General features: G+C 45.7%; 1 protein-coding gene across 6 annotated transcripts; it reads left to right on the top strand.

The window, feature by feature from the left end:
• The first annotated feature begins 147,501 nt into the window (after window positions 1-147,501).
• Window positions 147,502-262,577, top strand: RNF208 (ring finger protein 208). 6 transcript variants are annotated; one of them, XM_077476062.1, is made up of 3 exons: window positions 147,502-147,675; window positions 163,992-164,040; window positions 260,002-262,577. In XM_077476062.1, exon 3 carries the CDS (start codon window positions 260,721-260,723, stop codon window positions 261,516-261,518), a length of 798 nt encoding a protein of 265 aa, XP_077332188.1. In that variant the 5' UTR covers window positions 147,502-147,675; window positions 163,992-164,040; window positions 260,002-260,720; the 3' UTR covers window positions 261,519-262,577. The 6 variants fall into 6 exon arrangements, with proteins under 6 accessions (XP_077332188.1, XP_077332206.1, XP_077332213.1 ...); XM_077476052.1 differs by lacking the exons at window positions 147,502-147,675; window positions 163,992-164,040 and adding exons at window positions 234,421-234,646; window positions 245,725-246,710; XM_077476080.1 differs by lacking the exon at window positions 163,992-164,040.
• Window positions 262,578-288,358: the final 25,781 nt, after the last annotated feature.

Raw genomic sequence — 288,358 nt, 5'->3', positions numbered from 1 at the left:
GAACAGTGGCGGCATCGCTCTGTGTAGGTTAAAGTGGTTCTAAAGCCAGAAGGCTTTATTGACCTTGATGTATTCTAGTCAAATCCAATGAGGAAGGAGTGGGTGCCAGGGCCAAGCTGCTCTATGTGTGTCAATAAAAGCACACAGCCCAGCACAGCATCAAGCCCACATGTCTGACCCCATAGCAGGCAGCTTGCTATGGGGGCACTCAGAGAAGAGGAAGAGTCTAGGGCACCAGCGGGGGACCCCAGAAAAGGAGGTTCTGCACCGCTCTGTGCAATACTGTTGAACAGAGTAGGTAAGTATAACGGTTGTTATTTAAATGAAAAAAAATAAACATAATACAGCTTTACAATCACTTTTAAAGTAGTTCCACCGCTCACCAGTAGCATTTACTGTATGTGGCATTGGTCAGGCAGTAGGAGAAAATTTCAGATTTCTTATATACCATCTCAGCTTCCCAATTTTTTTCAGTGTGATCACTGTGATTGGTTGTCCCAGTGACTGCATGATCAAAAGACTGTCTTAGCAACTCTTGATTGTCACTTTGTGATGGGAAACTGTCAGTGACAGCATGGTCACAGTGCCGGGAATGCACAAATAAGCATGCTCCTGATACAAAACCACAGTGCATAAATGTAGCTGCACTGGCCTCTGACAGGTTAAGTGAATAGCAATGATTCTCTCATTACAATGGTATCTGAATGTCGGTGGGATGTATTAGGCACCAAGTGAACATGTTGTCCCTGAAGTCGATGTGTTGAAAGCAGGAGAATGGGCATTGTAGTTTGTCGTGTATGGGGTTGCTTAGCCTCAGACCATTCAGGGTGTCCATGCTGACCTGTATCCTTAGCAAACAGTGCCTACAATGGACATGTGAGCATCACAACTGGATTACAGAGCAAAGAAAGGTGAACTGGTCTGATGAATCATTATGTGGACTGTATGTATGTGTAATGCCGTACAGACTAAGCAGACTAGGTCCGACGGAATCAGTCCGTCGGACAATCCGATCGTGTGTGGGCTAATCCGATCGTTTTTCATTTAAAAAATCAGATGGACCCAGAAATAGAACATGTTTCAAATCTGTCTGATGGACTCAATTCCTATCGGGAAAACCATTTGTCTGTATACTGGTCCGACAGACCAAATACGATGCAAGGGAAGCTATTGGCTACTGGCAATTGAACTTCCTTTTTTAGTTCTGTCTTACATCATCACGTTCAAAACAAATGGACATTCGAACAGACTTAGCCCTTGTACACACGGTCGGAGAATCCGTCGGAATGTGTCCTATCGGACCGTTTTGTCGGATATTCAGACTGTGTGTGGTATGCATCGGACTGTTTCCGTCGGAATATCCGTCGGACCAAATTTTCCAACTTGCTGGAAATATTTTCCGACAAACTGCTCCGATCAGACATACTCCGATCATGTGTAGCCTACTCCGACGGACAAAGTGCCACACATGCTCACATTCAAATTCCGACACGGAAGCGCTCGTTCAGGTAAAACTACTGCTCGTAATCGATATAGCACATTCGTCACGCTGCAATGTTAAAAATTCTTTCATGAAGCGCATTCTCTTGTTCTTTACAATGCTGCAAGAAGGAACTTCTTTTGATGCTCATAGTCACACACACTTCTACCGAACGTATTTCATGACTCTTTTTTAACCATTTCGGCAATACAATTTTTGTCACATCTACACAATTTTAGATTTTGTTTATTCTTTTTTGGATGCTTTTTTTTTTATTTCCTAAACATCTCCTTTTTTGTCAGTTTGCTCATTCTCAATTTTTTAGGGTGTTTTTTGTGTGTTAACTTACCACAACAACATTATTGTATTTTTGATATTTGTTTTTCTTTTTTAACCTACAGGAGGTTGTTTAGTGTTGGTACCCCTTGTTATTCATTTCACTTTGTTTTTTTGAAATGTACCTGCCTGCTCACAAATAAACTGGCCTTTTGGAAGTAAAACACATACACAAGTATTTCTTCAAGCAAAAAATACCTTTATTTAGGTGTCAGTAACAAATAAAGAGGGAGGCAGCAATGCTGAAACTGGGGAGATTTGTGAAGCCTTTGGCCCCCAGGGCACACATCAACTATTTCAAAGCAAAACTTGGTGGCCTGAGGAATACATGTCTGAGGGAGAGAAGTCTGGTCCTGAAGTCCATGAAATCCGGAACAGCAGCAGATGACATCTATGTTCCCAGGCTGTGGTACTACAACAGGCTGCATCTTCTGTCAGACCAGACTGAACCCAGGCCATCACACTCTGGTCTTCCTTCCACGCTTCCTTCCAGGCTGTGGCTGTGGTGCTGGAGGTGTGGCAGAAGGAGGAGGAGGAGCAGGGGCATGGGCCAAACAACACAAGTGTGTTTCTTGTGTCATTTGGCCCAACAGACCCTTGTTGAGGGTGTGTATAATAACCTCCTCACATAAGAGCTGTTGCCCCTGCTCCATTTTATCAAGCTTGCACGCAACCAAGGCGGCAAAGGCCTCTTGGTAGGTGGGTTTTGCTTGGAGGGCCGCAGAAGCCTCACCAATCAGCCTCAGGGCCGACTCCTCAACATTCCCCGCCCTTTTGTGTGGAAGGCGGAGGGGAGGGACCTGGCATTCAGTGATGCTCCTTTGCCCGCCCATCGCCCATTGCCCGCCCATCGCCTGGCTGCCGCTTACCCCCGCCTCCTCCTGGCTGACACTTTCCGCAGCTACCTCCTGGCTGCTGCATTCCACACCCTCCTGTTCCTGGCTGAGTTCTTCCTGTGTATGAAAAAGGGACATCGTTTGAGTTTTTGGTTCATCAAACACACACAATTCTCACATCAACACTGTTGCAAATTGTTAACCAATAGAAAAGACTATCATTCTGTGCCCAACATTTTTCTTTCTTGTCCCAAAGGTTTTGGCCACTACTTTCTATTGATATGTGAAACACTTTCAAAACTCAGCAATTAGTGAGCAAAAATCAAGTTAACATCATTCATTTATACTCCACCAAAATATGTACAACAATACTATAACTGGCTCAAGCTGGGCTCCCCCAGTTCTTCCTGAGTGGAAGGCCCAGGTTGGGCATCAGAAGACTCATTGGGTGTGGAATGGAGCATAGGATGCGTGGAAGGAAGAGTAGAGAGGGATTCTCTGACCTCAGCCTGGTCTGACAGAAAATGCATCCTGTCATAATACCACAGGGTGGGGACATAAACGTCATCTGCTGCAGCTCCAGATTGCATGGACTTCAGCACCTTGGTCCTCTCCCTCAGATATGTACTCCTGAGGCTACCAATTTTCTTTTTTAAATAGTTGACGTCTGCCCTGGGGACCACTGGATTCACAAACTCAACCAGTTGCAACATTGTTGCCTGCCTCTTTTGTTTGTTACTATATTGTGGGTGTTTTGGTTGCCACAGGAAGGGCATGTCTCTGTATTTATCGATGAACAGAGGGAGGAAGCATTGATCGTTGAACCCGTCCATAATGTCTGCAAGACACAACACAAGACAAACCCTAATGTCAGTCTAAACTCCACTAATGCAAGCCTCAATCTTGAAGCAGTGATGTACCAATTTCAAAATGTTACCTTCGTTTGTACGTTCGTCGCGTCAGTTCTCCCTCTGTTCACCAATCGTAGGGATGACACACGCGTGTTGCGTTTTATATACAGTGCGCATGCGTGAAACTCCGTCCGCCCCTGATGTTCTTTCTAGACTATTCCCCACCCCTTCGCTTCCGGGGCAGTGGGGAGAGCACATGGTGGAGAGAACGTAGGTGTGCACTAATAATAGTTCCACTAACGAGGAGGAGGGTGAGGAAAGCCCGGAGCCTGAAACGTCCCGATCCAGGAAGAGAAGATTTAAGGCCTCAAATATGTCTTTTGGAGAGATGTTGGAGATGGTGGACATATTGAACAGGACCAACCTCAACCTTTACCCAAACTCAAATATCAGAAAGGCCAAGATCATGAATAAAGTTGTGAAGAGTCTTCATAAGAATTTTGGGGTACGCCGATCCAAGGATCAACTGAGAAAACGCTGGTCAGACCTGAAACTGAGGGAGCACGAGCAGTACATAAGGATCAAGCGCGTTCTTGACAAAAGTAACTTGTTGTCGTGTGTTCATATGATTATCATTGCTTGCATCCTGCTCCATGTGCTTTGATTTCATGTTGCGCAGTTTAAAATGGCCACTTTCAAGTTCATGGTTTCATTCATTCGTAGGAAACATCGTTCTGCAGGTAAGTATTCCACCTGAACACAGTGTCCCCAATAATGTTCTGACCTTGAAGCTCTGCCAAAAGAAACAATTGTACAACACTTCCAAACAATGTTTCATATTCCTAATTCTGCCCTCTGTGTGCTAATTATTCTTTTTTTTCCATTCTCATAGGGGAGAGAAGACTTGGCAAGTATGGGGACACCAGGGACCACACCCCTCCCAAAGAAGGCCAAATTCCAAAACCAGAACCAGAGGAGCAGGAGGAGGAGGAGGAGGAAGGAGAGATCGTTGAGGTTGGCCAAATTGTCACCACAACAGGTGAGTGTCGGAGAACACAGCTTCCGGTAAGCTCATCAATGTATGTCACCATATTTTTATTACATGGTGTGTTTTTTTGCTTTGTTTTGTAGGTGATGTGGAAGAAGATTCCCGTTTTACCAGTGAAAGTGCCCAGATCCTGATTGGGGAGATAATGGGGTGCAATCGGGATTAGGAAAACATACAGCAAAACATCAATGATGTTAAAAATAAAATGAAGAACATCATTGATGTTTTGGGGAGAGTATGAAAGACCAAAAACTAGCTAGGGTTTTAGTTTTGCTATTTTAAAACTCAACTTTTGTATTTTTCGAAAATAGAAATTTGGAAGACGCACAGAGTGTGTAAACATGCACTATCTCCCATCATGGGGGATCAATGTACGTGTTTTGTGTAAAGTGGCTGAGATGAAGGGGTTGCAGCCCCAAAGCATGTACATTGATCCGCCATGATGGGAGATAGCACATGTTGACACACTGTGTGCATCTTCCAAATTTGTATTTTCCAGGAGTCACACCCCATGTGATGAAGGCAATATCAGCCCAGTTTGTACATACTCATGTCTGATATTGTCTTCACTTTTCAAAGTTGAACTTTGTAAGTTCCTGTGTTCTGTATTTTACGCTTTGATACATGCCTGTTTACACAAAAACACCAAGTAAACCAAATTTTACAGAAACTCTGTTTTTGATACACACAATTTCTTGGTTTGTTGTAAAAACCTTTTCTAAACGCACATGTGAATGTGCTTGTATTAAAAAGTTTAATTATCAACAATGTGTGGCTTCCTTTTTCATTGCGTCAAAAATGTATTTGGAGTAAAATTTGAGTTTGTGCTGAGGAGTGTGATTTCCTAAAGGAAACTCCACTTTGCACTCCAAGTGCAGTTTCAGGTGTACTTTTGCAGTGCACTTGTAGTGCATAGTGGATGTGCCTTTAGTAAAAAAACACCCACAGTGAGGTGTAAATTTGGACAATCATGCCATTTTCCTGCCATGATGCTGAAAATGAGCACGATTTTGGTCAGTAATGCACTACATACATTAGTTACTAAAAAAAGGTGTGTGTGTAGCAGACCCACAACATTATCTGAAGAAGAGACTGTCCCCTCATCTCGCTCTGAACTTGGGTTTGCACTGTTGTTGAAAACTTGAAAAAACATAAATATACCTAGGAGACACCTAAAACCAAGCCAAGCAGTAAATGAGGAGTTTCAGAGAAAAATGTATTCTTAAAATGCCGCTCAGACATTTTCTGGCATATCAATGGCCCCCCTACCCACAAAGTAGTCCATGTATTGGGTTCTGACCTCACGGGCGCTTTGGGGGGGGGCAAGCCAGGATGAGCAGGTTCAAGGCCTGTGAGGTTATCTTAATTTTCCAGCAAGTCTGCTTCTTGTTGGCCAACTGAGACCGCATAGTTCACAGAAACTTTTTTCATAAAATTGTGCAGAACACAGCACGCCAGCACTATGTGATTCAGTTTGTATTCCGTCATGTGAATAGGCATAAGAAAAAGGCGGAACCAGCTGTCACTATACCAAAAGTGTTCTCCACCACTCTTCGGGCTCTGGACAGGCGGAAATTAAAAATCCTCTGCTCTGGGGTGAGGGTCCTCATCGGGAAAGGCCACATCAGATGGTTCGCCAGGGCAAACGCCTCATCCGCGACAAAGACGAACGGGAGTCCTTCCTGATTCTCCTCTGGGGGTGGCAAGCCCAGACTGCCACTCTGGAGACGCCAGTAGAACTCCGTCCGTGCAAACACTCCACCATCCGACATCCGTCCATTTTGCCCCACGTCCACATACAAAAACTCATATGTCTCAGACACCACCGCCAACATCACGATACTATTAAACCCCTTGTAGTTAAAATAGTACGACCCCGAGTTGGGTGGTGGGACGATGCGGACGTGCTTCCCATCTATTGCTCCTCCACAATTGGGAAAGTCCCAACAACTGGCAAAGTGGGAAGCCACAGTTTGCCATTCCTGTGGCGTTGAAGGACACTGTGTAGTGAAACAAGACCAAAAATTTGTAATTTGACAAATCAACATTGCAAGCAGATTAGACACCAACATTTTTGGTCAAAATTAGTATAACATTTTGGGAACTGAGTATTTAAAGCCTAAAGTATAAGGTCCCCTTATGAGAGTCATCACCCCCCCCCCCCCCACCCTCTCCACTTGATTGAGAGCTTAATGGCTAAATAATGTGTGATGCTTTGGGAAGCCCCTCCTTAGTTACACTATTGGCAGCCCACCGGACAGGTAAGAAGTGTCATAATCCCAAAAAGAAAACAAAATGGAAGCACATTTTGACATTCTGCTATTACATATCCAGATAATTAATATGTTAAAAAACAAAATAAAAATAGCATTTGAAAGTATTGAGGCAGGCCCTTGCACTACATGCTTAGGTGAATTCATCCATAAATGTGATCATCAAAAAGGTAGGTATAGTGTGTATTGGGTTTGGTAAAGTCATCAGATAGAGGATTGCTATCAGCTGAGCTAGCAGTTGGGGGGAGGGGGGTTCCTAATGAGTTTGGCACAACCCCAAAAATCTAAAAAATGTCACTCTGCATGAATTCAAGCACACACATCACATTTGTAGACATTATAGGGGGTGTTTAGGGGAAAGCAATACTATGGAGCTGACAAAAGACATTGGTAAGTGACTAGACTAGTTTTATGGGCCAAGAAGAGCATGGTGGGGAAATTAGTGAGGCAAATATGCCTGAGGACAAAGGGGCAGAGCATATGAATTAGAGCATATTGCAATGATGGTAATTAGGGAATGAGGAAAGAAATGCAAGACATTAGCAATCATGAAATACATAGAATGTGATGTTTAAGGATAAAACTTACCTTCATATAGTCCTTCTGCAGGACCTGAATGATGGCAGAACAGGTCTCTGGAATAATGATCCCCAGAGCCTGGGGGGAGATGCCTGTAGAGAACTTGAGGTCCTGAAGGCTTCTCCCTGTCGCCAAGTAGCGCAATGTGGCGATGAGCCTCTGCTCCGGAGTGATGGCTTGCCGCATGCAGGTATCCTGCCTGGTGATATAAGGGGTCAGCAAAGCCAGCAGACGGTGAAAAACGGGGTCCGTCATCCGGAGATAATTCCTGAAATGATCAGGATTATTCTTGCGGATCTCACGGAGCAAAGGCATGTGGCAACCAATTCTTAGTCCACAAACGCCTCCCCTCCATGTTCATGGACCGGGCTTGTGTCAAAGCAAGAACCCCAACACGAAGCCCCTGCACAGCACAAACTCTACGACGAGCACGTAGACGAAACATGGTTTCAAAACGGTCGGCTCGTCAGAACGGACACCAGAAAGCACCGATAAACAGCAATGCCTGAAAGAACGACCTGAATAGCAGAAGCAAGGAGACAATAAGAAATGCATTTCAAAGCGTACTATACCAAGATATAGTCCACAATGAGAAACAAATACTTACTGACTGCACGCACTGATTATCAGATACGCACACACAAGCTCAAACCGAAGAGCAGTAGCGATCTGAATCACAAATCTGAAAAGCGCGAATCTTCTCTCACCAAACTTCTACTAACACGAGATCAGCAGAAGGAGCCCAAAGGGTGCCGGACGTGGTGCTGAACTTCCCTTTTCTAGTCCCGCCGTACATGGCTTACGTCACAGCGTTCTTGGCAACCGCAAATTTCGACAACTTGGTCCGACCGTGTGTATGCAACAGTCTCAGACAAAATCCGTAGGACAAAATCCGTCGGACAAAATCCAACGGATTTGGTTGTCAGAATGTCCGACCGTGTGTACAAGGGCTTAGTCCGTTTGTGTGTGGCCAAGTGTGATCTCTGCCGAAAGTCCATCGGACCTAGTCTGCCAGAAAGTCCGGACATGTGTACACGGCATTAGTCACTTACCTGGGGAAGAGAGGGCACCAGGATGCAGTATGGGAAGAAGGCAAGCCGGAAAGGGCAGTGTGATGCTATGGGCAATGTTCTGCTGGGAAAACTTGGGTCCTGACATTCCTCTGGAAATTATTTGACACGTACCACCTACCTAAACATTGTTGCTGACCAAGTTCATGGAAACGATATTCCCTGATTGCAGTGGCTTCTTTCAGAAGGATAATGCACCCTGCCACACTGCAAAAACGGTTAAAAAATGATTTGAGGAACACATCAACAAGTTCAAGGTGTTCATTTGGCCTACAAATTCTCCAGATCTCAATCCAATTGAGCATCTGGTCCATAGAGGCCCTACCTCACAACTTACAGGACTTAAAGGATCTGCTACTGACAGCATGGTGCCAGATACCACAAGGGGTGTACCTTTAGAGGTGTAATTGTGACCATACCTCAACAGGTCTGGGCTGTTGTGGTGGCAAAAGGGGACCTACTTGTTATTATGTGGATGGCCGTATATACATATGGATGATGGACAAGGGCCCTATTAAAATTATTGATCACACAGAGCTTTACATACTAGTCATTCATATCAGTACCTGCCAACAAGAAACTTACAATCTAACATAGAATCAAAAAATAATATACCATAAAAAGAAATTAAAACCCTCTGTGATTGTTCACACTACTGAGATGTACTGATCACACGGCCACTTTTGTGTGCTGGGAGACGCGGTGCCGATGCGCCAATCCTGGCTCATTACAGTGTTTACTTTTTTCCAGAGAACTTTATTGAAATGTCACAAGTGACATTTTAATACATTTGTAGTCACCACAGTGGTGTTGAAATGCAGTAATTTGGGTAGCAACAAGCTGCACTTGTTTACTCAATACTTTGACAGCTCGTCCATTTTGGTGACATGCATGGAAGATTCAGTATTCAGCCGGCACATTATATAACATAACTTGGGCAAAGTCTACTGCATATCTTCTAGATGAATCAGCAGAGCTGTTCAGAGATCTATTTACTCATGACTGCTAATAAAAAGATCATTTGTTTATTGCATAAATGTCATGAAGTCACGTTTCTATTTTTACATAAATGATATAAAAATAGTAAACATTTTTAAAGATAATAGTTATCCCTTAAATAAAAACAAATCAGGACCAGGAAACTTATTTAGATCCATGCAGGTGGCAAGAGGGTGGTAAAAACAGATGATCTATCTGTATTTATAATGTCCCTGACAGCCTACCTGCAGATTAACTTGACAACCTATCAGGTCCGATCACATTGCCATGGTTGCAATGGTTTGTGGTATGGTACATGTTACATTTGGCAACTAGTGCCACTTGCCAAAGGCACCTATTGAAGTCAATGGGGTAGTGCCACACCCACATGCCTAATGCTTGGTGTTTGCTGGCTGCTAGTATTTCAGTGTAAAGTCTCCCTAATGCCGCGTACACACGATCATAATTTGAGCCAGCAAAAGAACGATGAGAGCTTTCCATCGGAAAATGCGACCGTGTGTATGCTCCATCAGAATTTAACTGGCCGAATTCCTGCCAGCAAAAATTTGAGAGCATGTTCTCAATTTTCCCGAAGGAAAAACTTTATTTCGGAAATTCTGATCATGTGTATGCAATTCCATTGCTCAAAAACTCACGCATGCTCAGATTCAACTACAAGACAGGCATATATAAAAAAGGGGACCATAGCGTGATACCGCAATACACATGAATTTTATTGTAAAAAGTAAGTTATACTTACAAACATACCAAGCATTATAGGAAAAATGCCGGTCTCCTTTAAAAATGACGCAGTGACGTCAGTGCACGCCCTCCCAGACGCGTTTCGTCATACACAGACACAATGGGGATATTAAAGGCCGCGGCTGGGTTATAGCCAAACTACTCCGAAAGTCTAACTTGGTCTGGCCCCCTTTCCTACGGATGGTCCCTTTTGCTAATAGTGAATATGACAGCACGTGGGAGGTGGTTGGGCAATTGTGAAAGTACCCTGCCTGTGATTATATGTGAGAACCCCAGCGGGGGCTCCCGTTATTAGCTACGAGGGGTATCCCCTTTGAAAGCAATGAAAGGCTGCCCGCTCCAGCAGCTAATCGCGCCGACTTGCATGTGATCACTGCTTGAGTGACTACATGCAAGTGTTTGCAATTAGCTGCGGGAGCTAGTATCCTCCTATTGCTTTCAATGGGGATGCCCCTTGCGCATTGAGGCCTTCGGCTGCGTAGGTCAAGCATTTTAATAAATAAATAAGCTAATACATACATACACATACTAGGGCAAACTTATACAGGAGCCAAATAACCTACCAGCATGTCTTTAGAGTGTGGGAGGAAACCGGAGCATCCAGAGGAAAGGAAACGCCAGGAGAACATACATTTTTGGGTCGATTGAAAATTATACAGTGATCAGTGCTATAGAAATGCACTGATTACTGTATAAATGTCACTGGCAGGGAAGGGGTTAACACATGGGGGCGATCAAGGGGTTAACTATGTTCCCTAGTGTGTGTTCTAACTGTAGGGGGAGGGGACTGAATAGAGGAAATGACAGATCATGGTTCCTAGCTATTAGGAAATCACGATCTGTCTCTCCTCACAGAACAGAACAGGGATTTGTGTGTTTACACACATGTCCGTGTTCTTGCTTCCTCTCGTGCCTGCGATCGCGCGTGCGCGCAACTCCGGTGGCATACGTGCGCCTGCTATCCCGCTTAAAGGAGCCGACGTACAGCTACGAGGGCACGCGGGAATGTGCTGACTTGCCGCAGTATAATGATGGTTGGCAAGTGGTTAAAGATTGGGCGTCTCACCCCCACCCTGCAATGATTCAATCAGAGCCTTGTCATGCTTTCTGTCTCATTAGAAAAATGTCATTGCTTCAGGGAAATCGTTTTTTCTGTGTCTTTATTAATATTTATTGTAAACAGAATTTTCCTTATAACTCGTAATAACAGAGAACCTCAAAATCTTCCTTTGTTTTCAGGCAACAAAATGTTTCAGGTGTGTACAATGTAACAGTCCGATCCCGGAATACTAACAGGACAGTCTAACCGGTTATTGTTCTGGTAATTCCATCCATACGTAACAATCTTAATGGACAATTTCTGTACAATTTAGCACGAGTGTACACTGTACAACCTGATTGTACACATAGGTGTGTGCAGCCTAATGCATATTGTGTGCACCCCAAAGATCAAAACACACATGTCTTTCTATACAGCCTCAGCTGCACGGGTCAATGAATGAATGGGAAGTGCTCTGTGATGAGCGGCTTCCTGTTCATTCACAAACTGAAGCATAGGAAACACGGTTTCCTATGCTTACGCTATGAATGGACACAGTGAGCGAGTGTGTAAATTACATATTTACTAGCCTCTTCCCTAGCTTTCCATCCTGAAACATCCCCTCGCAGCAGCCAAGAGGAGAGGAGGGAAGCCAGTAGCACTGAGGGGGGGGTAAGCCCAGGGAGTAGGGGGAATCAGCACAGTACATAGCGATTAGGGTGTGCCCAGGCACACCCCCTGCACACGCCTATGATTGTACAAGATGATTGTGTGCTGTGCAATCTTCAAATCATTTGGTGGAGGGGGATTGAGGTGTGGGGTTGTTTTTCAGGGGTTGGGCTTGGCCCCTTGGTTCCAGTGAGGGGAACTCAAGGCATCAGCATACCAAGACATTTTGTACAATTTCATGCTCCCAACTTTGTGGGAACAGTTTGGGGATGGCCTCTTCCTGTTCCAACATGACTGGACACCAATGCACAAAGCAAGGTCCATAAAGACATGGATGCGTGATTTTGGGGTGGAGAAACTTGACTTGACAGAGTCCTGACCTCAACTCGATAGAACACTTTTGGGATGAATTAGAGTGGAGACTGCGACCCAGGCTTTTTTGTCCACATCAGTGCCTGACCTCACAAATGCTTCTGGAAGAATGGTCAAACATTCCCATAGACACACTCCTAAACCTTGTGGACAGCCTTCCCAGAAGAGTTGAAGCTGTTATAGCTGCAAAGGGTGGGCCAACTCAATATTGAACCCTACGGGCTAAGACTGGGATGCCATTAAAGTTCATGTGCGTGTAAAGACAGGTGTCCCAATACTTTTGGTTATATCGTGTATATACATTTCCTTCACAGAGAATTCTGTTTATTTTCATTAAATTTACATATAAATATAAGCAAAACCTTTTTTTTTAGTTTTGGATAGGGTGAGGAAGAATTGCTGTCTGTGTCCCCGTTAGGCTAAGATCACACCAGCCCATGCTCTGAAAAGCATTCAATCGTGGATTGCTTTTCAGAGTGAAGCTACACAGCCACTATCAGGCATTCAGAAGGTGATCCTACCATCTCCTGAATTAATTTGCTCAACAGCAGCTCATAATGGGGATAAAGTGCCGCAACCGGGAGCAGTTATGGCGTGGCCCCATTGACTTGTATAGCCAAGTTTGACAGGCGGTTCTCTCTGTCAGCTTGGCATAGCGTGTTAAATTAGCCTCTGCCTTGATGCAAAGCATTGCGGCTTCCGCATGTGAACAACTCACTCCAGTTACATTTTATACTTTAAAGCCAACCACAGAATTTTGTCCTGGTTCATCAGGGACTGGCCAAGATTCAAACCATGCATGGGCAGGCTAAATGTACCTAAGTTGGTGGCTGGCAGAACACAGTGATTACTGCTAGCTTCTATAACTATCAATAATTGCATGTAAAATCTGGCAAGCTGGTTCTACCCAATTGATCAATCAGCTTGGGTACAATCAGCCTGCCCATACCTGGTTCCTGCTTAACCGGCCGAGATTCAAACCCTCTATGGCTGGCTTAAGCTGCTTGTTTTTACTGCCCTCAAGCAAAAGAGGCCTTAGGAAGATTCATCCTCTCTATTTGTCCTGTAACCAGTTATCACTGAATGTGAAAGAAAAACTCAAATGTTGGGTTATCACTTGAACAGGAATGAAGGGTTCATCTTCCAATAGGGACACTAGTTCTAGTGACAACCTGGCATTCCCTCATTTGGAGGGATTTCCTCTCACTTCCTGTTTTGTCTATAGGACAGGAAGTGAAGGGAAATCTCTGCAATGGGACACAGATGACAACTAATGCTGCGTACACACGATCGGAATTCCGGCCAGAAAAAGAGCTTTTCATTGGATAATGCCACCGTGTGTATGCTCCATTGGTATTTAGCTGTCTGAATTTCCTCCAGCCAAAAATTGATAGCATGTTCTCAATTTTCCAGACGGAAAAACTTTCTATCGGAAATTCCGATTGTGTGTATGCAATTCCGACATGCCAAAAATCCCGCATGCTCAGATTCAACTACGAGACGTAAGCTACTGGCTATTGAACTTCCTTTTTCTAGTCCCGTCGTACGTGTTGTACGTCACCGCATTCTAAATGATCGGAATTTGGTGTGACCGCGTGTAGGCAAGGAAAACCATCAGAGCTTTTTCCGATGAGAATTCCGATTCTGTGTATGTGGCATAAACCTGACGGGTTATAAGTTTTGCCTTCAGTTCTACTTTAAAACTAGGACAGTTCATGTGGTGGGTGCAGGGCTGCTGATAGGGGGGGGACCACCAGTCCTCCTGTAGGGGGCCCCGGCACACAGAGGGGCCCGAACAGCAAGAGGAATCAGTGTTGTCAATATGTCGATATGAGGAGCAATTACAGAAAGATACCCTGTGCGGCTCTCTGCAGCAGATAAAAGCTGGTTTCTCTCCCTCCCACCAGCTTTTAGCTGCTGCAGGGAGAGACACAGGGCATTGTTCCTGTAATTGGTTCCCCCTCCCTGTTCTATTATAAAAGGGCTCATTTACGCAGGTTCTCTGTTATGTTTGTGTAGGCTGTATGGGGCCCCGTGATTTCTAACAGCAGCCCTGGGTGGGTGTATATACATACAGTGACATCTTCACAACAACCTGCTAAATTTAGATGGAGGCCTATTTGGGAAGCAGGAGACAGGAGTTTGCAGCATCTCTGGCATGTGTGGTATGTGGTTATAGCAGATTATCAGCTCTCTCTATGGACCTCAAGCATCTTGGCGACACACCTAGGTCTCACAATGCCTCCATTGTCCCCTTAGGGCCCGCTTACTCACAACCTTCCTTCTGAATGCTCTCAGTTTATTGGACTCCAGTCAAACTTCTAAGTACACATTTGAAGAACATATAAAGAAAATCGTTTTTAGCTGACAAGACAGTTGTAAAATTCTATACACATTATTATGTTCCCTATAACCATACTGTGCTGTATGGTCACATAGCACATCTGCATGGTCCACTACATGAGCTATTCACTACAGTGTCTATCCCAGCAATAGGGACACCCCGACTTAGCCATATGCATTCACAAAGCAGACTCAACTCGCAGCTTAGGACTGCCTGAAGCTATTGGCTGGCATTGGTGAGGAATGTTCCGGGTGTGTGATATGTTACAAAGTGTACAAACATCCCCGACAAATGGAATTAACCCTTTCATGAGCAAATTTAGGGCTCATTCGATTCAGCCCGTCCTCCATGCAAAGCAGCTGGCAGGTATATTCATCCACCTTGAAGCCGTGCGCAGGCAACCCATAGCACACGTAGCAAAGGGAAAAAACTGTATATATGAGAAAGTGCAGCACTGGTATGATGTCAGTAGAATAGACAGCAAACTAATAGAACTACTTACTCAGTACAATGATTTCTTATGCAAGCTCAGGGCGGCACAGTGGTTAGCACTCTCACCTAGCAGTAAAAAGGGTCGCTGGTTCAAATCCCAACCACAAAACTACCTACCTGGAGTATGCATGTTCTCCCTGTGCCTGGGTGGGTTTCCTCTGGGTACTCCGGTTTCCTCCCACACTCCAAAGACATGCAGGTAGGTTAATTGGCTTCTGTCCCAAATTGGCCCTAGTATATGAATGGGGACCTTGGATTGTGGGCTCCTTGAGGGTAGGGACCAATGTGAGTGTACAATGTATTGGGATAGGGACAATTGCAGACACTCGCTCAGGTTGAACTGGATGGACTGGTGTCTTTATTCAACCTAACTAACTATGAAATTATGTAAGTGCTGATAGCAAATGTTCTATAATGGAAAGGTCATAAACTCTCCATACAGTCACATAGACCAAAAGTGAACAAACAATTAAAATAATGTGAAGCAAAAAAGAGGATATGTGCATTCATAAGTGAACATCAAAGCCCATAAGCAGCTATATATGGTGACTTGAAAAACTTGGTGCAGACACTTTGTCAGTAGATAATCCACCACCGATATATATAATGCCCCGTACACACGAGCGGACTTTTCGACATCAAAGGTCCGATGGAACGATTCAGGCGGACTATTCAAACATGTGTGGGCTGCAGCGGACTTTTGATTTGCAAAAATCTGACAGACTTTAGAAATGGAACATGTTTCAAAGTTTTCCGCCGGAACTCCGCCGGATCCAGTCCCTATCGAAAAATCCACTCGTCTGTATGCTAGTCCGACGCACAAACAGCGACGCTAGGGCAGCTATTGGCTACTGGCTTCGAACTTCCTTATTCTAGTCCGGTCGCACGTCATCGCGTTCAAATCCGTCGGACTTTAGTGTGATTGTGTGTGGCCAAGTTCATTCATTCGCAAAGTCCGTCAGAACTCCGTCGAAAGTCAGTCGGAAAGACCGTCGGACCTAGTCCGTCGAAAAGTCTGCTCGTGTGTACGTGGCATAAGGCTTACCGGAAAAGTTGAACCCAAATAGGCGTAATGAGTCAGTAATGCCGCATACACACTAACAGACTTTCTGGCAGACTAGGTCCAACGGTCTTCCCGATGGACTTTTCAGCGGAATTCCGACAGACTTTCCGAATGAACGGACTTGGCCACACGCTATTACACCAAAGCCCAACAGATTTGAATGCAATGACATACGACCGGACTAGAATAAGGAAGTTCGTAGCCAATAGCTGCCCTAGCATTGGTTTTCCTCTGTCGGACTAACATACAGACAAACTGATTTTTCAACCGGACTCGAGTCCGTCTGAAAGATTTGAAACTAAATCTAAAGTCCGTCTGATTTTTCGACCTTTGCTAACGAAAAGTCTGGTCGTATGTACATGGCATTAGGCTTGTGGTATAATACACCCAGGGGAATCTTTCATCGGCACATACAGTATCCAATGGGAGACAAAACTTGTGAGGTCCTTCACAGCACTACTTCCGAATGGATGTCCACCGGAGGGATGATGGCCAAAGGATGGATTCGAGAATTTCTCCCAAATGATGTGTATTATAGGAAAAAGAAGGAATAGGCCACATAGTGTAATTCCATTTCAATAAAAAACATTTATTGTATATAAAAAGGAACACTCACATTTGATGAAGATAAAAGACATTTTGCAATAAAAAGTAAGGAAAGTGACGCAGTGGCATCAGCAGAGCCCGTCCTGACATGTTTCGTCTAATAAGACATCACACATAGCACAAGCACAGAGCCAATATTTGTTGTGTGGCCAAGAAGCAGGTGCACAAATCCAATGGCAGAGCCTCTGCATTTGGATCCACACACCCCGTATCTACAACTGTGATATGTAATTGTCTCCTTGCCGGTGCTGCATGTGCATCACCTTCTATGAGTTGTCTGCTCAGAGGTGAATGCAGACATCTATCAGCTGATCTGCATGGAAAGCAAGCTAAATCGCCTGTCTGAATGAGCCCTAGGCTAGTTTCAAGCCTGTGCATTTTTACAGCATGTTTTTAGAGGTGTAGGAACACTGTACAGGTTTTTTTAACATGATCTCCTATGGGTCTCGTTCACATCTATGCAGTTTTCTGCAGTGCAATTTCAGAAGAGGTGCAGAGACTTTTTTTCATGCAGAAAGGTGCATTTTTGGGTCCATAGACTTCAATGGAAGCACACCAAAAACTCAAGAAAAATACATGCATTTTTGGTGCGTTTTGTGTTTACCATCCAGTCTCCTCTTCCCCAAAAAATAAAAATATAGACATCCCAACCTGCAAAAACTAATTTCAGGCAGGTGGCAAGCTCATTTCAGGGAGGTCATAATAAAATAATACTTTAAAGATAATTAATAAAATAATGGCATAATAAAATAATACTTTAAAAGATAATGTTGTTTCACACTCACCAACAATGCACCCTCACTGTGGCCATTTTCAGCCTCATCAGTGCCAACAATGCAGCCTCACTGTGCCAATCTGCAGCCTCATTGTGCCAATCAATGCAGCCTCACCGTGCTCATCAATGCAGCCTTGCTCTGCCCATCAAAGCAGCCTCACTGAGCCATCAATGCAGCCTCACTGTGCCAACGATGCAACCTCACTGTGTCTGTCTGCAGCCTCCTCAGTGCCCATCAATGCAGCCTCACTGAGCCATCAATGCAGCCTCACTGAGCCCATCTGCAGCCTCATCAGCGTCAACTATGCAGCCTCACTGGGCCCATTTGCAGCCTCATCAGTGCCAACACTGCAGCCTCATCAGTGCCCATCAGTTCAGCCTCACTAAACCATCAATGCAGCCTCACTGTGCCCACCTGCAGCCTCATTAGTGTCAACAATGCAATCTCACTATGCCAACAACGCAGCCTCACTGTGCCCATCTGTATCCTCATTAGTGCCCATTTGCAGCCTCACTGTGTCCAACTGTATCCTCATAACTGCCTATTTGCAGCCTTACTGTTCCATGCATTCTGAAGAAGGCGGTGGTCATACCCCTGCTAAAGAAAGCTAACGTGGAGCGCACCATTTTGAACAACAATCGCCCTATTTCCACCCTGCCGTTTTTGGCAAAAATCATGGAGCGAGCTGAGGTATGGCAAGTTCAACCTCAGCTGGAGTCTAATAACATTTTTGATGACTTCCAGTCAGGATTCCGACCTGGGAGAGGCTCGGAAACAGCACTGGTAAAAGTGCAGGACGATCTACCCTGGGCCTTGGATGAGAATGAAGCTCCGGCCTTGGTACTTCTGGATTTTTCAGCAGATTTTGACACCATCAACCACTCTATACTTGTGGATAGGTTGAAGATGGTGGCGGGAATGGATGGCATAGCTCTGGCATGGGTTGACTCGTTCCTGCGAGACAGGTTTAAGAGGGTAAAGCTGGGACCATTTTATTCCTCTGATAGTTCCCTGTCTTGCAGGGTCCCACAAGGATCGGCTTTATCCCCGATCCTTTTTAACATCTATTTGAGGCCGCTGCTGTACATCATTCGCCGTCAGAACCTCCCATTCCATGTCTATGCTGAAGACACCCAGATCTACTTCAAATTATCCAAGAAAGGGGAGGGTCAGGTCATGCTGGCCTCCTGCTTGGAGGAAATCCAATCCTGGATGTGTGCCAATTATCTAAAATTAAATGGCACCAAACCTGAATGCATCATCTTCAGTAACCAGATGTATTCGAACTTGTTTCCGTCCTGGCCGGAATCTTTTAAACCTTTTCCGATTCTGGCCACTCAGGTCAGAGACCCGGGTGTCATCTTTGACTCTAGGTTGAACCTGCGCCCTCTGGTAAATCAGGTGGTGAGTTCATGCTATCTCTACCTGCAACTCCTGAGGTCAACGTTTCGCTATATCGCAGACTCTGATAAGATCTCCATGGACAATGCCATTATCAGCAGTCAACTGGACTACTGCAGTTCCCTGTCTGTACTTAGGTTTGCCTGCTTGTACCATCTACAAGCTCCAGTTGATTCAGAATGCCGCAGCTAGGTTATTGACGGGTGCTGGTCATCGTGACCACATCAATCCATCTCTTAGAGCCCTGCATTGTCTGCCCGTGAAATTACGTGTTCTGTTCAAACTGGATGTCTTGTCCATAAGGCATTGCATGGACCATGGCCCAGAGTACATGTAGGAAAAATTTATCAAGTATGTGCCTACCCAATCCTTGAGATTGACGAACTTGGCCATACTGAAGATACCAAAATTTAAAAAGAAAACATGCGGAGGGAGAACAAGTGAAGTACAAGGAGCTGAATTTTGGAGCCTCTGAAACTGAGACTTGGGAATGACTTTCTGAAATTGCTAAATAAATTGAAAACCAAAGTTTTTGTACAAGCTTTTGGAGTCACCTAATTTTAATGGGGTGTGATGGATAGACCCCCAGATTTTGATTGTGTATGTTGTCATGCTGGTATGTTGGCTCTCCTAAGGTCTTTTAATGTCAATGTCTTTTGTTTTGTGCATCGAGGCCTTCGGGTAAGACTGCGTAGGTTAAGCATTTTAATAAATAAATCAATAAATAAACAATGCAGCCCCATTGTGCCCATCTGTATCCTCATCAGTGCCCATCTGCAGCCTCACTGTGCCAACAATGCAGCCTCACTGTGCCAACAATGCAGCCTCACCGGTACCTTGATTACACACAGCTGGTGTCTCCCACTATGTCATGCAGCTGCAGTCTTAACTGTTCGGCAGACATCCACTGTAACAAAGCCCCGTTTCCTCATCCATGATAGACGGTCAACTGAACACCAATACAATGCTGGAAAATTGAATCAGTGTTCCGTCTACCATGGATGAGGAGGCAGGGCTTTGTTACAGTGGACAGCCGCCAAACAGATAAGAGTGCAGCTGCATGATACAGTGGGAGACACCTGCTGTTTGTGATTACTCCAGGCTGAGTGGCAGTGCAAGCTCAGCCGGGAGATCGTGCCGCACACAAATGTCAAATGTGGTAGTATCCTGTGAGTCACGGGAGACTTGAGATGTCTGAAAATGCATAAAACATGAAAATGCATCAAAAGTACACTTGAAAACTTGTGAAAAACGCACTGCACTGTGAGAAAAACAGGCATTGCATTTGAAGTGCCAGTAATTGTTAATGGCACCCAAATGTGGCAAGGAAACGTGTGTTTTTTTTGTGCACCAAAATGTGCGACAAACACACAGTAAAAAAAACGAGAAGCTCACCACGTGAAAAGGTGCAGGAGCTTCCTTTGGCACATTTGTCAGGTGTAGTGCAGTCCATTCAAGTGAGTGAGCAAAAAAAAGTGCCAAAAAAGCACGAGAAAATGCACATTAGCGTGACATGCATGTGTGAATGGGGTCTTAGCAGTGTCCAGTGAAGTGGAACTTTACATAACAAATTAATAAATAAATATATATCTGTGAATAGGCAGGATTTTTTCTAACATCTTCCTGCTGGCCGTGCGCATGTATGCATCCTCTCGGCAGGTGGGCTTTACCATCAAGTGGCCACATATGCTTTACTGTGCTGAGATCGCACACTCCCAGCACAGTAACAAATTGGTACCAGAAAGCTCCCGGTGCATACTTGTGATCGGGATCTTTCCAATCATGTGATCACTGTGGTAGCCAATAACAGCGGTCACATGATTGGTACGCCCACCTCTGCCTCCCAACATTTAGATCCACTTAAAGGGCCACAAGCTGGCGGCGGAAAAGGGGGTAATGCAGAAGAGATCCACACTGTCTTCTATTCATTAAAGAGGAAGTAAACCCTTTCAAACCACTTTGACCTACAGGTAAGCCTAGATTAAGGCTTACCTGTAGGTCCAAGCAATATCTCCTAAACCTATATGGTTTAGGAGATATTTGCCCGAAAATGGGCACCGCTGTCTACGGCGCATGCGCCGTAGACAGCGGCGTGCAGGCGCACTAAATGCGGCAAGTCCAAGAATGGATTTGCCTAATTTGTCGACTCCCGTGCGCATGCGCGGGAGTGACGTCATCGCGGCTTCGCCGAATGGCAGCGGCGGAGCTGCGAGACGCGACTCCCGTGCGCATGCGCGGGAGTGACGTCATCGCGGCTTCGCCGCTGTGATTCGTCGGAGCTGCGAGACGCCACCAGCAAGATGGATGCGGCGGACTACAGGGGACAGCGGCGACTTCGCTGGCTCCTGTGTCAGGTAAGTGACACATAATGAGCTACTATGCGATGCATAGTAGTCCATTATGCTTTACCTTTGCAGGGAAAAAAAGAGGAAGTAAACCCATCAGGGTTTACTTCCTCTTTAAAGTATTCTTACCTACTTGTTCGCAATGCACAGTTTTAGCACCTGCTGCAATAAATAAACTCCAGCACATGCATGGGAATGACACCATCCTTGCTCAACCAATAAAAATGGGAAAAGACTGAAAGATGTCGGCGGCCGGCAAGGGTGCTTGTGGACATCACATCACTGGAGTAGAGGTGAGTATAGTTTCTTGTTTATTTTATAAGATGGAGAATGCACCAGGGGGAGCCGAAACACACAAAGGTGGCTAGGACCTCCAAACTACCAGAGGAGCTTTTACTGTAAAAGAATGTAAAATATAAGAACAAGTCAGGGGCTGACTCAGCCCACTAGGCTCCACCTTTACCTAAAATATCACTTTTGGGTGGACTGGCCATTTAACAACCATTGTCATGTTTTGTGATCCATTTTAACCTTTTCTGTTTTGCTCTCCTTTATGTGTTTTTAAATTTTTCATTTTTCCTGATCAGTTTCTCGAGCTAGAGGACAAATGTTTCCAATCTGCGATGACATGTGATGGAATGTCACAAAGATCATCACCATTAGTGATGGCCGAACGGTTCGCCCGGCGGTCGTTTCGCGGCGAATTTCCGACTTTCGCCGTCCGCGGGTTCGAACGCCTTTTTCCGTCGTTCGCCCCGGCGGACTTACGTGTTTAATGTATACAAGAACTTTAACCTTTCGTGACACGTTTATCATGTGTTACAGGACAACCAATTGAGACATGACAGCTCATGGACACTTGGACATTCCCCCTAACCTATAAATACACCCGATCCGGTGGCCATTTTACATTCTTTCTTCTGTCACTGTAGGGAAAGGATCCTGTGTGGAGTAGGGACAGAGAAAACGCTAGCTATTTGGTACACAAAAGTTCTTTTCAGGACTGGTATAGGTGTTAGGTCAGCAGCCTGAGTTTCTTTTGTCAGTTTAGATAAAGGGACAGAGCGCTGTATGCTGCTATTTTAGGGACAGCTCAGCCAGATTAGTCTTTCTTCATCATCATCATCATCATCATCATTAGCTGTTACTATCAGGTCCACAAAAGAGCTGTTCCAGCTAATCGTTCCAGCCTACTCTTTTTTGCCAATTTGTATAGGGACAGGCAGGAAGCAGTGTGTCAGGCAGTGAGGATAATTTTAAAGACTTGCTGTTACTATTAGTTCCACAAAGGTTCTTTTCAGGACTGGTATCAGTGGTACGGTAATAGGCTTGTACACGTATAATATTCTTTCTTCCAAATATAGAAAGAATATTATACTTGACTGCTGCCCTTCTGCTGCAGTCTGCTAATCATTCACAACTCACTTGTTCCACAAAGCTCTTTATCAGGACTGGTAACTTGGTCTGTCTAGGGTGCTACGGTACATAGGCTTGGGTGCGGTACAGTCTGCTGTTCTGTAAGGACCGCTATCGGTCCACAATACATAGGGTTGCCGTGCACTACTGCTGACCGCTGCCCTATACTGCAGCAGTCCTTCAGCGGTATAGGGACTGACGCACAGTCTGCTAAACACTAATACACAACCTGCTTGGTCCACAAAAGTTCTTATAAGGACTGGTAACTTGGTATAGGGTGCTACGGTACATAGGCCTGAGTGCAGTACAGTCTGCTGTTCTGTAAGGACCGCTATCGGTCCACAATACATAGGGTTGCCGTGCACTACTGCTGACCGCTGCCCTATACTGCAGCAGTCCTTCATTGGTATAGGGACTGACGTACAGTCTGCTAATCACTAACACACAACCTGCTTGGTCCACAAAAGTTCTTATAAGGACTGGTAACTTGGTATAGGGTGCTACGGTACATAGGCCTGAGTGCAGTACAGTCTGCTGTTCTGTAAGGACCGCTATCGGTCCACAATACATAGGGTTGCCGTGCACTACTGCTGACCGCTGCCCTATACTGCAGCAGTCCTTCATTGGTATAGGGACTGACGTACAGTCTGCTAATCACTAACACACAACCTGCTTGGTCCACAAAAGTTCTTATAAGGACTGGTAACTTGGTATAGGGTGCTACGGTACATAGGCCTGAGTGCGTTACAGTCTGCTGTTCTGTAAGGACCGCTATCGGTCCACAATACATAGGGTTGCCGTGCACTACTGCTGACCGCTGCCCTATACTGCAGCAGTCCTTCAGCGGTATAGGGACTGACGCACAGTCTGCTAAACACTAACACACAACCTGCTTGGTCCACAAAAGTTTTTATAAGGACTGGTAACTTGGTATAGGGTGCTACGGTACATAGGCCTGAGTGCAGTACAGTCTGCTGTTCTGTAAGGACCGCTATCGGTCCACAATACATAGGGTTGCCGTGCACTACTGCTGACCGCTGCCCTATACTGCAGCAGTCCTTCATTGGTATAGGGACTGACGTACAGTCTGCTAATCACTAACACACAACCTGCTTGGTCCACAAAAGTTCTTATAAGGACTGGTAACTTGGTATAGGGTGCTACGGTACATAGGCCTGAGTGCGTTACAGTCTGCTGTTCTGTAAGGACCGCTATCGGTCCACAATACATAGGGTTGCCGTGCACTACTGCTGACCGCTGCCCTATACTGCAGCAGTCCTTCATTGGTATAGGGACTGACGTACAGTCTGCTAATCACTAACACACAACCTGCTTGTTCCACAAAAGTTCTTATAAGGACTGGTAACTTGGTATAGGGTGCTACGGTACATAGGCTTGAGTGCGGTACAGTCTGCTGTTCTGTAAGGACCGCTATCGGTCCACAATAGATAGGGTTGACGTGCACCACTGCTGACCGCTGCCCTATACTGCAGCAGTCCTTCAGCGGTATAGGGACTGACGTACAGTCTGCTAAACACTAATACACAACCTGCTTGGTCCACAAAAGTTCTTATAAGGACTGGTAACTTGGTATAGGGTGCTACGGTACATAGGCTTGAGTGCGGTACAGTCTGCTGTTCTGTAAGGACCGCTATCGGTCCACAATAGATAGGGTTGACGTGCACCACTGCTGACCGCTCACCTATACTGCAGCAGTCCTTCAGCGGTATAGGGACTGACGTACAGTCTGCTAATCACTAACACACAACCTGCTTGTTCCACAAAAGTTCTTATAAGGACTGGTAACTTGGTATAGGGTGCTACGGTACATAGGCTTGAGTGCGGTACAGTCTGCTGTTCTGTAAGGACCGCTATCGGTCCACAATAGATAGGGTTGACGTGCACCACTGCTGACCGCTGCCCTATACTGCAGCAGTCCTTCAGCGGTATAGGGACTGACGTACAGTCTGCTAAACACTAATACACAACCTGCTTGGTCCACAAAAGTTCTTATAAGGACTGGTAACTTGGTATAGGGTGCTACGGTACATAGGCTTGAGTGCGGTACAGTCTGCTGTTCTGTAAGGACCGCTATCGGTCCACAATAGATAGGGTTGACGTGCACCACTGCTGACCGCTGCCCTATACTGCAGCAGTCCTTCAGCGGTATAGGGACTGACGTACAGTCTGCTAAACACTAATACACAACCTGCTTGGTCCACAAAAGTTCTTATAAGGACTGGTAACTTGGTATAGGGTGCTACGGTACATAGGCTTGAGTGCGGTACAGTCTGCTGTTCTGTAAGGACCGCTATCGGTCCACAATAGATAGGGTTGACGTGCACCACTGCTGACCGCTCACCTATACTGCAGCAGTCCTTCAGCGGTATAGGGACTAAGAGTTTTGTCACAGGGTCATTTAAAAAATGACATGCAGAGGAAGAGGCAGGCCCTTCCGCAGGGGTGGTAGGGGTAGGGCAGGAGCAACAGGCTTGAGCCAAAGTGGGAAGTTGCAGAAGGTGCGTTCAATTACTTTAAAGGATGCACCAGACTTGGTTGAGTGGCTCGCTCAGCCTTACTCTTCTGCACCCTCCTCATCCTCTCGATCTGCACCCTCTTCTTCACTCTCTGCTATGTGCACCCCCAAAGACACTACCACCAACAACACGACCACCACCACCACCACCACATACCTTCCGCTTGAGTCACTGGAATTATTTTCCGATCCATATCAAGAGGACATTTCTGATGCGCAGCCACTCTTGGTATTGGATCAGGAAGAGGAGGTAGCAACAAGCGCTACTCAGCAGTCTGACGCCAGTACCCAGATCAGCCCAAGGAGGAGGTTGGTCCCCGGTGTTGCTGCCTACTCTACTTATAGCGGTGGGGAAGGTGACGTTGATGATGACGTGTCTAGTGATGTCACGTGGGTGCCCACAAGAGAGGAAGAGGAGGGGAGTTCAGAGGGAGATATGGACCAGCAGATAGGGAGGAGAAGCAGCAATGACTTACATTGCACAGCAGGGACAAAGCAGACTGCAAATGTATCAGGAGCGAGTCATCGACCATGTACGGTCACATCTGGCGCTCCCAGGACACCGGCACATGGCTCCGCAGTGTGGGCTTTTTTTAACGTGTCCGCTGCTGACAATAGCGTTGCCATCTGCAATCTTTGCAGTCAACGCGTTAGTCGCGGTAAGCCCAATACTCACCTAGGGACGACCGCCTTAAGAAGGCACATGAGCAGCCATCACCGAGCCCAGTGGGAGCAACGGAACACACAAAGCCACACTGCAGGCTCTCACCGTCCAGCCTCGTCTTCTACTTCTCCTTCTCCTCTCTCCTCACAATTGTCCTCCACTCCACCTTCCATCACGCCAAGCTCACATTTTTCTGCAAAAAGGCAGGCTTCCGTGGGCCTAATGTTTGAGCGTAAAAAAATGATGACGCCGGATAACCCTCTTGCCCAACGGTTGGCGGCTGGCTTGTCAGAACTCATAGCCCGCCAACTACTGCCATATAAACTGGTGGACTCGGAGGCCTTTCGCAAATTTGTGGCCATTGGAACACCACAATGGAAGGTCCCAGGAAGGAAGTATTTCTCAGAGAAGGGCATCCCAGAGCTATATGGCCATGTTCAGCGGCAAGTGAATGTATCTCTGGCACACAGTGTCGGTGCCAAGATACATCTGACCACAGACACGTGGTCTAGCAAACACGGGCAGGGAAGGTATATCAGTTTTACTGCCCACTGGGTGAACCTTCTGACGGCCGTCAAGCATGTAACCCGTGGCACCCGTGTAGATTTGGTTTTACCGCCACGGATTGCATGCAGGCCTGACTCTTCTTCTCCTCCTCCTACTCCATCCTCCTCCCTCTCCTCCTCAGCTGCCTCCTCCTTTTCCGCTGCTAGCGTCTCTTCCACTGCACCGCCCAAGCTCCCCAGAACCTATTCCACATGCCAGGTGAGACGTTGCCATGCCGTGCTGCGTCTGTTGTGCCTGGAAGCAAAGAGCCACACTGGCCCGGCACTCCTTTCAGCTTTGCGTTCACAGGCAGATGAGTGGCTAACACCGCTCAATTTGACAGTTGGTAAAGTGGTGTGTGACAACGGTGCCAATCTGCTTAGCGCATTGAAACAGGGCAAAATCACGCACGTGCCGTGCATGGCACACGTCTTAAACTTGGTCGTGCAGCGATTCCTTGTCAAATACCCTGGGGTCCAGGACATCTTGCGGCAGGCAAGGAAAATCTCGGCCCATTTCAGAAGATCTTACACGGCCATGGCTCGCCTTGCTGACATTCAGCGGCGACACCATCTGCCGGTCAGACGTCTTATTTGCGATTGCCCGACGCGATGGAACTCAACCTTCTATATGCTTGATAGGCTGCTCCAGCAGAAACGTGCAGTTAACGTCTACCTGTATGAACTCTGCGAAAGAAACGGTTCTGGGGAGCTGGGTTTTTTTTCACCGCGCCAGTGGCTGCTCATGCGCGACACATGCAGACTTCTGCGGCCATTTGAGGAGATCACCAAACTGGTCAGTCGCAGCCATGGCGCCATCAGTGACATGGTACCTTATGCCTTCTTTCTGGAGCGTGCATTGCGTCGTGTCATTGATCAGGCTGTGGAGGAGCAGGAGCGGGAAGATGAGGAAGTCGCAATGCTGGATGAATTCCCAGGGGGGGCTACTCTATCTGAGACAAGTCAACAACAGGAGTCTGATGAGGAGTCAGAGGAGGATGGTGCCGGGGCGGATGAGCAGGAGCAAGAAGAGCATGCTTTAAACCTTTCTGGGATCCCTGTTGTGCGAGGATGGGGAGAGGAGAATGAAGAGGACGACATTATCCTGGATGATGAGCAGGAGCCAGGCCACCACACCGCTTCCACTTTAGTGCAAATGGGGGCCTTCATGCTCCAGTGTTTTAATAGGGACCCCCGTATAAAAAGCATGAGGGTCAAGGACCAGTACTGGGTGGCAACGTACTTAGACCCCCGGTACAAACACAAAATGGCGGAAATGTTACCGCCGTCGCAGAGGGCTGTCAGAATGCAGCACTTCCAGGCCTTGCTTCGAGAAATGCTGCATTCTGCTTTTGCGTGCGCTGGCAGAGGAGCAATTCCCACTCCCAGAGAAGGATTTGCGGGTACCAATCCAACAGCGCCTGCAAGAAGAGGCCGGTTTGAAGATGTGTTGGTGACTTCGGATATGAGGTCATTCTTTCAGCCGACCCATCGACAGGTGTCATCCGGATCCAGCATCAGGGAACGCCTAGACCGTCAGGTGTCCGACTACATTGGGTTAACGGCCGATGTGGACGCTCTGAGGAGTGATGAACCCCTAGACTACTGGGTGGGCAGGCTTGACCTCTGGCCAGAGCTTGCCCAATTTGCAATCGAACTGTTGGCTTGCCCCTCATCCAGTGTCCTGTCCGAAAGGACGTTCAGCGCAGCAGGGGGGATTGTGACCGATAAGCGTACTCGCCTAGCTCACCACAGTGTTAACTACCTCACATTTCTAAAAATGAATGAGGCATGGATCTCGGAGGAATTCAACACATGTGATCAGTAGACCATGTATATGTCTATAAACAATTTTTGGAATCAAGCACACAGACCTTCTTAATTCATTTGGCTCACTTCCCTGACCCAAAAAAGCACACCGTACTATATGCCCCTACCCTCCTCTTTGAAGAGGTTGAGCGGTGTCATATTTCTACTGGGGCTGCTTATTATGAGGGGTTCCCACCATCCCTGTGCTGTGCTGACTTCCTCCTGGGTGTTCTTATTATGAGGGGCTCCCACCATCCCTGTGCTGTGCTGACTTCCTCCTGGGGGTTCTTATTATGAGGGGATCACACCATCCCTGTGCTGTGCTGACTTCCTCCTGGGGCTGCTTACGGTGCTGCTGTCAGCGCTGTATGTCACGGAGCTGCTGTCAGCGCTGTATGTCACGGAGCTGCTGTCAGCGCTGTATGTCACGGAGCTGCTGTCAGCGCTGTATGTCACGGAGCTGCTGTCAGCGCTGTATGTCACGGAGCTGCTGTCAGCGCTGTATGTCACGGAGCTGCTGTCAGCGCTGTATGTCACGGAGCTGCTGTCAGCGCTGTATGTCACGGAGCTGCTGTCAGCGCTGTATGTCACGGAGCTGCTGTCAGCGCTGTATGTCACGGAGCTGCTGTCAGCGCTGTATGTCACGGTGCTGCTGTCAGCGCTGTATGTCACGGAGCTGCTGTCAGCGCTGTATGTCACGGAGCTGCTGTCAGTGCTGTATGTCACGGAGCTGCTGTCAGCGCTGTATGTCACGGAGCTGCTGTCAGCGCTGTATGTCACGGAGCTGCTGTCAGCGCTGTATGTCACGGTGCTGCTGTCAGCGCTGTATGTCACGGAGCTGCTGTCAGCGCTGTATGTCACGGAGCTGCTGTCAGCGCTGTATGTCACGGAGCTGCTGTCAGCGCTGTATGTCACGGAGCTGCTGTCAGCGCTGTATGTCACGGAGCTGCTGTCAGCGCTGTATGTCACGGTGCTGATGTCAGTGCTCTGTATTACGGTGCTGCTGTCAGTGCTCTGTATCTCCTGCACCCTCTTGTTTGCCTACCCTGGTCCCTGACCTTCCCTCTCCTCCATTGCCTTCATTAGCTCCATAGTCCTGAATTGTCAGAACAATTTCCCAAATAAAAAAAAAATGCTTGTAGTTATCGATCCCAAATTCACCTCATACATGTATTATGCTATTGTCCAGGTGGTGGGACTACGTGCTACCCCCTAATAATTACCCCGTGGCCGCAAATTCGACCTAAAGGTTTGCGAAATTCGCCTCCCATTGAAGTCAATGGAGCCCGCGGCGAACGGTCGTTTTCGCGAACGTTTGTGTCCGTTCGCGTTTCGCGTTCGCGAAACGTCCCGTCGGAAGTTCGTCCATCACTAATCACCATGTACCAGGATGATCACACGTGTACACAGAACTATGTGCTTTTTATATCTTTATTTATATTTGCTTTTATGTCTTTATAATAATGAAGCACACATAGTAGCTACATTTGTCATACAAAATGCATTTCATAGGGAGTTTATATAAACATCCCTTTTGTTTTTATTGCCGTGTCACTGGGAAGATTCATCCTCTCTATTTATGATTGTCACTGGGACACACAGTGATGGGAAATCAAGACGGGTAATGCCGCGTACACACGATCGGACTATCCGGCGGACTTAGTCCAGCGGACAACCCGCCGGACTTTCCGAACGACTGGACTTACCCACACACGCCCAGACTTTTCCGCCGGAGTTTTGAAATGAACGGACTTGCCCACACACGGAGTAAAGTCCGTTCATTTTGAACGTGGATCCAGGTAGACGGAGCTAACGAAGGAAGTGAATGTCGCCGCCTCCATCGGCGAGATTGACACCTTACTAGCCCCGTCACCTGCCATGGATTTAAAGGGGAAGCCCTACGCCGCATAAATGGCGTGGGGGTCCCCCCAAAGTCCATAGCAGACCCTTATCCGAGCACGCAGCCCGGCCAATCAGGAAAGGGGGTGGGGACGAGTGAGCGCCCCCCTCCTGAGCCCAACCAGGCCGTGTGCCCTCAATATGGGGGGTACTATGGGGAAAGGGGGGCCCTGCACCCCCCCCACCCTAAAGCACCTTGTCCCCATGTTGATGAGGACAAGGGCCTCTTCCCGACAACCCTGGCCGTTGGTTGTCGGGGTCTGCGGGCGGGAGGCTTATCGGAATCCAGGAGCCCCCTTTAATAAGGGGGCCCCCAGATACCGGCCCCCCACCCTATGTGAATAAGTATGGGGTACGATGTATCCCTACCCATTCACCTGGTGAAAAAAGTGTAAATAAAAAAACACAACACAAGTTTTTAAAATAATTTATTAGACAGCTCCGGTGGTCTTCTCCTCTTCCGTCTTGGGGGGTCTTTATGCCGGACTCCTCTGCTATCTTCTGCTCTTTTGCTAGCTCTTTTACTAGCGGAGGAGCCCGGCTTTCTTCTTCGTCGTCGCCGCCGTCCGGGGGTCTTCTTCTGACTTGTAAAAGTACAGAGGTTCAGAATGGAATCAGTTTGCTCAGTAGTCACTGCACTCCATCAAGGGGACTCCCTGGCGTCTTTGGACATCCAGGATGCGTACCTGCACATACCCATATGGCTTCAGCATCAGAGGTTTCTGTGATTTGCAGTTGAGGAAGCCCACTATCAGTTTGTGGCTCTCCCCTTTGGTTTGGCATCAGCCCCCCCGAGTCTTGGCGTTGCTGCGGCAACACGGGATCGCTATCGTGGGACACTTAGACGATCTCCTCCTGAGAGCATCTTCCACCTCAGAGTTAGAGGAGGATGTGGCAATCACCATGCAGACCCTGCAGGAATTTGGGTGGCTGTTGAACCTAAAGAAGTTGGTGATTGTACCAACTCAGCGTTTGGAGTACCTAGTCTTACTGCTGGACTCCATGGAAGCGAGAGTGTTTCTCCCTTCAGACAAGCTGCAGACTCTCAGAGCCGCGGTAAAACTGCTGATGAACCGCAGGTGGTCATCGATACGCTTCTGCATGCGAGTCAGTACCGTATGCCCAGTTTCACACCAGAGTCTTGCAGAAGGAGATTTTGACAAAGTGGGACAAATCTCCATTTGCAGATTGGCAGATTCAGGTGAGCCAGTTAGTCAGGGACTTCCTGCTCTGGTGGCTGAGGTCCCCGGCACTTCGGTCCGGGAAGTCGTTCCTACCTCTGAAATGGACAGTGATCACAATGGACGTCAGCCTAACCGTCTGGGGTGGAGTAATGGGAGTTCAGTTGACGCAGGGCCTCTGGTCGGTGGAGAAATCCAAGTTGCCGATCAGTCTACTTGAGCTGAGAGCGATCAGGCTATGCCTCTCCACATGGTCGATAAGGCTTCAAGGGCGTCCGATCAGGATCCAGTCAGACAACTCCACGGCGGTGACATACCTCAATCACCAATGAGGAACAAGAAGCTGGGCCACTGCACGGGAGGTTGCTCACATCCTTCAGTGGGCAGAGCAACATGTACCAGCCCCGTCGGCCATTTACATCCCGGGAGTGGAGAACTGGCGGACTACCTAAGTCACCAGATGCTGGACCCAGGAGAATGGGTGTTGCATCCGGAGGTATTCAGGCTACTGTGCCTGCGATGGGGCACACCAGACATGGATCTTCTAGCTTCCCGTCTCAATTGGAAGGTGCCGAGATTCGTGTCCAGGACAAGAGATCCTTGAGCAGACACGTCAGATGCACTGGTGGATCCATGGGATCAGTACCAGCTGATCTATGCCTTCCCTCCACTGAAACTGTTACCACATCTGCTCCGCAGAGTGGGGGCCGAGGGGATTCCAGTAATTCTTATTGCCCCAGATTGGCCCCAGCATCCCTGGTACACAGACCTAGTGCGCCCAGAGGCGGATGCCCCATGGCGACTGCCGTTACGAGAGGACCTTCTATCTCAAGGTCCGATTCTCCATTCTGCTTTACCATCGCTGGTTTTAACGGCATGGCTATTGAGAGCCAGGTGTTGAGGAACCGGGGTCTTTCAGACTCGGTGATTCCAACTATGCTGAGAGCACGGAAATCTTCTTCTCGGAAAGCCTACATCTCCATGTGTGAGGAGAAAAGATGACGTCCGTGCTCCTTTTCTGTATCCAGGATCCTACTGTGGAGTAGACCAGAAATTGGCTTTAAGCACCATTAAGGGAGAAATATCATCAGCTTTGGCTGTCTTTTTTCAGCGACCCCTGGCTTCTCACTCTCTAGTGAGCACTTTTGTTCAAGAGGTCTGAAATGTAGTTCATCCAGGGGTGTCCACCGTTACCCCCCTGGGATCTGAACCTGGTGTTATTGGCGCTTCAAAAACCGGCATTTGAAAATATCAGAGAGATCCCTCTGTTGACTCTCTCCCAGAAAGCGGTCTTTCTAGGGTCTTTCTAGTGACCATTACTTCGGCCCAGGCATGTACTGGCCATTGGGACTACTGGGAGTTTCCCGGTGGGCCGATGGCTCAGTGGGCCGCTTTGAGTGACAGCCTGTCAAAGTAATGGCTCCAACCATGATACTCTCCTGTCCACCCCCCACGCTGTCCCCCTCTGTCCTCCACCCCCCTGTGTCCTCCACTGCCCACTGTGTCCAACTGTGGTCCTCCACCCCCCACGGTGTTCAACTGTGTCCTCCACACCCCCCCTACAGTGTCCCCCTGTGTCCTCCACCACCCATGCTGTCCCTCTGTGTCCTCCTCCCACCCCCCAACAGTAAATATATACTGTTTTTGTGCGTGTTCGCAAAATTAAGTGGCCCGGTCTGGATGAAGTCCAGGGCCAAATTTTTGTCCCAGTCCAGCCCTGCTTCGGCCAGGAGGGTTTTGGAACTGGCGGCTTTGTCTTGCAAGTCTGGTTATCCACAAGGATAAGGTGGTGTTGCGTCCGCAACCTTCTTTTCTGCCGAAGGTGGTTTCGGCGTTCCACATCAGTGAAGACATTGTGTTACCATCTCTGTGTCCTAAACCGACACATCCTAAGGAGGTGGCCCTCCATTCCCTGGACGTGGTTCGGGCTCTGAGGGTGCATTCGTCTGCTGCGGCTCATTTTCCTAAGTTAGACTCCTTGTTTGTTTCGGTGGATGGTCCGAAAAAAGGCATGGCGGTCTCGTCGGCCACCATTTCTAGGTGGATCAGACAGATTGTAGTACAGGCCTACACTTTGAAGGGTCGGGGTCCCTCCTTTACTGTCACGGCCCACTCCATCAGGGCAATTGGAACGTCTTGGGCCTTCTGACATCAAGCGTCGCTCAAGTGTTTAAAGCGACGACTTGGTCGTCTGTTCACACCTTTACAAAATTCTGTAACGTAGATGTCGGTATATCAGCTGATGCCTGTTTTGGCCGCAAAGTTTTGCAGGCGGCCGTATAATTGCACTTAAATTTTTTCCTGTTTTTTGGTAAAAACACGGTACCTTTATGTAAATGCACTGTTGCTTTTGTTACCACAGTTCTGAGGCGGTTTGGAAGTAGTGACTCAGAGATGAGGAGCACTGTTTTTTTGTGGGTAAAAAATGTGTTGATTATTCCCACACACTGTTGTTTTTGTGGGTAAAGTTTTTATACTAGTTTCCACATGCCATTGTGGGTGAAATTTTTATGCTGTTTTTCCACCCCTCTTGGCACTGCTTGGGGACATCCCAGTGGTCTAAGAAAGGAGGTGTGCCAGTCAGTGAACGTAAGACAAAATAGGATTTTTTGTACTCACCGTAAAATCCTTTTCTCTGTAGTTCGCAGTTCACCGACTGACACAGCACCCTCCCCTCCTATTTTTGTCTATGTTAAACTGCTTGTTGACATACTGAGGCTTCAGGAGCAGGCTGAGGGGTCTTTATCTAAGGGACCGTCCCTTAGGCGGAACTAGAAAGTTCTAGTTTTATTATTACATGTTAACATGTTATGCCTAGTCGCCTCCTGAAGGTGGCGTAACAACCCAATGGTCTAAGAAAGGAGATGTGAACAACAGAGAAAAGGATTTTACGGTGAGTACAAGAAATCCTATTTTTTCAAAGAATGCATTATGTATTATGTATTATGTATAATGAATTAGTAAAACAAACTAAATATATTGCCATAGGTAAAGGCAACAAAGATAGGGGGTCACATGAACAATAATAGTATTAATCTACTTAAAATACAGGACAATTGCAAGTAACTGGGTACATGTTTTAACAATCAGCTTAAACTGTAACAGAGCCATCTAGAGTATCATAAGGGCAGCCAGAAATGAAAAGTATAACCCCCCAGGGACTATGCTGCCTTAGGCACTGGAGTGACTTTGCTAGGTCTAAGTTTGCCTACAGGATTCAGTGTTCAAGAAGGTGAAAAATTTGCTAAAGTCTATGTAAATGCTATAAAGCAGCCGTCACTAAATGGCGGCCCGCGGTCCGAGTCCGGACCGAGCGAGGTTTCCGCCCGGACCGCCATGCCGCCTGCGTAGTAAATGACAGCAATCACTGGTTTGCTGGGACCGCGGGTTTCCCTAGAAATCAGTGACGCTGTGCGCATGCGCCCGCCCCCTGCTCCTGGCCGCGTCTCGGAGCTGAAGACACTCACGCAGGCAGTAGGGGGTGTGACGTCACGTGCGCGCCCCGCCCCCCATGCTGCCCGCGGTTCCGAATTCCCGGGTCCTGGCTCTCCGACTCCTTGAGGCAGCTTCAGTTGTGCCCTTCCTCCTGTAGTTGAGGTATGTGGGCACATTAGTGATCATGCAGACTGTTAGGTATATTGTATTTGCACAATGCTGGGCTTTTTTGTAAGGTGCATGCTGATGGGTATATTTGTAATTTGCACAATGCTGGGCTTTTTTGTAAGGTGCATGCTGATGGGTATATTTGTAATTTGCACAATGCTGGGCTTTTTTTGTAAGGGGCATGCTGATGGGTATATTTGTAATTTGCACAATGCTGGGCTTTTTTTGTAAGGGGCATGCTGATGGGTATATTTTTTATGTGCACACTGATTTGCATGTTTTGTTAAGGTGCACCTTAACAAAATATGCCCATCAGTGTGCACTTAAAAATATACCCATCAGCATGCCCCTTACAAAAAAAGCCCAGCATTGTGCAAATTACAAATATACCCATCAGCATGCCCCTTACAAAAAAAAGCCCAGCATTGTGCAAATTACAAATATACCCATCAGCATGCCCCTTAAAATAAAATGTGTTCATCAGAGTGACCTTTAGCATAAAATAAGGGTCACGCTGATGGGCACCTTTTATGTTAAGGGGTACTCTGATGGACAAATTTAATTTTACGGGGCACACAAGGAATTAAAAAAATTGGTATTCCTGCCGGTGTGGTTGGGGCCCATCCGATAGTGCACTTATGGTGATGCTGAGAGGCTTCTAGATACTCCCAGTTCAAGAAGGTGGGGGCTTGAGGAAAAGCTCTTTCAGGAATAACTGGAACAAGGCTTAAAAGTAATGTAAAGGGCAAGCAACAAGTGAAGAGAGGGGCTAAATGGATCTGAGAAAATAGGGCAATCCAGAACAGGTGATGTTGCACTGCTCAGTACAGCATAAGTATGGTAGTGTCTAAGGAGCCTGATGGCAAACTGTGTAACTGGAGTCTCACTTACTTTTGTGGTGCAGTGTTTGGTAGGTTGGCAACCTTCTTTCCAATCCTGTGCTTAAGTGGTGGATTCCGATGGTAGAGGGGACCCTCGTGGAACGGTGACTTGAGCTCTGGTGAACCCCCTCTGTAAGGCTGTGGATGGAGATGATAACTGGCTAATCTGCTTTGTGAGGCTGTGGGTGCCACCGAGTAGACAGCCCGGGTGGGTACCCTAGGGCTTAGCATTCTCCCAGCCTTCCTTCCCCGGTCTGGCGACAAATCCCAAACTTTTCCCAGGCAGACAGTAAAGAGAATCCCTCGTCTCCTCATTGAGTCCCCAAGTCTATTGGGTTCTGTAGTTTGGCAGCCATCACACACAGTGTAGCAGCCAAGGGACTTTGCTGCAGTCCTGTTACTTCTGCCTCAGTCTATCTGGATTTGTAGTTCAGAGAGTCAATTCCTGCATTCTAGAGATGTTGTTTTGGACTATATCTCCCATGATCCCAAGCGCTGTACATTACAGTCTATAAGATTCCTTGGCTAGCTCTCCTGCTCCCTGATTGATCCTTTGCTCTGTTCCCAGGTAGGGAGTGGTGAGCAGAAGCAGAAGTCTCACAGCTCACAGCACAGCTACAGTACAGCCAGCATAAGAAGAGGATTTTACACAGGCTGCTCTGGCTCCCCAGCATAACAGTGTAGGCAGGAGAGGAGGTGGCAGAAGAATCAGCAGCTACATGGAACAGCCAGCAGGTGGCTACACATCTGACTAAAAGGGAATGTCCTGTCACTTTGGGGAGAGTTCCTCTCTGGTTGTGACTCTAAGCCCTTGTACACACGGTCAGAGAATCCGTCGGAATGTGTCCTATCGGACCGTGTTGTCGGATAATCCGACTGTGTGTGGCATGCATCGGACTGATTCCGTCGAACCCAATTTTCCAACTTGTTGGAAATATTTTCCAACCAACTGGTTCGATCGGACATACTCCGATCATGTGTAGAGAATTTTGATTGGACCAAGTGCCACGCATGCTCAGATCAAATTCCTACATCAAAGCTTCTGGCTACTAGCCGGAACGTAGTCCCATCGTAACGAAATTACGTCATCACATTCTGAATGATCGGATTTTTCGACAACTTAGTCCGACCGTGTGTATGCAACAGTTTTGGACAAGATCCGACGGACAGAATCCGACGGATTTGGTTGTCGAAATGTCCGACCGTGTGTACAAGGGCTTATACAGGATGCAGGGGAAACTCTTTGGCATGGGACCCAGACAGTTAAATAAAAAAATGAACATTTCTGTAGAGGTACACAATAAGTTAAAATGCAGCTTGTGGGACTTTTTTTACGCTCTGTTTTTAAGCACAAGAATCAAATACTGAATTTTGGCATCATGCATTGTAACCCCTTCCTGCACAGCCCAGCAAAAATATTTACTTTAGTTCCCAAGGTCTGATGCCTGAAAAGCCCCTCGCCGAATCGTCTCCACAACTTTATCCTCAGGCTGGTCTTCGGCCATCTTGATTGGTCATTATAGGATGACATCACACCCAGAATTGCAAACAGGGAGATAAATGTATTTTAATGCAGAAGAGCCATTACATGTCTCTTGTGCAATGAAGACCCTGCCTGTTTGTTTGTTTTTCAACTTTGGTTCCACTTTAAGGCAGAAAATGACACCCAAATATGTAGTGGATGAATTAAACCACCATTGCTTCATGTTCGCCATGGCTCCTGTGCAGTTGCAGTTGAGGGTTTTGTAATGTAAAGGTGTCCTGAGGTGCAGGGTGTTGTGTAATGTAAAGGGGTCTAGAGGTGCAGGGTGCTGTGTAATGTAAAGGGGCCCTGAGGTTCAGGGGGTTGCGTAATGTAAATGGGTCCAGAGGTGCATAGGGTTTTGTAATGTAAAGGTGTCCTGAGGTGCACAGTGCAGTGTAATGTAAAGGGGTCCAGAGGTGCAGGGGGCTGTGTAATGTAAAGGGGTCCACGGGTGCAGGGGGTTGTGTAATGTAAAGGGGTCCAGAGGTGCAGAGGGTTTTGTAATGTAAATGGGTCCAGAGGTGCAGGGTGCTGTGTAATTGAAAGGGGTCCAAAGGTGCAGAGGGTTTTGTAATGTAAAGCTGTCCTGAGGTGCAGGGTGCTATGTAATGTAAAGGGGTCCAGAGGTGCAGACTGTTTTGTAATGTAAAGGTGTCCTGAGGTGCAGGGTGTTGTGTAATGTAAAGGGGTCTAGAGGTGCAGGATGCTGTGTAAAGTAAAGGGGCCCTGAGGTTCAGGGGGTTATGCAATGTAAAGAGATCTAGAGGTACAGGGGGTTGTGTAATGTAAAGGGGTCTAGAGGTTCACCGGTTTTGTAATGTAAAGGGGTCCAGAGGTGTGTAATGTAAAAGGATCCAGAGCTGCGGGGGGCTGTGCAATGTAAAGGAGTCCAGTTGTGGAGAGGGGGTACAAAGTAGTGACAAAGAGATATTGGGGGATACAGAGGTATGCAGGGGACACAGTGTGGTGTTTTTACATTTTAAAGTGTGGGGGGGTGCCAGATATAGGAGTCACCCCGGGTGCCGAATGCTTTAGGTATGCCCCTGACTCGGTGTCTCCGTTCCCACTCCCCCGGCACCTGCGGACGGCATGGGAGTTGGTTCGTTGGGGACGGGGGGAGGTAAAGTAAGCTGAAAAATGGGTGCACAATAACTGTGAGGAGGGGATAGATTGGGGGGGGGGGTGTAATGGGAGGTAAAAGGAATAGGGAGAGCATCAACATATGTAATGTACCTATTTAAAAAAGAGGCTATTTTAGATGTCCAGTTGAATATGTTAAAAAGATGCCTTTTTTCTTCCTCTTTTTGTAAAATGCTGGATGATCTGTTTGTAATGTAAAATCAAATAATAATAATAAAAAAAAAAAAAAAAACTATGGACATGGTGTGAACAAGCCCCCATGCTGCAGTCTTTATGGAACAGTTTGGAGGGGGTTGCAGTGCACGACAGACGCCCCCCGCTGGATAGTGCAGCCTTTTGTCACTGCCTTTTTAGTCATTCGAGTTTTGTTTTTAAAGTCCAGCAGTGGGGAAGGAGCCTTGGATACAGACACAGCATTGGTGCAGTACTGGCAGAATGTTTATTTGCACTTTGCTGTCCCCTATTTATACTTTCACCGTCTGGATTCCGTGTTATTTCTAAAGGAAGCAACAAAAAGTATCCTGCCTCCATCTCCAATTTTATCTACAAATATGTCATGGCGTTTGTTGGTGGGGCTGGTCATCCAGTGTAGTGCTGGGGGGACAAGGTTAAGTCCTTCAATAGGAACTGTGTTATAGTTTAATTAATGTAGGTACTAGGTTAACACATAAAAACATGGTTTGAAACCAGTGAAATTATTTGTATGTGTCTTTATTTATTATCTATGACTACAATGTTCAATTTTCTTTTTTTTGGCTCCCATATCCCATACTGCAAGCTTTCTAAGAATTATTTTGTGCTAAAGGCACCACCTTGTGTTTAAATATGATATGACATTATTAGAAGATCGAACACCAAGCGTTATTTTTAAAAGGGTTGCAGAGCATTTTTTTAGACATACAGTGCCTTGCGAAAGTATTCGGCCCCCTTGAACTTTTCAACCTTTTGCCACATTTCAGGCTTCAAACATAAAGATATAACATTTTTTATTTTTTGTGAAGAATCACCAACAAGTGGGACACAATTGTGAAGTGGAACGAAACCTATTGGATTTTTGAAACTTTTTTAACTAATAAAAAAATGAAAAGTGGGGCGTGCAAAATTATTCTGCCCCCTTGCGTTAATACTTTGTAGAGCCACCTTTTGCTGCGATTACAGCTGCAAGTCGCTTGGGGTATGTCTCTATCAGTTTTGCACATCGAGAGACTGAAATTCTTGCCCATTCTTCCTTGCAAAACAGCTCGAGCTCAGTGAGGTTCGATGGAGAGCGTTTGTGAACAGCAGTTTTCAGCTCTTTCCACAGATTCTCGATTGGATTCAGGTCTGGACTTTGACTTGGCCATTCAAACACCTGGATACGTTTATTTGTGAACCATTCCTTTGTAGATTTTGCTGTATGTTTGGGATCATTGTCTTGTTGGAAGATAAATCTCCGTCCCAGTTTCAGGTCTTTTGCAGACTCCAACAGGTTTTCATCCAGAATGGTCCTGTATTTGGCTGCATGCATCTTCCCCTCAATTTTAACCATCTTCCCTGTCCCTGCTGAAGAAAAGCAGGCCCAAACCATGATGCTGCCACCACCATGTTTAACAGTGGGGATGGTGTGTTGAGGGTGATGAGCTGTGTTGCTTTTACGCCAAACATATCGTTTTGCATTGTGGGCAAAAAGTTCGATTTTGGTTTCATCTGACCAGAGCACCTTCTTCCACATGTTTGGTGTGTCTCCCAGGTGGCTTGTGGCAAACTTTAGACGAGACTTTTTATGGATATCTTTGAGAAATGGCTTTCTTCTTGCCACTCTTCCATAAAGGCCAGATTTGTGCAGTGTACGACTGATTGTTGTCCTATGGACAGACTCTCCCACCTCAGCTGTAGTTCTCTGCAGTTCATCCAGAGTAATCATGGGCCTCTTGGCTGCATCTCTGATCAGTCTTCTCCTTGTCTGAGCTGAAAGTTTAGAGGGACGGCCAGGTCTTGGTAGATTTGCAATGGTCTGATACTCCTTCCATTTCAAAATGATCACTTGCACAGTGCTCCTTGGGATGTTTAAAGCTTGGGAAATCTTTTTTTATCCAACTCCGGCTTTAAACTTCTCCAAAACAGTATTACGGACCTGCCTGGTGTGTTCCTTGGTCTTCATGATGCTCTCTGCGCTTTCAACAGAACCCTGAGACTATCACAGAGCAGGTGCATTTATACAGAGACTTGATTACACACAGGTGGATTCTATTTATCACCATCAGTCATTTAGGACAACATTGGATCATTCAGAGATCCTCGCTGAACTTCTGGAGTGAGTTTGCTGCACTGAAAGTAAAGGGGCCGAATAATTTTGCACGCACCACTTTTCAGTTTTTTATTTGCTAAAAAAGTTTAAAATATCCAATAGATTTCGTTCCACTTCACAATTGTGTCCCACTTGTTGGTGATTCTTCACAAAAAATAAAAATTGTATATCTTTATGTTTGAAGCCTGAAATGTGGCAAAAGGTTGAAAAGTTCAAGGGGGCCGAATACTTTCGCAAGGCACTGTACATGTAAAAGGCATTGGCTTGATTTAAAGAATGTTATCACTGGGTTTTATTGTATTTTCTCCACAATGAGAGCAGAAAACCATTTTTTACTTTTCTCAGTTTTTGATCATGATAGATTTTTTTTCTTCTAGCAAGATTCTTTAGTTGCTGCTGAGTCAATGGTGCTCACTTTGAAGCTTCCAGAATTATTTCATCCTCGGCATTGCCTTGGAGTACTGCAGACTCACTGGGGCTCACTTTGAAGTGCCCAGGTTTTGCTGATCTTTAGTAAAGCCTTGGAGGGCATAAAAGAACCATGCTGTTAGGAAGAAGCAGGGCTGGCATTTAATGTGTCCTCCTAGACACCCTTATGCTAACGTGAATTAGCTACATAATGCTTTATGGGTCCAGGGCCATGGAGCACCTGTCTGATGGAATCCTGTCCCTTAAAACTCCTTTGGTAGGTATGTCCACTGGGGGGGGGGGGGGGGGTTGAAGGCTGCTAGAATGGGCACGTTCCCTGGATTTTGATAAGGGTGGCAGCACCGTTGTTCAAAATAAATTGCACTTTGTTAGGGAAGCACAACGCCTCCTTTCCTTGAAGCTCCTTGTAAAGAGAGCCCTAGCTGAAAAAGTCATCCATGAAAAGGAGTTTGTATTCTTGTTCAGAGATTTCTATCAGGTGCTTTATTTTCATCTTCTTTTACCTACCGAAAGTCCACAACGATGGTTATAATCCTCCAGGTAGGCTCATAATCACTGCTATGGACAGTATACCTAGTGAGTTGTCCATGTATTTAGAATTATCTTTTTTTTTGCAGCCACTGGTCACATCATTGTCCTCATTTATTAGTGATTCTATAAACCTCATGGACAATGTGAAACATTATTATTACAGGTTCTTATATAGCGCTGTCAATTTACACAGAACTTCACATATATTTTAGGCATTCACATCAGTCCCTTTCCTCAAGGAGCTTGGAGTCTAAGGTTCCTAACTCACATTTATAGATACACTAGAGACAATTTTAGACAGGATCCTATTAACCTATCAGCATGTCTTTTGGAGTGTGGGAGGTAACCGGAGTACCCAGAGGAAACCCACGCAAGCACAACATGCAAACTCCAGGCAGGTAGTGGCGTGGATGGGGATTTGAACCGGCAACCCTAGTCCTGCTAGGCAGAAGTATTGCACATAGAAGGAAACCCCTCTTACACAATCATTCTATATATATATCAATACCCCATGAAGTTGGCCTTTGTGAACTCAGTTATATCTTGACCATCACCTCTGAATTACATTTCAGACAAGCCCAATTTATTTTGTAATGTACCATGTTCTGTCTGGAACACAAATATTTTGTGTTCAGTAGTGTGTATTACATTCAGACCCATGGTACAGCAATGGGTACAAATTTTGCAACTAGTTACGCAAGTCTAGCCATGGGTTTTTGGGAAAGAGACTATATCTGGAATAATAAACCCTTCTCCTCCCAGACTGTATTTTTTCGGTTGGTACATTGATTACATCATCATCATTTGTGATGGGAAACCTATGACAGTGATACCATTTGGTGAGCACTGTAACAATATTGCTCTAAGGCCTAGGCCTCAAGTTCACTCATGTTTGTGATAAGACGTCTTTAGCTTTTTGGCTTTAGATCATAGTCATGAGGAAAACGCTATAATATCCAGCAATCACTTTAAGCCCACTGCTGGCAACTTTTATTTGCACTCTGATAGTTGCCACCATCCCAAGTGGAAATCCAACATGCTCATAAACCAGTTCTATCAGCTAAGAAAGACTTGTGCTTTAGTTGGGGGTATACTGAACAAGATGCAACACTCATTAACTAATTAGTGGATAAAGGATACCCCAGGGTGAAGGAAGCCCACCATGCCTACCTACAAACTCAAGTTGGAGTAAAAAATGTTGAGAGGGACACACCCATGGATCAGAAATTCTTAACATGATTTCAGAATAAATACAAATATATGGAGAGGATTGTTATTAAACATTGGCCTATTCTGTTACAGGACCTAAATTGGGGCCTATGTTACCCAAGAAACCCAGATTTGTAAATCGTAAGGCCCCAAACGGAAAGGGCAAAATTGCTCCTGGTAGAGTAAAAATAAAAAATAGGAAACAATCTTCCGGTGGTATGAACATATTACGCAACCTTTTGACCCTCTGGAAATGTTCCAATGTAAAAAGAAAACATGTCTAACCTGAAAATGTGTTGTACATGGACAAAAATAACCTATGATGGGGAACAGTAAAACATACCAGATCTCTGTGTTTTACAATTGCTCTACTGAATTTGTGTTTATTGTCTAACCTTTTCCTGTGGTTTGTTGTATATTATTAGGGTGCTCTGTAGTCACTTTGGTGAACATCGCAGGCTGATCAAACCACAGTGTACCCAGACATGTTTTGGATAAACAGCTTCACAATAACTCAACAAATAAACTTGTGACCATATCTAAGATTCTCTCCCTGGCTGAGTGTTTCAAAATATTCTGAGAGGGAAATTTTTTGGATGTATAAACTAAATACTTTTTTCTTCCGTTTAAAAAAAGGTAACAGACGAAAAATCAATGTTAGTGGACGATATGCATTTACATCCGATCCGCTGTCATCCATTTTTAAACCCTTTTCTTTCCCCTCTTTAAATACACTGTATATAGCTGGTTGCTAAAGAGGGGGGAGGGAAGCCAGCCACCACATCCTTAATAACCGTTGAGTCATCAGTGGGTGTGGGGTTCCCATCCAGGTCCATACCAGGCCCTTTGGGTCTAGTATGGATTCAGAGGGGACCCCCGCTCCCCCAAACAAATTTTTTTCTTAAAGATGGTGTGAGGTCCCCCACAAAATCTATACAAGACCCTTATCCAAGCATGCTACCTGACAGTCCAGGAAAGAGAGGGGACGAGCAAGCGCCCCATTCTGAACCATACTATCAGGCCTCATGCCCTCAACATGGGGGTATGGGTGCTTTGGGGGGGCTCTGCCTGTGCCTATGCCTATGCCATGTGATGCTTGAGTTGGCCTGCTTAGGGGACAGGAGACACACTGGAGCAGAGATTCTGTCAGCTCTGCAGGGGCAGGCTCAGAGGTGGCCTCCCTGATTCTGCAAAGCCTGCTAAAGGACCCTAGGATTCTTGGTATCAAGGAGAGGGATTATTACTGGCTGGCAACCCTTCTTGATCTCCAAACAAGAAGACTCGCTGCTCCAGGTGAGGTTTTGAAAGCCTGATGATCTGGACAGGTGCCTGCCTCGGCTCGCCTCCGCATATAATCAAAAGAATAAATGGCCGCACTCTGTACTCGATCAAAATTATTTATAGAACATCCCAAAGTGTTGACAGAAAGCTGGTAGATGCATTTCACACACTCCAAGTGTGCTTAATCAAACCCTTCTTGATCCACGTTACAAGGGTAAGGTTGCAGAACTCATCCTGCCTTCGCAGAGGGAGCAGAGGTTGAAACATCTTCAGGAGGCCATGAAGAAAGGTTTGTGCAATATGTTTCCAGACCCTGGGAGGTTATAATTTCCTGGTGCTGGACAACGTGTTGCTGAGGCTTTGTTCAGTCAGAGGAAGAGCGGTGAAAAAGGTGGCTAGCTGACCAATGCCTTTAGACAATTTTTCAGTCCTCAGCGCCAAGGTCTGATCAGTTCAAGCAACCATTGCCAATGTCTGCATTACATGGGGCATGAATATTTTGAGGCAAGAGCAGACTTGCAGACCTTTCCAACAGACCTTCCACTGGGTTACTGGGTCTTGAGGATGGACCACTGGCCAGAACTTGCTCAATATGCAATTGAGCTACTGGCCTGTCCTGCATCCAGCGTTCTTTCTGAATGCACATTCAGTGCTGCTGGAGGGTTTGTCATGGATCATAGAGTGGGCCTGTCCGCAGACTCCGTTGATAGGCTCAGATTCATAAAAATGAATCAGTCTTGGATCAGCAGCAGCTATCAAGCACCTGATGCTGATGTAACTGATTGATTTTTCTATGGATGTGGGATCCCTTGAAGACTGCCTATGCTGAATGACTATCCTATTCCTCCTCAATCTTGATGATGCTACCTTCCAACAATATGTTTGGTTTAGGGCACCGCCACCATTGCCTAAGGCCCAATTTTCTGCCCCTGTTTAACGGGGCATGTAATTACAATTTTTGATCAAAAACTTCACAGCAGGGCCTGTTCCTGCACCCAACAAGAGTATCTGTGAGGGGTTACAGTGTTGTGGAACCACCACTGCCTAAGGCCCAATTTTTCTGCCCCTGTTTAACAGGGGCATGTAATTACAATTTTTGATCAAATATTTCACAGCAGGGCCTGTTCCTGCACCCAACAAGCGTAACTGTGAGGCCTTACAGTGTTGTGGCACCACCACCACTACCACAGGCCCAATTTTTCTGTCCCTGTTTAACAGGGGCATGTAATTACAATTCTTGATATAATATTTCACAGCAGGGCCCGTTCCTGCATCCAACAAGAGTATCTGTGAGGGGTTACAGTGTTGTGGCACCACCACTGCCTAAGCTCTTGTACACACGATCGGACATTCTGACGTAAAATGTCCGATCGGAGCATGTTGTCGGATAATCCGACAGTGTGTGGGCTCCATCGGACTCTTTCCATTGGAATATCCGATGGACCAAGTTTGAGAGCTTGGCTATAAAACTTTCTGACAACAGGATCCGGTCACGTCAGTTCCGATCGTGTGTAGCCTAGTCTGACGGACAAGGTGCCACGCATGCTTACAATAAAATTCTGAGATGGAAGCGCTCAGTCAGGTAAAAGTACTGCTCGTAATCGATATAGCATATTCGTCACGCTGCAATGTTAAAAAAATTTTAATGCGGCGCATTCTCTTTTTCTTTACAATGCTACAAGAATTAAGTTGTTTTGCTGCTCATATTCACACACACACTTCTCCCAAACTTATTTAAACTTCCCGATCCTGGGGGGGAAGATTTAAGGCCTCAAATATGTCTTTTGGAGAGATGTTGGAGATGGTGGACATATTGAAGAGGAACGGCTATGATGTGAAGTATAGACCTTACCCAAACCCAAATATCAAAGGCCAAGATCATGACTAAAGTTGTGAAGAGTCGTCAGTAGAATTTTGGAGTACGACGATCCAAGGATCAATAAAGAAAACGCTGGTCAGACCTGAAACTGAGGGTGCACGATCAGTACAGAAGGATCAAGTGAGTTGTTCAAAAAAGTAAGTAGTTGGGGGGGCGTGGCTACCGCGCACGCGGATGGACGTGTGAAGCAATAGCTCCGCACCACCGAGAGCCTGCATCGCATACCGGGACGGTTAGACAAGCCCAGACTGACATCGCCGGGCGTCGGAACCTCCGCCTTTCGTAGCGAGATGACCCACAAACGTAAAGGCTTGCCACAACTAAAGAAATTGCCTCAGTTCTTCCCGAGGAATCCTCGAGGCCTAATCCAAGATGTCGCCGGCGAATCTTCTCCTTCGGCTTCCAGCGGCTCCGGGTCGGCGGCGTCCAGCCCAGGAGCGAACAAGCGACCTTCGAATAGATTGCCGGAGGCGTCCACTCCACTATCCCTCAGTCCAGCGAAATCCAAGCCGCGGATGGCGAATCCTCTCAGCGCGGAACAGGTTAGTGGAGACGGCGACCAACTAGAGGACACTAGGGAAATCACAGACACCATAGACTTATTTCCTACATCTAACCAACCTGTGTCCGATACTACGCTTAAAGACATGCTGGTTTCATTGCGTAGCACCATCCACGCGGATATTATGGACTGTATGAGGGGGTTCAAGGCAGACATCACTGCAGTGGGGGCCCGCATACATCATGTCGAACATAAAATGGGGAAGTTCGTGACCACCATAAATTCTGTGGTGGACGCGCATAACAGCCAATCGGATGAAGTGGAATGGCTTAAAATGAAAGTCGCAGACCTAGAGGATAGATCTAGAAGGAATAATCTCAAGCTGAGAGGGGTCCCTGAACTGATCCTACCAGGTCAATTACTGCAGTATGCCCAAGAATTGTTGGGTGCCTACCTCCCAGATTTATCGGTCTCCGACTTGGCCATAGACAGAATTAATCGCCTGCCAAAGCCGCCACACATCCCGGACAACGTCCCCAGAGATGTTCTCATGAGGGTCCATTTCTTTCAAGTAAAGGAGAAGTTTGCTTTAGCTTTTCGGACCACTAAACAACCGCCGGAGCGCTACGCCAGTCTGCAGGTATTCGCTGACCTGTCGCAACATACAATGCAGAAACGGAAAGCACTACTGTCCATTACCAAAGCCCTTCGCAGCCATGCTATCCTGTACAGATGGGGATACCCATGTAAACTCTCCATATCCAGAGAGGGCCAAACGACAGTCATTGACAACCTCGAAGATGGTTTGGACTTACTTAGGCTTTGGGATATCCTCCCTGCCCAAACAGAAGTCACTTCAACGCCGCTGACCAAGCCGTCAACGCATGATACTTGGCAAGTAGTGTCGCGCAAGAAACAATCTGCAAAACGCAGTGTTTAAGTCCTGGTACTCGTTTTCACTTACGTTTTCACTTTGTTACCTGTTTATTATGCTCTCGGTGTTGGCTCGCTGAACTTTGTGAGCTCTTTGTCCCCCTGATAGTTTCATGAGAGGCAGGATATCTGCCCACAGATTCCCAATGAATCGCTCTTTTTATATACGTGGCCCAAGCCACAGCTTCGGCACTGTTTTTTTTCCTAATTACTTTTTCTTTTTTTTACATTTTTTTTTCTTTTCTCTTCTTTTCTGGACTTACCCCCATGTTTCATGTCCTCCCTTCTCTTATGCTTCCTCTATTCCTGGAAGTCATCACGTTTCTACTCGAGATGGAACCTGTGATTTCAAAACCCTGCCGCCCAAGAAATTGCTACAAGTTGAGTTTGCATGCCCGTGCTCATCTGGAGATGCTCCTGGAACAGCGGGGATACGCTGTCCTACATGTACCTCATTTCACACCGACCCACAATGCTGAACTTTGTCTCATTTAATGTCCATGGTTTGAATCATCCTGCAAAGAGGGCTTCTGCATGGAAAGAGGCCCTGAAGCTCCGTGCAGATGTACTTTGCCTCCAAGAATCACATTTCCTTGCTTCTGACCCACCACCATTCCGTAACAAGCAATTCCCACACATCTTCTGTGCCTCTGCTGCCCAGAAACGCAAGGGTGTCCTGATCGCCATTAGAGATACGGTTGCCTTTTCCCTTATACATACAATATCGGACACAGAGGGCAGGTACCTTATTGTGGTAGGTTCGCTCAACTCGAAAATGTATACTATTGTTTGCCTGTATGCCCCTAATTCCCATCAGATAAGGTTTTTTCAGCGTCTACTCAAGAGAGTCAAGGACATTCGTCAAGGAGCTTTGATACTATGTGGGGACTATAACATCACTTCTGATTACTACTACTAGATCGCGGAGACCTCTTCCATCATTACAACGCTTACTTCACAAGGAGGGACTTTTCGACATTTGGAGGTGCCAGCACTCTAATGAGAGAGACTATTCATTTCACTCTTCTAGGCACAATACTTATTCGAGAATTGATATGATACTTGTGGATAGATTTTTGCTCCAGGCGGTGTCTTCCTCCGCTATCCACGGCATTTCCTGGTCTGATCATGCCCCGGTCTCTGCTGTGGTGGCGGAGGAAGACAACCGCCCTGCATCGGGTGTTTGGAGAGCGAATACTGAAGTGTTTGGGTCCCCAACCCTTATGGGAGAAATTACTGATAGCCTTAGGGAGTTTTTTCTCTTTAACACTAATTCGGTAACTGATCCTATGGTTCTCTGGTGTGCACACAAAGCCTTTGTGAGAGGTTTGTTGCTACAGGCTAACGTTTGACTTAGAAAAGCAAGATCTCTAAAATTGGATGGTCTTCTCAGAGATATTAAACTGCTAGATACACAAAATAAAATAACTCCATGCCCCATAAGGGCGCACAAAATAGACGCTCTCCGGTCCGAACTGAGACTTTTATTGCTAGAAAACCACACCAAAACCCTAGCCTATTTTAAATTAATGCACTACTCGGCGGGTAATAGGGCAGGTAGACATTTAGCACGCCGCCTGAAAGAACATAGAGCTAGAACTACCATACCCTATTTACTTAACTCCACGGACAAAAGTAAGATATACAACCCCAAAAATATAGCGGACTCCTTTGCTCAATACTATTCCTCCCTTTACAATATCAACTCAGGGCCCAAGACCGTTCAGCCCACTGTAGACAATATCCAAAATTTTCTAGCTGATGTTTCACTCCCAAGGCTCTCTGAAGACCAACTTCTGAGTCTCAATGCCCCAATATCACAGACTGAGATCCAGAGAGTCATTGGATCTCTGCCATTGGGCAAGTCCCCAGGTCCAGATGGCCTTCCAGGGGAATACTACCGTAAATTTGCTGAAATTTTATCCCCTACCCTTAAGGATGTTTTTGCCCAGGCGACTGCTTCCTCTCTGTTTCCACCTGAGATGCTTAGTGCCTTTATTGTCACTATTCCTAAGCCAGCCAAATCCCCAGATACACCACCTAACTTTCACCCAATCTCACTTTTAAATACCGATGTGAAAATATATGCAAAAATCCTAGCCCAAAGACTACTTCTTATACTTCCCACACTTATTAATCCAGACCAGTCGGGGTTTACCCAGGGCCGACAGGCATCTGATGCCACTAGAAGGGTGATAGATATTGTATGTCATGCGAGGGTCTGTCGGACGCCTTCTCTGCTCCTCTCCTTGGATGCGGAGAAGGCGTTCGACAGAATACATTGGGGCTATATGCGGTCCACTCTCGCTAGCTTTGGATTTGGGGGTCCCATCCTATCTGCCATACTGTCCCTATACTCAAATCCTTCGGCAAGGGTGTATACATCTAATATTCTCTCCGAGTCCTTTGATATAACTAACGGTACTAGATAGGGGTGCCCCCTGTCTCCTTCCATTTTTTTTTTTTTCAATTTCTTTATTTATTTATTTTTTCCCTTTCCATAAGTAAGCCAAAACAAAGTTTTATATAAACAATCTAAGAGTCATACATCTAGTTTCCATGTTCATACATAATAAACAGAAATAGCATAACAGTTCATTCCATTCCGTTCGCTTCTTACTCCCCTTATAGTATAATATATAAAACCACAAAGAAAACACGCAAGGTTAATGGTAATATATATAACATATCGGGACAGTAACATGGAAACTTCTCTCTCAGTCCCACATACACCATGTCTAATTCTAGATTGGTACTGTTCCCAGTTAGATTAGAGTTGTATTGTTATCTCCTTTTTACTCATCTACCCCTCTTACTATTTTCCCCCCTATTCTTCAGCCCGTATCTCTACTTCACTGAATTTTTGAACGATCTCTCGTACATCTTTCCAATATTTCTTAATTTTTGGACATGACCAAAATATGTGTAAAAAATTTCCCACTTCTTTCTGGCACCTCCAACACTTATTTGATATATGAGGGAAATATTTTTGAAGTTTTTCTGGTGTTCTGTACCACTGTGCAATAATTTTATAATTAGTTTCCTGCAATTTTGTGCATGTTGCTGTTTTAAAAATTGATTGTATCATCTTTTTCTTCTGCTCCTCAGAGAAAATCCTTCCTAGGTCTATTTCCCACTTCCGAAAGAAGGGTAACTGAAAATTTTCTACGAGTTTAATCAGTAACGCATACATTTTCGAGATTACATGCGTAATTGGTTCCTTTTCCGTACAAAGTTTCTCAAATGGCATATAGTCTCGGCCTAGTAACTCTGGCTCTATCTCTGTTCTTAAAAAGTGTCCTAATTGTGCCGCCTGCCAGAAATCTAATTGAAAGGGGCCTTTTCTATCTGTCATCTCCTGCCTTGTTGGCCATTTACCTTTTTTCACGAAATGCGAGGCTTGATATATTCCTTTTTTAATCAGCTTATCAAAAGGTCCTTTCTGTATGCCTGGTATAAATCGGGGATTGCCCAATATAGGAACTAGAGGGGAGTTCTGTGTCGATATCTTATTCTTAGCTAGGAGATGGTAGCATATCTGTAATGTGGGTCCTATTGTAGGGTGGAGCTTCGTATCTAAGGTCAAATTTCTGTAGCACCAAGGTGCTCTATGTAGTAGCTCCCTACATTGTGCTTGCTCTAATTTTACCCATATTTTCTGATCTCCATGTCGACACCAGTCTAGTAGTCTACCTAAATGTATTGCCTGATAGTATTTATATATGTCTGGTGTTGCTAATCCCCCGTATTGCTTTGGTAATGTTAATAATGTCCTCCGTATCCTTGGTTGTTTGTCTGCCCAGATAAATTTCATAAATAATGTTTGTATAGTTCTGAAGAATTTTCTTGGTATTAACATTGGAATTGCCTGTAGGAGGTACAGGAGTTTTGGCAAAATATTCATCTTAATTATATTATTTCTTCCAAACCAGGAATATATTCCCCTGTGCCATCTCTCCAGGCATCCTCGTACCATCTTCAATGCTGGTGCAAAATTTAATTCATATATCTTATTGAGGTCTGTTGCGATCGTTATTCCCAAGTATTTCAAACCATAGTCCGTCCAATTAAATTTATAATCTAATTTTATTAGTCTCATCATTTTCTCTGGGACTGCTATCATTAAGGCTTCTGACTTGGAGCAGTTTATTTTAAAGTAGGATAGTATACTGTATGTCTCGATTTCCTTACATAGATTTGGGAGCGAGATTATCGGGTTCGTCACTGTGAAAAGCATATCATCTGCATATGCTGCAACTTTATTATGGGTTTCTCCTATAATTATTCCTTGGATATCCCTGTTGAGCCTTACTCTGCATAAAAGTGGTTCGAGGGTCAGCGCAAATAACAAAGGGGACAATGGACATCCCTGTCTGGTCCCATTTGTTATTGGGAAAGATGTAGATACCACTCCATTTACTCTTACTTGAGCTGTAGGTTTTCCGTACAAGCTTGTTATCCAGCCCAACATTTTCCCTCCTAGCTTTATATGTCGAAGTACCGAGAACATAAACCCCCACCCCACCCGATCAAAAGCTTTTTCTGCATCTGTTCCCAGAAATATGCAGGGAGTCTCGGTGGAGTTAACTGTATGTATTAGGTTTAGGGCCTTAATAGTATTGTCCCTTGATTCTCTTGTTGGGACAAATCCCACTTGGTCTTGATGAATCAGAGAGGGCAAATACTGTTGTATCCTCAAGGCTAGTAGTTTGCTAAATATTTTCAAATCTGCGTTCAGTAAGGATATTGGCCTATAGCTTCCACATTGTTTCGGGTCTTTACCTTCCTTCTGTATCACTGTGATTGTAGCTTTAAGTGTATCTGAGTGGAAAGTCGATATGTCTCCTATTTCATTGAACAATTTAACCATATGTGGACCTAATTCCGGCAAAAACGTCTTATAATATTGGGCTGTTAGTCCATCTGGACCAGGTGCTTTCCCACTTTTTGTCTGTTTTATCGTGTTTTGTACTTCTACTAGTGTGATTGGAGATTCCATCTCCTCCCGTGCATCACCCGTCAGAGTCGGCATTTCACTTGAACTTATGTATTCATTTATCTTAGCTTGATCTGCCGCCCTCAAGTTCAGGTTATACAGTGAGGAGTAGAAATCGCCAAACACACCAGCGATCTGTTCTGGCATCCGTTCTTCCTCCCCATCTTTTTTTGTGTCTTGGTTTGTATTTCTCGTAATGCTCTCGCTAATTGTTTTCCACATTTATTGCCGGATTCATAGCTACACTTACGTCCTATCTGAATTGCCATTTTAGCTCTGTACTGTAATAAATCTGTGACTTGCCTACGTATACTTATTAATTCTTGTTCAACTTCTAGGTTCTGGGCATGTTTATGTTGTGCTTCTAGATGTTGCATTTTTACTAATAATTCTGTTAATTTAGTTTCTCTTTCCTTCTTAATCCTTGCTCCATGCTTAATTAATACTCCTCTGATTACTGCCTTGTGCGTTTCCCAGATTGTACCCGAGGAACTTTCTGGGCCTTCGTTCTCCTGAAAGAAGAATTTTATCTCCTTTCTAATATCCTCCAGGACTAAAGGATCCTGAAGGAGGCTCTCGTTAAGTTTCCACATCCTAGAGGTTAGATGTTTTTTCCCCGTTAAGTTATATTTTAAGAAAATTGGAGCATGATCTGACCAAGTAATTAGGCCAATAGTGGCGTCCTTAACTGAGGGTAATTGTTTATGCGGAATAAAAAACATATCTATTCGTGAGTACACTTTATGCGGATTGGAGAAAAAAGAGTAATCTCTTTCCTTGGGGTGTAATATTCGCCATATATCTGCTAGTTTTGTTTCTGTTAATGCCTGAGCTATCCTCTTTCTTATTTTTGGTGTCACTGACGATGTCCCTGATGAGGTGTCTTCCCTGGGGATTAATGGGATATTAAGGTCTCCCCCCATAATCAACTGTCCTTCTTCAAAATCCATAAGTTTATCAAGTATCTCTTTAACAAAGAGGTCTTGTTGTATATTGGGGGCATAATATGTTGCTAATGTAACTCCTACCCCTCCCATCGTCCCCTTTACAAAGAGATACCTTCCCTTTGCATCTATCATGGAATCCTTATAGTGGAAGTAAACCCATCGATTTAAACAGTTTAAAAAAAAAGGCATGCCGGAAATGCTAACTGCACATTGGCTGTGCCCTCAGCCAAACTATCAAACCATCCAATGGCTGGTGTCATAACGAATCACATGTGCAGCTCCATAGCAGTTGAAGATTAAACAGAGGCAAAGATGGCAGCTTCCTTGGCTGAAAATGATAGGGGAGTTTACTTCCACTTTATGATTCCATGCTACTGTTTTGGATATCATGATGGTAACTCCCTTAGTTTTGGAAATCGGGTTAGGTGCATGGTAAACCGTTGGATATCCCGTAGACCTCAACAGAGAAAGATTATTTTCTCTGAAATGTGTTTCTTGGATATATGCTACATCTATTTTCAGTCTCTTTAAATCGTGGAATAACATTCGTCTTTTTTCCGGGACGTTCAGTCCCTTAACATTCAGGGACATTATTTTTAAAGTCTCCATATCTCCTCGGGGGAATAGGCAGAGACCAATAAAGGTGCAAAAAAAAAAAAGAAAAAAAGGCCCCCTCTAAACCCACCCCCTCCCACCCCCCTCCCTCCCGTCTAGTCTACTACTCCCTCCCTCCCTCCCCCACTACCAATCCCTGGGTCGACCGTTTACCAACGGTCTCCCCACGAATTCCAAAGCTCTACTGCTTTTATCCACTCAATTTCCAGACCCTCCGGATTATGAGTGTTTACCTAATGGGGTTTTGTGGTTGTGCTTGGCTGCTCCTGGGCGAGCTTCCCCCGTGCTCTCCCCCACCAGTCTTTTATAATATCATGTTTTCTACTATCACCTGTTACTTCTCTACACAGATTGTGTCTACTCCAACATGGCTCTTTGAGAGAGGGAGGGTAAAAAAAAAAAAAAAAAAAAAAAAAAAAAAAAAACCCCTGGAAAGGGAAGGAGACAAAAGCCATAGCACAGGCAAAGTTGATTATGTCTATCCATTCCCATCTACGTACATACTTTTACATGTATACTCCTATACCCTTGCATATACGTATATGGGCACACACATCCACAGCTGCGCCTATGTTTGCAAATTCAAACATGTTCCCCCCTCTGTATTTATCCAAAATTTAAGCCTCCCCTGCATATATAATTTATGTATAGTTTATATCAGTCTCCTCCCTTCCCATTTTCCATATCTCCTCTCCGTTTCTCTCCCCTTTCCCCAAAGAGCCACGTTGTGTATTGACATTGTTCCAAAAAGATACATTAATACAATAAAACAACAATACAATATAATGCCTTACATTCCTCATCCCAAAAAAAAAAAAAAAAAGGGGGAAAAGGGGGGGGGGACAGAGCCGGGGGTCAAATCCCAAAAAGTTATTTTATTCATCCTTAGGTTCAGGTAGGGGGGTCTGGACCCAGTCCATAAGCCCTCTGTTTCTCCCGGGTCCTTAGCTTTGTGCTTTATTTTATTAGTGATAGTATTAAAGGTTACTAATATTAGTGTTTAGTGATTCACCGTATTAATTAGCAAAAAAAAAAAAAAAAAAGAAAAAAAAAAAAGAAATTAAAAAACCCCCCCCGTTTCTTGTGTACTAGTGTACTAGTTCTATGTTCTCTCTCCCCCTACTCATTATCCCTCCTTATCCCGCTTCTCATCCCTCATAAGTCTAAACCATCCCCTGTGCACCATCATTCACATTTACATTTACTGACCCTCCGCGTCCATTGCCCCTCCCCCCCCCCCCCCCCCCGAGAAAAACAAACATGTATTAAACAAACATTTATGTATTATATTAAATCCCCTCCTCCTCCCTACACATCTAGTGAAAAAAAAAAAGGAAAGACCACTGCAACCTCTATCATCCCATTCCCTCTTTCTTTATCTCTCTTTATCCCTAGTGAATTATAATACTCTCTTAAGTGACTACCTCTTCTAGGAGCCCAGATCCTAGAAACCTAGGTCATGTAAATCCCCCCCAAGGACCCCAAGGGACCCGAACCCTCCCCCCTTTATAATAATTATCTAATCTTATTTGTATATTTTATCTTAGACTCTCCCCCCCCTCCCGTCCCCCCCCCCACCCGCCACCCCCACCTCACCCCCCATTATCTCCATTCATCCCAAAAGAAAGAGGACTCAAGAGTATTTAGACAAGTTGAAAACCTATGGGGTGAGGCTAAAAAAAAAAAAAATTCAGATTCAGGGGTATGAGTTAATTTAGCACAGATTCTGACACAAGTCTCATTATATTGTATTATGTCTTTCTCATCTTTCTCACTCCCTCTCTTTCCCTCCTGTACTTTCTGGGTTTTTTCTCTGCAGCTGAGAGAGTGGGAGTCTCCAGTTCGGCACCATAAACGGCTCCACACCTATAAAGGCAAATAATTTTGGAAGATCACTGTATAGTCTCAGTGTGCATGTAGATGTTCCTTTTCTTATTACCGCAGCAAGAGGGTATTTCCATCTATATGTATGTCCCTCCCGCCGTACACAGTCCAAGACAGTGCGCAACTGTGCTCTGCGCTGTAATGTGGACCGGGATAAGTCAGGTAGGAGCTTCACTACTGAGCCCTCTATCCCTCTATCTCAATATTACCAGCCACCCATGCCTTCCTCAGCAGAGTCTCCTTGTGCGCATATCTATGGAGGCGGCAAATTATATCCCTGGGCCTTTGCGGGTCTGCTGGTTTAGGCCCTAGCGCCCTGTGTACTCTGTCCAAGTCCATGTTGGGCGGGACATTCCCCTCTAAAATCATGTGAAAAATGCTCATTACCTTCTCCTGTAAGTCCTCCTGCTCAGCGACTTCTGGAACGCCTCGGAGCCTCAAGTTGCAGCGGCGACTGCGATCCTCAAGTTCTTCGATCTGGAGCTGCATCTCCACCAACATCTCACCTTGCTCTTTGCTCTCCCTTTCCACTCTCTCCATTTTTCCTTCGAATGAGGATACTCTTACCTCCCCCGCTATCAAGCGGTCGGAAATGACCTGGATCTCAGTGTGTACTTGCTGAATCTCAGCACGGTGTGTCTCCTCCACTCTCTTAATGAGAGCCTCTATGTCAGCTTTCGTTGGTAGAGCCTGGATTAAGCTCTTCAGATCCTCTGCTTCCGATCGTATACTACGAGGGGTGACTCCTCCGCTTTCCTCTTTGCCGTTCCCGGCCCTGGTTAGGCTTTCCATCTCTCCCCTATTCACCCACGCCCTCGTCTCCGCTTCCGATCGCTTAACACGAAGGGTAGCTCCTTCGTTTTTCTCTCGGCCGTTCACTGCCTCGGTTGAGCTTTCCGTCTCCCCCTTATTCACTCGCCCGCTCACCTCCGCTTCCGATCGTTTAGTGCGAGGGGTAGCTCCTTCGTTTTCCTCTCTGCCGCTCCCGGCCTCGGTTGAGCTTTTCGTCTCCCCCCTGTTTGTCCGAGCGCTCGCCACCTCGCGGGGTTTAGCTACGTCCGTAGTCTCCGCGATATGCCCGGCAGCTGACATCCGCCTCGGGGAGAAATACTGCTGTATAGCGGGTTGTGGGGCCCTACACCCTGCAGCTCTGCGCGAGGTTTTCGTTTCTCTCTGTCTAGGAGCACTCATTCCGGGATCCTCAGGTGCACATCACCTATGACTGGCGGTTCAGCTGGGAGCACAAACTCTGCACGCCCTCACTCAGCCATGCTCAGACCACTCCCCCGTCTCCTTCCATTTTTAATTTGCTAATAGAACCCTTAGCTGAGAAGATCAGGACCCACCCGGACATTCAGGGATTCTCTTTCCATGATAAACAACATAAAATAAACCTTTTCGCAGACGATATCATCTTATTTCTCACTTCCCCAGTCACATCTTTACGACACACCCAATCCCTTTTAGATCAATTCAGTAAAATCTCTTATTATAAAGTTAATGCGTCTAAATCTCTTATACTCCCTCTAGTCATCCCACAGGAGCTTCGTTCTAACCTGCAAACACTTTACCCATACTCGTGGAAATCAGACAGCATAACCTACTTAGGACTTCAGATAACGTCAGATCCTAACAAATTAGCAGATATAAACTATTCCATACTACTCCAAAAATTAACCTCAGAGACTAGACGTATCGCTAAAACTGAATTGACTTGGTCGGGACGCCTGGCCTCTTTTAAAATGCTCCTGCTCCCACAGATTCTTTATATATTTCGTACCCTCCCCATACCACTTAAAGCCACTCATCTTAAGTCGCTCAATACCCTCCTACAGAGTTACATATGGCGTGCACAAAAACCAAGATGCTCAAAAACCCTCCTAATTAAAAATAGGAGAGCGGGAGGTATGGGCCACATCGAGTTACAGGATTATTTTAAGGCGAGCTTGCTTACTCAGCTCAAGACTTGGTTAGATGTACAGTCACCTTCCCCTTGGCGGGACATCGAACAATGCATGTCTACGACCAAAGACCTCCCTGCACTCCTGTGGCTTGACCGCTGGAGGCCCTTCCCTCTAAGACAACTACCTCTCACACTACATGCTTCTCTCTGGGCATGGAGGGGCCTCCCGCGGACTGGCTCGCTGGAGTCGGGAGTGATAGCGGTCCCCCTGGGGATTGAGCTGCTTACTAGGGCAATTCCTAACCTCAATCTCCGAAGCTGGCAACTCAAGGGCATCACCCTAATATCTGATATATTTGCTGGGGGACAGATTAAAGATTTCAAAGTACTTCAAGCTGAATATGGTCTTGGACAGGGTGAGCTCTATAAATTTGGTCAAGTGTCTCATTTCATGCGCTCACTACCAACGCAACATACATACCTGAATAAAGATGTTTGGGAATTCTATATGAGTAAGAACGTAAAGATAAAGGGTGTCTCTCTCTTCTATGGCCTCCTCCAGCACAAGAACGTGTTTATTAGATCCTCCCCATATTTGAAATGGGAAGGAGACTTGGGGAAATCTTATACATCAAAACAATGGCAATTAGCCTTTAACTCAATCTACAAAGCCTCCAAATGCGTAAACCACTGGGAGCTACACCAAAAAATAACTCTAAGATGGTACCTCACACCATATCGGTTGTCTAAATTTTCTGAGGGGCGCTCCAATCTGTGCTGGAGGGGCTGTGGAGGTGTAGGCACCCTTAAACACATTTTTTGATCCTGCAGACACTTGACCAGCTTCTGGAATAGCGTATTCAAGCTGATCTCCTCTATAACGGCTAAAAAATGGAAATCTGCTGAAGTACCGAATCTCTCAGAAGTAATTGTGATTGTTAAAACCAATTGTATATTTGAAACTAAATTACTTCAAAGGTTAAGTAATGGTATGACACGAACTAACGTGTGGAAAGCGTGGAAAGCTTGATTTCATTAACAAGCATCATTAGCTACAGTAGAGTTTATAATCCAGGTCCATCTCACTCCCTCGAACCCTCTTACCCCTATTCTCTCTTCCCTCCTTCTTCCTTCTAACTCATTTTCCCCCCTCTGTAGATTAGTCGCTTCTTTTTATTTCTTTCTCTCCAGATAAGATATAGCATGAAGCAGTTCGATAGCTAATATCTGACTCACTTTTCCTTTCCCTGACTCCTTACTTCTCTTTTTTCTTGGTATCCCTCTAACTCAAATGATAATGCGCTGCTGAAGACTATCTTGATCTTATAGCATTTGCTACAACGTCTTGGTAGAGTATTGAGGTCGAACCTGAACTAGAGCGGATATATAAAGTGTGTACCTTCTCTTCTATTGTTGTATGGTATAACTTGTTGTCTACATCTTATACTACTGTACGTGTTTTTTCTTGCATTCTTTCTATAATGAAAAATGTATGTTCTTACTTTTGAAAATCTCAATAAAAATATTTGGAAAAAAAAAAAAAAAGTAAGTAGTTGTCGTGTGTTCATATTATTATTATTGCTTGCATACTGCTCCATGTGCTTTAATTTAATGTTGTACAGTTTAAAATGGCCACTTTCATGTTCATGGGTTCACTCGTTCGTAATAAACATTATTCGTTAGCCCACTCCAAAAACAATGTTTTGCCAACTTGCCCTTGACTACATTTGTTCACACTACAGGTAAGTATTCCAGCTTTAGAAAGTGTCAAAAATAATGTTTTCAACTTTGAACTCTGCCAAAAAACTAAATTGCACTTCCAAGCAATGTTTCATATTCCTAGTTCTGCCCTCAAATATCAGTATGCTAAGTATTCCTTTTTTACATTCTAATAGAGGAGAGAAGACTCGGGACGTCTGAGGACACCAGGGACCCCACACCTCCCAAAGAAGGGGAAATACCAAAAGCACCAGCAGAGGAGGAGGAGGAAGGAGAGATTTTTGAAATTGGCGAAATTGTCACCACAACAGGTGAGTGTCGGAGACCACAGCTTCTGGTAAGCTAATCAATGTATGTCTGCATATGTATAATACATGATGTTTTTTTTTTTTAGGTGATGTGGAGGAAGAATCGCATTTTATCAGTGAAAGTGCCCAGATCCTCATTGGGGAGATAATGGGGTGCAATCACGATTTAAAGAATATACAGAAAAATATCAACGATGTTCAACAAAAAATGAAGACCATCATTGATGTTTTGGGGAGAGTCTGAAACACCCCAAACTAGCTAGCATAGTTTTTAAATTTTCAAAAACACTTTTATATTTTTCGAAAAGCCACATTTGGAAGATGCACACAGTGTGTCAACATGTACTATCTCCCATCGAGGGGGATCAATGTACGTGTTTTGTGGGTGCAACCCCTTCCTTGCTACTAAAGTGGCTGAGATGAAGGGGTTGCACCCCCAAAACATATACATTGATACCCCATGATGGGAGATAGCACATGTTGACATTAGGCATGGGATCAGAAGGAAACTGGCTGCTTTTTGATTCTCAATTTGTGTGCATCTTCCAAATTTGGCTTTTCCAGGGGGTGACACCCCATCCGATGAAGGCAATATAAGCACAGTTTGTACATACTCATGTCTGATATTGTCTTCACTTTTCAAAGTCGAACTCTGTAAGTTCCTGTGTTCTGTATGTTATGCTTTGATACATGCCTGTTTACACAAAAACACCAAGTTCTAAAAATAAAATAATGTTATATACACCAAATATGTTGGTTTGTTTTAAAACCCTTTTCTAAAAGCACATGTGAATGTGCTTTGAGTAAAAAGTTAAATTATCAACAATGTGTGGCTTCCTTTTTCAATGCGCAAAAGCAGTATTTGGAGTAAAGTTGTTGTTTTCTGTGGCAATGGGTGTTATTTACTAAAGGCAAATCCACTTTGCACTCCAAGTGCAGTTTCAGGTGCACTTTTGCAGTGCACTTGTAGTGCATAGTGGATTTTCCTTTAGTAAATAACACCCACAGTGATGTTTACATTTCCCCAATCACGCCATTTTCATGACCCCATATATTTCTGCCATGGTGCTGAAAATGAGCAATATTTTTGTCAGTAATGCACTACATACATTATCAACAAAAACAATGTGTGTGTGTAGCAGACCCACAACATAATAAGATTATCTGAAGAAGAGACTGTCACCTCATCTTGCTCAGAACTTGGGTTTGCACTGTTGTAGAAAAAGGCCCAAAAAAAACACCAAAAATACCTAGGAGACACCTAAAACAAAGCCAAGCAGTAAATGAAAACAAAGATTATTGGAGTTTCAAAGAAAAATGTATTAAAAAAAATGCCTCTCAGACATTGTCTGGCATATCAATGGCCCCCCTACCCACAAAGTACTCCATGTATTGGTTTCTGACCTCGCGGGCGCTTTGGGGGGGGGGGGGGGGGGGGCAAGCCAGGATGAGCAGCTTCAAGGGCCGTGAGGTTGACATTTTCCAGCAATTCTGCATCATGGCCAACTGAGGCCACATAGTTTGAGGAATGTTTTTTAAAAAAATTGTGCAGAACGCAGCAGGCAAGCACAATGTGATTTAGTTTATATTCTACCATGTGGATTGGCGTCAAAAATAGGCAGGAACCGCCTGGCCATTATCCCGAAAGTGTTCTCCACGACTCTTCTGGCTCTGGCCAGCCGCACATTAAAGATCCTCTGATCCGGGGTGAGGGTCCTCATCGGGAAAGGCCGCATCAGATGGTTTGCCAGAGCAAATGCCTCATCCGCAGTGAAAACTAACGGGAGTTCTTCTACATTCTCCTCTGGAGGTGGCAAGCCCAGACTGCCACTCTGGAGACGCCAGTAGAATTCCATCCGTGCAAACACTCCACCATCCGACATCCGGCCATTTTGCCCCACGTCCACATACAGGAAGTCATAGTTTGCTGACACCACCGCCAACATCACAATACTATTAAACCCCTTGTAATTATAATAGTGGGACCCCGAGTTGGGGGGTGGGACGATGCAGACGTGTTTCCCATCAATTGCACCGCCACAATTGGGAAAGTCCCAATGGCTGGCAAAGTGGGAGGCCACAGTCTGCCATTCCTATGGCGTTGAAGGAAACTGTGGAGTCAAACAAGAAAAAAAATTTGTCATTTTGCACATCAACATTGCAAGCAGATTAGATACAAACATTTTCGGACAATATCAGTATAACATTTTGGGAAATGAGTATTTAAAGCCTAAAGTATAAGGTCCCCCTTATCAGATTCATCACAAGGACAAAAAAGGAACTTGAAAATCTTCCAGCATGCATGAGGACAAAGGGGCACAGCATATCAATTAGAGCATATTGCAATCATGGTAATTAGGGAATGAGGAAAGAAATCCAATACATTAGCAAATATTAAATACATAGAATGTGATGTTAAAGGAGAAAACTTACCTTAATATAGTCCTTCTGCAAGACCTGTATGATGGCAGAACAGGTTTTTGGAAAAATGATTCCCAGAGCCTGGGGGGAGATGCCTGTCGAGAACTTGAAGTCCTGAAGACTTCTCCCTGTTGCCAAATAGCACAACGTGGCGATGAGCCTCTGCTCCGGAGTGATGGCTTGCCGCATGCAGGTATCCTGCCTGCTGATATAAGGGGACAGCAAAGCCAGCAGACGGTGACAAACGGGGTCCGTCATCCGGAGATAATACCTGAAATCATCAGGATTATTCTCCCGGATCTCACAAAGCAAAGGCATGTGCGAGAACTGGTCACGCTGGCACAACCAATTCTTGGTCTACGAACTCCTCCTTGCCCTGTTCATGGACCGGGCTTGTGTCAACGCTAAAAGCCCAACACCAAGCCCCTGCACAGCACGAACTCTACGACGAGTACGTACACGAAACATGGCTTGAAACCGGACAACAGAAAGCACCAATAAACAGCAAGGCCTGAAAGAACGAACTGAAAACCAGAAACGAGCAGACAATAAGCAATGAGAATCAAAGCATACTATACCAAGATATAGTCCACAATGAGCAACAAATGCTAACTGACTACACGCACTGATAAGCAGATATGCACCAACAAGCACAAACTGAAGAGCAGTAACGATTTGAAGCACAAATCTGAAAAGCGCGAATCATCTCTAACCAAACTTCTACTAACACGCGATAAACACGAGATCAGCAGAAGGAGCTCAAAGGGTGCCAGACGTGGTGCTGAACTTCCCTTTTCTAGTCCCGTCGTACGCGGCTTACGTCTCTGCGTTCTTGCCAACCGGAAATTCCGACAACTTAGTCAGACCGTGTGTATGCAACACCACTTCCGGACCAATTCCGGACTAAATCCGTCGGAATTTATCTGACAGATTTGGTTGTCGGAATGTCCGACCGTGTGTACAAGGGCTTAGGCCCAATTTTTCTGCCCCTGTTTAATAGGGGCATGTAATTACAATTTTCGATCTAATATTTCACAGCAGGGCCCATTTCTGCGCCCACCAAGACTAGCTGTGAGGGCTTACAGTGTTGTGGCACCACCACCAAAGGCCCAGTTTTTCTGCCCCTATTTAACAGGGGCATGTAATTACAATTCTTGATATAATATTTCATAGCAGGGCCCGTTCCTGCACTCAACAAGCGTAACTGTGGGGGCATACAGTGTTCTGGCACCACCAACACCTAAGGCCCAATTTTCTGCAGCGTATATAGGGCAGGCCGTATAGTATATATACTTCTGTTCAGAATATATAGTGCCTGGTGGCCCCCCAACGCCATTTATTTATTTAATTTGGGTGCGAGGTTCCCCTTAATATCCATACCAGACCCAAAGAGCCTGGTAATGGGCTGGGGGGGTAACCCATGCCGTTTTTCTCAATGATTTTCATCTATATTGCCGGGACCCGACAATACATTACAGCCGCAAGCAGTTTTAAATGACAAATGATATTTTTTCCCTTTCGAAATTTCATTTTGCTGTGGTAATTTTCTAAACACGGGAAAACTGCGCCACTTTAGAGGCATACTATAGACACCCCCAGTCATGATATTTAAAGGAATATTTCATTTTTATTGTTTCAGTTTATGTATTCTTAAAATCACTGCTCCTGAAAAACCCGGGTGCCCAAACACTTTTTAGGGCAAAAACTTGCATATAAGCATTTCAAATTAGCACTTTTGATTTTTCTCGTTCGGGTCCCATAGACTTTAACGGTGTTTGCGTATTCAAACAAACATTTTTGCATGTTCGGATGTTCTGGTGCGAACCGAACGGGGGTGTTCGGCTCATCAGTATTTCTAACTAATACCCTCCAGTCCCTTTATTAGCTTTGTTACCCTTCTCTGTACTCGCTCCATTTCCAGTACATCCTGCCTGAGGACTGGTGCCCAGAACTGGACAGCATACTCCAGGTGAGGCCGGACCAGAGTCTTGTAGAGTTGGAGAATTACCGCTTTATCTCTTGAGTTAATCCCCTTTTTAATGCATGCCAATATTCCATTTGCTTTGTTAGCAGCAGCTTGGCATTGCATGCCATTGCTGAGCCTATCATCTGCTACCAGGTCCTTTTCCATCCTAGATTTCCCACAGGCTCTCCCTCATCGAGTAGATTGCATTCATATTTTTGCCACCCAAATGAATTATTTTACATTTTTCAACATTAAACCTCATTTGCCATGCAGTTGCTCACCCCCATTAATTTTTTCAGATCTCCTTGCAAGGTTTCCACATCCTGCTTAGCTTAGTATCGTCCGCAAATACAGAGATTGAACTGTTTATCCCATCCTCCGGGTCATTTATGAACAAATTAACTAGGATTGGTCCCAGCACAGAACCATGAGGGACCCCACTTTCCACCCTTGACCATTCCGAGTACTCCCCATTTATCACTACCCTCTGAACTCGCCCTTGTAGCCAGTTTTCAATCCATGTACTCACCCTATGGTTCATGTCAACAGACCTTACTTTGTACAGTAAACGTTTATGGGGAACTGTGTCAAATGCTTTTGCAAAATCCAGATACACCACGTCTACAAGCCTTCCTTTATCTAGATGGCAGCTCACCTCCTCGTTGAAGGTTAATAGATTGTTTTGGCAATAACAATTCTTCATAAATCCATGCTGATTACTGCTAATGATACTGTTTTCTTTACTAAAATCTTACCGTATATACTCGAGTATAAGCCGAGTTTTTCAGCCCTTTTTTTAGGCTGAACCCCCCCCCCCCCCCCCGGCTTATACTCGATTCAGGGCATGGATACCGGACATTAGACTGCTTGCGCTCCCCTCTCTCCCTCCCTTACACAGCGGGAGACCACTGTGTCTCAGGGCTCAGTGTGAAACTTTCGGCCACGCTGTGACAAAAGTCCCGCCCTCTCTCCCCCTCCCTTACACAGCGGGAGACCACTGTGTCTCAGAGCTGACTGAAACTTTCGGCCGTGCTGTGACAAAAGTCCTGCCCTCCTCATAGACCAGCTCATGTGATAGACAGAACACTGCATCTATCTATCACACGAGCTGGTCTAGGAGGAGGGCTGGACTTTTGTCACAGCACAGCCGAAAGTTTCACATTGAGCTCTAAGATACAGCGGCAGATGCCCGCTGTGCAACCCAGGTACTGACTGGATGAATGGGCATACAGTCACTAGTGAGATTGTAATGACGAGCACATTGAGGCTGCAATGACGAGCACAAATGAGGTGGCGATGATGGGCGTGAGACTACACTGATGGGCACGGTGAGGCTATGGTGATGGGCATGGTAAGGCTGAAATGATGGGCATGGTGATGCTGTGGTGATGGGCACAGTGAGGCTACAATGATGGGCAAAGTAAGGCAGAAATGATGGGCATGGTGAGGCTACGGTGATGGGCACAGTGAGGCTGCAATGATGGGCATGGTAAGGCTGCAATGATGGTCATGGTAAGGCTACGGTAATGGGCATGGTGATGCTACAATTATGGGCACGGTAAGGTTGCAATGATGGGCATGGTTAGGCTGCAGTGATGGGCATGGTAAGGCTGCAGCCAGCATCCTCTGTGTTGTCCGTGCCGCATGCATCCTGAAAATGTACCAGTAGCTGCATTTCCCACCCTAGGCTTATACTCGAGTCAATACTTTTTCCCAGTTTTTTGTGGTATAATTAGGTGCCTTGGCTTATATTCAGGGCGGCTTATACTCGAGTATATACGGTATATATAGTCCCTTATCCTCCCCTCCAGAAGCTTGCATACTATTGATGTTAGGCTAACTGGTCTGTAATTCCCAAGCCTGTATTTTGACCCTTTTTAAATATTGGTGCTACATTGGCTTTTCTCCAACCAGCTGGTACCATTCCCGTTAGTAGACTGTCAGTAAAAATTAGTAACAATGGTCTGGCGAATACTTAGCAAAATTCCCTAAGGACCCTTGGGTGCAAGCCATCTGGTCCCGATGACTTATTAGTGTTAAGTTTTCCAAGTCTATCTCTAATTCTGTCCTCTGTTAGCCATGAGTAGGGATGAGCCGAACACCCCCCGGTTCGGTTCGCACCAGAACTTTCGAACGGACCCCAAATTCGAACGAACTTTAGAACCCCATTGAAGTCTATGGGACTCGAACGTTCAAAATGAAAAGTGCTAATTTTAACGGCGAATATGCAAGATACTGTCCTAAAAAAGGTTTGGGGACCTGGCTCCTGCCCCAGGGGACATGGGTCAATGCCTAAAATGTTTTTAAAAATGGCCGTTTTGGCGGGAGCACTGATTTTAATGACGATTAAAGTGAAAAAAAAAAGTGAAATATTCCTTTAAATATGGTGCCTGGGGGGTGTCTGTAGTATGCCTGTGAAGTGCCACGTGTTTCCCGTGTTTAGAACAGTCCCTGCACAAAATGACATTAAACGGAAATAACACCATTTAAAACTGCTTGCGATATGGTTGCAATATGGTTGAAAATCATTGAGAAAAATGGCATGGGTAGCCCTCCCTGCCCATTACCAGCCTATTTGGGTCTTGTACGCATATTAAGGGGAACCCTGTACCCATATTAAAAAAAGGAAATGCGTGTGGCCCCCAGGCCCTATATACTCAGAACAGCAGTATACAGGCGGTGCAAACAAGACAGGGACTGTGTAGGTTTGTTGTGTTAAGTTGAATCTGTTTGTAATTTTCAACTGGTACATTTTTAAAGTGTAGCTCCAGTCAAAAAAATTATTTTTAAGCTTTTTGGAAAACATAGGGAAGGGTTATCACCCCTGTATAATTTGTTTTGTCGTCCATCTTTTTTCATCTCACTTGCTGTTGTCTCCTTCCGTTTGCAAGTAGGAGATGTTTGTAAATTGGATGTTTGAAAGTAGGGGCCTGCCCTATATGCTCTGCAGAAATGGCGGAACAAGGTGTTGGTTTTGCCACAACATTGTAAGCCCTCAAAGTGACTCTTGGTGGGCGCTGGAGCGCCCTGCTGTGAACGATTATATCAAGAATTGTAATTACATGCCATTGTTGAACAGTGGTAGAAAAATTGACCTTTGGTGGTTGTGGTGCTGGTGCCACAACACTATAAGTCCTCACCGTTACTCTGGGTGGGCACAGGAAGGGGCCCTCCTGTGAAATATTATATCAAGAATTGTAATTACATGTCCCTGTTAAACAGGGGCAGAAAAATTTGGCCTTAGGCACTGCTGCTGGTGCCACCACACTGCAACCTCTCCCATATACTCTAGTTTTATTGCAGGAATTAGCCCTGCTGCAAAGCATTGCATCAAAAATTGTACTTAAACGCCCCTGTTAAACAGGGGCAGAAAAATTGGGCCTTAGGCACTGGTGCTGGTGCCACCACACTGCAACCTCTCCCATATACTCTAGTTTTATTGCAGGAATTAGCCCTGCTGCAAAGCATTGCATCAAAAATTGTAATTAAACGCCCCTGTTAAACAGGGGCAGAAAAATTGGGCCTTAAGCACTGGTGCTGGTGCCACCACACTGCAACCTCTGCCATATACTGTAGTTTTATTGCAGGAATTAGCCCTGCTGCAAAGCATTGCATCAAAAATTGTAATTAAACGCCCCTGTTAAACAGGGGCAGAAAAATTGGGCCTTAGGCACTGGTGCTGGTGCCACCACACTGCAACCTCTGCCATATACTCTAGTTTTATTGCAGGAATTAGCCCTGCTGCAAAGCATTGCATCAAAAATTGTAATTAAACGCCCCTGTTAAACAGGGGCAGAAAAATTGGGCCTTAGGCACTGGTGCTGGTGCCACCACACTGCAACCTCTCCCATATACCCTTGTTTGCAGGAATCAGCCCTGCTGCAAAGCATTGCATCAAAAATTGTACTTAAACGCCCCTGTTAAACAGGGGCAGAAAAATTGGGCTGATGGCATCAACCAGAACCAGAAATGTTCTTCCAACATATCAGCGGAGGAGGAAGAGGATAGACAATCAACATAACAGGACAGTCACTCAGCATCAGCATAGTCTTGAAGGGATGTGATATTTCAAAAAAAATTATTCTGTTACATCAGCTTCAGGTGCTTGGTAGCTGTGGGTGATCCAAGACTGATTCATCTTGATGAAGGTCAGTCGATCAACTGATTCGGTGGACAGGCGCACCCTGTGATCGGTAACAAAGCCACCAGCAGCACTGAAGGTGCGTTCCGAAAGAACGCTGGATGCAGGACAGGCCAGTAGCTCGATTGCATACTGTGCAAGCTCTGGCCAGTGATCCATCCTCAAGACCCAGTAAGCCAGAGGATTTTCGGTGGGAAAGGTGTCCAAGTCTGACCTTGCCCCTAGGTATTCCTGCACCATGTAAATCAGACGCTGGCGGTGGGTGCTGGAACCGATCATACCTTGGGGCTGCAGACTAAAAAATTGTCTGAAAGCATCAGTCAGACGGCCACCTTCTCCACAACTCCTTCTGACTGATGCCTCAGCAACACGTTGTCCAGGACCAGGAGTTTGTAACCTCCCAGTCTCTGGGAACGCGTTGCACAGACCTTTCTGCAAGGCCTCCCGGAGATGTCTCATCCTCTGCTCTCTCTGCGATGGCAAGATAAGGTCGGCAACCTTACCCTCGTACCGTGGATCAAGGAGAGTGGCCAGCCAGTAATGGTCCCTCTCCCTGATCCGAAGAATACGAGGATCCTTCCGCAGGCTTTGCAGGATCAGGGAGGCCATGCAGCGTAGGTTAGCTGAGGCATTCGGTCCGGAGTCCTCTGGGTCACTAAGGACAACAGGATCCGCAGCTACCTCCTCCCAGCCACGTACAAGTCCACGTGTTTCTTGGGACTGTAAATCATCCCTACAAGACTGCTGCTGCTGCTGCTGCTGATGCTGAGTGCCAGCCTCCACCTCCATGCTGACACAATCATCCTCCTCCTCCTCTTCCTCCTCCTCATCCTCTTCCTGTGTGATGGGTGGCACAGCAGGAACACTGTCTGGATAAAGGGGGCCTTGAGAGGCAAGGAAGTCCTCCTCTTCCTGCCTCTGTTCTGCCTCAAGTGCCCTGTCCATTATTCCACGCAGCGTATGCTCCAAGAGGTGGACAAGAGGTACAGTGTCACTGATGCATGCACTGTCACTGCTCACCATCCTTGTGGCCTCCTCAAACGGTGACAGGACAGTGCATGCATCCCTGATCATGCCCCACTGGCGTGGTGAGAAAAAACCGAGCTCCCCTGACCCTGCCCTGGTGCCGTAGTCGCACAGGTACTCATTGATGGCCCTCTGCTGCGTGTGCAGCCGCTGCAGCATGGCCAATGTTGAGTTCCATCTGGTGGGCATGTCACATATAAGGCGGTTCTTGGGCAGGTTCAACTCCTTTTGGAGCTCAGCCAGCCGAGCACAGGCATTAAATGATCGTCGGAAATGCACACAGACTTTCCTGGCCTGCTTCAGGACATCCTGTAAGCCGGGGTACCTGCCCAAGAACCGCTGCACCACCAGGTTAAGGACGTGAGCTACACAGGGCACATGGGTCAGTTGTCCCTGTCGGAGGGTGGAGAGGAGGTTGGTGCCATTGTCGCAAACCACCATTCCTGGCTTAAGCTGGCATGGCGTCAACCACCTCTCGGCCTGCCCCTGCAGAGCTGACAAAACATCCGCCCCAGTGTGGCTCCTGTCCCCCAAACAAACCAGCGCAAGCACGGCATGGCATCGTTTTGCCTGCGTACTTGCGTAGCCCCTGGAACGCCTACGGAGCACTGCTGGTTCTGAGGACAGAGCACTGGAAGAGGCCATGGAGGAAGAAGAAGAGGAGGGGGTGGAGGAGAGAGGTGTGTCACAACCAATAGTAGCATTTTGGAGGCGTGGTGGCGGAACAACCTCCAACACTACTGCACCTTGTCCTGCATCCTTCCCAGCTGCCAGAAGAGTGACCCAATGGGCCGTGAAAGACAGGTAACGTCCCTGTCCATGCCTGCTGGACCATGAGTCAGCGGTAATATGCACCTTACCGCTGACCGCCCTCTCCAGCGAGGCAAGGACATTGCCTTCCACATGCCGGTAGAGAGCCGGAATCGCCTTCCGTGAGAAAAAGTGGCGTTTGGGGACCTGCCACTGAGGAACCGCACATTGTACAAACTCACGGAAGGGGGCCGAGTCTACCAACTGAAAAGGCAGCAGTTGAAGTGCTAGCAATTTAGCCAAGCTAGCATTCAACCGCTGGGCATGTGGATGGCTGGGAGTGAACTTCTTTCGCCGGTCCAGCAGCTGGGGCAGGGACATTTGCCTGCTATAATCGGACGTGGGTGTACCGCTAGCAGAGTTCCCGGAAGCACTTGGCTGTGACACACCTAATTCTACACCTTCATTCCTCTCAGAGCAGGTTTCAGAGAGGACTGAAGGTCTAGTGGGGTTGGAGATGCCAGCTGATGAGGAGCAAGGAGAGGTCCGCTTTGTTCTTTGGTGTGGGTCTTTGAGGTACGCTTGCCAACGAGCTGCATGGCAGGTCAACATATGTCTGGTCAAGCATGTGGTGCCCAAGCGGCTGATGTTTTGGCCACGTGAGATACGCTTGAGACATATGTTGCAAATAGCAGCGGTGCGATCTGATGCACTCGTCTCAAAAAAGGCCCACACCAAAGAACTTTTAGAATAACGCGCAGAGGCAGCGCTCTGCACAGGCGGAGCTCTGCGGTGTGATTCAGTCGGTGTGCTGCCCCTAAGCTGGCCCCCGGAGGGCATCCTGCCTCGTTGGACATGTGCCTCCTCCTCCTCCTCCTCTCTCCTTCCAGGCACCCACGTGGAGTCAGTGCCCTCATCATCCCCTCCCTCTTCATTGCTGTAGCAAACCTGGCAGTATGCTGCAGCTTGTGGAACATGACTGCCAGATTGCTGTCCTTCTTGAGCATCCCCTCTCTCTGCACTCACGCTACTGCCTTCCTCTAGCTGAGTGTCATCATCAGAGCCCACAAAACACTGGGCATCCTCCTGGAGCATGTACCCAACACTGTGCTCAAAGAGTTCAGGAGACTCCTCAGGAGGACGTGGTGGGTCTAGGGAAGGAGTCACTGATGATGACATTGAGAGGAGGGAAGACGATGCGTTGGTAGCTGCTTTGCTAGTACCCTGAGCCTGGGTGAGAGAGGATGAGGAGGATGAAGAGGGCTTGGTCATCCACTCTACCAAGTCGTTGGCATGTTGCGGCTCAACATGTCCAGCTGCCGAAAAGAAGGACAAGCGTGTCCCATGGCCACGTGCTGATAACAATGCACCGCGTCCACGACCAGCACTGTTGTCTCTAGACACAGAGCCTGCTTGCCCTCTTTTATCGGCTCGCGCCTGTCTGCCTCTCCTTGCTGGCCTTCCAGACATGGTAATGGCCTGAAGGGAGTTGGGTAAAAAAGCAGTTGGGTAGTGTATATTGTGCTAGAGGCACACAACACCCACTAACTCCTGCAGATGCCTTTATTATAGAACACCAGAGATAAAGGGGTATATACAGATGTATACTGTGCTGTGCTGGAGGCACACACAACTTCCAATAACTCCTGCAGATGGCAAGTGGTCTCAAATAGAGAAGAGCTATGTAGGTGGATATAGCGGTATGTACTGGGTACAGAGCACGCAGACAGCACGCACTATCTCCTAACACTACTGACTGCAAGCTCTATTATAAAAGATAGATCACTAGCTATATAGGTGAGGTGAATATAGCGGTGTATACTGTAGTCAGGGCATGCAGACAACAACCACTACACAACAGCAAGATCGAAAATCGTCCGAAAACGATCGGTGTGTACTGTGTTGAAGGTACACAGAACACGCACTAACTCCTGCAGATGCCTTTATTATAGAACACCAGAGATAAAGGGGTATATACAGATGTATACTGTGCTGTGCTGGAGGCACACACAACTTCCAATAACTCCTGCAGATGGCAAGTGGGCTCAAATAGAGAACAGCTATGTAGGTGGATATAGCCGTATGTACTGGGTACAGAGCACGCAGACAGCACGCACTATCTCCTAACACTACTGACTGCAAGCTCTATTATAAAAGATAGATCACTAGCTTTATAGGTGAGGTGAATATAGCGGTGTATACTGCGGTCAGGGCACGCAGACAATAACCACTACACAACAGCAAGATCGAAAATTGGCCGAAAACGATCGGTGTGTACTGTGTTGAAGGTACACAGAACACCCACTGCTTCAGACGCCAACACACTACACAAGGCCGCCGCGCTGGCGGCCTTATATAGTGTGGGGCGTGCACTACACAGCCTGAGCTATGATTGGCCACAGGCATCCTGCCTGTGGCCAATCATGGCTCTCCTCGCTGCTGGCGCTGCGATTGGCCAAGCATGCGGGGTCACAGTGCATGCTTGGCCAATCATGAGCCAGCAATGCACTGCGCCATCGCAGTGCATTGTGGGCCGTGAGCGCCACATGAATTTGGCGCGAACGGACCAAAATGTTCGGACTTTGCCGAACGGACGAACAGCCAATGTTCGAGTCGAACGTATGTTCGACTCGAACATGAAGCTCATCCCTAGCCATGAGGGTGCTTTCTGTGATGTGTCATGAAGATAAACACTGCAGTTTTGGTTACTGAAACCCCCCGATTCCTTTGTGAAGACTGAGGAGAAGAATACATTCAATACCTTTGCCACCTCCCCATCCTTTGTAACCAGATTTCCTTCCTCATTCTTTATGGGGCCAATATGGTCTGTCCTCCTTTTTTTGCTGTTTATCCCCTTGCCACCAAGAGTAGGCAGATGTGCGTACTCGGCTTTTGGGGGTTATACCGGGATGATGCCCGTAGCTGCAGGCATCATCCCGGTACTGTTTTTTAGAGCAGGCGATCGGCTTTCCAGTGATAACAACCAATGTGGCTAAAAGCCGCTCGGCTGTTTTACCGGAGGAGCGCGAGGGGACGCCCCCCCTCCCGCCGCTCTTACCAGGGCTCCCGTTCCATCAGGAGCCCCGATCAACAATCCGCCGCTTCTGGCGGCTAGGGACAGACTGGAATGAAGCCGTAAGTGGCTTCATTCCAGTCTCCTAATTGTAAACACGGAAGCGACGTCATGACGTCACATCCCATTTATCCGGCTGCCAATGGCGCTGGTTTAAAAAAAAATAGATACTATTCAGAATCGCCGAAAATGGCGATCTGAAGACTTTGAAGTGCAATGGAGGGATTGGAGGTCTTGGAGGTCTTTTAGACCCCCGATCCCTCCATAAAGAGTACCTGTCACCACCTCTTACTGTCACAAGGGATGTTTAAATTTCTTGTGACAGCAATACAAGTGATCAAAATTTTTTATTTTTTTAAACTATATATTAATTTTGAAAATAAATAAAATAAATAAGATTTTTTTTTTAAAGCACCCTGTCGCCACGAGCTTGCGCAGCAAAGAAAAAGCACACGGAAGTCATGCTGCATATGTAAATGTTGTTCAAATCACACATGTGAGGTATCGCCACGATCATCAGAGCGAGAGCAATAATTGTACCACTAGACCTACTCTGTAACTCTAACCTGGTAACCGTAAAAAAAAAAATTCAAAGCGTCGCCTATGGAGATTTTTAGGTATTGTCGTTTGTCGTCATTCCACGATTGTGTGCAATTATAAAGCGTGATGTTTGGTATCTATTTACTCGGCGTAACATCGTCTTTCACATTATACAAAAAAATTGGGGTAACTTTACTGTTTCATTTTTTTAAAATTCAATTCAATTCATTCCCAAAAAGTTGCGTTTAAAACACCGCTGCACAAATACCATGTGACATAAAATATTGCAACAATCGCCATTTTATTCTCTAGATTCTCTGCTAAAAAAATATATATAATATTTGGGGGATCTAAATAATTTTCTAGCAAAAAATACGGATTTTAACTTGTAAATACCAAATGTCAAAAATAGGCTTAGTCATGAAAGGGATATATACGTAAAGAATTTCTTGGGATTGTTTTTGCTTTCCTCCGCTATGTGTCTTTCGTGTTCTATCTTAGCCGCCCTAATTGCACCCTTACATTTCTTGTTGCATTCTTTGTAAAGTCTGAATGCTGATGATGATTCCTCAGCCTTGTGGTTTTTAAAGGCCTTTCTCTTTGCTTTTTATATGCATTTTTACATTGGAGTTAAGCCATCCAGGACTTTTGTTCGGTCTTTTGTATTTATTTCCCAATGAGATGCACTGGCTCATGCCCTTATTTTATATGCTCTTAAAGCAAACCCATCTCTCCTCCATGTTCTTTGTTTCTAAGATTCTATCCCAATTTATATCTTCTAGCAAGGTTCATAGTTTAAAGAAGTTGGCTCTTTTGAAATTCAGTGTCTTTGTATTGCCCTTATGTTTCCTATTTGTTTGATTTATACTGAAGCTAATTGACCTATTATCGCTGTTTCCTAAATTGCACCTTATTTCCAGACCTGTGATCAGGTCTGTATTGTTGGTAATCAGTAGGTCTAGTAACGCTTTGTTTCTAGTTGGTGCGTCTATCATCTGACCCATAAAATTGTCCTGCAAGACATTTAGGAACTGGCGAAACTTTGACGAATGCGCGGTTCCTTCTGCCCAGTCTATATCTGGATAATTAAAATCCCCCATTAATTTGCTAATCCAAATTGTGATAGGAGGTCTGTCTCCCCCTCCTCCCTCAGGTTAGGGGGCCTATAGCATACTCCCAGTATTATTTTCTCCTTAGTTTTATCCCTTTTGAGCTCTACCCATAAGGATTCCACCTCCTCCTTAGCTTCCTTAGTGAGGTCATCTTCACATTCACTTGTACATTATTCTGGATATACAGGCATACTCCTCCCCTTTTTTTACCCTATCTATCCCTGCGATAAAGGGAATACCCTTGAATGGTTGCTAGCCAATCATGAGAGCTGTTGAACCGAGTCTCTGAAATTCCCACAAAATCGAAATCCTCCTCGTACAACAGTATCTATAGTTCTCCCATCTTTTCCGCCAGGCTCCTGACATTGGAGAACATGCCACGTAGTTTAGACTGGTCGCATACTACCCTCTTATTGGGTGTTCTGAGATTGCAAATTGGACTTGTTACTATACTTACCTTGGGTTTGTGTGCTTTAGTCAACCTACCACTAATGCCCCCCAATACTACCCTCTTGAATATGTTCCATGATGTCTATCTCTACCTCTGAACCCTCCTCCCCATCGCCTAGTGTAAAAGCCCCTCTAACTTTTTGGCCATCTTCCCTCCAAGCAGATCTGCATTTAGGTGCAGCCTGTCCCTTCTATAGAACTAGTGACTGACTGAGAAGTCGGTCCAGTTCTTCAGGAACCCAAACCCCTCCTTACTACACCAGCTCCTCAGCTACTTTTTTACTTCCTGAACATCCCTCTGCCTTTCCGGTGTGGCTCAATGTACCAGTAGTATTCCTGAGAATACTACCTTGGAGGTAATTTTCCTCAATTTAGCTCCTAAGTCCCTAAAATCGTTTTTTTAGGACACTCCATCTGCCTTTAACTTTGTCATTGGTGCCAATGTGCACCATGACAGTTGGGTCTTCCCCAGCCCCTCTCAATAATCTGTCCACCAGATCCGTGATGTGCCAAACCCGAGCACCCAGTAGACAGCATACAGTTCGGCGCTTCAGGTCTTTGTGACAGATTGCCCTCTCTGTCCTTCTAAGAATTGAGTCCCCTACCACCAGAATCTGTCTGTCTTTCCTTTCCCTTCACTTACCCCCACTCTCACTGGAGGAGTTCTTCCCCCGTAATATAGGGGAGTCCCTCAGCTCCAGCAGTGCTGGTCCCTGACCGGCTTCACCAATGCCACTCAATGGAGCATACTTATTGGGATGCTCCAGCCCAGGATCAGCCTCCCTGGCACTTCCCCCTCTATCCTTCCTGACTGTCACCCATCTACTCTTTTCTGGTGCCTGCATCTCTTTGTCTCCACCCGCCTCTGTGCTGGCACCTGCCGGATATGTTCCCGGCTCTCCTCCTATATGGAGGGTCTTCTCAGTGCTGACAATTGCTTCCCTAGATTCAGAACCTGGGCTTCCAGGGAAACAATGTGCTTACATTTTGCACAGCAGTAATTGAATGCATACATGCCGCAAGATGTACACCAAGTGTCATCTCCACACCTGCCAGGTATCATACCTACTAATTTAATGAGGATTGGGGATTATACCCTGTCCAACTTACATAACAACTAGCTTCCTGACAGTAACATTTAACAATACAATACACAGGTACTCGCTGCATACGTGCACTCGCAGACCACGTGCACTCGCAGCCTACGTGCACTCGCAGACAAAGTGTACTCGCAGACCACAATGGTGCCATCTTCTCATTGGTTGTTATAGACGTGGCGGCCAGCCTCCCAGCCCCCTCCTTAGCAACCAGCTACAGTGCTTTGCAAAAGTATTCGGCCCCCTTGAACTTTTCAAACTTTTGCCACATTTCAGGCTTCAAACATAAAGATATAAAATTTTTATTTTTTGTGAAGAATCACCAACAAGTGGGACACAATTGTGAAGTGGAACGAAATCTATTGGATATTTTAAACTTTTTTAGCAAATAAAAAAATGAAAAGTGGTGCGTTCAGCGAGGATCTCTGAATGATCCAGTGTTGTCCTAAATGACTGATGGTGATAAATAGAATCCACCTGTGTGTAATCAAGTCTCTGTATAAATGCACCTGCTCTGTGATAGTCTCAGGGTTCTGTTGAAAGCGCAGAGAGCATCATGAAGACCAAGGAAACACCAGGCAGGTCCATAATACTGTTGTGGAGAAGTTTAAAGCCGGATTTGGAAACAAAGAGATTTCCCAAGCTTTAAACATCCCAAGGAGCACTGTGCAAGCGATCATTTTGAAATGGAAGGAGTATCAGACCACTGCAAATCTACCAAGACCTGGCCGTCCCTCTAAACTTTCAGCTCAGACAAGGAGAAGACTGATCAGAGATGCAGCCAAGAGGCCCATGATTACTCTGGATGAACTGCAGAGAACTACAGCTGAGGTGGGAGAGTCTGTCCATAGGACAACAATCAGTCGTACACTGCACAAATCTGGCCTTTATGGAAGAGTGGCAAGAAGAAAGCCATTTCTCAAAGATATCCATAAAAAGTCTCATCTAAAGTTTGCCACAAGCCACCTGGGAGACACACCAAACATGTGGAAGAAGGTGCTCTGGTCAGATGAATCCAAAATCGAACTTTTTGCCCACAATGCAAAACGATATGTTTGGCGTAAAAGCAACACAGCTCATCACCCTCAACACACCATCCCCACTGTCAAACATGGTGGTGGCAGCATCATGGTTTGGGCCTGCTTTTCTTCAGCAGGGACAGGGAAGATGGTTAAAATTGAGGGGAAGATGGATGCAGCCAAATACAGGACCATTCTGGATGAAAACCTGTTGGAGTCTGCAAAAGACCTGAAACTGGGACGGAGATTTATCTTCCAACAAGACAATGATCCCAAACATACAGCAAAATCTACAAAGGAATGGTTCACAAATAAACGTATCCAGGTGTTAGAATGGCCAAGTCAAAGTCCAGACCTGAATCCAATCGAGAATCCGTGGAAAGAGCTGAAAACTGCTGTTCATAAACGCTCTCCATCCAACCTCATTGAGCTCGAGCTGTTTTGCAAGGAAGAATGGGCAAGAATTTCAGTCTCTCGATGTGCAAAACTGATAGAGACATACCCCAAGCGACTTGCAGCTGTAATCGCAGCAAAAGGTGGCTCTACAAAGTATTAACGCAATTTTTTATTAGTTAAAAAAGTTTTAAAAATCCAATAGATGTAGATATAAAAATTTACGCCAAAATGTTAGCGAATAGACTATCCCCACTTTTACCCAATCTTATCTCTTTGGATCAAGTAGGCTTTGTCCCTGGAAGGGAGGCTAGGGACAACACTATCAGAGCCCTAAACCTTCATCACTGGCTTTCAACATCAAACACTCAGAGTTTCTTCTTATCTCTAGACGCTGAGAAGGCGTTCGATAGAGTGGCCTGGGATTACATGCATGAAACCCTGCAGGCAGTAGGCCTCCAGTCTCGCATGCTGGCTCATATCTCTGCGCTATACTCCTCTCCGAGTGCGAGTGTGCGGGTTAATGGCCACCTATCGGACGCCTTCTCTATAGGTAACGGAACACGCCAGGGCTGCCCCCTGTCCCCGTTAATCTTTGTTCTGATATTAGAACCCTTCCTTAATAAATTAAGAGATAATCCCGATATAAAAGGCCTTTGGATACAGGATAGGGAATACAAAGTAGCTGCCTTTGCAGATGATATTCTGCTGTCCCTCACCTCCCCCCTCACCTCTATCCCTAATCTGCTGAAGGATGTAGAACATTTTGGAACTTTGTCTCACCTAAAGATCAATTATGCGAAATCCCATGCCTTAAATGTCTCCCTTCCCGTGACGGAAGTAGCACGTTGCCGGGAATCCTTTCCTTTCTTGTGGAATCAGGAAGCCATTACATATCTAGGCATTCAAATCACGACAAAATTGACTAACCTATACAAGGAAAATTTCCTGAAAGCCCTGAAAAAAGCCCAACAAGACTTGCAAGACTGGGGGAACCTCAATGTCTCTTGGTTCGGCAGGTCAGCCCTTTTGAAAATGATAGTGTTACCACGACTCTTATATCTCATCCAATGCATCCCCATCAGCCTCCCAGTATCCTTTTTCGCAACATACAAGTCAGCATCGTCATTGTTTATATGGAGGAACTCCCCGCCACGCATTAAATATACACGTTTAACACGCCCCAAACCCAGAGGTGGTATTGGGCTACCGGACCTCTACAACTATTACTTGGCGAGCCACCTTACTCGTCTTGTTGATTGGCGCATTCATGAGGCTGGTAAGGTCTGGGTAACACTGGAGAAATCTTTTACGCGTCTCCCTCTTAGGTCCTTGCCCTGGGTTCCCTCCCGACTTTGGCCTGTAGAGGTCGGGGCACACCCAACCATCTACCCATCTTTAGAAGCCTTTAGAAAGGCAACAAAATCGGCTGCACTTTCCTCGGTGCCCGGTCCACTGACGCCTTTAAGGGGGAACCCCGGTTTTACACCGGGTATCTCATCCTCCTTTCTTAGACAGGAGTGGCCACAGGAGGAAATCCTAGTTCATCAGCTCTTTGCTCGAGGAGCCCCTCGCTCCTATGAGGATTTAGTAGCGACGTCCCCTACCACTTCTTTTCCATTCTGGATATATAGGCAGATCCGACACTTTCTCTCCACTCAGGCGCCGACAGAGACTTGGACAAGACGCCTGACTCCGTTCGAGTCTATCTGCACACGCCCCCCCCCACAAAGACACCTGATTTCCGGTATCTATGAGATACTTATGGATGAAGTCCCTAGTTACCCGGACCCAGCTCGCGTAGCTTGGGAACGCGATCTTCAGGCACCTCTCACGGACGATAATTGGGCCCTTATTAATGAATACGTCCACAAGGGATCTCTTAATGTTGCCATCCAGGAAAACTGTTATAAAATCGAAACACGTTGGTATAGGACTCCTTCACTTCTACATAAGTTTTCCTCATCCGTTCCAGATTTATGCTGGAGGTGTAAGAAGGCGAAAGGAACTATGCTCCACATATGGTGGGAATGTGAAGGCCTTCAGCCATTTTGGAAGGAGGTACATGAGCTTATTGCCCACATCACGACTTACACTTTGGATTACTCCCCAGCACAATACCTCTTGCATCACACCCACCTGACCAAAACTGAGTACTATAAGTCCCTCGCCATGCACATGGTAAACGCGGCAAGATTATGCGTCCCGGTACATTGGCGAACTACACACACTCCAACGATAGGCGAATGGTTTAGGAGAATTTCCAGGATAGAGGAAATGGAAGAGCTAATACATATTTCTCAGGAACGTATTCAAAAATTCACGACAACTTGGGCCTGCTGGATCCACTTTAAATCTACGCAACGCTTTCAGACTTGTGGCACTTGAACATTAGCCGTTGCCGGACTGTACCGAGGTGGTGAGCCTGCTCTGGATCATATTGCCTATGGGCATATGTCCTCGATAGCAACTATACCTTACACTCCCCCCTTTCCCCTTACCCTTTCCCACCCCATGTTCCTTTTCTTGCTCCCCATTTTCCCCACCCCCCTCTTTTCCCTGTTCCTTTACTATTCTTCCTCCCCTCTTTAAAATCTATTCTCCTTTCCTACTCGTGCATCCCCTCCCCCCCCCCTTTTTTTCTTTTCTTCTCTCTCTTTTCTTCCTTTTTCTCTATTCTTCTCTCTCTTTCTCTCTTTCTTTCTCCCCCCTTTTTTTTCTCTTCATAATTCCCCACTTACTTTTCTATCTTTCTTCTTGCCAAGTGTGGCAATGTGAACCCCCTGCTGGTTTCTGAACTGCTAAGAGGGATTCCCAATGGGCTTATTATCCACATGACTACCATACTTCATGCCGATGCCCTGGAATCTCTGTAGATCATGTTTCTTGTTTTCTGTTTTGAACGTATAAGCTGTTATGTGCAAAATCTAATAAAAAATTTTTGTGGGAAAAAAAAAAAAAAATCCAATAGATTTCGTTCCACTTCCCACTTGCTGGTGATTCTTCACAAAAAAATTTAATTTTATATCTTTATGTTTGAAGCCTGAAATGTGGCAAAAGGTTGAAAAGTTCAAGGGGGCCGAATACTTTCACAAGGCACTGTATATACAGTGATTGAAGTTCAGTTGAAGAATGGATGTCAGCGGACATGAAAACGGATGTAAAAATTGACATCCGTATCTGTTTTTGATCCATTTAAAAAAAAAAAAGTGACTGAACTAAACTAAAAAACTGAACACCAATGTGCAAGGATTCTTGTACAATTCTCTGTTTTTTCTTTTTTGACACTTGATTGTCAGAGTGTGAAACAGTGGGGGTTATTTACTAAAGGATAATCCACTTTGCACTGCAAGTGCACTTGGAAGTAAAGTCGCTGTAGATCCGAGGGGGACATGCAAGGAGAATAAAAAACAACATTTTAGCTTGCACATAATTGGATTATAAAATCAGCAGAGCTTCCACTCATTTCAGATCTACCCCTTAGATTTAGAGACTGCACCTCCAAGTGCACTTTCAGTGCAAAGTGGATTTAGCTTTTCGTAAATAACCCCCATTGTTTCTAATTAGTATCCCTTTCTTTTAAACATTTCATTTGCTTATGGATACTTCGCTCCACACTCCCTCTGCTGGCCAGTCCTTGTAAATTCTCCTAGTCTTAGCACATGGACATAAATTATTAAAGGCACATAAAATATCTATTAGTTATGGAGACCGGAGACATATATACATATGTCCCTTTATGATTTTCTTTAAAAATAAATGCCACTGAAATAATCTTTTTCGCCCCTATGGTGTGTACGTAGGAAAATTGAGCTTTTAATAAGGGCATTTATTGCCCCTCTTATATATATTTTTGAGATCACTCATATGTTTTTAATAGTACAATTTTGTTTCGTCTAAATGTATGCTGTGACATTGTAGTGAATAGTTTTCCCCTATTTTTTTAACATTTTGGTATGTATTTCTAATGTTGCTAGCAGGGCATTATTTCAGCGGGAACGCAGTTGAAGCACCTCCAGCACTGAATTTGTGTAATGGCAAGAGGTTTAGAGTTTATTAATGCTAGCTGCTGGGGGGATCTGTTTTTGCAGGGGGGGGGGTGTCTATTGTTGCTTAGAAGGTCCGTTGTTGCTAGTGGGGGATCTACTATTGCTGGGGTGGGTCTTAGGTTGCTAGGGGTCTATTGATAATGGGAGAGGGGGTATTTTATTGCAGGTGATCCATTATCATTAAAGCGAAGCTCCAGGCTCCTTCAGAAAATGATTAAAAGTCAGCAGCTACAAATACTGCAGCTTCTGACTTTTAATATTAAGACACCTACCTGTCCAGGGATCCAGCAGTGTCCTCACCCGAGCCGATTTTTAAAACAGCCATCGGGTGATGCCATCCCCATCTTTATTAAGGGAAACCAGCAGTGAAGCCTTATTGCATCACAGCTAGTTCCCTACTGCACATGCGCAAAGCGCACTGTGATTTGTGAATGGCCCGGCGGCAGGGGAGAAGGAGGAGGGGGCAAATTTCCAGCTGAGTTAGCCGCAGTGAAGTCAGCTGGAAGTGGGAGCGGGTATCTGTCAAAATCAGCGACCCCCCCGAAAGGTGCCAGATGTGGCAGTGGAGGGGGATAGGAGGCAAAGGAGCGACACTTCCCCTTTTGGGTGGAGCTCCGCTTTAACAAATTCCATACAAATTAATTAGTACCAAAATTGTTACTGGGTTCTGTATTCTCTAAAAGTGGCAGTACCAGTGTTGCTGCCTTTTAATTTCGAGCAGCCTGCAAATTTCAGCCTATTTTTGGGCTGCCGGTAAATGCTCGTTAAGGGCAGCAGAGCCCATAAAAAAGATGGCTGTGGCCCGACAGTACAACTACGCATGCGCTGTCCCAAAGCCTGTCAGGCTTGGAAAAAGCTTGCCCATTTTTGGCCGAGCTGGCACATGCGTAGTGATGCGGTATGATTTTCTGAATGGAAGACTCTTGGCGGGAGCTCATCACCACAGCACACTAATCATGTGAGTATGGTACTATAAAGTGGGCAGAGGAGGACACTCACACTACTGTGGAGGCTGAAGGGGCAGAGGATACTGATGTGGAGATGAAGGGGGACAGAGAAGGACCCTACTGTGAAGGGGGCAGACAAGGACACTGATGTATGTGGATGAAGGGGAAAGAGAAGAACACTACTAGGAGGCGGCTACATGGGGGCAAGGGTGATGTGAGGGGGGGAAATGAAGGGGAGCAGAGGCATACACTGCTGTGGGGTGATATAAAAGGGGGCAGAGAAGGGCAGTGCTGTGGGGGGGGTATATAAAGGTGTACTGTCTGCAGCATCTGAACATCTCCTGCATCATGTCTGCAGCCTCTGACCATCTCCTGTACAATGTCTACAGCCTCTGACCATCTCCTGTATCATGTCCACAGCCTCTGACCATCTCTTGTACCATGTCTGCAGCCTCTGACCATCTCCTGTACCATGTCTGCAGCCTTTAACCATCTCTTGTACCATGTCCGCAGCCTCTGACCATCTCCTGTACCATGTCCGCAGCCTCCAATCATCCCTAGTCTATTCTCATGTCTGCAGTCTCTGAGGGGGTCTGGAGAGGAGTCAAGAGTGGGAGCGCCACCGGAATGGGGGTAATGGGAGGAGTCAGACATATGTGGACTGTGGAGAGGAGATGATAGGTTAAAACCAGACCTGCCAAGCTGGAACCATCTAACTGAGCCCTGCAAGGTGCACCTGAGAGGAGATCAGTGACAGCACCAATCTAGCACTGAAAATTTACATTTTAGGTACTTTTTTGTGTTAGTAAAAAAATGTGTCTCTGGCATTAAATTTTTCATAAGAAAAAAAATGGTGCTGTTTGTAAATTTTGGCATCCTGTCAGTAAATTTCACTTTGGGGGGGTTGGCAACACTGGGCAGTACTGGGAGGTGGGTAGGGGGTGGAGCCAAAGAATGGTGTGGGAGGTGGGTAGAGGGTAGAGACCAGGGGTGACTCGGAAAGGTGGAGTTCCTGCACCTATTGTCTGAGAGCAAAAGCCCTGGTTGCTAGTATTGCCATGCTGGGCCCTAGAACCCAGTCTTTAAAAACCCCCTGCTGCTATTGAAAACCAGACTTAAGAAAGGGGGGATTGCCCAAAAATGCATTGCCTGATTACCCCTTGCCAGTGCACACGTGTTCCTGTGTGGCTGTGCACATCATGACTAGTGTAGCCCAGATATGACCCACTCTGTTGTAACCTTTTACCCCTTTTCATTAAGAGACCACACCATTCTTTTTGGAGTAAAATGGCCACAACAGCCTTTATTAAACCAAACAAAATAAAACTCCAAAATTTAATTTTAATATCATAAACATTTTCCACAACATGTGGAAACCACATATGATAAACAACATATGATAAACAACAAGTTTTACCCAAATTTTGTTGGTCAGTGACGGAGCTACTTTTTCCAAGTATACATATCTGTATACACACCAGGGGGCACTGCGGGACCTTTACCACAACCTTACCGGCCTCCAGCTGTGCCGCTCGGAGACAACCACCTTTCCCGCAGTGCAACAACACCATTAACATCAAAACTTTGATGTACACACCGGAGGGGCCATCTCCCGATGAGCCCCCCACCTACTTAACCACCTCTTTTTAGGCTACCGTCACTGACCAACAATAAATACTGCCAACCTACCAGCTGTCGTGACGACCCACAATATGCCAACCTGAAATGACAAGCAAACCATTAAAACATTCAAAAGTAAACCACAACCAACTAGGGAGGGTAGGTGGGAAAAACTGCCTCCTCGCGCGTTCTCCCTTCCGGACTGTCCGATTGTGGCTCCGCCCCCTTTTTAAATGGCCGCTCCCCTTCGTTTACTCCACCTACATTTCTGTAAACCCCACCCCTTAGTGTGTCACTCGCCCCCCGCGACCACCCCCCCCCCGTTCCGGATTGCCGCTGGGGCACTCGAGCGGCCGCGCTAGGATACAAACAAACAAAAAAAAAACTTGTTGCTGCTCGTACGGCCGGCCATGGCGGACGTTGAGCGGCTGTTACAACAGCTGCGGGATGCAGCGGCGGTGCACGGCACCGATTGGCTGCATTCCCAGGTGGGGGGGTTATTGACAGGAGCCAGAGACGGGGGCGGGGCTGTCCCTGCGCCCCCTGCTGTATCACGGCCTAGGAGGTCTAGGCCTCCGGAGCACCTCAGCCCGGAACTCTCCTCTAGAGTCCAGCGCCGCGCTAGGAGCCCCACTGAGCGAGCCTCTAGGGACCCTCCGGCGCCTGCACGCAAACACCGTACTCAGGCGGGGGGCGGGTAGGCCCGGGAGGAATCCGCTGCCCCGGCGGGACTCGCGGGATGGGGTGGGGGGATCGCCCGCAGCCCATTCCTCCGCGGGGGATCAGAGCCACAGTGCGGCGCCTGGGGCGGCCTCTGAGGACGCCCGGGTGGCTCGGCGGGGGGGAGCTATGGATTCGGGGACCAGCCTGATGCCTGGAACGGCTGGTGCCCCCCCTTTCAGGAAGGGGCGAGGGATCGGATGGTGATCGGCAGCGGTTCAGCTAGGGGCGGCCGGAGTGGAACTGCGAGAGGCGCGGCGAGAGCGGCACCGTCCCTGCCAAGTGCCCGTCGGGTCATTGATGAGGAACAGCCTGGGCCCTCCTGGACTATGTCGAGGAGTGACAGCACGGACGGCCGCGGCGGCGTCCAGCAGCCGGTAGTTTTGGGCCGGGGCAGTGGTGGAGATCGGGAGGACGCACCCTTGTCGGAGGGAGAGCTGGAAGATGGGAGCGAAGACGAGTCCGTTCCGGTGCCGGCAGCGATGGAGAGCGTGATGACGGCTCGTGGAGGTCCGATTCCGCGGCAGCCTGGTAAGCGGCCGTATGGCCACCCTTTGTTGTCTTCTATGTGTGCGCCTGGGGCTGGGGGTGTGAGTGCTGGGGGTGGGGAGCATGGTGTGTCTGTCTCAGGGACAGGGGGGGTTGGATTCTGGAGGGCCAGGGTCCGGTTCACAGGATCTGGCGCTGTTACTGGCGGGTTTGAGAGATATCTTGGGGCGGCTGGTCCCAGCGCAGGGTGCTGCGTTGCCCACGGCGGCTTGGGTACCTTCCTCGGCTGCAATCGGGAGTGGAACGGGGCCCGGGGGATCCGGGGCGTTAGGTGTGGTGCCGGTCACACCATTGGCAGCTGTGGGGGCGCCTCCTGGCCCGGGGACGGGGGCACAGGGAGCCGGAGCTGGAGTCGCAAGTCGAAGGAGAAGGAAGTGGACAGGGTGCGTTTGGCAGATTCTGCCAAATGTGAGGTGTACGTTTGTTTTGAAGGGCCACTGGGAGCACACCTGAAGCAGGAGGTTCACGAAAAGATATGGCGAGGGGAGTATGTTGAGATCTTTTCGCTTCTTCCGCTGGAGAAATTTAATCTGGACAGAGGTAAGTTGGATGACAGCAAGAAGGAGGAGGAGGAGAAGAGGAGATACAGGCTCATCCCCAGATCCTTTTCTAATTGGCTTCAAGCGTTTTCCATTCTAGCTAGTGTGGTGGGCGAAAGGGCGCCAGAAAACTGCTCCGCGCTTTTTTGTTACCTCGATGCGATAGGGGAAGCTCACCGGGTTTACGGGGGTTTGGCTTGGCTCAGGTACGATGAGCAGTTCCGTCAGAGAAAGGCGGTCCGTCCGTCATTGCATTGGGATCACAAGGACATTAGTCTTTGGATGCGTCTCATGACTTCGGTGCGGCCTGGAAATTCGTTTTTTCAGGCGTTTTTTCTGCCTCGGGACAGTCGGCCAACAAACGTAAGGGGTGTTGTTGGGCTTTCAACGAAGGGACTTGCAAGTTCGGCACCACATGCAAATTTAAACACGAGTGCTCCGGCTGCGGTGGCTCCCATCCCTTTACTAGATGTGCACAGCGAGGCAAGGGTGGAAAGGGGGAGCTTGCAGGAAAAAGGGAAGATGCCAGTGAGCATAACAAGGATGTGCCCATTTCTAGGTAGGTATCCACGGAGGGAGGCGGCGGAGCTGCTGGTTTCAGGATTCGTCGAGGGATTTCGGATTCCATGTAGACTGGCACAACCACCACCTCCTGCAGATAATTTGAAGTCAGCGTTGGCCCATCCAGAGGTGGTGTCTGCGAAGTTAGCAAAGGAGGTGGAGTTGGGACGCATGGCTGGTCCTTTTTCCTCCCCGCCGTTGGATAGGTTGGTAGTTTCCCCTTTGGGGGTGGTTCCCAAGAAGGAACCCAACAAGTTTAGGTTAATTCATCATCTGTCCTATCCCAAAGGGGGTTCGGTGAACGAGTTCATAGATGCGGATCTATGTTCAGTTTCTTACAATTCCTTCAACGCGGCAGTGCGTTGGGTTCGAGCATATGGGCGGGGAGCTTTATTGGCGAAAACGGATATTGAATCCGCGTTTAGATTGTTGCCGGTGCATCCGGACAGTTTTCGTTTGTTGGGTTGCAAGTGGCAGGGGTCATACTTTGTTGATCAGTGTTTGCCCATGGGGTGCTCCATTTCTTGTTCTTTGTTTGAAACTTTTAGTTCTTTCTTTGAGTGGGTGGTCCGGGAAGTGGCTGGGCTTCAGTCGGTCATCCACTACTTAGATGATTTCTTGTGTATTGGGCCGGCCAAATCTAAGCAGTGTAGGATTTTGTTAGCGACTGTGCAGCACATGGCGGAACGCTTTGGCATTCCGCTGGCAGCGGAGAAAACGGAAGGCCCAGTGACGGCCTTGTGTTTCCTCGGGATTTTGATTGATACCGTGGCCATGGAATACAGCCTCCCTGAGGACCGACTTGCGGGCGGCGGTGGTTGCGGCGCGGGGTGCTGGTAAGTTGACACTGCGACGGCTTCAGTCGCTTCTGGGGAAGCTCAACTTTGCTTGTCGAATCATGCCGATGGGCAGGGTTTTTAACCGCCGGCTGGCGGCAGCTACAGCGGGGGTTTCAGCGCCAGGGCATCACATTCGCTTGACGCCTGAGCATAAGGCTGATCTGGGGGTTTGGGAATCCTTTTTGGATTCTTATAACGGCAGGTCTATCTGGATGTCGGAAGCATTGTCCAGTTTTGACTTGGAGTTGTTCACGGATGCAGCGGGATCTGCAGGTTATGGGGCGTATTTTGGGGGACAGTGGAGTGCGGGCCCGTGGCCGTTGGAATGGCGTGAGGCGGCATTTACTCGGAATTTGGCCCTTCTGGAACTATTTCCGATTGTGCTAGCGGTGGAGCTTTGGGGGTCACAGTTTTGTAACAAAAAAATCAGTTTTAATTGTGATAACATGGCGGTGGTGCAGGCGATTAATAGTGTGTCAGCGTCCTCGCCACCGGTGGTACGTTTGTTGAGGCATCTGGTGTTGGCATGTTTGCGATGCAATGCTTTTGTTTATGCTGTTCATGTCCCGGGGTGCACTAATTCATTGGCCGATGCTCTTTCTCGGTTTCAGTGGGACAAGTTTCGTTTGTTGGCAGTTAGCGGGGTTGGCGTTCTTGTTTAAGTTGATGGGTCGCAAGGATTGCACTAAGGATTTTTTGGTGCGGCAAATGGTTAAGGGATACCGCCGGGGCCGTCGATCGGCGGATTGTCGCCGCCCGGTGTCTTTTGAGTTGTTGGGAGCGTTGTTTCGGGTGCTGCCTGGAGTGTGTTCTTCGGAATATGAGGTCCTGCTGTTTAAGACGGCTTTTTCCTTGGCATTTTTTGGGGCGCTGCGTATCGGGGAATTGGTTGCTTCATCGAAAAGGGGGTTTGATGGATTGCAGTATGCCGATGTGCATTGCAGTGAGGTTTCGGGGTTTTTTTGGATCCGGAGGTCCAAGACTGACCAGGTCGGGCGGGGGGCGAGGGTGGAGTTATTTGGTATGGACGGGTCTCCGGTTTGCCCGGTACAGGTGGTGGCTCGTTTCCTGGAGTCTCGTCCAGCTGGGTCAGGACCCCTTCTGTTGCATGCGGATGGTTTGGCATTGTCTAGGTATCAGTTTACGGCAGTGTTCAGAAAATGTCTGGGGGTATTGGGGTTTTGCCCTTCAGACTTTGCGTCCCACTCCTTTCGGATTGGGGCAGCTACTGAGGCAGCCCGCTGGGGGTTAAGCGAGGGGGTATTACGGCGCATCGGCAGGTGGGAATCAAGGCGTTTCCGCCTGTATGTTCATCCGCAGTTGCTTTGAGTGAATATTTGTGTGGTTAGTCGGGGTATGTATGTTGTCCTGTTTGTCCCCTCGTTTATGGTAAAGGGGGGAGGATGGTTTGGGCACCTTTAATACAGGGGATGTGGTGTGTTGTTTTTTCTTTTCAGACAGGGGCTCCTGCCTTATTTGGATAATGGGACACTCGTATGTTCACTGGGGAGCGAGAAGAGCGGACGTACGGCCTGACGGACGTCAACTGGGCATTCCCCGGGAAGAGGCTCTGGTTCGGTGGATCGGTAGGCCCGGCCTGCTGTGGAGCCGAATTGTTCCGGATTTTGAACATTATGCTAGGCTGGACAGGCCCCCCGATGTTTTGGTGCTTCATGCTGGGGGGAATGATTTGGGGCTGAGGTCCATGCGGGAGCTCATCCGGGACATTAAATTTGATTTTTTTGCGGCTGCGCATGGATTACCCAGACTTGCTCATAGTCTGGTCTGACATGGTAGCACGCATGCAATGGAGGTGGGCCAGGTCTGTGGTGGGCATCAATAGGTCCAGGGTGAAAATTAATCGGGAGGTGGCCAGATTCTTGAGGAGGAATGGGGGTTTAGCGGTGAGACACCATGAGCTTGAGGAGGAGCCCTGGAGATATTTGCGAGGGGATGGTGTGCATTTGACCGATGTGGGAATCGACATGTGGTCTCTGGGTTTGGAGGAGGGTGTGCAGAGGGCCCTGAGGGTGTGGAGGGCCTCTCAAACCTAAGGTGTCAGGTTTGAGTGGCGGTGGCGGGGTGCAAGGTACTTGTGAAGGTCATATGGGCTCCTAAAGGGCATGGTTTAGGGACCCGTCTGAGGGCGGCTCCCAGTTGGTATATGGGTACCTGCTAGTTGTCTCTGAGTCGGAGGCTTTAGCGACTTGAGGCCTGAGAAGTGGCTAGCAGGTACAGTCATGTGTGCCTATTGAACCTTGTGCCCCATGGTGGTGATAAAACGGAAAAGAGATATATAGATATATAGGTAAAAAGGTTATTACGTTATTTATGTTAATTATAAAAGTTATATTTTGGTTAATAAAAATAAGAATGGCTGTTGTGGCCAATTCACTCCACCCCGTGTTGTGTGATCATTGGGGGGTGGGATGGGCTATTGGTAACGGGTGCAGCCATAGTTAATACCATAGTCAAGAGAGGCACGGAGCAATGCCGAAGGTATTCGGCGGAGGGCCGGCATTACAGGGGTTAACGGGGCGGAGCCAGGCAAGGGGTGAATGCCGGGGGCTGGACAGATCAGAGTATGGGCGGGCTCCATACTCAGTGAGGCAGGAAGCGGACGGGGAGGGGCCAGTCTGCATGATGAGCCATGAGGGTAAGGAGCTTCCCACCCACCCGCCCTAAGATTGGAAGAGATGGTGGTGATGGTAGGGAGAGGGGGTCGGAATACTGGTTGGTGGTTGTTTGGCGGGGTGCAAGATACTTGTGAAGGTCATATGGGCACCTAAAGGGTATGGTTTAGGGACCCGTCTGAGGGCGGCTCCCAGTTGGTATATGGGTACTTGCTAGTTGTCTCTGAGTCTGAGGTTTTAGCGACTTGAGGCCTGAGAAGTGGCTAGCAGGTACAGTCATGTGTTATGCCTATTGAACCTTGTGCCCCATGGTGGTGATAAAACGGAAAAGAGATATATAGATATATAGGTAAAAAGGTTATTACGTTATTTATGTTAATTATAAAAGTTATATTTTGGTTAATAAAAATAAGAATGGCTGTTGTGGCCAATTGACTCCACTCCGTGTTGTGTGATCATTGGGGGGTGGGATGGGCTATTGGTAACGGGTGCAGCCATAGTTAATACCATAGTCATGGAGTTCCTGTACTTTTTCCACAACAGGGACTCAGTTCCCATTAGCAGCCGCATCCTGCAAGACTTTGAAGTATGCGAGCTGTGTGGCAGGTGTTACACCAGCAGCCGCCGACACAGCTCGCAATAGTAAGTGCCACACACCAGGGGTGGACTGACCATTCAGGCATTGCCAGTAGGGGGCCCCATGAGAGCTTCTGCTTCGATCTACTTGTCAATCACAGCTAGCTGACGGTAGATCAGGTCCCTGCTGCTAAGAGATTGTATTTAGTCAGACCTCTCGTGATGCGCTCCTCCCCGCCGGGCCCTCCTGATTTTCTGTCTCCTCATCCCCCCCCCCAGTCTCCTGCATACTTGCTCTGTGTGTCCCGCTGAATCCCCCCCCCCCCTCTATCTTCAGTGCCATATGATGAGAGAACCCAGAGGAGGAGCACAGCTATTTTGCTCACAGGACATGCAGGGAGAGAGGTGAGCTGAGGGAGGAACATCAGTTTGGGGTGGTAAGCTGAGCACAATACCTGGCAAAGTTTAATGTCAGGAGGGAAGTTTATGTGGAAATATGTGAAGGGTTGGAATAGCAGCGAGTGTGTGTTGGACTCCTGCAGAGTTTGCAGCCCCCCAAGCTAACATACATCTCCTAAGCAGGAACACATCACTAACTCCCCAAGCATTCTGTCCAGATAATGTGCAGTTCATTTATGACCTTTCCATTTAACTCTGTGTTATCCAAACTCTGTTCAATGAAAAGTGTAAACTCACCACATAAACACTCTATATACAAAATAACATTCCCCAATAAAGATCAGAACATGATGTTCACATTTGCATGGAAGCACAATTGAATGAATGCTGATTATTCAGAGAATTACCGTATTTATATTTATTGAGGATTGTTTTTTTTTATGTACTAACAGTTAAGCTTCATACACACAATACGAAAAATGGATGAAAAATACCACTTTTGAAGCGTTCGTGCATATGAGCGTATCATTTTTTTTTTGGTGGGGGAGTGGATCTTGGGTGGGAGTTCCCACACTTTTTTCCCCAGGACTTGACCCCTGGTCAGCAGCTACAAATACAGCAGCTGCTGACTTTTAAAACAAGGACACTTACCTGCCCAGGACGCCCGCGATGTCGACACCCGAGGCCGAACAGTCCTTAGGTGCTGCCGCTGCAATCTTCAGTAAGGGAATCAGGAAGTGAAGCCTCGCGGCTTCAATTCCTGGTTCCCTGCTGCGCATGCGCAAGTTGCGCTGTGCAATCCGAATGGTCCCTGCTGTCTCTGGGACCTGTGTGTCTCCCAGCAGATAGCGGGGGGACGGGAAGTGTCGTAGGTCACCGTGATCACTGTGGTGATCTATGCCTGGAAGTGGGTGCAAATACCTGTATTATACAGGTATCTGCACCCCCTCCCCCCTGAAAGGTGCCAAACGTGACACCGGAGGGGGGACGGTTCCAAAAAGGGGAAGTTCCATTTTTGAGTGGACATCCGCTTTAAAGTGAATAACTTAAAGCCAAGTTCACTATATGGACCACTTATATATATATATGTGTACATGTTGATCATATCCCCCCTTTAATCTCCTCTTCTCAAGAGAGAATACATTCAGTTCCTCTAATCTTTCCTCATAGCTGAGCTCCTCCATGCCTCTTATCACTTTGGTTGCCCTTCTCTGCACTTTCTCCAGTTCCCGATATCCTTTGTGAGAACGGGTGCCCAAAACTGAACTGAATATTCCAGATGAGGTCTTACTAATGATTTATACAGGGGCACAATGATATCTCTCTCTCTGGAGTCCATACCTCTCCTAATACAAAAAAGCATTTGCTTGCTTTGGAAAACACAGCTTTGCTATGCTATTATTGAGCTTATGATCTACCAAAACCCTCATATCTTTCTCCACCATTGATTCCCCCAGTTGTACCCCCCCTTTAGTATGTATGATGCATGCATAGTCTTAACCCCCACGTGCATAACTTTACATTTATCGATATTGACAACTTGCCGACCAGCCACCGTCGATATATATTTCGATTATGGCGCGGGGTTCCCCTTAATATCCATACCAGACCTGAAGGGCATTTTTTTTAAATCTTGGTTCGGGGGTCCCCTGTGGGGGAATCCCATGCCGTTTTTTTCAATTACTTTTATGTGTATTGCCAGGACCAACAATTTTTCCTTTAGAAATGTAATTTTGCTGTCAGACTGTTCTAAACATGGGAAACATGTGCCACTTTACAGGCATACTATAGACACATCCTAGGTACGAAATTTAAAGGAATATTACACTTTCATTGTTTTACTTTAAGCGTTATTAAAATCAGTGCTCCCGAAAAAACTTCTGTTTTTAAAACTTTTTTTTGCATATATACATGTCCCCTGGGGCAGGGCCCAGGTCTTTTTATGACAATAACTTACATATTAGCCTTTAAAATTAACACTTTTGATTTTGAACGTTCGAGTCCCATAGACTTTAATGGGGTTCTAAAGTTCACACAAAGTTTAGGTCTGTTGGCAGGTTCTGGTATTCAGCTCATCCTTATTCTGAAGTTGCAGTGAAGCTGGTCAGAGTTGAAGCGAAGATGGATGGACCCATGCCATTTTTATTCATTTTATACATTTTTTTCTTTTTTTTACTGGTAATGTCGGTGATCAGCGATTTTTATTGTGACTGCGACATTATGGCGGACACATCGGACATTTTTGGGACCATTGTCATTTATACAGCAATCAGTGCTATACAAATGCACTGATTCCTGTGTAAATGACACTGGCGGTGAAGGAGTTAACCACTAGGTAGCAGTGTAGGGGTTAAGTGTGCTTTGAGGAGTGTTTCTAACTGTGGGGGGGCATGGCTATGTGTGACATGTCACTGATCTCTGCTCCTGATCACAGGGACACTGTCACTAGGCCAAACTGGAGATGCTTGTTTACATTAGCATCTCCCCATGAGGCAATCGCGGGTATCCCCACGGCGATCGAGTCCATGGGACCCACGACCTGGCTCACGGGGCTTGCCACTGGCGGTGCGCGTGCTGGCCGCCTCTTAAAGGGCCACGTACAGGTACATTAGTTTGCCTGTACGAGCCCTTCTGCCCACGTATATCGACGTGAGGCGGTCAGCAAGCGGTTAAAAGCTTCCCACAGCTTGTGCAGCTCTGGGAAGAAAAGCACAGAGCAGCAAACTCATGCTCTCTAGTGGGCAAAAGAAGCATAGCAAGGACAACTTAAAACATGCCAGCCTAAACATACATTGTTGCAGAGGAATATATAATAATTGGACCCTGGTTTTTCACAGGGCCACTTACCACTCCCTTCACAGGACAATAGCCTAAGCCAGAGGCCCAGCCTTCACCCATTGTGGCGGGTTCTGTCACACAGAATCTTCAATGACTGGGTACCCTTTTAGCATGAGGGTCCACTCCCTGGGACCTGTACAGCACCCTGCAGGAATGCCTTAGCCCTGTGGTGTCCAGGATTTCACTACGCGAGGTCCAGCACCTGACGGTTGCATTACAGGCAAAAGCTCATTGTTGATCCTTTTTCCAATTTTCTTTACGAGGCTCGGGTACCATTTATCATAGCATAGTAGCTTTTTGAAATCCGATCTGGAAACGATGTCCCTTGAAGAACCTGTGCAGGATTACAGCATGGAAGCTCACAGAGAGCTCAAAAGTGACCATCCACCATTTTAGACACTGGCGAAAGAAATCGGAGGACTTCCTGTATGTGATGGGTTCACTTCCTGTTTTTGGTTATTCTACCAGTGTCCATTCGCCTATAGGTAGGGTTGCCACATCATCCCTTTAATCCAGGACACATATTAATTACACAAGTTCTGAGGCTGATTTAATGCAGATACGGCACCAAGGGCGTTTAATTACCACCTTAAACCACAGAACCTGTGTAATGAATGTGTGTCCTGGATTAAAGGGATGATGTGGCAACCTTACCTATAGGTGGCGCATAACCCAGGTAGTAATGTATATGGCTGCTCTGTGTCCCGTGATGTACGAGAAAGAAATCAGGTTTGTTTGACAACTTCTGTCTTTCATGAATCCATGCTGTCTGTTGCTTAAAATATTTTTTTACAACAAGAACTCATCTATGTGGTCTTTTATTAAACTCCCCAGTATCTTTAAACTATAGAAGTTAAACTAACAGGTCTATAGTTACTTGGTAAAGACTTTGATCCCTTTTGAAATATGGGCACCACATTGGCCCTGCGCCAACCCATTAACGGGTCCCTAAAAATGAGAAACAATGGCTTTGAAATAACATGATATACTGTCCTTGTTGTTCCATTTATAAAAAATCTGTAATTTCAAACATAGTACCATCAGTGAAGCAAAATGACTTTAAATTTGTACAACTACACTGAAGTTTTTTCAAATTTTACAGAAAATTTAAACTTTTTTTCTGGAAAAAACTGAAAAATGATTTTTTTTTTCCATGGCTTCATTATTTTTGGAAATTTCACATCTCTAGATGTCCCTACTGCTTTGCATGCCAGTTGCCAGCCTTCCTGAAGGGAAGCTTCATAATTCTATTTAGCAATACATTCCGTGTCCCTAATGAATTCCAAGGGAAAAAAAAAGGCAAGTCAAAAATACTATTACGGTATTCCCAAGCATAGATAGCAATAAATCATAAGCATGGGGAAAGTTATACAGTTTATGCTCATTACATATGCAGGTTTTGCTTCCCGCTTTGCAGTGATACACAGTGGTTGTGCTTTACTGCTCCTTCTCACAAAGACAGCTAAAAGCCATACACCTCCTGTGTGACTGATATCTCAATTGTTATGAATGGAGACAAATCGATTGGAAATCGAGAGTATATTTATTAATAAAGAATAATAGAGCAATCTTGCAAAAATGTGAGATTCACTTTATATAGGTAGGCAGTTGAATTAATAATTTAAAGGGTAACTCCACTATCTTGGAAAAAAAAAACAACAACAAAAAAAAAATAATAATAATTCGAAAATAAATTTCGAAAATCTTATCTAAAAATTTTCGTAAAATTTTGCGCCAGTAGTGGAGCAACCGCTGATTTTCATGCAGCCACCAAATTTAAGAAAATATTTTTTAATCAATAATGGGAGAATCCTGTGACAAATGTAATCGAAAAAGAAATGCGCATGAGTGCAAGAAAAGAAAATTCTGGGAAAGAAGAAAGATTCCCGGCCACGAAAATTCTTTTCTGTAGCAACATGAGGGGAAATTGAAGGCTTGGTTGGTCGAATTTCAAAAATCAATGGTGGTCATTATCAGATCACAAAACGCACAAAATTTCAGATTTTCAAAAGAAAATTCTTTCGAAATTTGACCATGTAGCCTAAAAGTCAATACACACAGTCAGAAAATCGAAGATAAAATTTGTCCGATGAACGATCTGGCGATTTTCTGATCATTAGTATGCTGCTTTTGACAGCCGATTACAAATTTTCAGATGCCAAAAACTGCAAGTGCAAGCTTGAAATGTTTTTTTTGATGTGACCACAACATCCGATTTTCTTTTCATTAGTATGGCTTTCTGACAAAAAGAAATCTGAAGAGCAAGACTAGGCATGCTCACAAATGAAAGAACACATACAAAACAATTCAACACATTGGGGGTTATTTACGAAAGGCAAATCCACTTTGCACTGAAAGTGCACTTGGAAGTGCAGTCGCTCTAAATCTAAGGGGTAGATCTGTAATGAATGGAAGCTCTGCTGATTTTATCATCCAATCATGTGGAAGCTAAAATGCTGTTTTTTATTTTCCTTACATATCCCCCTCGTATCTACAGCGACTTTACTTCCAAGTGCACTTGCAGTGCAAAGTAGATTTGCCCTTAGTAAATAACCCCCATTATGTCACTTCTGACCTTGAATTCTGTTGTCAGAAAAATTTCTGATGGTGAGCACCCTCTTCACTTTCAATTTGAGACAAAAAACTTATAAAAATTCATCCAATATTCTGACTGCGTGTACAAGGCTTTAGTCACTGATTTGAAACAAGTATGCAGATCAGGAAAGTCATTCTGAGCACATTTGTTGATGGTTGGTAACTGAAAGTGTTGAAGCAAGAGGATCGGCATGACAGCCAGGCAACTAGCACTTTCACTTCAATAGCAGCCTTTGATTTTCTTTCAACACAGGTTTACATTGTCCTAAATTAACAAAGCCCAGGTTGCTTTAATTCTCCACCCTCTTCAGTGTATTACTGGACAGATCACCAGGTGAAAACAGAGGGAAAGTGCCAAAGGAAAGAAAACTGATGCAGCCACCACATCTAATAATTTTTTTTTTTTTTTTAGGTTTAATATCACTTTAAACTTATTACATATTCAATAGAAAATGTAAAAAAAAAAGGTTACCACACCTCGAACGAAATGCCATCTTGAAAGTTAAGGCCCCTTTCACACGGGCGGAACCGTTCAGGTCCGCCTGTCAGTTTTTTAGGTGGACCTGAAGGGACTCGCCATGCAGGTCTATGGAGAGACGGATGTCAGCAGTGACATGTCCGCTGACATCCGATCCACTGAATCCAGAATGATGGAACCCCTATCTTCCATCCATCTGGCGGATCGGATGAAAACAGATGGGCGGTCCATTTTCATTCGATCCCCCATAGAGGAGAGCGGAGCTCTGAAAGGTCCATCTCTACACAGTGAGCGGAGACTGGCTTGTCATCCACCGGCTCAGCGGGGATCAGCGGATCGATCCCAGCTGAGCAAGCAGAGTACATGGACAGCCCCGTGTGAAAGGGGCCTTAGGGCGACCTCCATGTAGTACAAACATTTATTATGTGGTCACAGAAGATGAATGGCTGCTGTAAAATGCTGAATTGAAATTATTAAAACAATGCAACAAAAGGGAGTTCCTGCTTATCTTCCGATACAACAAACATTGGCTTTCTGTGTCATTCATCATAACCTACTGTATATAACGTGACTGTGTAATCCCTGATGGTAGATAGGAAAGTAAAAGCTGGTTTAGCTCAAATGTGTCACTGTCAGCAAATCACTTAGACCCCTTTCACACTGGGGCGCTCTGCAGGCACCACAGCGCTAAAAATAGCGCCTGCAGAGCGCCCTGAAAGAGCCGAGGGCTTTCAAACTGGAGCGGTGCGCTGGCAGGACGGTAAAAAAAAAAAGTCCTGCTAGCTGCATCTTTGGAGCAGTGTGTATACCGCTCCTGCCTTAGAGTTGCCACCTCATCCCTTTAAACCCAAACACATATTAATTACACAGGTTCTGTGGTTGATTAAGGTGGTAATTAAACTCACTTGTTGTCTTATCTTCATTTAATTAGCCTAATATATGCATTTGGGTTTAAAGGGATGAGGTGGCAACCCTATCCTGCCCATTGAAATGAATGGGGCAGCGCAGCTATACCACCGGCAAAGCACCACTGCAGCAGCACTTTGCGGTGGTTTTAACCCTTTCTTGGCTGCTAGCAGGGGGGTAAAACCGGGGTGCGCTGGCAGGACGGTAAAAAAAGTAATTGAAATGAATGGGGCAGCGTGGCTATACCTCTGGCAAATCGCTGCCGCAGCAGCGCTTTGCGGTGGTTTAACCGTTTCTCGTCTGCTGGCTGGGGGGTAAAACCGCCCGCTAGTGGCCAAATACCGCCGCTAAAGCGATTGGAAAAGAGGCGCTAAAAATAGCGCAGTTTTACCGCCGGCGCCCGCACCACCCCAGTGTGATAGGGGCCTTACTAATCCATATTGTTATTTAAAGCCCAACTCCGGGCTACTGCAACATTTATTTACCCATGTAGTTGGAACCCCTGAGACCTTCTCCCAAGGGTTAAATGCTCATTTGGCTAGGGGGGGGGGGAATAAATTGAAATACTTACATTATTCCTCCTCTCTGTGCAATCCATTTCTGAATCCTATTCACTGCCTGCCTAGACCTTGTAGCTCTCCGTCATCATCATGTACAATGCAGGACCAGAACTCCTGTAGGGTACATGAGAACGGCGAGGGCCCTCCTACAACAATGACGATCAGTGGAGAGCACTGGCGAGGAATAGGGTAAGCATTTGTACTTATTTCTGCCCCCCCCTCCCCAGGATATTTAACCCATGCAATGCTGGGGGAGGCACCAAACCACACCACTGCATGGGTAAATTTAACCGTGTTTGACCTCGATCATATTATTGCATATTTCAAAATCAAACTGATCAATTCAACATGAATGGCAGCACAATGAACCATTGTCTACTACCATGCATTGCAGTTATATGTGGAGCCAGTCCTTGGAAAACTACAGCCATTACCAATTAATTACCTTTGTTGTTATGGTGTATCCCTATAACTAAGGCCCCTTTCTCACTGGGTGGTGCGGGCGCCGACGGTAAAACTGGGCTATTTTTAGTGCCGCTTTACCATCACTTTGGCGGCAGTATTTGGCCGCTATCGGGGCGGTTTTACCTCCCCTCCCCGCTGGCAGCCGAGAAAGGGTTAAAACCACCGCAAAGGGCTGCCTGATCCTACAGAGTAAAACAAAACAAGATAAAGTTGGCGCACAAATGAATGGTCTCTTTAAGAGCGTTTGACTATCTCGTGGGATGTTTGTTTATTTAAATAAATGTCCTGTAGATGGTCTCAATGTGCGGCTGTTAACCCATTATGGACTTGGCAAAAAATGGATGCAGCAGAAAAAACGATCAAAAACAGCGCATCAAAGGGACTAGTAGATTGATGTGAAAAAGACTTTAAAATGTCATTTATTAAATGTAAAAAATAAACACAGACATCTGATCCCTGCAGGATCTCAAACACATAAAAAACATAATAGCATTCTTCTCCCTTCTGTATATCCTTTAATATCCCCATGGAAACCCACACAGGCACAGGGAGAACATACAAGCTTCAGGCGGGTGGTGGCGTGGTTGGGAATCGAACCAGCGTCCTGCTTGCTGCTAGGTGAGAGTGCTAACCACTACACCACTGTGTCAACCATATGTTTCAATCCACATTTCCTATTAGATGTTTTCTAACAGTTCTTTCACTGACACAGACCCCTGTCTAATAAGGTTTTAACTGCAGGAGGCTTAGTGACACATTAGGGGTTAACCTGAGAGACTTCGACAGTCCCCGCCCCTACACACTACCCGATGCCTTTATCTTTCTGGTTGCTGTATGCCGCTCCAGCTTTGACAAAGCGCAGGAGCGCGAAACATGTAAGCAGGAGAGTCGGCATAGCAACCTTCCCCTTCACAGCCTTCCACGTGACAAGCCTCTCATGTGATCCACAGCCGCTCGGACAAGCCGCACTGCAGGCAGTGCAGCGTTCTCCAAGCTGCCTATGTGTACAGCTGATATCATCTGGTGACTAAGCTTGATCCTTACCACCTAGCGTGCAGCATTACACCTCTGCCTCCAAGCCGAACGCTTCAGATGGAGCTGAAATAGACACCTCCCCCTCGGTCATCAGACTGGACTCATCAGCTCTGCAGCCCATTGAACACCTATGAAGTGAGTGTCCCTAGAAACGTTGTTCCATTCGTTTACACTGACTTTTTGGGTTCTTTCAGATGATTGATTGCATTCATTAGGCATTCGAAAGCTGTGCACATTGGTCGTTGGTTTTGACCTTTCCAAAGTTATAATTGAGAGATCTGAGGAGCTTTTCATTATCAAACATCTGTCCGTTTTATGATTGGTGTTTTTTATGTGTTTGAGATCCTGCAGGGATCAGATGTCTGTGTTTATTTTTTACATTTAATAAATGACATTTTAAAGTCTTTTTCACATCAATCTACTAGTCCCTTTGATGCGCGGTTTTTCCTGATCCTACAGAGCCTGCGGAAGGATCCTCGTATTCAGCAGATCAAGGAGAGGGATCATTACTGGCTGGCGACTCTCCTTGAGCCACGGTACAAGGGTAAGGTTGCGGACCTAATCTTGCTGTCGCAGAGGGAGCAGAGGATGAGACATCTCCGGGAGGCCTTGCAGAAAGGTCTGTGCAACGCGTTCCCAGAGACTGGGAGGTTACAAATTCCTGGTCCTGGAAAACGTGTTGCTGAGGCTTCGGTCAGTCACAGAAGGAGTGGTGGAGAAGGTGGCCATCTGACAGATGTGTTCAGACAATTTTTTTAGTCCGCAGCCCCAAGATATGATCGGTTCCAGCAACCATCGCCCATGGTGCAGGAATACCTAGGGGCAAGGTCAGACTTGGACACCTTTCCCACCGAAAATTGTCTGGGTTACTGGGTCTTGAGGATGGATCACTGGCCAGAGCTTGCACAGTATGCAATTGAGCTACTGGCCTGTCCTGCATCCAGCATTCTTTCGGAACGCACATTCAGTGCCACTGGAGGCTTTGTAACCGATCACAGGGTGCGCCTGTTCACCAACTCGGTTGATCAACTGACCTTCATAAAGATGAATCAGTCTTGGATCACCACCAGCTAGGGATGAGCCGAACACCCCCCGGTTCGGTTCGCACCAGAACTTTCAAACGGACCCCAAATTCGTACGAACTTTAGAACCCCATTGAAGTCTATGGGACTCGAACGTTCGAAATTAAAAGTGCTAATTTTAACGGCTAATATGCAAGATGCTGTCCTAAAAAGGGTTTGGGGACCTGGCTCCTGCCCCAGGGGACATGGGTCAATGCCTAAAATGTTTTTAAAAATGGCCGTTTTGGCGGGAGCACTGATTTTAATGACGATTAAAGTGAAAAAAAAAGTGAAATATTCCTTTAAATATCGTGCCTGGGGGGTGTCTGTAGTATGCCTGTGAAGTGCAACGTGTTTCCCGTGTTTAGAACAGTCCCTGCACAAAATGACATTTAACGGAAATAACATCATTTAAAACTGCTTGCGGTTTTAATGTTATATCTGGTTCCTGCAATATGGTTGAAAATCATTGAGAAAAATGGCATGGGCAGCCCTCCCTGCCCATTACCAGCCCCTTTGGGTCTTGTACGCATATTAAGGGGAACCCCGTACCCATATAAAAAAAAGGAAATGCGTGTGGCCCCCAGGCCCTATATACTCAGAACAGCAGTATACAGGCGGTGCAAACAAGACAGGGACTGTGTAGGTTTGTTGTGTTAAGTTGAATCTGTTTGTAATTTTCAACTGGTACATTTTTAAAGTGTAGCTCCAGTCAAAAAAACTATTTTTAAGCTTTTTGGAAAACATAGGGAAGGGTTATCACCCCTGTATAATTTGTTTTGTCGTCCATCTTTTTTCATCTCACTTGCTGTTGTCTCCTTCCGTTTGCAAGTAGGAGATGTTTGTAAATTGGATCTTTGAAAGTAGGGGCCTGCCCTATATGCTCTGCAGAAATGGCGGAACAAGGTGTTGGTTTTGCCACAACATTGTAAGCCCTCAAAGTGACTCTTGGTGGGCGCTGGAGCGCCCTGCTGTGAACGATTATATCAAGAATTGTAATTACATGCCATTGTTGAACAGTGGTAGAAAAATTGACCTTTGGTGGCTGTGGTGCTGGTGCCACAACACTATACATCCTCACAGTTACTCTGGGTGGGCACAGGAACGGGCCCTCCTGTGAAATATTATATCAAGAATTGTAATTACATGTCCCTGTTAAACAGGGGCAGAAAAATTGGGCCTTAGGCACTGGTGCTGGTGCCACCACACTGCAACCTCTCCCATATACTCTAGTTTTATTGCAGGAATTAGCCCTGCTGCAAAACATTGCATCAAAAATTGTAATTAAACGCCCCTGTTAAACAGGGGCAGAAAAATTGGGCCTTAGGCACTGGTGCTGGTGCCACGACACTGCAACCTCTCCCATATACTCTGGTTTTATTGCAGGAATTAGCCCTGCTGCAAAGCATTGCATCAAAAATTTTAATTAAACGCCCCTGTTAAACAGGGGCAGAAAAATTGGGCTGATGGCATCACCCAGAACCAGAAATGTTCTTCCAACATATCAGCGGAGGAGGAAGAGGATAGACAATCAAAATAACAGGACAGTCACTCAGCATCAGCATAGGCAGTCTTGAAGGGATGTGATATTTCAAAAAAAAATTATTCGGTTACATCAGCTTCAGGTGCTTGGTAGCTGTGGGTTATCCAAGACTGATTCATCTTGATGAAGGTCAGTCGATCAACTGATTCGGTGGACAGGCGCACCCTGTGATCAGTAACAAAGCCACCAGCAGCACTGAAGGTGCGTTCCGAAAGAACGCTGGATGCAGGACAGGCCAGTAGCTCAATTGCATACTGTGCAAGCTCTGGCCAGTGATCCATCCTCAAGACCCAGTAAGCCAGAGGATTTTCGGTGGGAAAGGTGTCCAAGTCTGACCTTGCCCCCAGGTATTCCTGCACCATGTAAATCAGACGCTGGCGATGGTTGCTGAAACCAATCATACCTTGGGGCTGCGGACTAAAAAATTGTCTGAAAGCATCAGTCAGACGGCCACCTTCTCCACCGCTCCTTCTGACTGATGCCTCAGCAACACGTTGTCCAGGACCAGGAGTTGTTAACCTCCCAGTCTCTGGGAACGTTGCACAGACCTTTCTGCAAGGCCTCCTGCAGATGTCTCATCCTCTGCTCCCTCTGCGATGGCAAGATAAGGTCGGCAACCTTACCCATGTACCGTAGATCAAGGAGAGTGGCCAGCCAGTAATGGTCCCTCTCCTTGATCCGAAGAATACGAGGATCCTTCCGCAGGCTTTGCAGGATCAGGGAGGCCATGCAGCGTAGGTTAGCTGAGGCATTTGGTCCCGAGTACTCTGGGTCACTAAGGACAACATGATCCACAGCTACCTCCTCCCAGCCACGTACAAGTCCACGGGTTTCTTGGGACTGTAAATCATCCCTACAAGACTGCTGCTGCTACTGATGCTGAGTGCCAGCCTCCACCTCCATGCTGACACAATCATCCTCCTCCTCCTCCTCCTCATCCTCTTCCTGTGTGATGGGTGGCACAGCAGGAACACTGTCTGGATAAAGGGGGCCTTGAGAGGCAAGGAAGTCCTCCTCTTCCTGCCTCTGTTCTGCCTCAAGTGCCCTGTCCATTATTCCACGCAGCGTATGCTCCAAGAGGTGGACAAGAGGTACAGTGTCCCTGATGCATGCACTGTCACTGCTCACCATCCTTGTGGCCTCCTCAAACGGTGACAGGACAGTGCATGCATCCCTGATCATGCCCCACTGGCGTGGTGAGAAAAAACCGAGCTCCCCTGACCCTGTCCTGGTACCGTAGTCGCACAGGTACTCATTGATGGCCCTCTGCTGCGTGTGCAGCCGCTGCAGCATGGCCAACGTTGAGTTCCACCTGGTGGGCATGTCACATATAAGGCGGTTCTTGGGCAGGTTCAACTCCTTTTGGAGCTCAGCCAGCCGAGCACAGGCATTAAATGATGGGCGGAAATGCACACAGACTTTCCTGGCCTGCTTCAGGACATCCTGTAAGCCCGGGTACCTGCCCAAGAACCGCTGCACCACCAGGTTAAGGACCTGAGCTACACAGGGCACATGGGTCAGTTGTCCCTGTTGGAGGGGGGAGAGGAGGTTGGTGCCATTGTCGCAAACCACCATTCCTGGCTTAAGCTGGCGTGGCATCAACCACCTCTCGGCCTGCCCCTGCAGAGCTGACAAAACATCCGCCCCAGTGTGGCTCCTGTCCCCCAAACAAACCAGCGCAAGCCCGGCATGGCATTGTTTTGCCTGCGTACTTTCGTAGCCCCTGGAATGCCTACGGAGCACCGCTGGTTCTGAGGACAGAGCACTGGAAGAGGCCATGGAGGAAGAAGAAGAGGAGGGAGTGGAGGAGAGAGGTGTGTCACAACCAATAGTAGCATTTTGGAGGCGTGGTGGCGGAACAACCTCCAACACTACTGCACCTTGTCCTGCATCCTTCCCAGCTGCCAGAAGAGTGACCCAATGGGCCGTGAAAGACAGGTAACGTCCCTGTCCATGCCTGCTGGACCATGAGTCAGCGGTAATATGCACCTTACCGCTGACTGCCCTGTCCAGCGAGGCAAGGACATTGCCTTCCACATGCCGGTAGAGAGCCGGAATCGCCTTCCGTGAGAAAAAGTGGCGTTTGGGGACCTGCCACTGAGGAACCGCACATTGTACAAACTCACGGAAGGGGGCCGAGTCTACCAACTGAAAAGGCAGCAGTTGAAGTGCTAGCAATTTAGCCAAGCTAGCATTCAACCGCTGGCCATGTGGATGGCTGGGAGTGAACTTCTTTCGCCGGTCCAGCAGCTGGGGCAGGGACATTTGCCTGCTATAATCGGACGTGGGTGTACTGCTAGCAGAGTGCCCAGAAGCACTTGGCTGTGACACACCTAATTCTACACCTTCATTCCTCTCAGAGCAGGTTTCAGAGAGGACTGAAGGTCTAGCTAGTGGGGTTGGAGATGCCAGCTGATGAGGAGCAAGGAGAGGTCCGCTTTGTTCTTTGGTGTGGGTCTTTGAGGTACGCTTGCCAACGAGCTGCATGGCAGGTCAACATATGTCTGGTCAAGCATGTGGTGCCCAAGCGGCTGATGTTTTGGCCACGCGAGATACGCTTGAGACATATGTTGCAAATAGCAGCGGTGCGATCTGATGCACTCGTCTCAAAAAAGGCCCACACCAAAGAACTTTTAGAATAACGCGCAGAGGCAGTGCCCTGCACAGGCGGAGCTCTGCGGTGTGATTCAGTCGGTGTGCTGCCCCTAAGCTGGCCCCCAGAGGGCATCCTGCCTCGTTGGACATGTGCCTCCTCCTCCTCCTCCTCCTCTCTCCTACCAGGCACCCACGTGGAGTCAGTGCCCTGATCATCCCCTCCCTCTTCATCGCTGTAGCAAACCTGGCAGTATGCTGCAGCTTGTGGAACATGACTGCCAGATTGCTGTCCTTCTTGAGCATCCCCTCTCTCTGCATTCACGCTACTGCCTTCCTCTAGCTGAGTATCATCATCAGAGCCTACAAAACACTGGGCATCCTCCTGGAGCATGTACCCAACACTGTGCTCAAAGAGTTCAGGAGACTCCTCAGGAGGACGTGGTGGGTCTAGGGAAGGAGTCACTGATGATGACATTGAGATGAGGGAAGACGATGCGTTGGCAGCTGCTTTGCTAGTACCCTGAGACTGGGTGAGAGAGGGTGAGGAGGATGAAGAGGGCTTGGTCATCCACTCTACCAAGTCGTTGGCATGTTGCGGCTCAACATGTCCAGCTGCCGAAAAGAAGGACAAGCGTGTCCCATGGCCACGTGCTGATGATGACAATGCACCGCGTCCACAACCAGCACTGTTGTCTCTAGACACAGAGCCTGCTTGCCCTCTTTTATCGGCTCGCGCCTGTCTGCCTCTCCTTGCTGGCCTTCCAGACATGGTAATGGCCTGAAGGGAGTTGGGTAAAACAGCAATTGGGTAGTGTATATTGTGCTGGAGGCACACAACACCCACTAACTCCTGCAGATGCCTTTATTATAGAACACCAGCAATAAAGGGTAGATAAAGGGGTATACTGTACTGGAGGCACACAACACCCACTAAGCCCTGCAGATGGCTCTATTAGAGAACAGCAATAAAGGGTAGATACAGGTGTGTATTGTGCTGGAGGCACACAACACCCACTAACTCCTGCAGATGCCTTTATTATAGAACACCAGCAATAAAGGGTCGATAAAGGGGTATACTGTACTGGAGGCACACAACACCCACTAAGCCCTGCAGATGGCTCTATTAGAGAACAGCAATAAAGGGTAGATACAGGTGTATATTGTGCTGGAGGGACACAACACCCACTAACTCCTGCAGATGCCTTTATTATAGAACACCAGAAATAAAGGGTAAATACAGATGTATATTGTGCTGTGCTGGAGGCACACACAACTTCCAATAACTCCTGCAGATGGCAGATGGCTCAAATAGAGAAGAGCTATGTAGGTGGATATAGTGGTGTGTACTGGGTACAGAGCACGCAGACAGCACGCACAAGCTCCTAACACTGACTGCAAGCTCTATTATAAAAGATAGATATATCGCTAGCTATATAGGTGAATATAGCGGTGTATACTGCGGTCAGGGCACGCAGACAACAACCACTACAGAAGAGCAAGAACGAAAAATCGGCCGATAATGATCAGTGTATACTGTTTTGAAGGTACACAGAACGCCTACTAACTGCTTCAGACGCCAACACACTACACAAGGCTGCCGCGCTGGCGGCCTTATATAGTGTGGGGCGTGTACTACACAGCCTGAGCTATGATTGGCCACAGGCATCCTGCCTGTGGCCAATCATGGCTCTCCTCGCTGCCGGCGCTGTGATTGGCCAAGCATGCGGGGTCACAGTGCATGCTTGGCCAATCATGAGCCAGCAATGCACTGCGCCATCGCAGTGCATTGTGGGCCGTGAGCGCCACACGAATTTGGCGCGAACGGCCCATAACGTTCGGAATTCGCCGAACGAGCGAACAGCCGATGTTCGAGTCGAACGTATGTTCGACTCGAACACGAAGCTCATCCCTACCACCAGCTAACAAGCACCTGAAGCTGATGTAACCGAATAATGTTTTTTGAAATGTCACATCCCTTCCATGCTGCCTATGCTGATGCTGAGTGACTATCCTGTTATGTTGACTGACTAGCCTCTTCCTCCTCAATGATCCTGCTGATGGCTTGGAAGAACCTTTTTGGTTCTGGGCGCCGCCACCAGTGACTAAGGCCCAATTTTTCAGCCCATGTTTAACAGGTGCATGTAATTACAATTCTTGATATAATATTTCACAGCAGGGCCCGTTCCTGCACTCAATGAGAGTAACTGTGAGGACTTACAGTGTTATGGCACCACCACCACCACCAAAGGTCCAATTTTTCTACCACTGTTCAACAATGGCATGTACCGGTAATCACAATTCGTTATATAATAGTTCACAGCAGGGCGTTACAGCGCCCACCAAGAGTCACTTTGAGGGCTTACAGTGGTGTAGCAACACCAACACCTTAGGCCCAAATTTTTGCAGAGCATATAGGGCAGGCCCCTACTTTCAAACATCCAACTTACAAACGTCTCCTACTTGCAAACTGAAAGAGACAACAGGCAGTGAGATGAAAAAAGACGTATGGCAAAAAAAATGATACAGGGATGATAACCCCTCGCTATATGTCCTTGTGAGACACACATGGGGGCCATTAATGGTTATTGACAGCTTGTTTGCGATCACCAAACCACATGGTACTGCAGTATATTTGCGGTTTGGTGTGCCACGATTTGAAAAAAATACTGCATGATGTCCCCATTCACTTAAATGGGTCACAGTCGGTGGGCATTAGTGCCCGCCAATGCATCAGGGGTTATAACACCTGCTGCAGCCACGAAGCAAAGCAATGCGGCTGCAGCATATGTACACCCACAGCCTCTGCCCCTGCAGCCAAAGGGAGAGCACTTGGTGAGGTGGTAAAAGCCTGTGGTTAAACGGTTTAATCACCCCTATAAACACTAATGCGAGTGATTTCTAAAGCCGCGTACACACGGGCGGACTGTATGGCCAACTTAGTCCGTCAGACAATCCGACGGACAGTCCGTCCTACTTTCGAATGAACGGACTTGACCACACACGGATGCACAAACAGTCCGTCGAAAGCTTGCGCGATGACGTGTACAGCACGTACGACGGGACTAGAAATAGGAAGTCCAATACACAGCAATGCAACCTTTCGCCGTGTAAATCCTTTCTGAGCATGCGCCATACTTAGTCCGTCGAACTAGCCTACTGACAAGCGGATTGTCCGCTGAAACCAAAGTATGACGGACAGTATTTCGGAAATTCCGAAATACTTAGTCCGTCAGACTGCACGCTGAAAAAGTCCGCTGAAGCCCACACACTAGCGGACTGTCCGCTGAAATGTGTTTCGACGGACTAAGTTGGCCAGACAGTCCGCCCGTGTGTACGCGGCTTAAGAGTTATGTTGCATATTTCTGGCATTTGAGATAAGCTTTGCTTCTGACGTTCACTTGTTCAAGCAATGCAGCACTGTGCAGAGCAACTAAGCTCAGTTTCTGTTTATTCATCCCTTTTTAAGGCACTCCCACTGTTAGGCCCCTTTCACACTAACGTCCCGTTCAGGCCCGCCTGTCAGTTTTTCAGGCGGACCTGAACGGGTGCTCCATAGAGGTCTATGGAGCGTCGGATGTCAGCGGTGACATGTCCGCTGACATCCGACCCGCTCCGATCCGAAAAAGTGTAACGGAGGAAAAAGCTATTTTTCCATCCGTCTGCGGATCGGATCGGATGACGACGGGCACTGCGGTCCGTCGTCATCCGATCTCCCATAGGGGAGAGCGGCGCTGTGACAGGTCCGTCCCTGCACAGTGTGCGGAGACAGACCTGTCATCTCCCTGCTCAGCGGGGATCGGCGGAGTGATCCCCGCTGAGCAAACGGACATCCACGGGGCGGATCAGAACTGATCCGCCCCGTGTGAAAGGACCCTTAGGCACTACTTGACCATGACCGTCATTTGCTACTATGTGCTGCACTTACTGCCGTACCTTTTTTTTTTTGCTCCATCCCAGGGTTCCTTAGGTCTTTCATGATCCTTTATTTTAGGCTGGGTTCACACTATTGTGAATTAGATGTAGGTTTCCCTGCATCCATTTAGTATGTCAGGCGTGTTCAAAATCCCATGTTCCTGATCCCGCCAGGAAGCCGACACTGCACACAGCTAATCACTGGCACCTAGACATTTCTCGGTCCGCAGCTGCACAGATCGGGAAATGTCTCACTGCCTGTGATTAGCCGCGTGCAGTAATGGCCTCCTGGTGGAATCAGACATGTGGGATTTTCAAACACGCCCGAGCAAATCGTACAGGAGCCGCATGCATCTTCTGGTCTGAATTTAGCCAAAAATTTGGACTGAAATGGGGCCTGAAAAGCGGAAGCAGCTCTAGTCTGTGCATTATTTCTTAATTCATGCATTATTTCTTAATTCCCTCCCACTCCTTTTTTCTGCTGCTCTACAAGGATTGGCTGTTTCACACCTCAGCATGATAGGGCATGCTGAAGTCATGTGGGGACTTTTCTGGGTTTTGACTGGATGTTAGTGATCATAGCAAAAGTTCAGTGTAAGAAATACACAGGAGAAAATGCATGTTGATAAGGGGTGGGTAGAGGTGGGCGGGGAGTCTACTGACATCACAACTCATTCAGGTCTCATAGCAGACAGAGGGGAGACATTTGACAGATAAGTATACATGCAGGAGGCATGTATATCCTTCTAGATAACCAATATTGCAGTAGTTTAGAAAGGATGAGAGTGGTTTTACATCCACTTTAAATGAGTCAGGGCTCTTAATGCTGCCTGAGCACAGCAGTGTTTAGGTCTCCTGTCCCTCAAAACTGGGGTAATATGTGTAGCACTACCCCCAAAGGAGCTGCTTGTTAATTTTGCGTTCCCTGTTCTAAACTCCAAGAACACCCTTGGCCCCTCTGACACACCTGGTTTATCAAATCACTACAGTCGCACGTAGCAACACCAGCATATAGAACCTTTCCCCTTACTGTAGGATCTAGGCAATAAAGGAACACAATTGCTTAGGCCCCTTTCACACTGCTGTGACTGGAACGTCACGCAATTTTGCCACAATTTCAGGGAATGCCTGTGTAAACTTGAGTTCTATGGACCTCAACTCACATCAAAGTCAGATCGAAGTAGTACAGGGAGAACTAATTTGAAGTCGGTGCAACTTGAAGTCGCACAGATATGAATGGTACTCAATGGAAATCATGGAGTATGACTTGTCGTTTGACTTTGCAGTCTCAAGTCGCACAAGTGTTTTAAGGGCCTTAGTGGTAGATACTATTTGGTTATAATAAGAACTTGCATAAATGACAATTAAAGTGAAGTTCACTAAGCAGAGCAGAACTGCCCCCAGGTAATAAAGGTAAACAAATATATCTATATACTGGATTGGTTGCTAGAGGTTACAGCACATTACTGCTCACTGATTGGTTGCTAGAGATTACAGCACATCACTACAACTCACTGGCTACTAGGGGTTACAGCACATCACTACAACTCACTGGCTACTAGGGGTTACAGCACATCACTACAACTCACTGATTGGTTGCTAGAGATTACAGCAGATCACTACTGTTCACTGATTGGTTGCTACAGGTTACTGCTCATCATTACCACTTACTGAGCAGTGGAGCAATCCCAATAATTGAGCAAATAATCTGGCACATTAACCACTTCCCGACCAGCGCACGGCGATGTACGTTGGCAGAATGGTACGGGCATGCAAATTGGCGTACAGGTACGTCCATTTAAAATTGCTGCCATGCCATTGCGTGTTCGCCGGCGTGCTCGGGTGCCGGCCGGGCCCCCGTAAACCGGTCGTGGGTCCCGCAGATTTGATCGCCGCGGGGATACCAGCGATCGTCTCACTGGGGGAGGCTGCCTAGCAACAAGTGACACTGATCTCTGCTCCCTGTGATTTGGAGCAGAGATCGGTGTTCACTAATACACAGCCACGCCTCTAGGACACACTTAACCCCTTCACTGCCAGTGTCATTTACACAGGAATCAGTGCATTTGTATAGCAATGATTGCTGTATAAATGTGTCAAAAATGTCCGATGTGTCTGCCATAATGTCGCAGTCACAATAAAAATCGCTGATCGCCGCCATTACTAGTAAAAAAAAAGCTTAATAAAACGCCATAGAACCATCCCCTATTTTGTAAACGCTATAAATTTTGCGCAAACCAATCAATAATCACTTATTGCAAAAAAAAAATGTCCCCTTCATTTCGCAGAAGGAATGTGAAGGAAAATTAGCGTTAGGTACCCCCATATACTACCTAATAAAGATTTTGACCCCCTGATTGCCCCTAGAGTTAACCCTTTCAAAGCGATCACCGTATAAGTGCCACTGGTGATGCTGGTTAGCCAGTTAGTTATTTAAGTTCCCCGTCAGGTTTTTATATATATTTGTATAAGAGTCTCAGTGCTGCTCCTTTCTATAGGTATTGTATCCCTTGTGCTTATAATGTCATTCTTGTACACACCACCAATTTGTGATTCACCACCACCGCCTTCCAAGGTTTACACTCGCCAGGAAGCAGTGAAAAACGGCTCAATATGCCAGGATTAATTTTCCTTTCATAGGATATGCCACAGCAATGATCACAGTATTCCATCCATGCCTCAACAATCTCCAAATCTCATGGCAAACAAATAGCAATCATTGTGCAACATCTTAACGTTATTGTATATAGTACATCCATCTACAAACATGTTAGTGTGCCTATAAGATGGGCACAAGTCTATCCAGTGTTCATTGTAAAGCAGTTGCTTGCTGTCCCAGCTGTAGGAACCTCAAGCCTCGGTTTGGTGCCGGTCAGTGGCAGGAAGTGATGTTGATGCTGGTCATTGGCCTCTACACGTTTCGCATCATTCGTGCGTCATCGGAAAGCTCAGTGCAATATGGCTACCGAGAGGTGTTCTGTACACAATGTGTAAAGAACGCCCCCAGATATGTAATTTCCTGCTTGTGTGATTGGCTCACTGATTTTCCCAGATGTCTGTGCTAAGATACAAGTCAGATTTTAGGCATCCCCAGCAACAAAAATGTCATTTTTTGCTGAGATACACCCAATAGGAAATCACATCTAAAGGGATGCAGACTGAGCAGCTTTCCTCATTAGAGCCCTGCAGGTGCAGCAGATGGTTAATAATTATGAAACCACTCCCATTAGACTCACTGTTACAAATGCATAGATATTTCTTCAGAATAGATTATTTACTTCAGAATAACAAAAGGTAGAAATCTGAAACAAAATTTGTCAAAATCCTTGTAATATACATAGATCACCCAGAGGGGAATTTTTTTTTTTTTCAAAAATTGAGTTTATTTTTCAGACCGGACCAATTTGCTGGTCAAAGACCAGACCACTTTTTGCGATTCGGCACTGCGTCGCTTTAACTGACAATTGTGCGGTCGTGCGACGTGGCTCCCAAACAAAATTGACGTCCTTTTTTTCCCACAAATAGAGCTTTCTTTTGGTGGTATTTGATCACCCCTGCGGTTTTTATTTTTTGCGCTATAAACAAAAATAGAGCGACAATTTTGAAAAAAACGCATTATTTTTTACTTTTTGTTATAATAAATATCCCCCAAAAATATATAAAAAAACATTTTTTTCCCTCAGTTTAGGCCGATACGTATTCTTCTACATATTTTTGGTTAAAAAAATCGCAATAAGCGATTATTGATTGGTTTGTGCAAAAGTTATAGCGTTTACAAAATAGGGATAGTTTTATAGCATTTTTATTAATAATTTTTTATTATTATTTTTTTTACTAGTAATGGTGGCGATCAGCGATTTTTATTGTGACTGCGACATTGTGGGGGACCCATCGGACATTTTTGACACATTTTTGGGACCATTGTCATTTATACAGTAATCACTGCTATATAAATGCAGTGATTCCTGTGTAAATGACACTGGCAGTGAAGGGGTTAACCAGTGGGTGGCAGTGTAGGGGTTAAGTGTTCCTAGGGGTGTGTTACTAACTGTGGGGGGGTTGGGCTTTCATTTAGTGTACACTGATCTCTGCTCCAATCACATGGAGCAGAGATCAGCGTCACTAGTTGCTAGGCAGAATGGAAAAATGTTGTTTACACAGCATTTCCTCCATTCGGCCGCTCCGTGAGACGATTGCGGGGATGCCCGCGGCGATCGAGTCCGCGGGTCCCGCGACCGGACTCACGGGGGTCCCGACCAGCGCGGAAGCGCGCCGCCGGTGGCGCGCTCCCGATGGCAGGGCGGCATCGAATATTGGACGTACCTGTACGCCAATATGCCTGCCCGTGCCATTCTGTCGACGTACATCGTCGTGCGCTGGTCGGGAAGTGGTTAAAGCTGAAACTTGGGTAGGATTTTATTGCATAGTTGCATTGTTCCATCTTGGACTGATGAGCGTATGCATATCTCATACCTGATGATTTCTGGGGGAAGCTGATATTTGTAGTATCCCACTGCATACCTGTGTTAGCTGAATTCTGTGAATGGTGTCAGTGCAGGGTGAGTGACCCCCTGTGGTCAGAATGCAGAAGACGGCCGTCGTTTTTAGTAGCACTAACTGGTTCAGCTTTAAAATACGCATCCACTAAAAACATATTACAATTTCCTCTCCAAGGATGCAGGTAAACCTGTTGTTACATAGGATTGGGGAGACCTTAGATCTGCATAAGCTCTGATCAGATCATCTCGGAGCTCCTTTCACTCCTTTAGGGAGAATGACAAGGGAGCAATGGGACAGCAATTACGTTAACCGTCCCACTTTAAAGCAACACCCCACCATATTTTTAGCGTTTAGGACAGAAGGGGGAAGACATAGAAGTAATTTCAGTGTTTAGTTGTGGTAATTTTCCTTCACTTTCTGTTGCGAAATGAAGTGATGAGAAAACTTCCACAGGGGACAGTTTTATGACTTGATGATCAAGATTACATTTTTATTTATTTTTTATTATTATTATTTTGACTAACAAACAATAAAAACTTGTAGCGAGTAAATAATAAAATGTAATCTCAACCATCAAGTCATTTTTTTTTGTGTATGGTACTCCTATCTGTCCATACACCAGGGTTATTTTTACTATCTATGACTTTTTATACTGGGGAGGATTGCGCTCCTTATTTCTTGTCCTGGTGTCAGAGGGACAGAAATTGAGGTGACGTAAAGTTGTAAAGTTGACCGGTTATCTAGTAGGGTTGCACCGATACAGTTTTGTTATCGGTGAGTGCAAGTCCTGATACTTTCAGGCCAAGTACTTGCTAATACCGAGTATTGATACATTTTGCGATGCAATTTGTGTCAAGACAAAAGTCGCAAATCGCACTGAAAAGAATCGCATGCGGTCTTCTGCACTGCTCGTGTGTTTGTGTATATAAAAAAGGAAAAGTGCGATCTGGTGGGCAGTTTAAAAAAAAAAAAATGTTAGAACTCAGTACATATCTGGCCACATGCAAAACATTCTACATTAGTATCCTGGCCCGCCAATGGTAGCAAATCAGGGCTGCCAGAGGAGAAGTTCTGGGACCCTGTTGGTATAAGGCGGAAGTGATGTCAGCTTGGTGGTGGACAAGCCTCTACATCTCCAGTCCTGTGAGCACCTCCAGCAGCCTGTGCATGCAGATCCCTATGTACTGTGAGTTATAAAAAAATTTTTAACTGCCCACTAGATGGCACTGTAACCCCATTCTACACACACACAGGAGCAGTGGGGTAAACCTGCACTGAATTGCATGAATTTGTGCCCATTCATTTTGTATTGACCCAAAATGAAGCAGATCCCATTAGAGGGCAGCAGTGCACTTTTATTAACATCTTGTAATGGCGATACTAAGAGGACCTTTGTAAGAGAACCTGTTTTACATTTGGGGGCTGCTACTGCAGACCTGTCCCTCTGGAAATTCTAATTGTCAGGAAGTGTCCATGCTGATACTTTAGTTTCCATTTGAATACAATTCCCCAGAGATTACTTCAATTAAACCGAATTCTAAGGCCCCTTTCACAGGGGGAAAGCGATCAGGCCTGCCTGTCTGTTTTTCAGGTGGACCTGATCATAAGCACCATGCTGCCCCATGGAGAGCTGAATGTAAACTGACCTGTGCCCATCTACTCTGAGTCTGTCCAGGTCTGGAATAAAAAGCAGAAAACTACTGCGTCCTTTTCCATTTTTGCGGACCTAAAAGTGATGGATCAGAGGTAGCCGGATGTAAACAAATAGTGGAGGTCATTTACATTTGACTACCTGCAGAACTGTCTTGGTGTCACAAACTTAACAGGCGCAGATGTTAAAAAAAAAAAAATGGACATCCGTCCCGCTCAGCTCCAATTCAGCAGATCATTTGTTCATGGAACCCCTGCAGATCGGAGTGGACTCCTCTATGTGTGAAAGGGGCCTTCGTCTAAAAGACCTTTGATTTCTCCATAAAGAGAACCTGTCACCACAGCAAAATAAAAAACATGTATCATATCCTATCTTCCCTGCCATGTTTATGTAAGTTGAAAACACTTCAATAAAATCTAACCTTTAAAAATAATCTTTCCACTTCCTTTCCCTTATGTCTTACACACCCCGTCTGTATGTCCACACCACATCTTCCAAGCATAGGGTTCACTGTTGTACCCTCTGCACACCTACACTGCAGATACTCCCCACTGCCATCCCCTGTGCACTTCTCTCTGCTCCATATACTGACTGCTGTTATACCCCCTGCACTCTTTTCCTGCCCATACCACATTCTCATACTCTCCACACTCCTCTCCTGCACATACCACATACTCATACCTTTAGCACTCCTCCCCGCACATATCGCATTCTCATACCCTTTACCTCTTCTCCTGTACATTCTACATTTACTCATACCTCCGGCACTCCTCTGCTGCACAGCATGCATACTTATTACCTCTGCACTACATTGCTGCCCATTCTACATTAGGGTTGCCACCTGTCCAGGATTCACCCGGACAGTTCGGGTTTTGAATCATGTGTCAGGGTTTTAGTCCACCTGAAACCCAGACACATTATTCAGACCAGGCTGTGACTCCCCAAGTAACCAAGATAGTCATACATAAATCTGTTGCTGCTGTGAGCGGTGTTTGGGGGCAGGTTTGGCATCACTGAAGGGTGGGGTAATGATGTCAGCAAGGGAAATTTGGCCATACCCACTGGAATGCTCTGTGCGCTACATTACTATTCTCCTTGGGGCACCCAAATGTGTCCCAGGTATTTTATAATCCTATAGTGTTTACTGCAAAAAAAAATTGCCCTGTGCCGCAAAAGTGTTCAGGTTTGGCTTGAAGAAAAGGTGGCAACCCTATACTACATACTCATTCTTTTTGCAATCCTCCCTTGCACATAGAGCTTAATTATTTCTTCCGGAATCCTCCCCTGCACATATTGTGTACTCATACTCTCCACACGCCTCTCCTGTACATACTGCATAGTCATACCCTTTGCATTCTTCATGGGCGGCTCCAACCAATCAGAACCAGCATAGCCTATCTTGTCACCGCGGGTCGAAGAGGAGAGAAAGCAGCAGAGATTTCAAATTCCCAGACTGGTAAAGTGGCGATATGTCAGAAAGGATGATTGTCACTCTCCAGGTTAGCGGGAGCGGGTACGATGGAGAAGGGGGTCCAGTGTAAGTTCACCTTACAGATTTTCTGTAAAGGTGAACTTGTACTTTAACCACTTCAATACAGGGCATTTTCACCCCCTCCCTGCCCAAGCCAATTTTCAGTGCTGTTGCACTTTGACAATCGCGCAGTCATGCTACACTGTACCCAAATTACATTTTTATCATTTTTTCCCCCCCCCACAAATAGAGCTTTCTTTTGGTGGTATTTGATCATCTCTGTGGTTTTTATTTTTTGCGCTATAAACAAAAGAAGAGTGACAAGTTTGAAAAAAAAAACACAATATTTTATAACTTTTTGCTATAATAAATATCCCAATTTTTTGTTTAATTTTTTTTTTCCCTCAGTTTAGGCCAGATATGTATTCTTCCACATATTTTTGGTAAAAAAAAAAAAATGCAATAAGTGTATATTTATTGATTTTCACAAAAGTTATAGCATCTACAAAATAGGGTATAGTTTTATGGCTTTTTTTTTTTTTTACTAGTAATGGCGGCGATCTGCGATTTTTATCCTGACTGAGACATTGCGGTGGACACTTTTGACACCATTTTGGGACCATTCACATTTATACAGTGATCAAAATGTGTTGATTACTGTATAAATGTCACTGGCAGTGAAGGGGTTAACTGTGTTACCTAGGGAGTGATTCTAACTGTAGGGGTGGGGACTCACAAGGGGAGGAGACTGATCAGTGTTCCTCTGTACTGAGAACACATGATTGGTCTCCTCTCTCCTGTCAGGACATTGATCTGTGTGTTTACACACACAGATGCATGGTCCTGCTCAGTTAACAGGCAATTGCGGGTGCCCGGTGGACATTGCGGCCGCTGGGAACGCGCTTCGGCTCCTGAGCCATGTGGCGGGGACGCGCGCGCCCCCTAGATGGCCGGGAAGCTCAGGGCATCATATGGGAGGATAGGAGATCCCTCCTGTGGACGTCATATGTACATGAAGTGGTTAAAAAGGAATGTCATGTCAGCTAACCCAATATACCCCCCACCTTACCATTACTTTTATCACAGGGTTATCCACAAAAAAAACATACTCACACATCCAGCTTCAATCATGGGGCCAGCTGCAATAATCTGAAGAGACAACCCTGGCATGGTACCAGTGGAGTAGAATAACCTTGGCCTCCTAGGATGCATGACCTCTGTAAGTACGCAGGAGGCTGCTGGAACTGCCTAGGCAAAAACACAGGAAGTGCATGGAGGGGTCTCTGAATAAGGAAAAAAAAAAAGGAAATAAATAAATAAAAATGTCAGCCTGTAAGTGGGTGGGGAGGGTGAAGGTCCACTTTAAATTTACTGAGCCAAACCCTGATGGTACATCACATAGTTCACATACTATCCAGCTTTTTCATTGATGGGAATTCAAGGTTAGATCTGCCAACCAAAACTATTAAAGATTTTATAATGCATGGGTTGCGTAAGTCAAAGTCACATGACCTTAACAAACAAGCACATTGCTTGTCAGATGAAGACAAACGATATATTATCAGATTACTACTCATATATTATGTTTCCAAACAAAGAAGGGAGCCGTGATTGTTATGTAACAAAATCAATCAGAGTATCATGTATGTTCCATAATGGATGAGACCCAACAACATCGCACACAAGATGGGGGCTTATTAGCTTCATCTCCCCTCCATCAACATGCCATTCGTTTAAAAGATAATAAAAAGAAAAGTTTGTATTACATACCTAATTTTAGACCCAGTGATATCATTACTAGGTCTCCATTCATCTCTATGTAATGTAGCCAGATCATGGCTGGTGGGAGAAAGGAGCCACAGAGTGCTGTACAAGCCTTCCTAAAAACATCACAACTCCTTTCCTCAGTACTCCTCTCAACAGCCTTCAGCCCTGAGCCAGTGGGCTGACGCTCTGGTGGATTTATGTCATTGGCAAAATGCCTTCATGATCTGATGTACGTGACGTCTGGAATGATTGAAAGGACTGAAATCGAATGAATGAAAGAAGTGGGCCAGGGACAGTAAGGCTGGAAAGGAAAGGGCTAGATGACGCTGGGTGTCTTCCAGCCAGGAAATGAAGCTGTGTCTGACTTTCTGTAGCCTCTAATGCACACTGAGGGAAGCTCACAGTGTACTGTGAAATCAAATTAAGCAATTTCAGCACTGGAGAGAAGCCCATACAACTGTGCATGACTAAAGATAAGGCTGCTCACCTCCAGGACTTCTCTAGAGCCTCTCCCATCATCTGGAACACTCAACCTCAATCTGTCCAACTATTTCCTACTACTTTAGGTGATCCCTGAAAACTCATCTCCTCAGGAAAGCCCAGCATGCCTCCAACTAAACCTTTTTACTTCCATCAGCTCATTCCCCACAGTTACCACCTTTTGTACCACTTGCCCCACCCTATTAGATTGTAAGGTCTTATGACCAGGGACCTCTTAATCCTCTTGTATTTATTTTATTTTAAATTTCTCCCTTTTATATTGTAAAGCGCTGCTTAAACTGTTGGCACTATATGAATTCTGTATAATAATAGCAATAATAAAGGCTGCAATTCAACTTTAAAGCCCAACTCCAGACAAACCTTTTTTTTTTTCAGGTCTGGGGGGAGTGGGGACAGGCCTCGTGATTAACAATACATAGGGGGATATTATTTTTTATTCTTAATATAGGAATTGTCGAAAACTGTCTTTATTTATTTTTGACACTTTATTTTGGAGAATGTGGAGGGGTACAATGTACCCAATACTCATCCACATAGGGGGCCCCCTTGTTAGAGGGGGCTTCCAGATTCCAATAAGCCCCCCATTGCAGACCCCCCACAACCACAGCCCAGTGTTGTGGGGAACAGGCCCTTGTCCCCATCACCGAGATAGAGAGCACTGACGCCGGCACCGAGATAGAGAGCACTGACGCCGGCACCGAGATAGAGAGCACTGACGCCGGCACTGAGATAGAGAGCACTGACACCAGCACCAAGATAGAGAGCACTGACACCAGCACCGAGATAGAGAGCACTGACACCAGCCCCAAGACAGACAGCACTGACACCAGCACTGAGAAAGAGAGCACTGACACCAGTATCGTGATAGAGAGCACTGACACCAGCACCGAGAAAGAGAGCACAGAGAGCACTGACACCAGCCCCAAGACAGAGAGCACTGACACCAGCACCAAGAAAGAGAGCACTGACACCAGCACCGTGATAGAGAGAACTGACAGCAGCACCGTGATAGAGAGCACTGACACCAGCACCATGATACAGAGCACTGACACCAGCACCAAGAAAGAGAGCACTGAGAGAGCACTGACACCAGCACCGTGATAGAGAGCACTGACACCAGCACCGAGATAGAGAGCACTGACACCAGCACCGAGAAAGAGAGCACTGACACCAGCACCGTGATAGAGAGCACTGACACCAGTACCGTGATAGAGAGCACTGACACCAGCACCATGATAGAGAGCACTGACACCAGCACCGAGAAAGAGAGCACTGAGAGAGCACTGACACCAGCCCCAAGACAGAGAGCACTGACACCAGCACCGAGAAAGAGAGCACTGACACCAGTACCGTGATAGAGAGCACTGACACCAGCACCGAGAAAGAGAGCACTGAGAGAGCACTGACACCAGCCCCAAGACAGAGAGCACTGACACCAGCACCGAGAAAGAGAGCACTGACACCAGCACCGTGATAGAGAGCACTGACACCAGCACCGTGATAGAGAGCACTGACACCAGCACCATGATAGAGAGCACTGACACCAGCACCGAGAAAGAGAGCACTGAGAGAGCACTGACACCAGCACCGTGATAGAGAGCACTGACACCAGCACCGAGATAGAGAGCACTGACACCAGCACCGAGAAAGAGAGCACTGACACCAGCACCGAGAAAGAGAGCACTGACACCAGCACCGTGATAGAGAGCACTGACACCAGTACCGTGATAGAGAGCACTGACACCAGCACCATGATAGAGAGCACTGACACCAGCACCGAGAAAGAGAGCACTGAGAGAGCACTGACACCAACCCCAAGACAGAGAGCACTGACACCAGCACCGAGAAAGAGAGCACTGACACCAGCACCGTGATAGAGAGCACTGACACCAGCACCGTGATAGAGAGCACTGACACCAGCACCGTGATAGAGAGCACTGACACCAGCACCGTGATAGAGAGCACTGACACCAGCACCGAGAAAGAGAGCACTGAGAGAGCACTGACACCAGCACCGTGATAGAGAGCACTGACACCAGCACCGAGAAAGAGAGCACTGACACCAGCACCGTGATAGAGAGCACTGACACTAGCACCGTGATAGAGAGCACTGACACTAGCACCGTGATAGAGAGTACTGACACTAGCACCGAGATAGAGAGCACTGACACCAGCACTTTAAAGCTCTTAATATATGCAATTTATACAGTTTTTTTCCATTTTTCCCATTATGGGCATAAATGGGACCTCTAGTGGCATGGAAGAGCCTGCATGTCTCCCAGACATAAGTAAACAGTTAAAGCGGGACTGTACTGCGGAAAAAAATATTAAAAGCCAGCAGCTACAAATACTACAGCTGACTTAATAAATGGACACTCACCTGTCCCGGGGTCCAGCGATGCCGGCAGCCGAGGCCGATCGATCGCTCGGCTCTCGGCTGCTGCCGCCACCATTCTAGGTGAGGGAATCAGGAAGTGAAGCGAATCCGCTTCACTTCCCGGTTCCCTACTGTGCATGCGCGAGTCGCGCAGCGCAATAGGAATTGTCCGCGCTGTCTCTGGGACCCGTGTGTGTCCCAGCAGACAGCGCGGCAGGACAGGAAATGGCATAGACTCCCATCGGAGTCTATGCCCGGAAGTGGGTGTAAATACCTGTCTTTAACAGGTATCTGCACCCCCCTCCCCCCTGAAAGGTGCCAATTGTGACACCGGAGGGGGGGAGGGTTCCGATCAGTGGAAGTTCCACTTTAGGGTGGAACCCCGCTTTAACTCTTGCACTGCAGGAGCAGCAGGTTTACTGTGAGGGAGGAACTTTAGGTATCCTGGAGTTCAGCTTTAACCAACTGCTAACCAGCCGACCAGCTGCAATCATTGTACTGCAGTAGGTTGGCTCAGTCCTGCTAATCACCATCATTGTAGGTTGGCTCAGGAACTCACTGGCCAGCGAGGGAGCCAATCAGCGGGCCCGCAGATGTCTGCTTGCCACCCACGATCATTCTCCGCAGTGACAGAACAGGCATCTGCCTGTGTAAACAAGGCAAATCATCGTTCTGACAGGGTAGATCACACAGATCCTGCTTTTCTGCTAAGCAGGAAGATGGATCTGCGTGTTTCCCCAGGGAACTCATCCTCCATACAGTTAGAACACACAGTGAGGGAACACATTGGGCAGGTGGGTGTCAGCGGAAAGGTTGCCACAGTCTGGGTTTTGAATCATGTGTCCGGGTTTCAGGCGGACTGAAACACGGACACATTATTCAGATTGAGAAAAAGATCCCACCTTCACAGAAAAATGAGTTACAGACACCACATCCTGGATAGGCAAACAGAAAAAAACAACCCCCTAGAGAATGAGACTTTAGTAGTTTTCAGTCATTATTCAGATTGGGGTGTGGCTCCTCAAGTAACCAAGATAGTCATAAGGATGACAGGTCCTCTATATGAAGAGATTTGGGGTCAAAAAGAACCTAAATCTTCTCTTTACCTTTTAAAAGCAAAAGATCCCCCAAAACTTTTTTGTGACCTTTCACTTAAAAAAAATGTTTTTCCAGCCCGGGCTAGGGTTGCCACTTGTCCAGGATTAACCCGGACAGTCTGGATTTTAAATCATGTGTCCAGGTTTCAGGCAGGCTGTGGCTCCCCAAGTAACCAAGATAGTCACACACAGATCTGTTGCCGTCTGGGAGCTGTGGGCAGCTGTCTGGGGGCAGGTTTGACATCACTAAGCGGCAAGGTGATGATGTCAGCAAGAGCAATTTGGAAACGCCCACATATTTCCGGGGCACGGTATGCACACTGCATTACTACTCTCCTTGGGGCACCCAAAGGTGTCCCAGACTGTTAAAGTGTTCAGGTTTGGATGAAGAAAAGGTGGCAACCCTAGTCAGTGGAGATATGTCCACTGACACCCACCTGTCATCCGATCTGCTTAAGAAAGACGTATGGCGATACGTCAGCCATTTGTCTTATCGGATCGGATGAGATCTGATGAAAACTGACATTTCTGATTTCCCCATAGAGATCAGCGGGGCTCTAAAAGACCCCTCCCCACTCAGTGAGTAGAGACCAACCTGTCATCTGCTGGCTCAATGGAGATCAATGGAGCAATCTCCCGATGAGCTGGCGGACTCTGCTTAGCAGATCCGCCTCGCGTGAAAGGGGCCTAAGTAGTGAAATGCCGTATTTTCATTTTTTGGAATGTAAATTTATGTCCTAATCAAATAAATCAAAGAACACTGTGCAGAGTGCAAATCCCAAAGCAACCAATCAGCATTCGCCGCACACAGATCTGACTCTGGAGGCTCAGACTCTATCAGGATGAACACACATCACCTTTGCTTCTTGCACCATATTAATGAATAAACCCTGTAAACGATCAGATCACATGGTGCTGGCTGGACGAGTCACTGCTAACTTTTGCACAAGCAGCAAGGGTCTGTGGGCGGCCCAGCATCCATCTTGAAAGGTCTGACATTGTACAGCCCGTTAACCTGGATTTAATTACAAAGCCATCATAGCAGTGAAGGTTATTGGCGGCTGTAAATGCTGCCTTTCACCAGCTGTTCATTAACTGCAGCCAGACACCAACTGTACATAGTGTGATGAGTGTCGGGACTCCCACCTTCCATCCCGTAATACTCCTCTTCTTCTACCAATATATAGAGATGTCTGTCTTTGTACTTCAAGGACTGGACTGGTGAGATCCAAGCTCTGGATCTGAAGGTCCATAACCCCCATGCAGACCTGAGCTGGAGCATTACTCCCACCAACCCTCTCTGATTGCTGTTGCAATGCTTTGCAGGTTCAAAGACAAAAAAATAGTAAATGCACTTTTTTTTTCCAAGATGGGTGCATTTATAATTTTTTATTTTTTTTGCATAGGTGAAATTCTGCTTTAACCCTTTCACTGCCTGGTCTGTACATCATATGGACCTGACAGCAGGGGGACACCCCAACTAGGGTGACCACATTTCAAAACTGCCCTTCAGGGACACCCCCCTTCCCAAAAAAAGAAAGATGGGGGGCAATGTAGTCTCAGGGTTGACGGGGAATTTGGTGGCGGGTGATTTGTCGGGCGAATGGCTGGTGTTAGCACATACATCATTCCGACACCATGCTAGATATGGTGTCAGAATGGTCAAATCACGTTATTTCTATTACCACATTGTAATATATCATGAAATAGTTCAACTCACCATAATGCAGAATCAGTGGGAACCCTGAGCTTGTCACTTGCCAACAGATGCCACGTGCCACCATCGCCTGTCCCCAGATGCAGCTTGTTACTTGCCACTGTCGCCTGCCACCAGATGCAGTGTGCCACTTTCCACCCATTGCTTACCATCATATGCAGTGTGCCACTTGCCACCCATAGCTTGCCACCAGATGCAGTGTGCCACTTGCCACTCATAGCCTGCCACCAGTTGCGGTGTGCCACTTGCCAACCGTAGCTTGCTACCAGATGCAGTGTGCCATTTGCCACCCATAGCTTGCCATCAGATGCAGTGCCGCTTGCCACTCATAGCCTGCCACCAGACACAGTGTGCCACTTGCCACCCACAGTTGTGTCACTTGCCACTCATGTTCCCCTGTGTCATCTTCCCCTCATTGACTTCACTTGTCACCTTCATTACTGTCCAGTATCCACTTGTGTGACTGTCACCTTCTTCATTACTTTTTTCCCTTCACCTTTTAAGTTCCAATATTCCCTCTGGTGACTCTGAGTGGTCCGTCCAACAGTGTATTCCAAAAGATTAGCATACAATAGAGAATAATTGAAAAGGATAGAATATAAAATAAGAGAATACAATAGAATAGAAAAGAATAGAATAAAATAGAATATAATATAAAATGTAATACCTCGGATTGCGAGTAATGTGGTTAATGAGCGTTTCGCAATACGAGCTATCACTTTTAAAAAATCCCGACTCGGTTTGCGAGTGTTGTCTCGCAAAACAAGCAGGATTCAAGTCTCTGTGGTGTGCAGTACCACGTTTGGCCAGAGGTGGGGGGGGATTTGAGCCAGTGACACTCGGAGCCATTCAGATGCACTCGGTGCCCCCCACCTCTGGTCACATGCAGTACTGCATACAATAGAAGTCAATGTGGAAAGAATTATCTTAGTTTCCATTGACTTTTATGGGGAAACTCGCTTTGATATGTGAGTGCTTTGGATTACAAGCATTCTCCTTGAATGGATTATGCTCGTAATCCAAGGTTTCACTGTATAACCATCTTCTGAAATTTTAATCTCTAATAGAATTTGTATTTGAATAGAAAAGATAATAATAGAAAATAAGGGAATAGAATAGAAAAGAATAGAATATAATATATAACCATCTTCTGAAATTTCGAATAGAATGTGTTTGAATAGAAAATATTTTAATAGAATAGAATAGAATAGAAAATAAGAGAATACAATAGAAAATAATAGAACAGAAAAACAATAGAATGCATCATAATAGAAGAGACCAGAATATAATAAAATAGAAAGAATATAATTTATATTAATCTTCAGAAATTTGAAATTCAAATTTTGGACAGAATGAATTTGAATTTGAATAAAAAAGATTAGAATAGAATGTAATAGAAAAACAATAGAACTGAATAGAATAAAATAGAAAGGATATATAACCATCTTCCGAACTTAGATTTCCAAATAGAATAAATTAGAATTTGAATAGAAAACATTATAATATAAAAGAAGATAATAGAAGAGAATAGAAAAGAATGGAATAGAAAATGAATAGAATAAAATAAAACAAAATAAAACGGCTATATGCTTTCTATTTAATTATATTCTATATTAATTGTTTTTCTATTATTTTCAGCTTTCTTCGTTTCTATGCAATTATTTTCTATTCTAATCTTTTCTACTCAAATTCATTCTATTTGAAATTCAAATTTATGAAGATGGTTATATTATTTATGTTTTATTCTATCATATTGTTTTTCTATTCTATTATGATCTCTTATTTTCTACTCAATTTTTTTGGGATTCCATTCTTTTGGATTCTATTCTTATCTATTCTATTTGAATGTATTCTATGAAAATTTTGGAAGACGGTCATATTCTATTTTGTTTTATTATTTTATTTTTATTCTATTGCTTTATTAATTTATATTCTATTTTATTGTATTCTTTTTAGAAAATCGATTTCTATTTTTTTAAATTCAATTTCGATTCTAATTTGTTATCAAATTCGAAACAATTTTTGTCCGAATTCGTTTAAATTTGTTACCATTGTAATAATGTATTTTTGATACATCCAAATCTCCGAATAACAAAAATTTTGTCTGAATTTCGATTTGAAACAAAACGACTGGAACATGTTTACTCTAAGCTTAGAGTGGTGGAAAACCCTTCGATATACACAGTGAAGTGACTGTTCCCAGGTGATACACAGAGATGAAACAACTTCTCCTACATAAGTTGTACCTGTCTATCTGCAGCCTTCTCTTCTCTACGTCCATTCAAAGTGCTCAAATGTAACACTTGTCTGAGAGTTCAGAAAAAAAGGGGGAGGAGAGCTGAAGTCACACTCTGCAGAGCTCAGGGAGAAGAGCTCTGATGGCTGATTGGAGGGAAAGGGCACACCCCCTTCACACAGCACGCAGGAACTATACCTCCCAACATTTTGAGATGGGAATGAGGGACAACTACTAACAAATAGGACGCGTCCCCTGCCATACCCCTTTACAGGAGAATTAACCCAAAAAAAGGTTACGTAAATCCACAAGCACTTTTTTTTTTTACCAATACTATTCCTTTATATTCATAGTTAGTAAGGTTGAATAAAGACACCAGTCCATCCAGTTCAACCTAAGTAAGGATCTACAATTGTCCCTATCCCTGTACATTGCACACTCATATCAGTCCATGCCCTCAAGGAGCCCACAATCTAAGGTCCCCATTAATATACCAGGGCCAATTTTGGACAGAAGCCAATTAGCCTACCTGCATGTCTTTGGATTGTGGGAGGAAACCAGAGTACCTGGAGGAAACCCACGCAGGCACAGGGAGAACATGCAAACTCCAGGCAGGTAGTGTCGTGGTTGGGATTTGAACCAACGACCCTTCTTACTGCTAAGTGAGAGTGTTAACCACTACATCACTGTGCTGCCCACACCACTGTGCTGCATTGGCTTTTAAAATGTACAAATGCAGCAATTTAGAATTTGGATGAAAGGTTTAACACTGGGAAACACTTTTTGAAAGATAAAAAGTGCATTTTATATACAACTATATAGATCAGACCAAAATGAGGGACAAATGGGTGGAATGAGGGACTGAGGGACATTGCTCCAAATCAGGGACAGTCCCTTAAAATCAGGGACAGTTAGGAGCTATGCAGGGACAGAGCTGAGGCTGTCAATCAACTGAAGGTCCATCCCCATCACCATTTTTCTTTTGGTGTCAGGAAAACTTGACAGAAGCGATTCATGCTAATAGCAGAGGAAGGAAGCAGCTGAGAGAAATGACACTAAGTCCTGGTTCACACTAATGCGATGCGGGAAACGCACAAGATTTGCTGCTTTTCTCCGCATCACACTGCATAGTAATCGCGCGGCAACCAGCCATGCAAAATGAATGGCTCAAATTGCACTGCACAGACACTGCATATGATGTGCACAGGAATGTGGTGTGTTTCCTGTGCGAATCACATGTGGTGTTCTGCACGCACTAGTGTGAACCTAGGCTTAGTGATTTTAACCAGTTGCCGACCGCCGCACGACGATGTACGTCGACAGAATGGCACGGGCAGACATATGGGCGTACCTGTACGTCCCTGCCTTCCCGCGGGTGGGGGGCCCAATCGGGCCCCCCCCCGGTGCCAGCGGCGGTCGGAATCCGTTCAGGAGCGATCCGGGATGAGGGGACGGCCATTCATTCATGGCCACCCCCTCGCGATCGCTCCTGACGAATGGAAGTGCAGCGTGACATCACTTCCTCTCCTGTAATGTGAACACAGGCAGAGGAAGTGATGTAATCTCTCCTCCGTGTCGGTATTTTTCGTTCCGGCACCGAGGAGAGAGGATCGGTGAGTTGCACCAACACTACACTACACAGTAGAACATGCCAGGCACACTCTCACCCCCCCTTCACCCCCCGATCACCCCCCCAATCACCCCTGCACCCCCAGTCACAGTGACACCAATTGCATTTTTTTTTTATTGCATTGGTGTCATTTGTGACTGTAATAACTGTTAGGGCAGTTAGGGTTAGCCCCCTTTAGTTCTAGGGTACCCCCCTAACCCCCCCCAATAAAGGTTTAACCCCGTGATCACCCCCCGTCGCCAGTGTCACTAAGGCTGGGTTCACATTGCAGCGGTTTATGAGAACGGATGTGATTCGCACCGCACTGCAGTGCAAATCACATCCGATCTCTGTGCAATGCGAGTTCAGCCATACAGATAGTATGGCTGAATTCGCATCGCACCCGCCGCACCCGCCGCAAACTCGCACGGGACCCTTTGTTTGGTCCGCAGCAGAATCGGATCGCATGGGTGTTCACACCATGCGATCCGATTCCTGTCCGAGTTTGCAGATCGCACTGCGATATGCGAACTGATCTGGGGGTGTCATTAACATTTCACTGACACTCCCAGCAGTTCGCATAGGGCAGTGTGATGCGGGAACCCGCCGCGGATTCGTGGCGTTCCCGCATCGCTCCAGTGTGAACCCAGCCTAATAAGCGATCGTTTTTCTGATCGCTGTATTAGTGTCACAGGTGACGCTAGTTAGGCAGGTAGGTATTTAGGTTCGCTGCAGCTTTTTATAGTGCCAGGGACCCCCATATACTACCGCATAAAGCCCCCTGATTGCCCCCTAGTTAACCCTTTCACCAGTGATCACCATATAAATGTTACAGGTGACGCTGGTTGGTTAGTTATTTTTTTATAGTTTCAGGGCACCCGCCATTTATTACCTAATAAAGGTTTAACCCCCTGATCACCCGGCGGGTGATATAAGTTTGAGGGTCAGATAGGGTCTGCGTCGCCCCAGGCAGCGTCAGGTTAGTGCCAGTACCGCTAACACCCACGCGCAAAGCATACACCTCCCTTAGTAATATAGTATCTGATCAGATCTATATTAGCGTCGCCAGCAGTTTAGGTTTCCCAAAACGCATTGTTAGCGGGATCAGCCCAGATACCTGCTAGCACCTGCGTTTAGCCCCTCCGCCAAGCCCAGCCCAGCCCACCCAAGTGCAGTATCGATCGATCAATGTCACTTACAAAACACAACATACATAACTGCAGCGTTCGCAGAGTCAGGCCTGATCCCTGCGATCGCTAACAGTTTTTTTTGTAGCGTTTTGATACAGTCGCTGACAGCCTAGGTGCTTTTTTACCTGTGAGTCTCACTAGTGTACCCCTAAATTTAGGGGTGTCTACTTTCCAAAATGGGGTCATTTGGGGGGGGGGGTTTGTGCCATCTTGGCATTTTATGGCCTTCAAAACTGCGATAGGTAGTGAGGAGTGAAATCAAAAATTTACACCCTCAGAAATCCAGGCGGTGCTTGGTTTTCGGGGCCCCGTACGCGGCTAGGCTCCCAAAAAGTCCCACACATGTGGTATCCCCGTACTCAGGAGAAGCAGCAGAATTTATTTTGGAGTGTCATTTCACATATGCCCATGGCATGTGTGAGCAATATATCATTTAGTGACAACTTTGTGAAAAAAAAAAAAGTTTGTAATATTCCCGCAACTTGTGGCAAAATATAAAATATTCCATGGACTCAACATGCCTCTCAGCAAATAGCTTGGGGTGTCTACTTTCTAAAATGGGGTCATTTGGGGGGGGTTTTGGGCCTTCAAAACTGTAATAGGTGGTGAGAAATTAAATCAAAAATTTACGCCCTTAGAAAGCCTGAAGGCGGTTCTTGGCTTTCGGGGCCCCCGTACACGGCTAGGCTCCCAAAAAATCCCACACATGTGGTATCCCCGTACTCAGGAGAAGCAGCAGAATTTATTTTGGGGTGTCATTTCACATATGCCCATGGCATGTGTGAGCAATATATCATTTAGTGACAACTTTGTGAAAAAAATATAAAAATAAATAAAAGTTTGTAATTTTCCCGCAACTTGTGGCAAAATATAAAATATTCCATGGACTCAACATGCCTCTCAGCAAATAGCTTGGGGTGTCTACTTTCTAAAATGGGGTAATTTGTGGGTGTTTTGTGCCATCTTGGCATTTTATGGCCTTCAAAACTGTGATAGGTAGTGAGGAGTGAAATTACAAATGTATGCCCTTAGAAATCCTGAAGGCGGTGCTTGGTTTTCGGGGCCCCGTACGCGGCTAGGCTTCCAAAAAGTCGACCACATGTGGTATCCCCGTACTCCGGAGAAGCAGCAGAATGTATTTTGGGGTACAATTCCACATATAACCATGGCATGTGTGAGCAATATATCATTTAGTGACAACTTTGTGTAAAAAAAAAAAAAAAATTTTTGTCATTATTCAATCGCTTGAGGCAAAAAAATAAAATATTCAATGGGCTCAACATGCCTCTTATCAATTTCCTTAGGGTGTCTACTTTCCAAAATGGGGTCATTTGGGGGGGTTTTGTACTGCCCTGCCATTTTAGCACCTCAAGAAATGAGATAGGCAGTCATAAACTAAAAGCTGCGTAAATTCCAGAAAACGTACCTTAGTTTGTAGATGTGACAACTTTTGCGCAAACCAATAAATATACAGTTATTGACTTTTTTTTTACCAAAGTCATGTGGCTGAATACATTTTGGCCTAAATGTATGACTAAAATTGAGTTTATTGGATTTTTCTAATAACAAAAAGTAGAAAATATCATTTTTTTTCAAAATTTGCGGTCTTTTTACGTTTATATCGCAAAAAATAAAAATCGCAGAGTCAGTCAAATACCTTTAAAATAAAGCTCTATTTGTGGTAAAAAAAGGACGCAAATTTTGTTTGGGTACAACATTGCATGACCGCGCAATTACCAGTTAAAGCAGCGCAGTGCCAAATTGTAAAAAGACCTCTGGTCATTGACCAGCAAAATGGTCCGGTCTGAAAGTGGTTAATTGAGACAAGTACGCACTATAGAGGGATATGCTTTGTTTACATTTCATGTCTGAGGTTTATAAACATTTTAGGGAACAAGGTGAAGCTCTGCTGCCTTCTATCATCCAATCCTGTGCAAGCAAAATTTTTTTTTTTTCCATTTACTTTACATGTGATGTATTCTTTATAAAGTGACATATCACCACATTGACTAAACTAAGTGAAAATTCACATGCAAACAAAACACTCTCTATTCCTTTACTAAATCACCCTATTGTCACTGTTCCTGTCTTAGTGAATGAGCCCAAGAAAGGCTCCTCAGACATTCCAGAAGGTGCGGTGGGACAATGACAGCAGCCGTTGTCTGTGGAATGCGGACATCGTCCTTTCTCTCAGGGGCCATGAACATTGTTCCAGTGGCCACAGCTGCACCAAAGAGCGAATTCATTTCATGTTGTTTGCTTTCTGGAAGTTGGGCCTGTGGGGGACAATTTCCTGATCTTCAGCACTTTAAGATAAATATATATTTCAGAAGCCATGCTGCCTGTGGAGCTATTTCCTACAAGGGACACCAGAATTCTTAAATCACAAAGAAGATCAAGGCACACCTTTCACTGGTCTCTTTCATCACTATCCGGTGTTACGAGAGCGCACTGGCATCTGTAGGCCTTCCAATGTGACCATTTATTACCTTTCTGAATTAAAGTCAACACGTGCTTTACCAGTTCAGGGCAAAGCAAAAGTTCCTTCTCAAACTGCTTCACCACTCTCCACTCTGTATTTCAAGAAAAAGTTCCAAGTTGGTCTGGAAGGAGCTTCTGGAATGGGTCTGGAAGGGTCCTCATCCTTCTTCCATACCCCCTTACATGACACCACTCAGGCTTGGTGATTGACTACACATGTCCAGTTAGGGGAAGGGAAGTCAGTAACAAATCCCCATGCCCAGAAGATCTTTGGAGTTCACTTTCGGTGCTTGATGTCAACCATAGAAGGTGAGTGTATGTGGGCAGAGGGAGAGGGGGATGAGCGGGTATTTGAAATTAAGATGGTGATTTGTTCTGCATTTGGCTAATTTAGGCTCCATTCACACCTGTGCATTCTGGGAAAGAGGGCAGAAATGGTAGTTGAAAGGGTGACAAATTACGCATCGTGCTTGTGGTGCCATCATTTCCTAATGACACCCCAAAGGCGGCTAGCAAACAAGTGTTTTGTCACTTGCAAAAAAGCCCAGTATGAAAACACTGCCAAAAATAAAATAAAAAGGCGCAGGTGCTACTTTGGTGCCTTTTCCACATGTAGGGCAGCCCATTCAAGTGAATGGGCTGCCCTATGCTGTCGTGTGGCAAACATGCCAAAAAGGCATGAAAAAAAGCACACATGAGCATGTGACCCAGGTGTTAGTGGGGCCTTAAAGCCCTTTAACACTGCCAGCGGGCCACGTTAGTGGTAAATCGCCACTAGTTTTAGCAGCACTTTACTGTCATTTTAGAGGTGCTTTTCAGCCCCGCTAACGGGACGCATTTACCCCCCTCAGCGGCCGAAGAAAGGGTTAAAAGTGCCCGAAAATGCGCTGCTGCCGAGAGCTAATTAAAGGCGCTTCGGCAGCGATGGCCATTTATTTCAATGGGTAGGGGCGGCGGAGAAGCCTGACCCACACTTGGTGCCCAACAAGTTAATGGAAAACATGGAAGACGTGACAACCAAACACCACCATACCCCCCTAAGACAACCGACTAAAGCAATTTTTGTTTTTTTCTATTACTGTTTCCCTGTTCCCTGCTTCCAGCCATTTTGTGTGTAATCACCAGTAAGGTAATTTGGGGGGAATCTCTGTAACAAGGACACACACAGCGATAAACATAAAAAAGCTTCTTTTTTTTTCCTCTACGGTTGGGGTAAGTCACACACAAGTAAATATAAAATTTCCTTTTATAGGGTAACATAATTTACGACATTTTCATTTCATTTTGCAGCAGGGTCAGTTTTAATGAAATCGGGTTATGTTCTGCTCCCTGCATCCCTATTCTTTACTAGTTGGAGTCTTTTCATCCTTCTAGTACATGAGCAGATGCTGTACGGATGTGCGACGTGTCCTTGTGATCTGGGAATTGAACAGTAAATCACTGATTTGCAATGGCAGCTACTTATATGGAAGCCAATGCTCAGAGCTCTCCAGGCAGGACACTGCAACACAGCTGCAGTGTCAGAGGCCTGGTGAGCAGGCTGGCCCTCTCCACAGAGGAGGCTTGTCTCCATCTTCAGCCTTGCCTGAAAAAGGGACTTGTCTCCGGAAGCTTCCGTATGCATGCCACAGAAACAATATTGACAGGGCCTCGGCTCCTGGGCTCTCACAGCTGAGCTCACGAGAGTATACAGATCATACACAGAGGGGGCATTTTCTGCAGCCATTGTGGGCCCTCCTGTTAATGCTGCCTAAGTTAAAGGGCCATTGTGGTAAATCAGATATATCAATTGCAGGCAGACTACACAACTTCTATTCCCATCATAAGGGGCTCCCACCATCCCTGATGATTTTTTTTTATAGTATTGAGAATGTACTTAAAATAGCTGGAGTATACAAAGATGGATGTGCACACCCCAAAGGAATGGAGTCAGGTGGTATCGCAGGAAGATCTCACTGCTGAAGTATCCAAGACATATACAAAGCCAACTGCAAACTCAACCCACTAAGCTCCACCTGTAACTGAAATTACACTTGGTTGAAGCAAATCTTTAAATGTAAGTGGTGACATCTTTTCACACAGGTCCCATCTTCTTTGTCATTAACCACCTTGCTTTATATTTATAGCAAAAATTAAATAATGCCTCCATCCCAAAATAATATGGATCAGAAGATTGGCAACACACTAGATCCTAAGGTGAAACTGTTTACTTAGCTCTGTAGCACTGCCCTCTAGGGGACTGCTTGGAATTACCTGCTTATCTGCACTGCTATGACCTGGTGAACATTCCAACTGACCTGGCACTCTGGGTTCAGACATCCTGATACCGCTGCAAAGTAATGGATCAAACAACTCGGGTATTTCGATTCTGATAGTATTTACTTGAATCAACTATAAAGGGGGGTACGCAGCAAGGAGGGGATACATCTGCTGAGCTTTAGGGCTTACAGAGCCAGCTCAGCAAAATTCCTCCAAAAATGAAGAAACAAGGTAATAACAAATATACAGCAGGTTATACACATTTCTTTCAAGAGGTGATACTTTCCCCCTAGAGAGGAATACAACTAAACAGACTAGACTGATTCAGTATAAGAGGTAACCTGGCTTGTCTACAATGGCTCTAGTGATGAGCGCTAGGTCTAGAGATGATTGTACAAGGGCCCTTGTGTGACTCTAACATTAATGGTCCTTGTTGCAGATCTGATGTTCTTCACCGGTACGTCGGAGCTCGTTAATTGTAATCCGCTTAGGTGTAATGGGGTGTATTAAGTTCCCCGTAGGGAGTGAAGTTGAAGTGCTAAAGCCCTGCGTTGCAGTAAATTCAAGAAAGTGTTCATAGGGTGGATGTGTTTGATGCAAAGTGTCCCAGTGATATGGTGACAACAGTGCAGATAACAGATGGGCGATCATCCCTCTCACTGACAACGAGGTAGATGTGATATCTTCCAAACAGCTTCTGGTGTAGCAATTCTTCCACAGCGAATCCGCCTCTTTGATCTTCCCTTTTGCAGCTGCACGCACCAACTGGCTGGTCACTGTAGTGATGCGGTGAGGATGTCCGATGGCGGAGCTAGGCCCTGCTGGCGTGGGTGGGCAGATGTTACACCGCATGGTAGGCCGCAGCCTCTCTCTCCCTGCGTGGAGAGGTCCGTCTCATATCAGGCCCAGAAGGAAGAGAGCAATGGGCTGGTCTCTGGCTTCTTTTATAGCTCCTCCCAGCAATCCCTCCGATGGCAGCAAAGATCTTTGGCATATGTGCTCCAGATATATAGGCAGCCAAAACAGTTATCGGTCTGATAAACTACCCATCCCATAGTTCCTTTACCCGGACTCATAAGTCATCAATATGATGTAATTTAGTAGCCCTGGGCACTAAGGGAAATGCAATGCATAAAGACACCGGAGGATTTCTGTACCTTGCAATTGTAGTCCACATTGCTACAGCTCTAAAGATAATTAGGAATTGGCCCCCAGCTCTGCTATAGCTGGTATCTCAATGAACATCAGCCGACTCCAGCAGAACTGCCTCAAAGGGGCAGCAGCCTTTAAGGCTGGGAACTTCTCCAGCAGGATAAGAACAGGGCTGCTCCAAACTCTGGACACCTACTGGGCACACCTCCCTATGGATTGGCACAATAAATATTCCATTTGATTCCCCCAGCCCTCTATATTCTGGAAGCCTCCAGAATGCAGGGGGAAGCAATCAAACCTGCAGCGCGTGAGATCTAGAACAGCCCAGAGAATTATATATTATATATGCTTATATATTTGGATTTTAAAAAAATGTTTTCCTAAAATTTAGCTATTCAGTGTGGCAATCCAGTCTTCTGATCTGACCACTGCATTTGCAACCCAAGAGTTCCTTGGAAGCCCCTTGGTGTACAGAAGCAGCCCACATGCTGTCCAGATGCACTGTTGGGATAATAACAGTATAGTTTTAACAGGTGGATTAAGTGATCTGCTGGCTTCATTTTTGCTTGGAGGCTCCAATGGCAAGAGAAGAATATTTCCCTGCTCTAGCTTGTGTCACCTTATGTAAGCTCATATGGATATTGTCCTCTGATGGTCTTCATGAGTATCAGGGACCATGAACCAGGCAGAGACAAAAAAGGCAGTTAAAAATCACACCTTTAATGTAATAGTAAAATAAAACAAATCAGGAACGTAGACAAAAACAGAAGCCAAGGTTAGGAAGCCAAAACAGGTAATCCGTTTAGCCAGAATCAGGGAGCCATGAATCAGCGTAGTCAGAAGCTACAGATCAGGATCAGGAACCATAAGAAATGTCAGCCAGGCAAAGTCAAACAGGAACACTGCAGAAAGCCACACTGGACATGTTGACCAAGGCGAAGGCACTGAAGCAATGAGCAAGGCAGTTTAAATAGCCAAAAGGGGCTGGCTGTAGGCTGGACTAATGAGGCAGGTAATGGTAACCAGTAGAGTCATTGTGGAAACACAATGAGCGTCTGGTAATTATCTGACAGATGAGCAGTCTGAGCACTGAGAAGAGGGCTGCTAAACGCCCAGCCCTAACAATGAAGTGAATATAGATATGGGATCTAAGGTATGGTCTATGAGCAATACAGGGACCATTAGTTATTATTGCACAGCAGAGCACAACACCCATATGAGCTTGCAGAAGGGGGCAGAAGCAAATGTTTTTATACATAGAACTCTCCTCTAAAACTTGTCTTCCGAAAGACCTGGAGGCTTGAATATGGATGTGATGAATGAAAGGGTGTGTCACCATTAGAAGGAACTTTCCCAACTCCCCACCACCTGGGAGGCTCTTTCTACCATGCATGCTGACAGGCAAACCACACGTTGACTGTCACCTTGAGAGATGTTGTAGGTTGCCCTGTACCTGAACCTTGTTGAGTAACACTACCAGCATTATGACAGCCAGTTGGAATTCACCTTTTCCCCATCAGACTCCAGTAATCTGAACCTGGTGATTTTTGGCTTGGACAGCTCTCGCAGTACTACAAGTCCCAGTGAGCCCTGCTGGCCTATGGCAGTTTTTTCAATAGACTCATCATCTGGCACCTTCTGGTTTCAAACGTCATGCTGTACTTTCCTGGATCCCCGCCCCTCTTCCAGGACAAAGAGCTACTGTAGTTTTGACTTTTCTCTTTAACTGGGGCAGACTATGACATACGTATATTAAAATAGCTTGCTATTTTTGGAACCTTCCCTGAATCGTTTCTACGTTCCCAGAGTAAATTGTCTTAGGTTCCAAAAATACAGAGCAGGACAGCGGAACTTCACCAGCCAATGAAGTCAGCCTCTGAGGCTCATTGCAGCCAATTTATATTTAAAGGGAGTCCCCCCTATTTCACTTGGAATTCTTATTTTTTAGTGAGCAATTCACTGTCAACAGTCCTCTTTAAGTATCCATCCTTTCCTTAATGGCAATTGAATTGTGATTGCAATGGAGCTGGGCTCAATCCCGCTTGCAGGTCATCGCATGTTCAATATAACTTTTATGTACTTAGAATACTCATTGGACATACATCCCACCCCCATCCTGAACGTTCCCATCCCCAGAATGCAAACGGCAGGGGCACCCGATTACTCTGGGTAATTAGAGCAAACCGTAGGGGTACGCGATTACTCCTGGTAATTAAAGCAAACAGTAGAGGCTGCCGATTACTCCGGGTAATTAAAGCAAATAGTAAGGGCACATGATTACTCCGGGAAATTAAAGCAAATAACAGGGGCACGCGATTACTCCGGGTAAATAAAGCAAACAGTAGGGGAACCCAATTACTCCTGGTAATTAAAGCAAACAGTAGGGGCGCAGGGATTACTCTGGCTAATTAAAGCAAGCAGTAGGAGCACCCGATTACTCAGGGTAATTAAAGCAAGCAGTAGGGGCACTCGATTACTCAGGGTAATTAAAGCAAGCAGTAGGGGCACTCGATTACTCAGGGTAATTAAAGCAAATAAAAGGGGCACGCGATTACTCCGGGTAAATAAAGCAAACAGTATGGGAACCCAATTACTCTGGGTGATTAAAGCAAACAGTAGGGGCACACTATTACCCTGGGTAATTAAAGCAAACAGTAAGGGCACACGATTACTCCAGGAAATTAAAGCAAGCAGTACGGGCACACAATTACTACAGATATTTAAAGCAAACAACAGGGCCACACGATTACTCAGGGTAATTAAAGCAAGCAGTAGGGGCACACGATTACTACAGATATTTAAAGCAAGCAGTAGGGGCACCCGATTACTCCAGGTAATTTAAAGCAAACAGAAGGGGCACCCGATTACTCTGGGTAATAAAAGCAAACAGTAGGTGCACATGATTACTCCAGGTAATTAAAGCAAGCAGTAGGTGCACATGATTACTCTGGGTAATTAAAGCAAGCAGTAGGGGCCCCAATTACTCCAGATAATTAAAGCAATCAGTAGGGGCACCCGATTACTCTGGGTAATTAAAGCAAACAGTAGGGGCACACAATTACTCTGAGTAATTAAAGCAAACAGTAGGGGCACACAATTACTCTGGGTAATTAAAGCAAACAGTAAGGGCACCTGATTACTCTGGGTAATTAAAGCAAGCAGTAGGGGCACACGATTACTACAGATATTTAAAGCAAGCAGTAGGGGCACTCAATTACTCCAGGTAATTTAAAGCAAACAGAAGGGGCACCCGATTACTCCGGGTAATAAAAGCAAACAGTAGGTGCACATGATTACTCCAGGTAATTAAAGCAAGCAGTAGGTGCACATGATTACTCCGGGTAATTAAAGCAAGCAGTAGCGGCCCCAATTACTCCAGGTAATTAAAGCAATCAGTAGGGGCACCCGATTACTCTGGATAATTAAAGCAAACACAAACAGTAGGGGCACCCGATTACTCTGGGTAATTAAAGCAAACAGTAGGTGCACATGATTGCTCCGGGTAATTAAAGCAAGCAGTAGGGGCCCCAATTACTCCAGGTAATTAAAGCAATCAGTAGGGGCACCCGATTACTCCAGGTAATTAAAGCAAACACAAACAGTAGGGGCACCTGTTTACTCTGGGTAATTAAAGCAAACAGTAGGTGCACATGATTGCTCCGGGTAATTAAAGCAAGCAGTAGGGGCCCCAATTACTCCAGGTAATTAAAGCAAACAGTAAGGGCACCTGATTACTCTGGGTAATTAAAGCAAGCAGTAGGGGCACACAATTACTCCAGGTAATTAAAGCAAACAGTAGGGGCACACAATTACTCTGAGTAATTAAAGCAAGCAGTGGGGCCCCCAATTACTCCGGGTAATTAAAGCAAACAGTAAGGGCACCTGATTACTCTGGGTAATTAAAGCAAGCAGTAGGGGCACACGATTACTCCAGGTAATTAAAGCAAACAGTAGAAGCACACGATTGCTCAGGATACCCGGTTACCTTCAGTTATACAGATTCCTCTCCTTTACTGAAAATGTCTACTGATTTCACTGCACACTGTGAGCTCATCACAGTGTGTATTAAAAGCTGCAGCATATCAGATAGGGCCCACCTCACTTCCTGGCTGAAGGACATCTAGTGTCTAGCATCATCTAGCTCTTTCCTCCCCAGCCTTACTGTCCTATGACCAGCCCCTTTTATTCACTGGATTTCACTTCTTTCAATCATAGAGGTCCTGCATTACATGTGGGTGTTACCACAGCTTCCTGTTTTCTTGATCCACAGTATGTACAGCATCCTGCCACCAGCCATGATCTGCTGACACTGCATAGAGAAGCACAGAGATAGAAATATGACATCACTGCGTATGACATTAGGTATGTAATGAAAACAGAAAAGTTTTGTTTAACCCTTTCGCTGCCAGGACCTGTGCTCCATTTTTACATTCAGGTGGCCAGGCCATTTTTGCAATTTTTCCACTGCTTTTTTTTTTTTTTTTTTAAAGACCCCCGAAACCATATATTTTCTGAAAGCATAAGACCTGTAGAATAAAAATAAGGTGCTACCGATTTGTAAGGCCCCACGATATTTGCGTAAATGTTTACCAAAGCAATATTTTCGCAAAAAATACACTAAAGTCATTATTAGCAGATACAAACATAGCAAATTTTACAAAATTCCTGCTAAATTTTTACTAAATATAAAAGCTTAACCTGTATTGAGTTAATAAATAACAAATATCTGTAAATTTTAAATTCGCATTTTTTTTAAAATAGTGAAAATTGGACGTACAAAAATTTTTTTTTTGAAAATCTGGAGGTTTTCCTTTTTCACTTACAGGTTTCAGAATATGTAAAAGACCCCCAAAACCATATATTTTCTGAAAGCACATGACCAGTAGAATAACTCTTTCATGGCTAAGTCTATTTCTGACATTTGGTGTTTACAAGTTAAAATCTGTATTTTTTTATTAGAAAATTACTTAGAACCCCCAAATATTATATATTTTTTTAGCAGAGAATATAGAGAATAAAATGGAGATTATTGCAATATTTTATGTCACACGGTATTTGTGCAGCAGTCTTTTAAAGCGGAATTTCATCCAAAAATGAAACTTCCGCTTTAAGCACTCCTCGCCCCCTTACATGCCACATTTGGCATGCCGTTTTTCCTTCCGCCCAGGGATCGCCAAGGCAACTCCTCCTTTCGCCTTACGTGGCCCCTCCTTCTAGGCGATCTCCTGGGACACACAACAGGTCCCAGGAGATTGCCTATCCACTCAGGGAGCACAGTGTGACTCGCGCATGTGCCGTACGTGCCCGGCCATGAAGCCGAAAGCTGTCATGGCCGGGTGCCCAGAGTGGCAATTGAGGCGCCGGCGGACAGGAGGGGGAGATGAGCGACACCCCGTTCGGCCGCATCGCTGGACCGTGGAACAGGTAAATGTCTGTTTATTAAAAGTCAGCAACTACACTTTTTGAAACTGCTGACTATTAATAAGCCTGGAGCTCCACTTTAAGTGCAACTTTTTGGGGAAAAAGACACAAAAAAACGAAACAGTAAAGTTAGCCCAATTTTTTTGTATATTGTGAAAGATGATGTTACACCAAATAAATAGATACCAAACATGTCACACTTTAAAGTTGCGCACACTCGTGGAATGGACAAACTACGGTACCTAAAAATCTCCATAGGTGATGTTTAAAAAAAAATAACGGTTACCAGGTTAGAGTTACAGAAGAGGTCTAGTGCTAGAATTATTTCTCTCGTGCTGACGATCGTGGCGATACCTCACATGTGTGATTTTTTTTTTTATAAATTCGTTTTATTCGTTTTAAAAGAAAAAGTACAGAACATAGCCTTGGGGCATTCCCCGGCTCAAACAATACAACACAACAGGTAAGGCACAACACCTAAAAAACTATCAGCCTAACCCAAAGAACATACAACAACCAAACCCCATAGCTTGCTGCTAAAATTGACAGGAGCAATGTAAGTCCCAGTAATTAACACTAAGCGTAGTGATGCACTATAGGCAGTCTACCAACAGAGATCTACACGTGGGCGTCAACCGGATACACAGGCATCCCAAACGCTACCCTAGAGAGAGCTTACCAGAGGAGTTGTCTACTGGATAGATTAGGTTGATAACCCAACAGGGCTGTCCCGCTCCCCAATCGTTGTCTCAGACTCCAACCAGATATTCCAAACCCTCTGAAACTTCTGAGGGCAACCCCGGATGGAATATGCTTCTTTGTACAGTGGTATTGCAAGGTTAACTAATGATTTCCATGCACTCAGGGTGAGGGTCGCTGTAGGGGCCCTCCACCGAAGCACAACAAGTTTCCTCGCATAGAAGAGTAGCAACCCCAGCAATGTGCGGACTGCCCGCAAGGGAACCAAAGCATCCACCAATCCAAGCAGACACATCTCCGCCATCTGAGGTATAGGGATCGTTGTCAGCTCAGTAATAAAAGAGAGTACGCTTGACCAATAACGTTGTACCACGGGGCAAGTCCAAATCATATGAATGTACCCCGCCAAATCCGCTCCACAGCGCCAGCACTGTGACGAAGAGTCAGGATAAATCCTATGAAGTCTACATGGGGTGTAATAAAATTTATGTAGTATTTTAAATTGAATTAGCCGATCTCTTGAGGAAATCAAATGTCTAAAGGGGGAGTCCCAAATGTCCTCCCAGTCCTCCCCATCCAATCCCGGCATCTCCTCCACCCAAAATTCCCTAAGTTTTTCCAATCCACTATGAACCGAGGGCTGCAAAGCCTTGTAGATCATGGACAACGGTTTAAGCAGCGACTCCTGACGTAGAAGCGTCTCCATACTAGACTGGTATAAGGTCAGGGGCAAACCACCAAACTGAGTCCCAAACGCATGACGAAGCTGCAGGAATCGGAAGAAGTACACATTGGGCAAATCAAACCTAGATTTAAGCTGGTCAAATGTCAGCAATGCACCATTCTCACAAACGTGGTGTAGACACCGAACGCCCCTCGACGCCCACACAATCGGATCCGGAATCGAGTAGAATTCAGGTAGGGAGGGATTGAGCCACAATGGAGTATTAGGAGAGAGCACTCGGGGCCCAGTCAGCCGGTGGCCACACACCCCAGACCACGCCCTCAGCACCGTCCTCATCGAGACCGTGAGAGGATGCGGAGCTCAAAGGCTCACATGTGTGATTTGAACACCATTTACATATGCGGGCACGACTTCCGTATGCATTTTCTTTGCTGCGTGAGCTCGCAGGGACGGTGGCGCTTTAAATTTTTTATTATTATTTAATTTATTTTCAGTTTTTTTACATTGTGTTTTAAAAAAAAAAAAATTCTGTCACAAGGAATGTATATATCCCTTGTGACAGTAATAAGTGGTGACAGGTACTTTTTATGGAGGGATCGGGGGTCTAAAAGACCTCAAATCCCTCCTTTGTACTTCAGAGTATTCAGATCGCCAAAAATGGCCATTCTGAATACTGTATATTTTTTTAAATACCAGCTGAGTAAACTGGAAGTGACGTTGTGACGTCACTTCTGTGTTTACAGAGAGACAACTGGAACTAAGCCATTTCCGGCATCGTGCCAGTCTGTCTCTAGCCACCAGAAGTGGGAAGGGAGGCCCGGGAAGAGCGTTGGAAGGTGGCGGGAGGGGGGGCTGTCCCCTCCCGCTCCTCTGGGATAACAACCGAGTAGCTTTTAGCTGTATCGGTTGTTATACCTGGAAAACTGACCTCCCGCTCTAAAAAACTGTACCAGCATAATGCCTGCAGCTACGGGCATCATCCTGGTATAACCACCTAAAGGCTGCATATATGCGTACGCTCGGAGGGAAGGAGATAAAAAGAAGGTGCTACTGATTTTTAAGGCAGCATGATATTTCTGCAAATGTTTATCAAAACAATGTTTTTGCTAAAAATACACGAAAATCATTTCCTGATACAGCATGACAGCATATACGTATGGGTAGGCTCCGCCCCCTGCCTTATTCCAGGACAGGTTATACTATATCTACTATATACTATAAGTCTCCTTATAGTCTCTGCAGGCAGCATTCTCTTTTTTTCCCCTCACTGCTACAGCCGGTTACGCTGCTGCTGAAAGCAGGATTTTTATTTTCCCTCACCTTGCTGGATTGATCTGGCCAAGCCACACAGGATCAAGCGTCTCCTGTGACGAAGCTCCCTGTTGTACAGGCTGTAAATTTCCTATATGGGGATCTAGGGATTGCTCCTTCATCATGACTCCATGGATGGACATTCATTGGACTTCCTGTTTGGCCATGAAGCGTGCAGATGGTAAGGCACCACATGGTGCACAAATCTATAGTATTCTGTTACTGCTACAAGTATGTTGTTTACTTGCATATGTCACACATGTGAATTTTTCTGGAATGGTATCGTCCAAATTCAGACATTATATCTCGATGCTGGAGACCAAGAAGTGAAGGCTCGTCTGGAGGTCGCACCTTTAGTGTTTGAAATCCTATGGAGGTCAGGGCACCTACTTCAACTTCAAGTATATCAGATCATAGGAAACCCTACAGAATTTAAAGGATGGCATCCTCTGTTCCCTGCTGTAAGGATTGAATTGTATACAAGTAAGCCTAGAGACGGCATTAAAGGATAGATGAGGCTCAGTCGTGTCCTCACTTTCTGGGATCCAGTAACTGTTGCATATCTTGGTAAACCAATTCCAAAAGACCTGGGCAGCTTGCTTGTTTCCCCCGGGTTCTTCCAAATAGTGTGGGACACTTTGTCTCACCTCTATATTCAGAGGGATAAGACATCCTCAATATGGCCAGTAAAACTGAAGAAGTATTTTTTATGGCTAATAGGTCTAGAAGGATCTCAGATATCCAAGTGTCAAGTCATAAACTACATTGTTACTGAAATTATCAGGCAAAATGTCTCTAGTCTCTTCCTCAGCACTATACAGAGGTCTGCATCTTTGCATCTGGGTTAGAATATCATCTTTCAGGGATATCCAAACTAAAGTGTTTGAAGTACCACAAGCATTTTTTTACATTTTTAATAAAGGAATTGTCAAAAACTGTGTGTGTTTTTATTTATTTTTGACACTTGTACAATGTACTCATTCACATGGGGGGTGTCAGGATCTGGGGGCCCCCTTATTCCAATAAGTTCCCTGCATGCAGACCCCCACAACCACTGCCAGGGTTGTGGGGAAGAGGCCCTTGCCCCGGTCAACACGGGAACAAGGTGCTCTTGAGTGGGGGGGGGGGTGGCAAAGCACGCCCCCCCATGTTGAGGGCATGTGGCCTGGTATGGTTCAAGAGGGGGGGCGCTTGCTCATTCCCCCCTTTCCTGGCCTGCCAGCCTACATGCTCGGATAAGGATCTGGTACAAATTTTTGGGGGACCCCACGCCATTTAAGAAAAGAAAAATTGGCATGGGGGTTCCCCCAATCCATACCATTCTCTTTGGGTCTGGTATGGATTTTAAGGGGAAGCCTCATACCTTTTTTCTTTCACATTTTTGTATTGCCAGCATTGTTTTTCATTCAGCTGTCAGCGGGCAAGCCCAATTACCGGTCCGCTCCTTAACAAGCATCTATCCACTGTGCCCTGATTGGGCAAAGCCTTGCACCTGACCAGCAGTCAGGTGCATTGCTTCAGCCAGTCAGGGCTTAGAATGCACTGTGCAGCGTGCAGTGCATTGTGGGCCGCTCAGTAGGCAAATATCCTGCCGAGCACCCCAACAAATTTGGGTGTTCGCTGAATACATAAAGCGGTGATGTGAACCACAAAGAATATAATCTGAGAATATTTTCCATTCACACCAAAGGAATTTATATTGGAGGGACCAACAATTATGCAACTTTTTTATAACTAAATTCAAACCAGGCTGTACTTGTGAGAGGATATAAAGTATAGAGATAAGGTTTGTAAGGCATAACATTTTGATTTAATCAGTAAAACAGACCAAGCACAATATAACATCTCCATGGTAAATCTGTCCTATAAGCAGGAAGACACTTAGGCTGCTTTCACACTGAGGCACTTTACAGGCCATATAACGCTAAAAATAGCGCCTACAAAGCGCCTGTCTCTCCTCTCACTCCAGTGTGAAAGCCAGAGGTCTTTCACACTGGAGCGGTGCGCTGGCAGGACGCCAAAAAAAGTCCAGTGAGCAGCATGCTCTTCACCTGGTTTCCGCCACACATGCTTGACACTATCTGAACCAAATAAGTTTATCTTGGTCTCATCAGACCACAGAACATGGTTCCACTTCCAGTCTGCTTGTCTTCAGCAAACTGTTTGTGGGCTTTCTTGTGTATCACCTTCTGGGACAACAGCCCTGCAGATCAATTTGATGCAGTGTGTGGCATATGGTCTGAGCACTGACAGGCTGACCCCCCACCCCCCCACCCCTTCAACCTCTGCAGCAATGCTGGCAGCACTCATACGTCTATTTCCCAAAGACAACCTCTGGATATGACGCTGAGCATGTACACTCAACTTCTTTGGTCAGCCATGGCGAGGCCTGTTCTGAGTGGAAACTGTCCTGTTAAACAGCTGTATGGTCTTGGCCACCGTGCTGCAGCTCAGTTTCAGGGTCTTGGCAATGTCCTTATAGCCTAGGCCATCTTTATGTAGAGCAACAATTCTTTTTTTTTTTCAACTCCTCAGAGTTGTTTGCCATGAGGTGCCATGTTGAACTTCCAGTGACCAGTATGAGAGAGTGAGAGCGATAACACCAAATTTAACACACCTGTTCCCCATTCACACCTGAGACCTTGTAACACTAACCAGTCACATGACACTGGGGAGGGAAAATGGCTAATTGGGCCCAATTTGGACATTTTCACTTAGGGTTGTACTTACTTTTGCTGCAAGCAGTTTAGACATTAATGGCTGAGTGTTGAGTTATTTTGATGGGACAGCAAATTTACACTGTACAAGCTTTAGAGTCCATTCACACAGGGGCAACTTTGGATCCGACTTGAAGTCGCCCCAAGTTGCCTCAAGTCGCGCAACATTATAAAATAAGTGTAAGTGAATGAGAGCTGTCTTAGGCTCGGTTCACACAGGGGGCGACACGACTTGCCGTGCCGCGACCTGACAAGTCGCCCCCGTTCTGTACTACGGAACCGTTCTAAGAGGAGCGACTCGAGTCGCTCCGACTTAGAAAAAAGGTTCCTGTACTACTTTTGGGCGACCTCGGGCGACTTGCATTGACTTCTATACAGAAGTCGTTTGCAAGTAGCCGCTGAGGTCGCGGCAGGTCGCGGCGCGGCAAGTCGTGTCGCCCCCTGTGTGAACCGAGCCTTAATGTACACTACTGAAGTTGCTCCGACTTCAGAAAAGGTTCCTGTACTACTTCAATCCGACTTCTAGGCAACTTGTACCCATTGACTTCAGTAGAAGTTGCCTCCAAGTCTGATCCCCTGTCTTAAAGCGGTAGTAAACCCGCAAATTTTTTTTTTTTTTTTTAAACCTGCAAAGCAAATGGCATAATGAGCTAGTATGCACCGCATACTAGCTCATTATGAAATACTTACCTTAGAACGAGGCCCCGACATCTGGCCCGATCCACGCCGAGGGAGCTGACATGCTCCCTCGGCGTCTCTTCCGGGTATCGCGGCTCCGGCGCTGTGAGTGGCCGGAGCCGCGATATCGTCACTCCCGCGCATGCGCATGGGAGATTTCAGTCCAGCCGGACGAGCGCTGCCGGATTTTCATGGCGAGAACCCCCTTGTGCGCATGCGCCGTTGCAGTCAGCGGCGCATACCGAGGGGAATATCTCCTAAACCGTACAGGTTTAGGAGATATTTTTTTTACCTACAGGTAAGCCTTATTATAGTGTCATTTCTTCAGTGTTGTCACATGAAAAGATAGAATAAAATATTTCCAAAAATATGATGGGTGTACTCACTTCTGTGAGATACTGTATATGTATTTTCTGTTGTATTGAGCTGTACGAAGGTACTATTTTTCTATTGTATGCTGACATCTAGTGATGGTCCTGGATCACTACAGCTTGTTTACTTGTGTAATTTGTTATCAACCTCTGCCCCCCCCCCCCCCTTTCTGCTTAGTGCTAGTTTGTTCAGTCCCAGCTAGACACTCCTTGTTTTTGCCATGTTCCCTCACTCTGCTTTGCGGAGATAGGGCTTGGGAAAGTCAATGCATTTTTTCACTTCAAAAGACTGAAGAGATCCTCTGTACTGCAATTATCAGAAGTAAAATTGAGTTGGATTCAACTTCTGCACCTTATTGAAGAGTTAAGATGTCTGTGGATGGTGCCAAGTCAGCAAGTGACCATACTGCATCTGGACAGACTGTAGCTATGGAGGTATGTCAGTGCATAAAGCAGCATTTGAAACAGAACACTATGCAATAGACAGTTAACGCTCAGTACGCATTACTGTTGTAGGGGTAAATGTGCTGGACATTATCTGCGTTGTTGTATGCTTGCATTCCTAAATTCTATCCTTTTACTGAAACCTTTGATTATTCAATGTAGAACAAACACTCTGTACATATCACTGTTTTGAAAGTGATTACCAGCATACTGGACAATATCTACCTTCTGCTCTTTTTAAAGTGGCAGTAAAGTCTTATTTTTGACTTGTACTTACAGGTGAGCATATAATAAGTCTTACCTGTATTTACAGTGAATATCTCCTAAACTTGCACTGTTGCAGTCGATGACATCACTGGTGCATGCAAAATCCAGGGGAAGTTCAAACAAAAAGGGATTACCGCTCCAGCCTCTCAGACACACCATCAACATATGACCCTAATGAGACACTCAGGTGCTGGCTCTGTGCAGTGTAGAAAATGTAAAGAAGTTCCTGGATGCCCGCACGTCAGAGAAATGGCATCTTTATTGGTCAATAAAATCCAACGCGTTTCACGCCTTTCATAGCTATGAATAAGCGCCAGAACAAGGTGTGAAACACGTTAGCTTTTTTTTATCCCGTTTTTCCATATTTGATATGTGACTGCATTTGGATTTTATTGACCAATAAAGATGCCATTTCTCTGATGTGCGGCCATCCAGGAACTTCTTTTCATTTTCTATCACTGGCGCATGCGCTCTGAAGGGTCAGCATACCCATGCCGTCCCGTCAGAGCTGTATGCCATAGCCGTGACTCCTGTGCGCATGCGCAGGAGAGACATCATCGTGGCTCAGTCCATCAGATGGCCGGAGGATGCAAACCTGGAAGGAAGCCTGGGTTAAGATGGAAGCCCTGTCAAGGGTGACAGCACTCCACTGGAGGGCTTTGTTCTAACACTCCTTTCACACTGGGGCCACCTGTGCGTTAGCGGTAAAGCGCCGTTCGTTTTAGCAGTGCTTTACTGCTGTTTAAGCAGCGCTTTTTGGCTGCTAGTTGGACGCTTTTAACCCCCGCTAGCAGCCGAAGGGGTTAACTACGCCCGTGTTGCGGTCCTCCGCAATGGGCAGGGGCATTTTGGGGGCGCTATATACAGCGCTCCCAAATCACCCTAAAGATGTGGCTTGCAGGACTTTTTCTAACGTCCCGCAAGCGCACCGCCCCAGTGTGAAAGTACTCGGGTTTTCACATTCGGCCAGGATAGGAGGCAGTTTTCAGGTGCTATTTCTAGCGTTAAAATGCCTGGAAATTGCCTTAGTGTGAAAGGGGTCTAAGGTAAGTATTTCATAATGTGCTAGTATGTGATGCAATGGCATACTAGCACAGTATGCCATTGTCTTGCAGGTATTTTTATTTTTTTATTTTTTTAAAGGTGCAGTTTACTACCACTTTAACACTTGTATTGCTAAGAATTACATGTTTGCTTTTTTTTGTGTGTGTGTGTGTGTGTGTGTGTTTCGCGACGCCTTTCTCATTCTTTACCTTGGTTGCTATCCTATCCTGCGGCATCCATCCAGAGAAAAATGCCATTGGCAGCATTGTGTACACAGAACTAGAAGCGCGCACGTGATGGACTATACAAGAGCTGAGCTAGTGAAAATGTGACTAGTGCTCTCTGATTGGCTAGCTGGGAGTTTTTTTTCCCAGGGTTGATGGGGAGGGTGCCGATTGGCTGTGCTGGGATTAATGAGACTGAGGAGGTTGCCATGGTGACAGTAGTGAATAGTAAGCACAGCATTCCCTAGTAACTTCTCAGCAGGACTCGTGATAGGTCCCCGGAAAGGATGGATGGGGCGTCTGCGCGGATCATAGGAGCCCTGCCACGTCTAGATCGAACGATTCCTTTAACCCTTTCCTGTGGATGCCACACTAAATAAACAGCTATGGACAGGCAGAGTCCGAGCAAATACTGTTATATAATACGGCCCCTCCCTCTGTCCGTGGAGCTTTCCGGAAATTGTGTCCATATGTGTTCATCACAATGTGCTCATTGTAACAAATGCAGACTGTGGCAGAACTGTCATTAACGGTCAATGGAAGCTTTCCCCACCTTATTCAGGGCTGATATACATCTGTATGTTCAGAAATACTCAAATCAATAATCGCAGCAATGCACATTTATTATTATTATACAGGATTTATATAGTGCCAACAATTTACACAGCGCTTTACAATATATATTGTCTCATCTTTAAATTCAAGAGTTCCAACTAAATCCGGGTTTTAGGTTCCAATTGGAGTTCTTCTGTAGAGATTGTTCTGCTTTGGATCTGTCCAGCCCAGCCTTGAACCTCTGAAGATCAGGGTGCTTCTTCCTTCAGAATGTATGTTTTCATGCTATCACTCACCCTCGGAGGACCCCGTTCTTTTTCTTATGCCGCGTACACACGATCGGAATTCCGGCCAGCAAAAGACCGATGAGAGCTTTTCATTGGAAAATGCGACCGTGTGTATGCTCTATTGGAATTTAGCTGTCCGGACTTCCGCCAGCAAAAAATTGATAGCAGGTCCTCAATTTTCCAGACGGAAAAACTTTCTATCGGAAATTCCGATCACGTGCATGCAATTCCGACGCGCAAAAACTCACGCATGGTCAGATTCAACTACGAGACGGAAGCTATTGGCTACTGGCTATTGAACTTCCTTTTTCTAGTCCCGTCGTACGCGTTGTACGTCACCGCGTTCTAAAAGATTGGAATTTGGTGTGACCGTGTGTAGGCAAGACAGCTTGAGCGGAATTCTATCGTGAAAACCATCAGAGCTTTTTCCGACGAGAATTCCGATCGTGTGTACGTGGCAGCCGCATTACAGGTTTTCTGTATAACAGTGAGCAGGTAGCCGAAGCCTAGATAACCCACACACCCCCTCCCTTCACCAGAACGTGGGCAGCTGATAAATAAAGAAAAAAACACGTGCATTTCTTTGTTTTTTATAGTTAAAGTGGCTGTAAATCTCAGACATTAAAGCGGAGTTCTACTCAAAGGTGGAACTCCCGCTTATCCGTCTCCTCACATTTGGCACCTTTCAGGGCGGAAGGGGGGGACCTGTTTTCGACAGGTACCGTTCCCCACGGCCCGGTCTCCCAGAATCCAGCCCCCCTTCTCGTTCCTTCACCGCCGAACCAATCAGAAAGCACAGCATGCTTCACGCACGCGCAGTAGGGAACCGGCTGTGAAGCCAAAAAGGCTTTACTGCTGGGTTCCCATACCAGGAATGGCGGCGGCTGCACCCGACAGCCGATCCGAAGACACACTATCAGATTTTCTGCTGATTTTTGTCTTCGGATTTACCAAAACCATGTAGTGCAAGGGCCTGTCTGATTGCATACACATTGAAACTCCTAAGGTTTGACCTCGTATTATATGGTTTTGGTAAATCTGAAGGAAAAAATCAGCAGAAAATCTGATAGTGTGTATGGGGCTTTAGAACGGTCATACAACACTGTACCCAAATTACATTTTTATCATTTTTTCCAACAAATAGAGCTTTCTTTTGGTGGTATTTGATCACCTTTGGGTTTTTTATTTTTTGTTAAAAAAAAAAAAAAAAATTTAAAAATACAAAACCGTTTTATATTTTATTAATAAATTTGGCAAACAGGTAATTTTTCTCCTTCATTGATGTACACTGATGAGGCTGTACTGATGGACATTGATAGGCTGCACTGATGGGCATCATTAGGCTTCATTGATGAGTACTGATAAGGCAGCACTGATGGGCACTAATAGGCGGCACTGATAGGTGGCATTGCTGGGCACTGAGAGGTGACACCAATGGGCGGCACTGAAGGGCATTGATAGGTGGCACTGAAGGTCATTAATAGGTGGCAATGATAGCTGGCACTGATAGGTAGCACTGATAGGTGGCATTGCTGGGCACTGATAGGTGGCACTGATGGGCGGAACTGAAGGGCATTGATAGGTGGCACTGATGGGCACTGATAGGTGGCAGTGATGGGCACTGGTATGTGACACTGATGAGGCACTGATTGGCACCACTGGTGGGCATTGATAGGTGGCACTCGTGGGGATTGATAGGTGGCACTGATTGTTGGCACTGTTATGCAATGGTGGCCACTGATTTGTGGCACTGTGGGCACTGGCAGTTGGCACTGGCAGGTGGCACAGATGAGGCTGCTTCTCCTCTTCCTCTTTGGGACTGATGCCCCTTGCACAGAAGTTGGTGATTGGCTTTTTTTTCTCCTTGCGCCACTGTTTTTCTGTTTACATCACGTGATTAGCTTTCATTGACAGCTAATCACATGTTAAGGGGCCGGGATTGACCCATTATGCCGATCTGTGATCACCCGAGTCTCCTTGGCCCGGTGATCACAGGGCGCGCCCTGCAGGGGCAGATGGGGAGCCTGCAAAGGGGAGGCCTCCCGGCAAAGTAGATCCGCACTGTAGCCATCATTCCGCTATAGCGTGGATCTGAAGGGGTTAAATATGAACAAAGCACATCCCTTTATAGTGTGTACTTGTCTCACTCCAAAGCACTAAAGTTGACCAAAGACAGTTCAAGTCTTATTCGGTCTATCTACTGACTTGGGTCCAACCAGCATTTCAGGTTTTTACATGCGATTATTGCCAGCGGCTATAAACCCCCCCTCCCCCCAGCCGGGAGAACACAATGGCTCCACCGGAGGGATTCTCCCATCAACACTGACTGTGTTGACGGGGAATCAAGCAATTTTCTTTCCTGCAACCCGTGGTTACAGGAAAGAAAATCACATCATCTATTGCCTGCCTAAAGAGGAGCTCTTGGCAACAAAAAATGTAAAGTCAGCAGCTACAAATAGCTGTTGAATTTGAATACACTGACACTTACTTGGCCAGGGATCCAGCAAAGTCGGCACCCCAAGCCGATTCTTCAATCCACTGGGGGCGCAGGTGCCGCATCTTCACTATGGGGTCAATGTACTAACGTTTACCACATTCGATAAGGGTATCCTGTTACTCATTTGAATAAATAATCGCATGCAGTAAATCACGTTTGATTAACAAAAAATTATTTACCGTAAAAAAATGAATATTAATATTTTAATTAATTTAATTAATATTCCTTAAAAAGCTCTTAAGTGTAATTCACAAACTGATCTGAGAGTAAAAAAACATGCGATAATTATCACCAGGGTTTTTGCAGTATTTGTTAAAAAAACAGCCTGGGGGCGGGGGGCTGACAGGACTTAGTGCATCCTATGCATTAAGGTGAAAAAACACAAACCTTTACAACCCCTTTAACGATGTAGAAGCAAAATAGTTTATATATATTAGCAGTTGTATGGTTGCCCCTAAAATTCCACCACGAGGGGTTTACAGTTTGACAATTCCTTTATCTCCCTTTCTCCCCAGAAGGCCAGCGCCATCTTTGTTCAAATATCATCCCACGGTGACCATCTACTTCCTGTAATGAAATTCTGGCCCAGAGATGAACACAATCATTTTGCAATTCAATGTGTTCAGAAATGAATGACACAGATCAGCCCCATGCTGTAGTCACTTGCCGCAAAGTTAGTGTATAGTACAACTAATCACTGGAGGAGGTGAGATTGAGGACATGTTTTCTACAGCAGACTGTACAGTGGCACTGGACTGTGTCAAGGGTGGCATTTAATGATGTATCGCGGTCGGCAGAGGTTCTCTAAAAAATGATCCTGCTGCTGTGTATTGTGTATAGATGTTACGAAGGATTTTTCTCCTGTAAAGTTAGAAAGTTACACTTTATTATAAATTGTGATCAGACATGGTAGTAGCTCCAGAATTGCATCCTTTCTATAGATCATTATAGATCCTATAGATCATTATTCTCAATAACGCTCTCTTGTCTGCCGTAGTCCCCGCGTCCAGCTGCCATCCCTATGCCGAAACACGTGTCACATCCAAACGCCCCACACTGACATTATTTTTTGGAGATATCACAACTGACAAGTATCTATTTTTAACTTCTTTTACCCGGAGCCTGGAGAACGGCAGCAAATGAGGATAAGAGCGGAGTTGTCCTGCAGGAACAGAGTCCGCAGTGTGCAGAGAACATCCACAGCAATTACTGTCACTTCTCTGCCACGGGCTCCTTGTTAGATGCGATCTGCCTGTTTCTGGGCCGCTTCGTGCTGCCCGGTGACGTGTTTCCTCCCTGACGGGCTGCCTTTTCTCTTATTTCCAGCAATTCAATCCGTTTTCCTAATTGGCTCCAACCCAGACAGTAGCCTGAGAACCGGACAGCCCGTTTCTAGCAGTCGCGTGGCCCTGGGATGGCACTGCGCTGTGTGCCTTATCACCAACGGTGATCTCTGATCTTCAGAAAGGATGGGACCTTGGATGACATCTCCACTTGTGCACAGTGCCATTCACAGCAGGCTTTTTTCTTCTTTTTATGATCTGCTCAGCTCATAAATAAATCCAATAAAACTCCTAATACTAAAGCAAAGACAGTACATCAGGGATATGCGATTAGTGGACCTCCAGCTGTTGCAAAACTACAAGTCCCATCATGCCTCTGTCTCTGGGTGTCATGCTTGTGGCTGTCATTTCGTGTACGAAATTCAATTTGGATTTGTACGAAATATGAAATTTTGAAAATTTTTCGTTAAAATAACGAAAGTTCGTTATGATGAATTTATCATTATGAGGGGTTCCTACCATCCCTGTGCTGTGCTGTCTTCCTGGGTTTTTAACTTTTAGGTTTGTTAACTTTTCGTAACAATTACAAATGTTCGTTATGATGAATTTATCATTATGAGGGGCTCCCACCATCCCTGTGCTGAGTTCCCAGGTCTGTACACCTGCTGTGTCCATTATGAGGGCTGCCACCATCCCTGTGCTGAGTTCCTGGGTCTTAGTGTACACCCGCTGTGCCCATTATGAGGGGTTCCCACCATCCCTGTGCTGAGTTCCCAGGTCTGTACACCTGCTGTGCCCATTATGAGGGGTCCCCACCATCCCTGTGCTGAGTTCCCAGGTCTGTACACCTGCTGTGCCCATTATGAGGGGTTCCCACCATCCCTGTGCTGAGTTCCCAGGTCTGTACACCTGCTGTGCCCATTATGAGGGGGTTCCCACCATCCCTGTGCCGAGTTCCTGGATCTGAGTGTACACCCGCTGTGCCCATTATAAGGGAGTTTCCACAATCCCTGTGCTGTGTTGACTTCCTCTGATTGGTGAACAAAACACCAGTCACAATTCTGTTAATTTGGATCCAAAATTCCGAACTTCGTTAAGGAAATTTCGTATAAAATTTGTAAGCATAGAAATTCCCATAGGGTTCCCACCATCCCTGTGCTGACTTCCTGGGGTTTTAACTTTTAGGTTCGTTAACGTTTCATAACAATTACGAATTTTCGTTATGATGAATTTATCATTATGAGGGGTTCCCACCATCCCTGTGCTGTGCTGACTTCCTGGAGTTTTTAACTTTTAGGTTCGTTAACTTTTTGTAACAATTACGAATTTTCGTTATGGATTGGGATCCGAAATTCATAAATGAAATTTTACGGAATTTGTATGCATAAAAAATGAGTATTTTGGATTCGTACGAATTTCCGGAAATTGACGCCACTTGATGATGCCACTTGCGTCATGGATCCCCTGAAAGAGTTCATAGCAGCAGAACTGCGTTGCACTCTTAGGGCTCATTTATATTAACGGCAGCTGCTTCAAAAAGCAATCTGTGGTGGATTGCTTTTCAGAAGGCAGTTAACAGGCAGCTAGGATATTCCTGGCCCTGTATTAACCCAGGAAAGCCTGAAACAACTTACGTGTGCACTGCAGCTGCAGGGCGGTTGCGGCAAGGGACCATTCACTTGGAAAGATTGAGCTCACTGCCTGCCAAACCGGGTATCATTTTTGCCACAGCATGGGTACAACCCCTTCTGGTTGCTAAGTTTGGTTAAGGAGGATGTGAAATCAAGGCTTAGTGGACAATTTTTACCACCCCCCCAGCCCTCAGTTCCTTAGTGCAAAAAAGCAAGCACCTAAAGATAACCTCTAAACAGAAATAAAATACATTAATGCAGCTCTATAAAGAATAATACAAGATTACATGTATTTTTTTTTAAATACCAGCAATGTGAGTACCTGAATTTGGCCTGGTATCAGCTTATTGTAGTTTCTGTACAGCAAGGCTGGAATGTGATAGGAAGAAGAAGCACAAGGAGCCAATCAGTTAATGTGCTGACTTTTCAGAATTCTGATAGGTGGAGAGAGCAGAGTGACAGAGTCGAGAGAAGATCCCATTATTGTAATGCTTTCCTTGTCCAGTAAAAGACTAGGTCTAGGATGACTTCGGCTCAGAGGAAGTGGGTTTGGATGATGCTGGCCATCAGACTGAGGACATCTAATGGCAGAAAAAAGTGCTGCAGAGGAAAGACCTGGACTGAACGTGAACGTTACAGCAAAATCATTTATTCATTTTTATCTTGTTATTTTTGATTGGAGTTCTGCTTTAACCCCTTGGAGCCGGTGCACTGAACCACGGTTTCAGGGGTCGAACTGAGCAGCCGATCACAGAAATCGAATGGTGACTCCCTCTGGCTTAGCCCTGGCGTTTGGCTGGGTTTCTTCAGAGATTAACCCTGAGGGACGTGCCAGGAACACATCTGCCATTAATCTGAATCTGTTTTACTGGCAGCAACCTTACAGCAGCTCTTGTTCTATCAATATTCATTAGATGGGGCTAATGGGCCTGTTGCATCATGGGGGCTCTGCAACTACTCGCAGACAGGCCAAATGTTCTCTAGTAAAATCGCCCAGTCACTTGTCTATAGACCGCACAGCAACCCTTTCATTTCCAATTAATATAGTAGCCGCTGCCAAATATAGATGATTCCGTTTATAAAAATATTGCTGGTGCAAAGCTTCTGATTGCCACCAGAGACCCAGTTATTCCACTGCTGGGCACCGCTATCTTACCATAAACAAGGTGCATTCCATGGATTAAGGTGAAGAACCTCCTGTCATACGAGCCCCGTAATGCCCAAGACGAGCTCTGGCTGGTGTCTCCTTTCCTGATTGGATAGATTGATAGCAGCACAGCCATTGGCTCCTGCTTCTGTCAATCAAATCCCGTGACGTAGGTTCGGGGGGGCGGAGTCCTACTGTCTGTGTCACTAGACACAAGGAAGGAGAGCACTTCTCTGACGGGGCCCTCGAGAAGAGGAGGAGCCACCAGCGCCACTGAGGGACCCCAGAAGAGGAGGATCGGGGCCACTCTGTACAAAACCAACTGCACAGAGGAGGTAAGTATGATATAATTGTTATTTATTTTTTATTCTTTTTAAAGGAGAGTTTAGTAACCCTTTAAATGCTGACTTTTAACAAAAAATCTGAATTGGATAAGTGTGTATTCAAGACAAAACAAAAGAAATTTCAGAGATGGCATGACATGACTTAATGTGCAATAAAGTGCTTATTTAAAAAGAACAAACTTACAAGTATATAAGCAAATAAATATGTTTCCATACACGTAGTGTGTATCAAAAAACTCTAAAAGCTTGAATACAGTGGTGAGTGTGGATAATAATGAACCCACGTGCTGAGAAGGAATAATACGGCGCTGATCTCCCAACATGAAATCACTAATAAACAAAACAGATGAATGCTATCAATAATACAACAAAACGAAAAAATTCAAGTGTCCATAAATATTTCGATTGAGATCAATCATAAAGTGCACAGTGGCGGTATTCTATATCCTATTTGTAAAGTGTTGGTGCTTGTAAACAGAATTCGATATAAGGTGCTGTTAATAGTGGGTACCCCGTGCAATCCTTTGTGGTAATTATATGGGTGTCCCTTTACCTTACTGCTGTAAAGTAACAGCGTAAAAATTGTGTGTCTTTGGGGTCCTTGGTGACTGTCCCCTTTAAGGATCCTACTGTGGTAACCCAGGTCCTGGCTGGCGTTCCTATCCTGCCTATTCACAGCGGTATACGGCCCCTTTAAGGGTGGTTTAAGGATGTTCAGGATGGAGGGTCTCACCAAAGTACCATATATAGGGATTAAAGCAAAGAGAAAGGATGCCCATAGTGTAGTACTCTTACAGCATTTATTTAGATTAAAAACAAGGTAAAGACAGATACTCACAAAAACATGTAAATCAATGAGCGTTGTACAAACGAGCGGCAAGCTCGATTAGCGTCACTTCCGGTGGCAACCACCCTGACGCATGTTCGTCACGGATCATGTGACTTCATCAGGGGATAACTGGTGCCCATGGAAGTGTCCTTTTATTAGCAATGGAATTGTATAGCTCGGCGGCCATTTCTTTGAAGACCCGCTCTGAAAGTTGCATGGCGGCCATATTGCTGTAAGTCTGGTCGCCGGAAGTAGAGTGGCGGCCATCTAATTGGTTGGAAAACCTGTAAACATCCAGTAAGGTTCTCTTGATGCATTGTACGGATGGCAGTGGTATTTAAAACAACCGAAGTAGAGAAAATATCACAATGTACCCACAGGCATGCATATGGCCAGCATCAGACTCCATTACGACAAATGCCCATGTATGTCTTGTGCATTTACAAAAAACACACCATTGTATAAATTTTCGCATACTAGATATATGTGGAAAGAAAACTGATAATAAAAAAAACTAATTAGACAAATTAGCCAAGAAGACGTTTAAAAAAAACCCATAAAAATAGCTAAAAACGTATGATAAATAAATGCATACAGATAAAAAATGTGATATATAGCACCCCGGAAATGACATCTTGCTCTGTAATTTATGGCACAGATACTGGCATAAAATATAATTATAATGCAATAAATAAAAATTTGGTAATATGAATAAAAACACAGATATAAAAAACATAAACATATATAAAAACCAGTATGGGTGGAGAAAAAATATTCAATATAGAAAGAGCCAGCGAGGAGAGGTGAGTCCCAAGGGGAATAATAGTGGGTGCCGCATAATAGAGAAGTGTGTGTCAGAAGGAAATAAAACGAAGTAAGGGGGTTGCTCTTCAGAGGGCTAGTTAAAATAGGAATTTCTAATTGAAAGGTATGTTAAAAGACGGGACTGCCCAGGACTAAAGAATAAAACTAGTCAATGTGTATATCAAAAAAGGGGGGCCTAGGGAGTGTGGCTAAGTCACTCTTCAGAGTGCTGGTCAAAGTGTGAGCAACTCGATGGAAAATTAAAAATCACTGATAAAACAACTGAGATCGAATTCAGTGTTGAGGCCTCGTGGCGTGAGAGTGTCTAGGGTGAAAATCCACTTAGACTCAAGCTGGCTCAGAGTCCTTACTTTGTGTCCGCCACGCCAGTGTTTCACATATGGCTCTATTCCCCAAAATTTCAATTGTGAGGGGTCCTTATTATGGTGGGTGGCAAAGTGTTTTGATATGCTATGTTTAAGCCCTTTAGTATGTTCTGCACATGTTCTTTTATGCGAACCCTAAGTGGTCTCTTGATGCGGCCTATATATTGGAGCCCACAGCTACATTCCAGGGCGTATACTGCTCCAACTCTTACAGCAGATAAACTCTGATTTCGTAGATGTTTCAAGTACTCGTTGAAATGAAGTCTTTTTTCCTTTCATTTGGGCATTTGGTTTTGGTACAAGCGTTTTTGTTTGAGCCTCCGCTTTAATATGCTAAGGCTGAAGGTTTCAGGAAGAGGAACCTTTTCAAATGGGAAAAAAATAATTTGCAACACCTGATGGAGCAGAATATAAAGGTGCCAGTATGGCTATATACTTGGGGAATGGAAAGATGCACTTTAACCACTTAAGCCCCGGACCATTTGGCTGGCCAAAGACCAGAGCACTTTTTGCAATTTGGCACTGCGCCGCTTTAACTGACAATTGCGCAGTCATGCGAGGTGGCTCCCTTTTTCCCCACCTCTGCATTTTTTATTTTTTGCTCTATAAACAAAAAATAGCGACAATTTTGAAAAAAACGCATTATGTTTTACTATTTGCTATAATAAATATCCCCCCAAAAAAATATAAAAAAACATTTTTTTTCCCTCAGTTTAGGCCAATATTCATTCTTCTACATATTTTTGGTAAAAACAATCGCAATAAACATTTATTGATTGGTTTGCGCAAAAGTTATAGCGTTTGAAAAATAGGGGATCATTTTATGGCATTTCTATTAATATATTTTTTTTATTAGTAATGTCGGCAATCAGCGATTTTTAAGGTGACTGCGACATTATGGCGGACACATCGGACACTTTTGGTGCAATTTTGGGATCATTCACATTTATACAGCGATCAGTGCAATTAAAAATGCATTGATTACTGTGTAAATGTGACTTACACTAGGTGGCACTGTAGGGATTAAGTGTGTCCTAGGGAGTGGTTCTAACTGTGGGGGGAGGGGCTGTGTGTGACACGTCACTGATCACCGCTCCTGATTACAGGGAGCGGTGATCAGTGGCAGTGATGCTTGTTTACATTAGCATCTCCCCATTCTTCCTCACCACAAGACGATCGCGGGTATCCCCGCAGACATCTAGTCTGCGGGACCCGCGATCATGGGCATGGAGCTCCCAGCAGGAGCACGTGCACGCCGGAAAGCCACCTCTTAAAGGGCAACATACAGGTATGTTAATCTGCCTGTAGTGCCATTCTGCCACAGTATATCTGCGTGAGGCTGTCGGGAAGCAGTTAAAATACTGTATTTATCGGCGTATAGCACACACCTTTTTCCCTTAAAATCAGGGGAAATTCGTGGGTGCGTATTATACGCCGATCCCTGCTGTCTGGAGGAGAGAGCCCTGCTGATATACACATAGCCGAGTGCCACTGGACCTGTGTTATGTCCATCATAGGAGCGGGGCAGGACTGTGAGAGGAGCCGAGTACACAGGACATCCGGCTCTGTGTATCTTGGCGGTGGTAATTTTAAACGATAAGGCTGCAATGACACTGGGCAAGAAGGCTGCAGATGGACACTGATCATTCTGCAATGAGGGACAAGGCTGCAGATGGACACTGATAAGGCTGCATTGATGGGCATTTAAATGCATGTTTTTTTCCCTTAAACTTCCCTCCTAAACTTGGGGTGCGTATTATACGCTGATAAATACGGTATATGTTACCCTTCACCTTGTAAAACAACCCATTCTGTTTAAAATAGGAATGAAAGGTAAAACATTTGTGTATAGATATAAAAAAAATGTATAGGTACCCTTTTTTTAAAAGTGATCACATTCCCTTTGTTCTCAGCTACATAAGGGAAACAGAGAGCTGAGGGAGGAGAAACAGAATCACACTGGTCTTCCCAGTGAATGACTGTGCAGCCCGGGGGGGAGGGGGTTGTCAGCATAAGTCTGATCACTGGAGCAGAGCAGGCTGAATTCCCAGCACAGCTAAAGAACTAACCTTGCTGTGCCCTCATGCCTAGTGTGGTAAGTTTTTAATAGGAAAGCCCTTTGCACAAGTGTGTGTCACGGTTCTTCTTGCTTTAGCTTAAACTGGGGTCACAAACATATTTTTGAGACAAAGACTTTACTGGGCTTTACTGGTTATGTCTCAGGGTCATCTATAGTGAGCAAGTATGAAAGTCTGCATGGGTGACCTCTCCTTTGAAAATAATAGTTCTCAGGCTGTCATGCTGTTCCAAGGATTCAGTACTTTTTACATCACTAAACTTAGAATAGCTATGCTGAGCTCTGACTTTCCAGATTTATACCAGGAACAAAGCATATTTTGCTTTGCCACTACATGCAGATAAAGTCCTGAATCTGGGACCACAGCTCTGCAAACCAAGATCCGCTCCCACCAGCACTTCATGGACAGACCACTGAAGGTTGTGTTGATGTGGATTAAATCACATCACTTTGTAAAGATTGCGTACACTCTCTGACTCCTGGCCATGGAGGTAAACTGTTGCAGCCAGCCTGGTAACCAGATACAATTAATGGCCCAACAATCACTCTAATCATTGCTAAGTGCTGGATTTAGGGCTGCCACCTGCCTAGGATTCACCCGGACAGTTTGTGTTTTGAATCATGTGTCTGGGATTCAGACTGCCTGAAACCCGGACACATGATTCATACAGGACTATGGCTTCCCATCAGGGTTGATGGTTGCAGTTGTCTAAGCCAGGGCTCGACAAAACCCGGGCGCCAGGTCGCATTTGCGACTAGATTTAGTGACCTGGCGCCTGGGGCAGCACAGCTGGAGGTATCCTGTCTCCGTGGACCCCCCCAGGGTGATCGCGACGGGCCGTGCCGCCGGCGGCCGGTAATTGAGCCCCCGGCTTCGAGGCCTTCTGCGATCCTATGGTTCCTTCTGGAATCTGGCGCCCTCTTGTGGTGGCCGTTGGAATGACAACCAGCAATGCTAATGGAGCTTCCCCTGCCTGCCAGCCTATCTCCTTCCCTTTTACTTAGAATTCCTAAACATGATATATATTTTTTATTCTAACACCCTAGAGAATAAAATGGTGGTTGTTGCAATACTGTCTGTCACACCGTATTTGCACAGCGGACTTACAAGCACACTTATTTGGGGAAAAATAATTTATTTAATTTAAAAAAAAAAACAAGACAACAGTAAAGTTAGCCCAATTTTTTTTTTATATTGTGAAAGATAATGTTACGCCGAGTAAATCGATACCCAACATGTCCTGCTTCAAAATTGCGCCCGCTCGTGGAATGGCGACAAACTTTTACCCTTTAAAATCTCCATAGGCGACGTTTAAAAAATTCTACAGGTTGAACATTTTAAGTTACAGAGGAGGTCTGGGGCTAGAATTATTGCTCTCACTCTTCCGATCGCAGCGATACCTCACATGTGTGGTTTTAACACTGCTTTCATATGCGTTCACTTCTGCACGCAAGCTTGGCGGGACAGGGCGCGTTTAAAATTATTTTATTTTTTTATAGAAAAAAGCATGACAGGTCCTCTTATATATGAGATCTGGGGTCAGAGAGACCTCACATTTCATATTTACACTAAAATTTTATTTTAAACAAATTTGTCATTTGAAAAAAATAAAATAAATAAAATGTCCCTCTAAGAGCTATGGGCAATGACTTGGAGACAGGGGGGGGGCTGGGAGCAATCTTCCCCTCACTCGTCTACATGTCAGGCCAGGGACAGGTCCAGATCGCCGTTACGGACCTGGCACCTAATTTTTTTTAGCTGGCTCCTAGATTCCAAGCAAATTTCTCAACCCCTGGTCTAAGCTGAGAGTGTCTGTCTGTTACACACTCTTTCACACTGCCCAAAGCCAGCACTAACAATCCCCCCAAGACACACAAAGACAGGAGAGGAAATAGGGCTCAATTTGCACCTCTTCCCCCCACTCCTAACCCTCTGTGTCTGCTCACACACCAATCCATGGCGCTGTGCCTCAGAAATGGAAAGTGGGGGCCAGAAATTTGAAGTCCAGCAGCCTCAGATACATCTGGATGAGAGGTGCTGATTGCCAAGGGGTGAGTGAGCTCACCATCCATCCCTATCTGTGACTGAAGTCTCCCCCCTTCTCTCTCCTGCCTCTGAGTAAGTACATCAAAGCAAATCAGGGTTCTCAGAACACCCTTACATCAGATTTCCCCTTCACACCAGAGGCCACAGTGCTTCCCCCTTACATCAGAGTCTTCTCCATACATCAGAGTACTCAGTGTTTCCTCTTAAATCAGGGTTTCCAGAGCATCCCTTATGTCTCCAGAGTTCTCCCTTACATCAGAGTCTGCAGAGCCCCCCTTACAGTGAAGGGAACTCTGCGAGTTCAGATGAAAAAGGGGAACTCTGGACTCTCATGTAAAGGGGAACTCTGTGGACTCTGATGTAAAGGGGGACACTTGGTATTAACTTCATATGATTAGAAATGTTATTTATTAGAAAAATATATGTATAATTTATACTATAAAAAGAATTTTATTTTTATGGAGATAATGAAGGCATACCCCTGGGAGACACCTCCTTATCCTCTTCTTTTTTGGTCCCCTGTCGGCAGTCCTAGCTCCTCCGCTGCCTTTAGAACTACTTTAACATAAAATTTCTTTAAAAAAATATTCCATTAACATCTCAACTTAATTAGATGTTTGCCTTCGTGTAATTATGTGCAGGGGAGACTACATGATGTGACCACTACAAAAGCCACACGAAACTAAAGTAACATACGGGTTGTACCTACTCCACCCTTATGTAACACAGACTACAAGACCAATAAAAAAAAAAGTTTTGTTTTCCGTAGGCTAGAATGAGGTTTGAGGTTCTCAAATAATAATCAGAAATACAGATTAGATAACATATGCTTGTGCAAGCATCTGCTGTGCTTACTGAGAAATGTTTTTTTTATTCTGACCATAGGGAAATATCTTTGCTTTCTGCAAGGATCGGAGGACATGCAGCAAATTCGGTAAGTGGATTCAAACATGCTGGGGACAAACAGACAAAAAAGTTAACAAAAAAAAGAACCCCAAAACAAACAAACAAAATGTATAAATAAAAAAAAGGGGGGAAGAGTTTCAATGAGCCACATGCTCTTTTCCTGTTGCCATTCTTGTGAGATATTGGGGTTGATGTACTAAGAGTGGAGAGTAAAAAATCTACTTCCAGATTTATTTATTTTTTTCTTCTAAGCTTAAAGTGATTCTACAGACTAAAGGTTTTTTTTTTACCTTCATACAAACACTTTTTATGGCAATAACTTGCATAGAAGCCTTTGATTTTTCACGTTCGTATCCCATAGATTTTAACGTTTTTCACATGTTTGCACAAATTGTTTGTCTGTTCGCATGTTCTGGTGCGAACCGAACCGGGGGTGTTCAGCTCATCAATAATTACCAGATATTCTTTCTTTCCACCATGGGGGCAAAGAAAGAAAATTACTTGATTCCCCCATGAACACAGTCTATGATGATAGGGGAATGCCCCCTGCAGTGCTATTGTGTTATGCCAGTGGCTCTAGCTGGCGGCAGTAATCGCATGTAGAAAGGCTGTTTGCACAATCAGCCTGTCCCTAGATAGATCTAATCTCGTCTGGTCCCTGCTAAAAAAGGCTGAGCTTTAGTGTATTTAAATCTGCTAGTACATCTAACACTCCCCTCAGATTAACAATGCTGCTGTCCAAAGGTTCCCCTGTGCTCCTTTATCCAGAGTAAAGGCACTCTACAGCCTCGTACACACGATCGGATTTTCCTCAGACAAAGCCTCTGACTTTTGGGTGTTGGCCAAAAACTTGTCTTGCATGCAAACGGCACACAAACACAAACGTAGTGACATACTAGACATACTACGAGCCGATAAAGAGGAAGTTCGATTGTCAGGCGCCAGCCTTTGGGCTCCTTCTGCTAATTTTGTGTTAGTAGAAGTTTGGTAAGTGTTGTTTCCCGCTTTTCATTTTGCGCTTTTCATTTCATTTTTTGCGCTTTTTGTTGCGGAATCCTCTTTATTTTGTCATGATCGTGTGCTCCCTATTAAATTTTTGTTTGGACAAATACTTGGCTATGTGTTTTACTTCAAAAAGGACAGTTTGTTTGTGAGTAGGCAGGTATATTTCAAAAATACAATGTCAAATTAACAAGGGACACCAACATAGTTGTATCTTTGAGATTAAAAAAATAGAAGATAATAATGGTGTTGTGGTAAGTTGACACACAAAACGAAAATTAAAATTATGAAGATTATTAGAAAAAAATAAAAGAGTATTCTGGAAATGACGATAAAAAAAACAAATTATGGAGATAAAGATTATTCTGGAGATCACAAGAAAAAAACAAACAACAAAAACAAAAATTATTCCGAAGATCACTAGAATTAATAAAAAATATGTTTGTCAGCAGCAAAGCAACTTCATTATTATAGCATTATAAAGAAGAAGAGAATGCACTGCATTTAGAGATTTCATAATTTGCCACGTGACGAATGTGATATCTCCATTACCAACGCTAGTTCCAGCTCGTACTTGATTCCAAGCATGCGTGAACTTTTGTGTGACGGACTTGTGTACAAAGTCGGACAACAAATGTTCGATGGAGCATACACACTATCAGGCTTTCAGCCAACAAGCTCACATCCAACATTTCCCATCAGAAAATCCGACCTTGTGTATGCTGCATTAGGCTGCGTTCACACTGGTGCAATGCGGGAACCACAGCAATTCCTGTTCAAGTTCCTGCACTGCATCTGAGTTGAGGGCAGTTTACACTGCGCCCTGCGAACAGCTGCAAAGTGTGTAAATCTGATGGAATTGGATTCCAGTCCGGACAAAAAAAGGGTCCTGCCCCAATTAGGTGCGAATGAGATGCAATTTCAGCCATACAAACTGTATAGTTGAATTTGCACCGCACAGACATCACGTGTGATGTGCCCAGCACAGGAATACTGTGCAAATCACAGGCAGTGTCTGCAATCGCATTAGTGTGAACCCAGCCTTAAAGTCTTTTTTTTTTACCTTAATGTATTCTCAGTATTGGCCCTTGTTCACATTGACAGGTCAAATCGCATGACAAGTCGCACCCTATTGCCAGCAGTTGCACTGTTCAAATCGATACAATGCCGACTTTAAGGTGCCGCACTGATTTGAAAAAAGTAGTTCTTTCACTACTTTAGCCTCACAGATATCTTCAAAGTTGTGCTGGCATGCTGCTTTGAAATTGTGTGATTTCAGATGAAGTTGTACATTTTCGAAGCCGCAGTCAATGTGAACCAGTGGCTTTAAAGCCGCAGTCAATATGCACCTTTTCAAAGCGGCAGTCAATCTGAGGGCTTGGGGTAAAAGAAAAAAAAACTACCTATCCTACTCACCCCTATCCCTAAACACTTAGTGGTTTCCTGTCAACGCTCCAGCACCCTATTGCTGGCAATTTCACTGTTCAAATTGATGCGACGCTGACTTTGCAGTGCCGCACTGATTTGAAAAAGTAGTTCCTTCACTACTTTAGCCACACAGATATCTAAGTCACACTCAAAGTCGTGCTGGCAGGCTGCTTTGATATTGTGTGATTTCAGATGAAGTTGTACATTTTCAAAGCTGCAGTCAATGTGAACTAGGGCTTCAAAGCCACAGTCAATGTGAACTAGGGCTTCAAAGCCACAGTCAATATGCACGTTTTCAAAGCCGCAGTCAATTTGAACGAGGGCTTCGGGGTAAAGAAAAAAAAAACTACCTATCCTACCCACCCCTATTCCTAAACACTTACCTGTTGCCTGTCACTGCTCCAGCGCTGTTTCAGCTACAGCCCTGCACCACCATAGGCTCTTGCTGCTGTCAGTCAGACTCCTGTGAGGAGGGAGTGGAGGTGTGGCTTCTCTGCGCTGTGTGTTTCTATGAAAGCACACAGCCCAACTCGAGGGCACCTATGCACAGGTGCCCCTTTAGCACTTGGGTTGCTAAGGGGCACTCAGGGGAATAAGGAGCAGACAGCGCTGGTGGGTGACTACCAGTGGAGGCTGGTGCTCAAAATGTTGGGGGGGGGGGCAAAAAAACTGAAAAATAAACCTGTAAGTAATGCAGAACTGTAAATAGCCATTTCTCAGGTGATTATGTATCATTACTGCTAGATAGAACTGTGCCTATCAAAAGCAGCCTCACTGTGCCCATCATATGCAGCCTCACTGTGCCCGTCACAGTAGGCTAATCACATCCACATTTCAAGTAAAATAAAATAAAACCACTTAACACAAGGTGAACTCATCAGAGTCCCATTTTATATCAGGTGTCCCAATCAGAGTCCCCCTTTACAACAGGTGCCCCCTTTACATCAGGTGTCCCAATCAGAGTCCACCTTTACAACAGGTGTCCCCTTTACATCAGGTGTCCCAATCAGAATCCACCTTTACAACAGGTGTCCCCATCAGAATTCCCCTGTACATCAGGTGTAGCCATCAGAGTCCCCCTATACATCAGGTGTCCCCATCAGAGTCCTCCTATATATCAGGTGTCTCAGTCAGAGTCCCCTTTTCCAATAGGTGCCCCCTTTACATGAGGTGTCCCAATCAGAGTCCCCCTGTACATCAGGTGTCTCCATCAGAGTTCCCCTTTACATCAGGTTTAGCCATCAGAGTCCCCCTATGCATCAGGTGTCCCCATCAGAGTCCTCCTATATATCAGGTGTCTCAGTCAGAGTCCCCCTTTACAACAGGTGCCCCCTTTACATTAGGTGTCCCAATCAGAGTCCACCTTTACAACAGGTGTCACCATCAGAGTCCCCATGTACATCAGGTGTCCCTATCAGAGTCCCCCTGTACATCAAGTGTCTCCATCAGAGTTCCCCTTTACATCAGGTGTCCCCATCAGTTTCCTTTAAATCAGGTTCCCCTTTATATCAGGTGTCCCCATCAGAGTCCTCTCTTTACATAAGGTGTCCCAATCACAGTCCCTCTTTACAACAGGTGTACCCATCAGAGTCCAGCTGTACATCAGGTGTCCCCATCAGAATCCCCCTATGCATCAGGTGTCTCAATCGGAGTGCCCCTTTACATCAGGTGTCCCCATCAGAGTCCTTCTTTACATCAGGATGTCACCATAAGAGTTATTCTTAAAATCAGGTGTCCCCAACAGAGCCCCCCTTTACATCAGGTGTCCCCATCAGTGTCCTTTAAATCAGGTCCCCCCTTTACATTAGGTGTTCTCATCAGAGTCCCCTCTTTACGTAAGGTGTGGCAGTCAGAGTGCCCTCTTTACATATGATGTGCCAGTTAGAGTCCCTCTTTACGTCTGTTGTCCCTATCGGAGTCCCCCTTTACAGCAGATGTCCCCATAAGAGTCCTCCTTTACATCAGGTATCCCCATCAGTGTCCCCCGTCACATCAGGCATCCCCATCAGAGTCCCCCTTTACATCAGGTGTCCCCATCAGAGTCTCACTTTACATTAGGTGTTCCCATCAGAGTCCCCCTTTACATCAGGTGTCCCCATCAGAGTCTCACTTTACATTAGGTGTTCCCATCAGCGTCCCCCTATACATCAGGTGTCTCAATCAGAGTCCCCCTTTACAACAGGTGCCCCTTTACATCAGGTGTCCCAATCAGAGTCCACCTTTACAACAGGTGTCCCCATCAGAGTCCCCATGTACATCAGGTGGTCCCCATCAGAGTCCCCCTGTACATCAGGCATCCCCATCAGAGTCCCCCTGTACATCAGGCATCCCCATCAGAGTCCCCCCTCTCCCTCCTCGTACTCACAGCTCTCATAGCATCCACCTTTGGACCAGCCAGAAACCAGAAGTGATGCCAATCACTAACCACAACAGAGAACAATGCTACAGTGGGAGTGTTCAGGGTGCAAAGCTCTACCCCTCAAGGATTATCTAAAGGAAGCCAATAGAGCTTTGTGTTTGCAAACACTTAAAGGGACATTTTTTTTCTCAGTGATTGCAGCACGTTATGCTTTCCATAAACCTTTGTGTCCTGTGTCCCCCGCACACTTAAAGGGCCATTATTTATTTTTATTTTTTTATGATGAGTAGCTGGGGGGCCACCACTGGTGACTATCAAAGAGGAGGTAAGGGACCGCCCTGTGCAATATGTTTGCACAGAGGAGGTAAGTATGACATATTTTTTTTTATCTTAATGCGGGAGCGTGATGTGACCCAGAAGATTGCACGAGTCGCTGTGTTGTGCTGTCACTATACTGCATCCAGAATAAAGATTTTATGGACCAGTACTAACTAATAGGGAACTTCCAGATTTCAAAAGTTTTTTTCCAGGTCGCTAATTCAAAATCCTTTTTTTTAAATATGGGGGAGTTGGCAGTTATTGTTCGTCAGCAGATCAGCCCAGAATATTCATTTGTGGATGATTTATGAAAGGTGTCAGCTTCTGGGAAGAGCCCATAGTGGGAAGCTCTCTTGTAATCGTTCCCATATAACAGTGAAGCGTTGTACGCTGTGATGACTTCACATTGGGAGCAGCTCATTCGAGGGCTTCCTGATTCTTACATTTCCTTCTGTGACCTCACAGCCAGAAACACTCACCCACCCTCAAAGAAAACAGCCCAGCCAAAAAGGAGTGGGTGGACTCAACTCTCACCCGTTCTATATTTAGAAACTACATCCAGAAACTTCCCCTACGTCACCAGGAGGACCACTCCATCTTCCAACCATGTCTAACTTAAAGCAGGACTCTAGCTTTGTGTGAAAACAAAACCTCCAAGTCAGCTCTATGCATTCCTAAGATTGTAGCAGACTACCACCTACCACCTACCTACTTCTGTCCTGTAGGTGTTAAAGCAAACCCTTGCTGGGAACATTTGTTTGTTGAAAATGCCTGTCTGACATGCTGATCTAACAGCTTCAATACTCACAGACAAGAATGCAGAGCTCTGACTATCTACTAATTCACTTTCTGCCTTCTTGTTAGCATATAATGTCACTTAATGTCACTTTAAGAGTGCACTCTCTTTGACAGCTTGGTCGCTGTGCTGGGAGTGCACACAGAAACATCAGCCACCCAGTGACACATACAGTATATGCAGCATGTAGGTAATAAAGCCCAACATTTTGCCGCTGCATATGTGTGTTACGTGGGCGGCAACAGGTTAATAATATTAATATGCTAACTACCAATGTAATTCTGTGAAGGAGGAGGGTAGGTAGATGCTGTCTTATTTTTCCACTGATTGTCTACATACTATCTGACTGTTATCATGACAATCCAAGGTTAGGTAGTAGGTGGTAGGGATGGGCCGAACGGACCCCTGTTCGGTTTTCACCCAAACATTTGAACACTGCGAAAGTTCGGACCCGAATAGCGAACTCCATTAAAGTCAATGGGACCCAAACGTCAAAAATCAAAAGTGCCCATTTTGAAGGCTTATATGTATAAGTATGTATAAGTAATTGGGCACACAACGGTTATAGGGGTCCAGGTCCTGCCCTGGGGGACATGTATCAATAAAAAAAAAGGTTTGTGAAAACCGTCATTTTTAAATGAGCAATGATTTTTTGATTTTTAAAGTGAAAGCATAAAAATTAAAAATTCCTTCCAATATAGCCCCTGGGGGGGTTCCCTTAGTCTACCTGTAAAGTGTCAGATCTGTACCATGTCTATAATCTGCTGCAGCAATAATTGCATTTATAAAGCCAAAAAAAATGACATTTTCCCTGCAAGCTGTCTTTATTTTGCTCAGCAACAGCTGGGGAGCCAGTGCGTATGATGAGGCCACAATGTAGTGCACTGGGAACAAGATTAGATTCGATTTTTTGGATACATTCTGGTGTCACTTTGACTTTGGATAGAAGTATCAGGTGCGTAAAAATTGGTCTTTGGGTGTCGGTGGCACCTTCCCACTGTAACCCTATAGCAGTAATCCTGATGAAAGTAAGAATTGGCCTTGCTGTAAAAAGTTGCAAGTATATGCACCTGTCAAACAGGTGCATAAAAATTACTCTTTGGGTGTCGGGGGCGCCTTCCCACTTTAACCCTATAAAGGTGCTCTTGATGAAGGCAAAAAAAATTGCAATGATAAGCACCTGTCAAACGGGTGCTGAAAAATTGGTCTTTGGGTGTTAACTGTGCCCATGTAACCTATACCAAAAACATTCCTCCAGATGAAATGATTGAACACCCTCAAAGCTAGACAGCCTTGAAGTCCTGCAGAGATTTCATATCCCAAAAAGACTTAATCAGTGACATCTGCATCAGGGGCTTCATAGCTGATAATCCAGGACTGATTCATTTTTATAAAAGTCAAACGGTCCACGGAGTCTGTGGACAGATGCATTCTATGATCAGTAACAAAACCTTCTCCAGTTCTGAAAGCACACTGGTTGCAGGGCAGCCCAAAAAATCAATAGCACACTGGGCAAGTTCTGGCCGGTGGTCTATTCTCATGACCCAGTAAGTCAGTGGATCGTCAGCTGGAAAGGTCTCCATCTCTTTTTTGGCCCCCGAGGTAATCATCCACCATGTGATGCAGACACTGCCGATGGGATCTGACAGCCCTGGGCGGCAAGGACTAAAAAATTCCAAAATGCCTCACTTAGGTGGACGCCTTCTCCAACGCTCCTCTCTTGACCAACAGAAGACTCAAAGCTATGTTTTCCACGACACTATAACCTACTGGAGTCAGGAAAAACATTTAATAAAATCCTCCTTAACGTGTCCTCAAGAGATTTTATCTTCTGCACTCTCTGTGGGGATGGGATGAGTTCTGAGACCTTCCCCTTATAACCATGGTCAAGCAGGGTTTCCAACCAGTAATCATCCTTCTTTATGCCATGTATTCTTGGGTCCATTCGCAGGCTTTGAAGCATGAGGTTGCCCATGCGCCTCAAATTTTCTAAGGCTTGAGAAGCAGACTCCTTGGGGTCACTCAGGATGACAGCATCTGGAACTTCCTCTTCCCAGCCACGTACTATTTCCAAGGGTCCTGGGGTTGGAAAGCCATAGCTTACAGATTGACTCATGTCTTCCTCTTCTTCAAAGCCTATGAAAATGCCAGAATCCTTCTCCTCATCTTCCTCCCCTCTCTCCTCTTGTGTGTTCTGTGATATAGGAATGATGGTGTCTGGATAAAGTGGGCCTTGAGAGGAAAGAAGTCCTCCTCTTCATCCTACTGCTCTGACTCCACTGTCCATAATGCCACGCAGATTCTGCTTCAGCAAGAACACAACAGGGATTGAGTCACTGATGCATGCACTGTCATGGCTCACCATCCTTGTGGCCTCCTCAAATGGTGAGAATACATTGCATGCATTCTTAATGATCATCCATTGGTGTGGGGAAAAAAAGCCAAGGCAGCCTGAGCCTGTTGTTGTGCTGTACTCACAGAGGTACTCATTGATGGCCCTCTGCCACATGTATAGCCACTGCAGCATTGCCAACGTCGAGTTCCACCTGGTGGGTATGTCACAAATCAGGTGGTTTACAGGTAGGCGGAATTCCCCCTGAATTTCAGCCAACTGAGCACTGGCTGTGTATTAACCCCTGAAATGGCTACAGACTCTTCTGGTCAGCTTTAGCACATCTTGCAACCCTGGGTAAGTATTTAGGAAACTGCACCACCAAATTGAGGACATGTGCCAAGTATGGCACATGTGTCAACCTTCCCTGTATAATGGCAGACAGGAGGTTTGAGCCATTATCGCACGCCACCATTCCTGGCTCCAGGTGGCGTGGTGTGAACCACCTCTGGGTCTATCCCTGTAGAGCTGCAAGAATCTCTGCTCCGGTGTGGTTCCTGTCTCCTAAACACGCCAGCTGAAGCACTGCATGGCTCCTTTTAGCCTGATTCATGAAATAACCATTTGAACGCTTAGGGGCTACCTGATGTTCATAGGACAATTCTGCAGAGGAGGGCATGAAGGTGGAGGAGAGGGTAGAGCTCACAGATCAGGCATCGTCACCACCAGCTGTATGGAGACAGGACACAACAAGCTGCATCACCGAGCCCTGTCCTGCATCCTTTCGAGTTGCAAGCAGTATTACCCAATGTGCTGTGAACTAAATACATCGTCCCTGCTCATGCTTGTTGGGCCAAGTGTCAGCAGTAAGGTGAATTTACTGCTGACTGCCTTGCCCAACGATGCCAGAACATTCCCTTCCACGTAATGGTAGAGAGATAGAACAGCCTTACGTGAAGAGTAGTAGCGTCTGGGAACCTGCTCTTGTGGTACAGCACATTGTGTGAATTCACAGAAGGGGGTAGATTCCACCAGGCTGAAAGGCAGAAGTTGGAGAGCCAACAGCTTTGACAAGCTTGCATTTAGACGCTGGGTATGTGAATGGCAGGGACTGTATATATATTTTTTCCGCTGCAGCAGATGGGGCAGAGAAATTTGCCGGCTACAGTCTACAGCTGGTGGTGTGCTGCTGGCAGTTGTGTTGCTAGAACCTGGGACACCCTGTGCTATACCATCATCCCTGTCAGTGGAGGCTGCTGAGAGGTAATGACTCAGTATAGTGAGGCAGACTGAAGTGGGTAAGGAGGAGGAGGGACAGATTTGTGCCCCTTTTGTGTGGCATTTAGGTGCCCTTGCCAATGGGCTGAATGATTGGATGTTCAATGCCTTGTTAAGCATGTGATACCCAAATGGATGGTGTTTTTGCCACGTTTGATGTGACTGAGACACAGTTTGCAGATAGCAACAGTGCGATCTGCCACAGATGTGCTGAAAAAGGCCCAGACAGCTGAGCTTTGGGGAGTGGGCCGGGGAGATAACAGCTGCATGTGATGGAATAGGGTGGCTGCTCTGTACTCTTTCTTGATGTCGGCCTCCTTGGGGTTGTGCCGCCTCACTGTAAGTTTCCCCCCATGCTGTATCTGCCACCCAAGTGGCATCAGTGACCTCATCATCATCTCCATCTCCTCCATCTTCATCATTACAACTGGAGACAACTTGGCAATAAGCTGCGTCTTGGGAAACATGAATGCCAATTTGTCTACCAGTGTTTCTCCCTCTCTCTAGGCTCATGCTCCTGTCATCCTCAACCCCAGAACCAACATCTGAATCCAGTAATGGCTGGGCATCATCAAGGAACAAGTGGCTGATGCTGTGGCCAAATAACTTAGCTCACTCCTCAATGGCTGATGTTGGGGTTATGGCAGGAATAGATGTGGACAAGGAGGCAAGTTTATCCACACTAGCAACGGCAGGGGACTGCACACTTGTCTCTGCTTGTGTGACAGAGGATGAGGCAGATGAACAAGGTTTAGTAAGCCAGTCCACCACCTCCCCTGCATGCTGTGGCTGGATAGCACGGGCAAACTCACTAAATAGAGGAAATTATGCCCTGCATGAGGACTGACCACCACGTCCACCTTTGCCTGTGGACACATTTTTTGCTGGCCCCATTACAGTGCCAAAGGAATGTCTGCCTCTCCTTGTTGTCCTCCCAGACATTATTGGGAGGGAGGGGGCAGTGCCTATAAGCAAATGTAAAGAAGAAGTGGAAATCTGTACATAGATGCACTTTAATCAATGTAAAGAGGTGTTTGGTGCACTTTAATTTGATTACTCACACTACACAGACACACTCCATGGATACACTATAATATACTGCAATATAATGCACCAAACGTAAAATGACGCACAGAACTATATGGTAGTAAACTGTCAGTATCTCACACAGAACTATATGGTGTTAAACTGGCAGTAACGCACACAGAAGTAAATGGCGTTAAACTGGAGTAACGCACACAGACCTATATGGTGTTAAATTGGCAGTAACGCACACAGAACTATATGGCATTAAACTGTGAGCAACGCACACAGAAGTAAATGGCGTTAAACTGGCAGTAACTAAATAAAATAGATGGTGTTCAACCGTCACTACACTGATGCTATCTGAACTGTACCTACTCTAGTTATACACTAATGTAAAGATTACTGACACAGTCTAAGTACACTACACTGAAACTATCTGTCCCTTCTCTACCCTAATGTATGTATGAATGACACAGTCTCACTACACTACAGTGAAACTATTTGAGCTGTCCCTACTCTAGCTGCACACTATGCAAAGCTGAATGATGGTCCTCCTAACTACACTCACACTATCCCTAGACTGACACTAAACTAATATTCTGCACTGACAATTGAAGCAAACTAGCACAGTATAACACACTAACTAACTAATAGCACTGAACAGAGCCCTGATCTATCTCTCCATGCCGTAATCACACTGAAAATGGCTGCCATTGAAAGAATACTTTTATACTGTGGGGAGGGAATGAGCCATGATTGGATAAAGTCATGATGGAAGTGTCCAATCATGACTCTGACAGTGCTCTGTGCCCTGATTGGCTGAAGCTTTCTCTTCTTCAGCCACTAGGGGCTTACAATGCTCCGTTCAGCGCTGCAATGCATTGTGGCCGGTTTGAGGTGGCGAACAAACGGTCGAACATTTGTTCGGATGTTCGCCGAATGTTCTGCCCAAACGTATGCTCGGGCCGAACCATTCGCCCACCCCTAGTAGGTGGGTAGTAGTTAGGCTTAAGTAGTTAGGCTTAAAGGGATATTAAACAGGGAAGTGTTAATTGCCATAATTCAGTCATATAAATCATATATATAATTTCATTGTATTTTTTTATTTTTATTATTCTCTTAGTACCTTATTCCTGCAGTGCAGTTGTGTGGTTCCATGATCTTTCCCTGTTTTTTTGGCATCCGCTGATGTATGCTCTCTGTGAGTCTGTGTCTGGTCAGCCCTGATTGGTGCTGTGCCGGTCACATAAATAAGTATTCAAAAACTGTTTTATAGGTCCCTATAAATCTTTATTGAACATCAAAAGTTTTTTTTGTGTATTAATATAATGTAGGCGGAGTGAAAGATGACTGACACCAGATTTAATTTTGTTCAGATTGCATCTGCATCCAAGGCTCTTTTGTTTTTACTTTACAGGTATTAGAAATTACATTTAATATATGTATGACTGATTTATATTAAAACAAAGCTTTTTTGTGGTTTTCTTAGCAAATGTAATTAATCAGCATACTATATCCTGCCCCCAGTGTTTAGCAATAGGAGGACTTGGAGGAGGAGGGAGGGAGGAGAGTGTGATTTACCACTGTGTATACGTCCACATGTGTGACACTATAGTCTCACGGGCTGCACAGATAATAAAAAGGAGAAAATCAAGAACTCGGAAAGGAACTGAAATATGAGCATGCTCAGTAGAGGACACCAGCTGGCGTACACAATCTCAGCCTAATCTCAGCCTGCAGTGAGGACACAGAGAAGATGAAAGGGACAGCTGAAGGCAGGATCAACCAGCTATATTTCACTCTACATATTACAAATGTTTTAGTGGCTTTGTGAGTATGCACACTGTTATATAGCATGTAATGAGAGTTTTCCATAGTCTGGGTTTAATGACACATAGGAGCTTTAGTCTCCCTCCCAAAAAATAAAAGTCAGCAGCTACAAATACTGTAGCTGCTGAATTTTAATATAAGTACACTTACCTGTCAAGAGATCCAGCACTGTCCCAACCCTGCCTATCTTTTAATGGGCTTCGGGTTCCTAGCTCCGGGCATCTTAACGAAGGAAAACCAGCTGTCAAGCCTTGCGAGCCGTGCTGTGCTTTGTGAATGGTCTTCCAGTCTACTGGTACCTTTAGGGAGGGAGGAGGGGGCGCCGGGGTATAAGCTTCTAATCAGGTTGCCTAGGAAATCCCCCCCCCCCAAAAAAAAAAATAAGTGCAAACTTACCTTTTTGGGTGAAGTTCCACTTTTAGTAACACTGGTAATTCTGCTGCAGAGACACAAACTCACCACCAACAGAAGTACTGTGAGCCCACACGTTTTCCCCCCATTGGCTGAACAACTGAGTTGACGCACTGTCGCTGTTCCATGGCTAGAAATAGCGATTCTATAGTGTTTTGACTAGTGAGGAAATGACTTTCATTAAGTGAAGTAGAAGTTTTTATCTAGCCAACGGCATAATGTACAGTTGTGACAGTTTCATTTTTCCTTCCGCATGTCTGAATATCAATGCAACACCAAACACTTCCAAGATTGAACCTCTTTACTGCAAAGTTGGTGGGGATTGACGACTCAGGATGGATCTTAACATTAGCTTTACAAATTCCCTTTAAACTTCCTTAAAGGTTCGGTACCCAGCTCCTCTTTGACCCCTTTGTAGTAAGACAGGTGCCCTTAAAAACACATTATCTTACACTAGCCCCTACTGCGCTGTGTAAATGCTGTCTCTTTTTCCTCACCACTGTCTTTGATAAGCTTGGTTGCCCCGCAGACTCGCGGTCCTTCTGAAGCAATAATCAATAGGGTCCTGTGAATTATGTGCAATTAAGATAACTGCCTGATGAATAAATAATCATGAAATGCGCACAGCTTCCTTCTAAAGCAAGAGGCAGAAAAAACAATTTCATGGCCAATTTTTACCATCAAAGTGTGTGATTTCTCTGTTCGCAAGGAAGGATCCTGAAGAATTCTAATTGGGCTGTGAGAATAAATAAAACAACTCATATCCCCTCTGCAGTATAAAATAATTTATTTACTGTTGGATTCAGGAGCAGAGTTTATATGACGATAGGCAAATCTTGGGTAATCCTCTCGGCTAGCAGCAGGGAAAGAGAAGAGATTCTGTTTACAAGGCAGATGTTTACTATCAACCTGACATATAGAGAACTAACATAGGGGTCTCAATTGGGGAGCCTAAGCTCCATCTGTGTAGTTTGGCTCACCATCTTTGACACCCACTCCATGAAAAGGGATTTTTGATTAGTAGAGGGTCCAAAAGATTGTGGGGTGAGATTCCATACATGTGTAGCATTGACCCCTGAAGGAGAGGCTGGTTACATAGTTACATAGTTAGTCAGGTTGAAAAAAGACACAAGTCCATTCAGTTCAACCACAAATTGATTATTTTTGGGCTTACCGTTACCCTCCATTCTCCTTGTTGCACGTCTAGGGGATATCCCGTGGTAGATGGCCCAGTAACTTGAGACTGACAATAGATCCACTTGAATGGATTTTATTTGCAAAACTCAGACAATTGAACAGTCTTTAAACTTGGGATCAGAGGGTTGGAAAAGGAAGTTCAGGTACTCTTAGGCCGCGTACACACGCGGGGACTGTTCGCCCAACTTTGTCCGCTGAACAGTGTTTCGGCGGACAGTCCGCTCGTGTGTGGGCTTTCAGCGGACAGTTTCAGCGGACAGTCTGCTGAACAAAGTTTTTCGGAAATTCCGAAAAACTGTCCGCTGAAACTTGGTTTCAGCGAACAGTCCCCTCGTGTGTAGGCTTGTTCGTCAAACTAAGTTCCGCGCATGCTCAGAAAGGATTTACACGCCGAAAGTTGTAATGCAGTGTATAGGACGTCGTATTTTCCGTCCCGTCGTACGTGCCGTTCACGTCATCGCGCACGGTTTCAGCAAACTGTTCGTTCGTCGTGTGTGGGCAAGTCCGTCCATGCTAATTTTGAGCGGACTGTTTGCTGAAACTGTTTGACGGACAAAGTTGAGTGAACAGTCCACGTGTGTGTACCCGGCCTAAGCTTGCTTTCCCACTGGGGCGGGAGCAGCTTCGGCGCTAAAGCGCCGCTATTTTTAGCGGCGCTTTACCGTCGTTTTAGCGGTTTTTAGTGGTTTTAACCCCCGCTAGCGGCCGAAAAGGGGTTAAACCCGCCCGCAAAGCGCCGCTGCGGTGTCCCATTGATTTCAATGGGTAGGAGCGGTATAGGAGCGGTGAATAAACTGCTCCTTCACCGCTGCAAAGATGCGGCTAGCAGGACTTTTTTCACCGTCCTGCCAGCGCATCGCTCCAGTGTGAAAGCCCTCCGGCTTTCACACTGGAGTTAAAGGGGCCGGTTTTTTTCAGGCGTTACACAGGCGCTATTTTTAGCGCTGTAACGCCTGAATACCGCCCCAGTGTGAAAGCAGCCTTAGTGGCAAAGTCCAAAAACATTAAAGAACTTGCTTACTTCGCAGCTGGATGATCACTCAAGTTGGACAGTCCCTCTCTCACAAGGCCTAGCAGCCAACTTGATGCTTACTCAGGAACAAAGTCTTTGCCACAGACGTTGTTGCAGAACATGTAGGGAAACTAAACTTGAAACACTTGTAGGATACCTGGATCTTTCAGCCTGCTTGGCGATATCCACAAGACCGGATTCTCTCAGTTACTTCAGTCCTTCCAGGCTCTTGCTAAGAAAACCAACCCGTACCTGGTGTTCTTCTGAAGAGTCCTCCCCTGGAATGCTCGAACCGGAGACGGCACCCAACCACCTCAGAATCCTCCTTTAGTTTCCTTGCCTTGGGCTAGCCAGCTCCAAGGCATTAAAGTCAGGTGGATCCGCACCCCAGGCCATAGCCTTCCTGGGGGCAGGTCAGGAGGACCAGGAACATGTAATCAGCACATCATACTGGACCGGAACCCTGAACCACTTGACATCTGCATCTTATGTACCCTCTCCCAGAAGCACAGCGAGAGCGCCCCTCCCACTGGGCTGGCTCAGAGAGAGAGTAAATTAAGCTCCTGACCAGACCACAGTTCCATGCTTGCCAGAAGAGGCAGTGCCCCTTGTGGCCAGGCTGAACATCTCACAGTCCAGTCAGACTGATGCTGAGGCCCAATTTAGATAATTACACCCAAACCAAACTGCAGTTTAGGCAACTTTAATTTTAGAAAAACCCGCATAGCGCGTGCTCTTCAGGAGCTGCCGCTACACATGTTTTGATAGAATGGAATGTATCTACACCAAACCATTCCAGAGGAGCACATGGGGCTTTCAATGCTAGTTTTGTGGCTAGAGCAACTGGGCCCAGTATGGTTTGAGTCACTGACCTGGAACATGTATTGTATGTACATCTGTAAAGTCAGAGTAAAGTAAGACATTCTTATTTGCATGCTCGTTTCAGGTAAAAATCACAGCATATGGAAACATGAGGTGAAACATGACAGCCAAGAAACTAGGATTTGCAAAATGAGAAGTGGCAATTGCAGCCTCCATAGTGTTCATTCTTTATTAGGTATTAAAAATACAAAATTGTTATTTTGCGCTCAGTGTGAAAGTGTGTAAACAAAGGAGCACCCACTAATCACCAGAATATTGGATGTCAGAATCTATATATACACATGCTCCATATTACCAAAAATATTGGGACACTTGCCTTTACACTCACATGAACTTTAATGACATCCCATTCTTAGTCCATAGGGTTCAATATTGAGTTGGCCCACAGCAAGAACAGCTTCAGCTCTTCTGGAAAGACTGTCCACAAGGTTTAGGAGTGTGTCTATGGGGATGTTTGACCATTCTTCCAGAAGCGCATTTGTGAGGTCAGGCACTGATGTAGGACGAGAAGGCCTGGCTTATAGTCTCCTCTCTAATTCATCCCAAAGGTGTTTGGGTTGAGGTCAGGATACTGTGCAGGCCAGCCAAATTCCTCCACCCCAAACTTGCTCATCCGTGTCTTTATGGACCGAGTGGACACCGGAGAGGCTTTGGTACATGATGTGATATGCTGTATTTTCCTTCAAGTACCTGCCTAAAGTTTTAAGTAAAAAAGATGGCGGTTTTACACTATGTGTGGCCTCTGCTCTTTTCTGGATGTGGCCTGATCTGACATACTGATCCTTGGAATCATTGAAAGTTGGTGCTTGGCATTTGCCATTGATGAATGTCTAGAGGCCTGGTTGATCCCTGTGGTTCCTTTGATAAAAGGCCAGCCTTATTTGTGGTGAAGGGCAAAAGAAGTGTTGTAGTCAACTCTTCAAGATGCATTCAAGGAGTTGGTGGATGGACTTTATTGTCTTTAGAAGATTTTTACATCAATTCATTTTTTTACTTTACGTTTGTGGACTTTTATTAGGTATTTCCTGGTATAAAAGAGAATCCTTCCTCACAACCCCTTTTCTTCCTACATTCCCCGCTGAAGTCCACTCAATTAAAGCCTGGAAGAGTGTGGCCTAGGAACAGAGAGGGAGTTGCCATAAATTACACTAATATAGACATGTGAAGGGGTAAAAAGGACCCTTACACCAGTTTACAGATCAGATTAGTTAGCAAATCTTTCAGCCATTTTAAAAGTTGAATCCCTAAAGAACGGAGGAGAATCCTGCCCACCAACTGTCTTCACCCTCTCCAATGAGAATGCCCTCAGTAAGGAAATTCTCTTTGGACAAGAGGATGGGAGGCGGTCAGACCCCAGTAACAAAATAAAACATTTTTTTTTTAGAAAGGCACACAAAGGGTTATTTTTTGCTACTAAAGGTAACAGAATGTTCTGTAGGTGGCACTATGCCTTTATTGCAAATAGAGTCTGTTAGGGGAATTGTCCCCTTGTAAACTCTGTCCGGGTCTTAGAGAAAGCAGTCCAATTGGACGCTATAACCTCTGGGGACCTCGGGCAGTCATCTTGACCGGGAACCCTATATATAGGGTGTCCTGTGTCATTCGAGCACACCTGGAGCGAGTGGTAGGTCAAGGACAGAGACCCCATTGCTGAGGGAAAGTGATTAGCACAGGGAAAGGTTCACGTGTGCGGTCGCTCTCTCTGACTGAGTGCCCTGGGCCTAGGCCCTGCCTACAAACGGTCATCTTAGGGCAAGGCATTTACTTATGTAGCACACTACTCCCTTGGAAGCAGAAAAGTTGTTCATTACCTTTATGTGAACACACTAAGCACCCACCTAAATGGGGTGGGCGCTAAACTTATAAACATTTGAAAAACTTGACAGATTCACTTTAACTACTTTCGGACCGCCCACTGCACATATACTGCAAGGGGGTGGCCCTGCTGCGCCGAACAATGTATCTGTAGGTTGTTCGCACTTCCTGGTACCTAGATCCCCATACATTTTTTATGGCAATAACTTGCATATAAGCCTTTAAAATTAGGACTTTTGATTTTCCATGTTCGTGTCCAATAGATATGGTTTGCATGTTCACTAGAAGTTTTTGGCTGTTCGAGATGTTCTTGTGCGAAAACGAACCGGGGGTGTTCGGCCTATCCTTACTAATCAGGAACACCTGTCTCTCTCTTCGTCTAGTCTCAGCACCTTCCACACAATAAGAAAGTGAACATAGGGAACATATTTAACCCTTTGATTGCCCTTTCCCTGCCAGTGTAATTTATACAGTGTGAGTGCTTTTTTTTAGCACTGATAACTGTGTTGGTGTCACTGGTCCCCAAAAAGTGTCACTTATGCCGCGTACACACGTAGCGGACTATCCGGCGGACTTCCCGCCGGACTTTCCGAATGGGCTGCTTGCCCACACACGGCACTTTTTCAGAGGACTAATACGGCGTACTAAGTCCGCCGGACTATCCGCCGTACTTTTGAAATGAACGGACTCGCCCACACACCCGGAGAAAATTCCGCTCATTTTGAGCGCGTCTCCAGGTAGGCGGGGCCCACGAAGGAGACGTCGCTGGCCCCGCCACCTGGTATGGACTTAAAGGGGAACCCCAACGCCAAAAAAAACAGCGTGGGGGTCACCCCCAGGTCCACATCAGACCCTTGTCCGAGCACGCTACCCGGCCGGCCAGGAAAGGGGGGGACAAGTGAGCTCCCCCCCCTCCTGAGCTGTACCAGGCTGCGTGCCCTCAAAATGGGGAGGTGCCTTGGGGAAGGGGGGGCCGCTCCCCCACCCCAAAGCACCTTGTCCCCATGTTGATGAGGACAAGGGCCTCTTCCCGACAACCCTGGCCGTTGGTTGTCGGGGTCTTTAACCACTTCCCACCCGGCCAATGTATATATACGGCGGGTGGGAGCCGCCTGCTCCTGATAGGACGTTCAGGAACGTCATTCAGGAGCAGCGGGATCGCGCGCGCGCGCGCCCGCGCAGCGGCGCGATCCCGATGTGCTCGTGTCACCCGGACACGGCACATCTCAGATCGGCAGGAGGGCTCTGTGATTGGCCCTCCTGATCACATGACGGCCGTGTCCAATCACGGCCGTCATGTGATGTAAACAAACAGCCGGTTGCTAGGCAATCGGCTCTCCTCTCCTCACACGGAAGTCACCGCTGAGAAGAGGAGAGCAGAACGCTGCAGCCGGCTGATGATCAGTGAGTATGGGCTGCTTTTCACAGCTTTTTACTCACTGATCATCAGTGTAGTGTAAACACACAACACACCACACAGTGAAAACACAGTCCCCACATATGTCCCCAAAACACACATGTCCCCAAAACATACATGTCCCCAAATAATAAAAACACATGTCCCTAATAATAAAAACATGTCCCCCACATATGTCCCACTAAAATCACATGTCCCAATGATTATCTGCACACATATGTACGTGATCACCTGCACACATATGTACATGATCATTTGCGTACATATGTCCGTGATCACACAAACCAATTATTATACACTTAACGGAATTTTTTTTACCAAAAACATGTAGCAGAATACATTTTGGCTTAAATTTATGACAAAATTTGATTTTATTGGATTTCTTTTCAAATAGAAAAAAGAAAATATTGTTTTTTTCCCAAATTTCCGCTTTTTTTGCGCTTATATCGCAAAAAAAAAAAAACGGAGTCGTGAATAAATAACACCAAAATAAAGCTCTATTTGTGCGAACAAAATGATAACAATTTCATTTGGGTACAGTGTAGCATGACCGCGCAATTGTCACTGAAAGCGCTAGAGCGCTGAAAGCTGAAAATTGGGCTGGGAAGGAAGGGGGTGAAAGTGCCCTGTATTGAAGTGGTTAATAAGGGGGCCCCCCACCCTATGTGAATGAGTATGGGGTACAATGTACCCCTACCCATTCACCTGTGAAAAAAAGTACAAAAAAAACACAACACAGGGTTAAAATAGTTTATTGCACAGCTCCGGGGGTCTTCCGTCTTTGGGAGTCTTCTCGCCGGACTCCTCCACTATCTTCTGCTAGCTCTTTTACTAGCGGAGGAGCCCGGCTTTCTTCCTCGCCGCCGGCCTCTTCTTCCGACTTCGGGGGTCTTGTCCCCCTCTTCGGTTCTTCTGCCGGGCCACCACGCCTTCTTCTAGCTCTTTTACAGGCGGTGGCCCGGAGAAGACCCCCGAAGACGGAAGACCCCCGGAGATGTGCAATAAACTATTTTAACCCTGTGTTGTGTTTTTTTTGTACTTTTTTTCACAGGTGAATGGGTAGGGGTACATTGTACCCCATACTCATTCACATAGGGTGGGGGGCCGGTATCCGGGGGCCCCCTTATTAAAGGGGGCTCCCGGATTCCGATAAGCCCCCCGCCCGCAGACCCCGACAATCAACGGCCAGGGTTGTCGGGAAGAGGCCCTTGTCCTCGTCAACATGGGGACAAGGTGCTTTGTTGAGGGCATGCGGCCTGGCACGGCTCAGGAGGGGGAGGGCGCTCGCTCATCCCCCCCCTTTCCTGGCCGGCCGGGTAGCGTGCTCGGACAAGGGTCTGATGTGGACCTGGGGGGGACCCCCACGCAGATTTTTTCGGCGTTGGGGTTCCTCTTTAAGTCCATACCAGGTGACGGGGCCAGCGACGTCTCCTTCGCGGGCCCCGCCTACCTGGAGACGTGCTCAAAATGAGCGGACTTTTCTCCGGGCGGGAAAAGACCGTTCATTTCAAAAGTACGGCGGACTGGCATACACACGGCCGGATTGTCCGCCAAAATGCGAGTCCGGCGGGAAGATTGGAGTGCAAAACTACTTTCTAAGTCCACCGTACTTTCGGGTAAAAAAAGTCCGGAGGCTACACACGGGGGGATTGATCGGCGGACTTGAGTTTTCCGGACTTTTCCACCCGATTGTTTGATCGTGTGTGCGCGGCATTAGTGTACAATTTGTCTGCCGCAATGTCACAGTCCCACGAAAAATTGCTGATCACTGCCATTACTAGTAAGAAAATAAATAAAAGTCCCTAAATCTATCCCATAGTTTGTAGACGTGATAACCTTTGCACAAACCAATACGCTAATTGGGATTTTTTTACTAAAATGTATGTAGCAGAATACAAATTGGCCTAAATTGATGAAGAAGTAATGAAGTAAAAAATATTGTTTTGATTTCAAAATTGTTGCTCTTTTTTTGATTATAGCGCAAAAAATAAAGACCGCAGAGGTGATCGAATACCACCAAAAGAAAGTTCTATTTGTGGGAAAAAAAGGACATCAATTCTGTTTGGTTACAACGTCGCATGACTGTGCAATTGTCAATTAAAAAATAACACAGTGCCGTACCGCAAATAAACAAATAAACAGCAACGTGCAGCTTTAAGTTTATTGAACAAATGCAAGATCAATTGACAGTGCAAGCAGGATGGTAATGGGGTTATGCAATAAGCAATATGCAATAAGCAAAGAAAAAATAATAGCAGGTAATGCAACTATTACAATAACAAGAGCTGCCTAGGAGCAGTTTTCCACTAAGGGCACTAGGTGGTAACACAGTACAGTAAGACAGTCAGTGAAACTATAAGAACAGTAAAGTACACACCACTACTTACCTTTCTCATGATGCAACACCTCTCCCACATAGATGTATACTGTCTAGGTGGCGGGCTGGAGGGTTCCTCGTACTTGTTCCACAGACAAGAGTCATTAAGAGTCTGTGGTCTGGACACCCATATAGATGTCTGTAGGTGCAGGACCACCCAAGCTCAGCACCCTGGAGTCAATTGAACAGTGCCCTTTGTAGTGACTTTGTCTTCTCCCAAAGCTGTGTGCTATTGTGCTGAAACTGGTTGCCCACACACCAGATAAAATGCTGAATCTCATGCCCAGTCACCTCTGTCTCTTCAAGCGCAGTCTCTCAAAAATGACAAAAGTGAATCAAGGAAGTTTACTATATTCCCTGGGTATGTCTACAAGTGCTGGGGGTTGTAGGATTATGGGAGACCAGTCATTTGAGGGAAAATGGAATAAAGGAGCCTGTACCCATCACTGAACATGGTGGGTAAAGAAGGACTCCACTACACAGACACAATAAAAAACATGTGCATCTCTGCAACACATGAACATTGCCCAGTGATTTATCCCCTTAAAGACCCTGCAAGTACTGATAAATTACTCCAGGTGAAATCTGGCAAGTGATAGTAGGGTTAGGTGATGTGACATCATCACGCAAGCTAAGCATGTAAGACATAAATGGATGGTAGTGCTTGTCTATGTTGTTTGCTAAATGCATAATCTGTAGTGCTGTGGGGGCACTCTTGTTTGTAAGCAATCATTTTATTTGTAGTCAGAGTCTTCAAGTAGGAAATGCAATATTCCTAAGAACCAAGGCCTGAGGTGTGCCTTGGCCTAGATGGTCAGTATGCCTGAAAAGAGGGCAAAAAGGCACAAATTTAGGTGAAGAAGGGAAGGTAATGAGCCAACACGTATAACAGTGTGCGCCCAGATGGCTACAGTAAGTATCCCGCAAGTGTCCGGTAAGTGTCCGCTGTGACAAGAGAAACCCACCTGACTTGGTGATGAGAAGGAACCCCCTATAGAACCTGCAAAACTACCCAGGACCCAACTGAACATCCCGTGAAAGATTGGATGAGCCTGATGCCCGAGACAACCCAGACATAAGAATGAACTGCTTGTGAAATGGGAGGATACGTGGGGGGAAAGGAGTAAGGCCTGGCCCGAGAAACCCCTGCAAATGATGACCGAGAAGATCAAAATACTTCAAACAGACACCAGTGAAATAGCTCAGTGACATACCCCCCCAATCCCTGGCCTACCCATACTTGGTATGGGGAAGTGAGAGGGTGAGTGCAAAAAGACCACTGACAGGAGTGCGAAATGCTGGATACCTGACGGATGTGATGGAGTAAGTGGATAAGGCCCATGCGCCATGGCAATAAACCATCAAACGTGGAGAAACCATGACAGACAAAGGACTCGTGTCCCAGCGGATACGATTGGGTCGTGCTTCAGCCTGAGACCTAACAACCGAGTCTGAATCCTGAACCGAGAAAGGAGGGCCAGACTCCATCCCGGGGAAATAAGTCCCATGGCAAGCTACAGACATACCAAAGTTACTGAAGCCTCCCCTACCTGGAACAGGCTGGGGATCGGAAAAGGCAACTGGACTGACGTCCCTGAGCAGTACTCCAGGCAACATGCTAGACAAGATCAGAGCGAGAGTGGAATCCAGAATCATGCCACCTGCCACCCAAGGACTGTCAAGGGGACGTGGCTTAGCACACACCCTGGGAGAGACTACACATCCCTGGGCGGTAACCAGGGCCTCTACGCAACAGGACGTCAAATGAAGAAAAATTGACGACTGTTGCACAGTGGCAAAACGACATCAGCGCCAATCAACTAGCCCCCAACAACGGGCAAGCATGGTTGATGAGTGCAAGCATGGTTGATATCGGTATGGATGCCAAGACGGCCCAACCTGAAAACACAAACTAGAGAAATGACAGACAACCAGACATGAGAACAACAACACCCCTCTGTGCCTGTCTACGAATGAGAACATGAGTAGAAATGTCAAGACCACTGCGCGTAAATGAACCTGAAGATGGACCCCCCCCCCACCCTCGTGTAAGTGGTAAATGAGCCTGAGTAACCTGCAGCGCAGAGACAGGTAACTCAGGGCTAGTGTACCCACAGACCGTGGTGGGTAGTCGTATAGGTGTGGTGAATGAACATGCATCGTATGACGTATGGTATACAGGCGAGAAGATTGTGGACAACAATCAATTAACAAATGAATCCTCAGCCATATGGATCTGTAGATGTGACATATCCTGACGTGTGAGCCCTAGCTAACTGACCCAGGTACAAACATGATCACAGGTACGATGAGACATGACAATCAACGAAGATGAAAAAACTACCAGAGTATGCCATAAGTGAACAACACTCCTCTGAAACTCTGAGGCTGAACACCGAGACTGAAACGCTATGACAGAAATGCTGGGCAGCAACGCTATAACAGAAATGCTATGACAGAAACGCTAAGACAGAAACGTTGAAACTGAATGCTGGGGCAGAAACGTAATGACAGAAATCCTGGGACAGAAAAACGCCATTATATAAATGCTTAATGCTGATGCAGAATGTAGTGACAGAAATCCAGGGGCAGAAACGCAATGACAGCAACACTAATGCCCCGTACACACATTCCGATTATGGGACCACAAAATTCGCTTTCGGACAGATCATTCGCTAATCTGATCATTAGTTCACAGCTTTCGACAGCCGATCACGACAGTCTGTGCAACCAAATCCGAAGGGACAAATAGGAAAACTTTGGTCGAAAGACAGCCCATCGTACGACAATCGTGTAATCAGTACAGTATGTGTCCGATAAAAGTCGTTTGACAAACGCCATGCATGTTCGGAAACACGAAAATAAACCAGGAGGACGTGGGTCACATGTATTTGACATCATTTAAAATACGTAGCTACGCACAGTGGAAGATTTTTCCAGAATCGTACGACAAAAATCTTACACACATTTTGCACTGTTGTATTCGATCTTAGTTGTATGCAACAAAATGTGAATGATCTGTCTTACTATAATCGGAACGTGTGTATGGGGCATAAGACAGATAAGAGGCAGAATTGCAATGACAGAAATCCTGGGGCAGAAATGCTATGACAGAAAATCTGAGACAGCAATGCAATGGCAGAAATCCTGGCCAGAAATGTAATGACTGAAACACGCTGAGGATGAACGCTGAGACAGAAATGCAATGACAGAAATCCTGTGGTAGAAACGCAATGACAGAAGTGCTAAGACTGAACGCTGAGCCAGAATACTGAGACTGAATGCCGAGCCAGAAAATGCTAGGGAAGAACACTATGACAGAAATGTATGCAATGACAGAAATGCTGGGGCAGAGACGCAATGACAGAAGTGCTGGGGCAGAGACGCAATGACAGAAATGCTGGGGCAGAGACGCAATGACAGAAATGCTGGGGCAGAGTCACACAGACAGAAATTCTGGGGCAGAGACGCACAGACAGAAATGCTGTGGCAGAATGCAAAGACCAAAATGCTGGTCAAAAACGCTATGACAGACATGCTGGGGCAGAGCGCTATGACCGAACGCCGGGGCAGAAGGCTATGACAGACATGCCGGGGCAGAACACTATGACAAAACGCCAAGACAAAAATGCCGGGGGGCTGAAAATGGAAATACTGGGGCAGAACGCTTATGGCAGAAATCCTGGGCCAGAAAACGCTATAACAGAAACCCTGGGGCAGATGCTGACAGAAATGCTGGGCAGCATGCTGGGGTGGAACACTGGCAGAAATGCTGGGCCGAAACGTTATGACAGCAACCCTGGGGCAGAAACGCTATGACAGCAATCCTGGGGCAGAACGCTATGACAGAAGTCCTGGGGCAGAATGCTAAAACAGACCTGCTGGGCAGAACGCTATGGCAGAACTGCTTGGGCAGAACGCTATGATAGACATGCCGGGCAGAACACTATGACAGACATGACGGGGCAGAAACTCTATGACAGACATGCCAGGGCAGAAACGCTATGACAAACCTGCTGTGGCCGAAATGCTGAACAGAACGCTATGACAGAAATGCTGGAAAGAACGCTATGACTGAAATGCTGGACAGAACGCCATGACAGAAAATGCTGGAGAGAACGCTATGACAGAAAATGCTGGACAGAAACGTTATGACAGAAAAAGTTTGGACAGAACTCTATTATCGAAATGCTGGACAGAACGCTATGACCGAAAATACTGGACAGAATGCTATGACAGAAAATGCTGCTATGACAGAAAAAATGCTGGGCAGAACACTGGCTACGATAAAAACACTGACCAAAGAAAGAAAAACAAGTAAAAGCAGCAAACCTGGCCTCACGTCTGGCCGTTGCGTGGTCCTTTACCCTGTAAGGTCCTGACATGCTTACAAACACATACAACATTGACATACATATACACACATATTAAGGCCAATTATTTTATTTTTTTTAGACAAGGTCTAATTAACCTACCAGCATGTCTTTGGAGTGTGGGAGGAAACTGGAGTACCTGGAGGAAACCCACACAGGCACAGAGAGAAACTTCAGACAGATGGTGTCGTGGTCGGGATTTGAACCAGTGACCCTATTGCTGTTGGTGAAAGTGGTATCCACTACACCACTGTGCTGCCTTCTTGAGTATGCTTCTTTCCTCACATGGGCATGTATGTCTTCCATGTGTGAAGGAAGACCTTGTGGACATTGTGACTTTTAACATGTGGGAATCACCAATTCAGAGAGGCCTCTGCCCCTCAAGACCAGGGATTACGCAGCCATGTCGTTACAGCCAGCAACCGTAAAGAAGCATGGTAAACTGGTCTTTTGGACAGAAGATCCTGAAGAGTCTTCGTCTGTCTGGCCAGTCCATAGCTATGATTGTCACTGGAATGTCCTCCATTTATCCCATTCTTGTGGTTTCCCATCCTAATAAGGTGTTTAGGACTCCTTTCCTACCTGTCAGGCTGGCATATATTGTGAGGATCTTAAGTGATTAGGAGGATTTCTCCTACTCCAAAACTGGATTCCCAGAGCCACCAGGCAAGAGACAACCTGTTCCTTGGTGTTAAAAGAATTAACTTGTTCAGAGACAGAACCAATTTGTCCAATGATCATAGGATGTTGAGTGGTGAGGTTTTGGGCATACAGAACTGGCTTGTGTCACTCTTAACCCTAACGCAGGTGATCAGACACTATAGCTGGCTTCTGTGTTCTTAACCTATAGCAGCCCCTTTCCCATAAGGCAAGCAAGCCTACCTGTACTCGGTTGCCCCCAGGACTTATACACAATGCTATAGTGGATGGCTACCATGCCAAGGCAGGTGCGAACTGAGCAAAACAGGTACTTGCGGTAGGCAGATAGGCAGAGCGGTAAATTGACAGTCCAGGTACAAGCCAGGCAGGGTTCAGAATAGTCAATATCCGATTTGAGATCAACGAGGAAGTCCAATCTAGCACAACAGGGCAGACATACAAGCAGCTTGGAACATGTGTAACAAATGCAATATCACACATGAGACTGCAGGCTTGGCTGGCTTAAATCAGGTTTGGTCTCCACCCAGAGACTGGCCACATCAATCACCTTGCAGACCGACAAGGAGAATGTCACAGCCAAGACCAGGATGCTGGAAAGAAGTGCGCTACACACTCCTGACATCTTGAGGAAATCTACCAAGAGGCTACCCCAGGACCATAGGTGTGCGCAGCCTATTGCATTAGGATGTGCACCTCAAATATAATAAAACATGGACAGTGTTAGTAGAGCAGGGTACTTGTCAGTAGTGCAGAGGTTGGTTTCAGTTGGGCAGTGGATGGTGTCAGTGGGTTTTTATTTTTATTTATTTCTTTTAAATTCTTTTAGGAGCCCTGTTTAGGGGCTTTGGTGCACTATCAGCAAGGGAAATCTGCATCACACAGGGTGATTAGGGTGTGCCTAGGCACACGCTCTGCGCACGCCTATGTTTAGGACTCTCACGCAGAGGGGAAGAGTATGGCAACTCCAACGCTGAAAAGTCAAAGTCTGGAAGCAGAAAGTTTTAAGTTTTTCATGGATATAAGAGCCAGATACACCAAGAGATGAGTTGGCTCCAATGCTGACATCTGACGGTTCAGGATCCAATAGAACTTTTTCAAGGTCTAAATTGTTGATGCCACAATTTTGATCAGAATTTGTGTCAACTGGTCCCTCAACAGGGGAAGACCCTGTGAGTGTAGCAAGTTGAGCACAAGGACCAAAACTTTGTTGCACTCGGGGTACGGAATACGCACCGAAGGGCAGGGCTACAAACTAAGTGTTTGGGAGCCCTTCCCAGCTGTCTGTTGTTCAAGTATTAAATCTCGCCCACAAGAAATGTGCACTGGACACAGGATAGCATTGAAATTCTGACACATCAATAGGTTGTTTTTTTGCATTTAATGAACAGATATCACGATACACTTTAAATTGTATATTTAAAGTGTATGGACTCCCAAAACTTTTTCCAGTTTTGGATAGCATCAAAAAGAGTAAAAATCCCTGTCAATAAATTTTTTCCTATCTGTGTCCCATTGGGGGGAATTTCACTTTCTGTCATGGAGATGAAACAGGAAGTGAGAGGATATGTCTACAAGGTCGAGGGGAATGCTCCTACTGGACAGTTGTCCCCATTTGCCCTCTATTTCTGTTCTGGGGAAATCTGTAAACTTTTGGATTTCCCATTTCTGTTTCAGTGACAATGGTCACCACCACCATTCTATCCAAAACTAAAAGAAAAAATTTGGATTATACATACGCTTTTAACAAAATACAAGGTAGCAAGTGAGGCCGCGTACACACGCGGGGACTGTTCGCCCAACTTTGTCCGCTGAACAGTGTTTCGGCGGACAGTCCGCCCGTGTGTGGGCTTTCAGCGGACAGTTTCAGCGAACAGTCCGCTGAACAAGGTTTTTCGGAAATTCCGAAAAACTGTCCGCTGAAACTTTGTTTCAGCGAACAGTCCCCTCGTGTGTAGGCTTGTTCGTCAAACTAAGTTCCGCGCATGCTCAGAAAGGATTTACACGCCGAAAGTTATAATGCAGTGTATAGGACGTCGTATTTTTCGTCCCGTCGTACGTGCCGTTCACGTCATCGCGCACGGTTTCAGCAAACTGTTCGTTCGTCGTGTGTGGCCATGTCCGTCCATGCTAATTTTGAGCGGACTGTTTGCCGAAACTGTTTGACGGACAAAGTTGGGCGAACAGTCCCCGCGTGTGTACGCGGCCTGAGAGAAATGTATTCCCAACCTGAAGATAACTAAGTATTTATGTGTATTTCGTATTAAATAATGTAGAAATACAGGATATGTAAGGAATCTGAACTCAGTGTGGGATCTCTTTTATTTTTTTACCAGTAAAGGTGGAGCTAGACTTTAAATATATTTTTTATTGCACAGATATTTGGTCTGCTCTCCCCAAACATTCCTGGAGGTCAAGATGCTCATGGGTGATTTTTATCTGTCAGCATTCTTATTTACAACATCGCTTATCAATAAAAAGAGGAATGTCTGCCCATGTGGGAGGATACGGCCCAATATAAAGCGTGCTAACTCCTCCTGGCGAGGGAGATGGGTCACTCCGGTCAAGAATGTGAACACAATCTTCTTGCTGGCAGTAAGAACATTCCACAGATTGAAAAGGTAAGGTGTATAAATGAAACAGTATGATATTTGCCTTTTTTCTGTGGAACCACTCTGCTCTGGGATGGTTGGCAAAGAAAATGGCTGCAATACAGCAAAAAGCCTATGTCAAGAAAAAAACTACAATGCTGAAAAATATATACAGTATTTGGATGGTATATACAGTGTGTCACCTAGTTTCCTAGGGCTGCATGATTTATGACTGATAAGGAGAAAACAAACTTGCATATCTCGTAAGGCTTCCAGTTTGTGTGAGACTGTCCTGGGATTTAAGGTAAATTCAGGGAGAACATATCTTTTGGAATTGCCAAGCCAATTGTGCTTTCTGGAAGGGGGTCCTGAAAATGCATAACTGATATCCTTACCATTCCGATTCCGCAGTCCATCTGAGTGTGTCTTCTAGGTTTAGTGGATGCTGTGGTCCTGACTAATGCACACACAACCCTTCTTAATGTTTTATATTTCATGCCCGCAAGGCTATTCTGCTAATTGGAAAAAGCTGACTCCTTCTACTGTGTCCTTCTGGAAGGGATTGGTTAATCTCCAGGGGTTGTAAAAAGAAATTTATGAAGGTCTGGCAGGCATGGATGGTCTCCTCCTCTGTAGGGTGGTTGTAGAATGAGGAATACAATCGTTAGTAGATTTACTCTTGTGTGGCGGGCTGGACAGGGGCTAATGATTGATAGTTTAAAACTAAGGTCCTCTAATTTGAAGGTATCAGAGTTAACTTTTGCAATTATTGGCTCAGGTGTATGTGACATATACAGACCTGGTGATCTGTGGGCCATCCAGCTACTATGGACAAAAGTTGAGGTAGAGAGGACTACAGGTAGGCCAACATCCCTATGTACAATATGAATACATTTTTAAACAGATACAGCATATCAACTCATGTTGAAATGCTGTATCTGTTTAAAAATGTATTAATTTGCATTTTTAGTATGAGTTCTTTCATCCATTGATACACCCCTGAAGAAGCAAGCAATTTCTGAAACGCATTGGGTGTGGAGCCTACACTCCATCTCTACTACGCGGTGTCTTAGGACCCCTCACAGCATTCAGCCATTGTGCCATGTTGATGTGTAACTGCATTAGCCAAGTTTTTCTCAGTAATTAGTTATTGTTTGTCATTTTTCGAACTACATATAGTATAATACATTTCTATTTTTGTATATAATACGCATATTGTTTATTGGTGATTTATCACCATCTAGGCATTTAAAATCCCACAAGGAGAAATCTTGCTCTTTGTATCCAGCTACTATGCACTTGATATTGGAATTGAATTATCTAGCTTTAACGCTCCAGTCTGATGGGGCTTCAGGATTGGGTGGGAGACCAATTTGGGTTTGGTTTGGTGGGGGTGGAGGGGGTTTTCATTAGAAATTTCGGAGCATGTGTGTTTTGTTGCACGGGCCTGCTTGGCCAGATTACAATGAATTCTATTGTAGTCTCCCAATGTTGTTGTGTTTAAAGCTGTAAAACTCAATAATTTTTTTTTTTCAAAAAAAAAGGTAAATTAAGGGGTCTGGTGCACCAGCCTATTTCCTGGCACTGGGTCCTAGAACGCTCATTCCAGCATCTGGTGCCTTTGAAATTACTACAGGCCCACTGGAGGTTCCAGTCCCCGTGGTGTCAGTCTCCATGGCCACTGAGTGCCATCATTGTAATTTCAACTCGTGGGTGTGCTGCCTAGCATATAAAAATTGTGTCTTCAATCCCACCAGTATGCCTCTGTGAAAGATTGAAGAGGCAGGGCTCTGTGTCCTACATCTGGGTGTTTTCAGGGTGACTAACCCACAACTCCAATAGTGTCTGAGGCTGTCTTCTTTGATGTCTCCTTGTATTGTAATGGTACATCTAATTAAAGCAGCTAAATACAAGTCGGTATCCAAATATGCCAAAGGATTTGTAATTCAGCTTATCCTATTGTCCTATTATTCAGGAGACCTCACTATTCTCCAATGCCAATAAGCAGCACATCTTTGTCACTGCCCCACCTCCCACCTACTGATTAGATTATGAAGTACATCTTTCTACTTTCTCCTCCTGTCACCCAACTTCCAAGTGCTGACCCCCTTCTAGTGTCCTCATTTCCACTACATAGGGACTAATTGTTCTGTAATCTTGGAAAATAACTGGGGGGACTAATTACCCTCATTGAGATAACACATAAAGTGTGCAAAGGACACAAGAAAGCTCTGAATTTCTGACTAAGGCTAGCCATAGACGGAGCAATATTCTTTCCTGCAATCACAGTCAAGAGTTGATGGGGAAATCCCTTCCACTGAGCCATTGTGTTCTCCCATCAGGGGGATGGGGGAAGCCATCCCTGCCAGGAAAACACAGTGATTATTGCTAGTGGTTATAACAGCCGCTAGCAATAATAACATGTAAATTCCGACAGGCTAGTTGTACCCAACTTGATTGATTGATCAACTTGGGTATATTCAGCCTGTCCATACATGGTTTGAATCTTGGCTGGCTCCTGCTGAACCGGCTGATATTTGAACCATAAGTGGATCAAATTTTGTGTACCCTTTTTGACATGAGTTGATCATTTTATCAACTTCTGAAGAACAGGAATGTTGGAAAACTGTTGTCGATCAGCGGCTGTAGCCAATTGGCCTTGGCTGCTGCTCAGTGTTTTCCAACATCGGAGAGTCCTGCTGTATATCCATACAATATCCCAAGGATTCCTCCATCCACCCTGCTAGTGGAAGGAATATGTTCATTTTTTTGAATTTACATACACTTAAAGTGACTGTAAAGCTTTGTTTTTTTGTTTTTTTTGCGCAAAGTGGCCCCGATCTTCGACTTCTGGGGTCCCCCGGCAGTGCTGGTAGTTCCTCCTTGCATCGTATAACCCCCTAGGAGAAGCGCTGTCTCGGGGGGTTACCTTGCGGGCATGCTCCCGAGTCCAGTATTTACGTCCATAGACGTAGAATACCAAAATCGGCCCCGTCCCCCGGCACCCACGTCATTGAATTTGATTGACAGAAGCAGGAGCCAATGACTGTACTGTTATCAATCTATCCAATCAAGAGCTCAGACAACAGGCAGAGGAGAAGAGCGCATCTCTGGTGTGGGAATTATGGGGCTCAGGTGAGTACAACGGAGGGGGGGGGGGCTGGGGGGTCGGTCACTGACAGAAGTTTTTTCACCTAATGCATAGGATGCATTAAGGTGAAAAAACACGAGGGTTTAACCCCTTTAATTACTATACAATGGATATAAAAAGTCTACGCACCCCTGTTAAAATGTCAGGTTTCTGTGATGTAAAAAAAGGAGACAAAGATAAATAATTTCAGAACTTTTTCCACCTTTAATGTGACCTATAAACTGTAAAACAAACCAAAATATTTTAGGTGGAGGGAAGTAAAAAAATATAATAATATGGTTGCATAAGTGTGCACACCCTTAAACTAATACTTTGTTGAAGCACCTTTTGATTTTAATACAGCCCTCAGTCTTTTTGGGTATGAGTCTATTAGCATGGCACATCTTGACTTGCAATATTTGCCCACTCTTTTTTGCAAAAACACTCCAAATCTGTCAGATTGCGAGTGGATCTCCTGTGCACAGCCCTCTTCAGATCACCCCACAGATTTTCAATCGGATTCAGGTCTGAGCTCTAGCTCGGACATTCCAGAACTTTAATCTTCTTCTGGTGAAGCCATTTCTTTGTTGATTTGGATGTTGGCTTTGGGTCGTTGACATGCTGAAAGATGAAGTTCCTCTTCATGTTCAGCTTTCTACAGAAGCCTGAAGGTTTTGTGCCAATATTGACTGGTATTTGGAATTGTTCATAATTCCCTCAACCTTGACTAAGGCCCCTGTTCCATCTGAAGAAAAACAGCCCCAAACCATGATGCTGCCACCACCATGCTTCATAGTGGGTATGATTTTCTTTTGGTGATGTGCAGTGTTGTTTATGTGCCAAACATATCTTTTGGAATTCTGGCCAAAAAGTTCAACCTTTGTTTCATCAGAACATTTCTCATTTTCCCACATGCTTTTGGGAGACATCAGATGCGTCTTTGCTAAATTTTATCAGGCTTGGATGTTTTTCTTCTTAAGAAATGGCTCCCGTCTTGCCACTCTACCCCATAGACCAGACATATGAAGAATACGGGAGATCATTGTCACATGTACCACACAGCCAGTACTTGCCAGATATTCCTGCAGCTGTTGCTCTAGTTCTCCTGCCAGCCTCCCTGACCAGTTTTCTTCTCGTCTTTCATTATTTTGGAGGGACGTCCAGTGCTTGGTAATGTGACTGTTGTGACATATTTTCTCCACTTGATGATGACTGTCTTCACTGTGTTCCATGGTATATCTAATGCCTTGGAATTTCTTTTGTACCCTTCTCCTGACTGATACCTTTTAACAATGAGATTTCTTCTGATACCTTTTAACAAGGAGATTTCTTCTGATGCTTTAAAGGCTCTCTGTGGACCAGAGGATGCGACTAAGAAAATGTCAGGAAAGACTTACTAGAACAGCTGAACTTTGAGATTGATCAGAGGCACTTTAAATGAAGGCAGTTGTGTACTGTCTACTATTTAACGTGAGCTTGAATGTGATTGCTTAATTCTGAACTCAGGTACATGACCAGTAGTGATGGCCGAACGGTTCGCCCGGCGGTCGTTTCGCGGCGAATTTCCGACTTTCGCCGTCCGCGGGTTCGAACGCCTTTTTCCGTCGTTCGCCCCGGCGGACTTACGTGTTTAATGTATACAAGAACTTTAACCTTTCGTGACACGTTTATCATGTGTTACAGGACAACCAATTGAGACATGACAGCTCATGGACACTTGGACATTCCCCCTAACCTATAAATACACCCGATCCGGTGGCCATTTTACATTCTTTCTTCTGTCACTGTAGGGAAAGGATCCTGTGTGGAGTAGGGACAGAGAAAACGCTAGCTATTTGGTACACAAAAGTTCTTTTCAGGACTGGTATAGGTGTTAGGTCAGCAGCCTGAGTTTCTTTTGTCAGTTTAGATAAAGGGACAGAGCGCTGTATGCTGCTATTTTAGGGACAGCTCAGCCAGATTAGTCTTTCTTCATCATCATCATCATCATCATCATTAGCTGTTACTATCAGGTCCACAAAAGAGCTGTTCCAGCTAATCGTTCCAGCCTACTCTTTTTTGCCAATTTGTATAGGGACAGGCAGGAAGCAGTGTGTCAGGCAGTGAGGATAATTTTAAAGACTTGCTGTTACTATTAGTTCCACAAAGGTTCTTTTCAGGACTGGTATCAGTGGTACGGTAATAGGCTTGTACACGTATAATATTCTTTCTTCCAAATATAGAAAGAATATTATACTTGACTGCTGCCCTTCTGCTGCAGTCTGCTAATCATTCACAACTCACTTGTTCCACAAAGCTCTTTATCAGGACTGGTAACTTGGTCTGTCTAGGGTGCTACGGTACATAGGCTTGGGTGCGGTACAGTCTGCTGTTCTGTAAGGACCGCTATCGGTCCACAATACATAGGGTTGCCGTGCACTACTGCTGACCGCTGCCCTATACTGCAGCAGTCCTTCATTGGTATAGGGACTGACGTACAGTCTGCTAATCACTAACACACAACCTGCTTGGTCCACAAAAGTTCTTATAAGGACTGGTAACTTGGTATAGGGTGCTACGGTACATAGGCCTGAGTGCGTTACAGTCTGCTGTTCTGTAAGGACCGCTATCGGTCCACAATACATAGGGTTGCCGTGCACTACTGCTGACCGCTGCCCTATACTGCAGCAGTCCTTCAGCGGTATAGGGACTGACGCACAGTCTGCTAAACACTAACACACAACCTGCTTGGTCCACAAAAGTTTTTATAAGGACTGGTAACTTGGTATAGGGTGCTACGGTACATAGGCCTGAGTGCAGTACAGTCTGCTGTTCTGTAAGGACCGCTATCGGTCCACAATACATAGGGTTGCCGTGCACTACTGCTGACCGCTGCCCTATACTGCAGCAGTCCTTCATTGGTATAGGGACTGACGTACAGTCTGCTAATCACTAACACACAACCTGCTTGGTCCACAAAAGTTCTTATAAGGACTGGTAACTTGGTATAGGGTGCTACGGTACATAGGCCTGAGTGCGTTACAGTCTGCTGTTCTGTAAGGACCGCTATCGGTCCACAATACATAGGGTTGACGTGCACCACTGCTGACCGCTGCCCTATACTGCAGCAGTCCTTCAGCGGTATAGGGACTGACGTACAGTCTGCTAAACACTAATACACAACCTGCTTGGTCCACAAAAGTTCTTATAAGGACTGGTAACTTGGTATAGGGTGCTACGGTACATAGGCTTGAGTGCGGTACAGTCTGCTGTTCTGTAAGGACCGCTATCGGTCCACAATAGATAGGGTTGACGTGCACCACTGCTGACCGCTGCCCTATACTGCAGCAGTCCTTCAGCGGTATAGGGACTGACGCACAGTCTGCTAAACACTAACACACAACCTGCTTGGTCCACAAAAGTTTTTATAAGGACTGGTAACTTGGTATAGGGTGCTACGGTACATAGGCCTGAGTGCGTTACAGTCTGCTGTTCTGTAAGGACCGCTATCGGTCCACAATACATAGGGTTGCCGTGCACTACTGCTGACCGCTGCCCTATACTGCAGCAGTCCTTCATTGGTATAGGGACTGACGTACAGTCTGCTAATCACTAACACACAACCTGCTTGGTCCACAAAAGTTCTTATAAGGACTGGTAACTTGGTATAGGGTGCTACGGTACATAGGCCTGAGTGCGTTACAGTCTGCTGTTCTGTAAGGACCGCTATCGGTCCACAATACATAGGGTTGCCGTGCACTACTGCTGACCGCTGCCCTATACTGCAGCAGTCCTTCAGCGGTATAGGGACTGACGCACAGTCTGCTAAACACTAACACACAACCTGCTTGGTCCACAAAAGTTCTTATAAGGACTGGTAACTTGGTATAGGGTGCTACGGTACATAGGCCTGAGTGCAGTACAGTCTGCTGTTCTGTAAGGACCGCTATCGGTCCACAATACATAGGGTTGCCGTGCACTACTGCTGACCGCTGCCCTATACTGCAGCAGTCCTTCATTGGTATAGGGACTGACGTACAGTCTGCTAATCACTAACACACAACCTGCTTGTTCCACAAAAGTTCTTATAAGGACTGGTAACTTGGTATAGGGTGCTACGGTACATAGGCTTGAGTGCGGTACAGTCTGCTGTTCTGTAAGGACCGCTATCGGTCCACAATAGATAGGGTTGACGTGCACCACTGCTGACCGCTGCCCTATACTGCAGCAGTCCTTCAGCGGTATAGGGACTGACGTACAGTCTGCTAAACACTAATACACAACCTGCTTGGTCCACAAAAGTTCTTATAAGGACTGGTAACTTGGTATAGGGTGCTACGGTACATAGGCTTGAGTGCGGTACAGTCTGCTGTTCTGTAAGGACCGCTATCGGTCCACAATAGATAGGGTTGACGTGCACCACTGCTGACCGCTGCCCTATACTGCAGCAGTCCTTCAGCGGTATAGGGACTGACGTACAGTCTGCTAAACACTAATACACAACCTGCTTGGTCCACAAAAGTTCTTATAAGGACTGGTAACTTGGTATAGGGTGCTACGGTACATAGGCTTGAGTGCGGTACAGTCTGCTGTTCTGTAAGGACCGCTATAGGTCCACAATAGATAGGGTTGACGTGCACCACTGCTGACCGCTCACCTATACTGCAGCAGTCCTTCAGCGGTATAGGGACTAAGAGTTTTGTCACAGGGTCATTTAAAAAATGACATGCAGAGGAAGAGGCAGGCCCTTCCGCAGGGGTGGTAGGGGTAGGGCAGGAGCAACAGGCTTGAGCCAAAGTGGGAAGTTGCAGAAGGTGCGTTCAATTACTTTAAAGGATGCACCAGACTTGGTTGAGTGGCTCGCTCAGCCTTACTCTTCTGCACCCTCCTCATCCTCTCGATCTGCACCCTCTTCTTCACTCTCTGCTATGTGCACCCCCAAAGACACTACCACCAACAACACGACCACCACCACCACCACCACATACCTTCCGCTTGAGTCACTGGAATTATTTTCCGATCCATATCAAGAGGACATTTCTGATGCGCAGCCACTCTTGGTATTGGATCAGGAAGAGGAGGTAGCAACAAGCGCTACTCAGCAGTCTGACGCCAGTACCCAGATCAGCCCAAGGAGGAGGTTGGTCCCCGGTGTTGCTGCCTACTCTACTTATAGCGGTGGGGAAGGTGACGTTGATGATGACGTGTCTAGTGATGTCACGTGGGTGCCCACAAGAGAGGAAGAGGAGGGGAGTTCAGAGGGAGATATGGACCAGCAGATAGGGAGGAGAAGCAGCAATGACTTACATTGCACAGCAGGGACAAAGCAGACTGCAAATGTATCAGGAGCGAGTCATCGACCATGTACGGTCACATCTGGCGCTCCCAGGACACCGGCACATGGCTCCGCAGTGTGGGCTTTTTTTAACGTGTCCGCTGCTGACAATAGCGTTGCCATCTGCAATCTTTGCAGTCAACGCGTTAGTCGCGGTAAGCCCAATACTCACCTAGGGACGACCGCCTTAAGAAGGCACATGAGCAGCCATCACCGAGCCCAGTGGGAGCAACGGAACACACAAAGCCACACTGCAGGCTCTCACCGTCCAGCCTCGTCTTCTACTTCTCCTTCTCCTCTCTCCTCACAATTGTCCTCCACTCCACCTTCCATCACGCCAAGCTCACATTTTTCTGCAAAAAGGCAGGCTTCCGTGGGCCTAATGTTTGAGCGTAAAAAAATGATGACGCCGGATAACCCTCTTGCCCAACGGTTGGCGGCTGGCTTGTCAGAACTCATAGCCCGCCAACTACTGCCATATAAACTGGTGGACTCGGAGGCCTTTCGCAAATTTGTGGCCATTGGAACACCACAATGGAAGGTCCCAGGAAGGAAGTATTTCTCAGAGAAGGGCATCCCAGAGCTATATGGCCATGTTCAGCGGCAAGTGAATGTATCTCTGGCACACAGTGTCGGTGCCAAGATACATCTGACCACAGACACGTGGTCTAGCAAACACGGGCAGGGAAGGTATATCAGTTTTACTGCCCACTGGGTGAACCTTCTGACGGCCGTCAAGCATGTAACCCGTGGCACCCGTGTAGATTTGGTTTTACCGCCACGGATTGCATGCAGGCCTGACTCTTCTTCTCCTCCTCCTACTCCATCCTCCTCCCTCTCCTCCTCAGCTGCCTCCTCCTTTTCCGCTGCTAGCGTCTCTTCCACTGCACCGCCCAAGCTCCCCAGAACCTATTCCACATGCCAGGTGAGACGTTGCCATGCCGTGCTGCGTCTGTTGTGCCTGGAAGCAAAGAGCCACACTGGCCCGGCACTCCTTTCAGCTTTGCGTTCACAGGCAGATGAGTGGCTAACACCGCTCAATTTGACAGTTGGTAAAGTGGTGTGTGACAACGGTGCCAATCTGCTTAGCGCATTGAAACAGGGCAAAATCACGCACGTGCCGTGCATGGCACACGTCTTAAACTTGGTCGTGCAGCGATTCCTTGTCAAATACCCTGGGGTCCAGGACATCTTGCGGCAGGCAAGGAAAATCTCGGCCCATTTCAGAAGATCTTACACGGCCATGGCTCGCCTTGCTGACATTCAGCGGCGACACCATCTGCCGGTCAGACGTCTTATTTGCGATTGCCCGACGCGATGGAACTCAACCTTCTATATGCTTGATAGGCTGCTCCAGCAGAAACGTGCAGTTAACGTCTACCTGTATGAACTCTGCGAAAGAAACGGTTCTGGGGAGCTGGGTTTTTTTTCACCGCGCCAGTGGCTGCTCATGCGCGACACATGCAGACTTCTGCGGCCATTTGAGGAGATCACCAAACTGGTCAGTCGCAGCCATGGCGCCATCAGTGACATGGTACCTTATGCCTTCTTTCTGGAGCGTGCATTGCGTCGTGTCATTGATCAGGCTGTGGAGGAGCAGGAGCGGGAAGATGAGGAAGTCGCAATGCTGGATGAATTCCCAGGGGGGGCTACTCTATCTGAGACAAGTCAACAACAGGAGTCTGATGAGGAGTCAGAGGAGGATGGTGCCGGGGCGGATGAGCAGGAGCAAGAAGAGCATGCTTTAAACCTTTCTGGGATCCCTGTTGTGCGAGGATGGGGAGAGGAGAATGAAGAGGACGACATTATCCTGGATGATGAGCAGGAGCCAGGCCACCACACCGCTTCCACTTTAGTGCAAATGGGGGCCTTCATGCTCCAGTGTTTTAATAGGGACCCCCGTATAAAAAGCATGAGGGTCAAGGACCAGTACTGGGTGGCAACGTACTTAGACCCCCGGTACAAACACAAAATGGCGGAAATGTTACCGCCGTCGCAGAGGGCTGTCAGAATGCAGCACTTCCAGGCCTTGCTTCGAGAAATGCTGCATTCTGCTTTTGCGTGCGCTGGCAGAGGAGCAATTCCCACTCCCAGAGAAGGATTTGCGGGTACCAATCCAACAGCGCCTGCAAGAAGAGGCCGGTTTGAAGATGTGTTGGTGACTTCGGATATGAGGTCATTCTTTCAGCCGACCCATCGACAGGTGTCATCCGGATCCAGCATCAGGGAACGCCTAGACCGTCAGGTGTCCGACTACATTGGGTTAACGGCCGATGTGGACGCTCTGAGGAGTGATGAACCCCTAGACTACTGGGTGGGCAGGCTTGACCTCTGGCCAGAGCTTGCCCAATTTGCAATCGAACTGTTGGCTTGCCCCTCATCCAGTGTCCTGTCCGAAAGGACGTTCAGCGCAGCAGGGGGGATTGTGACCGATAAGCGTACTCGCCTAGCTCACCACAGTGTTAACTACCTCACATTTCTAAAAATGAATGAGGCATGGATCTCGGAGGAATTCAACACATGTGATCAGTAGACCATGTATATGTCTATAAACAATTTTTGGAATCAAGCACACAGACCTTCTTAATTCATTTGGCTCACTTCCCTGACCCAAAAAAGCACACCGTACTATATGCCCCTACCCTCCTCTTTGAAGAGGTTGAGCGGTGTCATATTTCTACTGGGGCTGCTTATTATGAGGGGTTCCCACCATCCCTGTGCTGTGCTGACTTCCTCCTGGGTGTTCTTATTATGAGGGGCTCCCACCATCCCTGTGCTGTGCTGACTTCCTCCTGGGGGTTCTTATTATGAGGGGATCACACCATCCCTGTGCTGTGCTGACTTCCTCCTGGGGCTGCTTACGGTGCTGCTGTCAGCGCTGTATGTCACGGAGCTGCTGTCAGCGCTGTATGTCACGGAGCTGCTGTCAGCGCTGTATGTCACGGAGCTGCTGTCAGCGCTGTATGTCACGGAGCTGCTGTCAGCGCTGTATGTCACGGAGCTGCTGTCAGCGCTGTATGTCACGGAGCTGCTGTCAGCGCTGTATGTCACGGAGCTGCTGTCAGCGCTGTATGTCACGGAGCTGCTGTCAGCGCTGTATGTCACGGAGCTGCTGTCAGCGCTGTATGTCACGGAGCTGCTGTCAGCGCTGTATGTCACGGTGCTGCTGTCAGCGCTGTATGTCACGGAGCTGCTGTCAGCGCTGTATGTCACGGAGCTGCTGTCAGTGCTGTATGTCACGGAGCTGCTGTCAGCGCTGTATGTCACGGAGCTGCTGTCAGCGCTGTATGTCACGGAGCTGCTGTCAGCGCTGTATGTCACGGTGCTGCTGTCAGCGCTGTATGTCACGGAGCTGCTGTCAGCGCTGTATGTCACGGAGCTGCTGTCAGCGCTGTATGTCACGGAGCTGCTGTCAGCGCTGTATGTCACGGAGCTGCTGTCAGCGCTGTATGTCACGGAGCTGCTGTCAGCGCTGTATGTCACGGTGCTGATGTCAGCGCTGTATGTCACGGAGCTGCTGTCAGCGCTGTATGTCACGGAGCTGCTGTCAGCGCTGTATGTCACGGAGCTGCTGTCAGCGCTGTATGTCACGGAGCTGCTGTCAGCGCTGTATGTCACGGAGCTGCTGTCAGCGCTGTATGTCACGGAGCTGCTGTCAGCGCTGTATGTCACGGTGCTGCTGTCAGCGCTGTATGTCACGGAGCTGCTGTCAGCGCTGTATGTCACGGAGCTGCTGTCAGTGCTGTATGTCACGGAGCTGCTGTCAGCGCTGTATGTCACGGAGCTGCTGTCAGCGCTGTATGTCACGGAGCTGCTGTCAGCGCTGTATGTCACGGAGCTGCTGTCAGCGCTGTATGTCACGGAGCTGCTGTCAGCGCTGTATGTCACGGAGCTGCTGTCAGCGCTGTATGTCACGGAGCTGCTGTCAGCGCTGTATGTCACGGAGCTGCTGTCAGCGCTGTATGTCACGGTGCTGCTGTCAGCGCTGTATGTCACGGAGCTGCTGTCAGCGCTGTATGTCACGGAGCTGCTGTCAGTGCTGTATGTCACGGAGCTGCTGTCAGCGCTGTATGTCACGGAGCTGCTGTCAGCGCTGTATGTCACGGAGCTGCTGTCAGCGCTGTATGTCACGGTGCTGCTGTCAGCGCTGTATGTCACGGAGCTGCTGTCAGCGCTGTATGTCACGGAGCTGCTGTCAGCGCTGTATGTCACGGAGCTGCTGTCAGCGCTGTATGTCACGGAGCTGCTGTCAGCGCTGTATGTCACGGAGCTGCTGTCAGCGCTGTATGTCACGGTGCTGCTGTCAGCGCTGTATGTCACGGAGCTGCTGTCAGCGCTGTATGTCACGGAGCTGCTGTCAGTGCTGTATGTCACGGAGCTGCTGTCAGCGCTGTATGTCACGGAGCTGCTGTCAGCGCTGTATGTCACGGAGCTGCTGTCAGCGCTGTATGTCACGGTGCTGCTGTCAGCGCTGTATGTCACGGAGCTGCTGTCAGCGCTGTATGTCACGGAGCTGCTGTCAGCGCTGTATGTCACGGAGCTGCTGTCAGCGCTGTATGTCACGGAGCTGCTGTCAGCGCTGTATGTCACGGAGCTGCTGTCAGCGCTGTATGTCACGGTGCTGATGTCAGTGCTCTGTATTACGGTGCTGCTGTCAGTGCTCTGTATCTCCTGCACCCTCTTGTTTGCCTACCCTGGTCCCTGACCTTCCCTCTCCTCCATTGCCTTCATTAGCTCCATAGTCCTGAATTGTCAGAACAATTTCCCAAATAAAAAAAAAATGCTTGTAGTTATCGATCCCAAATTCACCTCATACATGTATTATGCTATTGTCCAGGTGGTGGGACTACGTGCTACCCCCTAATAATTACCCCGTGGCCGCAAATTCGACCTAAAGGTTTGCGAAATTCGCCTCCCATTGAAGTCAATGGAGCCCGCGGCGAACGGTCGTTTTCGCGAACGTTTGTGTCCGTTCGCGTTTCGCGTTCGCGAAACGTCCCGTCGGAAGTTCGTCCATCACTAATGACCAGCTATTAAAGGGTGTGCACACTTATACAACCACATTTTTTTAGCTTTTAAATTTACTCCCCCACCCCCCAAGGAAAATGTTTATTGAGTTGTACAGTTAATAGGCCACATTAAAGGTGGGAAAAGTTCTGAAATTATTTATCTGTAGAAGTTTTATATTTATTTTATATGTACACTTATTAAAGGGTACCTGCCATGAAACAAAAATCTTGTATAAGCAGACAATTATTTGACCCATCATGACGCTGAATACATTCAGACACATTTCCCTGGAATTAGTGCACATCCCAAGGAAGAGAAAGGCAAATTCTATCTAAGCATTGTTGTTATTCACTATCTTCTCTGGCATGCTTTCAGTTATACGTGACGCAAACCTCTTTAACCACTTCAATACAGGGCACTTAAACACCTTCCTGCCCAGACCAATTTTGAGCTTTCAGCGCTGTCGCACTTTGAATGACAATTGCGCGGTCATGCTACACTGTACCCAAATGAAATTTTTATCATTTTTTTCCCACAAATAGAGCTTTCTTTTGGTGGTATTTGATCACCTCTACGGTTTTTATTTTTTGCGCTACAAATAAAAAAATACCGAAAATTTTGAAAAAAAAAATGTTTTTTTTTGTTTCAGTTTCAAAACTTTGTAAATAAGTATGTTTTCTCCTTCACTGATGGGCACTGATGGGGCTACACTGATGGGCACTGATAAGGTGGCACTGATGGGCACCAATGTGGCACCAATGAAGTGGCACTGATAGGCGGCACTGATAGGCGGCACGGATGGGCGACACGGATGGGCGACACGGATGGGCGACACGGACGGACACTGATAGGTGGCACAAATTGGCACTGATAGCTGGCACGGATGGGCGGCACGGATGGGCATGGATAGGCGGCACAGGTGGGCATAGATAGGCGGCACAGGTGGGCATAGATAGGCGGCACAGGTGGGCATAGATAGGCGGCACAGGTGGGCATGGATAGGCGGCACAGGTGGGCACTCAGGCGGCACAGGTGGGCACTCAGGCGGCACAGGTGGGCACTCATAGGCGGCACAGGTGGGCACTCATAGGCGGCATCGGTGTTATAGTAATGGATGCCAATCAGTGCCAAACAATAATGCATGCCAATCAGTGATGCCCATTGTGGCCACTGATTGGCATCCATTATGGGCACTGATTGGCACCCATTGTGCTGACTGGCACCCTGGTGGTCTAGGGAGGATTATGTATTTTTATTACCTTTTCCCTGGTGGTCTAGTGGTGTCCCTGGTGGTCCAGTGTGGGCATCCTCGGGGGGGCTGTGCTGATAATCGATCAGCACAGACCCCCCCTGTCAGAGGAGCAGCCGATCGGCTCTCCTCTACTCGCGTCTGACAGACGCGAGTGAGGGAAAGCCGATCACCGGCTCTTCCCATTTACACTGTGATCAGCCGTGATTGGACACGGCTGATCACATGGTAAAGAGTCTCCGTCGGAGACTCTTTACCGAGATCGTAGTTGCCGGGTGTCAGACTGACACCCCGCAACAACGATCGCCGCGATGCGCGCCCCCGGGGGCGCGCAGCGGCTTATTATCCTAATCACGTCATATGACGTCGGGTTAGGATAATGAAACCACTTTGCCGCCGTCAATTTGTAATAGGGCGGGCGGCAAGTGGTTAAACCTCCAGACTGTACCTACGTATTATGTCCAAGTGATGTTATGGAGGGACAACAGATGTCTTTATTTCATGTAAAGTGAAGAGGGGATTTCCCGAGACTTTGTTAACTATCGCACATTATTTTTATGAAAATGGGCAGACGTTTCAAGATGTGATGTCATTCCATTCTCCCAGCTACAAAACATTCCATAAATTATTAAATATTCATAGAACACAACAAAGCTTGGGATTCCATGAAAGAGTTGTTAGGACTTCCCCTCCAGTAAAACTCAGAAGTCATCAATGTAATGTTCTACATTTGTATTGTCTGAAGAACTTTTATGTGCGGAACCAGCCGGATAATAATTACCCTGTTAGTACGATGGCCTGAAAACATATTGTCTAATACCGGAGATGATCTTTCTGTCACCCTATATGCACTCACACTTTCCAACTACCACCTCTGGCAACAGTATACCGCCTTACTGGAATTGTAAAGAAAGTTTTATGTGGCATTCAGGATGTACTACTAAACATTTTTCATAAATTTACAATTATTCTGTATATTATTTTTCTCTCCCTAAATACATTTTATAATAGGATGTACTTTACCAAACATGCCAATTTAGAGCCGGTTCACACTGCGGGCGATGCGAGGCGACACGACTTGCCTCGCCTCGATCTGACAAGTCGCCCCCGTTCTGTACAATGGAACCGTTCTGAGAGGAGCGACTCGAGTCGCTCCGACTCAGAAAAAAGGTTCCTGTACTACTTTCGGGCGACCTCGGGGCGACTTGCATTGACTTCTATACAGAAGTCATCTGCAAGTTGCCGCTGAGGTCGCGGCGAGGCAAGTCGGTGTCGCCTCGCATCGCCTGCAGTGTGAACCGGCCCTAACTGTTAAGCAACCTGTATATTCACTAGATACCAGTAACATCACTGAGATTACAGGCTATCCTTCTACCAGAGACTGACATCACTGAGAATGCAGCCTATCATTTCACCAGAGACTGATGACATCACTGAGAAGCCATATTATCCATTCACGAGAGACAGATGACATCATTGATAATGCAGCCTATCCATTCACAAGAGACTGGTGACATTGTTAAGGATGCAGTCTACATATTCATTAGAGATCGGTGACATTACTGAGAATGTAGCCAATCCATTTATTATAAATTATAACTGTATTATTTACATCATAACTGAGAACGAATCCTGTCCATTTTGGGAACTGGTGATATTAATGAGAATGCAGCCTATCCACTCTCTAGTCTAATGCTAACCCTATTAAAGTTTATGGGACACGAAAATGAAAAATCAAAAGTGCTCATTTTAAAGGCTTATATGCAAGTTATTGCCATTAAAAGTGTATTGGGACCAGGGTACTGCCCCGGGGCACATGTATCAATGCAACAAAAGTTTTTAAAACAGCGTTTTTGCAGGAGCAGTGATTTTACTAACGCTTAAAGTGAAACAATAAAAATGAGAATTAAATATTCCTTTAAATATCGTGCCTGGAGGGTACCCTTAGTCTGCCTGTAAAGTGGTGCATCTGTGTGATGTGTACAACAGTGCCACAGCAAAATGACATTTCTAAAGGAAAAATTTTAATTGAAACTTGCTCATGGCTGTAATGTGTAGTGATGTGGACTACAGTCATAATATGGTGCAATTCCCCATCATTCTTCACCTATAGACATATCCCTCTAGTGCTGGGTGCCAGTGACTGTCATCACATCTGTGAACCCAACCAGAAAGGATTGTGGGATTAGTAGCCTTTCAGACCGATGTTTCCTTTGTGTGATATGACATCTGGACTACACATCCCAGGGATCCTTGCTAGAAACCGAAATGTCAGGTTACCTTGTTGGTCGCGGTGCTGGCCACTCTGGTGCACGCCCCGTGAGTGCTGGTGTGCATTATCCTGTGGGCGCTAGTGTGTGCACTGGGGTTTAAGCGCATGCGCACGCGGGTGTGTGCATGCCTATGCGTGCTCCTGTGCGTGGCGGCATGCGCATGGTGTTTGGCGCCAACTGGCCTATTTAGGTCTGCTGTGTGCTCTGCTTCCTACTACCTGATCATCAGCTCCCTGTGCCCTTGCTCCCGTTGCTTATACCTGTGTTCCTGTATTCCTGATCTCCTGATGACCTGGCTTGCTTCTTGGATACCCCTGACTTCTGCCTGCACCTGACCCTGGCCTGTTTGACTCCACTTCTCCCTGCTCCAGTTGTACCTTTACTGCCCGCCTGTTGTCGAACCCTGCTTGTGCCCTGACCTGCCTGCTCTGCTCCTGCTCAGCAACTGTTTGCCTGTGTTCCAGCCTACTTACCTGCTGCTTGAAGATCATCTTCCCTCCAGCATCTGGATCCTCATCACCAGGCTCTCTTACTATTCCGCACTCCCGTGCCTCCTGTCTATTCTATCAGGGGCCACGAGTCAGCAACGTAAGGGAGACCACCCTCTGCCCAAAAGGACTCACCGGTCTGGTATTTGGAAGTCTGACAGTATCAGGCAGCCATGACCGAGTCCAGGCAGGGGGCCTCCCCCATGGATCAACTGTGTAGACATCTGGTGGGTCTCACTCAAGCAGCGAAGAGCCTTCAGGAAGGCTACTCAAGACTGGAGGAACAAGTTCAGGCCCTATCCCCTCCTTTCAATCCCCAGGGAGCATCTTCTGCCAGATTTTCACTCGCACCCTCCGTAGTGATGCTTCCTCCAGAGCCCAGAGTACCCACACCTGAAAGGTTTGCCGAAGAACGCAGCAACCGTGCTTTCCCTAATGCCTGCAAGCTCTACTTTGCCCTGCAACCTTGCACCTTCTCCTTGGAAGCAACTACAGTGGGCTTTGTTAGCTCCCTGTTGACCGGAAAGCCTCAAACCTGGGCCCATCGCCTTCAGGAGCAAAAGTCTGGGTCTCTGGATAGCCTTGACGCCTTCTTCTTGGCCATGTCCCAACCATACGAGGACCCCCAGCTGACTGCGACTGCTGAAGCCACACTGCACTCTCTTCAGCAAGGTCGCAGAGCGGCTGAAGACTATGCGGTAGAGTTCAGACACTGGAGTGCTGACACAGACTGGAATGATGCGTCACCAGTTCCAGATGGAGCTATCTGACCCACTTAAGGATGAGTTGGCACGAGTTGGAATACCTCAGTCCTTGGGTGAACTCATCAACCTCTCCATCCATATTGACCGTCACCTGAGGGAGTGTCGGTCTGAGAGGTCTACCAGCCATTTCCACCCCACCTGGATGCTTCCTAAGGTTCTGCCGGTCAGTTTCCTCCCACCTGTCATGTACCTGACGGTAGAGCCTGGTGTGCAGCGGATGGCCTCTCTTACACCTCTGACTCAAGGCCCCCTGGTAGAGCAGACAGGAGGAGCAGGAGTGCAGAGTCGCATGAGTGCCTGATGGATAGCAGACCGTGGAATCAGAAGCAGCTGCAGGATGAACAGGAGGCAGGATTCTCCAGGCAGGAGAGAGGGTAGGTACAGGCGAGTCGGGTCATACACTGGCGGACACGTCAGGAGTAGGTGCGGAGGCAGAAGAGTAGTCAGGATACAAGACAGGTCGCCGATGGGCTGGCAGCGAGGTAGCAGAAGGAGCAGGCAGATGCGGTAGTCAGACAAGCCAGGTCAGGTGCAGGCAGATAGCAGGAATCGTCAGAGGCAAGCCGGGTCGGGTAACAGGAACAGATCTCAGATACAGGTAACAGGAACACACGGGAACACTGCAGAGTAGACAGCACCGAGTCTGTGCACTGGCAGGGTTTAAATAGCTTGTTGGGCGCCAAAAGCTGTCACAGGGTGCACGCGCGTGTTGGCACGCACACGCATGTGCACTGTTGTGTGCAATGGCGCATGCAGGCACACTGGCAGCAATCTGGCTGAGGAAACAGGCTGTCTTGGATTCACATCTTGAGCACTGGCATGCCCTTCCTGATACTACACACGTGTGCACGCATATGAATTGTCCTCAGGGCCGTATCCTCTCCACTTAATCAGGTATTGAACTTGATTCCTCCTTCTCCTGTAATCTAAGATCGCCTCCACCTCAAATTCCTCTTCACCGTCTACCACCACAGGTTGGGGTGGACCTGTACTCCGATCCAGAAAAGGATTAGGGACAGCAGGCTTCCGTAAGAAAATGTGAAACACCGGGTGGATCCTGAAAGCAGCTGGTAGCTCAAGTTCATAAGCGACATTGTTAATTCGCCTCTTTACAGGGAACGGCCCTACAAATTTGGGACCTAATTTCCTTGAAGGACAGGCTAGCTTCAGGTTCGTTGTTGCCAGCCAGACTTGGTCACCCGGATTCAGGATCAACTCCCCTCTTCTCTTCTTGTCGAAGACCTCTTTGTTGTAAGCTTGGGTCTTAGCTATCGTCTCCTGTAACAGCTTATTGTTGGAGTTAAAGAAGCCCATCGTCTCAAGTACAGCGGGTACAGGACATTCTGGAATATTGTTGAACAGGAAAGAGGGATGAAAACCATAGTTAGCAAAAAAAGGGAGATCGTTTTGTGGCTGAGTGAACAGAATTATTGTAGGAAAACTCGGCCAGGGGAAGTAAGGACACCCAGTCATCTTGTGAAAAAGAGGAGAAGCAGCGTAGATATTGTTCAAGTGTTTGGTTTGTTCTTTCTGTTTGTCCATTTGTCTGCGGGTGATAGGCTGAAGAAAATGAGAGTAAAATTCCCAGAGATTCACATAAAGACTTCCAAAATCTGGAGGTGAACTGGACCCCTCTGTTAGAGATGATATTCGCCGGAAACCCCATGGAGTCTTATAACTTTTCTGTTAAATATCTGTGCAGTCTCTTGTGCAGAAGGGGTGCCCTTCATAGGGAGGAAGTGGGCCATCTTGGTTTAACGTTCGACAATCACGAAAATTGTACGGTAGCCCTCGGATGGGGATAGTTCCACAATAAAGTCAATTGAGATCATTCTCGAAGGTCTATTCGGGACAGGTAGCGGTTTCAGCAAACCCCAGGCCCTAGACTTGCTGCTCTTGTTGCGGTTACAAGTTGTACAGGATTCTACGTATCTCCTACAGTCCTTCACCACCCCGGGCCACCAGAATGTTCGCTGCACATGTTCAGTGGTTTTGCTAACGCCAAAATGCCCTGCAAGCATGTGGTCATGGCACAGACTCAAGGTGGCTGTTCTCAGACCCTCCAGCACAAAGATCTTATCCTCATACCAGAGTAGCCCTTCCCTTGCCCATAAGGTGGCCCTGGGTGGTGGGGAACTTCCCACTGAGGCCTGCTTGATCTGGGTCATTAAGTCTCCTTGCAGAAGAAGGAAGTTCCCTGAAGACAAGATTGTATCCGGGGGGAAAGTTTCTTGAGACTTGCTGAACATGCGTGATTGCGTCAGGCTTTATGTTCTTTGATCCGGGCCTATATATCAAATGGAACGTGAATCTAGAAAAGAAGAGTGCCCATCTGGCCTGCCGGGGTCTTGACCTCTTTACTGTCCTTAAGTATTCTAGATTCTTGTGGTCTGTATAGATTAAGATTGGGTGTGCAGCCCCCTCAAGAAGGTACCTCCATTCTTCTAGTGCCGCTTTGATTGCTAGAAGTTCACGATCCCCGACGTCATAGTTCTTCTTTACATTGGATAATTTACAAGAAAAGAATGCCACCGGGTGCAACAGAGCCTTGGGACCCTGCCTTTGGGACAGAATAAATCCGACTGCCGTTTCTGAGGCGTCCACTTCCAGAAGTGTAAAAAATGATTGCGCTAATCTGTGAGAAACCAAAGAAGAGCTGCTACAGTACATACGAATGTGACAAAATTCATAAGTATAGAGAAATAGAAATGTAGCGCTAGTGATTAAACAGTACTAGTATACTGTAAAGTGCATAAATATCATGTGCTCATAACAAATAATAGGTAAAGTAAAATACAAAAAATGAACATCAACATAAATAAGTAGCCAAGATACAAACATAAGTCAGTAAAAGGAAATAAGAAAACTGGAAATGAATCCAAAAGAAGAGTCAGTCCCAAAAATCAATAGGTCTGCCACAAACACAGTGGTTTATAATAAACCAAGGGTGGCTACTGGATATCCGAAGAAAATTATATCAATCGTGTAATAAAGGTGGATACTCTTACCAGAGCCAATGGACCTGGGTGTCAGTGACACCAGGTCAAACGAGCATAAAAGGATGGAACCACGATCATGCAGGAACAATGCGGCAGGTCGCAGAGAATCCCTTAATTGATATGAAACGATCCACGGAGTCCTCAGGAAATCCAATCCCCTCTCAATGGAATCCAGATAATGGAAAAGTGGCCACCAAACAATGAATCACCAAAGGAGATTCAGATAAGCTCATAAAGCAGGTGATATGCAAAATAAAAGGAAAAGGGCTTCCAATGGTGTAGGTCAAAAAAAATGGCTGTTTATTTCCATAAAAACCAACATACAAATAAAATAAATAAAATACGATATATAAAAAGCAATATGGGGAGCGGGAAAACCAGGCCCTATGCGTTTCATACAAAGAGGACTTCTGCTGGGGCATCTGAGATACCTTTGCTGCCCGCCTGTTGCCGAACCCTGCTTGTGCCCTGACCTACCTGCTCTGCTCCTGCTCAGCATCTGTTTGCCTGTGTTCCAGCCTACTTACCTGCTGCTTGAAGATCATCTTCCCTCCACATCACCAGGCTCTCATACTATTCCTCACTCCCGTGCCTCCTGTCTATTCTATCAGGGGCCGCGAGTCGGACACAAAAGGGAGACCACCCTCTGCCCAAGCAGACTCAATCGTCTAGTAAGTGGAAGTCTGACACGAGGAACTATAAAAGGGAGGAACTATAAAAGGATCCGTAGATCTGCGCCACGCTCTCTTCTTCCTGGGCCTTGCTGTGCGCACATCTCCCTGTGCAGGGAGAGAGACTGCGGCCTACCACGTGGTGATCGAGTGATTACAACACAGTCCCAGAGGGCCTAAGCCTGCCTGCTGTTTGTCAGATATCCACGCGGCACCCACCCAGCAGATCTACACTACGGTCAACCTGCATCCATCAGTCGTGGGTCATTGCTGATCATTTCACTGAAGGAGGTCTCTTCCAGGATCGCAGTCTGCAAGGTGTAAGCCGGTCTGGTCGTTGGCCTATCCTGCCAGTAAAGACTATGAGGCCTGCATCTTGGATACTGCTGTTATTACTATTTAAAGGGCCCTCCTCTATCCCCTATTTTGTCTGATCTCTCATTAGGATATAAAGGTTGAATATCGCAGATTGAATATAGATGAAAAATCAAGGAAAAAAACAGCGTGGGTTCCCCCCCATTACCAATTTTTTTTTTAAAAACAGTGTGGGGTCCCCCCCAAAATCCATACCAGTTCCTTTGGGTCTGGCATAGATTTTAAGGGGAACTCCATGCCAAAATGTAAAATTCCCCCCCCCCCAAAATCCATGCCAGACACTTATCCAAGCAAGCGGCCTGGCAGTCCAGGAAAGGGGGGGACCAGTGAGCGCCCTCCTCCTGAGCCATACCAGGCCACTTGCCCTTCAATTGCGGAGGGTGCTTTGGGGGGACCCCAAAGCACCTTGTCCCCATGTTGATAGGAACCTCTGGGCCAGGGTTGTGGGGGTCTGCGGGTGGGGGGGGCTTATCGGAATCTTGAAGCCCCCTTTAACAAGGGTGCCCCCAGATCCTGCCCCCCCATGTGAATGGGTAGGGGTACATTCACCAAAAACGGTTTCAAAAAGTAAAAACCACAATAGACAGTTTTTGACAATTCTTTTATTTAAAAAAAAAAAGTAAAATAAAAAGTGTCCCACGATGTACATCCATCAATTACAGCGCCCGACGGAATAAAATAGAAAAAAACAAACTCCGCCTCCTTAGGAGGCCTCCAGGCGACTGGTGTCTTTTGGCTGTGACAGCTGTTGTATAGGCAAGGGCGGGCCACCTGCTGACCTAACCAGATGACCCTGTCTGACATCACGTCTAATTTTCCGCGAACGCCCCATAATGCTCGCTATTCAGCGAACAGGTGAACACCAAATGTTCGACTCGAACATCGGGCCCATCCCTAGTCTCCTCTATCCATGGATGAGTAACAGAGACACCCTTATACAGCAGCACTGTCTGGAGAGGGTAATGTTAGATGAACTAGCAGATTAGATGTGACTAACAAATTAAAGCCTAAGTCTAAAGCCGCGTACACACGGGCGGACTGTATGGCCTACTTAGTCCGTCATACAATCCGACGGACAGTCCGTCATACTTTCGAATGAACGGACTTGACCACACACGGATAGCCAAACAGTCCGACGAAAGCTTGCGCGATGACGTGTACAGCACGTACGACTGGACTAGAAATAGGAAGTCCAATACACAGCAATGCACCCTTCCGCCGTGTAAATCCTTTCTGAGCATGCGCCATTCTTAGTCCGTCGAACTAGCCTACTGACGAGCGGATTGTCCGCTGAAACCAAAGTATGACGGACAGAATTACGGAAATTCAGAAATACTTAGTACGCCAGACTGCACGCTGAAAAAGTCCGCTGAAGCCCACACACGAGCGGACTGTCCGCTGAAATGTGTTTAGACGGACTAAGTAGGCCATACAGTCCGCCCGTGTGTACGCGGCCTAAGTAAAATATTTAGGTATAGTCACAGAAACATTAATAGAGGCTGACCATTTAAGCACCCCTGTCACTGGTAAACGGTTTGTTTCAAACTTCTAACTTCCACTTTTGCTGAATGGATTGGTCTGTTTAAAAAATCTGAAAAATAGCAGCAGGATCAACTGGGAAAAAAAAACTGTTATAGGGCGACCAAACTAATATAAGTAATCCAGCTCTAAACCAGCAATGGGCCCTTTTTGTATCTTTGCTAAATCCCAACAAGTGTTTATTTATAATCCCAAGGGTTACTAAGTGTAGCACCCTGCCCTAATCAGGCTAAATTTTATTTTTGGCTCTGCTGTAGTCAGAGAAGCACCTATCTAATTTCTGGGTCTGGCTAGGTTTTCCTAAGCTTGAGGGTTGATTGCTCCTGTTTGTCTCTGGAAGAAGCTTCCAGAGATAGAGTAGGAGGGTCAGCCTCTGAAGTTATGATTATTTATCTGACTTTAAGGAATGCTTGGGGGGTGCCCAGAAGATTGCTGGCAGAGAAGTGTTGTAAATGTTTGGAAGGCCTATTGAGCAGTGTCAGTCTCCTGGGAGGCAGCCAGTGTGTATTATTGGTTGGTTGTTGGGAGTTGGTGTTGGGCCAGTGCAATTTTGATGCCAATTTGATGCAGCTTTGAAGCAGCTTTGGAGGGGTGCAATATGGATACAACTTTGGCTTTGACCAGTAATAATGCACAACTGTTGCACTGTATAAAATTTAGGTACGACTTTCATGCAATTTTTTGAGGGTTAACATTGAAATCTATGGCCCTTAAGTTGCATAAACATCAGACCAAAGTAGTGCATGAACTACTTTGAAGTCACTGCAACTTTACGTCGCACATATAAGAATGGTTATGAATGAAGAACATGTGAAACAGCTTGTCATGTGACATTGATGTCCAACGTTGCATGACAAGTCACACAAGTTTAAATAGAACCTAAAGGATATTGCTGGTGGGTATCACCTGTGGAGGCTAGCCTGGAGAAGGATCCTTTCCCCCTTCACTGGAAACTGTCGCATGGAGACTGGGTGTCAGACAGCTGTCCTTGGACATTGTGAGTAGGACCTGATCTTGGATCCCAGGTGTGCTTGTGCTTCGGTGGAGTGAAAGCCACAGGTTACTACATGAGCTGGGACTGCTTGTATAAAGTCTCAGATTAGCTAGCTATCCCCTCCACCTCCAACTAAGGCTGCTGTTAAAAGATTTTTGCTAATGAATCTGTTGTTCTTTATCTTAGGGTATCCTGCAAACTTATCCCTCTTTTCTGTTTGTTGCACTACAATCAATCTACAAAAAGGCATCCCCTGGACTGAGCCTGTGGTGTAAATGTGTTTGGAACTGGGGTTTGGGCCTGGGAGCCTCTGAACAAGTAAGGGACCTGGGTAATTTCATGTGGCCCCGGGGGTTACGCTACACAAGATAAAACAGAAACAAATGTCTGGAGGCTTCTCACCTTTCTAGATGACCGCAGCATTCTCAGTGACAGTTCTTCCCTAACAGAGTCTCCTCTGCAGTCACACACTGCGCCCTCTGTAAATGTCCCTGGCAGGCACGATGCAACATTTTACATGCAGTAATATAGCGCCTAGCCAGAGCAAACAGAATTTTAATGACAACACTAAATCCACACAAATGGGTTAAGCACAGTAACTCTTTTACTCACAGTTGCCAACAGTACAGCCTTGCTGCAACACTGCTGGAACAGCAGGTCTCTGGAACAGAAGACCTCAAATCAACCCTGCCACATATATAACATCTTGAATGAAGGTCCGAATGAAGGAGTGCGTGGCCAGACAGCGTTAAAAGAGAACAGCAAAAGCCGAAATTTGGCCTTTAATGGTACATAGGGCAAGTTTCTGATCAGTACCCCGTTGGAGAAAAGCTAAAATCCGAGACACTGAGAATGTGCATGGATGGAAACACGCAGTCTTATACTCCAAAGGTAAGCCTTCCAAATATAATGGTAAATCTTCTGAGATGTGGATTTACATACCTACCAGCATGGTGGGAATGACAGGGGTCGACAACCCTCTCTGTCTTTTAGAACCAGGCTTACAAGTGGAGCCTCTATCCTCTGCAACAGATGTGAAAGAAGCTTGAAATGTGGGAAAGCATAAATGAGGTGGTAATGGCTCCACAGAGCCACCAGGGTATCTGCCACATCCATCATGAGATCCCTAGTTCGCACCACAAATCTCAACATCTTCCAGTTGAGATGGGACAAAAGAAGATCCACATCCTGGGTGCCCCGCAGTAAGCAGATCTGGTGGAAAACATCCAGATTCCAGCTGCTGGTACACTCCCCTTGGTCCAGAATTTGATGCCTGACAGTTTTTTATGCCCAGAATGTAAAAGGCGGAAAGAGCGAGAACACAAAGTTGCACCCACGGAAGAATGCGTGACCCGAGCTTCTCATTCCACCCTGGTGATTGACATAAGCCAATGTGGTTGCGTTGCCTGACTGGATTTTGACTGGCCTTCCCCGAAGAAGCTCCATTCAGTGAGCTAGACAATGTCTGAGTGCTCCAGGAAACTGGTGGGTAGCGGAGACTCCTCCATCGTCTAACGGTCCTGTGCCAACATAGGACCCATCACTTCACCCCAGCCAGACAGGCTAGCATCCGTCGTGATCACTATCCAATGAAGAGGGAGAAATGACTTTCAGCCAGAAGAGATGCAGATCGAAGCCACCAGAAGGGAGGACTTGATCGTTCAACACAGATCTGTCTGTCCTAGAATGCAGGAGACTTGTCCTATTTGGATAAGATATCAGTCTGCAGAATCCGCATGTTAAACTGAGCATATGGGACAACCTTGAAGGTTGAGACCATGAGACCCAGGACTTGCATGCAGAAACACAGAGAGCACCATCTGCAGGATAGCAACAACCGAACAGCCATCCTGAGTTCCAGTGTGCCACCAGAGGGAGCCTTGAAGGACTTGGAGCTTATACCTGAGAAGCCTGGATGGTGAAAACGCCGCTTATGCGCAGAAAGAGATGCTTTCACAGTGGCTCCTTGACTTTCTAGATTGTGGGAGAAAAGTACTTTTACTCTCCGTAAAGTTCTTGATAATCCAGAATGGCACCACAGAGCCACTCAGCCTGGAAAGGCAATTCCACCAGGGCCTTCTTAAAGGTCTGGTCCACCAACCAACACTTAAGTCAGAGGCTTGATAAAGGACCATGGAGACGGAGATGGAGAGTTTCTAAAATAGTTTAAAAAATAACAGACACGTACACGCGAGTTGGTCCGCTAGCTCCACATAGACTCATTACCAGACTACTCAGTGAGAGTCTGAGAAATGAGGGCTGTAGCCCGAACAAGATGAAGAGTGGTCCCTGTAATTGAAAACTTAGAGCATGTGACCAATTTTGCTTTTCTGTCTGCATGATCCTTGAAAGAAGGGGAGTTCTCCATCGGAATCAAAGTTGCTTTGTTCAACCTATATATCGAAGGACACATGACAGAGGGATAGGCCCACTTCTTCAAAAGAGATAACGCACCAAAAAATGTTTTAGGACTACGAAAGGCTTTTTTGGACATTCCTATTCTTTATAAATAAGCTTGTTAAGGTAGCTAGGATAAGGAACAATCTTAGCGAAATGTTTCGGTTTGTGAATTCCAAAGGAAACAGCCACTTACTTTGCAATCCCAGAGGTATCCTCAGTTCTTAGGGTTTCCTGCATAAAGGTAATGAGAGTGGCCACCAGCGTCTTTTCCTGTGCAGCAACAATGTCAGAGGAATCATCCTCACTATCTGAGGGTTTGGGGGCTGTGTCCTCTGGATCTGCAGGTAAAGCTAGACCTTTAGCTACAGAGACAATTTCCTCCACAGAATCATCTAAGGAGAAAGGGCTGGGTGGGGGTATTGTGTCCAAATGCCTCCTCTACCCTGGAAACAAGGACCAGGTATAAAAGGGTCAAAGGTCCCCACCGCTTTCATAAGGGGACCAAAGGAGCTGCATGCCCCTGAGATTCCATATGCATGCAAAACTGACAACCATGCAGGTATGAGTACAGAGGAGCAAAAATCAAACCCCCAAAAGGACACCACAGGTGTAGGAGACCCCAGAAGAATTCACCACACCAGTGCTGCAGTCGCTTAAGAAACACTGGGATGTGTCCTCTGCCACCTCTTCGGTGGTAGAAGCCCCATGGAGAAGCGCAGTCTAGATCAGAAAAAGGCACCGCCCTCCACACAGGGCCAACTTCTAGGGAACTAAAAGATGGCTGCTGCCATATGAGTATACCAAAATGGCCAATGGCGTGATCTCTGTCAAAATGGTCGCTGTCAAGAATCCCCGGCAAAATGGCCGCCCAGGGGGTACCTCATAATAATGGCTGCCTGAGGAAGTCCTTACTATGCCTAGGACAAGCCCCGCCAAAATGTATGCCCCAAATTCTCCACCAACATGGCCACCGAACAACATGGACCTGTCAAAATAGCCCTGCAGACTACACAATATGACTGCTGGCCGGCCAACCTACACATGGCTGGCGCATATTAGGACAAACACTCCCAAGTCACCCCCCCCAACACTACCACAGCCAAGTGCTGGACATACAAACACAGAGGAAAATGCTGGCCAAGACAGGGAGCCAGCCAGGCAAGAGGGTCACCCAGCATGGGGGGAAAGGAGGGAGACTCAGGCAGCATGTAGACAAACAATTAGGGCTCAGAGGGATGGAGGAGACCCCATAGGGCTGACCACCCCAAGGATTACCTGCATCTGGCAGAAAGGGGGGGAATACTTGTCATTGGGTAGTGGGTATTACTCCTGAGACAGACTGCCTCCCACCGAGGTGTGGGTCTGTCGACCAGGTGAACACTGTGACATGAATGTCAAGTGCCCAGTTGTATGTGTCCCCAGGAGACATTTCATTTTGCATGGCCTGCTCCAGGTTGGGGCTGTTGCAGCCAGTCTTGCTCGTAGCTAGGATTAGGTCTGCATGAGCTCCCTGGCCAAGCTGGGGTGACTTCTGGATCTAGAGCATAGCTTGGCTTTTGATTGATCATCTTCACTGGAAAAATCCCCCCTAAAAAGCAAAAAAGGGAAAGAAAAAAATAAATGAAATACTATGGAGTCCCAGCAGGAAAACTATGTCCTCACTCATACATTAGGCAGAAAAAATTGAGCTGCTATTACAGATGGGGGGGGGGGGGGGGGGGTGGGATTGACTACCAGTTAGGACTAGCCATAGGCGGTACTGTGTCTTTTTTTTCTGCCTAGTGCCCTACTCCTGAAGGTGGCGCTCTAATCATATTGACAAACATAATTTCAGAGTGTGCCTAAATAAATAGAGATTAAAGTACTGTTTCTTACCTGATCCTAATCTCTCCTCATGCATAAAATCAATGGGACCCTGAATCTCGAACCTGCAGTATTTGCCTCAAACCCATAGTAGTGACAAACCTGAAACTCATCCTTAGGTCATGCAAGCATGTAAAGAGAACCTGTCATTAGTGCTAGGTATAAAGAGCTGTACCCTGATCATTTTTTTTATGGCAATGTACATTGCAATTGAGTTTTTTAAACAAATAAGTAAATGTTTCTGCTTTCCTTATAGACTGGAAACGGAGTATAATACCAGATATACTTAGTGCAATGTGAGAAATACATTGTATCAGGAAGTGTCAGTGGTGACAATTTAACAGCATTTATGTTTGCAGGAAAATGCCAGAGCGCACTTAATAACCACACATGACAAAAACCGCCTGCTTACGTTTGTTCCATTGTGATCACTTACCACATGTCTGTGTGTGTGAGTGTGACAGCGCGACACACCGCGATGGAAACTTTATTGATCTGTGTGACACTCTAACCGACATGTGTGGGCTCCCTGAACTCAATAATCACATATACATATGTGTACTACTATGTGTCTGCATGTCTATCTAGCTTATTTCTATTTATTTATTTATCTATCTATCTATCTATCTATTTATCTTGATTGTATCTATCTATCTATCTATCTATCTATCTATCTAGCCAGCAAAATACGTATTATATAAACATTTATCAACAAATCAGAAAAAACTCATATATAACTGAAATATTTGTTTATCTATTTATCACCTTATTAATATATAATATAATGTTTATTTTATTTTATGTCACCAAATCAGAAATACATTATCAACATTTTTGCCTGGGAAGAATTCCATAATTAGACAATTAGACGCTGTGGTTTATTATTCGTCTATTTTTTGCACTATTGTTTGAAACTGATACTGTATCTATTTACCAGCATAGCTCAGTGATCAGAAGTAACCAACAACAACCAACCATCTTTCAGTTATATTTTGGCGAGTTCTCCCCAAGCTGATTTCTGATTGGACACTCTGGAGCCCTGCTCTTTGCACCATGTTGTTGAACAGAAAGCATTCTATATTTTCATTAAACACTCATTCTGAACTGTTACTGTAAATTTAAAGTGCTTGTAAAGGCAATTTAAAAAAAACAAAAACAAATATTGCATATTCACCTGCTCTGTGTAATGGTTTTGCACAGAGCAGCCCTGATCCTCCTCTTCTCAGGTCACCCGCTGGTGCCCTTGGCCCTTCCCCCTTACTGAGTGCCCCCAGAGCAAGCTACTTGCTCTGGGGGCACTTGTGTGTGCTTTTTCCTGAGCCACCTCCGTGTGCACCACCCAATCCCTCCTCCTGGCTGTGATTGATAGCAGTGGGAGCTATTGGCTCCTGCTGCTGTGTGTCAGCCAATGAGGAGGGGGAGATCTGGGAGAGCTTATGCTCTCATGTACATTGCTGGATCAGGCTCAGTTGAGTATAAGGGCCTGAGGGGGGAGCTGCACACTGAACATTTTTTAAATATCACTTCAAGGTAAAAAAAAAATAAAAATGTAAAGTCATAATAAAGTCTATTTTTTTTTCATTTAAAAATAATAAACATGTTATACCTACCTGCGTAGTGGTTTTGCACAAAGCATCCAAGATTCTCCTCCTCGCCGACACTCCTGGCCCCTCCCTTCTGCCAAGTGCCCCCACAGCAATGAGCTTGCTATGGGGGCACCCATGCAGAGCCACAGCTCTGTGTGTCCATTCAGACACTTGCCCGATGAAGGGGCCCTGCATGGCTCTGAAACATTGCTGTATGTTTATCATGTGGCCATGGAAAGAAAGCTATGAACCCTTTAGAGGAATGCTTGGTGTCCTAATGACATTTTCTTCACTTTGATCATTGACGGTTTCCAGCCTATGGTCATTACAACACCCAGCACTACTGAACAGTTTCTTGAATATGTGTGTGGGGAATATTGATTTTGCATCCAGACACGGAGCAATGGCTCAGCCCTGCCCCCTCTCTCTCCTCATTGGCTCACTGACTTTGAATGACAGCAACGGGCCGCCATTGTCTCAGCTAATGAGGAAAGAGAGACAGACGAGACTCCCATGCAACCTCACTGGATCGAGATGGAGCTCAGGTAACTATTAGAAGGGCTAAGGGGGGCTGCTGCACACAGAAGTATTTTTAGCTTAACCACTTGCTGACCAGCCGCTGCAGTTTTACTGCGGCAGAATGGTACGGCTGGGCAAAGTGACGTTATGTAACGTCGCTTCGCCTTGTGGCCAGCACGCTGCTCGCCCCCGGAGCCGATGCGAGTGCCCAGCGGTCACGATCACTGCCGACACACGAGAACCGTGATCTGTGTGTGTAAACACAAAGTTTCCAGTTCTCTGAGTGGAGAATTGACTGATCGTCTGTTCATACAGAGTATGAGCAGCGATCTGTCATCACCCCTAGACAGTCCCCTCCCCCCTTCAGTTAGAACAAAGAGAGGGAACACAATCATCCCCTTGATCGCTCCCTAGTGGTTAACCTGCCAGTGACATTTTTATAGTAATCAATTCCATTTTTATAGCACTGATCACTGTATAAATGCCAATGGTCCCAAAAATGTGTCAAAAGTGTCCGATGTGTCCGCCATAATGTAGCAGTCCCGATAAAAACCATTACTAGTAATAAAAAAAAATTATAATAAAAATGTCATAAAACGATCCCCTATTTTGTAGACGTTATAACATTTGCGCAAACCAATCAATATACGCTTATTGCGATTTTTTTTTACCAAAAATATTTAGAATACATATCGGCCTGAAAATTTTTTTATATATCTTTTTCGAGGATATTTATTATAGAAAAAAGTAAAAAATATTGCATTTTATTCAAAATTGTCGCTATTTTTTTTGTTTATAGCACAAAAAAACTGCAGAGGTGATCAAATACCACCAAAAGAAATCTCTATTTGTGGGGAAAAAATATAAATTTTGTTTGGGTGCAACGTCGCACGACCGCGCAATTGTCAGTTAAAATGACGCAGTGCCGAATTGCTAAAAGTTCTCTAGGCAGGAAGGGGGTAAAATCTTCTGGTGCTGAAGCGGTTAATGCATTAAGATAAAAAAAACTTTCTGACTTTAGAACTACTTTAAGCCTTTACAGCCAATTTAACCCTAAAGTAAGCCTTCACAGGATTTTCACATTTTTCCTGCTTACTGTGCCATTACTTCATGATGATATTCTATACAATATTTCTTAGTGAGCCCTCTAGTGGTTATTTGTATGCCTTCCACTGCATCCAGCATCATTGCTGATCATCTACTGCAAAAAAATAAAAAATCATGTATGGAATTTGACACACACACACACACACACACACACACCAGATTTTTGTAACTACATTTCCCATGATGCGCCACTACACTGCAGAGTGCCAGTAAAGTAAAGGGGACCATTAACCTTATTACCAGGAACCACAGTGAGTAGCTGAAGTAAGTACTGGAACAGTATTCTCACCAATCGGGGACGGTGAAGAATCTGGAAACTTCAGTGGGTATCAAGCCAGGGGCCCAGCCAGCGGAGGTGATGCTTGCAGAGCAGCTTTGCGTGCCAAGCTAGGGACCCAGCAGAAAGACGGGGGTGACACTTGAGGAAGATACCACAATGACGATTTAAGGAGCTCAAGGAATTCAGTGTCAGTGAATCAGTGGGTCTAGTGAAAAACCGGGAGCTCAGTGAGCTGAAGAACTACAAGGAGTTATTGTAGTGGAAGTGAAAGGAACTGTTACGCTTTGTGTTAGGAACTGTTAAAGACTGTTGCCATAGGAGACAGCATTCCTACACATGCAGATGTAGTGTCTTGCTGGATGCCTTTCCCTGCATGGCTGTCCTCCTATTGAAGTCTCGGAGTCTGCCAATTGAACCTAAGGGTGTCCTGGCCCTAATCCTCTCCCCCCCCCAAAAGTTTGTTAAGAGAAATAAAAATATTTTTGCATTCAAGAAGTGTCTGGCGCCCAATAACTTTAATCACCTTGCACCCACTATGCCTCACAACCCACCATATACAGAAGGATGTCAGCTATCTCTGACCCTGGAGGTTCTCATTAGACCGAAGGAGGTCTGGGACCTTGCTACAGAGGAACAGGTTTTATTTCTCATGACAGGTTCCTTTTTAGTATCCCTTCACACCCCTACATGCTTTTTTGAGCTGCATTGCCCATTCATTTACAATGAGTCCTCAGGATTTATCCACGGGCCAAAGAACACCCCTGTCCCCTGGCAATGCATGTATTCTTTATGTGTTGAAGTGAACTGAGAGGCAGGGGTTTATTCTTTATTCTTTTCACATTTGGGCTGCCATTAAATATGAAATCCCAACAGGAATACATTTGGGAGTGCATAGGGATGATGGGGACTGAGGAAAAAGAGGCTTACCATTGCTCATTGCTAGCCGTCTGCTTGTTATATGATCCTCTGTCTTCAATACTTTCTCAGTCACTGACCTGAAATGAGAATGCAGTCGGCAAAGTAAGAGTGAAATCGGAACTCCTGATCTGTAGATGTGTTTTGGGCCTGTGACTCAGAAAACTTTGAAACCAGAGGGTCAAAATGACAGCCAGGCAAATAACATTATCATACTTTATTATCATACAGGATTTATGTAATGCCAACAGTTTGCACAGCACTTCACAAAGTAAAGGGAGACAGTACAGTTTAGTTACAATACAAGTCAACACAAGAGGGATCAGAGGGATCTGACCATAAGAGCTTACAATCTAAAATGGAGAGTCAAACAATACAAAGGGTAATAACTGTGAGGGATAAGCTAAAGGTGAAAGGTAAAGTACAATTTTAGTCGTCAAAAATCACATGAAGGTGACAGAATAGGATATAGTCATACACATTGGGGTAGGAAGTTCCAGAGGTTGGGAAAGACTCTGGAGAAATCCTGGAGGTGAGCATGGGAGGAGCTGATGAGGGATGATATTGTGAGATGAGGTTGGGGATGTAGCTTGGTGCAGTGTAGAGGATGGCTTGGCATGTTGTCCCTAGTATTTTTAATTTTATTTGTTGAATGAGCAGAAGAGGGGTTATCTTTTATTTACATATTATTCTCATGAGAGGTTTCCTTTAAACATAATTTTGATTTTCCTTTTACTTTGCACCTCTTAGTCCTTGGTCATGAACAATGGTGTTCCAACTAATGTCCGCACGTGTCTGGCACATGAGCCAGCTCACTGTTATGTTCGCTTTGCGCATGCATTAGAAACAGTGAATGTCCCCTGTCCGCAGTTATGTCCTTAATAGACTTGTATGGATCCTTTTCAGGATTCAGTATCAACTGGGACAAATCTGTAAGGGCTCTTTCACACGAACGATCTGTTCAGGTCTGCCTGTCAGTTTTCTAGGCGGACCTGAATGGATGCTCCATAGACCTCTATGGAGCGTCAGATGTCAGCGGTGACATGTCCGCTGACATCCGACCCGCTCCGATCCAAAAAAGTGTGACGGAGGAAAAACCTACTTTTCCATCCATCTGCAGATCGGATTGGGTGACGACGGACTCTGTGGTCAGAGACCTGTCATCTTCCTGCTCAGCGGGGATCGATGGAGCCGTCCCGTGTGAAAGAGACTTAATGCCACTTGTAGACCCTGCGCGCATGGAGCATCCACACCAGGCTAATCAGATGGCCCTGGTTACATCATTTAAATATTTTGGAGTGGTACAGTAATTACACCCAATGTTACAGAATACACACATAAGAATATACTCCCTCTATTCTCAAATTTAGACAACTGATCAAAACATGGAGTGAATTCCTGTTGTCCATGGTGGGGAGGGCAAATTTGGTGAGGATGGTGTGGATGCCTCAAATGCTATATGTATTGCATAACTGCCCCATATGGTTGACGTTACGATTATTTAGGACTATCGACTCAGTTTTTAGGGATTTTGTGTGGAAGGGTGGAAAACCCAGAATTCGATTAGAAACATTACAACAGCCCATAGATTAGTTGGTATAGTTAGTAAGGTTGAATATAGACACCAGTCCATCCAGTTCAACCTGCGTATCATTGGTCCTTACCCTCAAGGAGCCCACAATCTAAAGTCCCCAACTCACATTCATATACTAGGGCCAGGGCACCCGCAATGTCCCCCCCCCCCCCCCAGGCCGACACGTCTCTTGTATCGTGTCCCGGCGCCGCCATCCTCACTTGCGGCTTCACTGCTCGTTTCCTACTGCGCATGCGCAAGTCGAACAGCACTTTGTGAATAGCCCCATTGTGTTCTGGGACACACACATGTCCCAGAAGGCAACGGGGCCGGTCGCCGAATAGGAGGAAGCGCCGCGGAATAGGAAGAGGCAGATTAGGAAGACTGCCTAGCAACAGGGGTTTCTGGTAAGTTAAAAAAAAATGTTTTCTAATGTTTTTTTTTTAATTTGCCCTCCACTTTAATATCTCAGTTTATATTATTAAATATCCTTTAGTCCTTTAGTTCAACTAATAGTAGCTCACCACTTTGATAATAAAAGAAGGTTCGTTACTTTCTACTTGATTCATAGGGTATGGGAAGCAGTGCAAAATATTACTCAGCATAGGGGTTATACGAAACTTATGCCCATATGGGATCTACCTTTATGAATTGAATAGACTTTCGTAATTTTCAGATTGGAAAAAGGTGGGCATAATATTTACCAGTTATGTGAAGGTTATGTTTTACTTCCTTTTAATATATTAAAAGACCTCTACCAGTTAACAAACAATAACTTCTACTAATATCTTTAAATACACCACTCATTAGAAAGTCAAAGCTCAAAAATCCAATTACAGTATAAACACTCTAAAATACTATCAAAAGCAATTTTGGGTTACCTGCAAAACATAGAAATAGTTTTGCCCGGTGGCAAGGAGACATAGAGGATCTAGATGAGGAGGACTGGACACGTGCCCTGGAAACACTTCCCAGGACATCTCTCTTAGCCTCTCAAAGACTAGATCAGCTTTTTATCATACATAGGGCCCATTATACCACACAAAAACTCTATGCTTGGGGAAAATGCATAACACCGTTATGCCCGCGGTGCTCTCTATTTAATGGTTCTCTTATCCACATGCTCTGGCGATGTCCAAAGCTTCATCATTACTGGGAAAAAAAATATTTATAACCCTAAATTTATAATGCTCCACTGAGATTACAGGGATGCCCAAACTTGCACTACTGGGGATAATACCCGATGGAGCTTTACCAGTAGAGATGCATACTATGTGGATATCCTTATATTTAGCACGTAAAGTTATTTTACAAAAATGGTCATCTGTTGACCCTCCAATCCATAAACAATGGGTTGAGAAACTTAACTATATACTTAAAAGAGAAAAATTAACATACTGTATAAGCATAGAGGTACACTCCAAAGGTTTGGTAAAATATAGTCATGCTGGATAGAACCTAGTAATCAACTATATGATAGTTTACTTAGTGGAGAAGAGTGAAGGTAGAGAAGATAGATGGGAGCAAAGAGCAGAGGTAGAGGGGAGAGAAGTAGAAGAGAAGAAATTAGCACGGAAAAGAAAGATAATTTGATGCTGCACAGAGGAAGTTGCCATAGTCTGATAATTGATAGTGTGGTGGTCAGTGTATATTGGTCAGTGTGTGGTGTGTAGTGGTCAGTGTGTAGTGATCAATGTGTGGTGTGTAGTGGTCAGTGTGTAGTGGTCAGTGTGTGGTGTGTAGTGGTCAGTGTGTGGTGTAGTGTGGTCAGTGTGTGTAGTGGTCAGTGTGGTGTGTAGTGTAGTTGTCAGTGTAGTGTGGTCAGTGTGTGTAGTGGTCAGTGTGGTGTGTAGTGTAGTGTGGTCAGTGTGTGTAGTGGTCAGTGTGTAGTGTAGTGGTTAGTGGATTGTAGTAGTTAGTGGTGTGTAGTGGTCAGTATAGGAATCAGGTAGGTTAGTTTGGTGTGATGTGTGGGGTGGTTTGTAGTGTAGTGGTCAGTATAGAAATCGGGTAGGTCAGTGTGTAGTGTAGTGGCCGATGTAAGAATCAGGTAGTTAAGTGTAAGGGTCAGTATAGGAATAAGATAGGTCAGTGTAGTGGTCAGTATAGGGATCAGTTAGGTTAGTGTGGTGTGTAGTGGTCAGTGGATAGTGTATTTTGTAGTGTAGTAGTATAGTGTAGTGGTCAGTATAGGAATCAGGTAGGTTAGTGTGGTGTGTAGTGTAGGGGTCAGTGTATAGTGGATTGTATAGTGTAGTGTAGTGGTCGATGTAGGAATCAGGTAGGTTGGTGTAGTGTAGTGGTCAGAATAGGAATTAGGTAAGTCAGTGTGTAGTGTAGTGGTCGATGTAGGAATCAGGTAAGTTAGTGTAAGGGTCAGTATAGGAATGAGATAGGTCAGTGTATTGTATAGTGTAGTGGTCAGTATAGGAATCAGGTAGATTAGTGGTCAGGCAGGTCAGTATTATTGTAGGAGGGGAAGGGACTCAGGGAGTGCGAAAAGTCCGCAGGTTAGGGGGCGCAAAATTACTTGCCTTGCCCCGGTGCTGACAACCCACGCTACGCCACTGTCTATCACTAAAAGATAGATTCATGAATCTATCCATGACAGCCGCCGCCACCCCCTATTCAGGCATCCAACCCATTTTCCCGATGCTGGGTGCCTGAATTCCAGCGGCGGGAGGCTTCAAAAAAGGTGAACTTGAAGCACAAAGCATTGCGCTCGGAGTCCACCCAGGTGTTTTAGAAAAGCGAATTAATATTTGCTCTTCTAACACTGAACCACCTCTCTGCCAATCAGGAAGCGTGGGTCTGTTACCCATCACCTGATTGGCTGAAAGGACAGGTGCTGTGATTGGACACCTATCTGGAGGAGGGGAGGAGACACATGGAGGACACAGCTCGCCACTGTCTGACCTGCTGCAAGGTCCCACAGTTCGCTGCTGTCACCTGCTGCCTAACTCGCCACCGATATAGAGTAAGTGCCAGGCAGACAGCGGGGGGGAGTCACAGTGGCAACTTTTGATAGGCACAGTGGCTGAATTTGATGGGCACAGTGGCAGAATTTGATGGGACACAGTGGCAGCATTTGATGGGCACAGTGGCAGCATTTGATGGGTACATTAGCTGCATTTGATGGGCACAGAGTGGCGGCATTTGATGGCACAATGGCTGCGTTTGATGGGCACAGTACCTACGTTTGATGGCACAGTGACTGCATTTGATGTGCACAGTGGATGCGTTTGATGGCACAGTGGATTTGTTTGATGGGCACAGTGGCTGCGTTTGATGGGCACAGTACCTACGTTTGATGGCACAGTGACTGCATTTGATGTGCACAGTGGATGCGTTTGATGGTACAGTGGATTTGTTTGATGGGCACAGTGGCTGCGTTTGATGGCACAGTGGCTGCAATTGATGGGCACAGCGGCTGCAATTGATGGGCACAGCGGCTGCAATTGATAGGCACAGTGGCTGCATTTGATGTTTTTGTTTTCAGAATTTTTCAGTTTGTTTGTGCCCTACCCAAACATTTTGAGCACCAGCCGCCACCGTCTGAGCCCCTCCCCCTTGCCAAGTGCCCCAATAGCAAGCTGCGTGCTGTGGGGGCACTCGTGTGTGCTCGCTCCTGAACTGGCTCTCTGTGTCTAAAAGACACAGAGAGCACAGCTGAGCCCCACCCCCCTCCTGCCTCACTGGCTGTGATTGAAAGCAGCAGGAGCCCATGGCTCCTACTGCTGCCACTCAGCCAATCAGGAGAGAGAGACCCAGGAGAGCCTCGTCTTGTGCACATTAGTGGATCGAGATCAGGCTTAGGTAGGTATTAGGGGGGCTAAGGGTGGCTGCTGCACACTGATGGTTTATTTACCTTCATGCATAGAATTTATTTATTTATAATATTTGTGCGCTCAAAAAAATTTCATTCCTGAATACCTGTACATATTGTATAAGCATTGCGTTATCCTGCATGCATGTCAATCTCCTGTCTACACATAAGCATTTAAAGCGGTTGTAAAGGCTGACGTTTTTTTTACCTTAAAGAGGAAGTAAACGTGATGGGTTTACTTCCTCTTTGAGTCCCTGCAAAGGTAAAGCATAATGGACTACTATGCATCGCATAGTAGTCCATTATGTGTCACTTACCTGACACAGGAGCCAGCGAAGTCACCGCTGTCCCTTTGTGTATGGAGCCTCCATCTTCTCGGTTGGTCTCGCTGCTCCAGCGCTGTCATTCGACATAGCCGCGATGACGTCACTCCCGCGCATGCGCGCGGGAGTCGCCACTCGTGGCACATCACCGTTGACAGCGGCGCGCTCAGTGCACCTGCGCATCGCTGTCTACGGCGCATGCGCCACATACAGCGGTGCCTGTGTTTTCACAAATATCTCCTAAACCGCATAGGTTTAGGAGATATTTCTTGGACCTACAGCTAAGCCTTAATCTAGGCTTACCTGTAGGTCAAAGTGGTTTGTAAGGGTGTACAACCACTTTAGTGCTTTCTCTGCATTAAGGTAAAGTACCTTCTGTGTGCAGCTCTCCTGCCCCCCCCCCCCTATACTTACCTGAGCCAGATGTCTATCTAGTGCTGTGCACAAGAGTAAGATCACTGCTCTCTCTCTCCTCATTGGCTTAGACACAGCAGCAGGAGCCATTGACTCCTGTCAATGGACACACACAGCGCGGCTTGGGATCTAGCCCACACAAGTGCCCCATAGCAAGCGGCTTGCTATGAGGGCCAGCCAGGGCAGAGAAACCAGGATCGCCAGCGGGGTATCGGGGCTATTCTGTTGATGAGGTGGCACTTATGGGCACTAATTAGGTGGCACTGATGAGGAGGCACTAATATGCTGCACTTATGGGCATTGATATGTGGCACTGATGAACACTGATAGGCAGCACTGATGGGCACTGTTAGGTGGCACTGGTGGGCAATAATAGGCGGCATTGGTGGGCACTGATAGGCGGCACTGATGGGCACTGATAGGCGGCACGGGTGGGCACTGATAGGCAGCATGAATAGGTAGTACTGATGAGCATTGATGGGTGGCACTGATGGGTGACACTGATGGGCATTGATTGACAGCAGTGATGGGCAGCACTGATAGGGGGCATTGATTGCCAGCACTGACTGGCATCACTAATGGGCACTGATTGGTGGCACTTTTGGGCAGTGATGGGCACTGATTGCTTCCACTTGTGGGCAATGTTGGCAACTGATTGGTGACAGTGTATTGCACTATTTTAATCAGGGCACTGTTGATCAGTGCCCTGATTACATTCCTACATGTCCCCCTGTGAGGAGATGCCGCTGATCGGCTCTCCTCTCCTCACACTCTGTCAGTGTGAGGCAAGGAGAGCCGATTACTGGCACTTCCTTGTTTACATGTGACCGGCTGTGATTGGACACAATCCGCCGCCATGTCCTAGCAACACTGCGTGGCCGCGATGTAAGAGCAGCCATTCTGGGACGCCGCCATATCGTCCCAGAACGAGAGCTGCACCGCCCTGCCGTCATTTGACGGTGGGTGGGCAGCAAGCACTTAATAAAAGCAGGTGCACATTGTATACCACCTGTCTAAACTGGTGACCACTGTTTGCTTTTTCTTTTGTTTTTCAAAAAATTGGCAAAAAAAAAAAGGTATCAAAAATATATTTTTTATTTGGGAGGGGGTGTCCCTGAATGCCAGTCTGGAAATGTGGTCACCCTATTTACTGCATATACAGAATGATTTTATTGTGGGTTCAGTAACACTTTATCTTCACAGAATTTGGGGTTTTCCTGTTACTTTACACCTATTTGTCTTTAGGCGAGGGCAACAACTTTGTGGCCAACTAATGTCCACATGTTCCTGGGGAGTGTGCCACCCTGTTATGTTCGCTTGGCGCATGCGTTTATTCTAACAGTGAATGTCGCTGCATTGAATGACTTATTCTTTAGGTTTCTGTAGATAATAGCTGAATATTGCATTTTGTACAGCAGCAAAGACTTGAAATATTGAATAGACTCCTTTGGTATGTGTGCACCCATACGGTATATTTAATACGTGAATACCTGTAATATAAGCATGCCATTATTCTGCGTGCAGGCTACGTCAATCTCCTGTCTACACATAAATACAGCAGTGTGTTTTTCAGGATGGGAGGGGGGGCAGTATAAAGAGCCAGTGTCTGCTTCCCCCCACCACCTCCAGTCATTAATCAGCAGCTGGAAGGATGCATAGAACATATAGGTGGTAGATGAATGGAAGAGGCAGTGACAGGGGAGGAGACTGAGCACTGACAGTTGCGCCTTGCAGAGGGTGGACCCAGCTCCCCTGCATCCCACTGGGCTTGTGCTAACTGATTGAGAGAAACAGTCTGCATCACTGCAGCAGAGCCCACTGCAGACAGCCAGGCTCAGGGAGGATCAGGAGCAAAGAAAGAGCCATTTCATTGCAAGGAGGGGGAATGAAGCAGCAGCTTGTGCTACAGATCTTCCAGCTGGTAGGATTTTCATCTTCCTTTACAGCCTGAATCCCTTCACTGGGAGGTGTGTGTATAGGGTGGTGAGGGGAGGGGGTCACCCAACAATCATTGCTCCTGTGTTGCATCAGGTATGAGGTCCCCCATCCGTGAGATCCAGGACCTTCCATCATCCTGCTCACCCACCGTGCCCACCAGGGAAGACAATCAGCCCAGCTAATAAGCCTGGACCCTTTCCAAAGAAGCATTACAACGCCGCAATCTATTTTCTTTCCCATTTTTTTTTCCTTCCAGATTTTGGATTGGATTATTGCAAGATGACAGGGGTTTACGTTCTAATCCAAAACAGGGCGATTAATGCTTTTTGGATCTAGCCGAGCCCCCCTGGCGGAGGTGATCGCTATGGATTGCACGCTTATTTGAATGTAAATCTGGAGCTGGGGGGGGGATGTATTGTGTGTGCTGGTGCTATATAGAGTGTACAGCACAGAGCGAGAGAGAGCGAGAAGAAAGAGGAGGAGGAAGAGGGGGTGTATGCTGGCTGCATCTACTCTGCCTTTCAGATAACCTTTGGAGAATGTGGCCTTCCAAAATTCACCAACAGCCCTAGACTGAAGGCAAGGGGGTGTGGGGAACTCGCTGGGATCCGCCAGCTCATAAGGTGTCTTCTTTTTTGCCTTGCAGCCATTAAATAAGGTGAAAGGCGACAAGCAAAACGCAATAGACCATAGAAACCGATCGGCGGTCATCTTTCCATCCTTTCCATCTTTCCTCTAAAACAGCTAAGACCTAAATCAAGTTGGGTGAGGATACTGCACTTGATAGCCCTTTGCGCTACCCTGCAGAGATGCTGGCACATACAAGAAGGAGGTGTGCGCGTTGCGTGCGTGCGTGTGGGTTGCGGGCACGCGTGCGATTGTGATTGAAATTCTCCCCCCCCCCCCCCCCCCGTTAGCTGAGCAGATGGTAAATATTGGTGCTTTTGGCTCACGGCAACAAATGTTACTTTATAACGCAACGAGACATTTTAAATATTTAATCGTCGGAATTATTCGCCGTTCATTTTGTTTACGACCTCTTGTTTCTTGAAAACCCAGACTGAACGTGGAATGTAGGTGCCTTTATTGAGGAATGTTTATTGACTGATGTAGGTGGTTTGGAAGGGTCAAGGATGCTGTGATGGTCTGATGGTCCTAGTGGCAGCAGCTAACATTTCTGCATCTATTTGGCTTCACAGACAAACCCTTTATCTCAGAACGTAATCAAGAAGGTGGTTTTCCACCTCTGTTTTTTTTTTTTTTGGGGGGGGGGGGGTATCTTTTGCTGTTTCCTTTTACATTCTTTATAATTAATATATATATATATATATATATATATATATATATATATATATATATATATATATATATATATATATATATAATATATATATATATAATGTGTGTGTGTGTGTATATATATATATATATATATATATATATGTATGTATCAGTTTCCTACAAAGCAAGCTGACCTCATGGATGTATTTGATTCCACATAAAGCGCAGGTGATACACGTCAAGATATGAATTTATTAGCCATGTGAGCAGCTTCATCACCTAATACTGGACCCACACCATACACTTCATGTTGTGAATTGGTTGTGTTGGTGCCTCCGTGTCACTATTAGTTAAATGGGATAGAAGTATGATAGTAAGCAACTAAGCTGCAGCAGCCAATGAGATTCTTGTTTTCACTAGCTGACTCATGTTAGCTGCTTGCTAATTGGGAGCTCTCATTGACTATAGCCTTGACTATCTCAGTTACTTAGTTGCAAACCATTAGGCTGGGTTCACAAATGTTCGCTTTGAAGCTCTGTTTTCACAGCTAATTGACAATTCAGCCTTTCACGTCAGTTTTTGATCAGGATCAGGTCAGGATTGCGTCAGTATCAGGTCAGGTTTACATCAGTATCAGGTCAGGTTTACATCAGGATCAGGTCAGGTTTACATCAGGTCAGGTTTACATCAGTATCAGGTCAGGTTTACAACAGGATCGGGTCAGGTTTACAACAGGATCGGGTCAGGTTTACATCAGGATTCGGTCAGGTTTACATCAGGATTCGGTCAGGTTTACATCAGGATCAGGTCAGATTTACATCAGGATCAAGTCAGGTTTACATCAGGTCAGCTTTACATCAGGTCAGGTTTACATCAGGTCAGGTCAGGTTTACATCAGGATCAAGTCAGGTTTACATCAGGTCAGCTTTACATCAGGTCAGGTTTACATCAGGATCAGGTCAGCTTTACATCAGGTCAGGTTTACATCAGGATCAGGTCAGGTTTACATCAGGATCAGGATGCGTTCCCATAGAAGATAATGTTCTTGCAATTCGCACCGCAATGTCCAGAAAACGCACACGGTTTTTGGGCAATGTGGAGTGCGAATGCAACGCACATATGTGAACCAGCCTCATTCAAATAAACGTATTTTTAAAATGTGATGCAAATTGAATTCGCATAGTTGTGAACCGGGCCTTAGTGTGTATTCAGGTAAACTGGGCAAGGTGGATAAGTAAAGCTGGCCATACACATGTAGATTTCCTTGTTTAGCCCCCCCCCCCCCCCCGGCTGAACAAGCAAAATTTTGTAGATTCCTCCATCCATGAGAATATCGGACTAATGATCGTTCATTTTTTTTTTTCACATGCTAGTCTCCATAATAAAAATGAAGAGGTTACTCAACTTACGAAAATTATCGTATGATGAAATACAATTTCGGAAGTGATGTCATGTATTGTATTTTTGGATGAATCTTGTACTGATTAAACAGGTATTGTAGGCGAAAAAAAGCCTAGTACACATGATCAGAAAATTGCATGAAAAATACCACTTTCCTACCAATCATACAATAATCTGATCGTTAGTACAGAGCTTTCTAGAGCCAATCACGACAGTTCATCTGACATCTGATGGGACAAAAAAACAAAAAAATTCTCGTATGATACCAGATTGTACGATTTTCATTTAACCGATTGCTGATCGTATAACTTATGCCGCGTACACACGAGCGGACTGTATGGCGTACTTAGTTCGTCATACAATCCGACGGACAGTCCGTCGTACTTTCCACTGAACGGACTTGACCACACACGGATGCACAAACAGTCCGTCGAAAGCTTGCGCGATGACGTGTACAGCACGTACGACGGGACTAGAAATAGGAAGTCCAAGACACAGCAAAGCACCCTTCCGCCGTGTAAATCCTTTCTGGGCATGCGCCATTCTTAGTCCGTCGAACTAGCATACTGAAGACCGTATTGTCCGCTGAAACCAAAGTACGACGGACAGAATTTCGAAAAAAAACGAAATTCTTAGTACGCCGGACTGCACGCTGAAAAAGTCAGCTGAAGCCCACACACGAGCGGATTGTCCGCTGAAATGTGTTTCGACGGACTAAGTACGCCATACAGTCCGCTCGTGTGTACGCGGCATTACAGATACAACGGCAAGGTGGCTGTACTGCGCAGGATTACATACCTAGTACGTGATCCTGTATTTCCAGGTCTGAGGTGCTCATGCGCACCACCAGCAACCCTCTCCCACTGTGATTATACACACCTGATCTGCAGGGGTACCACGGACTCAATGTGGCGCCGACACCCGCTGATTATTACACAGAGAGCCAGCAAAGCAGGGACATGGATCCATGCCTTGCCCGAGTAAAAGCATCTCCCACGGTACTAGTGGCTAGGCACACAGTTAACCATTTGATTGCTCCTGATGGTAACCCCTCCCCAGCCAGTGTCATTAGTACAGTGACAGTGCATATTATTAGTACCGATTACTGTATTCGTGTCACTGGTCCCCAAAGAGTGTCAGTAAGGCTGGCCATACATGGTCGAATTTTTTATGAAAATCAGAAAATTTGTGCGTTTTGTGAAACGATGGCACCATCATTGATTTTCAAAATTTGACAAACCAAGCCTGCAATTTCACCTCATGTTGCTACAGAAAATAATTTTCGTAGCTGGGAATCTTCTTCTCTTTCCAGGAATTTTCTTTTCTTGCACATGCACATTTCTTTTTCAATTACATTTCTCGCACGATTCTCCCATCATTGATTAGAAAATCGTTAGTTTTTCAAAAAATTTCCAACATGCCTGATTACTCAATTTTCATTGCCGCACTAAAATCGACTATTGCTGCAGCCCACTAATGGTGCGAAATACGAACGAAAATTCTTAGATAAGGTTTTCAAAAGAAAATTCTTTCGAAAATTCGACCCATGTATGGCCTGCCTAAGTGTCCAATTTGTCTGCCGCAATTTTGCAGTCCTGCTCTAAGTCGCTGATCGCTGGCATTACTAGTGAAAATTAAAAATTCCATAAATATATCCCATAGTTTGTAGACGCTATCACTTTTGCGTAAACCAATCAATATACGCTTATTGGCATTTTTTTTTACCAAAAATATGTAGCAGAATACATATTGGCCTAAATTGATGAAGAAATTTGATTGTTTACATTTTTGTATTGGATATATTTTACAGCAGAAAGTAAAAATAGTTACTTTTTTTTTTTTTTTTTTAAATTGTCGGTCTTTTTTTTGTTTATATCGCAAAAAAAAAAAAAAAAAAAAAAACAGAAAGCTCTATTTGTGGGAGAAAAAAGCGTAGATTTTATCTGGGTACACCGTGCAATTGTCAGTTAAAGTAATGCATCGCCGTATCACAAAAAATGGCCTGGTCATGAAGGGGGTAATACTTCCGGATGTCAAGTTGTTAATCAGTAAAGTTTTCTTCTGAAAATACAATACAATACATGACATCACTTCCAAAGTTGTATTCTGTCGTATGAGAATTTTTGCAAGTTGAGTAACCTCTTCATTTTTGATATGGAGACTAGCATGTGGAAAAAACCGGACAATCATTAATTCAATATTGTCATCGTGTTTACAAGGCTTTAACAGCATTGACAGAGGAATCCCTGCTGCAAGATATTGTATGCAACAGCAACTGTTCCAGCAGCTCCTGAATACCCAGACAGCGTCTGCATCTGATTGGATGTAGGTACTGTTCAGATGAAAATTTCCCTACTGACTCCTTTGATAAAAAATACAGTCGTAAAATCGAATTTTCGTTGAGTGGCGGGGCCACCCACAGCTTGTGCTGGAAATTCAAATTTACATTAAGGTGTAAAAAATAATAACATTTAAAGGATATGTGTACTGTCCCTACAACCTGAAGTACCTACCTACCCCTGCCCCAGATACTGTACATGCTTACCCTTATCCTGCAATGTTTACATCCTGCTGATAAAAGTCTCTTTGAATTTTACTTCTGTGTGGCTGTCTCCTGAGGCAGGGGACACTTGAGAGATGGCAATATAGATGTCTATGAGGACTTAGGCCGCAGGTGCAGCCAGCGGGAAAGAGATTTAGCCTGCAGAATGTAAACAGCACAGTGTACCATGAATGGAAGATTCAGGTAAGTATAAAAGGATGGAGAAAGAGTGTTACTTTATGCCCAGGGAAAGGGATGGGTAGACTGGCAGCATAAATATACTTTTGCAGGAAGTATACTTAGGCTGGGTTCACATATATGCAAATTGGATGCGTTTTTAACCACATCCAATTTGCATAACATGTGAATGTGACCACCTCTCAATGGAACCGGGTCGGCCGCGTTGCAGTTTTGAAAAGTGTCCTGTGCATTTTTGGGTCCGGTTCAGGTGGGAATTCAGCCAAAAATTTGCGCCTGAACCGGTGAACAGAAACGCACCGGACTCCGGACTGCAAATCGCAGCCGGACATGTGTGAACCCAGCCTTATTCGTTAAAGCAGTCCAGAGTTATTTCTCTGACAGAACTTGTCAGGTAGGTAGGTTTAGTTTATTTGCCGAGCTTTCCTTTTACAAATGGTATTTAGACTCTTTTCCCACTAGGAACCATGGCCGCATTAGCGCTAGAGCGATGCTCGTTTTAGCGATTTTGTACCGCTGTTTAAGCGGTGCTTTTCAGCTGCTAGCGGGGCGCTTTAAACCCAAAGAAGGGGTTAAAAGCTCCCATGTTGCGACGCTTCCGAAGCGCTGCCCTTTCATTTCAATGGGCAGGCATTTTGGGAGTGCTAAATACAGCGCTCCCAAACCACTCCAAAGATGCTGCTTGCAGGACTTTTCCTAACGTCCCGCAAGTGCACCGTCTCAGTGTGAGAAGTTACAGTGAAATGAATGGGAGGCGGTTTTCAGGCGCTTTACATGGGCTATTTCTAGCGCTAAAACACCTGTAAACTGCCTCAGGGTAAAAGGTGTCTTATTTTGCTTTCAGATTAGCTTGTTCAGCAGGATAGTCTATACTGGCTATTCCCAACCAGGGTTCCTCCAGAGGTTGCAAGGAGTTCCTTGAGCTGTGGCAGATTGACCTCACATTTGATGGTGCATGCATAGTTCCAGGGCCAATGTCACTTGAAGAGCCAACTGCTTGACGCCAACAATCTATTTAGCTGTCTGCAAAGCCTAGTACACACTACTAATTTCATTCAACCCAGCAGGGCTGAACAAAAAAAAAACCCTGACAGCTCAGGAGGAGCCACTGTACTAACTATGTGATGTTAGTACAGTGATCTTCCCTGCTGTTCTATTGTGTTCTGACAGGAGGGCGCCCCTCCTCGCCAGAACACTCTGGTCAGCGCTCTCAGCCATTGGGTAAAGCGCTGATCGGGAGCCGATCGGCAGACCTGTTTCAGTCATGGCCCCGCGACAGAAGCTTCTGTCGAACCGGCTGCATTACTGGCTGACATTCAGCCTGTGTGTACTAAGCTTAAAGTGATTATAAAGTCTCATTTATTTTTTGATTAAAAATAACAAACATGCTAAACTTAACTGCTTTGTGTAATGGTTTTGCACAGAGCAGCCCAGATCCTCCTCTTCTCGGGTCCCTCACCGGTGCTCCTGGCCCCTCCCTCCGGCCGAGTGCCCCACAGCAAGCAGCTTGCTATGGGGGCACCAGAACCAAGCTGCTGCTCTGTGTGTCCATTCAGGCACAGAGCCGCGGCTCGGCCCCATCCCCTCTCCTCATTGGCTTACTTAATTTGATTGACAGCAGCAGGAGCCAATGGTGCCCACTGCTGTGTCTCAGCCAATGAGGGGGGAGAGTCCCTGGCAGCCAAGGGTCTCATGCAACATTGCTGGCTCGAGATGGGACTCAGGTAAGTTTATTGTGGGGCTGCTGCGCACTGAAAGGTTTTTATCTTAACGCATTAAGATAAAAATCTTCAGCCTTTAGAACCACTTTAAGGGTAACATTCTGACCATCACTGTAAGGGGGGACGCTCTTCTACTGACCACCAATATGGTCCCACTGGCCAACACGCTAAGCAGAATTTTCCCACTGAACCCCAATGAACTGGTTTTAATAAGGGTTCCCTGAGACCTTAAAATATTTTTTGGGGTTCCTCTCGGTGAAAAAGTTTGAATGGAGAAAACTTTTCCTACCGACTCATTTGACAAACGTCAATCATAAAATCGAATTTGGTTGAGCGTAAGAGTGCCAACAGGATCACCCATACAAATGAATGCATTTCTGTATTGTGGGTCCTCTATGTCCTCATAGGCAATAGCACATGAAAAGCTTAGGGAACACAAATAAAGGACCCTGGAAATTCCACTATACTTGGCATTTTAGAATAAGACCCCCCACACCACCTGTAAAATTCAGAACGAGTTTTGTGGCTTGCTTTTTCTAAGCCGTTCTGCCCACTTTGCACAAGCATGGAGATGAGTGGGAGCACATGTAAAGCTGTATGTGTGTTAATGTGTCGTTTTACACGTGTAGCAGTGCACACAAAACGTTAAAATGCACTAACAATGCATCACCCAACAAAGCAAAGCCCACTGCAACGTGTTTAAAATACCATCTCTACGATTAAGCCTTGCTCTGGGTGAAACGCGTTAGAAGGGTGGCCTCAGGCAGAAGGTCAGCAGAGTGTGCTGTATGTTGCTTGCTCAGTAAAGCTAACTGGATTTTTAAGACATCATTGGTGTACAACCCATTTCCTTTGAGTTTATGTGCAAAACAAGCTTAAGAATACAAAGCTTTCTAAAAGAACTTATAAAGGCTACCTACCATTGCGGGAATAATATTTTTAAATGACAGTTGCCTGGATTTACAGGACTTCTGTAGCTACATGCTTGTTCTTGGTCATTGGCAACGTATGTAGACTAGCTACAGCCAACTAAAAGGACATCAGCTGTGGCATACTCCATATTTTTCTCATTCCAGGGGCATCTGAATGTTGGCTGGCAGTAAAAAGTTGCAGCTACTTAGTAGAAATGCATTTTGGAGAGGAGTTCAATATTGAGCATTCAGCTTAAACAAAAAAGTGTAATACATTGTACAGTTCATTTTTTTTTTTTTTTTTTAGAAAGCAGCTGCAGCTTGAATAGGAAAGCCTGTCCCCTGCCAGCATGCTGCAGAAAAGAATCCTTGTTCTCTGTGTGGAAGCAGCGGCCCCTCTGCAGACATCTGACACACCCCTGCTGCTAGATCTAGGGTTGCCACCTCATCACCCAAACACATATTAATAACACAGGTTCCATGGCTGATTAAGGTAGCGATTAAACTCACTTAGTGCCTTATCTGCATTAAATTAGCCTCAGAACCTCTGTAATTAATATGTGTTCAGGTTTAAAGGGCTGAAGCGGCAACCCTAGCTGGAGCTCTCCAATCAGCAGGAAGCATGAGGTTTGCTGATTGGAGACGTCTAGCTGTGATTCAGCAGGGAACATGTTAAACCTCCGCAAATGCCGTTTCCTGAAATAAAAGGATGTGTAAGACTTTGCGTATCCTTGTTTAATGCAGCTGGACTATATTAAGCTGACTTAAACTTGATGTTCACTTTTGAACTCCTCTCCAAAATGACCTTCTGCTACTTAACAACTAATGGTTCAGTTGTGGTTCAAGCACAATGATCTTCAATAACTCGATCGCCCAGATCAAAAGAGGAAGCTCTCAAGTATGAGAGTTGAACAACAGATGACAGTATCACAAAACTGCGGACATTTCTTCGCCTAGGGTTGGTTCATGTAGCTTCCTCTTAGATAAGGTGATAACGATATGGGGCAATGTTGGGTCAATTATTGGACTAGCATTTCAGCACTGGAGTGATCCTTTAGAACAGGGGTGTCAAACTCAATTTCATTGCGAGCCGTATCAGATTTATGATTGTCCTCAAAATGGCCGATTGTATCTGTAAGATTAGATGACCAGCGCATCCCAAGAGACACCCCACCATCAGAAGTTGAGTTCCTTACTCTCCCTTACATTACAGTACACCCCCTTTCCTTATGCTGCTGCTGGGAAGAAGCTGGATGCATTGCTTGAAAGCAGAACGTAGGAGTCTGGAGGAGGACCCGTGGAGGGCTGAAGCTCTCCTGCAGCTGCAGAAGAGGTTTAAGGGCCACATGAAATGGCCTGGAGGGCCAGATTTGGCCTGGGGACCTTGCGCATTAGAAGATACTTTCTGCATGGAGTTTGTACGTCTTCCATGTGTCTTAAAAAAAAGATAACAGTATACTGGTAGGATAACTGGCTTCCTCCCAGACTGGTCCTTTTGCAATTAGGATGTTAGACTGTAAGCTCAGAAGGAGTCGATGTTGAGACCACCACACCGATATCTCTAGACTAGGTTAACACCTAACCATTGCGATGCAGTGTGGTTCTTTCACACCTTTAGATGTGCTCAAAATGAATGGGCTGGCATGTACCTCTGCGGTCCAGAAGTCAGAGCTTCACCTTTATTGACAGAGTTGGTGGCACCACATGGCACCAATGCAAGTAGCGTTGGTGCCTTACGTTGCAGTAACATGATCTGTAACGTACACCTTCCTGCAATGTGACAATGTAAACAGGACCTTCGCCTCTTCTCACCCAACTTTGATTCCCACACCTTCTTAAAACAGAGGGGGTTCCCCTTTGTTCCTCATGCCTTTTGTTGCATTTTTTTTTAGATGGATGAAAAAAAAAATGTAATGATCAAGCAAATTGGCTGACCAGCGAGTTTCAGGAGATACAAAAAGCCTTACCCACGTACACACGGTCGGAGATTTTGCCAACCAAATCCGTTGGATTTTGCCCGTCGGATTAAATCCGAAACTGTTGCATACACACGGTCGGGCCAAGCTGGCGAAAAATCCGATCTTTCAGAACGTGATGACGTAATTTCGTTACGATGGGACTACATTCAGGCTAGTAGCCAATAGCTTTGATGTAGGAATTTGAATGTGAGCATGCGTGGCACTTGGTCCGATGAAAATGCTCTACACATGATCGGATTAGGTCCATCCGGCCCAGTTGGTCGGGAAATATTTCCAACATGTTGGAAAATTGGGTCGGACGGAGATTCGGATGGAATCAGTCCGATGCATACCACACACAGTCGGATTATCTGACGACACGGTCCGATAAGACTCATTCCGACAGATTCTCTGACCGTGTGTACAAGGGCTTAGGAGGTTTTACACCGAAAGCTTAAATATGACTTTTTAGCGGAATAACTCTTTGGCCCCTTTCCCACTGGTCCACTATGTTGAAGAGCATTAATCATTTTGAATGGGCCACATTGTGGGTTTTAAAGGACCTTCAGGATTTTTGTCAAGGCAACACTGCAGTGTTAGTGCACATTCTTGCTCCTTATGTTCTACTATTAAATAATCTCCTTACAAGGCATTCCAAAAGGGTATTCCCCAGGCTCATATAGTCATAACTTCCTGTAATTACGTGTTATCATGACTAAACGTGTCACTATTGTTAAAAATGACCAGTCACTATCACAGGGAATGATATATATTTTATTTTTGGTAAATGTTAAATCAGCCTCTCTCCTCTCCCTCCTCTTGTTCCCGGCAGCTCTTCATTACCTATTGTTCCTCCATTGTGCTATTGTCTCGGTAAAGGCTGCTGGATGTATAGGCTGTCAGGAATATGTTTTCAATCCACGCGGTACGATTCCATTGACCGTGTGATATTGTAGGATCACACAACATTTAAAAAGACTAGGACTGACATTTTTTAACTCTTTTTAATCAATTTACTTATTTTTTTTCCTTATTTTTTAAAAACACAGGCAGCTAAACGCACGTTGATCCAAATAGCGTACAATTTTGCCAGGCTGGGCACGATTTTGAGATATGAGGTGTGTGTAAAAAAAAGTTCGGTGAATGGCGCGATATCTCAACGGCAACATGAGCCAAGTGCGCACGCTTGCACATGGCTATCCAGAGACACGTCGAGAAGCGCCACCTAGCGTGGAGTATACATGACCATCAGGGTAAACCTGCTTGCAGGCAGTCAAACGTAGTCAATGTGAGAGGTAGGGTCACAGTGCAATGGCGCAACGAATGAACATCAAGTTCTGCTACAAATTGGGGAAAATGGTGACGGAGACACCTGAAATGTTGGTGCAAGTGTACAGGATGGAGGCCGTGAAAAATGTGTTTACAAATGTTTCAAATGCTTTCACAATGAGAAGGAAATGACTGAGGATGAGCCACGTTCGGGTTGGCCTTCGACAAGCAGAACCCCAGACATGATCCAGCGAGTGTGACAAATGCTGGCATGAGATCGGTGACTGACTACAATTTGATGGCCGGAGGAATTGGGCATTAGCAAGGACACGGTGTGCACCATCATCCATGAAGATTTGGGTAAGGGGAAGATCTGTTCCCGGTTTGTGCCACACAAACTGACAGATGAACAGAAAGCAAAATGGATGGAAACCTCTGGAGATGTCATTACCATGTGTGACCAGGATCCATCACTTCTGGAAACCATCATCACTGGGCGATAAGGTCTGGTGCTACCTGTTCAATCCGGAATCCAAGCGGCAATCAATGGAAAGGCCTTCACCTTCTTCCCCGTGACCCCGCTGACTTCTTTCTCTCTCCCCGCCTGAAGAGCGCCATGAAAGGTGCATGTTTTGCAACCCAAAAAATGTGTGACAGCGTTTCTACGACTGATTCCTAAAGAGGTCTTTGACAGTTTCCAGAAGCTTTATAAACGTTACCAAAAGTGTGTTGTGAAGGATGGCGATTATTTTGAAGGCCAATAAAGGTAATTTGTTTGTATCTTCTGTTTTTGTTTGTTTTCTGATACCATTCACCGAACGTTTTAGACACACCTCGTATATGTGTTTGTATGCAGGGCTTTTTTTCAGCGGGAACGCGGGGGGATGCAATTCCGTCACCTCCAACACTGAGTGGGGTGCTGGGGTGTTCTGGAGGGTCTACTGGTGCCTGCTACTGGGGGATTTATTGTCGCTGGGGGGGGGGGGGTCCATTATTGCAGAGGTTCTATTGTTGCTGGGGAAATCTATTGTTGCTGGGGGGGGTCTTATGTGGTTAGAGGGTTCAACTGTTGCTGGTAGAGATCTACTGTTGAAAAGGAGTCTATTGTTCTTGGCTAATGAAGGGCCTATTGATGCTGGGAGATCTACTGTATTGTTGCTGGTTGGGATCTGTTGTTGTTGGGGAAATTTTGTTACAGGGGTTCTATTGTTGCAGGGAGGATCTTTTGTTACTAGTGTATTTTGTATATTGCTTTTCTTGTTATGTTGCGATGTTATGACGTCACGCCCAGCCTCTGCATTCAAACAAATGGCGCCCCCTCGGCTGGGAAGCCAAGATTGTTTTTTTATTTTATTTATTTCAGGCTTCCCAGCCTAGAGTTGAGATGTGGGGTCTTATTGACCCCATGTCTCACTGTAAAGAGGACCGATTATGCCATATTCCTATTACAAGGGATGTTTACATTCCTTGTAACAGGAATAAAAGTGATCAACAACATTTTTTTTTATTTAAAAAAGTGTCAAACTAAAAAAAAAAAAATTAAATTTACAATAATAATATATATATATATATTTTAAAGTGCCCCTGTCCCCGTATGCTCGCATGTAGAATCGAACGCTTATGTAAGTTCCGCCCACATATGAGAACGGTGTTCAAACCACACATGTGAGATATCTCCGTGAACGTTAGAGCGAGAGAAATAATTCTAGCTCTAGACCTCTTCTGTAACTCAAAGCATGAACCAGTAAAAAGATTTAAAGTGTCGCCTATGGGGATTTTTAAGTACCGAAGTTTGGCGCCATTCCACGAGCAAAAAAATGCAAAAAAATTGGGCTAACTTTACTTTTTTTTTTTTTTCTTTTTAAAAAAGCACAAAACAGGATTTTTTTCCAAAAAAAACACGTTGACAAAATTGCTGTGCAAATACCGTGTGAGATAAAAAGTTGCAACGACCGCCATTGTATTCTTTAGGGCCTTTGCTAAAAAAAAACATATAATGTTTGGGGATTCTATGTCATTTTCTAGCAAAAAAATTAAGATTTTTACATGTAGGAGAGAAATGTCAGAATTGGCCTGGGTGGCAAGTGGTTAACAAAGTCCATATAAATGACTTAGCATCACAAAGTAATACTTGGTTCTGTATTCTCTGAAAGGGGTGGAAGTGGGAGGTGGGTAGTGGGTGGAACAAAAGGATGGTGCTCTGTTTGTATGTATCAACTTTGTTATCAGGGCCAATTAAGAAAATAATTCAGCAGATGTAAAACATGAAGCATAAGGTACCTCCTCTTACTTTGCCAGCTGGGGGAGACCGTAGTTCTGCCTCGGTGATGCGGGGCGGCTTTATAGTGTGCTGATGGTCCGGTTTTGTCTGCGTTGCAGGACGGGTTTGCTATGTTGAACAGCCAGTTTTGCCTGTGTGAAAGGGCGGGTTGCACCACAGACAAAACCAGCTCTTCAGCACAGCCGCTAGCCGCCGTCCAGCAGCACAATACCCAATCTGAGAACTACGGTCCCCTCGCTGTTTGTATAGGTATAAATTGTGCCTGTGAAATGGTATCACCCATCGAGAGATACCTCCTATGATGTGCGCATGCACTCTGGTTACGTCAGCCGATTGGCAAATAAGCTCTTGTGCTGTTCCGTATGGCGCATGCGCAGTACATACACAGGCACGTCTCGATATCGGCCACTTCTCGACAGAACACCGGCAGCCCTTGTACACGATGTAGACAATGTTTAGGGATTTCTGTGTTAAATGTGAATGTTTAGAGAGTTATTAAAATGAGTGCTGCCAACCGCAGCCCGTAAATTTAACCCCATTTTTTCAGGCTGCCTGTTAAAGACAGTTTTTGAATAGATGATTGAGACCATGGCAGCCGGCGGCTCAGCCAGTACACTCGCCATAAACAGAGGAGTTGGACAGGCGTGAGGAGGAGGAGAGTGAAACTGGGGGGATATAGGAAAAGGGGACAGAGTGAGAGGAGGACATTACTAGGAGTCAGGAGAGTGAAGCTGTGGCATGCAGGGGACAGAGACCTGATGTACTCTGTCCACCATCATATTAATTCTTCACATCATCAGTGTGCTGTGTCCTCTTCCTGTGCCCCTTTCACTGTGCTGCCCTGACCTGTGGAGAGGTGAAGGGGGCACAGGAGGAGGACACAGCACACTGATGATATGGAGAAGTAATATGATGGTGGGCAGAGGAGGAGGCTACTGTGAGGGGTTGAGGAGGACACTATCATGTCTGCAGTCTCTGTCCACCTCCTGCAGTATGTCCGCAGCCTCTGTCCACCTCCTGTAATATCATGTCTGCAGCCTATGTCCACCTCCTGTAGTATCATGTCTGCAGCCTCTGTCCACCTCCTGTAGTATCATGTCTGCAGCCTCTGTCCACCTCCTGTATCATGTCTGCAGCCTCTGTCCACCTCCTGTAGTATCATGTCTGCAGCCTCTGTCCACCTCCTGTAGTATCATGTCTGCAGCCTCTGTCCACCTCCTGTAGTATCATGTCTGCAGCCTCTGTCCACCTCCTGTAGTATCATGTCTGCAGCCTCTGTCCACCTCCTGTAGTATCATGTCTGCAGCCTCTGTCCACCTCCTGTAGTATCATGTCTGCAGCCTTTGTCCACCTCCTGTATCATGTCTGCAGCCTCTGGCCATCTCTTGTCTTTTATCATGTCTTCAGTCTCTGAGAGGGATCCTAGAAAGGAGTCAAGAGTGGCAGCGCCGCCGGGATGGGGGTTGCGGGAAGAGACAAACATGTGTAGAATGTGGAGAGGAGACTATAGAATAAAACCAGAGCTGCCAAGCTGGAGCCGTCTGAGTGAGCCCTGCAAGGTGCACCTGAGAGGAGGTCAGTCACAGTGCTACTAGGCCAGTCTGAGGGGGGGGTCACTGATATAAGGAGGGGAGTAAATACAATAATGTAAGGGGGCACTGATATAAAGGTTCTCCCCTATATCAGTAACCCCCCCTTACCTTAGTGTATTTACTCTGAAGGTGGTCTCTATTCACCGGAGTCCCCCCCCCCCACATCAGACTCCCCCCTTACAACATGATCAGCAGCGTTCCCCTTTACATTCCCTGTAAGGGGAATCCTGCAGACTCTGATGTAAGGGGGGACTCTGTGTTGGGTTATAGTATCCTGACCTTCATGTAAATTGAGAAATATGTTTTTTGACTTTTGTTTAACTTTAACACATTGCTAATAGCACTAGGTATGTGTTTATAGTTCAAATATTGATATCTGCACTGTTTAGCACTAAAAACAGTAATTTTTAGGTCCTTTTTTTGCAGTGTCAGTAAAGAATGTGGATACATTTCACGATTTTTTTGCCAGTAAAAATTTGGTGTCGTTTGTAAATCTTGGCATTCTGCCAGTCAATTTTACTTTGAGGGGTTGGCAACACTGGAGGTATATAGTAGGTGATAGGGAAACCCCAGAACTCAAAGGGTTTCAGTAACGTTGACTGCTGAAGCCGAATCCAACAAAATATGTATGAATTTGTACAAGCCTATAGTCTTAGCTATAAGCAGATGCCATTAAAAAGTGCACCCTACATGGGCAGAGCCCAGTTTCCCTTTCAGATACAGACAGCTACCTAAAATATTGAAATGCTTTACGCACTCCTCCTATAATAATAACAATTTGCCTGTAATGATTGTATTGGGTAATTGTTGGCAGCTGTCCTTTGGAAGTAGCAGTTTATGAATAATATGGTATAATAACATGTAATTATTATGTGTGGCGGGTGCCAGTTGAAGTCACACTGTACTGTAGCGGGTGCATCATGTTTAAAGCTAAACTCCTAGAATTGCCCAACTCCAGGAAAGTGTTCAAATATCCCTTGCAGTGGGACTGCACCCGCACTACAAGGGTTAATAGCTTGTTTTGTCTAGAGGAGAGGAGAAACTACTACTTACCCGATCCTCCTTTCCCCAACAGTGGACCTTCCTTCAATATGGTCCTTCAATGTCATCAAGTTCAATGGAGGGCTATGGATGATATCAGGACCATAGATATCTGAGTATTTGTGGGGTGGAGAAGCTGTGGGCACCTTGCTAGCTGCAGGGAGGAGAGGAAGATCCAGTAAGTAAATCTTCTTTTTTCGCTCCCCTAGACCAGGAGTGTCAAACTCAATTTCACCGCGGGCTGCATTAGCATTATGGTTGCCCTCTAAGGGACGATTGTATCTGTAAGACTAGATGTCCAGAACACCACCCCACCTTACATCAAATGTCAAGAACCTCCCCACCTTTAGAAGTCACAAGTCCCCCACCCTCCTGTACATCACAGTGCACCCCCCTTACCTTCTTAGGAAGAAGCTGGGGCAGAGCTGGGAAGCTGAAAGTGCAAGGTCTGCTGGAGGACCAGAGGGACCATAACTAATTTAATGAGCCATTCGCAGTTTCACTGTACCGGCCATGTGTACTTACACGTGCATGGCTTAATCTTTGAGACAAGCATATGCTACTGGCAGGATCAACCAGGTAGCCGGTCGTCCGAACCAAAATGCTGGGACCAGAGGAGGCGGCTGCACAGAGAGGTGCTGGATCTGTAGGAAGAGTTCTGTCCACCTCTCTTCTGCGAACTTGGGGGGGGGGGGGGGGCAGAGACGAGTACCTCTGAGGCTGCACAGAGAAGTGCAGGATCTGAAGGAGGAGTTCTGTCCTCCTCTTTTCTGCCAAATGGGGGAGATCTGACGAATATCTCTGTGGCTGTATGGAGAAGCAGGATGGCAGGTGCAGGTGGCTGCGGGATCTGGAGGAGGAGCTCTGATGGTCTCTCTGCTGCTGAGACAAGGTGGGGACAGAGACGAGGGTGGTGCCGCAGCTTTTGCCTTAGACCAGAACAAACGTTTAACCCTTACAGTGCAGCCAGAGGCCCATTGCAGGGGATATTTGTTTTAGTTCAGCTTTGACTTTTTTTTTTTAAACTTACATTGGTCCAGCTTGGTTACATCTAATTCTTCAAACTTCACATTCGGAGGGCTGCCGGGGATGCAAACATTTACTGCAGTAAATACATGCTACATACAGTCAGCACTGGTCTCGTGGTACAGCTGGAGCAACTTGCCACCTGTATACTGAACATAGGGGGTCACTCACTTGGCACCTCCAACTTTCACAGAGAGCATTCTTGTATAGAATTTTTTCAGTGAATGAAAGGCATTCTCTCATTCTCAACCCCTGCCTCATACAATCAGAGAATAGTTTGTACTCATTGAAAAAATACAAGACGTCCTCAAAATGGTGCAGCCCTCTGGATGTGAAATATGAAAAATTAGATGTAACTAAGCTGGACCAATGTAAATCAGCCTTAAAGTGTTACTAATCCCACAACAGTAAAATAAGTCTGTATATGCAGTAAAGTATGCTGGTTATACTCACTGTGGAACCTAAGGGGTTAATCCTCCACATTGTGTAAAAAGGCTGTCTTCTCTGATCTTTACCTTCTTCTGCTGTCTCCAACTCATCTCCAGATATTATAAATGGATGGAGACAGGCTGCACATGCTCAGTTTTGTGTGTATTGCTAGAGAGTTTTTTTTTTTCTGGGGAGGGTGCGTGTGATCAGCACAAGGCCAATTAGCACTGTCCAGACAGAGGGTCAGGGGTCCTGCAGCCTCACAGGACAGTCAGAGGAGAATGAAAACTCCTACAAGCTTTAACCAGATACTGATAGAAGTCACAAGACTGCTGTAACTGCTGGTGAGAAAAGGTATTTAGCTGTTTATATTTACTAAAATAATTGCATTTCCATGTTCTATGTACTGTGGGAGTCCAGATATCGTGAATGCAGGATCTCCTGGGTTTAGTATCACTTTAAATGCAATGAAAACATTCAAACTAGTTAACTAATACATAAATACAGAAAAAATACTTTTTCACAGACGTATTTTTTGGAAATGTATGTACGTTCCTATAGACTGTTGGTAAACATCTGGACGTTTAGTGCAAGTTACGTTTTATACTCCTTTTTACGATTCTATCATTCGAGGAACTGGAACACTTTTATTGTTACCACATTTAGGATAAACATTTCAAATAAAAACAGTTGTTAGGCAGAGATAGCAGAATGAAGAATGGCGATGACAGGAAGAGAGGTGTCCCCTGATTGGGAGCAGGTCACCCTCCCAGCACTATGCCACTAACAGACCAGCAGAGCGCCAAGCTTTCCATGCGGCATGATGGAAACCCACGCTGAATATTGAACAATACTAGTGCATGTGTATAAACAATCAGGCAACGTGTTCACGTTACACATTCCCACCTCCTTTTTCATCTTGTTATGGGAAAAGCACTCTAGTTTCCTACAGTTTTTATAAATTGGGGGAAAGGCCCAGCTCCATCCAAATCTGATTTCTCAGGATCATTACTGGCGGGTTGAATCAGGTGATTTTATTAGCTTTTCCGGGATTCCAGTGGTTAGATACCGCCAGCAGAATTCCCGGACTGCCCAACCATTGCATCTCCGGATGGTGGTGTCACATGTTCCCAGTGGTCAACATAATGCCTGTTTTTTTTTTTTTTTGCATGCTAGTCTTACATTTAAAATGAAGAGGTTACCAAAATTACGAAAATTCTCGTATGACAGAATAAAAAATCGGAAGTGATATAATGTGTTGTAGTGTACTTGTATTGTATTTTCAGGCGACAACTGTATTGATTAAATGAAAATCGTACAATAAGAAAATTGTACGAGAATTTTTCATGCTTGTCCCATCAGATAATTTAGCATGAATTGTTGTGATCGACTCCTTTGTATAACAGTGTAAATTTACTGATGGCCACCATTATTTTCCAGTACTGCCTTAACCCACTTGGGCATGGAGTTCACCAGAGCTTCACAGGTTGCCACTGGAGTCCTCTTCCACTCCTCCATGACGGAGCTGGTGAATGTTAGAGACCTTGAGCTCCTCCACCTTCGGTTTGAGGATGCTCCACAGATGCTCAATAGGGTTTAGGTCGGGAGACATGCTTGGACAGTCCATCACCTTTACCCTCAGCTTCTTTAGCAAGGCAGTGGTAATCTTGGAGGTTTGCTTGGGGTTGATATCATGTTGGAATACTGCCCTGAGGCCCAGTCTCCGAAGGGAGGGGATCATGCTCTGCTTCAGTATGTCACAGTACATGTTGTCATTCATGGTTCCCTCAATGAACTGTAGCTCCCCAGTGTGGACAGTATTCATGCAGCCCCAGACCATGACACTCCCACCACCATGTTTGACTGTAGGCAAGACACATTTGTCTTTGTACTCCTCACCTGGTTGCCACCACACACACTTGACGCCATCTGAACCAAATAAGTTTATCTTGGTCTCATCAGACCACAGGAGATAGTTCCAGTAATCCATGTCCGTAGTCTGCTTATTTTCAGCAAACTGTTTGCGGGCTTTCTTGTGCATCATCTTTAGAAGAGGCTTCCTTCTGAGACGACAGCCACACAGACCAATTTGATGCAGTGTGCGGCATATGGTCTGAGCACTGATAGGCTGACCCCCCCCCCCCCCCCTCCATACCTTCAACCTTTGCTGGCAGCACGCATACATCTATTTCCCAAAGACAACCTCTGGATATGACGCTGGGCATGTGCACTCAACCTCTTTGGTCAACCACGACGAGGCTTGTTCTGAGTGGAACCTGTCCTGTTAAACTGCTCTATGATCTTGGCCACCATGCTGCAACTCAGTTTTGGGGGCTTGGCAATCTTCTTATAACCTAGGCTAGTGATGGCAAACCTTGACACCCCAGATGTCTTGGAACTACATTTCCCATGATGCTCAATTACACGCTGCAGAGTGCATAAGCATCATGAAAAACGTAGTTCCAAAACATCTGGGGTGCCAAGGTTCACCATCACTGGCCTAGACCATCTTTATGTAGAGCTACAATTCTTTTTTTCAGATCCTCAGAGAGTTCTTTGCCATGAGGTGCCATGTTGAACTTCCAGTGACCAGTATGAGAGAGTGAGAGCGATAACACCAAATTTAACACACCTGCTCCCCATTCACACCTGAGACCCTGTAACACTAACGAGTCACATGCCACCAGGGAGGGAAAATGGCTAATTAGCCCCAATTTGGACATTTTCACTTGGGGGTGTACTCACTTTTGTTGCCAGCGGTTTAGACATTAATGGCTGTGTGTTGAGTTATTTTGAGGAGACAGCAAATTTACACAATTATACAAGCTGTACACTGACTACTTTACATTGTGGCAAAGTGCAATTTCTTCAGTGTTGTCACACAAAAAGATATAATAAAGTATTTACAAAAATGTGAGGTGTGTACTCACTTTTCAGAGATATTTATATATATATTCTCACCCACATTTGTTGCATCATCTGTATCAACATGAGAAAGCCGTTTACACAATTTCCCTTTTCTTTTCTGCAAAATACATTGCAAAATTCTTGTTGGTCCCAGTATTGCACTTCTAAAGGGGCACACAAAGAAAAAAAATCTCAAAAATGTACTGCCCTAGTGAATGTATTAGTGCCCACTCTAGGGATTTGTGTTGCCTCTCTATGGAGATCAGTGGGATGAATTCTCCTTACATTGGTGGTCAGTGGGAAGAATGCTCCTTACATTTGTGGTCAGTGAGAAGACTGTTCCTTATATTGGTGGTCATTGCGAAGAATACTCCTCTCATTGATGTACAGCTGGAAGAATGCTCTTTACATATGTGATCAGTGAGTAGACTGTTCCGTACATTGGTGGTCAGTGGGAAGAATGCTCCTTACTTGTGTGGTCAGTAAAAACAATGTTCCTTATATTGGTAGTCAGTGGAAAAAATACTCCTCTCATTGGTGGGCAGCTGGAACAATGCTCCTTACATTGATGTCATTGGGAAGAATGTTCCTTACATGTGTGGTTAGTAAAAAGAATGTTTCTTACATTTGTGATCAGTGGAAAGATTGCTCTTTATATTGGTGATCAGTGGGACGTTTGCTCTTTACATTGATTGTCTCTTTGGTGGTCAGTGGAAAGAATCCCCCCCCTAAACTTAATTAAACAGATCACTGGTGTCAGTTGTTATTCATCTGAGAGGCAGAATTGTCTCCTTGCTCAAGGAACTCCTGGAAATCTCTGTATGAACTTTAGGGTTCGATGTGGCCCCATTTGAGAGAATGGGAAAATGGGTGAGTAGGAAAAGTGTTGAGACAATAGACCAAACATAGAAATAGTTCACACATGAAAAACAACAGACAAGAAATGAAGACATGAGCATGTCAGAAAGGAGCTAAGCCTCCTAAGGAATTAATTTAGGTTTAGAAAATGGGAGTCCCAGTCTTCAGAGCAAAACAGCCATATACTGTATAGCAAGGATATGCAATTAGCGGACCTCCAGCTGTTACAGAACTACAATTCCCATGAGGCATAGCAAGACTCTGACAGCCACAAGCATGACAGCCAGTGGCAGAGGCATGATGGGACTTGTAGTCTTGCAACAGCTGGAGGTCCGCTAATTGCATATTCCTGCTGTATAGCAAGGAAGTCACTGTATAACCAAAGAATATGATAAACAGCACATGATGCTGTTTGCAGATAGGCTGTGGTCCTTGTAACTGCAGATTGCTTTATTTTTGCATCATTGATTGGACTATGTGGGGTTGTTTGTGTTCTGATAACATTAACAAAAGAAAAGGGCACAACAACATAATAAATGAACTAAACATTGCCAAAACTCAAATCAAATACAAAATGTTCCCATTTTGGTTTCCTAGTGGTACCCCCTCCTTTCCCTGGCATTGGGTAAACCGGTTTAGCTGCTAGTCATCTAGTCCGGGCATTTCCTGTAGCAGGTGGGGTCACCATACCACACGGGGGTTTACAATTACCGCTACGTTAAGCACTTATTGTTCACGGGCGAGAAGAGCCTGGCCAATGCTTTTCCTGTGTCATGGGACTTATATTGTGGAACTTGGAACCGGCTGGCGAAATTTCCTGCAGTGTTCCCGAAGACTCAGGACGTTCCAGCTTTGTCGAGCAATTGTTATGTGACAGAAGCACACAAAGCCTCATGACACACTGGATCAAACAACTAAACGCTCAACACTATTTTCCACAATCCTGTTTTTACCACCTTCCACTGAGTGCCCATCTGATTGAGGATTAGCATCAATAAAAACTTTTTTTGGACAGTAGAGTTGGGGAAGAGAAGAACTTATCTTTTTACTGTTACCTATGTCCCTGTTGATGACCTCCTCTCAACTCCTCTCCTGGTGACCATGTTGGTGACAACAGAGATAATCTAAGAGCCAGACCATTTTCTATAGTTTTGGGTAGAGTATGGAAGTATTAGAACCCCTGTCAGGTTTTTATTGCTGTCTTTTGTCTTGGCTATATATATTCACCTTCTCATTGCCATGGAGACACAGAGTAATGGTAGATCCAAAAGTTGAGTATTAGATCTTCCAAGGGGTATACCTGTTCCAGTGACAACTGTCCAAAAGGGGAACTACCCTCATTTTGTAGAACTTTCTTCTAACTTCTCGTGTTACCAAGACAGAAATTGAAGGGAAATCACCAAAATGGGACACAGACAGCAAAAAATAAACCGACAGGAGTTTTAACCTGTCTTTATGCTGTCCAAAACTAAAAAGGACTATATACACAAACGTATAAATCTTCTCAATCCAAAGCTAAAAAAGTAGAGTGACACTTTAAGCCCCATGATGCATTCAGTCTGCAACTCTCAAGCATCCACAGGTTCAGTAGCAGCCCCACCAATATTTTGGATTTGTCTTGCATAGAGAAGAGGTTAATATCATATTACTAATATTTTCATGCAGGATTTAGCCGTTATTTGGAGTATCAATTGGAACTCACGTTGAACATCATCAAATTCAGTGATGATTCTCTAGACAAGTGGTCTCCAAACTGCAGCCTTAGGGCAGGATGCAGCCCTTTGCTTGCCTTTATCCAGCCCTTGAGACATCATTTCTGCCACTGACATCAACAAAGGGGCACTATTCCTCCCACCGGTACCAACTATTTCTCCCCCTAATATCAAAGATCGGGCAAAATCTGAAGGACAGTAAACTGGCCCTTTCTTTAGAAAGTTTGGAAACCCCTGCTGTAGACCAGTCTTTTTCAACCAGGGTGCCCAGGTTGAGAAACACTGTTGTAGACCAGGGATCTCCAAACTGATGCCCTTTGCCTGTCCTTTACCCGCACCATTCCTCCCACTGATACCAGCAATGGGGCACTATCCCCCCACTGATACCTGCAATGGGGCATTATCCCCCCCACTGATACCAGCAATGGGGCACTATCCCCCCACCGATACCAGCAATGGGCACTATCCCCCCACTGATACTAGCAATGGGGCACTATCCCTCCCAACTATCCCTCCCAATGACACCAACAATGGGGAACTATCCATCCCAATGACACCAACAATGGGAACCTATCCCTCCCAATGACACCAACGATGGGGCACTATTCTTCCAATACCAAAGTCAGAAGCATTGTCTACTCCCACTGACTCTGGGCATTTGCTACTCTCAGGGGACCACAGTCCAGCCCCCCCAATGTCTGAAGGACAATAGTCTGGCCCTTTGTTTAGAAAGTTTGGAGACCCCTGCTCTAGACAATTGGAAATCATTGCAGAGTAGTTCAATTTCTCTAAAGCTGGCCATAGATGGATTGAAATTCGGCCAGTTCAGCAGAGACCAGCTGAATTTCACTCCATGTGTGGGCGTTCCTGTTCAACAGAAGTTGACCATTAGATCAGCTTTTGTCAAATAGGAATGTTGAAAAAAATGTTGTTGATCAGCGGCTGTAGCCACTGATCAGTGTACTAACAGTGGAGAGTCGATGCTGTCAATATAGTGTCTCAGAGGTGGAGATCCCCTCATCCAAAGAATGTATAACCAAAGAGTAGGATACACATCAAAATATGCTGTTTGCAGATAGGCTGTGGTCCTTGTAACTGCAGATTGCTTAATTTTTGCATCATTGACTGGACTATGTGGGATTGTTTGTGTTCTGATAATATTAACAAAAGAAAAGGGCACAACAACATAATACATGAATTAAACAGGGATAAAATTCAAATCAAATACAAAATGTTCTTATTTTGGTTTCCTGGTGGTCCCCCCACTTCCCCCTGGCATTGGGTAAACCAGTTTAGCTGCTAGTCATGCAGTCAGGACATTTCTTGTAGCAAGTGGGGTCACCATACCACATGGGGGGTACAATTACGATCAGCACTTGCTGATCGTAATTTCTCACGGGTGAGAAGAGCCTGGCCAATGCTTGGGACACAGCTCAGCAGGGACCAGCTGCATTTTGATCCATGTGTAGGCTTTTCTGTTCAACAGAAGTTGAACATTAGATCAACTTTTGTCAAACGGGAATGTTGGGAAACTTTCGTCAATCAGCAGCTGCAGCCAATTGGCAGCCATTGATCAGTGCACTGACAGCGGAGAGTCCTGCTGTCAAAAATAACAGCGTCTCAGCGGAGGAGATTCCTTCATCCATCTCGCTTGTGTGGATAAAGGAATTTTGTTTTTATTTTTTTGTTAAGCCCAGTGGCTCAACGAAAAAAATGATCCATCTATCTCCACCTTTCATAGAGCATTGTCGAGAATTACGACTTGTGTATTGTAAGCTGCAACAATCATACTGTAACAAAGAGGGGAATGAGCTGTCAGGTAAATTGTCTCAGTAAAAAAAAAAAATAGGAAGTGAAACTGTTTTTATCTCTTGTTCTCGCAAGATTTTCCGTTGAATATTTTGACACTTTATTTACATAAAGCAAAAGCCACGAGCCTCTTGTACACGCTGCCCTGAGCTTTTATACCGACTTTATGTGAATGCTAAACTCCAGGCAAGAGGCTAAGCACACAGCTGGAATACACATTGATGATCTGCTGAAGGATCTGTATTGCTTGGTATTTTGGTCCATTATTGGGTATTTTAATTTCTAAAGCGTTTACATCTTTATTCAGCAATGTTATTAAAACTAAAATATTCAAAAGTTCAACATCTGTAATTTCTACCCGCTGGCCTTCAGCTTAACATTGTCTTTATTATTTTTGCACAGGTGCTTGCAGAAACAGAGGGTCCCCTACGTGTCGATTCAGCAGTAGAGGAGGTAATCATTGACAGAGGTAGGCTCAGCTCCTTCTTTATTGAAGACTCCATCTAAAGCCAGCAAGGTTTTCTGACTCCACCTCTTGCCCTGAGACTCAAACAGGATACATGCATCTAACCCATGCCAACCTTGCACAGAGATCTTCAGCCTCCTGGAATGTAACTGACCTGTTAGTGGGAGCAAAGGAGGCTGTCAGAAGAAAGGAATTCGCTAAAACATTCTTTAGCCTTGCTCCAACCCTGCACACAAACAGCAATAAAGCACAAAGAAGTGGAGCACCTGCTTACAAGGTACATGCTGCCCTTGATGTGATGTTGTTGTACAGATAAGCTTGTCTTCAAGGAACACTGTTGCCTGGAAATTTTCAGGATCCACATCTCCTCCACAAGTTCAAAAAGTCGAGATATTTAAAAATAGATCTTGGATTACAAATTTTAAATACTGTGATACGTTGACATCTTACAGATTCCGGACCTTGCACAACACCTACAGAGTTGCTTGGAGACTTATCATCTGTGTTTGTATAATTGACTGTTAGATTACGCCAAGGTGCCGGAGAGTATGGACATCCCTTTAGGTCAACCTACTAACAGAGGCTTCTCCAGAAGCAACGTTTTGCCAAATAGAAATTTTTAAGTGTTAGAAAGATTCCACATTCCACTAGCCACATGCAGGGGGCTCTAGGAGAAAACAAAGTTGCGGACAGTAATGTGAAAAAAATTCTTATGTCCTGTCTGAAAGGGCAACAGGTCATCATCAAAATGGAGGCCATGAAGATCATACAGGCAGAGAAGTTCTCTGAATGCCAGAACTCTCAGCCGCGTTACGGTCCTCCATCACGGAGGGAGCCTCCTCTAGTTGCCAAACGGGCCTGGCCATCAGAATCTGAAATTATCGTCAACCAGGCCTGCGGGGAGATGCCTAGTCTAGATGGCACTCCAGGCACTTTGGGGCTTCCCAGGACACCTCCTCCACCACGGCGAGAGAAGATCTACCCTGGCCAACGGAAGGCGAGCACAGAGATTTGTTACCATCGCAAGACTCCATCTGATGAGGTCATTGTAAACCAGTATGTGCTGCATCCGTCCACTCCTTGTGAGCCTTTAGAGTGCCCGACTTGTGGTCACATGTACAATTTCACCAACAAGAGGCCCCGTATCTTGTCCTGTCTCCACTCTGTCTGTGAGGAATGCCTTCAGATCCTCTATGAATCTTGTCCGAAGTACAAGTTTATTTCCTGCCCCACCTGTAAACGGGAAACGGTGCTCTTTACAGACTATGGCCTAGCCGCCCTTGCTGTCAACACCAGCATTCTCAACCGGCTACCATCTGAAGCCCTCGCAGCCAACCCAGTGCAATGGAGCAGCGAAGCTGACCGCAGCTGTTATCAAACCTTCCGCCAGTACTGTGGTGCAGCATGCAGCTGTCAGATTCGCAATCCACTCTCTTCCTGTTCAATTATGTAGCTATTTGGCAAGCAGTATTATCTTGGATAGTGCCGAAAGTGGAATCCAAAGCTACTGGATACAAGCAACCAACTTTCTCTACAAACTTTGTTACATATCGGTCAAATAGACTTTGTGGTTGACAGTGATATCTAAACCAATTTAGTTTACATCTTTCAATTCATATTGGTGAACTTGCTTCTCTTTGTAGTTTGTCTGTCCCAATTCTCCCTCTCTGGTTCTTTCTCTCTCTCTCTCTCTCTCTCTCTCTCTCTCTCTCTCTCTCTCTCTCTCTCTATCTCTCTCTCTCTCTCTATCTCGTCTTCCCCAGCCTTGACTTTTTTCCCTTCTTTTATCTGTCTCTTTTCCTAACAACCTTTTCTAAGTGGCAATGTACATAGGCATGGATGGACGGGTATAGACTGTGACTTGACCATATCAGTAAAAAGTCTCTTTTTCTGTAACCAGCTGTGTCACCTAAGCCCAGTACCAAGCACAACATTTGGTGGCGTATAAAGTCTGGTGTTATCGGCTGAGGTTGTCCTGGAATTCCCTCTACACCAGTAGGGGGCACTGCTGTCACCTCTCTCTATCTCTCTCTCTCTCTCTCTCTCTCTCTCTCTCTGTCAAAATTGTTTTGCCAAAGCTTTTGTTTCATTTGCTGACCAAGACAAAAACAAATATGAAATAATAAGAAATGATATATTTTAAATTATTGTATGTATTTGAAAAAAGATAAAAAAAAAAAAAAATCACTGCTCCGCATTAACCACTTTGCAGGTCCTTCTTGCATCAGTTTAACCTTTTCACCGCTGGAGAGGTCTACAGTAGATTGCAGTGCAATATATTGGTGACCTTTGCAGTGGAAATTAAAAGGAAAGGTCGGTTTGTGACCAACGTGTTCTGATGGGAGAATCAGGGTGGGAGGAGTCTATCTCTTGTTTCCGTTGAAGGGTATGTCATGTTTCTCTTTTTTGAAAGGAGCCCTGCTATTTAATAGCTTTGCTGACAAGAGACAACTGTTTATTGTAGCTAGTCTGAAATATCCATCAACTGTATAAATGGCTACAAACACACTCAGTTCTGTTGTGTTGTGTCTTTTTTTTGCCTTCTGCTGAACTCCCATCTAATGGAAAAGGAGGATATTTAAAAAAAAAATGGGAAGTAGTTTGAATCATTATGGTTGGTTACCTGTGCTTATGGACAAACTGTGTGCGTGTGTGTGTGTGTGTGTGTGTGTGTGTGTGTGTGTGTGTGTGTGTGTGTGTGATATATATATATAGTAGCTGCCATTGCCAGCTTATTTTTCCTGTCATCCTCATCCTTGCCTCATTATTAGCACTGGTAAAGTGAGAATTTCCAATATGCATACGTACTGCAGTCCAGGGATGTACAAGGCAGAGAAGTTGGTAAGCAGATGAATACCTAACCCAGAGCATACACCATGAATGGGGCACTATCCCCCCACTGATACTAGCAATGGGGCACTATCACAAGCCATGGCAGCTCCTATGTGTTTATGCCAATAGGCTAGCATTGTTGTGAATTGGAAGGAGGGGGGATCAGAGGTACTTGATTCTTCAAGTATAAAGATTTTAGTACATTTGGCTCAAACACGTTAAGGCCTGTAAGTCTGTTAACTTGCTGCACATTTTCACTGGCAAATTGTACACTTGCAGAGCACTTGAATCAGAAGTTCTAGTTGACACTTTTCCAAATTGTAGCAAATGTTTGTGGCAAGTCTCTAGCAAGAGCAAAGTTGCAGTGGTGAGTCTACAGCAAAAACTCTGCATGTCTAAAGCATGAAAATTTAGCCACAGTGACCCCTGTGGTGGGATGACTATTGCACAACATAAATGAACCAGAACTTGCAGCAGACTTGCAGAATGTTTGCAAAGAAAGTTGATCTGGAGTCATCATGGAATGTGGACTTGCTGCAATTGTGCAACAAACTTGTGATGGCTGGCAAGTCCAGCAATAGCTTAGCAAGTAATTTTCCTCCTGGCAGCACAATTGCTTGCTGACTTGGTCCTAGACGTTTTTCCTCCTGGCAGGGTCATTTTGTCAGAAAAAAACAATTGACGTATGTAAAGAGTGTGTATGCGTTGAAGCCCTTTTCACTGCATCAAGGGTTTGGGTGTTACTTCATTTCAATTCACATCAATGGCCAGAATAACTTATTATTCTGGCCATTGATGTGAATTAATGAGCATTAACGCACTTTTACACTCGTTTTGAAGCATTCAGCATTTTCTCTGCCAAAACTCTGCTGCTCCTGGACGCAATGGCAGTGGTTTTTTTTTTTCCTGCCTCTAAATGGCTCTGCCTTAAAACTCCTTTAAAAGCCTATAGGGATGATTTACTAAAGGCAAATCCACTTTGCACTACAAGTGCACTTGGAAGTAAAGTCGCTGTAGATCCGAGGGGGACATGCAAGGAAAATAAAAAACAGCATTTTTGCTTCTACATGATTGGATGATGAAATTGACAGAGCTTCACCTCAGATCTAAAGTGACTGCACTTCCAAGTGCACTTGTAGTGCAAAGTTGATTTTCCTTTAGTAAATCAACCCCTATGTGTGCATGGACACATAGTCTAACATGGAGGGGCTTTTAGAGGCAGGGAAAAACACCAGACACCTCTAGGAGGAAGCAGAAAGAACATCCAGCGAGGCCTTAAAGTGTAACTGTTGCCATATTATAGATATTCAAGTATACGCACATTCTTAACAAACAATAAATGAGTTTAAAAACAAGTCCTCACAGATATCTGTAGCTGCAGGTACTGTGGATCAATTACAGTATATTAGTAGCTTACTGATTGGATTCACGTGCTAACTGGAATCACCCAGTCTTTCAATATACCCAAAGCTAATATTTGTTTTTGGTGGATGATGATTGGCTAAATCAGGGGTCTCCCAACTTTCTAAAATAAGGACCAGTTTATTGTCCTTAAGACATTAAGGTGGTCCCCTATGAGTAGAAAATATCTCAGCATCTGTGGAAGTAAACAATGCCTCTGACTTGCTATTGTAGGAATAGTGCACCATCGTTGGTGTCATTGGGAGGAATAGTGCCCCTTCGTTGGTATTATTGGGAGGAATAGTGCATTATTGCTGGTGTCAGTGGGAGGAATGGTGCCCAAGGGCTGGATAAAGGGCAAAGTTTGGAGACCACTGGGCTAAATCATCCAATGACTTTTAAAATGTACTACCCTGGGCACAGAGTCTCATGGCTCTTGTTTTCCTAAAAGAAAAATAGATTTTAAAAATCCAATGGCCACGATAAAAGGGTGTAGCTAGGGACTGGGGCATGAAGAGCTTATCATTGAAGTCTCCAAGAGAAGAAATCATTAGCTGGTTGAACTCTTCAGCATTCATTTAACCCAAGAAGTGCAATAAGCCCTTGGGCGAGTCATTGAACCTACCATCATTTATACAGAATTGATTTATTGGTTTTAGGTGGATTGATCCTTTAACCACTTTAGCCCCTGAAGGATTTATCCACTTCCTGACCAGGCCGTTTTTTGCGATCCTTTAACTGACAATTGCGCGGTTGTGCCACATTGTACCCAAACAAAATGTATGTCCTTTTTTTTATCACAAATAGAGCTTTCTTTTGGTTGTATTTGATTACTTCTGCAGTTTTTGTTTTTTGCGCTATAAACAAAAAAAGCGACAATTTTGAAAAAAAAAATATATATTTTTAACTTTTTGCTATAATACATATCCAAAAAATATATATAAAAAACATGTATTCATCAGATTAGGCCAATATGTATTCTTCTACATGTTTTTGGTAAAAAATAAATCGCAAAAATCGTGTATTGATTAGTTTACGCAAAAGTTATAGCGTCTAGGGGATAGATTTGTAGACTTTTTAAAAATGTTTTTACTAGTAATTTGCAGCAATCTGTGAGTTTTAGTGGGACTGCTACATTGCGGAGGACAAATCTGACCCTATGTGACACATTTTGGAGACCAGAGACATTATTACATTGATCAGTGCTATAAAAATGCACTGATCAATGTATAAATGACATTAGCAGGGAATGGGTTAACACTAGGGGGCGATCAAGGAGTTAACTGTGTTCCCTAGGTGTGTTCTAGCTGTAGGGGGGGTGGGCTGCCAGAGACATGACAGAGATCGCTGTTCCCGATCACTGGGAACAGCAGATGTCTGAGATGTCTCCTGTCAGAACGTCGCCTGTCGGACCGCCTTGTTTACATGGGATGATTCCTGTTCTGCCTCCGTGTACTGCGATCGTGGGTCCCCGGCGGACATCGAGCCCACAGTTTCAAATGCACGGACGTGCAGGAGAGCCAACCTGCCACAGTATAACTGTGGCGCCTGATCGGCAAGTGGTTAAACTCAATTCACATTGCCGCGAATTGGGATCGGACTTGTGAGACCCCAAGTTGCGGGACATTGGAAATCGCATATTAGTAAATGAGAGCTGTCTTAATTAGCACTACTGAAGTCGCTCCGACTTTAGAAAAGTTTCCTGTACTTCTTCAAGCCGACTTCTTTTCTATACTAATTCGCCAGGAAGTCGCCTAGCAAAGTTGCACTGTACATCGTGCAACTTTCAGGACGCGCCAGTGTGAACCGAGCCTTAAGGCTTGATAACCACTTCAGGGAAAAAAAACAAGTGTGTATTCTCGCCAATCATGAGGGGACGTGTTTCGTAAACAGTGTTCGATTTTTGTCCTGCAGCAGTTGGCAGTTTACAGGTAAATCTAGTTAGGCAACTATGGATGTGTGGGCATAAATTCTTCAGACAATAGAAATATTTTCTAATTACAGCTGTAAGTAAACAGTTGTAAAGACTTTGGAATCACCTAGATTTCGATATGAGTGGCACAAAAATGTTACCTCATCTTCCTCCAAGTCATAAAAATATATACTGCCCTAATATAGTTCTGAACAAATACAGGGTCACTAAAAGATGATAACTGAGAGGGAACACTGTGGGATACTGAAGACTCTACACTGCAGCCTACATTTTGTGAATGGGGTGTAAAATACATGCCGTAAACTGGGGTGTCCAGTGGACAGCAGTATCCGCATTTTGCTTTAAAGAGGCCCTGTTGTGTAAAACAGGATACAACAGAACTGTCCTGTCCTGCAGCAGTAGATTTATCATGGTGTTGTCCTAGGTAGCCAATCAGGTGTCAGATTCACGATCACAAATGCAATCGCACAGGGGTCGTGTGCAGACTTTTCAGAGCAACAGTTTTTACAATACTCTACAATAAAAATTCCATACAGAAATACTGTACGGTAAAACCTTGGTTTGAGAGTAACTTGGTTTCAGAGACAAGCAAAATTTTTCAATACATGTTGACTTGATATACAAGTAGCGTCATGTCACAACTGAGTAAAAAAGAGAAGAGAGGCGCCTCTTAGCCCTTGTACACACGGTCGGACATTCCGACGTAAAATGTCCGATCTGACCGTGTTGTCGGATAATCCGACCGTGTGTGGGCTCCATCGGACTGTTTCCGTCCGAATATCCGACCAACAAAGTTTTAGAGCTGGGCTATAAAATTTTCCAAAAACATGATCTGATCGGACTTTGTCCGATCATTTGTAGAGAATTCCGATCGGACAAAGTGCCACGCATGCTCAGATCAAATTCCTAGACCAAAGCTATTGGCTACTAGCCTGAACGTAGTCCCGTCGTAACGAAATAACGTCATCACCTTCTGAACGATCGGATTTTCCGACAACTTTGTCTGACCGTGTGTATGCAACACAAGTTTCGGACAAAATCCGTCGCACAAAATCCGACGGATTTTGTTGTCGGAATGTCCGACCGTGTGTACAAGGGCTAAGTGTAGCAATATGGTTACATTTACAACATTAGCAACTCACATGGGTTGATGATTAAAACAGACACATCTAAGTATGCAGGGATCCGGGGTAAAGCTGTCCACATAGACCATCCTCCAGACCGCTATTGACGTCATCCCTTCCACGAGCGATTCAAACCGCGATTTCATATCGTTCTACTGCAGGGTAGTCTTCCCAGTCACAATTGCAGATTGACAGCGGTGAGAGCCGGTGGTGCGGAGGACGGTCTATGTGGACAGCTTTGCCCCAGATATCTGCATAGTAAGGCTTAATATACACATGACCTTTTTACAACCTTTCCTGAATGATTTAACTTGACAGATAGTAACCCACGTTTAAACCGTCCGTTTTGCTGCGTTTACATGCTCCGTTTGAAAAAAATATATATATTTTTTTTTAAATGGACAAAAATGAAAAATGCGTGTAAACGAAATGCGGCTAAATGCAAGTTACCACGTTTAGCTGTGTTTAGAAGCGTTTGGCGCTTTAAATGCCTCTAAACTCAGCGCCTGAACCCATTTTTTTGCTTTCCAAAAAAAGGCCTCTAAACTCACCTGCCTAAAAACGACATTAAAAAAACCTGTGTACATGTACACATAAGATAGTATTGGATGAGTTCAGGGGCAGCTGAAAAAAGCATCCAACTGCCTCTGAATGCCCGTTTATCACCAGCAGTGTACATGAGGAATTATAGTCTGTAGCTCCTGCTGGATTTTGCGTCTACTCACCTTGTGGAAGCTGCCAATTGTGGATGGACATTTTATACAAAACCTATCACATTGCTATAATCTTTTTATATAGACTATAAACTGAAGGACCTATGAATAAATGGTTGTGGAACGAATCATCTGAGTTTTCATTATTTCTTATGGGGAAATTTGCTTTGATATACAAATGCCTTGGATTCCAAGCATGTTTCCGAAAAAAATTATGGTCGTAATCCAAGGTTTTACTGTATAAATTTTTTTAACGTGACCACTCTTATCTCCTTTAACTACTTGCCGAGCACCAGTTGTACTGCGGGAGGTTGTCATTGCTGTGCAAATCGCCGCCATTGTACGTCGGCTCTTTAAAAAGGCTGTAGCAGGCGCTCGCATGTGCCCGCGCAGCATCCTCCGAGCCGATGCAGCCACGATGTCCACCGGCCACCCACAATCGCCTATCACAGAGACGGAATGGGGATCTGTCAATGTAAACAGACAGATCCCCGTTCCATCAGGGAAGTATAGAGAGATCTGCTGTTCCTAGTGATCATAAACAGCGCTCTCTCTCTACTCCCTGTGAGTACACTCCCCCCACAGTTAGAAACACCTACCTAGCATACACTTAACCCTTTGATCGCCCCTAGTGTTAACCCCTTCCCTGCCAGTGACATTTATACAGTAATCAATACTTATTTTTCTGATCGCTGTATAAATGTCAATGGTCCCAACATAGTGTCAAAAGTGTCCGATCTGTCCGCCGCAATGTCGCAGTCCTGCTAAAAATCACAGATCACCACCATTAGTAAAAAAATAATAATAAAAATGCCATGAATCTATCCCCTATTTTGTAGATGTGATAACTTTTGCACAAACCAATCAATATATTGGTATATATATATATATATATATATGTATATATATATATATATACACACACACACACATACATACATACATATATATATATATATATATATATATATATATATATATATATATATATATATATATATATATATATATATTGGAATTTTTTTTCCAAAAAATATGTAGTATAAACTGATGAAGAAATTTTTTTTTGGGGATATTTATTATAGCAAAAATTAATAAATATTGCTTTTTATTCCAAATTGACAGTCTATTTTTGTTTATAGCGCAAAAAATAAAAACCGCAGAGGTGATCAAATACCACCAAAAGAAAACTCTATTTGTGGGAAAAAAAGGGCGTAAATTTTGTTTGGGTACAACATCGCACGGCCGCGCAACTGTCAGTTAAAACAAAGCGTGCTGTATCGCAAAAAAATGGCCTGGTCATTAAGGGGGCAAATCTTTCCGGTCCTTAAGTGGTTAAGACCTGCTGACAACAAAGGAACCATGCTCTTCCAATAATAAATAATCCCTTCAGCTATATTAACAGCTCAACATTTTATTTTTATTTTTTTTGTGGGCAAAGTACAGAGTTTCGTATTGGTCCTGCTTGGACCAATGTAAGTATACATATGCTGTACCTTTGGGATGCCTGTGGAAGCAGATAACCTCCGTAGTAGTCCAGGTCCTGCGCAATTCACAGATTTTTTCTCAATGAATGCAAAGAAGTCTCTGATTGAACAAGGAGGTGAGGCTGGGCGGTGATGTCACGATCTTCACTACATCCAATCAGAGAACTTTTTGCATTACATGAGAAAAATGCTGGACCAATGTAACCAAAACTGGACCAATGTATGCAAAATAAGCTATACTTAAAATTTAGCTTTAAAACTTTATTTATTTATTTCCACTTTCAAATTTGTAATTCCTCTGAATTCGCTGTCACATTATTCCTATCAAAGAATAAAGTAAGTAAAAACTGAAATATTTTCAAGCAGATATTGTACGTTGAAACACACAAATAACAGCTAAGAAAAAATGCAGAATATGTGAGGACCTGTCTCAAAGTAGACCCCATTGTGGTGAGTCATGACATCACTTCCTGCTTTAGAAGACATTTTTTAGAACTCGTGTAATGCACAATATGCAGGAAATTGCTGTGAATAGACAGGAAGCATGGTATGAAAATTCAGACACTTAGTCAGAGATACAGTATACTTTATAACCCTTATGCCATTTATTTTTTACTAAAGTGAGTTTCGTGACAGACACTTATGTGCTGAGACACCAACTCAGGAAACTGTAGAACATTTACAGGCAATTCACAAAAATGATGACTACAAAACATGCTAATTAAGTTACTTGGAAAAAAACCTGATAATGAAAACAAGTCATCAAAGGAAAACAAATATATATATACTATATTACCAAAAGTATTGGGGCACCTGCCTTTAGACACACATGAAGTTTAATGGCATCCCAGTCTTACTCCTTAGAGTTCAATATTGAGTTGCCCCACCCTTTGCAGCTATAACAGCTGAAGCTGGGAGGGCTGTCCACAAGGTTTAGGAGTGTGTCTATGGGAATGTTTGACCATTCTTCAAGAATTGCATTTGGCCTGCACAGAGTCCTAACCTAAACCTGATACAATACCTTTGGGAGGAATCAGAGTGGAGACTACGAGCCAGACCTTCTTGTCCAACATTAGTGCCTGACCTCACAAATGCACATCTAGAAGAATGGTCAAACATCCCCATAGACCAGTGTTTCTCAATTCCAGTCCTCATGGCCCACTAACAGGTCATGTTTTCAGGATTTCCCTCAGATGAAACAGCTGGGGTAATTACTAAGGCAGTGAAACTGATCAAATCACCTGTGCAAAATAATGGAAAGCCTGAAAACATGACCTGTTAGTGGGCCATGAGGACTGGAATTGAGAAACACTGCCATAGACACACTCATTAACCTTGTGGACAGCCTTCCCAGAAGAGTTGATGCTGTTCTAGCTGTAAAGGGTGGGCCAACTCAATATTGAAACCTACAGAATAAGACTGGGATGCCATTAAAGTTCATGTGCATGTAAAGGCAGGTGTCCCAATGCTTTTGCTAATATAGTGTATTTGTATACTTATTAACTTTGTCCTATGCAGTTGTGTTTCTAATGTATTTAGAATCTGTTGCTGCTAGGCTGTACCCAACCAGTGGCGTAACTAGAACCTTCAGGGCCCCGATGCAAGAAACCATGAAGGGCCCCCCTGAACCCCAGCCAGGGCCCTTCCCTTTGAGTCTGGTGGTGGAACTCCAGGGCGTGGTCAAAGGTATGACCTTTGTGAGCTCTGTAGTTCCACCACTGGTATCAGTTTTTTTTTTTTTTATAATTTTTTTTAAATTTTTAGGTGCCCCATTGGGGGACTGTCCCTAGGCAGGATGGGGTCCCTGTCCCCAGAAAAGATGAGGTCCTTTTCTCCAGGGCAGATGAAGTTACTGCCCCCAGGTGAGAAGGGGTCCCGGTCCCCAGGGGAGGTGGGGGTCCCTGTCCCCACGTAAGAAGGGGTCCCTGTCCCCAGGGGGAGAGGGAGGGGGTATGTAATGGTGCGTGGGGGATGGGGTCCTCTCACTTACCATGACCAAGCTGTAGGCCGCGCACTCATCCATGTTGGCCTGAGCTCCATCCAGTGTGCTGGATGGGCGATCAGCATATCTCCCAGAAAGACCTTTCATCATCTGTGTATGACGGGGGAGGAGGGGGGCTGGCAGACAAGCCTGCAGTGTCCTCCGGGGAGCCGGCTCTCATAGGGCTGCACTGCATCTGTGTGCTTAAAGTTTGTTTACCCGGGAGAAGTATGCAGTGCAGTGTGGGCCAGATTCGGGGGGGGGGGGGGGCGGGACTCTGGCCGGGGAGAACAGACATCGGACTGAGCGGCAATGCATGGAGCAGGATAGGGGTACTCTGAGGAGCCGGCTGAGGACACAGGTCATGCGGGGAATGCACAAGTAAAGAGCAGCCAGTGCGATAGTCGAGCATGGAGCTCTGCTAGGCTTCCTCCACCTCCAGCCACCCGTGTGCATGGTGCACTGGTACCCCTAGCTGCCTATGCTGCTGCTGGCCATATGTAGAGGGGGCTGCATGGGCCCCCTGCATCACAGGGCCCGGTTGCGGTCGCGACTGCTGCACCCCCTATAGTTATGCCCCTGTACCCAGCCTTAGCTGATATTTACTTTTTTTGTGTTCTGCAGGGTTTTCAGAATCTTGGTAGGTTGATTACTTAGGCCTGTCACTGGAAGGAGGTTCCAGTAATCAGTGGAAGCAATAACCACTAGGTCATGATTATTGATCTGGTCCAGCCAATCTATGTTGAGATAGATGTTTGCGAGCACCTTTCCAGAACTCTCTCCTGGGGCTTCTCCTTGGTAGGGTGCCATGTGTGAAGATTTCTATCAGTCCTTGGCATGAGTCATATACTGTACTGAGGGCCTTGGACACCAAGCCAGAAGTGCCTGCTGAAGGGAGCTGGGCTTGTATATTTGTTATTTCTAGATGCCATATGACACTGCAGGGGCCAAGAAACATAGAAGAGTGACCACAAATAAAGACCAAATGGTCCATCGAACCTGCCCCACTTTTTTCTACATACAGTATATTGTATGTTGCTTTTTTTAATTTTGTTGTCTGACGATTTGCTTATCCAAAGCATGTTTGAATCCACTTAGGCCCCATTCACACCTGCATACTGCATCCAGGGCCAGATTAAGAACATAATGGGCCTGGTGCTGAGGATTTTGGAGGGGCCTTTTATAAACAATAAATAAATAAAAATGCAAACTTTTTTTATAACAAATTAAATTAAAAAGAGAGGGAGGATGAGAGAGAGAGAAAGGGGATGAAGGAGGTGTGAGGGGTAAGGGAGGGAGGATGAGAGAGAAAGGGGGGATGAGAGAGAGAGGATGCACATGAGCATGTGTGGGAATGACATCAACGCAGCCTGGCCAAGGCAAGTGACCGAAGGCACAGAACCCAGAAGTAAGTCCGGGTGAAGATGGAAGTGCCCGGGCCCCGCCGGACTGATCACAGCACAGCACTGGAGGGCTCAGTCTGACAATTTAAGTGTACCCTAATGTGCTAATATGCTGGGCATACTTGTACATTATGGCATAACCTACCCCAGGGCCTCTAAAAAGTAGTAATGTTAGAAAAGTTTACTACCACTTTAATATCACAGGAGCCTCTCATGGGGCCCCCTACTGACCCAGTGGCCCTTGGGCAGTGCCTAAGTGCATAGTTCTCATCAGACTTCTTTACCTTTGCCCCTTCACCTGAATCGGTGGTCCGTACTAATTCAGAGAGCAGCTTGATGACATCACTGGTGCTCTGTGGATGAAGGGGCACTGGATGACTGAGGACATCTCTTGGTGAAGAACAGGTACTGTAGGGATTGGCTCTGACTTACAGGTGAGTATTGCAGCTGATTTTTTTAACACTTGGATGTAGTTATCCTGTAAAGTGAACCTGTAGTAATTTTGGCAGATGTTTGCTAGTATCACAATATTAGGCTTTTCATCTGTTATTTCCTAAGGTCCTTTGGGAGAGAAGAGAATTCAACAGCTGATGTGACTGCATATCCACTTTAAATGACCCTAACCCTCCCAGAATTGTCCCTATTAGTGATACAATAGACCAGGTTTCAGCTGGGGTCATCCAGGCATCTGAAGAATGTGTTAGAAAGGTCAAAGTATGCTGATCTCTCAACAAGAGGGTGACCACTAGAAGTTGTACTACAAATTCCTTGTACTAATAAGTCTGTCCTCTGCAAACACTGCATTGCAAATAGTGATTTGTGTCACCAACTTTGGGCACCAAGACTCCCATCAGGTTGTTCTGAAATGTCTCACAAGCCTAACAATATTGACACGTCTCATTCATTTGTTCCTGGAAGTCACATAGATGTTGGGTTCCCATAAACGGTCATAAAGCAGAATTCCAGCTAAACCCACCACTGAAAACGTGAATTGTTTTCCCCGTAAAACTGCATTCAGCCAGTCTTATGGTTACCACCACAAAACATATAACAACGCTATGTCTGGTTTTGGCCTTCTTTGTTGCCTGCTCATTGGGCTATCATTCATTGATTGTCCAATGGGCAGACAGGAGACACAGGAGGTTGAAATAGGAAATAGCGTGCTGTTAGACTGTGTATTCCAGTTTTGTACTTTATGCATTTGCTCTCTAGAAGATTTAACCCCCTTCACGGCCAGGCCATTTTTTGCGATACGGCACTGCATTACTTTAACTGACAATTGCGGGGTCATGCAATGCTGTACCCAAATAAATTGTTTGTCCTTTTTTTGCTCACTAAGGCCCCTTTCACACATGCGGATGATATGTCCGTATTTCATCCATTCGTTTGCGGATGAAATACGGGCATACATTCATCCCTATGGGATAGCGGGTGTCTGCGGATGAACATCCGCAGACACCCGATTTCCTCCGCCTCCGCAACAGTCCGATTCTGCAGACGGAGGAAAATCCTATTTTTCTATCCGTCTGCAGAGCAGATCGGATGAACACGGACACACGGTCCGTGCTCATCCGATCCCCATAGAGGAGAGCGGAGAGCTGACAGGGCGGTCCCCGCACAGTGTGCAGAGACCGCCCTGTCCGCAACCGGCTCAGCGTGGACAACGGAGCGATCCCCGCTGAGCGAGCGGATCATCACGGGGCGGATCATTACTGATCCGCCCCGTGTGAAAGAGGCCAAAGAGCTTTTTTTTGTTGGTATTTAATTACCACTACGTTTTATCATTTTTGTGCTATATAAAGAAAAAAAACAACAAAAGAAAAAAAAATAAAAAATTTTACTTTTTGCTATAAAACATATCCAATAACAAAATAGAAAAAAAAATCGAATTACTTTATAAATTTAAGCCAATATGTATTGCTACATATGTTTGTTAAAAAAAATCCCAATAAGCGTATATTGATTGGTTTGCGCAAAACTTACAGTGTCTACAAACCTCCTGTCTGTGTACATTGAAGACATCAGAATGGAGGAGGCGTGGTAGGGGGCGGGTTCATCGGCGTTGCACTGTGTGCATTTTGTAGTGAGAAAGGCAGCCGGCGGAAATCGATGCCAGCTGCCATAAAGAGCTGAGATCGCGTGGGACAGCAAATACCCTGCAGGGCATGTGCGCCCACATTATCCTGCCCTTCCTGGGAAAGTCACTGCTCCAGCAGAATCCAGGAGGTAAGGTTGTGCTGACCCTGCTGACACCCCCCCCCCCCACTGTGTGGCACCCAGGGCAGACCGCCCCACTCTTGGTACGCCACTGGTTAGTGTTAGGCCGCGTACACACGCGCGGACTGTTTGCCCAACCTTGTTCGTGAAACAGTTTGGGCAAACAGTCCGCTCAAAATTTGCATGAGCGGACTTGCCCACACACGAGCGGACTGTTTGACGAACAAGGTTGGGCAAACAGTTCGCTCAACTTTTGAAATGAACGGACTCGCCCACGTAAGGCGGAGGCAAATCCGCCCATTTCGAGCGCGTGTACAGGTAGGCGGGGCCCGCGAAGGAGACGTCGCGGGCTCCGCCGCCTGGAATGGGCTTAAAGGGGAACCCCAACGCCGAAAAAAATCGGCGTGGGGGTTCCCCCCAAGTCCACACCAGACCCTTGTCCGAGCACGCTACCCGGCCGGCCAGGAAAGGGGGGCGAGCGAGCGCGCCCCCCCTCCTGAGCCGTACCAGGCCGCGTGCCCTCAACATGGGGGGTGCCTTGGGGAAGGGGGGGCCGCGCGGCCCCCCACCCCAAAGCACCTTGTCCCCATGTTGATGAGGACAAGGGCCTCTTCCCGACAACCCTGGCCGTTGGTTGTCGGGGTCTGCGGGCGGGGGGCTTATCGGAATCCGGGAGCCCCCTTTAAGAAGGGGGCCCCCGGATACCGGCCCCCCACCCTATGTGAATGAGTATGGGGTACAATGTACCCCTACCCATTCACCTGTGAAATAAAGTACAAATAAAAACACAACACAGGGGGAAAAAATATTTTATTGCACAGCCGGGGGTCTTCCGTCTTCGGGGGTCTTCTCGCCGGACTCCTCCGCTATGTGTGTGTAGCTCTTTTGCCAGCGGAGGAGTCCGGCTTTCTTCCTCCCCGCCGCCGGCCTCTTCTCCCGACTTCGGGGGTCTTGTCCCCCTCTTCGGTTCTTCTGCCGGGCCACCGCGCCTGGTCCGGTGGCCCGGTCTTCTGTCGCCGTCTTCCGTTCTTCTGTCGCCGCCTTCGGTTCTTCTGCCGGGCCACCGCGCCTTCTTGTAGCTCTTTTACAGGCGGTGGCCCGGTCTTCTGTCGCCGCTGTCGCCGCCGCCGCCGCCGCCTTCCGTTCTTGTTCTTCTTCTTGTTCTTCTTCTTCTTCTCCTGGAGATGTTGACTCGACGATCTCTCCGGCCGGAATGCCAGAGCCGCGCTGTGCGGTCACTTATATAGTGACAATGGGGCGGTGTCACATGGTATATGTCACATGGGTTGGTCACATGGGTTGATGTCACATGGGGACTATGACATCGTAAGGGGGCGGGGTCACCATGTGACCAACCCATGTGACATATACCATGTGACACCGCCCCATTGTCACTATATAAGTGACCGCACAGCGCGGCTCTGGCATTCCGGCCGGAGAGATCGTCGAGTCAACATCTCCAGGAGAAGAAGAAGAACAAGAAGAAGAACAAGAACGGAAGGCGGCGGCGGCGGCGGCGGCGGCGGCGACAGCGGCGACAGAAGACCGGGCCACCGCCTGTAAAAGAGCTACAAGAAGGCGCGGTGGCCCGGCAGAAGAACCGAAGGCGGCGACAGAAGAACGGAAGACGGCGACAGAAGACCGGGCCACCGGACCAGGCGCGGTGGCCCGGCAGAAGAACCGAAGAGGGGGACAAGACCCCCGAAGTCGGGAGAAGAGGCCGGCGGCGGGGAGGAAGAAAGCCGGACTCCTCCGCTGGCAAAAGAGCTACACACACATAGCGGAGGAGTCCGGCGAGAAGACCCCCGAAGACGGAAGACCCCCGGCTGTGCAATAAAATATTTTTTCCCCCTGTGTTGTGTTTTTATTTGTACTTTATTTCACAGGTGAATGGGTAGGGGTACATTGTACCCTATACTCATTCACATAGGGTGGGGGGCCGGTATCCGGGGGCCCCCTTCTTAAAGGGGGCTCCCGGATTCCGATAAGCCCCCCGCCCGCAGACCCCGACAACCAACGGCCAGGGTTGTCGGGAAGAGGCCCTTGTCCTCATCAACATGGGGACAAGGTGCTTTGGGGTGGGGGGGCCGCGCGGCCCCCCCTTCCCCAAGGCACCCCCCATGTTGAGGGCACGCGGCCTGGTACGGCTCAGGAGGGGGGGTGCGCTCGCTCGCCCCCCTTTCCTGGCCGGCCGGGTAGCGTGCTCGGACAAGGGTCTGGTGTGGACTTGGGGGGAACCCCCACGCCGATTTTTTTCGGCGTTGGGGTTCCCCTTTAAGCCCATTCCAGGCGGCGGAGCCCGCGACGTCTCCCTCGCGGGCCCCGCCTACCTGTACACGCGCTCGAAATGGGCGGACTTTCCGAGCGGGAACAGTCCGCTCATTTCGAAAGTACAGCGGACAGGCCCACACACGGGCGGACTGTTCGCTCAAACACAGTTTCAGCGGACAGTTTTTCGGAATTTCCGAAAGACTTTGTCCGTCCAACTGTCCGCTGAAACTGTCCGCTGAAAGCCCACACACGAGCGGACTGTCCGCCCAAACACTGTTCAGCGGACAAGGTTGGGCGAACAGTCCGCCCGTGTGTACGCGGCCTTAGTGTTAGTGTTAGTTTTCCTCCACACATAGCGTTTTGCTTTTAGGTCAAAAAGTTACATTTTGGTCTCATCTGACCAATGGTCTTCAGAAGTCATCTAATTAGTAAATAGAGTCCACCTGTGTAAGTAATCTCAGTATAAATGCTGTTCTGTGAAGGTTTGTTAGAGAACCTTAGTGAACAAACAGCATCATGAAGGCCAAGGAAGACATCAGACAGGTCAGGGATAAAGTTGTGGAGAAGTTTAAAGTAGGGTTAGGTTATAAAAAAATATCCCAAGTTTAGAACATCTCACGGAGCACTGTTGAATTCATCATCCGAAAATGGAAAGAGTATGGCACAACTCCAAACCTACTGAGACGTCCACCTAAATTGACAGGCCGGGCAAGGAGAGCATTAATCAGAGAAGCAACCAAGAGGCCCATGGTAAATCTGGAGGAGCTGTAGAGATCCACAGCTCAGGTGGGAGAATCTGTCCACAGGACAACTAGTCGTGCACTCCACAATTCTGGCCTTTATGGAAGAGTGGCAAGGGGTCCCTCTCTGCTCCAATCCCAGGGGTCCCTCTCTGCTCCCATCCCAGGGGTCCTTCTCTGCTCCCATCCCAAGGATCCCTCTCTGCTCCCATCCCAGGGGTCCCTCTCTGCTCCCATCCCAGGGGTCCCTCTCTGCTCCCATCCCAGGGGTCGCTCTCTGCTTCCATCCCATCCCATGTGTCACGCTTGGCATGGGGCTGCTCTGCAAAGACTCTGCAACCTTGTGCAGTACAGTAACCAAGTGATTAAAGCAGGCTATAAGGAGGAGTTGTATTGCCTCATCACATAACCTGCTTTAATCCCTTGGATCCCACACTAGCATGCTGCTACTGCATGCATTACACATGGTTGCTGGGTGTTTGCAGAGTGGCCCTATTCACTTGATTGGGTCACAATCACCCACCAAAAGCAGCATGTGTACATCGTCAGCTGCTGCCTCTGCAGTTAAAGGGGGTAGAGACCAATGTATGTAATGTGGGCAGTGTGGTAGGGCTCCATGATCTCCTATTGCCCGGGGGCTGCATGAGTTGTCAGTCCGCTGCTGGTGGCAAGACTTGAAAATTGCTATTCACAGACACTCTACAGCAAATCTGACAGAGCTTGAGCTATTTTGCAAAGAAGAATGGGCAAAAATTGCACTCTATAGATGTACAAAGCTGGTAGAGACATCCCCAAAAAGACCAAACCTTTTGCAGCTAAAGGTGGTTCTACAAATTATTGACTCAGGGGGCTGAATACAAATGCACACCACACTTTTCACATATTTATTTGCTAAAAATTTTGAAAACCATTTACCACTTTCCTGTTTCCTTCCACTGCACAATTATGTGCCACTTTGTGTTGGTCTATGACACAAAAATACATTTACGTTTTTGTTTGTAACATAACAAAATGTGGAAAATTTCTAGGGGTATGAATACTTTTTCAAGGCACTGTAATTAACTGTCAATTATAGGCCTAGAATTATTTCTCTTACTCCCAAGTTCACTGCAATACCTCACATGTGTGGTGCAATCGCCACTTGTAATACACGTGCTCGCCCTATGTGTGTGTATTTACATTTAGGTGTGTGTAGGGTGACAGGGGTGTTTTAAAAAAAAAAATCTTACTTTTTAATTTTTTATTTTATTTATTGTTATCATAAGGGGGGTAAAAAGCCCCCTATGTGATAGCATTGGACAGATGACAAGTCCTCTTTATGGAGACGTCAAGAGCAGTGGCAGATGGTGCTCAATTTTCAATGGGATCAAATCGAAGATAATTTTTGATGGTAGTAATGAGGAAATTCAAAGAAGCAGGAAAGAAAAATTTTCTAATAACTGCACAACCAAAATTGTAAGGGTCTTATGAGCGAAATGATTTGACTCAATGATGGCAAGATCTAATGCACTGAGGTATGATTGCATTCGTTTTTATTTTTTTTATTTTTTTATGAACAATTTTTAAAAAATTTTTTACCAAAAGGTTAGATGAAATTCTATTGGTTTATGGCCAGCTTTACCTGTGAATGGAAGGTCAGAAGAATCCCCAGTTCACCTTATATAAAAAAAAATATCAAAAAATTCCCAGAGATGTGAACACACAGATACATAGCATGGCAGGCAACGCCTACGAGTTTAGTACAACTTGATCTCTCATGTGAGCGCACACAACTGCCATTCCTGTCTTATCGGCTTCATAAGCCTGTATTTATTGCTCAGGCAGACGTTCCAAAAATACCTCCAATCATCACCCAGAATTTAGATATGGAAGACGAGCACCATAACTCCCCTACAGAGCCCTCAGACCTCCAGCACAGGAGCAGCAGGAAAAGGCGGCCATGGACTCACTAAGCTGGATGAGAGATTTTATTTTATATGTTCACATTTTATTGACAGATAATTATCTCATTCAGACCTACAATTTACACCAAGCTGAACACAAAAACTTCCATCAACCACTTCAAGACCAGGCCTATTTCTGAGATTTGTTGTTTACAAGTTAAAATCAGTATTTTTTTTGCTAGAAAATTACTAAATTAGGAGGAGGAGGGGCTGTGTCAAGCAGAGCGGAGACAATTATAATGTAAGCGCCGGTAACAGTGTGCTATCCTGCGGCTCTCCTCTTCCTCCCTGGGGCGATCGCTGGGAGAATGGCTCCCGATCAACCCCGCCGATGGTGCTCGCCCCCCCCTCTCCCAGGCAGGAAGCCCAGCTCGCAAGCCCTCATTTTCCACTCGTAAAATGCGAGTAGGCGAGAGGAAAATTTGAGGACTGATATATATATATATATATATATATATATATATATATATATATATATATATATATATATATACATATTTATTTATTTAGCAGAGACCCTAGAGAATAAAATGGCGGTCGTGTATTTTTGTTCACAATTTTTATTATTTATCACTTTTAGCTCCACATGCTTTTATATTCACGCCAAGTAAATAGATAACTAACATGTTACGCTTTAAAATTGAACACACCCGTGGAATGGCGACAAACTACGGTACTTAAAAATCTCCATAGGTGACGGTTTACATTTTGTTAATGGTTAGCTGTTTACAAGTTGTTAGAAGTTGCGTGGCGATACCTCACACGTGTGGCTTGAACACTGTCTACATTTGCGGGCGTGACTTACGTATGCGTTTGCGATGGGGCGCTTTTAAAAAAAAATCTTATTTTTTTTTTATTTATTCATTTTTTACATTGTCCCTTCAAAATGTAAACATCCCTTGTGACAATAATAGGCAGTGACAAGTACTCCCTGTGGAGGGATCTGGGGTCTAAAAAACCTCAAAACCCCTCCTCTGCACTTGAAAGTATTCAAAATGCCAAGATCAAAGTTTTTGAATACTGACATTTTTTTTAAAAACTGGCACCGTCGGCTGCTGAATGATCCGGAAGTGACGTCTTGACGTCGCTTCTGGGATTTCTACATCGGAGACCCAATCAAAGCTAAATCTGACTTTGTTCAGTTCTTTGGCCAGCCGGCGGACATGCCAGCTGGTGGATCCCAGGCGGAGCGGCATGAGGTGGCGGGGGACGTTCCTTCCCACTGCACGTAATAACAGCCGACCGTCAGCTCTAAAAAATGGTCCCATCAGCTACAGGCTTCACTTCAGTACAACCACTTGAGCAAAATGACGTAGAGGTACGTGATTTTGTAGCAAGTGGTTAAAATGTATTTCTCATCAGCCACAATGGATATAAATCCACTTCATGGGCACTGAATGCCTTTGCAAGCCCAAATATTACCTTTTGAATGTAACAGTGACATCATCACTGTCCTGTGCATAGAGCAGAGCTGGTGGGAGGGGTCCAGCAGGCTCCACCCACTACAGACTACCTAGAGAAAACTACAGGAGGTGGGCGGAGGCAAGACCAGTCACCCTGCACAAGGAGAGAGAGCAACAGTAAGTGGTCTTTATTACAGGAAGTTCCTGAACAGAGGTAAAGTCTCACTCTGGAAGAAATACACACAGAACAGTAAGATTCAAGTAAGAATGTTAACATCAGATATATTTTAGTCTTTATTATGTTAAGTGTAAGTGATGTGTAAATGTAACACGTATTTATTACTTCTCACCCCCTTGATTTTACCTCCAGTTGGAAAAAGCCATCTTTGTTCACCATCATCCAAGGTCAACATCTACTTTCTGGACTGAGATGCCGATACAATCATGTAAATCCTGGTGCTCATGCAGCTCTTGTTATAATGCACAGTTTGTGTGATCCCCAGGGAAAGGGAGACTGAGGAAATGCTTCCTCCTGCTTGCAGCAGACTAATGACATCATCACATCTCTTATCTCATTATCTTCGTTTTTTCCTTCCTTTATTTTCACCTGGTGATCCAGCCAGTTAGGTTGGCCATACATTGTACAATTTTGTACAATGTATTGTATTGTACAAAGAATACATATCGTCCTAAACTGAGGAAAAAATTTTTTTTTTCTTATACATTTTTGGGCATATTTATTATAGCAAAAAGTAAAAAATATTGCTTTTTTTTCAAAATTGACGCTCTTTTTTGTTTATAACGCAAAAAATAAAAACCGCAGAGGTGATCCAATACCACCAAAAGAAAGCTCTATTTGTGGGGGAAAAAAGAACGTCAATTTTGTTTTGGTGCAATGTCGCATGACTTTGCAATTGTAAGTTGAAGTGACGGAAGGGGGTAAAATCTTTCGGATCTGAAGCGGTTAAAGCAGGACTACACCCAAAAAGGGGAAGCTCCAATTGTCTAACACCCCCCCCCCCCCCCCCCGCTGCTACATTTGGCCTCTTTTAAGGTGGAGGGGGAGCGAGTACCTGTTTTTGAGCTTGCCCCTCCTTCCCCCATAGTCGGCCCATTCACAGAGTGCAGCGCGCTTCACGCATGTGCAGTAGGGAACTGGCTGTGAAGCCAAAATACTTCACTGCGGGTTTCCCTTAGTGGAGATGGTGGCGGCAGCACCCGATAGCCAATTGAAAAATCAGCTCACGTGAAGACACCGCTGTATCCCCGGATAGGTAAGTGTCCTAATATTAAAGTTAGCAGCTACAGTATTTTATTTTTTCTGAAGGAGCCTAGAGCTCCTCTTTAAGTCCATCATGTTTCAATTTCCTTTAACCACTTCAACCCCGGAGCATTTGGCTGGCCAAAGACCAGAGCGTGTTTTGCGATTCTGCACTGCATCGTTTTAACAGACAGTTGCACGGTCATGCGACTTGACTCCCAAACATTTTTCCCCACAAATAGAGCTTTCTTTTGGTGGTATTTGATCACCTTCCGCAGTTTTTTGCACTACAGTATAAACAAAAAAAGAGCGACAATTTTGAAAAAAAAATACATTTTTGCTATAATAAATATCCCAAAAATATATAAAAAAAAATGTTTTCCCTGAGTTTAGGCCGATACGTATTCTTCTACATATTTTTGGTGAAAAAATTGCAATAAGCGCTCATTAATTGGTTTGCGCAAAAGTTATAGCGTCTACAAAATAGGTAATAGTTTTATGGTATTTTTATTTATTATCTGCAATTTTTATCGTGACTGCGACATTATGGCGGACACATTGGACACTTTGGTGCGATTTTGGGACCATTCACATTTATACAGCGACCAGTGCGATTAAAAATGCACTGATTACTGTGTAAATGTGACTGGCAGTGAGGGGGTTAACCAGAAGAGGGCGCTGCAGGGGTTATGTATGTCCTAGGGAGTGATTCTAACTGTGGGGGGGGGGGGGGGGAGGGGCTGTGTGTGACACAACAATGATCCCCACTCCCAATGAGCACCACAGAACAGAAAATGCTTGTTGACATTAGCATTTCCCCGTCCTTCCTCTCCGTGAGACGATCGTGGGTGTCCCCGTGGACATCAAATCCGCGGGACTCACAGAGCTCACGCGTGCGCCTGTTATCCAAGCCTCGCAAGATCACGTACAATAACGTGATTCTGCGCAGCAGAGCCAACCCGCCACAGTAAAACTGCGGCAGCTGGTTTGCAAGCGCTTAACAGACCAGGCCATCCAAAAAGTAAAGGCAAAAGTAGCAGTTAGAAGGTTGAGACAAAACATTTATCACTGATAGGGGTGTTAAAAAAAATTAGCTTTTATTCATTTATCTAAAACCTTTATCCCAAAAAGGAAAAAAAACCTGTAACCGCTTGAAAAGTGTTAGCTGGGGGTTTTTTATCATCACCTGAGCATCAGTTGTAGTGCTTTTTTTCAGCAGGGCAATTGAACTTTTGGGCCTAAAAGCAAAACGCTATGTGTGGCAGAAAACTAACACTGCACATCACTCTGAACACACCATCCCAACCGTGAAACATGGTGGTGACAGCAACATGGTGGTGGCAGCAACATGTTGTGGGGATGCTTTTTTTCAGCAGGGACAGGAAAGCTGGTCAGAGTTGATGGGAAGATGGATAGAGCCAAATGCAGGGCAATCTTAGAAGAAACCCTATTAGACTTGAGACTGGGGCAGAGGTTCACCTTCCAGCAGGACACCGACCCTAAACGTAAAGTCAGAGCTACAATGGAATGGTTTAGATCAAAGCATATTCATGTTAGAATGGTCCGACCTAAATTCAATTGAGAATCAGCGACAAGACTTAAAAATTGCTGTTCACAGACCCTCTCCATCCAATCTGATAGAGCTTGAGCTATTTTTCAAAGAAAATGGGCAAAAATGTCACTCTCTAGATGTGCAAGCTGAGACATCCCCAAAAAGACTTGCAGCTGTAATTGCAGCGAAGGGTGGTTCTACAAATTATTGACTCAGGGTGGCTGAATACAAATGCATGCTACACTTTAACATATTTATTTGTATAAAAATTGAAAGACCATTTATCAAGTTCCTTTCATTTGACTTTGTGTTGGTCTATCACATAAAAACCCAATAAAATACATTTACATTTTTGGTTGTAACATGACAAAATGTGGAAAATTTTAAAGGGTGTGAATACTTTTTCAAGGCACTGTAAGTGATCACATTCCCTCTGTTCTCAGCTACATAAGAGCTAGGGGAGGAGAAGCAGCAGCACACTGAGCTCCCCAGTGAATGGCTGTGCAGTGGGGGCATGTCAGGACAAGTCTGATCACTGGAAGAGAGTACACTGAGTTCCCAGCACAGCTAGATAACTGACCACAGTGTGTTCTGCTTACTGTGTTCAGTTTTTAATAGGAAAGCAGAGGGACTGACAAGAACAGGGGTTTCACACAAAGAAAGCAATACAAAGAGAACAGGATACTTTCTCATACATGGTACAGCAGGCACAGAAATATGAATTGTTGGGGTAGCAAATGTTTTAAGTGATATTAAAGGCAAGGTTAAAAAAAACAAAAACAAACATGTTATACTTACCTTCCCCAATCCTCCTCTTCTCGGGTCCCCCGCCAGCGCTCTTGGCTCCTCCCTCCTGCTGTTTGCCCCCAAATCAAACAGCTTTCAGACACAGAGCCGTGGCTCGGCCCCACCCCCTCTCTCGTCTCATCGGCTGTGATTGTCAGCAGCGGGAACCAATGACTCCTGCTGCTGTGCCAGCCAATGTGGAGAGAGAGTTCCTGGAGAGCCAAGGCTCTCGTGCAACATCGCTGGATCACGATGGGGCTCAGGTGGAGGGAGCTGCTGCACACACAAGGTTTTTTTTTTACCTTGAGCCTTTAGAACCACTTTAGCCTTATGGATTGGTAAGCTGCAATATGTTACAATTGAATAGCGCTTTAATGTTTCACTAGTCCACTTTAACCACTTTCAGACCGGACCATTTTGCTGGTAAATGACCAGAGGTCTTTTTACACTTTGGCACTGCGCTGCTTTAACTGGTAATTGCGCGGTCATGCAATGTTGTACCCAAACAAAATTTGCGTCCTTTTCTTCCCACAAATAGAGCTTTCTTTTGATGGTATTTGATTGCCTCTGCGATTTTTATTTTTTGCGATATAAACGTAAAAAGACCGCAAATTTTGAAAAAAAATGATATTTTCTACTTTTTGTTATTAGAAAAATCCAATAAACTCAATTTTAGTCATACATTTAGGCCAAAATGTATTCAGCCACATGTCTTTGGTAAAAAAAAAGTCAATAATTGTATATTTATTGGTTTGCGCAAAAGTTGTCACATCTACAAACTAAGGTACGTTTTCTGGAATTTACGCAGCTTTTAGTTTACGACTGCCTATCTCATTTCTTGAGGTGCTAAAATGGCAGGGCAGTACAAAACCCCCCCAAATGACCCCATTTTGGAAAGTAGACCCCCTAAGGAAATTGATAAGAGGCATGTTGAGCCCATTGAATATTTTATTTTTTTGCCTCAAGCGATTGAATAATGACAAAAAAAAATTTTTTTTTTTTTTTTTACACAAAGTTGTCACTAAATGATATATTGCTCACACATGCTATGGGCGTATGTGAAATGACACCCCAAAATAAATTCTGCTGCTTCTCCTGAGTACGGGGATACCACATATGTGGGACTTTTTGGGAGCCTAGCCGCGTACGGGGCCCCGAAAACCAAGCACCGCCTTCAGGCTTTCTAAGGGCGTAAATTTTTGAGTTCACTTCTCACTACCTATTACAGTTTTGAAGGCCATAAAATGCCAAGATGGCACAAAACCCCCACAAATGACCCCATTTTAGAAAGTAGACACCCCAAGCTATTTGCTGAGAGGCATGTTGAGTTCATGGAATATTTTATATTTTGCCACAAGTTGCGGGAAAAGTACAAACTTTTTTTTTTTTTTTTTTTTTTCACAAAGTTGTCACTAAATGATATATTGCTCACACATGCCATGGGCATATGTGAAATGACACCCCAAAATAAATTCTGCTGCTTCTCCTGAGTACGGGGATACCACATATGTGGGACTTTTTGGGAGCCTAGCCGCGTACGGGGCCCCGAAAACCAAGCACCGCCTTCAGGCTTTCTAAGGGCGTAAATTTTTGAGTTCACTTCTCACTACCTATTACAGTTTTGAAGGCCATAAAATGCCAAGATGGCACAAAACCCCCACAAATGACCCCATTTTAGAAAGTAGACACCCCAAGCTATTTGCTGAGAGGCATGTTGAGTCCATGGAATATTTTATATTTTGCCACAAGTTGCGGGAAAATTACAAACTTTTTTTTTTTTTTTTTTTCACAAAGTTGTCACTAAATGATATATTGCTCACGCATGCCATGGGCATATGTGAAATGACACCCCAAAATAAATTCTGCTGCTTCTCCTGAGTACGGGGATACCACATATGTGGGACTTTTTGGGAGCCTAGCCGCGTACGGGGCCCCGAAAACCAAGCACCGCCTTCAGGCTTTCTAAGGGCGTTACAGTTTTGAAGGCCATAAAATGCCAAGATGGCACAAACCCCCCCCCAAATGACCCCATTTTGGAAAGTAGACACCCCTAAATTTAGGGGTACACTAGTGAGACTAGGTAATAAATGGCGGGTGCCCTGAAACTATAAAAAAATAACTAACCAACCAGCGTCACCTGTAACAGTTATATGGTGATCACTGGTGAAAGGGTTAACTAGGGGGCAATCAGGGGGCTTTATGCGGTAGTATATGGGGGTCCCTGGCGCTATAAAAAGCTGCGGCGAACCTAAATACCTACCTGCCTAACTAGCGTCACCTGTGACACTAATACAGCGATCAGAAAAACGATCGCTTATTAGGCTGGGTTCACACTGGAGCGATGCGGGAACGCCACGAATGCGCGGCGGGTTCCCGCATCGCATGCCTCCCGGCGGCAGTTCACACTGCCCTATGCGAACTGCTGGGAGTGTCAGTGAAATGTTACTGACACCCCCAGATCAGTTCGCATATCGCAGTGCGATCTGCAAACTCGGATCGCATGGTGTGAACACCCATGCGATCCGATTCTGCTGCGGGCCAAAAAAAGGGTCCCGTGCGAATTTGCGGCGGGTGCGGCGGGTGCGGCGAATGGCTGAACTCGAATCGCACAGGGATCGGATGTGATTTGCACTGCAGTGCGGTGTGAATCACATCCGTTCTCAAACCGCTGCAATGTGAACCCAGCCTTAGTGACACTGGCGACGGGGGGTGATCACGGGGTTAAACCTTTATTGGGGGGGTTAGGGGGGTACCTTAGAACTAAAGGGGGCTAACCCTAACTGCCCTAACAGTTATTAGTCACAAATGACACCTGCCGGGTGATCAGGGGGTTAAACCTTTATTAGGTAATAAATGGCGGGTGCCCTGAAACTATAAAAAAATAACTAACCAACCAGCGTCACCTGTAACAGTTATATGGTGATCACTGGTGAAAGGGTTAACTAGGGGGCAATCAGGGGGCTTTATGCGGTAGTATATGGGGGTCCCTGGCGCTATAAAAAGCTGCGGCGAACCTAAATACCTACCTGCCTAACTAGCGTCACCTGTGACACTAATACGGCGATCAGAAAAATGATCGCTTATTAGGCTGGGTTCACACTGGAGCGATGCGGAAACGCCGCGAATCCGCGGCGGGTTCCCGCATCGCATGCCTCCCGGCGGCAGTTCACACTGCCCTATGCGAACTGCTGGGAGTGTCAGTGAAATGTTACTGACACCCCCAGATCAGTTCGCATATCGCAGTGC

The sequence above is a fragment of the Lithobates pipiens genome, unplaced genomic scaffold (assembly GCF_037356315.1).
Source record: "Lithobates pipiens isolate NorthernLeopardFrog02 unplaced genomic scaffold, aLitPip1_a1.2 Scaffold_1, whole genome shotgun sequence".
Classification (NCBI taxonomy): Eukaryota; Metazoa; Chordata; class Amphibia; order Anura; family Ranidae; genus Lithobates; species Lithobates pipiens.
Note: the sequence above shows the minus strand (reverse complement) of the source record. Positions and strands in the feature narration are given on the sequence as shown.

Coding starts and splice junctions, on each gene's coding strand:
- RNF208 (XM_077476080.1), top strand. CDS start 260,721: ATGCAGGGGGCTCTAGGAGAAAACAAAGTTGCGGACAGTAATGTGAAA.